General features: G+C 51.3%; 8 protein-coding genes across 25 annotated transcripts; 3 read left to right on the forward strand and 5 right to left on the reverse strand.

Annotated features, from left to right (window-relative positions):
* Positions 1 to 1,055: 1,055 nt before the first annotated feature.
* On the reverse strand, positions 1,056 to 14,112 carry ENDOV (endonuclease V). The gene is made up of 9 exons (XM_067308423.1): positions 14,032 to 14,112; positions 13,184 to 13,355; positions 11,888 to 12,022; positions 11,394 to 11,433; positions 10,936 to 11,048; positions 10,758 to 10,826; positions 9,967 to 10,095; positions 2,563 to 2,639; positions 1,056 to 1,457 (listed from the first exon to the last, which is right to left on the reverse strand). Exons 1-9 carry the CDS (start codon positions 14,073 to 14,075, stop codon positions 1,427 to 1,429), a joined length of 810 nt encoding a protein of 269 aa, XP_067164524.1. The 5' UTR covers positions 14,076 to 14,112; the 3' UTR covers positions 1,056 to 1,426.
* A 101-nt stretch (positions 14,113 to 14,213) lies between these two features.
* On the reverse strand, positions 14,214 to 69,940 carry RNF213 (ring finger protein 213). Of its 3 annotated transcripts, none has more exons than XM_067308362.1 (66): positions 69,572 to 69,939; positions 67,558 to 67,877; positions 65,695 to 66,366; positions 64,834 to 65,006; positions 64,043 to 64,201; positions 63,566 to 63,759; positions 63,033 to 63,313; positions 61,522 to 61,790; positions 59,815 to 60,003; positions 59,079 to 59,277; positions 58,355 to 58,410; positions 57,827 to 57,980; positions 57,148 to 57,303; positions 56,366 to 56,464; positions 55,408 to 55,530; positions 54,844 to 55,027; positions 54,000 to 54,173; positions 53,578 to 53,736; positions 52,695 to 53,281; positions 51,759 to 51,924; positions 50,892 to 51,109; positions 50,193 to 50,333; positions 49,777 to 49,938; positions 48,177 to 49,317; positions 46,180 to 46,373; positions 45,839 to 45,991; positions 41,537 to 45,130; positions 40,306 to 40,442; positions 39,875 to 39,970; positions 39,295 to 39,413; positions 38,854 to 38,976; positions 37,956 to 38,035; positions 36,970 to 37,117; positions 36,408 to 36,543; positions 35,747 to 35,935; positions 35,160 to 35,299; positions 34,566 to 34,720; positions 33,977 to 34,189; positions 33,383 to 33,561; positions 32,855 to 32,975; positions 32,640 to 32,740; positions 32,191 to 32,370; positions 31,480 to 31,643; positions 31,282 to 31,384; positions 30,412 to 30,526; positions 29,296 to 29,506; positions 27,946 to 28,136; positions 27,467 to 27,595; positions 26,680 to 26,790; positions 26,191 to 26,433; positions 25,444 to 25,525; positions 24,781 to 24,815; positions 24,150 to 24,244; positions 23,238 to 23,397; positions 22,620 to 22,800; positions 21,698 to 21,789; positions 20,794 to 21,045; positions 19,284 to 19,416; positions 18,504 to 18,587; positions 17,966 to 18,146; positions 17,633 to 17,834; positions 17,393 to 17,470; positions 16,879 to 17,076; positions 15,815 to 15,904; positions 15,539 to 15,717; positions 14,214 to 14,981 (listed from the first exon to the last, which is right to left on the reverse strand). In XM_067308362.1, exons 1-66 carry the CDS (start codon positions 69,678 to 69,680, stop codon positions 14,828 to 14,830), a joined length of 15,606 nt encoding a protein of 5,201 aa, XP_067164463.1. In that variant the 5' UTR covers positions 69,681 to 69,939; the 3' UTR covers positions 14,214 to 14,827. The 3 variants fall into 3 exon arrangements, with proteins under 3 accessions (XP_067164463.1, XP_067164464.1, XP_067164466.1); XM_067308363.1 differs by having other exon boundaries at positions 67,744 to 67,877; positions 69,572 to 69,938; XM_067308365.1 differs by lacking the exons at positions 14,214 to 14,981; positions 15,539 to 15,717; positions 15,815 to 15,904; ... (7 more) ...; positions 21,698 to 21,789; positions 23,238 to 23,397 and having other exon boundaries at positions 22,701 to 22,800; positions 69,572 to 69,940.
* Positions 69,941 to 73,103: 3,163 nt separating this feature from the next.
* SLC26A11 (solute carrier family 26 member 11) lies at positions 73,104 to 82,034 on the reverse strand. 2 transcript variants are annotated; one of them, XM_067308386.1, is made up of 16 exons: positions 81,633 to 82,034; positions 81,096 to 81,288; positions 80,825 to 80,910; positions 79,810 to 79,889; positions 79,114 to 79,256; positions 78,614 to 78,789; positions 78,281 to 78,353; positions 77,814 to 77,864; positions 76,977 to 77,037; positions 76,524 to 76,579; positions 76,259 to 76,399; positions 75,583 to 75,710; positions 75,041 to 75,140; positions 74,561 to 74,694; positions 73,991 to 74,063; positions 73,104 to 73,696 (listed from the first exon to the last, which is right to left on the reverse strand). In XM_067308386.1, the coding sequence occupies exons 1-16, from the start codon at positions 81,828 to 81,830 to the stop codon at positions 73,605 to 73,607; spliced, it is 1,785 nt and encodes a 594-aa protein (XP_067164487.1). In that variant the 5' UTR covers positions 81,831 to 82,034; the 3' UTR covers positions 73,104 to 73,604. The 2 variants fall into 2 exon arrangements, with proteins under 2 accessions (XP_067164487.1, XP_067164486.1); XM_067308385.1 differs by having other exon boundaries at positions 74,561 to 74,697.
* Positions 82,035 to 82,141: 107 nt separating this feature from the next.
* SGSH (N-sulfoglucosamine sulfohydrolase) lies at positions 82,142 to 86,569 on the forward strand. The gene is made up of 8 exons (XM_067308096.1): positions 82,142 to 82,326; positions 82,712 to 82,872; positions 83,160 to 83,265; positions 83,874 to 84,024; positions 84,391 to 84,547; positions 84,744 to 84,825; positions 84,926 to 85,129; positions 85,609 to 86,569. The coding sequence occupies exons 1-8, from the start codon at positions 82,206 to 82,208 to the stop codon at positions 86,166 to 86,168; spliced, it is 1,542 nt and encodes a 513-aa protein (XP_067164197.1). The 5' UTR covers positions 82,142 to 82,205; the 3' UTR covers positions 86,169 to 86,569.
* A 1,339-nt stretch (positions 86,570 to 87,908) lies between these two features.
* On the reverse strand, positions 87,909 to 99,422 carry GAA (alpha glucosidase). The gene is given in 21 exon segments (XM_067308641.1): positions 87,909 to 88,632; positions 89,227 to 89,379; positions 90,252 to 90,416; positions 90,655 to 90,753; positions 91,055 to 91,196; positions 91,420 to 91,568; positions 92,070 to 92,221; positions 92,654 to 92,787; positions 93,635 to 93,752; positions 94,276 to 94,360; positions 94,498 to 94,611; positions 94,850 to 94,960; positions 95,743 to 95,874; positions 96,079 to 96,197; positions 96,572 to 96,691; positions 96,784 to 96,880; positions 97,362 to 97,527; positions 98,486 to 98,631; positions 98,709 to 99,089; positions 99,091 to 99,263; positions 99,410 to 99,422. Coding segments are annotated over 21 exon segments (2,829 nt in total). The 3' UTR covers positions 87,909 to 88,572.
* CCDC40 (coiled-coil domain 40 molecular ruler complex subunit) lies at positions 99,280 to 114,767 on the reverse strand. 4 transcript variants are annotated; one of them, XM_067308468.1, is made up of 20 exons: positions 114,752 to 114,767; positions 114,365 to 114,496; positions 113,508 to 113,639; positions 112,935 to 113,106; positions 112,366 to 112,556; positions 111,763 to 111,846; positions 111,458 to 111,677; positions 110,426 to 110,583; positions 109,432 to 109,554; positions 108,282 to 108,403; positions 107,298 to 107,541; positions 107,007 to 107,189; positions 105,534 to 105,779; positions 104,540 to 104,753; positions 103,830 to 103,999; positions 103,358 to 103,449; positions 102,512 to 102,632; positions 101,629 to 101,817; positions 100,647 to 100,805; positions 99,280 to 99,708 (listed from the first exon to the last, which is right to left on the reverse strand). In XM_067308468.1, exons 1-20 carry the CDS (start codon positions 114,761 to 114,763, stop codon positions 99,460 to 99,462), a joined length of 3,213 nt encoding a protein of 1,070 aa, XP_067164569.1. In that variant the 5' UTR covers positions 114,764 to 114,767; the 3' UTR covers positions 99,280 to 99,459. The 4 variants fall into 4 exon arrangements, 3 of the variants coding, with proteins under 3 accessions (XP_067164569.1, XP_067164571.1, XP_067164570.1); XM_067308470.1 differs by lacking the exon at positions 105,534 to 105,779; XM_067308469.1 differs by lacking the exon at positions 113,508 to 113,639 and having other exon boundaries at positions 99,281 to 99,708.
* A 351-nt stretch (positions 114,768 to 115,118) lies between these two features.
* Positions 115,119 to 163,460, forward strand: TBC1D16 (TBC1 domain family member 16). Of its 12 annotated transcripts, none has more exons than XM_067308074.1 (17): positions 115,119 to 115,176; positions 123,347 to 123,582; positions 124,628 to 125,258; positions 139,807 to 140,004; positions 140,852 to 140,999; positions 142,076 to 142,243; positions 142,942 to 143,090; positions 143,900 to 144,034; positions 145,253 to 145,439; positions 146,599 to 146,778; positions 147,769 to 147,915; positions 148,708 to 152,593; positions 154,397 to 154,556; positions 157,922 to 158,068; positions 158,862 to 158,969; positions 160,696 to 160,975; positions 162,937 to 163,460. In XM_067308074.1, the coding sequence occupies exons 2-12, from the start codon at positions 123,405 to 123,407 to the stop codon at positions 148,951 to 148,953; spliced, it is 2,367 nt and encodes a 788-aa protein (XP_067164175.1). In that variant the 5' UTR covers positions 115,119 to 115,176; positions 123,347 to 123,404; the 3' UTR covers positions 148,954 to 152,593; positions 154,397 to 154,556; positions 157,922 to 158,068; positions 158,862 to 158,969; positions 160,696 to 160,975; positions 162,937 to 163,460. The 12 variants fall into 12 exon arrangements, with proteins under 12 accessions (XP_067164175.1, XP_067164174.1, XP_067164177.1 ...); XM_067308073.1 differs by lacking the exon at positions 115,119 to 115,176 and adding an exon at positions 115,395 to 115,462; XM_067308076.1 differs by lacking the exon at positions 115,119 to 115,176 and adding an exon at positions 115,395 to 115,462 and having other exon boundaries at positions 160,902 to 160,975.
* Positions 163,461 to 179,604: 16,144 nt separating this feature from the next.
* CBX4 (chromobox 4) lies at positions 179,605 to 184,689 on the forward strand. Its single transcript, XM_067308207.1, has 5 exons — positions 179,605 to 179,763; positions 179,871 to 179,914; positions 180,839 to 180,904; positions 181,738 to 181,804; positions 182,388 to 184,689. The coding sequence occupies exons 1-5, from the start codon at positions 179,695 to 179,697 to the stop codon at positions 183,723 to 183,725; spliced, it is 1,584 nt and encodes a 527-aa protein (XP_067164308.1). The 5' UTR covers positions 179,605 to 179,694; the 3' UTR covers positions 183,726 to 184,689.
* Positions 184,690 to 204,697: the final 20,008 nt, after the last annotated feature.

Raw genomic sequence — 204,697 nt, forward strand, 5'->3', positions numbered from 1 at the left:
GATGAATGAACCCAGACTCTGATCTATCAGATGTTGCATAGCCATGTAGAAAAGGCTGAATGTCCTCTATGTCCAAGCACTACTGAGACTTATGTGCAAAAAGAACAACAAAAGCCATAAGATAAATTTATGCAAAGATGAAGTGCCTGGCAGCGTTTAAAATAGACCACAGGAGTCCTGAGCCTGAACACCTTTCTGCAATCACCAGGAAAACATTCTTTCTCCTCTTCAGAGAGGAAAAAGACTAGACTAAAAAGACTGAACTAGACTAGCTGTATTGATTCAGGGATAGAAACTGTTTGTTCTGTGCTCTGCTGTTAATGCAAAGGTTCACAGACTTCTTAACCGAGGGATGTTGATCCAAACATGCTAGTCCCAGAGAGCTTCCCTACTGACCTGACACCAGTGCTCACAGTCCACTCAGACTGCAAAACGTCAGGCTGGGGATCTGTCCATCTTGACTGATGGTGTATGAGTGAGGCGCTCCCTCCCCATTCCCCTTGATGGGAAATTTTCCTTTCCCCTGACCTTTTCCTCAGGAAGAGCTGATCTGCATTGTGACCCCTCTAGTTCAGTCACGGCAGAAAGGGTCACAATAACAATATACCAAGCAAATCTATGCATCATAATGCCCTTGTACGTGAATTTTGCTTCAGCAGCAATCCAGAGTAAGTTCCCACCAAGACCAGCAACACCGGGGCACCATGTGCCCAGCACAAATGATGACTTACATACAGCCACTAAGGTCTGGTAGCTGCTGCATGGCACAAAGGCAGCAGGCAGGTAGAACCCATTGACACCAAATAGACAGAAAGCTACTCAGGTACTGGAGCTCAGACAACCAAGCCTCTTCCAAAATATGCAGCAGACTGTTGGCTCCGTCCCCTCCCTCGTGAATCACACGCCCACCTGAAACACAGAGTCCTCTGCCCGTCTGTCAGGACCAGCCGGAGCTACATACTGGGCTTCTGTTCCCTGGAGATGTGTAAAGTGAGCGTGAGAGCACAGGCTGAAGGGACTGGGTGGAAGAAATTCCAAAAATGACAAGAGAAGGCTCTGTGTCACAGAGGGTGGGAGCCAAAGGTTTATAACCATGTTAAGTGCCCCAGGCTCTTTTCATAAATCACTTCCTGCAATTGCCCAAATACTTAAGTTGTAGCAAATTTACAAGACATGCTTTTACAGTGCTTGTTTAAAAATCAACCATACAAATAGGCTCTAGACATTACCCTTGAACAGAGGCTGGTTTGCCTGCCCACCAGAACCCCACATAGTGGCTGGCATCGTCCTGACTGACGTGGCCCTGCACTGCTCAGGAGTGGGCTTCCCAGGCACGGCACTTGGCTGTTGCACTTTACAGACCCACGTGCTTGGTGGAGGAGAGGATTCCGTGTACAGGGGCCCTGCGGTTTCTTCTGGCATCAGATTAGTGATCGGGCTCAGTCTCCTTTTCTTGCCTAGGAAAAAGAACAAGGAAGGATGATAGACTTAAAAAAGCAGAAGCCAAAAAGACCAAATAACTGTCACCCAGGGAACAAGGGGCTAGGATACATAGGTTTTGGGAAATATAGTTGTAAATGGAATGAGTTTCATGTTTCTGTTCAATTCCCAGCCTCCAAACCAGCCAGCCTTTGTGTGAGCTTTAGCATCTGCAATAGCTAGAAGGTGTCAGAGGTCAGGATGAAGCACTAGCACAAATGGAAGGCACCCAGCCTGGCATTGCACAGTGCTACCCCCATAGACTGGCTGGACTGTGCAGCTGTACAAGTCACTCCAAGAGTAAGAAAAGCCTGATCTTTTGCTTGTGGCTGCATGATTCAAATAGAGGAGGTGAGCAGAGCACATTAAGTTGCATTGTCCGCGTGTCCTAAGGAATCCATAAGAGCTGCCTCTACTCAGCATAAGTAATCCCTCATTACTGCCATGAGCAACCTTCACTTTTCACTTTCTGGTCCAGTATGACCCTCAGAGCTGACTGGGCTTTGAGTCTTGACACTTTGTCCACGACAGCTCTTTAGGCAGTTGTATTTGGTATCTGTACAACATGGTATCTTTGGGGGTCTGACAGAACCCAACAATGAACTGCCATGAATCATGCTGGAAAGGCAGTGTAACCATGACACAAGTAACTCCTCTGCGGCTGTGGACTTGTTATGGATTTACACTGGTGTAACAGAGCAGTTGTTATCCCACATTATGTAAGAGTGGGGTAGTTTGACCCTCTCCTTGTTTTCTGTGGACAGAAAACAACTCCTTGCAGGATATTTCTGTTCACCCTTACGTCACACCTGTGGGCTTTAGTGCTTTGCTTATCACAGGGACCGGAAACAGTCCAAATCCCCAGTGACCTTCCCCAGCCTAGGATACTGTGCTCTTTGGAAGAAACGTAAAGTGGCATGGCTACAACCACCAGAAATCACCCTTCAGGGGGGCACCATGTGCCCCGATGTCACTTGAGCTCACCTTGTTACCCTGGCTGTCCCTTTAATGCCATTACTGAAGATCATTACATGAGCAGATCCCCTGTGGACAGGCATTTGCTTGAGCTGCCCACACACCTACCTCTTTGGTCCAGAAGATATGACCTCCAGCGGTGAACTCGGCTGCTTCCGAATATACTCCCTCGATCTAATATCAGCCTGGAATTAAGGAGGAAGACAGATGACAAGGGACTGATCAGCCTGCTTGGTGTCCCCTTAGTTATCTTAGTAAGCCCCCGCACACCCCCAAGCCGGTACATCACAAATAGCCCTAGTACAACTGCCTTGCAAAGAGAAACCTGTGTTTCTTTTCTTGTTTGGTCTCTGTGTCCCACTGCAAGCTGGTCAGGAGACCGAAGACTTAAAATGAAGAAATAAAGGGTCCTGGACTAAACAGCCCTGATGAGGGCTCATTTCAGAAGCAGAAATGATGTCCTCTGAATCCTGGCTGTCTGCCCCTTCACTTTTCATAGGAACAAGGAGCTGATGCTGAGCACAGAGGAGACAGTGGGCACAGACAGTTCGTGCCAAGCAGCGCTGCAGGCTCGCTCAGCCTTGGCTTCCCCCAAGTACTGCAGGATGAACAGCCAGACTAGGAAGCAGACTGGGCTTATTCAGCAAATCCTTGTAGCAGCTCAGATGAGTGCAGCCAGCCTTCTCCAAAGGTCTCTACAATACCTGAAGGATGAATTAACACAGACTTCCAGCACACATTGCAATTTGGCGAGTCTTTTCACAGCAAACACTGACCCAGCTGGAATCCTTGCCAGGCTGAGAACTACAACAGCCTCTCTTACCTTGCACCTACACTGAACAGCTCCTAAGACGACCTCCAAATGGTTCAGGGATGTGACAGGCCAGCAAGGACTTCCAGAGGCTAAGCAAGAAGAGGTGGCCAGTGGCAAAGCGAGAACTGCTGAGGTGATGGACTGCTTTGCCATTGTGCTTTGTTTCTCAGCCAGAGCTGCAACCCCCCCCCATTTCATGAAACCTGGCAGTAGAGCCAGGCTGGAGAAGAGCTGGAAGTCTGAGAAAGGTCTAGTGCCTCCGTCTTTTGAATTGACCCAGATGACTTCTTGCGCATGCAGGCACCCCCAAGTGCAATCTGGGAAAGTGTAATGAGTAGCCAGGCCCCTCCATGGGCCTTTTCCAGCAATTGCTCAGGACCTGGAGTCCAAGCCCACTGTCTGATGAGTAACAAGAGAGATGGAACAGACTTGTTAGAACCTTGAGGAGAGGAAATATCCCCCAAAGTAAATCAGTCCTCCCACCAAACCAACAGGAACTGCTCAACCACCCTCGACACTCCATAAATGGATCACATGGAGTCAGGGATGAGTGGAGGAGGTTTCTGCTGAGATGTCCCAGAGAGCTTTTAAGAGTGGTAAAGCAAAGACCTTCAGCTTACACCAGTGTACAAAAGGATGTCCCCTAGCCCCCAGAAAGTTGTTGGAGTGCCATAACCGTATGGATGTGAGAGCAGACCTCTGCAGTGTTGCAAGGCAATTTAACACCAGGCAGCGGCTCATAGATCCCTCCTCAAAAGGTGGGGAAATATTGGAGCATTTTATTGATTTGTCCTGGGGCAGCAGAATGCTGCAGAGCTGCAGCATTTGCCATCTCTAGACCCTGAACCCTGCTTGTGCTAGAGCTTGCTCCCTACCTGCCATTCCCGGTGGGAGGACTGCTCCAATGTGAGTCAGTCACCCTGGTAACAGTCAATCTGCTGCTGGAAGCCTCTCAAAGGGGTGACAGAGCTCATTACGCAGACACTGCATCTTGGTGTTCCTAGTTGCTCCACTGCATGAATCAGCTGTAACCACTCTTAAATGTTTGTCCAGTTCTGGCCAAGAGGGTTCGGACCTCGACAGCACTTGAGCAAGCTTCACACAGACTGATCCCATCAACAATGTACCTCCAAACTGAAGAGAAATGCAGCTAATTGTGGGCTTCTTCCTGAAAATGTGCTACAAGGGCTCACTGGTGCCAGAAGCAATTCTGGTTTAGAGACACTGGCACCTGTGCATGAGGCAGTGTGCTGAGACTCAGCGTCTCATTCCTACTGGATTAGCTAACAACTCCTTTGAGAGGGATATGCCTGGGGAGACCCATCAACATGGCAAAGAAAGCCAGAGAATGAGGCAAGGGATGAGATGCCGCTGCCCACCTCTGGACTTGCAGGTGAAGTTGCTACCAGCCCAAGAACTTCACCTGCTCTGGCAGACCAAGGAAATACTCATCACATTTACAGACCACAGTGAAGCTTAGCTGCCCTGAAGCAGGGAGGACTGAGGAGTGACAGAAATGACTGAGAAGAAAAAGTGCCCTACAGACTCTGCTGTGATAGCCTTCACTGTACAGTCAGCAAAATAGGAGCAGTATTCAAGAACTAGGCTAACTGGGACTCCCACTGGTGCCGCAATCAGGTGCAGGCTGCAGCCTCCATGCTCAGAGCACTCTGAGATCATCCATGGTTGTTACAGCTATGATACTGATGTTCCCAAACAATTAGCTTTGGTGATGGCTACTCAGCTGAGAAACAGGATTCTCCCCTCCACTGAAGACTGTAAATTAGGAGGGGCAACAAGGCTATGGAGAGGGCTGTGAAGAGCTTGGGAAGATGGGGATCCAGCAAACAGGACAGTTCTCAAGATGATATGAGATGAAAAGAGAGAAGCTGGTATTGCCCATTCTTGGACCCATCCCTGTACCCATCCCTTTACTTCTGTTCCAGCAGTTGCATGATGCAGCAACAGATGGAGAAGCCCACCACTAGTCTGCTGCATATCCTTTCCCCTAGGCAAGAGCTTGGCTCATCCTGCCTATGTGCCTTGCAGGCTGGCTGTGTGATGGTAATTATGCAGCTAAAGCAGGTAAAAACATCCAATAAAAGCAAACGGAGACAAGACACAAGCACATCCTTGGCTCTATCCCTTCTTGGCAGCACTTGCAAGGCAAATGACTGAAAGACATACCTTTCACATTGTCCTATGTATGAGTACAAGAGCAAGGCTGCCAAGCAAAACAACAGAAGCATGCTTACATGCCAGGCCGTATCAGTGCTAAGGACCCTGGGCTTTGCTTTCCAGTGGAATCCCTGCTAGGGCCAAAAATCAAAAAGATTAAGGCTGAGATTTAACCACATTCATGGTTTACTGCCCTCCTCTTGCTTCAAATTGAGCTCAGAGCCATTGCTAGACTTCATCAAATCCCTCTTCATGAAAGTGTCCAGGTCTTCCCTTCCTCTTCTGATTTGCTCTCCTGTGATATGAGCCCTTCTGAGTCAGGGCAAGCAAACAGGGAATTACTACCTTGTTCCTAACTTTATACGAGTAGAGAATTGCTGCCCCCCCCCCCCCCCCCCCCGACGAAGGCCTATCAGGGCCTTAAATGCACAAATAGGTCTTAATGGCCCTGACCAGCCTCTCCTGAGGCCTCCACCTGCACCCTCTACCCATGGGCCCAGGAGCTTCAATTAAGCTCAGGCCTGAGTGTTCAGTCTCCAGCAATACAGGATAGCATGTGGTCAGAACTGGACTAGGAGAACACCAACAGAAATCCCCAGAGCTACAGAAAGTGTTGCTGGACTCTTATTTGATATTCTTGTTCCCCAGAAGTGTTATTGGTCCGCTTTCCAGTGCTGTACCATATTAGCCTATGACTCTTGGATGCTTTCACAAACACACAGATCCTGGTCTCTAGGCTAACTTCCAGCACTGGCAGTTCTTTACATTCTCTCAAAGTTTTTCTTTCCCAGAAACTTCCTTTCTCAAAAACACTGCTACAGGGCGACATTTCAGAAAAGCTCCTGTGCTTTAGTAAAGCAGGTTAATACATCCCTGGTGGCTGTCCTTGAAGCATTTGCAACTCTCACCATTATTCTGCTTCTGAAGAGTCTCCCCCCTACCTCAACAAGCTCCCCACCATCTTCTTTCCGTCCCTGCCAGCTTCCAGTCAGGCCTCTCAGGTGGAGGCTCTGTCTGCTCACTGCTGGAAATGCAGCTCCATAACTGCTTAATAATTCTGCAAGCTAGAGAATGAAAAATACTTACATAAGGGGTGGTTTGTTTGGGAGATTTTTTTCCCTTCTCTCTATAATTGGACAGTTTCATAACTGAACTGACAAATAACTTTGATCACTCTTCAGGATAAGAGATTACGTGATGTATTTTATAACAAGGGAAAGAGGTTGTTCAATAAAGTCCCTACTGGGAGACCAAGGTAGCAAGGGTCAGATCTACAAACTATTTTTCTAGGGAAGAAAAATCCCAATCCAAGTTCTGCTGATAACATAAGCTAATGCTTGATTAGGTGGCAAGTTACTGGCCAGTCCTCACTCCTAACACAGTGCTGAGAGACAGCTTAACCCAGCGTATTAACCAAGAGGCTAATCAATAAGATGGATAACTGTCCCGTAATAATCCTCACAGATTGCTTCTATTTTCAGAGGGGACTAGTGCTGACATTAGGGTCTGGAATTGTTGCTTTGCCTATTTTATGAGGGGGCACTGGTCAACCCTGTATACATAGCAAGCTTGTAGTGGGGGGCTACATCTCAAGGCCTTAAGAGTTTCAGGACATCAGCTACTGATTTCCCTGCTGGCAGCATGAGCTATTTACACACAGGGTAGAGATGATGGCTTGTTTTTCAGTTCTCGGCTGGATAAGCGTTTAATACTTCATGTAAAGTGACCTGCAGAAATTCACAGTTCTGGGCAGGCCTACTTCTGTCCTTCTTGGTGGGCTAGAGCGACATCAGACTGCCCCAACAGCAACATCCTGAGCCAGCAGGAACCAGCTGGGCAAGATGCCAGCTGGAGCTAAGAGTATCAAGTGAGCAGGAGCCTGGTGTGCAGCCAACCAGGAAGTTGAAACAGCAGAAATAGAAGAATCAGTCCCACTGCAATCCTTGTCAGCTGGAGAGTGTTAAAAGCTTCTGTTACTCACGCTGTACATGGGAATCCTGGGTCTGAGTAGGCTTAGAGCATGGGCAAACAATGGAGCCAGGTTCTGACTTCTGCCAGAAGTAAGGGCAGCTGCTCTCAGAAGGGCTTGGTTTTGTTCCAGTTTGAATGTTTTGCTTATGAGGCTGGGATGACAGCTCTTGCCTACCTCAATCCCTCTGTCTGGGTAGTTCTAAAAGACCAAATCTCTGCAGAGGATCCTCAAAATCTGACAAGTTGGCTGAGTGGGAAGACCACCCCTCTGCAAGCAAAATTCTCCTACCTAAGCCTTGCAGTTTCACATGGAATAAGGCTTATATAGGAAGTAAATACTTACTGTAACTAATAATGAACTTCCCTCTGCTTTCTCTGAAAGATCACTTCTCCCACCTGCCTCCAAGTCACAGTTCCTTTGGCAGCATGACCATATATATCATGGGTCAAATCAAATCACTTCTGACCACTGCCTAGATACTGTTTCATGCCCAGGAAGCACAGCATGCCCTATACAGACTGGCCAGCCATTCCTCTAGGAAAGCAGAAGGTTTAAGTTCCCACAACAGCTGCACAGCACTAAATATCCTGCAGCATAGTATTGCCTTTATATAAGCCATAATCACAACCTGAAGGAGGTATCAGCAGCTGAGCTCTCTTTGGAGCAGTATACCAGAACTTTCAAAGTAAGTAGAAGTCTTTCACTGGACACTGGGAAAGCCGTGAGCACATCACCCATCAGGTCTGCCAACCTGACCCAGGGACATGCCATAGCAAAGAGGCCAAGTCACCCAGGACAGGACCCACTGCAGCATTCTACTTCCTAATTCCAGTTTCAGGTGCCCAAGATCTGAGGCTTCCAGCACTGCACCATGTCAAGATCTGACAGATCTCACCTTTTGTTCATTTTCATCCAATTCCTCCTTTGATTCCCTTAGGTCCATAAATTCTACACTGCAGTCTGTGGAACAGTGATGGATTCTATAGGGCTACTTGCAAAATGCCACACGCTCCCATTATGTTGCACCCAAAAAAGTAAAAAAAAAAATTGGTTTTGGAAATTTTTTTAACTGTTTCATGAAAGCACTTATCATAGTTACCACACAGAGGAAGCGTGATGGGGAGAAGCCTGTTCTGAATTGGCATGAGTGCCTACATTTTAGCAGATCTATTTTCCGATTAGGTGAATCTATCCTATGAAAAGGTTTAAGTGTCCTTATCCCACGCCATTCCTCTATCTCTACATTAAACGCACTCTTTTCTGGATCTCAAATCTCTCTGTAAGGAAAGTGGCCTACCCATCGCTTTAGATAAGGGTTGTAGCTAGAGGATTGGAAGAATCTTAGATCATAGATAACTGCTGTAGTGAGCTGGAAATAAAATGAAGGTAATGGAAAGCTGCAAGACACCTTTTTGTTTCCAAAGGAATGTTTTTCCCCTTTCCTCTAAACATGCCAAACTGCAGAGCTAGCTTAGAGCTCTGCTGAGGCATCTGTCCCTTGCTGGAAGAGATTACATAAGAAGATCTATCAGCCTGCTCAAGCCTGGCAGGTAGTGGTTTATGAGATCAGAAAATCTACTTTCTGATATGGACATTCCAAGGATTGTTTTTCTCTAAGATGTTAGATTTTTGTCTGCTTTATAACTACAGACTCAATATTCTGTTTTCAAAAAACACTGCAGTACCAAAGAGAAGTTCCTGTTTGTGGAGACTGTGTAACAGCCTTCAGCAGGATCTTCTTAGTGCTGCTCTGAGGAGCTGCAGAGCAAGGGTGGCCAGACACCTGACAAGCACCGAGGTGTAGCAATGCGAACTCCGTGTTCCAGGGCAACACTACAAACAGAGACATCTGAACAGGCCCTAGTCTGAACACGCAGTGGGTCAGGCCCACCTGAGTTGATAATGGCAGGGTGACCCTGAGAGAAGGGAAGCACTTGTCAGGCTAGAAGTCCCGGAGGCTTTACACTCTCCAGATCCTTTTCTCAAGCCCTGCTGTGATTTAATTAGTCTGAAGCAGAGCCCTGGTGGCAGCTGCGGTTCACTGAACGCAATCCAGTGCTGTCACCTACTGGCTGCCTGTAGCCCCAGAGCCCGCAGCTCCTTGCGGAGTGCAGTAGCAAAGAAAAGCCCAGAGGAGCAGCACTGCAGTCTGTGCTAGGCGCACAGCGCCCAGGAAAACTGCATTTCCAGCTCCTCTGTATTATAAACATCAGCATAACAGAAGCTGCCCGCAGAGAGGAACCGAGAAATCAGTCAGGCTGGGTCTGCAGTGAGGGCTGTGTATGCTTCTGGGCACTGCGTCAGAGGGAGAAGCAAAGAGCAAGGAAGGATCAGTTTGAGCTTTACCACATAAATAACAACAGGGCAGGCTGGAGAGAACAGGCCAGGAAGCTGGATAGCTACACTTGCAGAAGTATGGCCAGCTGAGGCCCTGACACATCCTCACAGACTTGGTATCCACGGCTGTCATGCCCCCTCCACTGCCTATTTGCCTGCTTCCCTACTTCAGGCCTGCATTCTCCTTCCTCAGTTCCCCCTGCTTTTGTACCTGTCGGATGGGCTCCGGGATCCGGTACCTGCAGCAGGACTTAACTAGATGCACGGCTGTCTCCAGGCACACCCTATGGCCCACAGAGATATAAAGGGGCTTAGAGCTGTTGTTGTAGCTACGCAGGACCTGTGCATTCACAAACCAGAAAGATCAAATACTTAAGGGGCTTATTTTGAACAAATACAGAGTGACAGATGAATTATAAGCCAGCCAACCCGCTTTCAGAATGGGTCTGCATCTGGTATGTCCCAGCTTTCTTGACCCTCTGCTTCCCAGTATCTCCTCACAGGGACTGTCTGTCCTTTTGGACCCCTGCGACTCTTCCCCAAATGCTTCACGCTGCTCTGGGAAGTAGTGTGCAGATCTGCTAATGCAGACTGTGCTGAAATATCACCGGGGAAGGACATTTCTTAAATCTGCTCGCTTCTTGTGCAGCACTGTTCTGAGACATATGCTCCCATTTTGCATCCTGGGAAACTGCTACAGAACTGGCACCTTTCCTTGGCTGCAGTTCATGGCTACTGGGGCATGGCATCTCACGTGCCGTAGCCATGTACATGAATATACCTAACACCTGAATTGCCACCCCTTTCTAGGAATTTCTCAGAATGCCTGAGCTGACAGAAAGAGAAAATCAGTGCTACCGGTAGCCTGCTGAGACCTTGTCTTTCTGAACTGATGTCACTGAGACAGTCCTACTACAAAGACAACATTTTTCAATGCTTCCAGTTACATGAAGCTGGAAGACTCATTGATGGCCAAGTGGATAGGGAACTCCCCCAGCTTACCATGCCCAGGACTTTCCCCGAAGTGCCAGTCAGGGGACACGCATCTCCTTCCATCTGCAGGGAACGAATCTAGAGCATAAAAGCACAGAAGGTTAGCTGGTTAGAAAGTACTTTTATGTGGCTGTCCCAATTCTCTTTGGATATTAAAGAGTGGAAAGAATTCTCAGTCTGGCCTAACCTGCTCTCTGTGCAGCTCATCCCTGGCCAAGCCATCCACTTGCAAGAGGTTCTTGGCCACTCCAATGCACGGTAGATCTGTCAGGACCCCCAAGTGGCAGGCCACACCAAATCCTGCCAACAAGGAGGCACAAAAGCAATATTTGCATGTTCCTCTGAAAATGCTACAGCATCAATGCCAGGGCCATATGAGTCAGCCCTGCAATAAAGAGGAACTGTTTCCTGGACAGAAAAATTGCCACCTTTGAGGAATCAGGAATTTGCAAGAGAACCTGATGAGTACCTTTGAGGAACAGGCAAAAATTCAGGTTATTAACCCTTCAGTACTGAGCATCCTTCCTCCATGCTTATCTTTGGAACTTAGTAAGCTCTCTAATGTGATGCAGGACACCCAAGAATAGGAATCTCAAGTGACAGCGTGGGATCGCAGAAGAGCAGGGCTCTCCAGTGAAGTCCTACCTCTGTGATGGAGCAGGCCATTCCCATCTACAAGCAGCACCTGGAAAGGCCAAAAAAAAGAGTTATTTTCTGTGCCGAGAGACACTCCAATGAGCAAACAGTGATGCTGGCCCTATGAGGAAGGAGAGGTCCATGTTTCAAGCCTTTGACTTCTCTGTATAAGGGTCTCCACTCAGTGTGCTCTCTTTTACGTTTGACTTTAAATAACCAGTGCCCCAGTAGCATGAGCTCTTAGTTACTGGCAGTGCTTGTCATTGGTGCTATATGCAGAATGGGACTTTCACGGCCAAGGGATGCTTGGCTGGTCTTGGATCAGCATTCCCGGTCCCTAAAGACAGTGCAATAGCTGCTTCAGTACAACTTCGACACTGAGCTTTCTGCCCTGCCAGTGGAGAGCAGCTAGATGGTGCAGCCTCAGCAGAGGGAGGGTCATCTTTCAGCAGCACTCTAAACCTTCGTGACATCTCTGGTTGGGATAAAGAAACATGCCACACCTGAGGTTTGAGCTTGGGCTCTTTCTGCTGAAGTCTCTGAATTGCTTCCACCAGGAAAGGGACCTCTCGGAAGGCTAAGAATCCTGCTATGTACGGGGCTGTCACAGCAACCATCTGGCAATCCTCGTACAGCACCTAGGACCACAGGAGCAGAGTACAGAGAAAATGATCTCCAGCACTTACTTAGTTCAGATGCATCTTAATTGCAGATGCATCTCTCTGGTATTTACGTCCCTTACACTCTCATCTTTGTAAAAGTACTCTACCGCTTTTGCATCTCTCCCATAAAACTTATAACACTGGGTTGTGTCAGTCTATCTCTAAGTTAGAGAAAGGGGTGAATACCAGGCTGTTGACAGAAAAGGGCTGGATGTGTCCTACCATGCCCCGCTTAAGAGTGAAGTCCTTGAAAAAAGTCAGGGCAGCTATCCAGCTACACAGTGGGGGATCTCAAAGTTCACACAGTCAGAGCATTATCAAAGCACATCTGCCTCTGTGTAGGAACAGGTGAGAGGATCCTAAAAGAAAGCCTGAGAGACAGGATATTAGCCAAAAAATGTCCATGTAGGACAAATCAAGAATCAGGGCAGGATCTGAAAGTCAGTTCTTAAAAATTCCAGTGGTTGATATCAAACTGTTTCCCTGTTTGTGATAGGTTTTATAGTTAATGACAATTTTTATATCAGCTTGAAAACTGGAAAAGGGATCAAATATCTTTATTACTTCAAGTTAAAAGACTGTGGGATGTGGGAGTCGTGGCAGATTTGAAGAGGCGTAAGTTACATCTTATTAGTTGATTACCAGCTAAACCTCACGAATAGGACATCAGCTGTTTATGAGTGCTACAAATGCTTTAATTTCCTCTCTTGATAAGCGTTAACAATAATCCTTTGTGTCTCTTTCTGGGTAGTACCTGAAATTGATTATTTCCAATATTTATCTAATAATTTTAAGTCTTTTGGGCCTGTCCACAGGCAACATCTCATCACTGCATTTTCTGATTTACTCCTGACTGACTTTAACACATACTGAAGCTACTCTTCAATATCCTATAACTTCCCTGTAATTCCTAAGAACCTCTTGCGATTAGGAGCAGTTGTCTAGATCCTTACACTTGTTCTTTCCTCTATTTATCTTCCCTGCAGAACACATGGTTGAAAGTTTTGTTGAATGTACAGGTGATAACTTACTGATGTCCTATGATGCAGAGATAAAGTAGGTAATAGCCTTTGAGCAAAAGTTTTCTATAAAAAACTCACACAACCCTAAGGAGTGAAAGTGTTCACTTGCCATTACCTCAAGATCTGGGTAGCTGAGAACCACAAGGGAAGCGCAGGCATTCGTGTCATCTCCCTTGACGTAAGATAAGTCCACGCCTCCTACTCTCTCCAGTCCTGCAAAACTTGAATCTTTCTGCCACTCCTCGGTATCCTCCTCAATCACGCCGGCCTTTAACCGGGCCTGCTCTCTAGCGAAAGACGATACTGCCGTAGTTAAAAGAGGGCCCCTTCCTTCTCAGCCCCTCGCCTCGCGCTGCGAGCAGGCAGGGCATCGCCCGCCGGCCTCTCAGCAAGACCACGGCCCCGCTTCTGCACGAGCCCGGGGCCAAGCTGTGCCCCGCGGGCGCGCGACACACACACACGCACAGAGCCCGCGGGCCCCAACCACGGGGGCAGAGCACCAGGCGCCTCTTTTCAGGCGGCCTCGTTAAGTCGCGGGGACCCTCGGCCTTCTCCGAAAACGGGAGCCAGGGAGACGCGGCGCCCCTGGATTTGCAGGAGGCTGCAGGTGAACAGGAGCCCGCTTGGGAGGGCTGCAGGCAAACACAGGCCGCACGGTACCGGGGAAGGAGAGGGATCCGCCAGGCCCGGCCCGGGACCGCGGAGGAAGGAGGGCCTCCCTTGGGCCTGGCCCGGTACCAGGCAGGAAGGGAAGAGTCTTGCCAGTGTGGTCCGGTGCCGAGGAAGGGAGGAGAATCCCCCCGGGCCTGGCCCGGTACCGAGGACCGGGGGGGGGGGTAAGAAGTCCCGCCGGCCATACACGACCCACGGCAGCGGGGCCGCGCCGCTGCCATGGCTACCGCGCCCCCCTCGCCCCCCCGCCCTTCCCGCGCATGCGCACGGCGCGCCCCGCGCCGCCGTTACCGTTCCCAGCGGCGCAGGGTGTCTCCCGCCGGCGGCCCCGACATGGCGCCGCTGCCGGAAGCCGCCGCCGCCGCGCCGCCTCCCCCCCCCCCCCCCGGGAACGCGAGCGGCGGGAGGCCGTTCCGCGCCCCCGCCCCTACCCCCGGCCCTGCCCCCGGCCCCGGCAAGGAAGGACGAGCAGCGGGAGCGAGAACGGGCTTTATTGGAAGTCCTCCCGGGCGGCCGGCCGCCCCCCCCCCCCCCCGGTCGCTCCGCAAGGCAGCGCGGAAAGGCGGCCGCGCCGCGCCGCGCCACCCTGAGGGAAAACGCGCGACAACGTCCCTGTGGGCGCGGGAGCGCAGCGGCCGCCAGGTTAAGGCAATTAAAGGCGGTTTCCGCGTTTTTTGAACGAGAGGGCGCTGGTCCGGGCTTGGGAGGGCAAGGCTGGATCTCCGGTAAAGGGCAGGAGATAAGAGAAATACAGATTGCAAAAGACCGATGAAAGCAAAGTTCAAAAAAGCTTTCAGATTAAGAAGAAAAAAAAAAAATGGTTCCAAGCCAGGCGCCTGCCTCTTCCCAGCTGGTTCCCTGCCCCGTCCTTCTGAGGCACAAAAGCATTAAGGCTTTGCGTCACACATTTGGGGCTGTAGTAAACCAAACCAACTACCCCCTCTTCCCCCAAACCCTGAATTTCCAGAATCCCACTGACACAGTGTTTGGGCACTAGCGATCCCTGGGTACAGGGGAGAAGATCAGCACAAGGGGCACAGATAAACCGAGGGCTGCTGCTTCGGTAGCCTTGGCTTTCTTTGGGCCATTAAGGTTCTCTGTGCTCTCTTTTGAAGATAGCAGCTGCTTTCCAGGTAGCAACAGCGTGAGAGAGGAGAATCGCTTCTGGGAATGCATCTTCGAGCTCCACAGCTAACTCCGAGTCTTTTACATCAAGGTAAGGAAGAAGTGATTCCTTCAAGCTGGAAAATAAAGAGCAAAAATAGTATTAATAGATTGTATATAGCAAACTACAAATGCCACAGTATTTAATGTTGGTGCATTTCTAGCATGTAAAGTATACAGTGTTTTAGTATGCTCATTTTTTATGAGAAGGATTAAACAGCACACTAAGTGAGATTTGTATAGAGAGCTGAAGAACACAGAAGTCAGGATTAAAAATTGTTGGGGCCAAGCTGTGTGTGTAGAAAGCTGTGTGTGCTCATCTGAGTGATTGCAGAAGTGCTTGTGTTGATCTTTAGCACTCAAAAATAGCAAACCCTGATATATTCCAGCAGCGTTGCCAAAATAGCTTGTATAAGATGATGAAGAGTCATCATATATGCTAGAAACAGACAATGCTGCTTAGTATACTAGGTACAAATTCTTAATGTTGATGGTTGTGCTTTGTGTCCAGGAGGGCAGATGTTTGTCAAGGGAACTGTTTCCTTTGCATGCATTTTCAGAGGCAGAGAAGCTTAAGTTAAGAGCTAATGACTGTTAGATAGCTTGGGCTGCTTGGGCTGCACAGGTCTATTACCTCCACTTGGGTTTGAATTCATCCACAGCTTGGACACGCCTCAGCTTCAGGATGATCATTTCATGGAGCTCCTGCAGGAAGGTTTCCAGCCTTGAGTGGACAAGGAAGGTCTTGAGGAGCTTGGCAAGCTCTGGACTAAGCTCAGTTTTGTAGACTGTGCTGATGTCTTCAAAAGGATCCTAAAGATGCAGTGAGAAAAAACATGCACCCCTTAAGCAGCTTCATTTAGAAAAGAGGAAAGGCCTGCATGGACACAGAGGTTACCAGTGTTCTTACCCTTTTGAGGCGCAGAAGGTGCTCTGACTTGCGGGTAGAGAGAAGTTGCCATAAGGCTATGTTGTGCTTTAGGTGGCATCTGCTAAGGGCCTGAAAGAAAAATACGCATGAAGAGAAACCGGATGTGAGGGATGTATTTAGGAACCTATTCTTTCTCCACCACCATGCCCATGCAGGTCAAAAGTGCAGTGGAGCACAAGCACAAAGGAAAGAGCGAGCGTGAGTGAGCCCACTAAGGAGAAAACCACATTAACAGGCAGGGTGACATAGCCAAAGCAAGATGGCACTCAGTAGCAGCAGTCAGTCTTATTATGACAAATTAGCATAAACATGGTCCCATCCACCAGCAGAAAGTTCATCCAGCCCTTTCAACCTGAGTGTAGGAGCCTGTCTGCAATAGGCCTGTTTCTCCCTCTCACCCATTTTGCATGCAATAATTCATCTTTTTGGCCATCACGAGAGGAAATGGGAAAGTGACAGAGCTATGTCACATGTACTTGTCATCAGATAGTGCCTTTGCCCCCCCATACGTACAGAGCCTCTTTTCACACATCATTAGGAGATTAAACCTCCCTCTTTCACCACCTTTGAGAGGTAAAGGGACATTTTCATTCCTGCTCAGCACCAGGCAGCCAGTGCCACTGAAAGCTGACTCATTATTGGAAGTTTCCTCCTTGCATCTTTTGCTCTTTTCTCAGTTTTAGCATTGCACCCAAATATGCTGTCACCCCACTGAGGATTCTCTTTCCTGGTGCTGGCAGGAGAGGAAGGATCTGCAAAGCAGAACTCAGCCTGAGCATCCTGCACTTGACCTGTCTGTAGGAATCTGCAAGAACCTACTGAGCATCATGAGCTATATGGTGCTCCCACCTTGCAAACACTCGTTGCAGTGAAAGTGAAAATTGTTTTCTCCTCTGCTGTAAAGTACAGTGGGGAGGGAATTCTAATACACTCTTTTTAAAGCTGAAAATTTACTTGGGCTTGGAGAGCAGGCTGGCTGGACTTTGTATAAATCAGTACAGATTTTATCCCGTAAGAATAAAAGCTTTGCTTTCTGGACTCACCTGCAGTACCTGAGGATTTGTCTGATCACCCATCTGCAGAATTTGTGTGATGTAGTCATTCAGAAGCATTTCAGGGTTCTCTCCAGCCATGGCAAGAAATCCCAACGTAATTTCAGTGATAGACAGAGCATCACAGACATCACTATAGGACTGCAGTTCCCCACTGATCATGTTTATCATAGAACTGGGAAGAGAGCTCTGAAAACCATGAAGTCAAAACAGTTGCCAGTATTAGCTTAGATCCATTCCTTATTGCTACTCAAGTTGCTGAAGCCCTGGAAGAGGGCAGAGCCCCAAGTTTAGGAAGCTGTAAATGCTTAACTATATCCCCTTTCCTTTGCAAATCCTGACTGAGGAAAGAAGTCCAGTTTGCACGTATTCAAGCCATGCAGAAAAACTAGCAGACAAGCCTTTATAGCAGATGAACAAGCCAAGAGACACAAGACAACCCTGACACTTCTTGAGATGTCAGGGGTCACTTGCTTGTCCTGTTTCTTCCATTGCGGAAACCCACCTGATCCAGCTTATTCCTGACATCATTAAACAGCTGTTCATAATTCCGATCATATCTGTACACGAGGGTAGGTATTCCCTGTCAGGAGAGAGGAATCTGGGATGAAATCCACAGGTTGTAGAGCCTTGGTAACATTGCTAACCCCGCTACAGCACAAGCCTGGCTGCAGCAAACAATGCAGGGGTCCAACACAAGCCAAGAAGTTGACTGCAGAAAACACAGCTAGCTGCATTGTCCTACCGTTAGGGTGATGAGTGGCTTCCCCTGCAGGAACTTGCTGATGACTTGCTGCTGGATCCTCTCCAGATCAAAGTCCTGCAGAGTCTCCCCTCCCTTCTCCATGCTGTACTGGCAGTTGGATAAGATCAGAGGAATTAGGTCCCTCTCAACCTCATAACTGATCAAGTGCAGGTCAGCTACCTCTGATGGACTGATCAAGTACCTACAGAAGAGGGGGAAAAAAAAAGTTTCTCCTTTTAGAGGGAGAAGCCTTTGTGAAGCGGGGAAAGCAGACTGTGTGGTAACAAGTAATACAACAGAACCAAAAAATGTCTAGCTGGCATAGCAACATACCTATCATCTTCCTTGATGTATTTGTTTACTGAGTAGATAAAGTTATTGTGCAGACTAATGAGATAACTGGCTAATGCTGTGGAGCAGAGGCCCAGTCCCTGTCGACGTGGCAGCAGGACCTCAAGCTTGCTGTCCAGGGTCAGATCAGCATCACAGTAGCCTTTAGGAAGCTTAATTTCCCCTGAAATAAAAAGCAGAGAAGACTACTCTTCAGCCCATGATGAGCAGGCTCTCCTGACCTAAAACAGATCAGGAGAAAGGATGCAACCTGAAAAGACAACTGAGCGCAGCTCTTTCTGTCACTTAAGTGCCAAAGGGAAAAGGTTCAGGTGAGAAAACTACAAGAGGGAAACAAATTCTTCCATTTCCACCTAGACCTCCTTAACCGTTAATGGCCAAGGTCAGTTTTGCTGATATGTCTCAATGTCACTGATGGGAGGAACTTGGATTGTCAAGGGTAGCAGAGGACCACTGTCTTAACAGCTGGCAACCTCTCGCCCTCACTCTCAGAACAATGCTGGGAAAGAAGGGTACTCACCGTTGGAATCCAGCGATCTTCTCAGCTTGTTCCAAACAGACAGAAACACATCTGCTCTCCTCTGTAAGAGGTCCCTCATCACATCTGGGGAATACCAGAAACAGGAATCCTTAAAACACCTTTTATCAGCAACACTCTGAAACTCCATAGTATGGGAGGATTTTTTCAAAGCACACTGCTGAACTCTAGCTAACTGCTCAGACAGATCAAAAGCATCTAAGTGTACATTGAACAGTTTTCTAATGTTACCAAATTGAGTAATTTGCTCTGTTTGTTTATAGTCTTCCATTATCATCTGCTATTGGCCCAGGCTACAAGGCTAGATGGATTTTTGGTCCAAATCTGCATGTCTTTTAAGCACTATTCCTTAAATAATTAAAGGAGTTGCCACAAAATGTCAGTTTGCTCATGAGTGAAAGGGACAGACACCTATTATACCTACTAGGCAGGCGCTAATCTAGGGCATAACTTGGAAATCCTGCACGTCCACTGTTGCACTCAGGGTTTTATCTTGCCTACCTCTGAACACAGTCCCCACCCCTTGTGACCATTCTTCCTGTGTTTACATCCTCTTAAAACCAGTTGATGACTTTTTCAAGCATGACTCTGGGGTTAGGGTCTCCAATTCATTTGGGTAGAAGTTAAAAGCAAAATATGAGGGCTTAAGCTTGCAAGTTTAAGAGAAGTTTTCCCTTTTAGATTTTCTGGATAGTCCAGAAGTTCAAAGTATCTGAAGCACTTTTTGTTTCACTAATTACAATTTTGGCAGAGTCGTCTCACCTGAGTGGGGTTCGTTGAGGAAGTCTCTGATCGTGTAGTGCTTGACAACAGCGGTGTTCTGAAACCGCCTCACCAAGTCTCTCTGAAGAGCCAGAATGTCTGGTAAAGATTTAACCAGCCTCAGTTCTGTTTCCTAGAAGGGGAAAGGGGACCTATGAATGAGATTGTCCTTGGACAAACCACATTGCATACCTCTGTTGAATTAGTTTTTAAATGATTTACTAGTAGAAGAAAGATATTTTACCTGTGCAATTTTCTCAAGAGTATAGAAAGTTATGAGAAAAAGGCACTATATAATCAAATATTTCTCAGGTTCGACTGTCTTTCTCCCTAACCTTGCCAGTGTGACGGCCCTGCTTCTGCCAGTGTAGCCAGCTATTGGCTTATCTTCAAGTTCTTGCTGGATGTGGTACACTGTCACTGGGCAAATACTCTTATGGTGCATTACTGCAGGCCAGTTGGGCGACCAGGTAGATTTCAACATATCTTGGAAGTAGACTGGTGAGATTACATACTCATTTCCTTTGAAGAGTTAGAGAGATGCATGGAGGCTTTCTGCAACAGTCTGCCCCATTCTTAAGGAATACGGGTTAACACAGTCAGCCCTTTCATATATGAAGAAGGGCTTCCTCTCATGGGCTTATGCTCTGTTTGAGAGAATCCAAGATGGCTAGTTAGTTACGTCTGCTCTCCAAGGTACCACTAAAGGTTAAGAGGTTCTCATATCATTTTCTAGGTTATTACTCAAATAGCAGTTCTCAGAGTTGTGACCAATGGTCTGCAGAAACAGGGAGTGAAATCAAGACACCATTACTTTTTGAAAAGGGAATGAGGCATCTCGCAACTTAGTCAGCTGATGACTAACCAGTAACTAATTCAGATCCTTTATGCGGCATAACCCATGCTCGAGTGATGCATTTTACCCTTCAGTCTATATCCTGCCCTTGGACCTCTAAATACTAAACCAGATGTGATCTTGAAACAAAGCTGATGGACAGCTCATGTGCTCTGCAGAGCAGTATTTTACAGGGAGATAAAAGCTGGCAGAAACCAAGACTGAGTGCGAGAAACAAGTCTATTGATCTCACAGTATCATTAAGATTGAGGCTGCTCTTTACTCCTTATTCTCTATTCCTCTGCTTTCCTAAGAGAGACACGAGAGCTAACATCATGGTTTAATCTGGAACCAAAGAGAGGAAAGTTATGGAAGGAAAATTAGCTTCCAGTCCCTTCATAACTTCAACTCACAGACAAAAACCTGTCTTATGCTGTGATTTTACTATTTCAAAATGCTCACAAGGCTTGACACATACTGATGCAGTTCATCTTTTGACATGGAGCTGACAGGAGTTTCTTTTTCAACATCAGTCATCACATGAATAAAAATACTCAAGATGATGATGATGATGTAAAGCCAGTCACTAGACATTGTCCCTTCCTTACTGACAAAGCATTTGCCAGGGTACTGATCTTTGAAATTTGCAGTCTCTCGTCCCTATATCACACTCACCTTCTGCAGAAACTTCCACAGGAGAGGAACAGTGTCCTTGGCATTCTTTTGCTGGACTACATGGCCCAGGTTCTCCACTGAAATCCTCTTTCGGCAGCTCCACATCTTGGAGTGGTGTATGTGACTGTTCTTTGGCAGTTTGGACAGGAAAGTGGTAGGGTCACTATATACTATTTTCACTACTGGATTGGAAGAAATTCTCTCATCCTCTTGAATGTGTTTATTTAGCTCCAGAAGCTTTTTATCTAAACCCTGTATTAAAAAAATAAATAAAAAAAAGTGAAATCAGGTCAGAATTGGCAGCATCCTGCCATGTTGAACCTCCACTGAAGTATATTTCCCTGGCAGCTCAATGACCAATTGACACAGAAGCATGTCAAAGCAGATGATGAACTCCCAGGCGAGGTTTGTAAAACACATACTGCAAGACAGGTATTTATACCATAAAGTTATTCTTTATTCTCCAGCTCATCCAACTCCCAGGTATTCTATTCTTTAAATAACAAACATGAAAAAAAGGCAGATAGTATTAATTATGGTCACAAATGTGCTCACTGGACAAACAGTTTTAGCTGAGCTATGATATTTCTGCTTTCCAGCTATACAAAACCATTATAGCACAATCTAAATATCTGATACTCATTGCCACAGATAGAATAAAGTTGACCGAATAGTTGATAGAATAAATTATGGCCCTATATACAGCTTCCACATTTGCTATCCTTCAGATGGAAGTGATTAGCTGACAGTAAATGAAAGCTAACCTGCAACTGTGTCATAGATGGATTGGATTTAGGAATAGCAGTGTGAGAAGTTTGGCATAGGTATTATTGCACGTCAGATTTGCAGGTAAGTGGTCTTTGAACAGCTCGAATACTAAAATTTTATACAGCAGACTTCTCACCTCCAATTCAGGAAGAATAACTGTGTTTGCAACAATTTCTTCCCATTTGTTTCTTTTCTCTTTGGTGGAGAGTACATCAAATTGAACTGGCCCTGCAACAGGAATATTTATGAAGTGTTACATTTGCAATACTTCAGTTAAAAGAAAACTCAAGTTCTCTAAGCTTCCAGGCATGGCATTCTTGCAAGTTAGTCTGAAGAGCCAATAGCAAATTCAGAGGTCTTAGAAGCTAAATAAGTATATCAGTCTATCTGGAGGGTAAATGTCATCCAAAACAGCACATAGTGATCTCAGTTTTTTAGAAGCTTCAGTCCAGTCATTCATTTGCATGATATGGACATTTATACAAGTCATTCATAATCCCAGGAAAATTAAACAACTTGTCCAAGGTTAGATCATGATCAATGACAGACCAAAGAACAGAGCTTGGAATACTGACTTGTGTTGTCACACATTAAAAATACAGCCATTACATATAAATCATCCCATGACACAATGGCTCATCAACTTGAACTCCAGATGTAAACTGTAAACCATGCTCTGCCATCTCTCTTCTACCAAATAGCATCTTGGTAACCATTTAGAAGGTAGTATATAGATTAGTACACAGCATGAGCTATTGTGCTTTGAATACTGTCTCTGCTTCTATGAGCTGAAAGCTCTGTCAAAGCATCATGAGATTATTTTTTCATAATGCCTTTTCAGAATTACATACTAAATCCTGCAAACCCCTCATACTTGAGCAAAAGAAGTAAACCATCAAAAAGTTTTCACTCCCTATAAGAAACAAGCTGCGATTTTCTGGATCTTCCTTATTAGCTCAGCTACTGCCTGTTGGAAATGGTCTATTAGTAAAGAAGCTAAATAACTGCTGCCCTTAAAATGCTATCATAGCTTGTAGATGGTCAGCAATTTTCCTTACACTGGCTTGGGTGCTGATGGGGGTCCTTGAGAAGGTTGCCTAGGAGAAGATGGAGGATGTTGATAGTCTCATCCACACTCTTTCCCAGAACTTTTGTCAGCTGTGCCAAGTCCTCCCGAATATGCTGCTGAAGGAAGATTACTGAGTTCTGCACCGGTGGCTTGATTATCCTTTCCAATGACTTAAAGAACAACAAAAGGCAAAAAATGAGCATAGCCAATAATGTCCAATTTGAGTTGAATGCATGCAGAGCTACAGTCCATAATCAGAAATTCTCAACTCTGTCCTACCAGATTCCTACTACTTGAACATATAAAAAAGCAGGAATGTGTGCAGCGAAGTACCAATCATTTATCACTAGAAGTCTGGAAAAAACCAGTGCTGTTCCGATAGATGCATTTCAGCTCCCACCTCCACTATAGTGTGCTAAGATGGCCAATGAACTGTCCAACCTCTTTCAAAGGGTATGAAGGAACCAAAATCCCTCCTGGGCAGGATGGGAAGTGAATTTGGAAATCACTGCCCTAGTCACTAGGCAATGGGACACAAAAGGACCCACACCATACAGAGGTTTCACTACTTTTCATGTGGCCACTCAGAACAATTATTGGAAGATACCTGAGGATCTTTTGCAGCTCCCAGCAACATTGACAAATGTGTGAGCAAGCGTATGAGAAGGAAGACAACTGGAGACATGGCCCGATCAGACACTCCCATTATTTTTCTGTTTTTTGCATCTCCAAGTATGTGGCCAGTTTGAGTTCTGTCTTCGTTATTCCTGTTGTAAGGTACATATTGTAATTTTTTTGTCTTGACAGAAAATACAAGAGAAGTCTTTGATACCCAATAATGTCTTTTTGTTCCATAAGTTTTCTGAATGCCATAAAAGCTGCCAATTAAAAGTGCTGTAGTGGAACAAGGGCTTCCTGGTAGTTTGGTACACAAATAAGCCAATTCCCTTATTTTTACTGGCTGATTACTCTTCCTTGGACATCTCTTCCTCATACATTTTCTGTGAAAGAAGCAGTGTCCAGCCCTGTGGGACAAGATTAGCCACCTCCATGCTGGAGGGATGAGAAGCCACTGCTGTTAGAACTAGTAAACTCGATGTTTTTGCACAAAGGCTGGAAGTACTAGTCTGGGGAATCAAGGAAGGGAAAACACAAATCATAGTTACTGGAGCTTTGGTAGAAGGTCGTCAGTCATACCGGTCTAAGAAAATGTAGCCTATTACTGTATATCAGTATAGAACCACATCATCAGCCTGGATGAGCAGAGGGATGAAAAGCCTAAAACCAATAGTCTGACAAGCCCCTAACTTTAAGGCAGCTTCTGCAAATTCAGAGTTATACCAGCACTCCTAATGGCCAAGCCTCTTCTCCCTCAAGGGAATGGCCAAGGTCTCTGGTTTCTAGGGGAATCCCTTGTGCCTTTCAGGTAACAGCATGAGGAAATACTTATCACACTTCTAAGGCAAAAGGTATGTACTACATCATTTAGTGCTGAAAAGATTAATGAAGCAAAGCATACCGGAATTCTTGAAAGCCAGGCAGTGCTTTATGCTGTTGCCCTCCAACTAAGGCACCACAGTCAAAACAGCGGCTCGTTTCCATGGGGAGACCACACTGGCAAAAGACAAATGAGAACACTGAATTCCAGACTAAGAGCTTCTCTGGCAGAGAAACAGAATGGAGCCAGATTCTGGGGCAGAGGAACTGCATATTCCATTTCAGTCACAGGGAGGTACCTCACTCATGCAATACCCTTTCTTCTACTCCCCTTTTCCTACAGTAAATTGTCACAACTAGATAGAGGATTTTTGTTTTTTTAAAAAAGCCAAATAAAAGCTGCTAGCCATGTCTATAACAGCAAGGCCTTCTATAGTTTCTCTCTGCTAATTCCCGATACACAAATCCAAGCTATAACTGGTTAATTAAAAACTGCTATATACTGGTAAGAGGGCCTCTGCCTGCCTTGTTTCCTAGATTTATGGTATAAGCTGCATTAGAGCTATTCTAAATTTTACATTGCAATGGCAAAATGATTAGTAACATAGTTTATAAAATGAACCACTGTGCAATAGAACATAAGAAGAATAAGAAAAATGTAAAACAGTTTAATGTTGCAAACACCACCTACTTCAAGAGTCTCAAATTCTTACCTCTCCTACAGTGCAGGGGTGGCCATTCGGACATGCTATCAAAAGAGAAACAAATTGGACAGTATTGTAAGACAGACATTTATGAAGTCCCTGTTACTTCCCTTTATAGGGACCATCATCTTGGAGCAAGAAATATGCCTCAAGATCTAATGGAAAGCACTGACGTTCTCAAAGCCCAGAGGAATCATTGGCCCACACAGGAACCAGAAGAAATGTTCAGTTTTCAGGAAATTTTCATTTTCAGTTTCTCTTCTTGAGAAACAAGGAATGGAAACCTGGAAGATTTTGCTACCAAGTATCAAATGGGGCTGGTAAGCAAGAATACTTCCTAGTCTGCACTAAAATCCTAATAAGGAGAACAAAGAAGTGAAAGCTAACCCGGAAAGTGGCAAAGTACTCCTCTTCTACTCACATCTCTCTAACATAGCCAAAAGCACCAGGACAGGTCTCTTGCAATCTTGAACTTTGTAAACAGCTATAAGCTCAAGGCTAAACAGAGCTTGATGAACTGTGGTGCAGTATCCGCATAAAGTATAGCTACAGATTTTAATTACAAAGCATAATTGATACTGAGAAGAGGAGAGTATCTGACCTCACATTTGGAACAGTTTCATTCAAAAACAAGGATTTTCATTTCTCCCAGAGAAAGTCAGGAGTACTTACTATACCAGCGCAGAGTGTTCATTCCTTCCCAGGCCTTTGCCTGAGCCATTACATCTTCCGGCATTGTAGGCAGAAAAGAGTGCTAAGGGGAAAAAATGGTGACAAATGGTTACATAAATCAGTTCTTTATTGTAGCAGTTGTTCACTAGTTCCTCATGATGGAGAGTAAGGGACGTCTGAAAGCAGAGGTAGTACAGAGGGAAGAACGTGATGTACTTTTTCAAATTCTACCTGTGAAAAGCTACTCAAAAAAAAAAAAAAAAAAAAAAAAAGCTGTCAACATTGTGAGGATTTGCATGGGCGCTCTCTGGACTTCCTGAACTGGATTCCTCTTGGAGTGGCCTCACATACCCTGGTGTGCACCTTGACAGCCAGAAAAAGTAGAGCAGCAGACCCCTCCATCCTCAGTGTAGGGCTCCATAAAGCATTATCCTCTAGAGCATGCAGGTCTCCACAGTATGACCTGCCAACTGCTTTCAGACTTGCTCATTCAAATTTCAATATCAGTATTTGCCAGATACTCCTCAAGATGAAAAGGAAAATTCACACCTCAAAAAGGTACCAGTCCAGAGCTTGTCACTCTGCTAATTAATCCCGACAATGCTAAAATAATCATCCAACAGTAATTCACAGCAAAAACATGAGTTGGTGTCTTCTGGTGTTAAGAAAGGTTAGGTTCCAGAGGAACCAGCAGATGCATGAAAGAAGCAATATGCTGAACTACCATCTGAGTTAAAGTCTCCTTACCTTCATGGTGTGCGGACAGAATGCCAGATTTCTCAGGGGCTGCAGGATGGGGTTCTGCCCACACAGCAAGACAGCTGCGGTATGAACAGCCATTTCAATCAATGCTCCATCGTGGCTGAAGTTTTGAGGATTCACTGTCAGAGATGGCAATGTGTTCTTCACAAGAGATGTTGCAAACTGCTTCAGGTTCGGAGAATTCAGGACTTGGGAGTTCTGAATGAACTCAGTCATAGCATCAGTTTGCTGAAAGCACAGATTTAAAAGAAATAAAACCAGCATGAGATTGCCCATCAAACTAAAGAGGACTAGCAGCTACTTCCCATGCTGTGTTGTCCCCTGCATTGAAAGCTATCTTCAAGTCTGCCCAGATTAGGATAGAACTATATTTAAGGCAAAAGAACAAAAGGTTCTTCCACCAATAATTTAAATCTCACTCATCCTTACAAATAAAGCATGTTTGTCACAAGCCTCCATAGTGAGGTATCTTACCTGCTGCCTGGGGTGAAGATTTGAGTCACTGACTCCATACAGGGCAGTGACCTCTCTGAAAATAGCCAGGAGCAGATGGACAGACCTTACAGGTGGGGAGCTGCTATGTGCCTGAAAAAGAAGAACTGATGATGCAGTGGAGAAGAGGCTACAATTGGCATAGCTCAGCTTTCACAAAGCTTCAGTTGGTTACTGGACATGCACACTTCAGCAGGTCCACAGTAAAGCTCTACCTGCTCATGAAGGGAATAGTGCAAAAATGGCTGTTCGAGCCATAAATAAATGGGTTATCTGACAGTCCTCAAGCTGATTGTGTTTTTTACGTCAGAAACCTCTGAAGTATTTTATGGTTATCATTGCACAGAAATTACCTGGTTGGTTTTGCATGGTAAGGCACAAGGCTAGGCAGATATGGGCAGACAGGGAGGGGGCATAAACCTGCTCTGAAGATCTGCCTACTCTCCAGTCAGTTGGCTACAAGGTGTCTGTAATGCTTACTGTAAAACCAACTGCTGCTGCAATATATTAAAAGGGGAGAGAAGCGAGGATGAGGCAGCTGATAGAAATAACCTGTGTTACATATGCTGGAGCACAGATGACAAAACCAAACATTTGTATCTCAGCCAAGATAAGTCACAGTACCTTTCAAGCACAGGCAACCCAGGCATCTCCACTAGAAAGATAACATTGCCAACAAGAACATACAAAGCTTAAATGCTGATGCTCCAGAACCCTCAAAAGGATTTTGGTGAGGAGAAACTGCTGGTCAGAGGGGACTGTGCCCTACCTTCTCTGCCTGTAGAAGATCCTCAATCTTAAACTCAAGCATTGCTTTCCCCACCACATCACGCAGGACTCTGTAGTTCTTGCCACATGCCAGGTACCGATCGATCTGATTAGACTGGTTATGCCGTATCTATGAAAGGAAAAGCCCATGGTGAGCACTGTGTAGACGTTAGCCAGTAGACAAGGAGGAACCTGCTCTTTGCAAGTGGAAACATTTCTCCTAAGAGATGTGCCATTTCAGCCTTCACTAAAAGGCAGCAGGCAGGCCTGGCAGCCCAAATGGCTTCACACTGCCATAACAAACTCCATTCAGTAGAGAGCAAGGGTAAGTCATCATCACAATCAGTCCCACTACAGTGAGTCCCCCAGGGCTATTCAACATTAGAAACACTCAAAAGAAGCACAAACTGAAGACTAATAGGAGACCAGAGCCATCTCCAAGGAAAAGAGGGGGGGGGGAACAAAAACACTTTTCTTTACCTGTTGCAGAATTTCCACTGGGAACACCCAGTTAAACTGTGTCTCCATGACAAGCTTTTGAGCAAATTCCATCCCATACTGATTAGCAATTTTCCGGACTAGGTAAACACGATGCCAGTCATTCTTGGTGAGGCTACAGAATGTCCTCACATTTGCCAGGTAACGCTGCTTCTCCTTTATGTGGTCTTGCTCTGGAGGAAAAAGAGCAAAATAAGTGTTCAGCTTCTGCTGCTAGAACTGGCCATAGCAGCAAGCTCCTTTTTCTTGTACTGACTGAACATGCAGGAGAACTTGAGAGCTCTCCCTTCTCAGAAGCTTATCTAGAATCTTCCCTCAGCCCAATTTTAGACAACGACACATTTCCGAGACTGAGGATGACATTTTCAGAATGGAAATTACATGGAAATCTACTATCATCTTCTGATGGGACTTGGGCTCCCAAGACATATTTGAAATTAGGACTTAAATACTTTGAAAAAGTTTTACTGTGACCCACAATAGAAAAATTCCAGGTTGGAAAAGCTTGGAGGCTTTCCTGTACCTACTGCTCCTCTCCAGCATTAGAAAAATGCAGTCATGCCTCTGCACATAATCTGTTTCCATTTCTTCCTCTCAGGGACAAGTTTTCCCATTACTGTAGTTCATTCTCCGAGCTCTTCCATCTTGCTCAATATTGGCTTTCCATTGTCTCCTCAACTGCCAAGGTGATGTAGCCCCCTAAGAACAGTGTCCCCTGGAGACATTTAGCTAGTGCTGGACATTGCAGTCATTTGGAATTCATTACATTACTGCACTTCGATGCTTCACAGACTGTGTAAATATCTTTGAGGCTCTTCTTCACACATTGTTCTCCCTTATTGGGTCAGCGATTCATCTCAGCACTGCATTTACTTATTTTCTGCAAGTATCTTCCTCCTTTTCAGCTACCCAGAGCTCTCATACATATAAAACAAAGAGCCTTACAGCAGTCATGTATCTGAAGCTTCACTTACACTTTATTCATTTAAGTTAATTTAGTCTGTCATATAGAAAATTTCATTACTAGTGCCTGGAGGATAAATCTCCTTCCAAATGCAGGACTGCTACATAATTATACCCCAGGGCCTACTGGCACAGCCTTGCTACTAGATATGGAGCACTTCTACTAATACATGGTAAAGAGGACAAATACTGACTGACACTCCTAGTGAAAGCAAAGGGAAAAGAGCTGATGAGCTTTTTCTTGGCCATGCATCAACACAAGTTCTAGAACAGCAACAGATCCATTGACTGGGTCTAGCCCATCTCCCATGGTGACTTTATCCCGTATACAGCATTTCCAGCATTTGATAGTGCAATAATTAGACTTACCTGTGGGCCCATGCAAGTCAAAAAGCAGCTCTGTGGCCCTATCCAGGTACAGCCGAACCTTGGCTACTGCCTCCAGATATTCAACAGATGATTCCTGAGGAGTTTCTTGGTTGTTCTTTGGGAGGTAGTTCTCCATAAAGCTTCTGTCTCCCAGCAGATAGTTTGTATGCTCATATCCAAAGCTGCCTTCAGACTTTTCACACATAGAATCCTAAAGATGGGTGAGGATACTGCATGAATGGCAGAACTACTTAAATCAGATATCCTATGCATTTGTACTGTATATCACCAGTGCATTCTCACTGCAATAAGCACATTAAATTTTCATGTCTCTCATCGCACACTCCACTCCAATGCCGTTAGTTCCTACCTGTGATCCCCCAGGTCCCTATCTTCACCTCTGTCATGCCCCCTAACACCTTCTTGGGCAATATGCCCAAGCTCTCTCCCACATTCCCTAAGCATATAGCTGAGCAAGAGAGTTACGAGCATGCTGACTGGCCAAACACATGCTGAAACACGCACAGTATGTTTCAAGATGCAAAGCTCTACCTGTCTTTCTCTTAGCAAGAACACAAATTTGGATCTTTCTTATCTACAACGTCACTATTTTAATTAAAACTAGAGGAAATGAAACCTCTACCCTGCTGTCAAGTTTGTCTGAAATTGTCCAAAGTGTTAAAAATTATGCAAGGGGAGGGAAGGGGACAACTCTGCACAATCATCTAAAGTCTTGCAAAGAAAGTGCCAGTTTTCCACAGCTATAGTTAGAAATCCCCCTGCTTGCTGCACTCTTAACTGCTGTAGTTTGGGTCTTGTCTGGCCTCATCTAATTATTCTTAGGCACCTGTCCAAACAATCTGAAACAAAGGAAAGAAACAAGAAAGAAGAATTTATGTAATGCTGCAAACACAAGGCTTACCCAGGGAAAGCAAGGCTAGCTACTGGAGAACAGTTCTGAACAAATGATTCAATATAAACTTACTTTTGGGCTTTCTAGTTGGACAACTAGTTATGTACATAAGAAACTAAACTAAAATTACAGAAGAATTTCTATTCCTGACTCTCTTCTGTAACAGTTTCATTGTCCAGGACTTCCCCACCCTGCAGTCTTACCTCCAAGCAGTTGACAAAAAGCAAGTAGAGTTCTTTTTTATCATCTTTCTCCAGGATTTGGCTCTGCTCTACCCGCAACAGGTAATCTTGCACATCATTTTTCACTTCATTGAAGCTACAGGAGAGAGAAGCATCCCTTTCACACAACTGCAATGCTGTGGCTACTACTTGTGTCCTAAATCATGATCTAACTACGAGTTATGTCCGTGCGACAGGTAGGGGTCACTTCAGATCCATCTGGAAGATGGAAAAGCAACTATGCAGGCTTTTGACTGATGCCACCTAGCTTCGTACTCACATCCAAGATAGGCTTTCATCATCAACAGTGAGAAATGAGCATTTCTAGGACATAAATCATCTGACCTATTTTAGGCATCTGAATTAGGAAATAATCACACCTCAGAAATGCCTCTTCTTCTGCACTGACTGTGAAGAGAGGCTAGGGGAACTTGCACAAATGGAGAGGTCTGCGTAAACATACAGATGATCCTGTTCCTGATTAAATGGCTGTGAATCATGAATATTGCTCTCCTGCTCTAGAATATGTCAGCCAGTTAGCGATCTTCTTTAGGTTTCCCAAGCCATCCATGTTTAGGTTCTTTAGGTTTCCCAGCCCAGGTTTAGGTTAAGAATACCTAGGTAAACCTTGGTATAGACTAATCTGATACTTCACACAAGCTACATGCAAGCCAGCCAAGCTGCATGACCAATACAAAGGCAGAGGATGAATTTCACCTGTAAAGATTCAATTTTAGTGAATAACATGGAAGTGAGGAGAGCAATCAGGATGGTCATGAAAAATAAAACCAAACCAAACTACACCCCCCAATGTAACACACAGTCCTCTATCAACTGTCTGACTGTGCTCACCTGTACTTCAAGAGGAGTTTCAGCATTACTGAGCGTATGATGGGAGTTGTATCCACCTCATCATTAAACGGGGACAGAAGTTTTGTGTAGACAGCAGGATGATCTGCGGAGTTAAAGAAGAGACAGGATTAGCAGGTGAGAGAAACTGGCAAGAGAATTGATTCCATGAGGTTAAGTGTCAGGATGAAGGGTGCTCACCTGAACCTTTCAAAAGGTCCTGGTGAACAAACAGCAGATTGAGCAGCTCTTGTATCACTGCTGCCTCAGGAGGTTCGTTGTCCTTGAAACACATGGTAGTGACTACATCTATGAAGAAATTATTGCATCTCTGCCGGAACAGGGCATTTCTTGCTATGGCAGTACTAGGAGAAGGGTAAGAAACATTAGCACAAAGATATTCAAACACAGAACCAGTTAAGTAACAGGTGAAGCAAAGCAGATGCAAGCAAAATCACCAGCAAAGTGAGATTCCAATCCAGCTTTCCACGAGCCCTGATTCATGCAACGCTTCAACAGTATTGTCTGTGAAGGCTGTATCGCACTGCCTTTTGTGATCTTAGTTATCAGTAACACAGATACATTTACTGCAAGTTTCTTGCTAAGCTATCACAAAGCAATCCAAGGTGACAAGCAGTTCCATTGCCTGATTAAGCCACTGACAGTGCTTTAGCTTTACAGGGTTTTATATGAATACAGTCTTACACGGGGCAAGGCAACTTCCTCCCTTCTTTTGAAATAATAAGCAGAAAACGGACAGGACCTGCTCCAGGCCTGTAAACAGCTCAGCAGAGTTTCTTCCACCTGTTCTGTTTGTGTTGACAACTTCAGAGGAGCGAGTCAGAATTTCCTAACACAACCAGCCCCATTGTCCACCAGTGCAACACTTCCCCCTTGGACGGGATGGAATACCTGAGCTCCTCGGAGACAGTTAAATCAACATTCTCAATGGCAACTTTACAGAATGCACAATGCATCTGTGCTGGTATTAGCCACCTTTGGATGCACTTCAGACAGAACACATGGCAGCAAGGAAGACATACTGGATCCTTGGGCTCCTTCAGGCAGATTGGACATGGCTTCACACCATATCTGTAATTCAGGAACAGCAATGAACACAATTGTTTCAATGTTGTCTTACTAAAAGCCTTTAAAGATGTTCATCTGCAACTAGACTAAGAGGAGATAATGTCAGATTTACTGGTTAACTACTCAGCTTCAGGGAGGGGAATAAAATGGAAGTTACTGCTCTTCATCTGGCTTTCAGCATGCTGAATGCAACACTGCCCTATGCCCAAAAACACGGAGGCAACATAGGCAATATTGCTATTAGAACCTACAACTTGTCTCGGTGAAGGTACCTGCAGAGCCTGTTGCTGACTTCCTCTTTACACTGGCACAGTACTTTCATCACTGCAATAAAAGTTGGATGACGCTTCATGTCTGAATCCTGCTGAAAACACTGCAGAAAAAAAAAAGGACAAAGTTAAATGACTCAGCTCTGCTACTCCAGACAAAAATTCACACAGTCAGCAAAAGGAAACAGGGGAAGAGGTGAAATTATATCTTAGCTTACCTTGGCAAGAAGCAAAGTGTATCTTTTCATTAGGTTCTCAAATTCTGGCATCAGAGAGTTGATACCAAACAGCACATGTTGCACAAACAGAGACATAGAGAAAACCCGATTCCAATGGACTCTGTGGGAAGGAAAGCATAATGACAAGAAGTATAACTAGGAGTTGTGAGCTGATAATGCATGAGGAGGAAGGGAAGTGCAGTATCAGGTCAGTCTAATGATCTCACAATGCTGATAAACAGCAACCTAATGAGAGTTTTAAATAAGCCCTGGACCCAGCTGGAATAAACTGGGTAACATAGCTAGACTTGGGGGAAGAGAATCCACATAAGCTGAGAAGAAGAAAACCAACCAACCAAATAAAACTGGTTCTTGATGTTTGATATGTAATTCAGCCTAGCAGTAAGGAAAGGTTTGTGAAATTTTAGTCTGAAAACAGCAGCACCAGAGCAGCTTTCAGTCTGTACTGATATTCTTCTTAACAGCAAGGTATAAGATTAAGATTGTTAGCAGATTCGGGGTACATACTTCAGCTCCTTTAGCAGCTGATGGCACCGACTTCCAGTCCTCTGTAAATCTTCTTTACAAAGAAATTCAATGGGCATATGAAGATTCTTCACTTCCTGCAGCCACATCTCCAGGTTGGATGTCTGCACTTGATTCTCCAACTTTTCGGCACACACCATTGCAGCTAATACATCTAAAACCTAGATGTGCGTACACAGAGTGTGAGTATAACATTGCAGCTGCATTTTAGAATTATTTATGAACCTTGGGCTTTCAGTTTAGTTTGCTAAAGCAGGTGTTGTACTGAATAAGGTTTTATTTGATTTCTTAAACTATGGAATTTGCATACTTATGACTCAGATCATTAGCACATCCTATTAAATCACGTGAAAGCATGTCAAACTATTATAATACTGTTAGTACAGCTGGACAGGTTTACAAGAATGATAATATAGCAGACTATCCGTAATACTAGGGATCCTGACTGGGCTTGTGCTTCCCACTCTTTAATGAAGCTGAAATCAGAAGGAGATTGAACACTAGCTAAATCAGAAAAGATAAAGCGCTTTTCTCTACTAGGATTGAGGAACAGAAAATGTCTGATAGCGACTCTACCATCTCCGAATGTGGCATTCCATATCCTTCCTGGTCAATAAGGTGGTCCACCACAGTGGGATGTACAGCCAGGATCCTAGAAAAGTTCTGCAGACGACTCTTGAACTGATTGTATCCAAGGTGAACCCAGGGCAAGGACGGCACTGTCTCCTCTCTTCTGGGAGATGTTGCCTTCCATTCCTCTATGCAGGATAAGAAGGCAGTTTGCAGACACTGAAAGTTTAGAAGAAAACAAAGTTAAATAAAATCAGAACTAAAAAGAAAAAATAGTTTTAAGTCATTTTGTATCAGAAAGTCTGATAAAAGCCTCTGAAATAAGGGAATCAGTACTTTACAAAGAAGATAGTCTTAAATAATGTGGCAGTTTTTATAGGTGCTCTTGTGGAAGTGCTTTTTTGAGTAAGGCCTCAGCAATTTCAGCAGCCATTTCATGTTAAATGCACTTGCTTTGTGGCTAGCTTGCTGTTAGCCTGTCTCTGAGAGGGGGAATTTAACTGACAAAATGGTGAGATTGATACAGAAGGGCATGCTCACAGGCATCATGCTCTCCCTGTCCAAAGGGTTCTTGATTCTTGTTCCAGACACTGACCTGTAGCTCTTCTAGAGAGGACACACCAGTGGTCAAGACAATGAAGTCTGTGATATAGAACTGGAAGAGCATGTTCCTTTCTTCTTCAGTCAGACCAGAGATAAATTTTCCCAGAGGAGTTCTCTGGAAGATGTTCACAAACTTCTCAGCTTCATCTGGAAAGCAAGGATGCAGAGAAAAGCTGAATATTAGGAGGAAGATGGGTTTGACACAGTTTCTATCCTAAAGAGACTATACCAAGTTAATAACTGATGCATATAACACTACCTCATTCAGAGCACTAACAGGAAATTTGAGGTCAGACCTTCTCAGCCCAGGAACCAGTCTAGTATTTACTGGATATCACCTTCTTGTTAACTCTTGATAATTTCACAATATTTTCAATACAAGGGCACAGAATATAGGAGAAATGCTAATATTCAGAAGCACAAAGAAAAGTTAGGTGCACAAAACTCTGCTGGGTCATACAAGCACAGAGGAACTGAAAGTGACTCCAGGGCTGCAGGAAGGTAGAGGAGTGGTAGTGACAAGCTGGAGTTCACAGGGCAGAAGGATGGAGCTGCTCTGCCTTATGAGTTCAAGCCAGTGTCTCACCTTCAGTGCTTTGAATGTATTGAGCTTCCAACCACATGTCATCCAAGTACTCCTTTATCCTCCAGCTGAAGGGCATCACATTCCCAGCATCAGCAGACACCATCATGTTGCTCTGCACCAGAATTATCTCTGTCTGAGAGCTAGGAGATTAAAAGGTCATTAATGCTTTGAGCATTTGCCTGGGAAATGCATTCAGAGGCAGGAAGCACCAGAAACCAAGAATTTAGCTGTAGAAGGGGATGAGGGAAGAACTGAGACTCACTGACACAGCCTTTCCTGACAACTATGTAATATTAGGACTTATTCAGTAAGCATTCCCTAGCAAAAGGGCTGTAATAGCAGGGCACGTGGGTAAAAAGGGATGGGTGAAAAGTGCGAGCATGCCAAGACCTAGACAGCAAAGCCCAGGAGTACACAGGATTGGGTAGAAAAAGAGAAGACTTCTAAATTCACTAATAACTGCCCCATTTGTTTGTTGCATAGGGAATCAACCAGCATGTTAATCTCCCATATGGATTTAAAGCAGCTGCTGGCCTGGTCTCAGTGCTGCCAGCCAAGCCCGCCCGTGGCTCTCTACAGTGGCTCACCTGTTCTTACCCACATTGTAAGGGATGGTCAGAAGTTTTGTATCACTGAAGATGAACATCCACAGGTTTGTCACCCACTCTGCTGCTGGCCTGACCAACAGCTCCAGGTTGCCATTTCTGTCTACAGTTGCTATCAGAAGAGCCAGGAATGGAGTGATCACATTCTGGACTCGCTTCCACAAGGTGTGCCTTTGGGGGCAGAAAGAGATAAAGAAACTCAGAGGGAAGGTGAGCAATGATATCTGCAAGTCAGGAGGTGAATTTCCTAAGAAACTGCTGACATGTATGTGTGATAAAGAATCCTAATCTTGTCCAAAAAAAAAAAAAAAAAAAAAGAGACAGACAGACAGACATCACAACACAACAACCACCACCACAACCCTTCTCTCACTTGTGCCTTTCCTGTAACCCCACTGTTCCATTCAGAGCGCTAGAGCACTTGTGCATTCATGCATTCCTGTTCCAGAACAGTCTATTCAGCTGTGTCACCCTCCCTCAGGAGCCAGGAGAGGACAAAACTCCCAGAGAGTTTCCAGCACAGATTTGAGACTGACACTGCAAATACTCAGATTACACAAAACTGCTGTCTCTGCTGAGCAGTTGCCATTGGCAGACTTTTCTTGGAAGCTAGCAGGTTACGAGATATTGCTGTTGTCCTCACCTGAAGGTGCCTGCCTCCTGAAGAGCACTGAGGTTGGAAGCCTCCCGAAGCACCCAGTTTTTTAGGTGAAAGGAATTTTCTTCTTGCTTCTTCAAAAGGGTGGAAAGGCGATTCTTTGTTACCTTCAGGAAAGAGGCTAGAAAACACCAGAGGCCTTGCATTTTCTATCGCCTTTGGATCAAAACCCAAATATCACACGAAGCACAGCATTTTACAGTTGTTTCAGTAATCATCCAAAGGGGAAAATCAGCCACCAGACAGAGCATGGCCATAGAGAGTCAAGACCCAGAATTCCAGGAAAAGCCCTACAGCCCCCAAAGGAATGGCAGGTTCAAAACAGACTCCAGCAAATTCTCACTGGAGTGCAGGCACACTCTCTTGAGAGCTCATTCACCTGGGCCAGCTACCTTGTCAACACTATAGCAAGGACCACTGATCTCTCTCTCAAGCTACAAAGCAGAGATTCCTTCTATATTCTGGGGCACCAGTGGATTAGCTTACGTGTTTTGGTAGTTCCCCAAATGCTCAGGGACTCTACCTGCTGTAGCTAGGGAGCACATACCTCTCAAGTCATCCTCTTTGGACAGAAAGCCAAGAAGAATCTCAATTCGCCTTGTGCTACGACTAAAGTCTTCATTTTGGTCCCGTAGCATCCCCACAGCACTTTGCACACAGCTCCTCAGGAGTGCAGTGGTGTCCAGGATTTCACCCTTCCCAGGGACAGCATGAAAACAAGTTCACTATTCTTCAGTTGCATATCCTTGCCCCGCAACACATATCCCTCTTCAAATGGTTACAGTGCTCTCCTAGAAAGGGCCTGTGCCACTTTTCTTTCATCTCCCAGTTTTCCTCTCATCCCAAGCTGCAAATCTAAGTTCTCCTTTTGTTATCAAGTAAATGATATGACTTCTGTGGGCCCTTAAAATTGGCTTGCAACACAGCATTTGTATGAAGGCAAGATAAGATTCCTGTATGGAAGAAAACCCAGCAGTTCAAACGGAAGTGGAAATGATAAACCTGACTGAGGGGATATACCCACTTCCTGGGAGATGTTTAAGCACTAGGGGGGCAAAGCCCCATGCAGTCACTCCGGTACTGAGCATTCTGCAGCATCACGTACTGTCAGGGAGCACTAGGCAGCCTCAACAGGGCTGCAGCACAGCAAAGTCCACAGCCAACTCCAGCTTCAAACGCACCCCTCGACTGACAAGCACAAGTAGCTGCAGTGGCAGGTTCAGAATCACAGCTCTCAGCTTCAAGGTGCACAGACAACAGAAGCTTTTTAAAACTGATGGCAGTGACTCAAAATTAGGGATATGAAATGGCTAAGGAATTGGAGAGTCCTTAGAATGGTTTGCTGCTTTAGTGCCTCTCATTTTGACTGGGGAATGGGGAGGAATTTGTGTCTAATCATTAACATCACTAACATAATATTCCTGACGGATTTCAGGTGAATGTGGATGTAAAAGGTACATTGCACCTTTGGATGACAAAGGGCAGGAAGCCATATTGACAGCTGAGAAGCAAGCAAATGTTTTCTGAACTTACTTCATAGTTCTCTGCTTCTGGCAGTAGTGTTTCAACCTCCATCTCTGTTTCCTCCTGCTCTTCTCCATTCACAGAAAGAGCTGCAATCAAGGTGTAGAATTCTTTTTAGAAAGAAGTAATTCATTGCTGTGATCAGATAAGATTTTATTTAGGGATTGCGTCCTAGAGCAGCAGAACATCTGTTAGAGATTCATTATCACCTGCACAACTAGCTGAGATGCAGCGCTCTAAACAGTTACCACTGCTAAGGCTGCCAATCTTCATGCAGCAAGAACTGGAAGAAATATGACACTTGGAGCTTATGTGCTAGGCTCTAACAGAGTCCTCATAGCGGTATTCTGCCTCCTGTAAGGCAGTATGGTGGAAGAGGAGAGACTGTAGGAAAAACTGAGGGGGAAAGAAAAAGCCTTTTATAATCTTCCTCCAGGTTTAGGTGAATAAATCTACATTCATCCAAGTTGAGAGACTCTCTGGAATAACTTGTTGGTGGTCTCCCTACACGCAGTGTAAGCACACCTCTTTGAGCTGTCACATTCACACTGGCTGCCTTCTGGGCCCTGCTATGCAGCATCTGCTGCCTCCCATGCTGAGACAGAGCACTCTGGGTGTTCAGCAGCACAAACACTACATTTGTGTCAAAAGAAAAAGGGAAATCTACCAAATTTATTTAATGACCCAAAACTTGCAGTCTGTAGAGGTAACAGACTAAATACAAATATAAGTCTGCAGCCACACGGCATCCCCTACAAGGATTAGAAGCTGAGCAGGAGAAATCATTAGATTTATTGTACCAGGCACTGGGTCCATTAGTACTAAATTTGGAATAGCTCTTTATCTCCCCTTTTCCTCCACTGGTGTATCAACACTACCAGCTAGCAGTAACCTGCATTTAGCTCACCTTTTGTTTTATCTGAATCCTCACAGAACATCTGGCTGATGGTGAGGTCCTTCAGGGCAGTCATATCAGAGATCATGTCCTTGGATCTGCGGAGATCGTCTATATGCACCGATTGCCATAGTCCTAAAGACAGGGGACAAAAAGTCATCTCATGTCTACAGCATGCTCTTCTAGAAGAGCTTCCCAAGAATCATCTCCCAGTACTTGTGAACTGGCAGTTGACATTCAGAGTTCACTTACTCTCACTTCTTGCTGTAGAAAGGGAAAGCAGCAATTTGCTCTGGATGTGCTAGTGCATGCTACCTCAACTGACAGACCATGCATGCCACAGGGGCTTTGAGGCTCTTAGAAACCAGTGCAAACAGCAGAAAACTTGCTGGTGAAAGCAGATCTTGCCTGAAGCCAAACGAACAATGATGAGCCACGTATGGCCAGACCCACCTCCATGAAATCCCACGTAGGATGTTCCTCCTTCCATCCGGGAAAGCTTCATAATGAAGTAAACAAAGATGGAGGCTTCTCCCAAGTCCGCCTTGTTGATTTCATTAACAACTGTGTATCTAAAACAAAGAGGAAATGCTGTTTAGCAGACCATGAGACAAAAGTCAAAGCCACAAATCTTTCTTTGATAAGAGAGAGGACATGCTCTTCTTCCCTTGAAGAGACATAAGTCGCTCCACTCCCCTTACTCCTTTCTCCTAGCAAGCTGTTCTGATGCCATCACCTCTAGCTATGCCTTGAAAGATATCTCTGTTATTCAGTTCTTCAGCACTTATCCGGTTAATAGCAACAACTCACACTTCAGACAAAGGAGATTATCTGTTAATTTGACACAGCTCTGATGTGGGTTTTTTTATTATTATTCAAAGAACAATTTGTGCTTCTAGTTTTATTCTACTACAGCACGAACAGAGTACATATTCCTGATTTTGAAAACCTGAAAAATGACACTAATAACAAAATGGGGGTGGGGAGTCACCATGCAAAACAGCTAGCTGGAAAAACTTCTCCCTTGACTTACTTGGCTGAGGCGATGAGCTGGGCATTTTGAGAGCCATCTTCAAAGTCTGTCTGAATGATGAGGATTTTATTTCCTGACGTGGCATCAAGGAAATCTCTAAAGGGTAAAAGGGGATTTAAAAGAAGTCACAAGTGTAAAAACAAGATGTAAGAGATGGCAGAAGTAGTCACTCCACATTGGCTTTGACTTGCTGCACCCAGATAGAGACATTTAACACACCTAACCTGCAGGGATGGTTTAATTTTAAAAACAAATCTCATGCCTCAACATGATGGAGCTGACACTGTGTGCACTGAGCCAGTGCACAGCTCATCACAGCACGGCCTCTCCTGTCTCCCTTCTCATTATGTGTTACTCTAAACGTTCTGCCAACACATCTTCCACCCAGGTGACAGCCTATTCAGAGCAGGATAAGGCAGAAACAGACTCACCGGATCCCTTTCAGGAAGGAGTACTCCGTGTCAAACTGCTGCAGGGATAGGATTTGAAGCCTTTGAGCTTTACCCTGCACTTCTCTCTCCAGGCAAGCAGAGTCAGCACTGGTGAGAAGCCTCGAGAAGGTGGTGACCTGGGAGTGCAAGATGCAGGTTTGTTCTTAGCTTAGGAACGGAGCGGGCAGGCAGGAGAGACTTGCTGGTCTGTGCTCCCAGACACTGCTAACTTGCTGCAGAGCTGGACTGCGCCCCAAAAGCCATTTATTTGGCCTGTCAGTAGGCAAACAGTCAACATGGGCTTTTATACCAGCCCAGGGCCACTGCTGGGTAGCCAGGCACAACAACTGTTTTGGTGCTGCTTCAGGTGGGGCTGTGGGACACCTGAGCCGGGGCAGCCAAGACTTTATTCAGAAATGGAAGTGCTTTGTGCTGCAAGCCCCTGCAGCACACCCTCCCCACGAGGCTACCTTCACCGCAGCGCTCTCGCAGGGAGCGGCGAGTCCAGCACCCAGAGACAGTACGTTTGTCTCTGCATGAGACAGGAGAGGGAGAAATTCTCCACCCAATCTCAGCTGAAGCTCTTCTGTTTGGCATTAGACAAGAATAAACCAGAACTATCCCATTAAAGGCCCATGAGATCTCTGGCCCCCTGTGGCTAAAGTCTTTTGTATCTTTATGACCAGAGGCAGACAAAAAAAAGCAACCAAACAACCTCCTCCCTCCCGCCCCCCACATCACATTCAGAGCTCCTGTCAACTGAATCTAGAAGCAGCATCCTGTACAGCAAACAACTATGCTGCCCTTCATATTTCTGGGAGCAAGAAGAATTGCTACCCTCTATCCTTTTGCAGTGCTGCTCTACTCTCTGTTTACGGGTTCAATTTTTCTGCAACCAGTAGCCTGTTTTGCTGGCTGTGTAAGCAGAGACAGAACTACTTTCAATGTAAAGAGATGCAAGTAGCTGCCCGACTTAAAACTCCCACTCCACTTAAAACTCCACTTGTTCCCAGGAAGCATCAAACACCGCTTGACACACAGCAGCGGTATTAGATATCTCAAGATGCAGCAACACAGCTGCTGAAATGCCCACCTCTGCGCGTGGGGGCACTGAGTGAAAGGCAAGGCCGTTACCAAGTTTCCTCAGGTGTAGCCATAGCGCAGCTCTAGCAGCATGAACTAACACAGCGCAAGTTAGGTGTTTTGAGAGAGGACTCTGCAGGATGTTTACCTCCGTAAAGACCGTTTGATATCCAGACCCAGTGTGGACGTGAGCTCGGAGGAAATCTGCAAAAGATGTGTGTTGCTGCTCCTTGAAATATATATCCGCCGGAGAACCTGCAATAAACAAACCCACAGCGTCGCACTGACGGATCACGGAATCAGGAGTGGCACAGTTCAGCAGCGCCAGCTGGGCTTCTCTCTTCACGCGTGGCATGAGTTCACTAGCAGGACACACTGGTTTCAGCCTCTCCACTGTCTGCAGGACAACAGATGCACAGGTGTCGGAATGGTAGCCCACAAACACATCAGAAGGGCTGTATTTCTGCTTGCTCATGAAGTGCTCTTCTGTATTGACGGCAGTGAAGTCATGCACCCACTTTTTCAGCTCTTTCACGGTTTCTCTTTGTTCCTTGTTCAAGACAGTATTGATATCCAGGCAGTGCTTTTCCAGCCTGTTGATCAGTGGGATGGGGAAGTGCTTATACACCACATCTTTCTCCTCAATGACTATCAAACGGAACTTTGGGTGCACTCGGCACTTCACCCGGTGGGTGCCCAGCCCCAAATCAACATACTTCTGGCCAGCGAGGTACACGTAGTATTGATTGAGGGCATCGTAGAGGCTTTCATAAAGGTTCTGCAAGTTGAGGAGCACCACCATTTGGCCAGTTTCCATGCAGACCTTCACACGGTTGATGTTCCTGCATATCTGGGTGTACTCTTGATCCTTGGGGAAGCTAGAGCCAAAGATAATTTCTGGTTGTTGCCGAGCAGTAAAAAAAGTCTGCTGGAGAATCTGCAGTGCTGCATAATTTTCAGTCAACACCAGCAGGTACCTGCATTCACCATCCTGACCACTGCTATAAATGTTTTGTCGCACCAGCTCAATGCTATTGATATCATGAGCATGTATTTCTCCTTTCTCTGGTAATTGTGAGGTGAATATTTCCAAAGCATTGACATCATCTTTACCACTGAAGTTGCGAAGAACAACCTCAGCTATGTCTCGAGGTGTCGGCTCCCTTTTGGAGGTCTTAGTCAAGGCAAAAACCATCTTTATGAGGCTGTAGTAGTCACGCAGACCAAAGAACTCCCTGTCTTGGGCTTTGCAAATGTTTTCATATGCATCTGCAAAGTGATGAAAGTACTGTTCAACCTTCTGCAAAGCCCCTCGTGCTGAAAAACAAATACCCTTTGCACTTTCTACGAGCTCTTCTTTGCTGGGGTCACCACGGGAGACAAAGATGCCTCGATTCATCTTAGCAGGGTCCAAAGCCCAGTTGGAAATCCCAATGAAGCCAACCTTTTTGTGAGGAAGAGGGACATCATCTATGCAGCCATCCTCCAGAAGTGGATGCAAAGTCTTCAAGGGCATTTTGGGAGAGTCTTCTGCCAGCCCAATCTCATCCAGAACCACCACAGAGACATACTCCTTCAGGTTCTTTCCATCCTGGAATCGAGCACAGTGTTTGAAAGTGCCTATGATTCCCTCCGGAGTGGAGAGAGGGCTGCACTGAAAGGACACTAAATGAATTTGCTTCAGCTCCTTGAACATATCTGAATGAGCAGCTTGGCCCTGCATAGCATCAGCCACAATGGTTTTAGCAAGGGATTTGGAGCTCCCAGGCTTCCCAACAAGAAAAAGAGGGATTCTCAGCTCAATACAGATCACCATCATAAAGACATTTTCCTTCAAGGCCAAGTTTCTTGCTATGGTGTCTTGCAGGTGCACACCACTCAGGAATAAATCCTGCATCAGGCAGATTTCTTCCAAGATCTTTTTCTGGGTATCATAAGGTTGTGGAAGGACCCGGCTGATGGCCTTTCTATACGCCTCCTTCTTTTCCAAGGATGCATGATAGCAGACACCAACTGCCAGGACTAAGGACCAGATAATGTTGTTTCTCTCAACATTGCTCTTTGGAGCTTTCTTTTCTGCAAGGTACTTCTCCAGCTCTTTCAGCAGTAGTTTACTGTGCTTGTGAAACCACTTCAAAACTTCCATGCAGCGCTCCACATCCCGCAGGCTTACAAAGCTGCATTCATCATCTCTCTGCCTCATGTATTGCTGAGAAGCAAAAAGCACTTCTGTAATTACCTCTGCTTCAGTCTGGCTCATTGGGACATGTTCAGTAAGTCTCTGTACAATCTGCTGTATGTACATTTTTTCAGTCAAGTTGTTCAGCTGCCCAAAGTCCCACACTAATGGAATCATACTGGGTGGGAGTGCATGGACCCGGTACACAAGCTGTCTCAGTGGAATGGAGCCAAGCTTATCCTTCGTCTCATCTGCTTTTACACGGTAGCCCAACCCAGCCGATTCCAAACGTTGAATCATCTTTGGTGTGTGCTTACGATAAGGGTTGCAGGCTGCGATGATCCGCAAGCCTGAGCAAGAGGCCAAAGGCTGCCCCTGCACTGTGCGGTCACACAGAACTTCTTTGATGCTGCTCACAGCCTCTGTTGTGTTGGCTTCATCGAAAAACAGGATTGTGTCCAACCCATGCTGCTCCTTATTCATTTTAGCAATGGCTTCTGCTTCTTTGATGCTTGCATAAATCATCTCTGCAGTAGTACCTCCATGAACTTTTACAAGCTTCATGTTCTCTGCCTCTGCACAGCTTCTGCGCATCTCACACAGAAATTTTACAAGTCTGGTTTTCCCACAGCCTGTTTCTCCCATGATAATGACTGGGATGTTGCATCTGAATCGCATCTCAATAGCCAGGATCTTTAGCATATTGTCTGTTGTGAGTTCATACGTTTCATCGGGGTCTGTTACCCAAGGGACTCCCAAAATCATGCAAAGCTTCTCTAGCTTCTCATATCGGGGCAACTGATCAAACTGAACATTGAAGGGAACTCTTTGGAGTAACAAGCCATTGTACAACTGCAAAGTCATAACATTTCTCTTGATAATGTTGCCGTTCAAAGGATTAATGGCATCAACACCACCACTGCCATTTGGCTGGAAGTGGAAACCAATGAACGTCATGGACACACGATCTTCATTGAAAAACAAATATGGATGAGGCTCAGACTCCCACTTTTTCCGAATGTGGAAAGGAAGAAGATCATCTTCTGCGATGTCCTGCATGTTGGAACACAGGCTTCCCGAACTTTGATCAGAAATGTTTAGGGACGGTGTTGCAAAATCCCTTGCCATTAAGATCATGAAGGTAACAACAAAGTTTTTGAAACCCTGCAGAGTGTCCTGGACAAAGTCAGGATTGCAGAAGATGGAAGCTTCACAGTCTCTCAGCTGAACATTCAGAAACCATGCAAAGTTTCGCAATTCGGTCCAGGAGGGATCTATGATCCCGCAGTGCAGGAGGAACTGTTGTAGGCACTCTGCTGGGCTCCCTTCTACAGAGTCTGCTTCATAACGGAATGTATCAAGATTGTACTCGAGGTCAAATCTTCTCAGATACTGGAAAGGTCTCTGGAAAGCCTCACTGCAAAATTCCTCCTCGTCCATTCCCGGGTCTGAAACATCCCCAGACTGGTTCCCAAGCGTCTCCATCTCTAGTACCTCCTTGGGAGACTTGCATGTTACTTTAGGGAACACATCAAGGAAATTATACTTCTGGCTCTGTGACATCTGGAGTAGAGGGAAAAACAAACAAACAAACAAACAAACAATCAAAGCTGTAGCCCTAAACTGTAGCTCTAATTTTCTGCAGTTTATTTAATCTGTTCTTCCAGGATTCCTGCCTAAGATCACAGACATACCTGCATAACAACAGCCAGCCCATACAACTGTGTCACTTTTTCCCCCTCCTGTTTTTTCGGTGATGCATTAGAAGTGTATCACAACAATTAATCCCTTTTCCTCCTACAATTTCCTTCCTGTAACACTACTCCTTTGTTTCCTCCACCCCTTTTTTCAGTGCTACCTCAAAGAAAAAAAAAGTTAAACCCAAGAAACTATTGTTTTTTATCCCTCTCACTTCTACACTCTGTTCTGGTATTTACATATAAATATTTATTATTTCCAAACATGCAAAGTAACATGACGAAGATTGGATTTTGCATTTTTATCTTTCATACAAATGTGAGTGTGGCCAATGAAGCTGGGCCTAACAGGCCTTCAGTAATGACTTACTCAAGAAAACCACAACAGGCATAATTTATTGTCTGGTTTTGACACCACTTCATAATGGAGATGCACAGTATACCCCAATCAAACAGGAAATCTCTATACTCTATTTAGGGTTATAGTCTCTACAACTCATGTCCAAATGCATACAAACATCTGTGCATAAAGTGACAAGAAACTCAAAGAGATCAAGTATTCCTGTGTACATACATGTCTTGCTGTTTTCTTTGGCGCTGGCAATACCTCAAGGATTTCAATGATATACAAATGGCATTTCTGTCGAAGCCACATATTTCCATTCATATCTGTCAGATACTGCAAAACCAATAGCTTGAACAGAAACTCTGGAATTCCACTTTGTACCTATCATTAGAAAAAGAGAGAAAGGCACTTCCGGTTTATTTACTCATTGCTACTTATTCATGCAGGGATTAGAGAACAGGTCCTAGTAAAAAGGCTCACTAAGAAACAAAAGCTTTAAAGAAACAACTTTTGCAAGGATCCACACAGACCCTCTGGGGAAGGGTGCGTGTGAGGCATGATGCACTTACTGAAGAGGTGATATCAAAATGGAATATCATGAGCTTTCGCTGGTGTTGTCTCTTCAGAAAAGGCAGAAGAGATTTTAGCACTTTATCTTCATCCACCTCTGGTTCAATTAGCCTGATGGTTTTCAGAAGTTCTGTACAGTCAGGCTGCTGTGCTTTCAGTCTCTCATGTAGTCTCTTCACATAGAGAGATTTTCCTGTTATCATGCAAACACCAAAAGAATTAAAGCAATTAGTATAGAATAGGTCATATTAGGGCCATATTAAGAAAAAAACCAAAAAGACAAATACAAGTCACATGCTTAAATCCCATATCCTTCCAAGGCTTTTGAAACTTCCAAAAACATTCCAGAAGGGAAAAGTCTGAAGTTGGTTAGAGCGCTTGCAGGTTGCAGCCTAGTATCAAAACCATTGCTATTGTTAGCTACTGAAGGTAGTCATCATCCACATGACCTGTTCTGCTCAGACCCACCAAGAAAGGCATTACTCTTTATTAGGACTCAAATATTTTCTGTTACGCAGCTGTGTTTCTAAGGTCAAAACAGGGGGAAAAGTGGAAGCAGCCAAAGAGAAAAGCACTCAAGTTTCCTATCCTGTGGGAATTAATTTAGGCAATACTAGGGTAAAGCCAATGACTCAGCTTTGCTGTTTGTAATTTGCCTGTAGCCTGTTGGTTCTGCAATTGTGATGACCCAGCCCAGGTTAACATGGAGAACGGAGAAATTGTTCATGGTGGCTTGGGGTCCCATCACACCCTTTATGCTGTCTTTAGTGCAGGAGCTCACTACGGTAGGCCTATTCATGAACACTTCCAAGTTATGGAAATCTCTGGGTGGAGCACCAAGTGTCTTCCAACCTTTTGAAAGCTCCAAACTCACCCTCAGCAGCATAAAAAGCCTGTAACACAACAACAGCAACAGAAGAAGATGGATTTATAGCTTTCCAGACTGAAGCTATGGCAGCAGCCATTTACAGATGATGCTCAAGAGCTGCCCTGGCTTTCTGAAGTTTGACAAAGGATGCAGTTTATTCCCAAAACTGTTTTGGATTTTCCCACTAAGCCCATGAAAACAGTGCAGGACACTTCCCCTTTTGAACCTGACCTTTTTCATCAGGGGCTGTGCTCCACCAAAGCCCAAGTGTGGCAGCTGTAAGGATGTAGCAAGGTCTGATGCTGCTCCTGTGCAAGTCTGAACTGCTTCTAGTGCATGCAAAGTTTACACAGGAAACACAGCACACACAGACAGCTGGACAGCCAAAGCACTTATTGGAGTGCCAACCTCTAACAGAGGTCAACAACTAAGGAACAAGGTGAGAACACTGCTGACATACAGCAACACTTTCAGAGTATTTTTCCAGTGATTTGCAGCTCAGGAACTGTTATGCCAGATATATTTGTGTTTCATAGCCCTTGAGGGATGTTTCTCTCATGAATACATCCAATAATTTTTTAAGCCTGTGTAAAACTTTAGCTTTCACAATATCCTGTGAGTGAGTTCCGCAGTTTAACTACATAATATTTGAAGAACCACCTGCTTCTGTTTGCTTTTGAGTCTGCCACACAGTAGTTTCACTTAATGCCCTCTAGCTTTTTGCATTAAAGAGACTGTCAGCAATCATTCTCTATATGGGAAAAATATGCAGGCTTAAAACCCCTGTTCCCATCTCACACACATTTTCCTACAGGCACATTTAACCTTAGGAGGTCAGATTCATCTTATCCAGCATTTGCCATCTAGTTTATGTTAATGATGTAAGCTTTCTCTCTAGTCACTAGGAAGAGACAGTTGTCAGATTAGCAAGATGAATCACCTCTGGAGATGCCTATCCCAGGATAAGATGAGCTGTCTGTAGAGCCATCATCTCACCCCACTGACTATGAAGAATTTGAATCACTCTTTTTGATTAGACGCTTATGAATAATGCAGAAAACCTGGCAAGATGACCCCCCCCCCAGTTTTCAAGACTCAGTAGACCCCACTTTGCATGTGACATCTTACCCACTCCAGCTCTCTTGGAAGACACAATCCCAACACACATGTTGTCCTTGAACACAGAAGCAGCTGAGCTTAAAGGCTGAGTGACCCTGTAGTGGTCCTGAAGGTATCTCTGGATTTCAGCTAGGGGCCTCTGGGGGATCATGTGCACTTTATACTGGCTGAAGACAGATGGGATGTAGCTGTGTTCCCTGTTGCAGTTGCACAGAATGACTAGGCGATACATGTTGTTGTAGTGCTGCAGGCACTGGAACAGCTCCTCTGCTCTGGAGCTGACATCGTAACTTAGCTCATCTGCATACAGCATGGTGTAAATTTTCTCTCCTCTGCTGCTAGGAGAGAGGCACCTCCTGAAGAAAAGCTCCACTTGCTCGGAAGTGGTCTGAGGAGTGCACAGGAGAACTTCATCAAAAGTGGGCAGGGGCTCGTAGGGGCTGTTCATGTAAATGGCCAGAGCAGAAGTGAGCACTTCAGAGCGAGGGCACGTGATGAGGTTGGGCTGACCAACATGCAGAAGATCCTGCGGAAAGTCTCGTGTGACATGCTCTCTCCCCAAGTCGGCCAGACTTTTCAACCACCTGCCAAGTGTATCGACATCCAGGCAGTTCGGAAGGAAGGAACTCATGTTGCTCATGTAGCGCTCCCAGATGCACTCCAGCCGTGCAGTCAGGTCCCTCTCCCCATCCAGCATTGCTGGTAAGTCAGAAACAGCCTTCCTTGAGCTGGTGGGCACCCTGCTCCTGGAGGCTCTAAGGACATCTTGATTGGTACAGTCGTGTTTTAGGAATGAAAGCATCATCAGGGCATTCTGACTGGGCTGCCCCTTCTTGAGTTCTGTGCACAAATAGACCAGCTGCTCAGCAGTGTAGTAGTTCAAGTAGAAGTGCTGGGATCGCTTTTCATACATGAAGGTTTTCCATCTCTCCAGGAAACTCTCCATCTTTCTGCAGAGCCCTGGGAGCACAGCAGCCACCTCTCCTTGCCCTTCTAGCACTGGGATCAGTGCCAAGGAGAAGTCTATGAGAACACATGACTCACTTTTGGGTGAGCAATATACGTGGGCAAGCCAGAAACGGAAGAGTGTGTTCCCAGCTGAATAAAGGTCTATAAAGGACTGTGCAAGTCTTTGGACATTGGAAAATATCTGCGTGAGGACAGAGAATAAGAAAAATAAAACCTAAGCTGATTTTGCCAAGACAAGTCCCAGTCATGAAACTACAGGGAAGACTTTCAATCAAAATAAAAGCTTTGGTCTGGGCCAGGTGCATCAGGCCCTGCAGCATAAAAGGCTTCCTGTGGCTGTTTAATGAGAGTATCCCCTAGAAGCCAGTAAGGAATTCAGTCCGCACATTGCTACAAGAGCACAGCAACTCTCCCAGCCAGGAGCATCCCCAGTGCAGCCAGAGGACTGAGGGTACCAGTCCCCTGTCCCATCTCCAGTCTAGTTCCACCCTAGCAGGGAACCAAAAAGGCATGAACATCTGTCTGCTGCAGTTCATCCCCAGCAGCTCAGCTGTAAACCACAGTCTTAAAAAAATTGATGTTCAGGGCAAAGTCCAACCCCAGCCTCAACATGAAAAACTCACTGGGTTTGAAATCTGACCTCTGAGAACTTCTCCACCTCCAGGCCTTGCTCTCCCTTTGCTGACATGAGCATCAGTTTGTTCTGCAGTTCACGGAGCTCCTCCAGAGAGTATCTCCGCAATGCTTTACTATCCACAGAGCTTCCTGGGAGGGCGAAGTGCAGGACGTTATCCAAAGAAACCTGCCAGAGAATAAGTCATCAGCAGCACTGATGCGCATTGAGGTTTCACTCTTGAGGCAGTGCTAAGCCTTGCAAGGAGAGTGCTGAGAAGGCAGCAGCCTCCATAAAGGAACTGTGCAAAGGGGCAGAAAAACTACAGCACGTTTCTGCCAATCACTGATGCACCAGCAGTGTTACCTGCAGGAGATATTCCTCAGAAAACAGCAGCCTGACATAGCGGCAGCTCAAGAGGAGGGACAGCCAAGCAGCCTCACCTTTTGGCCATCAGCCGGTGCTTTGACAGTGTATATTCCTCTGCTGTTGATGGCAGCTGCCAGTGACAGTGATGACAATTCCACAGACCCATGACTCTCTTTCACTGTTTTCAACCATTCTAAGTGTTGAGCTGAAGCATGCTGCAGGGAGAGAGCACATGGTATTGCCCTAATCACTCTGACTTGGCACGTCTTTCCAGGATTACATCCATGTTCAGGACAGACAGCTTAGACCGGCATAAGAGTCTCAGGATGGGGAAGGCAGAAAGGAATGACTACTGGCCACAGCCTGAATTTTCAGCAGAGCTGTCCTGTATCAACACTTTGGGCTGCAGAACAAGTAAAGCTTGCAATGCTTCAAAGCCTCTTGCTGTAGAAACATGCCCTGCTGCAAAGGAATAAGACAGTTCCCAGTCATCTGCCTTCCCTTCTGCATCAAACTCTTGCAAGACTGAAACTGCATCATGTCACACTTAAAGCCTCAGTAACTCTCTGGCAAAATCTTTGCTACAACGCTAATTGTTGCTGCACTGAATCTTCGTGCCACAGAAGCATAAGACATTTTCCTTCCAAAAAAGGAAGAACTTCTGTGATGCCCTCACAAAAGTGCAACTTGCCCTCTGCAGTCAGTCTTCTGGCCACTCTTGGAAGGCAGAAATACAGTAAGATGCAGAGAAGAACTGCTCCAGCAGAACTCACCAGTTTCTTGGGAAGATTCTCATCGCTGTCCAGCGCTCGCCACAGCTTCTTCAAGCAGTACATGAAGTCATTGAACCCTGACTCTTGCCTCAGCTCGTAGAGCAGGGAGGAGTAGCCATGCACAGCATCATGGAAACAGGCCACACGGTCCACATCCATGTCGTTCTCCCCAGCAGAGATGGAAGCCAAGTCTACGAATACCTTCAGCTCATTTATATCTTAAATGAGATAAATACACAAAGAAAAAAAAATTGAGGCAATTTTACTGCAATCCCATGTCATCCCTTTTTGCAGAAGATGGAGAATCTCCTGCAACTTCCTTCCACCCATCCTGCCAGCAACTTTACTGGGTGATTCATCCATATCAACGACATCCTTGGACCTGGCTGTTCTCAGCATTGCTATAAACAGCAGAGTCACAGCCAGGATGGAAGCCGGACACCGCACATATGCGGCTGTGCAAGGGGTGTGCATGTGTGCATGCATGTGCACATAAGATAACTGAGCTGACAGACACATAACTAGACAGACCACTGATGTCCTGTTAAATGGATGGCTTCTGTTCTCCTAAATAACCACTCTGAACAGAACAGCAGCAGCTATTACAATCCCTTACACCAAGTTCAGCTATCAGGCAGGTTAGCTACTGTGGGCTGCACAGGACTGTGGTGGCATGTACGTGTTTTAGAGGGCTACTTCCTTACAGGTTCCACACCAACACCCATAAGAGATGCTATTAACTCTATTAATACCAGAAGTTGAGAAGGCAGAAAGCAGATGGGTCAGGGACATGGCATTCCTCCTCTCTCCCTGAACTGGCATCCCTTCTGGTACCATCTGCCCAATTCCCAGGTGAGCAGCACACACCTTTCAGTGCTTCTCTGACCCAGCAGACAAACTCCTTCTGCTGGGCCAGCTCCATCAGACACCTGCGACGGTTCACAGTGATCCCCTGCAGCAATTTCTTGGCATGCATAAGCTCAGTGCTGATGGAGTCCAGCTTTTGTGTCTTGTAACATTCAAGCTTTTCTGTCTACAAAGCAAGTAATGCAAACGAACATTTACAATCTGGAAATGGGAAATACGGTCCATTCTCCAGAGGGGAAAGGGAGCCCCTCTGCAAAACCACAAGCCAAACAAAAAAACCATACCTACAGACTAGCTAAGGAACAAAGTGGCCAGATAGGCAGGACTTAACTGCACTGTGTCAAAAAGAACTACAGAAAACAGACACCAGCAATTGACTTGCTGAGGTAAGTACACTGGGCCCAGGGCTATGCAGTCACTTCCCGTAACACATACCCTCCTAAAACAGAGCCTTGGATCTCTCACATGCTGCCTAGGCCAATCTTCTTCCACTCTTGCTACACACTATAGCTTGTGACTTTGGGGAAAGGGGGGGGGGGGCGTTTTGTCTTTAAACTGTGTCTTAACTATATTGAAAGCACTTGGTAGCTTACACAGGTGACAAGTGTACTGGACTAGAAGGCTGAGGACATCCCAACTTGATGATGCAGGGACTCCACGTCCCTGGGTTCTGTGACTCAAGTTCTGTCACTGGGCATGACCTTGAGTGAGACACTGCCCCTTTGTTCCTCCCTCATCCAGAGGCACACATCTCTTTTAAGGAAGATTACACACTTGAGCATGTAGTTCGAACACTTAAACTTCTACCTCAAAAAAGTATTCTGAGGCAGAGAATAGCTCTTGATAGGCTGGGGTTGACTTTCTGGGAGGTTCAGATCCACCCAAGCTTTCCAGCAAACACCTTGACAGTACAGAGCTCAAGAAGTGGATACTTACTATGTCCAGCAAATTTTCCAGGATACTGAAGTCACCAGAGAGGTTTAAACTCTCTTTGACATTGGCAATGATCTTTGCAGCATCAAAAGTTAAATGCAGTTCATGGTATTGCTGGATCTGCTGAAGTCGATGATCTACCCAGTCTCTCTTGTCTCCAGGTCTGAGTTTACATATGGTATTTAGCTCAGTTTTGATATCTTCAGAATGGTTTGTAAATTCCTGGAAAACCTTATCAACTGCAGAAAGAGTAAGACTTCCAGATTTGAGGTCATCATATAACTTTTCATAGCTCTCAAAACAAGGGGAGATTAGACTGTCAAATACATTCTCAAGGCCCAATGCAGGAACCTCCTGCTCTTCTGAAATTTCATACTCATACTTCTCTCTTGTATCCTGGGCTGCTTCCTCCCAGAACTGCTGGAAGATCAGGCTGTCTTTAAAAGAGTGTATTTTCTGTGCAAATTCTTTTAGCTTTTGACTCAGGCTGTAGTAGGTCCGTAGAGGTCTCTCTCCCACATTCACAACTGCATTTAGTCTTTTCGAGGAAAGATCTTCCAAGTGTTGAAGCTCCAATTCAACTGCAACCACTTTAAAACACAGACAAAGGTCAAATCAAAGATCAGACATCTAGTCTGTGTCCAGCTTGCTTTATCTCATTCCCTGAGTAGGCACTGAGTCACACAATGCTATTAAGCATGCGGACACTTAGAAATATTGTTTGATGCTTGAGCACTCACTTGTTCCCTCAAATGCTGTAGGTTTAGCTCCCCCACCCCACTCCATTCTTGCTCTAGTTTAGAATAAAATCTGTTTGCAAAGTCTAATAGTTGTCAAAGAAAATTTTCTGGAGTTGTCACTTAGAAATTACCCCCCAAAACACTACCTTTCACGGATGCCTGCACCTTCCTACACATGCCCAGAAAGGTTCCTATCGCTTTTTTTTCTCTCCTGATAAGTGTTACTTCTTCTCGCCTCCTCTGCAGCACTTCTTTCAACTCATTCTGTAGTGGTTCTCTGTCCTCATGCAACAGCTGCTTGTGCTCTGAAAGAAAACCTGTCTGTGGTCACAAGGCAAAAACTTCCCATCCCCTGCACCCACAACTCAGGTATGGGTTCGTATAGCCAAAATGATGCAGTGAAATGCAGACAAGACAGACCTGGGAGCTCCATATACATGCTGCAAGGGCAGTACTTCTAACTACTGAAGCACCTATTTAGCATTACTGTATTAATCACGGAGGTAGGCTATCAATCACTACAGTGATGCCATAAGCCAACATGGCCACCTTTGAACAGTGTTCTTACTTAGTTCCCAGATAAGGATGAATTGCTTCTCATGCCGAAGAACCTCTTCCAAATGTTTCACAAGGATACATCCTTCCTGGATATCATTAGCGACACTCATAAACACAGAGTCTGCTATGGCCATTACATTTTTTGCTTCATCTGTAAGTTGTTCTAGGAGCTTTGTGTTCGTTCCTGTTCCAGAAACAAAGCATATAAAGCCTAGATCTTTCCTGCTTCACAAAAGCTAATCAGAAGCAACAATTATTCAAATTAAACACAAAAACGTCTTTCAATTTCCCATTTGAACTCCTACCCCAAAAGCCTGTGAACTCTTTACACCATCCTCCAACCCCTCATGTTTTCCTGAACAGAATCAGCTCCAGGATTTCAGGAGAGCAGCTCAGACACCTTCCCATGGAAGGTCCCTACCCAAACCCCAATAAGGATGAGGAACTTCTGTGGAGAAAGCACAAGCCACTTCAAACCACTCAAATGACAAAAAGTTTTGCATTTTTATGTAGCAATAACATATTAGAATTTCTCCTCAAAGCAACAAGTTATGTTCTACAAATTCACTGGATCTACAAATTCACTGGATCTACAGACTCAGCAGTTCAGTACAAATCTTGAAGTGGCTGCAGTGGATTAGCACAGGAGGAACACTGGCTCCCTTTTAGACTTTTCTCTCCAACACCAGTCTGAATACTTTGAGTCTTGAGATGGGGAATGGAGCAAGAGCAGGAAAATTTTTATATATTCATTTCCTGCTCTGCAAAAGGAGGACTAGGAGTGAAGAGACAGAGAACAGCTTTTCATAGACACTTAACAAATATTACTAACAAACATGGACAGACAGACATACCATGAAAGCTGAAGATATGTTTTATGTCAGGCCATGTAAGCAAGTGGTGCAAAATCTCATCAAAATCATCCTCAGACTGCCCACTCTTTTTGCTTGGCCATGACTTCGTAATAATGGTTGATACAAGCCAGCCAAATTTCTCCATGTTGTAGGGAGATATCAAGTCAAGGAGATTGCTCTGAGTCTGCACAAGGCATACAAGACACAGGGGAGGAATGCATCAGTGTTTTGGATTATATTGGGTCAGTCTTTGTTGACATCAGTGCCTGATCCCGAGGCAAGTCACACCTCCCGTGCTAAGGCATGTTCCAAAGAAGCCATCTGACATGACTGATGCCAGAAGCTGTGATGGCAAAAGTATTTTTCATGGGCCCTTTATCAGTGGATCTTGGATTCTTGATTACAATATTTTATTTGTTGGTTTAACAAACAAAAAACACCCAAAGCAATTCAAACGAGGAGACTGAATGTGCAACTCTCCTTCCATCACAATGCACACCTCTATACAGGATTTCTGTGCAACAGGGAATAAGACTCTTCCTACCTTAAGGGAAAATACAATACCTGGCAGGCTGCCGTTACAGCCTCTATGGCACAATTTTTGAAACACCAGCCAATGGAACAGTCCAGATTTTCAAATTTGTTATGCTGACAGCATGAAGCTAAGATTTGGTTGACTGGAAGCTCCTATAGGGCAAAAGAGAAGGGAGACTTCTTATTAATTTAAAGTTTCCAAAGTGTACCAAAAGCATGAAGGAGTGCTGCTATTAAGACAATAAAAGGAACTAAGCTGAAAATTTAAGTTTTCTAGCAGTGTCAGTCATCTGTCCTGCACCATACATCAGGGATTGGAAGTGAGATGAAGCTCAAATAAATATTAGGAAAATCTTTTACATTGTTTCCTTTTAAAGGGTGTGATTACTAAATATGCACCTCTCCAAGCCAGGCTTCTACCAGGAAATACTTGTTTCCTAATTACACCATGAAACCCAATGGCTTAAAGAATTTTGGAGCTTATGTAGAGAGGGGATTAAGAAATACACAGGGTCAAGTTTGAAGAGACCTACACAGTGTGTACATTTGGGAGCCTGGACAACTCAACTTCTACCCAATCAATGGAAAAAGATGTGCCAAATCACCTTCTTTACATCCTTGGGTGCTTATTTTACACCAACAGTTTCTTAAAACTAAAGGGATGGTAATTACTCAGAACATGCAATTTCCTTTAAAGCGTCAAGATATCACTCACTGCTAGAAACAAAAGAGCATTCCAGCCAGGCCAGCAGCCTGGGCTCTACTGGAGTTTCTGATACCAGGAATACAGCACGGTACATTTTAATGTTCAGTTTTTGAGCCTCCAGAACCTTGTTTATAACAGCAATGGCAATTTCACAACAAAGCCACAACGTTTTAACATGCCCCTTCAGGCTCTGGAAATTATTCTACAAGCACAGCAGAAGACTGGCCGTTCTCTCTGAACTTGGCCCACAAACATGCAGTGATCTCCCACAGGTACCCATACCTGATGAATTCTTCTGTCCAAGTCTGCAAGTAAAGTCTTCTTCCACCACTCAGTGAAGTCTTCATCTGGAAAGCTGATCTTCACAAATTCATCCCAGGCCTGCGGGCAAGAAGCAAACAAACCCAAAACACTAAACGCTGAAATTTAAAAACAAATGAAGGAAATAAAAAGAACATTCCTACACTGAGGAGAGGCCCCACGTCTGTTGTAACTGAGGCAGATAGTCTGCAGCCCCTCCAGATATCTCCATCCAGGAGAAAATCGCTGTTCAACATATAGTTAAAGAACACTCCCAGAGCCACAACAGACAGCTTAAGCCCAAACACTTCCAAATATCCCTATTGCTAAAGGAGACATTGGAGGAACTTCTTCCACCTTGTTGCTGGAAATGGCCCCAAGGAGAGCTGGGAGCATGAGAGCGAGGCAGGCTGTAATGAGCAATTCTTTGCTTTGCCTTCTGGAGAGCCTCTAGGACATACAGGGCGAGTAAGATAACAGCTCCAGCTGAACACCAACAAGAGGCAGCTCCTCTTGGGGCAGCCCAGCAAAAGGAGAACAAGGTGAGCCAAGAAGTACCAACCAATTCCAGCCCTTCGCTTCTCTCCCTAGCAACATTTAAAGCAGACCAACTTCTGAGTTAGTGTTCTGTATTATCTGTCCCCATCTCATTCTCCACCCAGCCACATCAGCTACAGTCCTCAGGAAAGAGCCACTGTACTCAGACCATATTGTTAAGCTATAGTAAAATACGTTTTTATTCTGATTGTTAAAAGACGACAAACCTCAAGTTCCCAGGAAAAAGAAAACATCACAGATTCACTGCATTTTTTCAATAAGTTCTGGCTTAAAGCATTTTTGAACCAGATTCGAGTGTGTTTCAGAGCTTCATGGAATATTTCTACCACTGGAAGTTCCTGTGTGGTTTCACTTCTTAGAACCTGTGACACAGAAGAGAGAAGAAAAAATAAGAACAGTTACAAGCAGGAGAGCAACGTGCAACTGATTTAAAATAAGTATTGCTGAAACAGAAGGCCTAAATGCATCAGAGATTCCAAAGCACAAACCAGCCCAGTAACAGAGCCCCAAGACTATTTGAATAGAGGAGAGAGAAAGGCTGGGAAAAGCCCAAGGCTTACAAGTAGCTTGTGCTTAAGAACCCTCATTCCAGGAAGTAAAGAAAATATATATGTTTAAGGTTAAAACAAACAAACAAACAAAAACACACAGACATAAAACAAAACCCATGACAACCAGCCTAGGCATGCAAGCTTGTTTTAAGTAAGAAGACTCAAAATCATTAAATGGTTTCACAACTTTTTGGAAGTATCACAATTCTGATTAGAGTATTAAATTTTCCAAAGGAAGAACATATATGATCTAAAAGGAGCCTGCTGTACCACTTCTGTAATGCTTCTGGACATCCCATTCAGATAAACTCTTGAATGGTTACTCAGTACTCACTGCTGTGGGCTGAAGCCCGGCAGTCTTTGAAATCATCTTGGTAGAAGTGGCAGGAATCTTGAACCATGACCCCTGCTTTGCGCACTTGCAGACAGCCTTATGCAGCTTGAGGCAGAGAATCAAGCAGGACTGCCAACTGCAAGCTTCCAGAGCTCTAAAGGACAGGAATAAAAAGGGAGAAACTTTTTGCCACTTGGCTCTGGAATGAGTGACACTTACTTGCTCAAACAAAAAACAAAACAAAACCAACCCTCAAAGAACAAACTCAATACAGCATGGCAGCTAATCATCCCTCCCCTGGAGAGATTAGAAAAAAACTTGTTAACTGACAGAGGAAGAGAAATACAGGATCCTTTTATCCAGATATTATTTGTAGAGACTCCTGATATTCTGGATGAAACACAACACACTTAAGCTACAAACCCTCAAAAGAGGCATGGTATTAAAAAAAAAAAAAAAAAAAAAAAAAAGAGGAAGGAGGACAAGATTCTCACAAAAGTGCATTTCAGTTAAGTGCATTTCAGTTACCTGGCCTGTTTTTCTTCCAAGATACACAGCAGTTTCTTTAAAAGACTTTCCACTACCTAACAAGTGAAAGATAAAAGTATTAGACCATGGAATTAATTTTTACAGACTGGTTTCTCATGACTAGAGAAGGATGCTAAGAAAGAGGAAATTCAGGATTCTCTCACGCCTTCTCCAATATTTTTATACACAGGCTATAAGACTGCAGAAATGCTTTAGCAGGTGCCACAGTCAACATATCTTTGGACAATTAGTGACTACCCAACAGCCAAACTTCTAATGGTTTGGGGTTTTAAAAACTGTTATTGTTTTACTTGCAATGCCCAGTTCCTGTTGTTCTCATGCAGATAAAAGTGTTTTCCCAACACACAGGAAAATAGCTTAAATCAACAGCACCTTGCCCACATCCCCAAGCACTGTGCAAATAAGAGCTTCAGGCAGCAGTCTGAGCAGTTTAGGATTAAAATATTTACTGCCAGTGACTAAGAGCAAACCCAGATGAGCAGACCCTTCCCCTTATCAAAGCCAACAATATTTTTTGTTGAAGATGCACCCTCTCATCTCCTCTTGGGAATCTTCTACTTCAGAGCAACTATTTTTACTTTTAGCTAGATTTTAAGTTCTTTGTGCTCTGACCTGTTACCAACTACACTCCCCCTCAGCGGGGGCACAAAAGCCCAGTCTCAGCCTTTATCCCTTACTTGGGTAAAGCTGTTGGAAAACGAACCTCAGAACTACTGCGTGAAAGGGGAATGTTCTCTAATCTGTAAGAAACACCTTGGAGAGAATCTAATAAATCAGTGGATAAGTCAGTTATAAATTCAGCCAGATTCTCCAGGGGCAGCACACAGATCCAGGACTTGACCAGAGTCCTGTCAAATTCCATCAAGTATTTCTTTTCCTTCATTAGCTGCAGTAGGATCCCCCTGGATGGAAAACAAAACAAAGTGTTCATGTTTTCAAAGTACAAGAGGCTAAAGCTCATTCAGCCCACAGAGAACTCTTACTCGCATGCTTCTTTCATCTACATCGAAGACAGGTAGAAGACCCCAAAGCCTGGTAATCATAGCATCAATGTTAAACTACTGAGCTGAAGCATTCAATGAAAACAAATTCCAAGTCTTGCTCAGATTCTGCTCAAACTGCTTTAACTCACAGCAAGCTTAACCAACCCTGCAAGCTGCTCCACAGCTTGCAGAATTAAGGCTTGTTTATGACTGAAAGATAGTATGCTGCGCAGCTTTGCTGTACACCATAATCTTTGAGCCAATGTAAGCTGTGTTCATATATCCCAGACATCCACAATCAACATCCTACATTTCTTATTTCTTAAGACAAAGAGGAGAGGGAAAAAAAAAAAAAAGCTAAGAGATGAAGTAAGGTTATCACCACCAACTACAACACCAAGGCACTGGTTAAAACTAGTAATTCTGGAAAGCCCACAGACATTCTGGAAAACTCACGTATGTTGCTTCTTCCTCATTTCAGCAAATGGAAGTCCTTCCAGCCCGGCCCAGGTATCTTCTGCCATGCAAGAGCGTTCATGGTGCAACGGAGCAGTAAAGAAATGCAAAAGAGGGAGAATCCATACCCACTGGCCTACTTGGTCATCAATGCATTTCTGGCACAAGTTTGTCAGGTGAAGTGTCAACCTTAAAAAAACAAACAAACAAAAAAAAACCCTTTATATAGGATGAAAGAAAATCTTTGTCAAAAAAAGGCTACATTTCATTATGTATCTTCAAATAACTTTTTATAATTAATAGTTCAATCCTACCTTCCTTGAAGAGTATATAGGATTGAAGTTTAAGACTCAAAGCTGTAATCCTACTTGAATCTTGCTGCATAAACCCTACGAAAATAGCATCAAGTAGAAGTGCCAATAATTTTATCTACAATTTCCACATGACCTCTCCCTAGCTCAGTCAGAGATTTCGTGAAACAGAAGTACAGAGCTATAAACGCATCCAGTCATTCTAGTGACAACTCACTAATCTCTTTGGCTGGGCTGAAGTAATATTACAAAGACCCCCAAAATGAAGTTTAAGAGCTGCAGCCATGTAAATGAAGTAATTAGGTCAGGAGTGCCAGGTAAGCAGATAGATAACAGTCTAGTGAGCAGGCAGTCTTTACTCTAAGGAAAATCAACACAAGGTGTGCAGTGATACATGTAAGAGGATGTGCAGACAAGAAGTATCTGAATATGGCATTTTAATTAATACAAATGAGGACTAAACACATGATGTTACTGATCACTGGAGTTTTAAGTATGAATAGCAAACAGGTAGGATAAGCAACTAGAAACTGCTTGGCAGAAGACAATAACAAATAGAATCTTATACATAAAGAAAAGCCATAGCTTGAATTCCAGCTACTACTCAAGAGGCAGTAGTCACAAGTTGCAATAAGGGAGATTCTGTTTGGACATAAGGGAAACATTTTACACATCAGGAAAGGTGTGGCATTGGAAGATAGCCCCTGAGAGGCTGTGCAAGCTCCATCCTTGGATATTTTCTGAAATCAACTGGACAAGACCCTGCAGCCTTGCCTGGATGTTAGCCTTGCTTTGAGCAGGAAGCTGGAACAGAGAACTCCAGAGGACCCTTCAAACCTGAATTTTTCTATGATATTCTGACACCAAGAGCTGGATGCCATATTGTTTGATGACAAGGTGCTATGCTTACTATCTACTACACTGCAACAAAACCAGTCCAGTTAGTTACTGCCAGTTAGGTGATGTGACTGGATGAGTCTGCTCTATAATGAGCAGGATTATAAAGACCCTGAAGCTGCCAACTGGCATCAGTGGATGGATGGCTGTGCTCTGGAATACAAGTAGCAGGGCAGAATCCATACAGCCAGTTCCTAGGTCAATAACAGCATCTAGAAGGAAAAGCAGATTCTGAAGGAAACAGTGACACTCACAGGCAACACCCTCTTGGCCCAGCTCAGCTGTTCATAAGAAATGCAGTAGAACCAGCAACCCATTTTTCCTCAAATGCAAGATCCTAACTGCTCTGCACATTTTGATTGCTGCTGCAATTTATTCCTTCTAGGCCAGCTGGCTAAAAATAGGCACTGCTAAGAAGCGTTTTCACAGGTCAAACCATTCCATGCATGCAATCAATACCACCTTCTTATTACACATCCCAGAAGTAACATATACATACCTTGCAACCTCTGTAAAAGCCTTTTTGGTATGCTGAATTTCATCCAGTACAGCTTTTTGTGACATCTTCTCAAAACACAAGAGGCTACACAGGCTAGCCAGATCGTCTTTAGATGTTGGCAGGTCAAGCTCTTCAACTACTGTTAGAATGATCAGCCCCAGAGCTAGTTTACTTTTTATTACCATGTCCTTCTGTAATGCACTTGCACCTTCTGAATCAAGGAAGGGAAGAGCTATTTTCTTCATATATTTTAGCAGCAAATCATTTACCTAAGACAAAGAAGGGAAAAAACAAACACCCACAAACCAAAGCATTAGTTCCCCTATAAGTCATCTTCTTTCAATGCCATTTTTTTCCTCCATGTCCATTACAGCTAGATACTCAAAAGCCACATGCACCACACAGGCTCTGGTACCACCACAGTATCTAAGTGCACACAGTACTGAACAACACTAAAAGCATCAGGTGTAGTACCCCAGTACCTGTGGCATCTTCATGCCCTGCTCCATGCTGCCTGGTCCCACGGCTCAGTTACTGCTGCACCTCCCCACGCCCAGCACAGCTGGGGAATGTCAAGGAGCAGAGTAGATCTCAGGAAGGAAACTGTTGGCTAAGCAGCCTTACACTTAAGATGCTAGAGGAGGGGACATCTTATGGCCAACTTACATCATCTTATGGCCAACTTACATCATCTTATGCTGCAGCCTTGATCAGCAAGCAGACAGGCTTTAGCTTCCCAGTGGACTCAAGCTGGATGGGAGTCAGTGAAAGGAGAGAGATTTCTGCCCTACCCACAGCCCCCAAAGCTACTCTGAAACTATGTTCCAGGGGTTTCATAGTATTGTGATGCTGGGTGATCCCATGATACCAAAACCACTCCTCTAAAAACACACAGTTGCTTGAACCATTCAGGCTCTCTGCTGAGCTTGGGTAGCCAAGACATACGGTTACGCCAGTATGCCATCTTGTGGCCTCTCCCTTGTATCCAGGAGGAATGAGGCCGCAGAAAGCTAGAAATAAGCAGCCAGTGGTGTGATGCCCCCAAAGAGGATGTGATATTTCTGCCATATTTCATAATTATGCCAGGTAAGAAATCCAGGGCTCCAGAAGCCCTGTCTGCACCAGTCATAAGAACTGGGCCAGGAGGAGCTTGTCTCAAAAAATGTCAGGTTTGGAGTCAAAGACAAGTGCCAAGAAGGCAGTGACAGAGTGACTGGCAGCAAAACTAAAGGGCTAGGCATAGAAAACTAATATCCAGGCAAAACCCTCTCAAAAATCACCATGTCATAGCTCTGCTCCTGACCAAAACTGCAACTAGTTAAAACGACTTGACTGGAAGTTCAAGGTAGGAAGTGGCAATCACCATGAAAGGATCCACATTTGTGGTGTCACACACGATCCTTTTGACTGGAATACCAAATTAGATAAACAACGTCAACAGCAAAATTAAAGCTCTATGTTTAGTAACTGAATTTCTGTCTTCTAGGATCTGTTAAAAGAAAACAGATTACCTTCTCTCTTCCAAAGTTTAACTCTGTCCATAGCATTTTCCTGCCATCATGTACACATGGCTCTCTCGTAACAACATAAAATTGTGTTAACTGGGAGAGGAAGTTTCTCAGGTTGACAGGACTCCAGGTGTCTAGAAGGCTGAAGATATTTTCTAGCATAATATTTGCTGCTATTATCTTCCCTTCCACCACCTCTTTGCCTTTATCATGGTAAATTTTGTTCCAGACAGTTTTTATTAGGGAAGGCCTTGCACACACAATATCATCATACTGATGCCATTCTGTAATAAGCAGAGATCAGAACACAGAAGAAAATCATTTGAGAAACAAACACCCATTTGCACATGCCACTGCTCTTCTAGTTGCCCACAGAAATACCCACACTGACCCATTAAGTTTCCAACCTCAGTCAGTGGATTCTAATAAGGCTAGTCCATATGAAGTTAGAATCCATCCCACTAAAAGACCTCTGATTGTGCATAATTGCTCCCAAGACTGATCTGCAACTTGCAGATCAAGTGGAAAAAGCTTACCTCCATTGTTGATCAAGTTGCCTCTTACAATTAAGCAGCGATTCACAAAATTACTCGTTAATGGAGGCTTGTAAATAAATTCATATTCTTCTTCAGCACACTTAACCCAGTATTTGTAAGGAATACATTTATCCTTAATTTCCTTTGCAAGAGTTACACAGCCGTCAATGAGGTATCCATGTCCTGCTAGATGCCTAGATAACACAAAACACAGCAAAGGAGGGCAAAACATAAGTTAGATGCCAGCTGATCTAAGTACTTCTTCTCCATGCATCACCTCAATTTTTAACAGGAACAATGATTATTCTTTCATGATGACTATTCTGGAATACTTATCTGCACTATGAAAACACTTTGTAGCAATACACAATATGGACAAATAGCTAGTCTTACGTATTAAACGAAGTACCATGCTGCATCCTGTTCTCCAGAGCCAACAACCCCCTCCGCCCCCATGTGACTCAAGAGGGTACTTACTTGGTGCAGTTCAGCTCACAAATGTTGTCCTTCCAGTCTTTATAGCCAGAAATGCCTCCAGCCCTGATGAACACTTTATGGGTCTCAGGGTTTAATTTGAAGTCTTTAGACAATATGGCATGGAAATACACTGTAATACCATCTCTTTGGTTCACAGAACTGAAACAGAAAGAATTAAAAAAAAAGTTTAAAACAATTTGTGCTATTTAAAAAAACTGCATTTCTGAGCCACTAGTTTACTGGAAGCAAGAGCCATGAGCTCTGTCAGCATTTCACCCTAAAACCAATGCTACATAGCATGCCTCATGCAAAACCCTCTGATGGGTTCCTAAAGGAAGCACGAAATGCTCTGATAACATCTGTGTAACCTGAAACGGCTGTGCTTTACCCCTCTTCCAGCTCACGCCCACTGAGCAAAACAAGTTATTCCAACCAAAGCAGCTCTTCACATACTTAACCCACAAAATCACATGTGTGAAGCAGTCCTGGCCACAGGTTAGAATAAGAAAACAAAATTTTTTTTTTTAACTCATCAGATATTCAAAAGGACTTAAGTGCCAAGTGTACCGCATTAGTCAGTATATGACTTGTGCTGCAACTCCTGATTAAGCACTAACTCTCCTTTGCATGAGCAGCAGTTTGCTTCAGTTTTAAGTCCAGTTCTATTTCCACAGACACAAGATACATGAAGACCTAATCTTAGTACTTCAATCCCCTGCCTCTGTCTGGAGTCCTCCTTGCACCAAATCCTGTAAGTGGAAAATGCTGGGAAGCAGCAAGGATCTTCTCACCTTTGTTCAATCTTATCCACGGATTTCTGGTTCTTTTGCTGCTCTGTGTCCTTGTGACTGTTTTCATTGCCCTTTCTAGCAACCTCTGGCCCTTTGGTCTGATTTATGTTTTTCTCAGTTGCTTCACGTACTTCCTCTTTTTGAGTCTTTGTTTTCTCCTTTGCATTTTCCTTCTGTAATAGGAGCATAAACAGTATGAAATTAAGTCAGAAGACCCTGGAAGTACAACATCAACAGAACTGTTCAGCATCTCCTCCGACAGTAGGAGATACCCAGAACATGAAGCATACCAGCTAACTTCATACTTTTGTCCTCTTGGAACACCAATCCCTCATCAAGACAAACGCAGTCAGGGGAAACTGCTTGTTAAGGAGAATAGAGGATGGATTGCAAGAGGAATCCAATACACACACAACTGGAGGAAGTCAGGTCAATAAGCCATGGATCCCCCAGAGGGCAGAGCATAAAGGAAATGAAAGATAACCACGAACAATTTACAGCTTAACAGGTCTATCCATGACAGGAGAATGGATTCCTACATAGCATGAAGATCTCTTGGTTAGAGGAGATATAACATATCTCAGTGGAGAACACTCCTGGAAGAGCTGTCTGGAGAACAGACAAGTTCACAGCTCTTGGTAGTAACTGAGCAACCATTCAATACTGGAGCTGTGCTAGAACTAACACACAGGAGAACAAAGAGTCACAAGAGACACTTTATAGTGCCACTGCTTTCTCTCCATATGCTCAACCTCATGAACTTCAACTTTATTGACTACAAAAAAGGGAATCAAAGTTAAGAAAGGGAAACATTTTCCAACATGACCAAATACTCACAAGAGTCTTCATTCACACATTTACCTTGGAAGTCAAAGAGCTCATTTGCCGGTTGCTCTCCTGTTTACCCTTCCTGGCCTGTGAGTTTTTGACCACAGGTGGAGCCTCCACATCTTGACTTTGATGTGCAGTGCAAGATGTTGCGGGCTTACTTTCAGGTTCTCCTACATCAGGGGGAAATCCAGAGGAGATGCTTGTTCCGTCTGCCTTTGAGGCCAGTTTGTCTCTGCTGCCAAAGGACTGGGAATCCAGCCTGGTTTCTGGAAGCTGGCCAGTGTCAGATGCACCACTGTCCCCTTCCACGTTACTCCTGACTGTTTCTCCATGCTCTGCAGTATTTTCACTCCTCACCTTCTCCTCTGAGGCCGCAGAGCTTGTAGATGGGGCATCCACATTACCAGCACTGCTCCGCTTTGATGGGGTCATCGTGTCTACTTTGCTGTGACCATCTTTCGCGATCACTTCCAGACTTTGAGCCTCCTTTTCCAAGTGACCCAAGACACTATCATTTTCACGCACACCTCCACTGTCACCACCAAGTAAATCAGCCTGAGGTTTGGCCACTTCACTGCTTCGTGGAACCATGCGTGTATCAATCACTTCCGGTGTTTGATCTGGTGCTGTGCTTAGAGAAGGCAAAGAGTTCTGCTCCCCAGAGTCAGAAGGATTCGTCTTTGCTTTATTCTTCTTTCTCTTCTATGAAAAAGAAGGAACAACACAAAATACCAGTTTACTCACAGTAAAAGAGAAATTCTTTGCCACCTCTCTCACTGCAGATAGTACAAACATCATCTTGCTGTGTGGGGTTAAGGGAGAATTATCATGAAGAGAAGGGACAAGACCAGCTACCATCTGATCGTAAATACCCATGAAAACTGGAACCAAACAATAACATCGCATTGCAGTTCAAAGAGAAAGTGAAAACTGTCAGTTCTAACTCAGTTCTGAACTACGTAAGTGTACTTCGCCTGAATGTTGGCCTAAAGGCAGCAACTAGGCCAAGAGAAACCAAGATGGCTGAGGAGACTAGGCCACACTTATTACCTTCGGCAGGTTCAGGTATCTTGTCATGAACTACACTGGAGACCTGATGTGTCTTAAAAATAACTGGGTGGGAGTTATAACCCAGCTCCCCAATGGCTCCCCATGCAATTGCACAACACAGATGAGGGAAGGGGGGGACAGCAAGGAAAAGTGATACATCTGAAGGTTATACTGATGCATGCCAGCTTTGACATGTTTGGAAAACCACGGACTGTCAGTGCTGATGCAGGAAGAATCACGAGCCATAATCCAAAGAACTGTACCTCAGCAGCCATTAAAAATCAAATCAGTAAGTTCTCATCTGATTTATAGTCCTATAGGTCTGATGCAAGTGAGACTTGCTGAGCTCGTTCAAATAAAAATGACTGAGATGCTTCTTTCTTAACTCTTGGGAATCTCAGAAATTTTGACATTTTATTACAAGGTTGTTTTAAGTCATAAGTTAACAAAAAAGGACTGCTCAGAAAAAACTTTTTAAATTCTCTAATTAAAGTTGCTTAAAGGCGATTAGGTGAAATGCAAGTAATTCTTGAGAATTACGTATTTTCAATATTCAAGGCTTTCTCACCAGTAACGCGGAACAGGATATTAAGTGAATCCTGTAGCGTTTCCCTCAATGTAACAAAGGTACTGTTAGGGGTAGCTGTCAGCTGTCCACATGCACATTTACAATGCAAACAAATGTATCTGGAGCTTGCCTAGAAACAAAGGCAGCACTGTCAAATTTGCCAGATTCAGGCAAAAGGGATTAGTGGTGATGTGACCCTGTCTCATTGCATTAGGGAAGACAGAGCAAAAAGTTAGCAGCCTTTCCTGCTCCTCAGCACTGACAAAGAGCCTCACCTTCCGCTGGGACTTTCTAGAGGAACCATTTGTCATGCATTCAGGTGTGGTCTCTGAGGTGCTGCCCTGAGCTCCTATGCTCTCCAGCAGCGATGCCTCTTCCTCCTCGTTTGGTCTGGTGATAGAAGGCGACCCACCTGCAGTGCATTCAGGTGTGGTCTCTGAGGTATTGCTCAAAGCTCTTACACTCTCCAGCAGCAATGCTCCCTCCTCCTTTGTTTCAGTGGTGGAAAGCAGCCCATCAGCACCTTCTCCCTTCAGCTTTCCTCCAGGCTCCACTCCTGCGTCTGGGACTGGAGCTGGCTTCACCTTTCCTCTTTCTGCAATGGAAGCAAGGTTCATTGTTAAATTAAAGAGTCAGGACAGAAAACAGTTCTCAGCTGCTGGTGAGCAAGCAGGGCCTGCTGCTCATTAAATGCATCAGTTCAACACACAAGAGCTGCTTTGTTTCCTCTTCAATAGCCACCACTAGCAATAACACCATCTCCAACCCTAGTAGAGCCTCTTTCCTTCTCCTAGGCCCCTGCAGTCAGTAGCAGATTAATTAAGATAAGAAATTACTGTGTTCAGGTACCAATCTATCTTTATTCTACCTCCAGCTAACAGGCTACTTGCCAAAGCAGCAGGCTCTGTGAGCCACAACTGCCTGCTAAAACTCTCAAGGATCCCCAAGACGTACAGTGACAGGACACTGGCATTTCTCAGCTTTCTTAACCTTCTCCTAACTGGCTGTGTGACCTCTTCCACACAGCTGAACGTTATGTCCAGGAAGGTATAGGAAATTCTCTTTTCATCTTCAACAGTTTCATCCAGTCCTTAAAACCTTCTGTGGAAAGGCAGCTCAGATCTGAACCAAGTGTCAGAATGGATCTCCATCTTCTATATATCTGTTTCACAGGCTCTTCAGCACTGCCCCTGCCCTGTTTTAGAGAGCAGAAGCACTTAACCTTTTTGAGAAGAGATCAACCAACACCAAAGGACATCATTGATTTCTTTTGGGTATTTTTGGAAGCAGGAGCACACACACATCAAGGTGAAGGTCAGCTCATGGCCCTTTTGAGTGTTACAGCCTGAAGGGTGCACCATGCTTAACGACAGCAGGTTGTTCTGTGTCTGAACCAAACATCCTTTGCAATATTGTTTCACATCTAATTTAATGTCATGCCATTATCCAAAGAGTTTAAACTCCTGCATGAGTCACTGCTCCTCGGCAACTCCTCTGTTGACAGGGCTTGATCTGCACACATTTACTTGGGGGAACTCTCTGGTCCCTCAGAGCATATTTATGACAGAGCAGGGTCAAAGCTTTGGGACCACCAGAACAGATGCTTTGGACATTTTTCCTACAGCATTTAAAACCTGAAGATCTCAGGTTTGTCACCTTGCCATTCTGGATTGCATAAGGATCTATACAGATTTGATCTTGTCAGTACTACAACAGGCCAATTCTGATTTAGCAGATTCTTTTAGGACCTAGTTCTTCATTTCAACACATCAAAAGCTGTTCTGGTGATTTGGGCCTTTCTCTCTTTAAGCAGAGAAGGGATCAGGCAATATTTCCTCCAGTGTAACTGCTTTAATTCTGTGTACTCAAATCTCTTACTACTGGTGGAGGCAAAATTAGTATGTTGTCAAGAAGAGACAGAAATACAGACAGGAAGTTGTAAACCTAACAGTACTATGAGGATAGGAAATTCTGGTTCAGTAGAAACTAAATTGGTGTTTGCAGCGCTGTATTCCATAGAAACGGCACCGGTTCACTGGCAAAACGGGAACCAGTTCAGCATTGGAGAGCTGAGTGCGGAGCATATGCGTGGGAGGTATCAAAGACTGAAACCCTTCTTTCCATCCCCCTCCAGTCACTGCAAAGCAAGGAAAGCTCCAGACAAGCCACGTAAGTGCCGGGGCTGGCACAAGAACCAGCCGCTGCCCTCAGCCTTTGGTGGCCGCGCAGCAGCCAGCCCCCGATGTCGATGTCGTCGCCCACCGCTCGCCCCACGTCGCACCCTCCTACCTGGCTCCTTGTGCCCCGTGCTGGTGCCGGGAGGCAGCGGGGCCCCACAGCTGCTGCAGAAGTTGGGAGAATCATCTTGAGAGACAAAGCCGCACTTGGGGCACTTCATGCTTTCCCGGCGCAAACGCTGCGCTAAGCTTTTCGGAACCACGGCGGGGAAGAGAACGGGACGGGGCAGACAGAGAAATACAAGCAATTAACGCAAAACAACGAACCTTCGCCATGCCATCTTTCCCCCTGCTCATTTTCTATTTTCAGGAAACAAACTGAAAAAGCAAGACAGGGATGCGAAGGTTTCGCAGAGCACTGCCGGGCACAAAAGGGACCGCCTCATACCCTAGCTGGGCACAACTAACAGCCTGGGGTAGAACAGCAGAAAAAAAATATATATATACATATATGTGTGTGTGTGTGTGTGTGTGTATAAAATATATATATATTAAATATATATATATATATAAAAAAAAATTTTTTTTAAACATATTCCACTCTGCGTGGAAACCTTTTAGGAATAAACGCGTTTGGGGACGCAAGTTTCTGACTCTGCCCCTCCTCGACCAGCGCTGCCGAGCTGCGTCGCCTCCCGCGGCCCTTCGGCTCGCGGCCCCCCTTTACCTCACGTCCGCAAACCACCACGCAGGGGGCGAGGACCCCCGCGAGGGCCGCGCCGCCCGGCCTCGGCCTCGGCCTCGGCCCCGGCCCCGGCGCCGGGCCGCTCCCCAAACGCTTCTCCGAGCGAGCGGCCCCCAGGCCGCGCCCCGAGGGCAGCGGCCGCCCCCGGGGCCGGGCCGAGGCCGCGGAGGCCGCAGCCATGGGGGCGGCCCGGCCCTCGCCTGGGCCGCCCGGGGGGGCGGGGCTGACCCCCTTGGGGGGCGGGGCCCGCATGCAAATGACTCATCTCTTGTCCCCGCCGATGGACACCGGCTCCGGCCGCTGCGGAGAGGGCGGGGATATGCAAAACAGCCTGGCAGCTGGGCCAATGGCGCGGCAAAGGGCCGGCAGAATGCAAATGAGGCCCGTTCGGTGCGGGCCGGCGGGCAGTGGGGCGGGTCTGCCTGCAACTCCCAGCATGCGCGGGGGCACCGGGGGGCGCCGGGGGGGCGGGGTGCCCGGAGGGGGGGGGGGGCGGGTCAGCGTGCACCGGGGGCCAGGCAGCCCCGGGCCGTCGGAGGCGCCGCGGTGCACCATGGGGGGGGACACACCGGGCAGCCCCGGCAGGTCAGAGGCGCCGCGGTGCACCGTGGGGGGGGCGGGGGGGGACACACCGGGCAGCCCCGGGCCGTCGGAGGCGCCGCGGTGCACCGGGACGGGGGGGGGGGGGAGGGGGACACACCGGGCAGCGCCGGCAGGTCGGAGGCGCCGCGGTGCACCGGGGGGTCATGGTGCACGGGGGGGGGCCGCGGTGGGGCCCTGCCCCATCCCCGCACCCAGCGGCACCCGGCCCCGCACGGCGCGCCCCGGCTCGGGGACCCCCCCGGGCGCCCCTACCCGCCCGCCACGGGAGCCCCCCCCGGCGCGCAAAGGCCCGGTGCCCCGCCGCCAGGACCGCCGCGAGCCCGAGCCCCGGCCCCGGCGCTGCACTCACCGAGGGGACGGGGACGGGGACCGAGAGCTCCCGCAAGGCGCCCGCTCCGCGGAGCCGCTCCGGCAGCGCCGCCCGCCCCGACGAAGTTTCGCTTTTAGGCGAATTGGCGAAGTTTCGCTTTCCGGACGTCACGGGCGGGCGGACGGACGGACGGGCCGGGCCCCGCCCCGGCGGCGCGGACCGACCGACCGAGCGGCCGCCGGGGGGGGGGGGGGGGGGGGGCCGGTCCCCCGCCGCGCCGGGCCCAATTTCCGACAATCTGCGTGTTGGAGACACGCGCGGGCTCTGGGCGCCCTTCGGCCGCGCGATGCGGTGCGCGGCGCCCCGGGGAGCTGCGCCGTCGGGGCGGTGGGCGCGGGGCTCGCCGTGGGCACGGGGCTCGCCGTGGGTGCGGGGCTCGTCACGACACAGCCAGCCGCCTCGCTCCCCCCGGAGCTGCCCCTTTTCCCGCAGCCGGGTGCTTCGCGTCCCCGCAAGGCTCCCGGAGGAGCTCGCAGAATTCCCACGCGTTTTCTCTGGCGTGGAATAAGCGGTGGTGAACGGTTGCCGTCGCACGCTGAGGTTTGCTTGAGCAGCAGTAAGGCTGCGCACGCCGGCGGGAAGCGGGTTAAAGGAGCGGGAAGGGAACGTGCACCAATGGAGCAGCTCAGAGCCGGGCCCGAGCTGGCCCGGGAGTGGGGGGCGGCTGCTCACGCTGCAAAATGGGAATCGGCGGGAACGACATTTCGTCTGGTTACGTGCTGCAGCGAGGACCAGCCCTGCTTGCCCGGCACTTCTGCGCTGGGAGCTTTCAAACAATTAAGCCCTTTGTGGAGGGCTCTAGAAGAGGCTTTTTATTAATCCGATTTGGGTTCCAGTGCAGAACAACTGTGACATGCGGGACCGACGCACCTGTGCCTCGCACCGGAGAGTCCCGGGGAGCATCTTCACTGCCGCACTGATGTCCCCCGTGCCCAGGCTGTTCTGGGGGAAAGACAAGGTCGTGTATGTGGGTGCACTGGCAGCAAAATAAAAGAAAAAAAAGAAATAGCTTCAGGCTGTTTATCTACCCCTCCAGCACGTGCCTCATGGCAAGGAGCCCGTGAAGGCATTAGCGAGGGAGGAGCACAGCTCCCTCCTCCAGCGCCCGGCCAGCTCTCCGGCACAGGGAACAGTTTGTGGCCGGTGCAAGCAGCTGGGCCACTGGCCAAGTCCCCCTCTGCCTGCTCCCGCTGCCCGCTCCGGCGCAGGGCGCTCCTGCCGGAGACGTGCTTGTCGCTCCGTCCCCGTGCTGCGCACCAGATCTAGCAGCTTTTCCAACCTCCCGTGAAGCCTTTCTGCGTTCTGGTTTGGCTGCTCGGGTGGAGGCAAACCAATTCCACACCGCAGCCGCGTCTCCTGCCCCGTGCGGGTCTCAGTCTTCTCTTGAAGACTCTCCCTGGTCTCCCAGCCCAGGAAGCAGCATTCAGCCTCCCCCTCGGCCCCCAGGCACCACGTGTGCGGGCGCTTGTGAAGGAGACGGTGCATTTACTCCTCTTCTCCCCAGTAAAGAGCCCGAGCCTCCTCCTGCCTCCTGCTTCTTCTCCAGGGTGGTCCCTGGTTGGGGAGACGGACGGGGAGCAGGCACTGGGGCTTGTGCATGCGCCTCCACTGCTGGGAAACGCTTCTTTGCCGGAGGAGCAGGGCGAGCGGCTCGCTGCCCCGCGGCAGAAACATTCCTGCAGCCGCCACGGCAGCTCCTGCCAGCCCCGCGGCTCCCGAGCAATGCTGCTGCCCTCCTTGCCGAACCTGCAAAACCTCTGGCCAGCAGTGCAGCAGCACGTCTCCAGGAAGGCCACGAGAGTTCCCGCAGCGCGCCGCTTTCAGTTTCTTTTCCCCGCTCAGCGGTATCTAGGAATGAGCTTAGTCACTCCTTCCCCCGCAGCAGGAAAAAGCCTTCCCCAGAGGCAGGCAGAGATGCACGCTCAATCATTTCTAATTACTGCTTTATTTTGCAGCCTGTGCAGAACTCTGCCTTGGAAAGGAAACCTCCTCACGGCAGGGGGGAGCGTCAGGAAAGCTTCTTTCCCATGAGCTCCGGCCCCGTGTCCCGCTGCTTAGCACCACCACGCGCACCCGCTCCCCCGCGCAGCGAGCAGCGAGCAAACCGCTGCCGTGGCTCCGTGCCCCTCGGGTGCCCGGGAGGAGCCGGGCAAGGGCGGGCGGCGGGTGGCACAGCCGAGGTTTTGCAGCGCGCCGGATCCACGGCGGGTCCTGCATGCCGGAGCCTGGCCCCGCGCGGTGCCACGCGGACCCGGCTAACGGCACGGCTCCGCGTGGCCCCGGGACACAGCAACGGCGAAACAAGGAGCCCAACTGGGGGAAGCCGGTTTTCTCGTTCTCACAACGACATCCATCCTCCGGGGCAATGGGAAGCGGCTCTGCCTCGGCAAGATGCACCCCGCGAAGGTGCCGGGCCGCTCCGCTGCCTCACTGGATGCACCCCGTGGCCAGCGGCGAGCGCTCGGCGCAGGGGAACAGCAGGGCCCAGCTGCTCCCCGGCTCCGCTTCGCCGCACTGCTCTGAGGAGGGAAGCGGGAAGAGCGGAACAGAGACGCTTAAGCCAGGGCTCACCAAGCCCTGCCAGCACCGCGGTGCGCTCTGCTCTCCAGAGGCCGGATTCCAGCTCCGAGGAAGTAGAACCCTGCCTGGGAACCAAGCCCCGGAGCACCCGCTCCCATCCGTCCTGCAGCCCTTGGTGCCGAGGGTTTGGCTCCCAGGCTTGTCTTCCGGAGCCTCCCTCCGTGGCGGCAGCCTCGGGGAGCACCGCTGCGAAGCCGCAGCCTTTCCCGCCCCGGGGCGGCACGAAGCCTCACCTGCCTCCTGCCAGCTGGTGAAATGCTGGAACTCTTCTAAGCCTGCAGAGAGCAAGGCTTGGAGAACGTCGTCCTGAGGGCAGAGAAATCGACAGGCTGGGATAAGCACGGCCCTGACAGATTTCCGCCTCTGCAGAGGCTGGAAGTCCTGCAAGAGCCCCGGGCGGAGGTGAGCACGCCCGGCCCGTGAGAGACGCAGCCCTTCCCCACCGCTCAGCACCCTGCAGCTGGACGCGCAGGCTGCAGCCTCCCCTCCCTGAGATGAAGGCGCTGCCAAAAGAGAGGCAGCTGCGTCCCACGAGCAGGCCGTGAGCAGCCAGTCCACAGCCACGCTGGGCCCTGGCCTTCCCCGCGGCACGTCTCTGCGAGCGAGAGGGGAGCAGTTCGCACCGGGGCCCTGAAGAGCTGGCGCAGCCCAAAGGCTCCCTGCAAGCTGCAGTGCAGCCCCCGGTGCAGGGGAAGGCAATCCGGCTGGGCTCATCTGCAGGGACCCTTCCTCTGGAGAACACAGCTGATGCCTGGAGCAATGGGAAGCAGCGGGACACGGGCACGGTTCTGCTGCCCGCGTACCTGCAGGCCGCGGAAGGTCAGGGAGAGGCCTCGCTTGCGCAGCTCACGCAGCACATCTGCCAGCCCCACCACCACCGTGTAATCGATGCTGCTGACGTGGCGGCAGTCCAGGATGACGGAGCACGGTGAAGATGCTGCTGGAAGAAGAGCGTGCGGTCGTTTCCCTGATGAGCCCAGAATTAACCATCCCGGGGGACTCAGCCCTGCGGGATCAGGCAGCTCAAAAGCTGCATTTGACCTCAGCTGGGCCATTGGGCGTCCTGTCCTCAACCAGCCAGAGCGCACACACGTGCAATCTGCTCCTTTAGAGCCAGATCACGCGAGAGGGAGATAAACTTGGACATAAATCCCAAAACATCCCACCCAAAGTCCCTCTTTAATTTTCCTCGGAAAAAGGTCACTTTCACGGAAGCGATGCAGGTGGGCACCGCGTTGCAGGTCACCGGGCCAAGGCGACGGGCCGGCACGCAGGCGCCGTACCTGCCAGAGCGCGTCCGCACACGGTGTCCCGCAGGTACTCGATGGCTGGGAAATGCAGGCTGCTCCCGGGCTGCACGAGGAGCTCTCCCCGGTCGGACACCTGCGCGAGACCCCAGAGCGGAGGGTGGCATGTCACTGGGAGGGCTGAAGGACACCGCACAGGCTGCCATTTTCCCCAAGCAGGGGAAATTGCACGCGTGACAAAGCGAACTATCGTCCTTCCTGCAGGCGGGGAACGTGCTGGAGCCCACATCCCTCATGGAAGCTGCCCTCCTGCAAACACCCAGCACAAACAGGGAAAGCAACGCCTCCCTCCAGCTCCGAGCTTTCTGGATCGTCATTGCCTTGCGCTCCTTGAAATGGGTCCCTGCACTGCGCCGACGGCAGCCTGGGGAGGTGGGATAGGGCAGAAGCAGGACAGAAAAAGTATCCTGCACCCCAGCTCTCCCGGGACCTGCTGCTCACAGGGAGCCCTCTCCCAACTCCCCGCTTCTCGGCAAGCCCAGCTGGCCCCAGCGCATCCAAGGCAAGGTGAAGCCCACCTTTATCGGGGGCCTGGCAATGGGGTAGAGCAGGAGAACCCCTGAGACCAGCACCCCGGCCACAATGCCGTACTGGATCTCCCAGAAGCAGAGCAGGAACGTCACGCACAGGGGCACAAGGTCCAGCCCTGCAAGAGAGAGAACCGAGTCCTGGGTGGACCTTGTCCTTGTGCAACAGGGCCCTCCAGGATGGCACCTGCGTCAGAAAATCCCTGGTGCCCGGTTTGTAACTCAGCAGAGGGAAGAGCGAAGGGCAGCGTGGGAGGAACTGCCTGGGCAGATGCAAAATCCTAACTTTTGGTGCTTCGGGCCTCAAATCTGGGCCCATAGGACCAAAGGCCATCGCAGCTGAGGACAGGAGAGTCACTGGAGTAAGGGCAGAGCCCTTCTAGCCTGCACTTGGATCAGCAAGGGAGAAATCCCAGGCCAGAGCTGCTGGCTACGCACAGCCCCCCGGAAAGGGAAAGGGCTCCGGTGCTTCTGGGCTATTGGCCAAATCTTCCCCTCTTGCCTGGCACCCGGGGGGACACGTGTCCCTGGGGAAGAGCAGTCAGAGTCCCCACTGGCGGCCCCAAGAGGCTACAGCATCCCTCATCCGCCCTCGCACAGGGCGACTGCTCCGTGCGGAGAGCGGGGATCCAACGGGGGATCCGACAGCCCCCGGCTCCGGCCGTACTCTTAACCCGCCACAGCGTCCTGAAGATGCCAGCGTCGAACATGGGAAGCACGGCACAGATGATGACGGCAGCCAGCGCCGCTTTGGGAATGTAGTAGAAGAAGGAGGTCAGGTAGGCCAGCGAGAGCAGGACCAGGGCCCCTGCGGGGAGGTGGGGAGCGCGTGAGCCCCGGCACGCGGGGGAAGCGGGACGCCGGTGCCGGGCACGGGGGGTCTGCAGAGCCGCCCGAAGCTCGGGGGGCCGGGGAGGCGGCGCGGCCTCTACCTGTGACGAGCCCTCCCGCGGGGGTGCACGCACCCGTCTGCGCGTTCACCGCCGTCCTGAAACACAAAGCGCAGCCGCCGTCCCAGGCTGCGGCACCCTGCGGGGCGCGGGAGACGCCGGGGGCTCGCGGCCCCTCTTCACCTGCACCCCGAGCCCCACGTCCCACCGGGGCGCGGACGGCACTGCGGACGGGGAAAACCAGCCCCCGTGGGGAGAAACACGAGCGCAGCCAGGGCTCCCGGCCTCCGGAGGCACCGCGGGGCACGCGAGAAGCGAAGGCGAGAGGGCAGGCGGCCAGGTGACCCACGGCTCAGAAGCCAACGGGGGCAGATGGGGACACGGACACGGGTGCAGGGATGCCCGGGGGGTCCCTGCAACCCTGCTCCCAAAATCCTGCAGAGCCCCGACAAGGGTCCCGCAGCCCCAGCCTCCGCTCCGGAGCCTGCTACTCACCGCCCAAAGCTGCCCGTGACGGGATACGAGGAGACGAAAGAGCCCAGGACGTTGGTGACGCCTGCGGCGGGGGAAGGAGAAGGGCTGTGGATGCAGCAGCCAGCGGAGGCACTGCCCGGCGGCCGGCGGAGCAGCCCGTCTCCCTGCCTTCGCCTCCTCCCGGACGCGGACCCGCCGGCTCGATCTCAGACCTGCCTCGTCACTATGGACTTGCTGGGGGACCGCTGGCCCTGATCCCGACCCCGACCCGGTGGTGCCGTGCAGCATCCCGCCTCCTCGCTGGGATCAGGCCGCGGAGGGGAGCACGGGGGATAAGAAAGGCAAAACTTCAGATAGGGGTAGGACTGTTGAGATGGGGATCGCTGAGCGCTCGAGGACTGGGAAGGATAAACACCATTGTGGAAAGATATAAAACCCCAAAGGGAAGAAGAGGGAGTTGCAGGCAGCGACTCGGCACCACGAAGGACGTGTTCCCGGGAGCAGGGACCGGCCGCTCTCCTCCTGCCCAACTAGCAAAACGCTGCAGGTGCCTTATCGAGGCGGCAGACGAGCTAAGGCTTCACCTAGGAGCCTGTTAGCTCCCAGCCATCTTTTGTGCGTCTGTAGCTGCTTCGTACCCTGAGCTGTGCGTGTCCTGCTCGTCCTTCACGCACAGAGAAGGTCCCCGAGGGGGCCGGCACAGGCCCCCTCCATCCAGCGCCCAGGGGCTGGTTCCCAGTTCCCACCGGGAAAGGGGATCTATAGGGGATCTATAGGGGACACAGCTGCTCTCGGGCCAGATTCCCACGGCACCGTCCCAGAGAGCCTCCCCCGGCCCCGCTCCGAGCGGCCTCTTACCCATAGCCAGCAGCTCCTGGTTGGGGTCGATCCTGTAATCGTTCTGCGAGGCTGGAAGGAAGAGACAACGGCACGGCCCAGCGCGGGCTGGAGCGCGGGTCCGCGGCGCGGAGGGGCAGCGCCGGCGCCCCGTCCCAGCACCCCCGCCGGGGCGTGGGAGCAGAGCCGAGAGCACGCTGAACCTCGGCGCAGCGAGGGGGGCACCCCCGTGCCCGCTCCCCGTTCGGGTACACGGGAACCGCCTGGCCAGGGGAAGGGGGGGGTCCACGGGGCGTCCCCCCAGCAGCGCTCCCCGGGGCCCGCTCCTGCCGCCCCACGCTATGAGCCCGGCTCAGCAAGGGCAGCCCCAGGCCCTCCCCTCCGCCGCCTCCTGGCGAGCAGCGAAGCCCCCGGCCCCTTGCGAGACCCCGGCCCCTTGCGAGACCCCTCCTGCGAGCGAAGGCGCCGGGAGCCTGACGCAGCCTTACCAAAAGCCTTGCCGATCGCGATGGTCTCCAGCAGTCCCATGAGCGGGACCACGGCCAGGCCGTCTCCCATGTCCTGGGAGAGAAGGACAAGGTGAATGTTGTAAGAGAAAAGCCAGCAAACGCAAGCTCCGGCGGGACGCCCTGCAGCGCTTCCCGCAACGCTGCACAGCCCCGTCTCCCCTCCGACCAGGGATCGGAGCAGAAAGGAGCTGCCCCTTCCCAGGAGGAATTCCCCTGCACCTAGGTTTGCTCAGCTATTTAAAATGACCCTGAGGAACAAGAAAGCAATCCCTGGGGGAGCCCAGCCTTCTCCAGCCAGCCGGCAGCACCCACCTGTACCATCCTGCTGAAGGGGACAGTGCTGTTGGGGGCGACCTCGGAAAACAGCGGCAGCTGGAACGCAGGGAGTCCTTGGGGGATCTTCCCAGTGAGCGTGAACGGCTGAGAGCCCATCACCTGGAAGGAGTAAGCAACCAGGCCAGCAAACAGGACCACGAGGGCATTGCGTGCTACAGTGGAGAGAAGACACCTCCAGTGAAACATTGCCACGAGCCCCGAGGTAGCAGGAGGGACCAGAGGAGGTAGGTACCCAGACTGGGGGCAGGCGTTGGAGTCTTTCTACCCTTAGGAAAGGGCATGCACAGTGGCAGGACCATCCAGGTGACTTCATCCTCCCCAATCCACCTCTGGGATTCAGCCCCTGCCTGCCTCGGTCAGATCCAGGCTATCTCTTCCTCTTTGCAGGTCTCCCCTCTTCCTCTGCTCCAGAAGAGGCTGAGACCACAGGAAGGACTGCCACGGGAAAGAGAAAGGGCAGAGAAAGGCCAACGCACCCGTGGCGGAGATCCAGACGATGCGATAACTGACCCTGGTGGACAGCAGCTCCACACTGGGAGCTCTGGGGAGGCGACTCTTCATTGCCCCAAGCCCTGTAAGTGCCACCAGGCAGGCCAGCCCAAGGATGGCGTCCCCAGCCCTGCAAACAGGTCACATCGATGCCAACCCGAACGCGCTGCAGTGCACAGGAAGAGCTACTGCAACAGCTCCCGCGAGGAAAGAAGAACGTATACGCTTGCTACACAGGGAGCGGCCGCAGCTCCGGAGGGAGCAGCCCAGCTCTCAGGGATCCTGGCGGCCCTGAGAGGGGCCAGGGGGACGCAGGGATCTTCGAGCTCCCCTCTTGGACCGTCAAAAATTGGAGGAGGGGTTGCTACACGCAGATGGTCTCAAGCATGTGCTTTTGGACTGGCAAAATCTGATTTACCTAACTGGGAGCAGAAAATAGGACAAACGTGCCCTGTCTCTCCCCTTCTAGTGACTCAGGAGCCCCTGTACCCCCCCATCTTCAAATTTCCAGCACAGATGGAAAGGACAGAGAACATGTTCTCATGTCACAGCACTGAGCAGAGACCGAGAAATTGGTCCGAGGAGCTTGGTGTGACCTAAGAGACGGTTGTAGCAAAGCAGCAACGGCCCCTGCACCTGCAGGAAGGGGACGGAGCAGGGAAGGTGCAGGGACAGACGCTGACCTGGTCTCTCCGATCCTCCTCAGCGTTTGATACACCTGCAGGAAAAACTGCCGAGGGATTCCCTGAAGTCCCAGGATGTTCTGTGCAAAAAGGTGAAGCCTCGTGAAACCCCACACCATCCCAGCTCCCAGTGTTCGGGGGGGACAGCCAGAAGTACGGGGGCTCAGCGACGTCCCTCCCCAAGGGCCCTGGCACACGCAAGGTCTTTGCCGTCTGCTAGTCAGGAAGGTTCATCGGGGACTGTATCATGTTCCCTCACGCAGCCTTCAGGAAAGGACCTCTCCCCATGCAGGGAGACCTCAGAGGTTCCCTAGCTCTAATTTTTTTGCAGCGCTGCGGCCCTGAGCGTGCCTCCACCCCGTCCTGCTTACGCACAACCTCCCAGTAAGAAGCTGTTTGGGATCTTCGTCCCATCCCCAGCCCACCCAGCCCCGATGTCTCTTTGCATGCTGCTGGCAGGCAGCAGCAGCAAGCTCCCAGGCTCCTTGCAGAAACACTAGCTGCAACCGCAGTCGTTAGCCAATATCAGCCCTCAGGCTTCTTGCAAAGCCTCACACCACCCCCCTCGGCCTGTCTGATTTTGGTTAACCACAAAGGAAGCATTGCTGCTCCAGAAGAGCCCAAATACTTCAGACCCCAGAGACACCAGCAAGGGACTGGTGGAGCCCTGAACCTGCCAAGCCTCACAGCCAATCTCAGCAGGCCGGAAAGAGTCATCCACCACCGCTATCGAGTGGCCAAATCAAACATGCCTCATGGTTTCACTGGGTGTCCCGATTGCCGCCAGCTCCCGCTCCTGGCTATCACCAGGGAGGAGGGTGCGTTTCAGAGGGCAGGTGGCTCACCAGGGGTGCTCAGGGGTCGGGGCCCGCCAGAAGCCCTGGCAGTGGGACCCGCGTGCCCTTCGCGGCCTCCTTCCTCTGCCACCGAGCCCCGCGCCCAGCCCAGCACTAAACATCCCAGCTCCACACTCGTCCTGTGAACAAGAACTTGAGAGCAAATCAGCAGGTCCTACCTTGACCTGGTTGAAGCTAATGGTGATTGAAGCAGCTGAGGTGAAGCCTTTAATGACTGGGCAGGATATAAAGTCCAGAAGAAAACCTGCGTGGGACAGGGGTGACAGTAAATCGGCTGCAGGGAGCGCAGGGTGTTTGCACGCACACAGAGCTGTTGTGAACGTTAGCAGCACAACCCCAGAGTCTCAGAGGACGCAAGGGAGGAGAGGGGACAATTACAGGATAAGCAACATCCTAAAAACATGGCTATAAAAGACAAGAGCATCTCACCAAGACGTAGGAGCCCCATGGCCAGCTGGATGCAGCCCGACAGGAAGGCGAGCAGGACGGCATAGACAGGGTCATGGAACGCGTAAGAAGAGACAAGCAGCGACATGATGGCAGTGGGACCCAGCGTCACGTCTTTGGCAGTTCCCAGGAAGCAGTAGACAAAGCAGCCCATGAAGGAGGAATAGAGGCCGTACTGCACGGGGACAAAAGGAGCATTCAGCGCCACGACACTCGGAGCTGGGAAATGCTACACACTTCCAGGAGGCTGGATGAAGGGAGGGCTGTGCTACTTCGAGATCCCGCCAGAGTCCACAGTCAGTCCTAGGCAAACACATTGCATCTGTGGATCCTGTCCCAGAAAAATGAATGACTGCACACGATCAGCCTCCGGCCTCCCAACCCGTCCTGCGCCCCTGCCCTCCCTGCAGTGACCCCAGGCCGCACGCAGCCGTCCTGCAGTTCCACCTCTGCAACAGGTAGCGGCTGAATCTACGCAAGACGCAGAGCTCGGGGCTGCTGCAGGGCACCGCAACCCACCTGGACAGGCAGGCCGGCCACCTCGGCGTATGCCAGCGCCTGCGGTACGACCGTCAGGCCCACGGTCGCTCCAGCGATCAAGTCGAGCTGCAGCCAGGCCAGAGAGTACCGGGGAAGCCAGCTGAGGATAGGGAGCCTTTTCTGGACCGCGCGATAAGAGCAGCATCGCGCCGGGTCCTGGGGGTCCGGTGCCGGCATGGCTGCGCGGGGCAGGGCGCGGAGCCCCCCGGCTCAGCGGGGTTTTGTGGAGGGGCTGAACCCCCTGCCCGGGACTGCGGGGACAGCAGCACCGCCAAGGCGGCTCCGGCAAAATTCAGCCCTGCTCCGCTCCGGGCCCGCCGCTACCCTGCTGCGGGCAGGGGGGGCCCGAAGCTCCCCGTGCGCCGGGGGAGGCAGCGCCGGGGCCGCCCGTGCAACCCCCGGCACCGGGCTCCTTCCCGGCGGCCCCGGGCGCATCCGGGGGCCCCGCCCGGGACGGCTCATGTGACGGGGCAGAGGAGGAGCCGGAGCCGCCGAGTCCCGGCTGCTTCCCGGCCGCTTCCCGGCAGCGGCGGCCCCGGACGGCGGCGCGCGATGCGGCCCCGGGCGCTGCCGCCGCTGCTGCTGCCGCTGCTGCTGCTGCCGCTGCTGCTGCTGGGCGCGCTGCAGCTCGACGGGGTCCCGGCCCCGGCCCGCAACGTGCTGCTGCTCCTGGGTGAGTGCGGCCGCCGGCTCGGGTGTCCCGGCCCCGGCGCCCCCTGCCCCGAGCCGGCGGGCGGCAGGAGCGGGACAGCGGCACCAGCGCAGTTTTGGGGGCTCCCCCGCCTGCACCCCTTGGGCCGGGGAGGGACGAGCCCCCGGAGTCCTGCTGCAGCCCCTGAGCGCAGTGCTCAGGGCACCATGGCCTGCAGCAGGACCTAAGCCCCCCTTGCAAGAGGGGGCAAAACCCTCTGCCCCAAGGGTGCTCCCCAGCCTGCAGCGTCATTCGTGTCCCCTGCAGCCCTGCCTTGCAGAGTTAGAGACGCCGTGGCGGGTCAGACCCTGTCAGCATGACAGGGCAGCCGAGCTCAGCCCCGTGCACCTCCTTTTCCTCTCTGCAGCGGACGATGGTGGCTTTGAGAGTGGCGCGTACAACAATTCGGCCATCCAGACACCCAACCTGGACGCGCTGGCCCGGCGCAGCGTTGTCTTCCAGAACGCCTTCACCTCCGTCAGCAGCTGCTCCCCGAGCCGGGCCAGCATCCTGACCGGCTTACCCCAGGTAGGGCCACCTGCACGCGCCGGGGGGCACCAGGGCTGCCGCTCCCTGAGCGGAGCCTGCGTCCTTGCGGCACACGCGCAGGACCTGGTGATCCCTGCACGTCCCCTGCTCTCCCACGACCAGCCCTCTGCCCTCCCCTCTGGGACCTGCCTCCCCAGCTGCTGCCCGGCTTTGCAGCCGCAGCACCCACGCTTTGTGCCACCCCGCACACCGGCAGCGTTGGGGCTGGTTTGGGGGGCCAGGCTGGCAGGCATCATCCAACCTTTCTGTCTCCCCTGTGTCTGCAGCACCAGAATGGGATGTACGGGCTGCACCAGGACGTGCACCATTTCAACTCCTTCGACAGTGTGCGGAGCCTGCCCCTGCTGCTCAGCCAAGCACATATCCGGACAGGTAGAGAGTCCAGGGCGAGTGAAACAGGCAGGAAAACCCTCCTCCTCCATGCTCGAACCCCATCAGGCAGGAGAGCTGGGCAACTAACTGACCTGTGAGTTAGACACCACTGACTAGACACACACCCCTATTCTGTGCTGACACGAGTTTCGTTTCACTTCCCCTCTGCTGCCCCCGTGCTGCTCCCCCTTCCCTCCGTGCCTCTGCCCTCGTTCTGGGAGAACGGCCCACTTCCACTTCTGTTCCTAGCCCTTCTCCTTCCCAGTTCCCAGGTTCACACAGGGCTCCTGCTCGACTCGAACCTCCTCCTGGGCTGCTTAGCTGTTCTAGCACTTACCTCCAACTGCGATTTGAGGCAGTGGTTCCAGTGTAGGTCCCAGTTTCTGCTCAGATGCAGAAGTGCTTCTGCAGCCAGCAGCATCCAGTGAAACGACTGGAGAAATGAGCAGCATCTTCCACTTTCATCAGCATTTCCTCTGTGCAGCCAGCGCTAGAGCAGATGATTTGCATCAGTCTCCAGGGAAAAGGGAGATAAAAGCAGCAGCCAGCTCTGCACCCCGTGCTCGCCTCTTTTCTCCTGACGCACCGTGCATCCGCGTTCTTTGCAGGGATAATTGGGAAGAAGCACGTTGGCCCAGAGGCTGTCTACCCCTTTGACTTTGCATACACAGAGGAGAACAGTTCAGTCTTGCAGGTTGGGAGAAACATCACTCGAATCAAAGTGCTTGTCCGGAATTTCCTCCAGAGCCAGGATGAGAGGTGAGACGGACTGTGCATCCCTGTGTATTGCCTTGTGCCCTTGGAACACCCTACAAGCGGGATATGGGAGAGACAAAGGTCTCTGACCAGGGAGTACGAGCTCTCGTGTGGCAGGGGAAATAGCTTTGCTGAAGACACATCTCCACGTCCCAGCTGGTCACAAATAGGAAAGGACGTCTTCTCTCCGGGTCTCCCCACAAACAGAACCCCGGATTAGATGGGAGTCTTGCGGTGGGTTTGGGTGGTGTCCACACACGCACTGAATCCCTCCACACTCCAGAGAAGGTCCGGGTGCTTGGGCAGCCCTTTCCTTCACCACCTCCACCTCCACCCCACGCTGTCAGCCTCCCTGCTTCCGATTTCTAGGCCTTTCTTCCTCTACATCGCCTTCCACGACCCCCACCGCTGTGGGCACTCCCAGCCCCAATACGGGGCCTTTTGCGAGAAATTTGGCAATGGAGAGAGCGGCATGGGCTGGATCCCTGACTGGAAGCCGCAGCTCTACAGCCCGGAGGAAGTGCAGGTGGGAGCCCGGAAAGGCGTGCGGGATGCGAGAGCCGCCTGTCGGAGCAGGGGAGGACGTGGGCTGGCGCCAGCCCTCGTCACTGCAGCCAGCGCTGCAGGGTGAAGGCTGGTGAAGCCCAGCCCGGCGTGTCTGTGACCCCCTTCCCAGCGGTTCCCACAAGGCTGCCACATGCCCCTTTTCTTTCGCTGTTTAGGTCCCTCACTTTGTTCCAGACACTCCAGCTGCCCGGGCAGACTTGGCAGCCCAGTACACAACCATCGGACGCATGGACCAAGGTGGGGAGCGGCCGGGGAAGGGGGACGCTGGGGCCAGGCTGACGCCTGCGTGCACCGAGGTCTCTCCCGCACCGGCTCAGCTCTGCCCCTCTCTGTGCAGGCATCGGGCTGGTCCTGGAGGAACTGCGGCGTGCTGGCTTCCACAACAGCACGCTGGTGATCTACACCTCTGACAACGGCATCCCCTTCCCCAGCGGCAGGACCAACCTCTACCGTTCAGGCACTGCTGAGCCCCTGCTGATCTCCTCCCCTGAGCATAGCGGGCGCTGGGGACAGGTCAGCCAGGCCTTTGCCAGTCTCCTAGGTAAGAGCTTGTGCCCTCTGGGAGAGAGGGCAGAGATGCGCAGAGCTGTGCCTGAGCGTCACAGTCTGTCCTCTGCCTTCCGCATGCTGAAACCCAGGGTCCTCTCCCTACTGGGCTGAGGTCAGTCCTGCAGCTCTTGGCATTGGCATGCCTGCCGTCCTTAGCCAGGATGCCTGGTCCCCAGGAAAGGTGAGGAAGGACCATGGAGGAGCTGTGTCCCAGCCCTGCAGGAACATCAGCCCAGGACTCAGCTACATCCCCCCAGAGCTGGAGCAGCTCCAGGCCCATGTGGCTGTCACGTTCCTTTCCTGCAGCAAAGCTGTCTGAACAACCCAAATTGCCCCAGTGGGAGGGGAGGAACATGGACCACCTGTGGCCTATGCAGCAGCAGACCCCAGAGCCCTTTCTCCACCTCTCTGGGGTTGAGCTTCCTTCCACAAGTGCCAGCCCCCTCCTCTCACCCTTCTCTTCCTCTCCAGATCTCACACCGACCATTTTGGACTGGTTCTCCATCCCCTACCCTACTTACAGCATCTTTGGCAGAAAGAAAGTGCAGCTTACTGGAAAATCTCTCCTGCCAGCACTGGAGCTGGAGCAGCCCTGGGCCACAGCCTTCAGCAGCCAGAGCCACCATGAGGTGACCATGTACTATCCCATGCGGGCCATCCAGCATCAGCAATTCCGCCTCATTCACAATCTCAACTACAAGATGCCCTTTCCCATTGACCAGGACTTCTACATCTCGCCCACTTTCCAAGACCTGCTCAACCGGACCACAGCCGGGCAGCCAACCCACTGGAACAAGACCTTGCACGAGTATTATTACAGGGACCGCTGGGAGCTGTTTGACTGCAGCCGTGACCCCACCGAGAGCCAGAACCTGGCGCCTGACCCCCGCTATGCCGCAGTCTTCGAGCTGCTTCGCACGCAGCTCTTGAAGTGGCAGTGGGACACCGGCGACCCGTGGGTGTGCGCCCCTGATGCTGTCCTGGAGGAGAAGCTGAACCCTCAGTGCCAGCCGCTGCACAATGAACTGTGACCGTTACTTTGCCTTGCTGACGCCTTCCAGCACCCGTTGCCGCAGGGTGATGCCGGGCACCTGCCAGGCCTGGTGCCCTCTCCCCTGTCCTTACCCCGTGCTGCCAAGGGAGCAGCCACGCTCACTTCCATCAGGTGCAATGCCAGTGCCTGGAGCTGGCGTGGCCTTGCAGGAGGCCGGAGTGCTGCACCCTGCCTGCCTGGCACGAGGTTGGGATGGTGCAGAAACCCAAATTCCTGTGTCACACGCCAGGCTGGGCTTTCTGTATCACAACCACCACCTGTCCCTGGGGCCCTAAGGGATCCTCTGCCCTGGGGTCTCGGCTGTATTCTCAGCCAGGAAAGCTGTAATGCTAACTTACTTTTCAATAAAGCCACTGGAGGAGAATGTCTCAGCTTTTACCTGGAGTTTGGCGCTTTCCTGCCAGAGCCGTTTCTCCACTGCGGCGCTCCACGTTGCAGTCTCCCTAGAGCATTTCCTGCTGTGAACCTCTCTGCAGGGGGACAGATCTGCGCCTGCTCGTCCTTGCGGAAACAGGCAATCTGGGGCCAGCAAAAACCAGCAAGCGTGCAGCAACACTCAGTACCGATACGGTTTAATTTAGCAAAATATACAAAATGCACAGCATCTCTGGAGTGTGCGTGCCTGGGGACTGCAGAGGACTGCGAGCCAGGCTGGGATACCTGGAACAAGAAGCCAGAGCCGGGTCAGCTCCAGGCAGGGGCCCGGGCCTGGCCCAGCGCTGGCAGAAGGGCCCCGGCAGCAGCTCCAGCAGCACCCTGGTCTCGGGGGAGGATGTCAGACCAGGCACCCCCAGCTTACAGCTGCCCTGGCCCGTGCCAGCTACCAGCCACTCACACAGGGAAGGGGACAGAAAGCATCCCAAATTAATAGTCATGGGTAGTCCGTTGTTAATGGGCCCAGGCTGCAGCGAGGTTGAGCATTAGCCTGGTTGTTAGCAGGTCATTTACAGATGGCTGCAGAGACCCTCTTACCCCATCCGGACCCTGCACCCGGCCCAGGATCGTGGCTGACATCAAAGCCCTCTGCCTGCTCTCCCTGGCTTCAGGGCTCAGCCCAAGTCCTGTGCTATCCACACCATCTTCCTCTGCTCACGAGCGGCGGCTGCTCGGACACAGCCCTCGAGCGAGTCCAGGTCGCTCCAGCTCTCGGGCGTGATGGTGCTGTGCAGGCAGGGCAGCTTGTCCAGCTGAGCCTCCTCGCTCCGCGCGCCATCCAGCGCGTCCAGCTCTTCTGTGGCTCCATGGCGCTGCAAGGCCTTTTTGAAAAACAGCGGGAAACCTCGAGCCACCAGCCGGCCTCGCCGGCACGCCGCAGCAGAGCGGCACCGGCACCAGGGGCCAGGGCAGGGAGCAGGCACGGGGGATCCTCCCCCACCTTGGGGCAGCTCGGATCTCCTCACTGTCTGCAAGGAGACTTGCCGCCTCAGGGGACCAGGCCCAGGACAAGGCACAGCCACGATGGCCCTATAGGATTTTGATACCCTGGAGCCAGTGGTGTCCCGACCAAGGAGAGGGCTGGGCCAGAGGGTAGCACCAATTTTAGGACAGGCAATACATGGTTTGGGGTTGGGAGAGCCCACGCTTCTCTCCACCAGAGAACATCACAAATATCACAGCTCCTCAGGCTGCAGGAACCCCAACACCGCTCAGAGCAAATGAAGCCCAACGGGACAGACAGACCGACTCTTTATTCACAGTACTTCCACCCCCACCCCCCCCCCAAACACCCATGTGCAGATAGATGTTTCCTTCTCAGCCCTTGCTGGAGACGCAGGTCCAGGCTTCACCCAGGTACAGCAGCAAGGGAAATGCCGCAGAGAGTCCCAGCGCATCTTGGTCATCGGAGCACGAGCCCTTGCCAGCACTGGTGGCTGAAGGCTCTACAGCTCCCAAACCGCAGTTTCCCCAGCATTCACCTCCCAAGCCCAGAGCTTGAGCTCAGACACTAAACACATAAGCCCAGCATGCAAAAGAGGCTCAGCCTCTTGCTTGTATCTGTTCCAAAGACACAACTGGGAGATGCCCTGTAGTCCCTCGACAGGTTAACAACTTTGGCACATTAACAGGTTTCTTGTCTCAGCAGGCACTTAGGTTTTTTTTCCTATTTGGAAGTAAGTAATCAGGGTTCCCCATCCCCTGGGGTTCTGCGAGCCCTCAGATGCACATCTGGTAAAGAGCCCAGGCATTTCAAATATAACTCATTTTAGCAAGAAACAAAACCAGACTCGAAGACAAGAGCCAGGCTTTGTGGGCAAGAGGGGATCCAGTTCTGCTTTTAAAAAGAAAAGGCCAGATTCAGCCTACGAGAGCAACCGTATCATAACACTCCACGCTGCTGCATACAGTGGAGATGTGCTACATACAGAGGCAGGCAGGCAGCCTCAGGACCAAGTGATGGCAAACTGCTCCCACATCGGCAGCGACACGGGGATAGTCAGCACCTGAGGAGGCGAAGGAAAGAATCAGCATCAGCGAGAAACAGCGGGGACAGAGCTGAGCTTGCCGGGGGACCTGCACCCCTCAGCCGCTGGCTTTCCTGGGGCAGCCACGCAGCTCTGCACCTCTCCCGCAGAGCCCCTTCCCACTGGTGGCAGCTCTGGGCTGGTCACCCAAACCCCTCCGAGAAGGGTTTCCCACAGCAGACAGCCCCAGAGCAGCACCGTGTCACTGCTCCTCCACAGAGCTTGGGTGCTCTGGCCCCATCAGCACGCCTCCTCCCAGTCCTTCATCTTCCAGCCCTTGCCCCCTTGCACGGCCTAATCCAGTGCGGCCCCGGCCCCAGGGCAGGCGACTCAGCCCACGCTGGGCAGTGTTCTGAAGCTGGGCTGGATCAGCCCTTTACTCCTCGACAGGAACAAAGTGGCTCCAGTGCCAGTCGCTGGGGCAAAACCCTTCCACCCCGCGGCTGAGCCATCAGGGTCCCTTCCCAGCTGCCTGCCCTGGCAGCCGGCTGGCAGTGCTCCTCCCCGGGCAGCCCAGCGAAGCCACCCCTTTCCCGCAGGCTCAGAAGAAGCTATGAGGCCAAACGCGCTTGCCTGGGTGTCGCTGCGATAGGAGAAGTCATCCACGAGGGCACCGTTGGCCAGGACTTGCCGGGGAGGACTTGTGACACCCAGCACGGTCACAGCCTTCAGCAGCAGCCCGTCCACCTGGCCGTTTACCCGCAAGAGCTCACTGAGCACGGCGCCCTGCAGCAGCGAGAGGAGCTTGTTACGATCCCCCGGGCTACGCGCAGCCCTCCAAGCCCCGTGGCTACGTGCAGCCCTCTGCCACCCTCCTGTGCTCGGCCGCGCGCAAACCCTGCTGAACCAGGGTGGGAGCAGCACAGTGGGTCCCCCCGAGGGGCAGGGCTGCGTTCCCGGTCCCGCAGCCTGGCCCCAGAGCCCAGGACAGCGCTGCCACAGGGGCCGGCCTGGCTCTCCCAGAGGGAACGAGCAGGGCTGGGAACAGGGAGGCCCTGCACCACCTCGCACGCAACCAGCACCTTTTGGAAGCGCGCCACGCTTTCAGCCACCACATCCTGGCCCGGGCTGCACCAGACCAGTGCTCTGCCTGTCTGCAGAGCACAGATAGCGCCAGTGGGATGGGACAAGTGATCCGCAGTCACTAAAACCTCGTGGAGCCATTTACTGGAGCGACAGGGCTGAGCAACATCCACTCCTGCACGGCGCCTCTTCAAGGCGACCACTCTGACCCGCAGCCCTCGGGGCGTGAGAAGAGAGCAGCCTCACCCCCCTCCTGCTGCTAAGGGGCTCTTTGGGAGTTACGGGCCCTGCAAGGGCTCTTTTGTTCTGTCAGAGCTGCACCTTGCTGCTGCAAAGAAGAGTGCTGTAACTCACACTAAGAGAAGCACAGCCCGCAGGGACTGCAGCTCCCCGTATGTCCTGCAAGGACGGAGCTCAGCCCGGTGATTTTGGTGCGACAGCTACAGAATGTCTTTGCTGCACCACGGCACAGTGCCCCCCATGAATAACCAAGCCCCAGGGGAACTGGGACCTGCACGGAGCAGGAAATACCCTGTCAGAAGCCTCCTGCCACCAGGCCCCCTCCCCACACTCACATGTGTCGCCAGGAAGAGGATCTGTGTGTAGTCCCCATTCTCAAAGGTCTGCAAGCTCTCCCCATCGTCCCAGAACAGGTCACCCCTGGCAAACCCATCTGTTGTCAGCGCCACAGTCAACGTCATCCCCTTCTTCCGGGACTCGACAGTTCTAAACGCAGGTTCCTGGGGTTGTGGACAAGGGTGGAGGGGGTCAGACAACCCATGCAGCAATAATCGCTTCGAGAGCTGATGATGTATGTTGGGACACCTTTTCTCCCAACCCTGGTTGAGAACTGAAGGCTCACAGTTTGTTCTGCAATGTCCAGTTTGCAGGCAACTACTTCATACACTCTCTGTCCTGCCCTCTTGCACATATATGGTTTTAACAGCCATGATTGCAAAATGTCACCAGGGAACTCACCTGCAGAGGCAGGATGTGTCCTGCTCGGACATGCACGTTAATCGTGTCCAGGGGAGCTGGTAAGAGGATCCACTGGCCTTTGCTGTGGATAGTTGAGTCCTAAATAGCAACAGGAGGAGGAAGAACGTATCTTAGGGGCCAGCATGTCTGAGAAAGACCTCAGCCAGGCATCACAGCTCTCAAACTCCCATGAGTGAAACCCCACAAGAGGCAAAAGCCCTAAATAACTAACAGTCTTGGGAAAATTTGGTCAGGGTCTGATACCACAGATGTGATGGAGGAATGCACATATGGCCCAGAAGAGAAACCACTGCTGCCCCAGAGCTTCTGCATCAGTGCTGTTCCCCAAGACCTCTGCAGCCCAGTGCTGCCGGGAGCAGATGGGTAAGGAAGCACTTACTCCAGCTAAGCTGTACCAGGTTCCTGCTGGGAAGTAGCCACTGACTTTGGTCTTTCCTGCCTCAAGCACTGGTGTGATGAGGAGCCCTGCACCCCACATGAGCTGGTGGTCCACAGTCCAGGTGTTGGGGTCTTTTGGGAACCTGGAGAAGGATCCACAAAGCAGGATTGTAATGCCAGGGCATTACCCTGCAAGACACTCTGTGCTTACTTCCCACTGAGCCACTACACAGACCTGCAGCTCTGCACAGCCTGCAGAAGATCGCACACGTGGACACACCACCCTGCCCCATCCTGCCATCCCCAGAGACGCTCCCCTTGCTCAGCCACCACTGCTCCTGGCCGGGGGCCCAGCTGGGCACTCACTCAAGGAAGAGAGGCCGCGCCACTGTCTCCCCGGTGGAATGAGCTTTGTGGAAGAGGGTGTAGAGGTACGGGAGCAGGGAGTAGCGGAGGTAGAGGGCCTTCCTCATGGCGTTCTGGGCAGCTGGGCTGAAGGCATACGGCTCCTGAGGCTGCAGGGAACAAGCTGAAGTGAGACGCTTGGACGGTGCAGGCAGTACATGGGAGGAATGGCGAAACATGTCTTTCGGGGACATGAGAGGGACTTGACCTGCACAGCAGGGCAGCAACAGCCCCAGGGAGACCCAGCTCAGCTCATATCCTGCATGCACGAGCCCAGCCCCAAGCAAGCGTGGCCCTGGGGCGCTCAGACTGCATCAAAGCAGGCAGGGTTTGACTTGTCAGAGCAGCCTTTTCATGTGCTCCTCTCCTGACACCAGCCGCTGAGCAGGACACGGACCCGGGGGCTATTCAGACAGGCCGGTCGTTAGCCACGCACATCGCCAATTCACTGACTCTTGCCCCTTCCGCCAAACTGCCCCTCTGCAAATCTCCCCGCTGCAGCCTCCCGCAAGAGCCTCCAGCAGGGTGAGCAGGAAGGACTTGGCTGGCTGAGACCCTCCTTGGCAGGGTGAGCACTCCCTGCCCTGTGGCTGGTGCCTGCCCACGCTCACCCGGTTGCCGTGATCATTGTGATTCCTCATGAAGGGGTAGAAGGCGCCCAGCTGGGTCCAGCGCACGCACAGCTCCTCGGTCGTGTCACTCACAAAACCACAGATGTCCGCCCCAACCAGCGGCACCCCAAAGAGATTGAAGAGCAGCACCTCTGTGGAGGGGACACAGATGGGATCAGGGCTGTGCAGTGTTTGGGGCGCAGAAACATGCTGCCAGGCCCCAGAGCTCGTCAGAGCACAGGGCCAGGCCCTGTCTCTGGCAGGAGCTCCCTCCCCAGGTATCACAGCACTGAGCTCAGGGACATAGCGAGGACACTGGCAATGCTGGCACAGATTTGAAAGCCCAGAAGGGGTAAATCTCCCCCAGCAGGAGTCCCTGCAGGTGTCAGGCCCATGGAAAGCAGGTGGGAACAGATCCCATCCCACGGCCTCGCAGGTTGTGAGGGTTGCTGGACTCAGAGCCGACTGACTCCCAGGGAGACTGTGAGGAGGTAAAGAAGCCATGGAGAAGTCTCCCAGCTTCTAGAAAGGTGCAGTTTCCTTCAGGGAGGAAACAGCAGAGGGATGCAACCCCAGGAGCCTACCTGGTATGGAGTAGTACAGCTGCTCCCAGTTGCTCCAGACATCCCCCGTCCAGTGACCAGCATAGCGCCCGTGACCAGCAAACGTGGATCGTGAGATCACGAAGGGGCGCTTCCCCCGGACCCTCACCAGTGCACTGCGGGGACGATTCGGGTCAGTCTGACCAAGAGAAGTCCCTGGGCTGCAGCCAATGCCCTGTGCGCTGCCCTGCGCCAGTGACTCCTGGCAATGGCGCAAAGCTGACACATACCAAGGCAGACACCCACTGCCATCTCATATGTGGGGCAGGTGATGCCGGGGCATGGAGCCCAGGAGAGCCACATACATGAATCCCCACCATGGGAGATGGGAGATGCCACTGCTGGCCATTCACCCCGGGGAGCTGAGCTCCCCACATGTCTTTCTGGCCATCTCTGGAGTCAGCACAGCTCCAGGAAGGCAGAGAGCAGCCCAGGGCCAGTGGATCCCGCAAGCAGCACAGGCTGGCCACAGCCTCATACCTGACAGGAAAGCCCACACCTGCGCTTCTACCCCACACATGAGAGAGAGTTTTCCTCCAGGCCTGAAGGAGCAAGAGTCAAGAGGGAGCAAGTGTCTGGAAATGTGCAGCATGAGGCACCAAGGCACCATGTTCCCCTTCTAGCACTGGCCGTTCAGACTGCACCAGTCCCAGGGCAAGTGGGGATGCTTCTGGCCACCTCTCAGGGCTGGGGACTTGGCAGAAGGGAAAAGCCTACTATGCTATAAAAACCAAACCTTTGCCTATTCTTTCAATCTCTTTCCCTGTGCCCAAACTGCCCACGCAGTAGTGCAGGGAGATGTCTCTCTCCTGACCAGACATTTTCAGCATTCCCTCCTTTCCCAAGAATTCAGAATGAGTAGATGAGTGTCAGCTCCTTGAGGCTCCTGGGACCGGGAGAGCCAGTCTCCTGTAGGAGGGGGCACTTGCCCTGGAGGAGCTGCAACAAGAGTCTCAGACTTACTCATGGGAAGCAATGGCCTCTGTCAGCCCGTACAGACTGTGGAGGTTGTAGTGAGATGACAGGTACTGCTGGCTAGAGGCACAAATGGTTCCTGCTTGAAGGCGTCCCCCAAACACACCTGCATGGAAGAGAAGATGGTGAGAGCAAGCTCAGGGCAGTGGTCATCTCAGCACTAGGCCTGCAAAGACAACACTGCTGGGATGGGTTCAGTGCCCACAGCTACCTTCCTCAGCGGTCAGGGCTGGCACAGGCTCACAGGGTGCCAGAAGCAAAGAATGCTTCACTCTCCTGTGGAAGAGCACAGTACCCCCTAAGGAAAGTAATGCCTTTGCAATCACCGCATCCAATGCATCTGCTCTCCAACTGCAGAGAGCACTCAGCAGTCATGCAGGAGCGAGACCTCCCAGAGAACCAGAATCAGCATTTTGGTTCATTCATCGCACCCAGCTCTGGTTCCCTGCCTGCTCTTCCACGTCCAAAGCCTGCACCTACAGCATCCACGTGCCCGACAGCACTGAGAGATGGCTTGAGGCTGACCTTTCCCAGGGTCCCTGCATGTCTGGCACCAGAGAGCCTCACTCCCCTGATCCTCCTGGTGCTCTCTTCTCCCCCAGACAAGGGCCAGTACCTGCTTTCCTCACCTGGTACATAGGGTGGGTCCTCCAGGTTGTTGCTTGGGCAGCCGTCCTGAGAGCCCTCCACAAAGTTCGATGGCTCATTCATGTCCTGAAGAGAGAAGAGATTTTTTGTTTCTGGACCAGGACATAGCAGATGCATAGGGAATGAGACAGGGAAGTGCACCCAGCGGCTCTGCCAGGGCTCCTGGCACCCACTGGGCCTCAGGAGAGGGAAAAGCCACTTACAATCCACATGCCATCAAAGGGCACTTGGTCATGGAACTCCTTCACCATGTCATACCACCACTCGCGTGTCTCTGGGTTGGTAAAGTCTGGGTAGGCTGTTGGGCCTGGCCACACCTGGAGGAGGAAGAAAGCAGCAATGGGCAGAGCCCCACCATCCCCATCCCCACTGCATCCCACATGCCCATGTTTAAATTGCCTGTTTTTTCAACATGGCCGTCTCATGGGTGCTTTCCCCCATCACTCAGAGCTGCTGTGCTCAGCAGCTCTCCCAACTCCATCTCACGACTGCTGAAGAACCAGCAGAACATGGGGCACTTAATCCCCACAAGCTTTGTTAAATCCCAGCACATACCTTCCCGATCAGGGGCTGCCCAGTGGCATTTTGGATGAATACCCCTCGCTTCAGTCCATCATCATAGGGTTTGTAGGTGCCAGGAGGCCCAGAGCTGCTGATCCCTGGATCCTAACAGAGCACAAAGTAGTGACTCCAACAGTGAACAGGGAACAGCTTCTTGCTCTCCAAGCACATGAAAGAGAAATACAAGGCTCTCATCTGCACTCTGCCCACTCTCCCAGCACCAGTGTACAGGGTTGCATCCAACAATAACTTCTGCAAGAAATTCTGCAAAACTCTTGGTGAGCAAAGGACAAAGAGCCTGAGGAAGCAGCACGCACTGGTGCAGTGGCTGCTGAAGAAGGCGTTTCTAAGGTTTTTACTCCTCCTGGGGAAGCTGAGGATCCAGGTGATGCACAGTTCACAGGCAAATGCTGTATCAGTGGTTTTCCAGACTGAGAACATGCTCCCTGCTTCAGACACATGAATTGCTTCCTGCAGCCTCCTGTCCCCAGTCTGTGACTGCTAATTCTGCCTTTAGACCTGGGCTCTGACCAGGCCAAAGGCAGCTATTGCCAAACTCCACCAGACACCTTAAGGACACCTCAAGGAAGGCAGTGACTTCCACTGAACAAGCAGCGACACCGACCTTCAGCCCCAGTCAGCAGGGAGGGAAGGGGCTGGGATGTCAGGGACACCTGGAACTACGTGTGAGCTACTGAGGAAGCTCTGTTGTTGTTCTTGGACAGCATTTACTCATTTATGCATGTGGCAGGCTGGTGGGTAGCCAGATCAAGAGACTGCAGCCAAATCCTGGCTTGCTACAGCCCTTTTGTTTCCCAGCCCTTTGCACAACAGGCCAGAGCCCATCTGCGCAGGAGAAGTAGGGTGAAGCCAGGGGCGTCACTCACCACAATCATGATGTATCTCAGGCCATTCTGGTGAAAGTCCCGCACCATGTCCGGATAGTCCTTGAAAGTTTTCTTGTTGAATGTGAAATCTCTCTTGGCATCCATGTAATCCAAGTCATTCCACTGCACGTCCTACAGAGGCCAAGACTGCCATGTTATGGAAGGACCAGGCCTTGCCTGCACACAGCTGTATCCCACAAACCACAGCAGGTAACCCCACCCCGCCGATGCTCTCCGGTTAGCCTCTGCATGGCTGATTTTGGGGAGAGGCTTTACTGGCTCCATAACTGCTCATCCCGACTCTAGACACTTCCCCGGACAGCAGCTGAGACCTACCAAGGGGAACCGGGCTGCTGTCATGTTGATCACAACCTCCCGGGTAATAGCAGTGGAGGAGTAGCCCCAGCGGCAGAGGTGGAATCCCAGGCCCCAGTAGGGGGGCATGAAGGGGTACCCTGAAAATCAGGAGGGAGAGGGTTAGCAAAACCAGCAGAGAGACCGCGAAGCATCGAACTCGCCCTGCAGCCTCTCTCTGCCACGGCAGCCAAGGCACCTCCCCTCCTGCAGCAGGAGGAAGGGGACAGAGGGGTCTCCGGGAGAGGGATAACATTTGCTTTCTTCCTAGCCCCCCCGGGCACCACAACATGGGCAGTACATCTGACGGGCCAAGCAAAAGAGTGACCTGCAAAGCCGTTCGCCCTTGAAGGACTGCACAGAGGACAGATACTGTCAGTTCACTCCCAACGACATCTGGTCTCCGAGGCAAAGCTGACCCAGGAATGCTTGTGCCCCCTCCCAGCCCACAGAGCCCAGTAGTTCAGGCCCCTACCAACAACATCCAGGTACTGCCGCACGACGCTCTTGGGGTCCGGGCCCAGGAAGACATAGAAATCCAGAATCCCACCCGTCGTTCGCCAAGTCAAGGCTGGACTGGGCTGAAGCACCACGTCTGGGGGGAAGCACCAGCACGAGAACAGCAGGATGAGAAGAGAGACTCGGGCCATCCTCCCACCCCAGCGCCAGCGCTTCTGCAGGACTCACCCATGGCATTGCTGTTCAGCAGAAAGACTCCGTGGGCCAAGCCTCCGTCCTCCATCACCAGGTAGAAGGGGTGGGAGCCGTAGAGATTGACCTGGGGCTGGAGTACAGCGCAATGCCAGCAACGCTCCGCAGAAGCGGCACAGCACCCACCTAATGCCTGCTGGCCATAACGCACGTGCCAGCCCCTAGCATACTGCCAGAAATACCAGGACGGCTCGGGATGCAAACCTAGGGCTTACCGTCCAAACACCGCCTGAATCAGCAGAGCTCTCCCCCAAACAAAAACCCCAGACTATTGGCCCAGGTACCCTCGTACTGGGAGAAAGCAGCTCCTGAGCAGCACAGCGTGGAACCCAAGGGTGCCGAACCCCAAGTCTTGGGATGATGGTCCCAGAGGCCTGCCCTGGGCTGAGACCGAATGCTCTGCTGGGTCTACACAAGGACAGGTCCCAAAGCTTAATAAACATGTACATATATTTTCTCAGCCTTGGACAGGAAGGAAGTAAAGAAACAGAACGGAACTCAGGGCCCCTCCCCCAAGTACAGTTATTTCCCTTTTTCTCAGCCTTGCTGCATACCACGGGTGCCATGTCCCGATTCCACAGGGTGATTTTGGTCCATGCCGTGTCAAGGATGAGGGATGTCAGATGCTCTCCCAGCCCAGTAATGAAATGAGACGGCAAGGAAGTGGAGATCTGCAGGAACTGGTCTGCGAAGAACAGGGGTGCCACGGTCGTGTTCAACCTGCCAAAGAGAAACAGAGACTCCCAGCAAACAGCCTTGGCAGCGCCAAGTGTGGCGGGGAGGGAAGAGCGGCTCAGCAGGAGAACCACGGCTCTGGGAAGCATCACAAATGATCGTATCCAGGTGCCTTAGTCACAGCACAAAAGATAGGTTTCGGCTGAGCTCTAGGAGCACTGCTTCCCTCTTCAGTGAGACACTGAATTGCAGGTTTAGGTAAGAACAAAGCCAAAAACTCACAGCAGCTGCCTGCTGCCCCTGCTCCCAGCATACAGGCCCAGGCATTGCTGCGACCTGTGCCAGGTCCCGATTCCAGACAAAATCCCTTTGGAGCAGCTCCCCCATGGCGCAGGAGTCGAGAAGAGGCGGGTGGCTGTGGAGGGTCATGACAGGGTTAAACTGGTGGAAAGTTGCAAGTAGCAAGCAACAGGAGCCTCAGACAAACGTACCCAAGGACACTGGTGCAGCTGGGAATGATGCATCCTGAGAAAGTACAGATAAACTAGCAGAAGCCAGTGGGAACCAAGGTTAAGGGCAAGACAGCTTTCCTAAACAAGTAGCAAGCTACAAGGCACGACCGCTGCGTGCGTGATCGGTGTAATGGTTGGCTACCTGTGACATAATCTGCACGATGATTGGCCTAGCAAAGAGTGTCTGTGAAACCACTGAAGCAGCTAACTTTTTAAATATGCTCAGAAATAAACAATAAATGTCTCAGGACGCAAACCCTCCTGAGTCCGTGCCATTCATCCGCCACAGGTGGCTAGTGCTGGCCCCTTCTTGCAGGGGGCACAGCCAGGGCAGAGCAAACCCGAGCAGCTGGGACAGCACAGCACGAAGCAAGGGAGCGGAGACCCTCGGAAGGAGCGCTGTCGGCTGGGCAGCAAGGAGAGCTCCCGGCAGCGGGCCGAGGCTCGGGGAAGGGGGTCGGAAGGACCGCCAGCCGCAGCAGGGCACTTACAGCACCTTCCCCGTGGACTCCCTGTAGACGACGAGGCCGAAGGGGTCCTCGTTGAACTGCAGCCCGTAGAGCGTGGAGGCGGCGCGGGCGCCCGCCGGCGGCGTGTCCAGCGGCACCTCGTAGCGCTGGCGGGCCGGGTCGCGGAGCTGCCGGGGGAGGGGGGAGAGCGGGGTCAGGCAGGCCCGGGGGGCCGGGGGCCGCGGCCGGGGGGGCCGGGGCGCACCGTGAAGCGCAGGCGGCTGCGGGTCTCCAGCGCCACGTCGAGCCGCAGGGTGCCCACGTCCCCGGGCAGGAAGGTGGCGGCGCAGCGGCGCAGCAAGGCCGCGTAGCCGCCCGCGGTGGCCGTCAGGTTCTCGGCGCGGTAGCTGCGGTAGCCGCGGGGGAAGAAGCACCAGGGCGGGCCGCCGCCGCCGCCGGTGGGTCGCCCGGGGCCGACGGGCGCGTAGCAGCAGCCCCGCGCCTCGCAGCCCGCCCGCGACAGCAGCCGCTCGGCGCCGCAGTCGAAGCGGTCGCCCGGGGCCACCTCGCAGCGGGCGGCCCCGGGGCTGCGCGCCCCGGCGGCGGCGGCGGCGAACAGCGCCAGCAGCGCGGCGGCTGCGGCGGCCTCCGGGGCCCGCGGCCCCGCCATGGCCCGCGCCGCCTCCCAGCAGGAGCAGCGGCGGCGGCGGCGGCGGCGGCGGCGGGCGGGACCGGCCGAGCACGTGATGCCGCCGCCGCCGCCGTCGGGGCCGCCCCCGCCGCGCCCGGAGCCCGAGCAGGGCTCGCCACCAACCCCGAGCTGCAAGGGGAAGCGAGACGGGGAAAAGACCCCTCCCCTCGGAGGTCGTTAAGGAAGACTTGCACGTTATTTAAATTTAAATAGATATATCTGTTTTACTTACAAAGCCCGCAACATCGAGAAGAGCAAGGGAGGTGGGGTTACACTTATCTGAAGCATTCTAACACGTATTTTATTCATATCTGGCTCCCACTGTCTACTGTGCTTCCTGTGATCCTAGCCTGGACTCCAAACGCTGGCCGAGCCACTGGAGAGCCCTTTGGTGCTGAGGATACTCTTTCTGGATCTGGTGGACTATGACATTAATGGTGAGAAGCCGGGCCTGCAATTTCTGCTGCTCATTTCTCCAGGCTTCTTCAGTGCGGCACAGTGGACTGTATTTCCCATCCTTTACTGCCTGCAGGTGCTTCTGGCGTGTTTGATAAGCCACAATCTCCAAAAGATTCTAAAAGAAGAAACAATGGAATTTGCTTTGGCAATAGACTGCATGTAGAAAGCAACTATAAGAAAACTGAATATGATTTATGTTGTGGCCATCATATTTTGAAATGGAATGGGTTCTTTAGAGGGATAGTTTTATGAAATCCCATTATAACAGCCAAACAGCATCCCCAGCTTGAGTGCTGTAGATATACAGTCACATGTATGCATGGTACTACTCTGATTTATGGAATTCTACAAGGCAAACCTTGCCAGGACAGAGTTTTACCAACTTAAAATTTCATAGGAAGTCATTCAAGACCTTGAACTGGCTCTCCAATTTGCAATGTCTTCACAGTAGCCAGCTGGCCTTCACAAAAGATAACTGTTACTTGAAATTTTCAAAGGTACAAAAGATGTCCTTCAGGCTGATGTTTCCAGCTGAATGCTGCCTCACTAAGAGCGTGAACATGGCATCAATTCAAGGCCATTATGAGCCCTCAAAATGGTTCAAGTGCTCAGGCTTTGGGGACCTTCAGAGAGCAAGGGCCTTGAATGTTAAGCATGGAGTCTCAAGAAAAAGGTGTGAGGAATGTAAGTGGGGAAAAAAAGTAAACATTCAGATAAATTTGCTGTCAGTTCATCATTCATGCAGAAAAGCATGAACTCTGCAAAGACAGCCGATGTTAACTTGCCAGGAGTTCTCCTGTGAACTATTTATAGACTAAATTTAATCTAAGTATCTATTAACATTCTTTATTATTAAGCTATGCAGCAGTTCTGTTTGGGCTGAATACTCAAATCATTGTCAGTTCTTGGAAAAAAACTAATGCGTTGCTAAAATTACATGCCAAGCACGCCCAGTTCTCAGTGGTAATGAGACAAGGAGATTAGGGGAGCCAGCAACACAAGAAAGTAGCAGATACTATTTGCTCGTGTGCTGCAAGGGAACAGCATGCTCACCCATCGTTTCTTTTCCTGAAGACATTCTATGTCTGAATCAAGGCCATCAGACTCAGCCTGCAGTGTGCAAACTTCCTGCTGCTTTTTCAAGCAGGTGGCACTAAGGGATGTTTGGGTGCTCTCCAGCTCCATGATAGTTTTGTTGCAGTCTTGAGCATTCTAGTAATTGAAAGAGAAGGAAATAGCAGATTCTGGTTCTTTAATTCAACTGCATCCCCAGCTATCTTTTGAGAACTTTTTTTTTTTTTAAATGAGTTTCTAAAGACTTTGCTCACCATGCAAGGCTATACCTGCAAAGGTGCCGGTTCTGTGTATTGACATCTAGTGTGTCTGTGTTAAGCGTACATTGCTGTACTTGGCTTTACAGTGAGGTGAAGAGGAGCTGATCTTGTAGCTGATCACTCCCTTCGCTGGATCAGTTCCCTGATCTAGCTCACCACACTGTCACACAAATATCTGTGCCATGACAAAGGAAGGGGTGGAAATGCATGGCAGAACCACACAGCCCCAATCCAAAGGGGTTTAAATTGCCGGGGAGGTACACCTGCTAACACACACATGCATAAACTTGGTTCCCTTAGGGACTCAGCCTAAGAAAGATAACTGAGAAAATAAGTAGTGTGTGGGAGCTCAGAAAGTCCCATTTAATCCTGAAACAGAGGCTATTTATTCAGGTACATGGCTGGCAATTCAGTCCTAAGAGAAAGCAAAGGATTTTCAAAGCTACATCCGGAATATTACAGGATCTTGGGGGCATACATGAGTCTCATGATAAGAATTGGCTCCATGTAGCCGTGTCCTTAGTACTTTCCATGCCACCAGGGGGAAATCTTGGCTCAAGTAAATACAGCACCACCTCTTCCTTGTATACCCTAACAGCAGATCATGATGCAGTGACGATAATGGAGAAACTCACCATTTTCCTAATTTCAAGGCAAATGCAGGCTAAGTGAATTCTTGCAGCTGTGCTTTACTTGCTCACCTTCTGTGTTTCACTGATCTTCTTTCTCAGCTCCTGTTTCTTGCGGTGAAAGTCGCTCTTGGTGATATGCTTCTTATCCATTTTGTTCTGACCTTCTCCACGAATTGCTATGGTCTCTCTACGAGAAACAGATGCCTCCATATCACGAATCATTTTCTCCTGCTGCTTCATCAGCTGGCCATAACGGACCTGCCATTTGTCAAGATATAAAAGAAGGCTGAAAATACCAAATGGTTACAAAAGGCACCTAATTAAATTCTTCCATATAGCACATCCCATCAACATAAACCAGGTATATGTGACACATGAGCCTTGGCAAGCCAAATTTGTTTTAAATTCAAACCTAGTTTGCACAGTGTGGATCTGGAAGGCAGAGAGCTAAATTAGTTACCAACTCTGTAACAACTTGTCTGAAGTAATCTTCAAAAAGTTTCATTGGAACTCATTTGCAATAGCAAAAGCAGAAAAGCAGAAATATCTTGAGAATGAAAGGGAAGAGTTTCTTTGCCAGAAGATAGATGGCTTCTAACTAGTGATTAACGTGATGTAGTGTTTAATAATCAATATTTCTTTGCTTATATATTGCAGTCACAGAATCAAGTAATAGACATATTTCAAAGAAAATTCTTTCTCAGATATGTCTAAATTTTGCTGCAGTCTATTACACAGTTAGTGCAAGTATTGCATAAAGTGCGTTCATGCTGAACATATTTAATTCAATCTAGCTGCAGGGTGATGAGATTTTCCTGATACTGCTATAGCCTTGAAGATGCTACTTCTCCAGACTGTTTTTTTTTTCCTGCCTTATGTTTCAGCAATTCCATTGAAGCTGAATAAGTTGCATGCAACTCCTCCTCTTCAGTCCTCTTTTCCAATAGCTTACTTGCATCCTATGAATCTCTGTTCTCATGGCTCGGATTTCGCCTTGTCCTGTCTCAGAATCCACTGCTGAACGCATCTCTTTGGCCAGCTGGATCTTCTTCTCCCACAGCATGATTTGATGCCTTCAATGACAGAAAGGGAAAGGAGTGCCTTTGTAAACAACAGGGAAGATGTGCTATTTGTTCATCAGTGGCTCCACACTCCAGAAGCCGATTCTGAACACAAAGTTGAATGGTTCAGCAGAAACGTAAAGTTTGCATATGAGACATATCATAAGGCAGCAACACCCTCAGTGTGAAGTCAGACAGGAAGCTCTGCAATTTAGAAAGCGCATGGTGAGTGTAAAAACAAGCAAGCCCAGACTGACAGGGGGCTGACAGCCCCCAATTAATTGCCCAGGACAGCGCATTTGCTCTGAGTTACTGGCAGAGGAGATGCCATGTGCAGCTTCCCATACAGATCTCGGCAACATCCAGCACAGATAAATATGCTGAAATCATTAAAGCCGACATCCTCTCAGTTCTTGCTGGTTCCAAAGACAGCTAGAGGTCCCAGCTGCTCTGAAAAGAAATCAAACAAGAAATCATGAAATTCTAGATGCTTAACTGGGGGGAGGAAGGGACAGGGAAAATACCACACAAAATATAGTTACTGTGGCCTAAAAAATTAGAATGCTGCTAAAGGACCCCTCAGCTTCTGTGTTTCAAAAATTTGTTAAACTACTTTCAACTTCTCCAAGAAGGGCAGAAGCACATTTGCTGCTGTGATTGGAGAAGGAAGGCAATACGGACCCATACACAAGAGTTCAAAGACTGTGGCATAAAGCAAGAATCTCTCTGGTACCTACTCTGCTTCCACCAAGCTGTGTAGGAGTCTTTCCTTCTCCTCAGTCAATTGACTGTGCTTCTCCTGCATCTCAATTGATTCTTTTTCTGCTGCCTGGATTTGGGAAGCAAAGATCAACACAGTATTGTCAGACTGAGAAAGAGTTACAGGATCACTGTTTGCCTCTGATCTTCATACCCTTTTCAGTTGCCAGCCTTTATACCCACACAAACAGTATACCTAACCTGTTTCTCCTGTGTAATTAAAGTCATCATCCTTAAGCAAGAAACAAACTTGGATGCCCTTTCTGTGCATAACTATATAGACTGCATAACTATATATAACTACAGTAGAACTACCTCCCTCTGGTCATATTATTTTGTACCACAAAGCTGTTTTCTTCTGGGCCACCTGCTGCACAGAACTCTTGAAAGCCCAGTCAGACTGCAGGATGGGAGGCTGTGCCCTGGAGATGAAAAGCCAAGCCTTCATACCTTGAGAGAGCGTACAAATTCATTCTCTGTGATAATGTTGCCATATTGCAGCTCCTCAAAGCTGTTGCTGTTCTTGTTGATCAACATATTTAACTTTATCAAGTCATTCGACATGTTCCTCATGTGACGTTCAATGTCTTTCTGCTCTTTTGTTTCCTGCTGAATTTCATCTACAGGCGAACAGAAGAAAGATTTAAAATTCCTTTGAATGCTGGACTGAGTACAGCCAAGGAGTGACAGACTGCAATTAGACCAGGCAACACTGCATGCAGAGCCAGCTGTGTCCCATGTACCCCACCAAAACATCTTTCCATAAGCCCAAAAAAATCAAATAAAGATTTTGGAAATAGACTGCTGTGAGAGAGAGTTGGTTTTGGCTGCAGAAAGTGCTGTCACCTACCAACTACTTGCAGACTTTATTTAAGAAGGGTAACACATGAGATCATCACTTAGGGTTTGACTGTGTGAGTTAAAGACAGCAAGATCAGATCATTATAGGGAATAATGACATGCAAAATGGCAGCAAGTGCCTGGCTCTTAGCCCCAGAGTATACTTCTGGGGCCATAGGTATTATTGCTCACACATATATAGGAATACAGAAGGCATTCTTTGGTGAAGGGTCTAACAGTACCTGTCTGTAAGCCTTTGCTGCCTTTTTTTCCTCCATTCATTGATGAACATTATCAGAAAAAGTTAGGGAATGACTTACTTTCAGTGCGCACTTTTTTCTGCTGCATGATTGTGATCTGCTTCTTTAGCATATCCAAGGAGGCTAGCTGCTCCTCCCGTCCATGGGTTAATTTGACCAGCTCTTTCTGCAGCTTAAGCCAGTACTTCTGTAGTGTCATCACCTCAGAATTACATTCTTCTATCTGCTTGGTCAGTCTGTTGATCTCAACTTCCAGTGGTCCCAACTCTTGCCCCTATAAGAGGTTGCGGTTTGGAATTAATCAGACAGAAACTGCTGGAGCACTTATTTATAGAATCATTGCAGAAGGCAAGTTCAACCAATAAGATGCCCGCTAAATATTTGATTATATATATATTTTTTTGTCATTTAGCTACTCTCTACCTCAGTTTGCCATGAGTTGAATGGGAATAATAGAACTACCTGACCTCACAGGAATAAATGGAATATAAATCTGTAAAGTTCTCAGATTCTACGATGAGATGGCCACCTAAGCATTTACAATAGATATACCTGGACATTTGAAAATTTGCGAAGTGTATGCTGTAGTATTCATTTGCAAGTTGGTATCCATAAAGCTTTTCCTGTTCATAGTGCTAAGGATAGATCTAGGTATCATCTGAATGGGGGCAACTATCCAATGACTTAAGTCATTCCCCACCCCTTCCATCCTCCCTTTGTCAATCTTTGCAGATTTTATAATGTCAACCCTTTTATTTCCAGAGTATTGATATAATTCAACATTTTTATCAGGTGTAGACAACTCCCTGCAGAAAACTGCTACGTACACCCTCATTTCACAATGATTCCCCATTGCTAGCTTCTCTTTACAGGCATTAAGAACCGACTGACAACTGTTAATGTTTACACTACTTAGTGCAGTTTTTAAATCACAATGCTGATGCCTGGAAAAGTTTTTAACTGTCCAAAACTTGCACAGTTACCTTCATCAATGACATCTATGGTCGCCACAAAGGATAAAGTCAAATTTGGGACTGAAGTGTAAAGTACATACCCCAAGCTGGGAAAGAATCATCTCCAACCTCTTGTTGTACAGGTTGATGACCCCTTGCTTGTTCTCAATCAGGTGACTGCGCTTTGTGATCTCACTTTCACTACGGCTGATCAGGTCGTGGATATTTTTAATTTCCTTGTCCAGCTCAGAAAGTGTTTTTTGGAGAATTGTCAGCCTGCAGTTAGTATGAGTTGCATTCAGAATTACCTGGGCTGTATCATTCTCAACTTTGGAAAAATGCAGCTCCTAGTAATATCACCAGACAGAAAACAAATTATTATCGCCAACAGCAACCTATTGATCTGTAATGCCAAGTTATCACAGGACAGGATCAGAGGATTTAGATTCTACTCACAGGTCTGTGCTACAAACTGTAAGCAAGGAGCCTAAACATCACCAAATCCAGTAGAAGGCTGTGCTCATCACTTCTGGAATTATCTTCCCTACCCAGATGTCTCTAGTTACCTGGCTAACAGTGGTAAGACATGTCCATATTTTAACTTCTATGCCATACCTGGCAAAAGCATCCCTGACCTAATTACAACTGTGCTACCTCACCCAGCCATGAAGAGCTGCTAGGCTTATTGTTCAAGCGCAGTATGACTGCAATTAGACAACTTTCAAGACCCTGTCTGCTACTTCTACACAATCTGTACCACACTGTGAGAGGTTATAATTTGATCTTTCCCAAGTCAGTAGTCTCTGCACCATATTCTACTGTGCAAGACAGATACTAATAAAAGTAAATGCAGAAGCTGGTCTACTTGTTTGTGTATCCGTTGGAAAGGGGGGGCCTTTCTCATAGTGAAAGCCAGCCCTGGCAGTCTTCCAGTCACTTAAGATAGGCACCTATTTTACAAAACCCCATGCAGACTGAAGTTAAATACAGAGAGGCGTGAGCATGATGTGTTAGTACCAGCCCACACAACTCGATATGATAAATACTATGCTGAATCTTCTAGTTTTTTCATCTATACCAGTTATACACTCCCAAAGAGAGCAACTTATGCCATAAAGAGCTGTGGGTTTGTTTTGACTGTTCCTTTGATTGGAATCATTATTCAGAAACTGAGAGTATGCCCGCATCACATTCTGTGATGCAGTATAGAGATGCAAGTTAGTTTAAGGTGGAGTATAGAGATATTGTGCCTCAACCATCTTTCTCCAGTAAGTAAGCGCTTGTAATGCTTTACAGTAAACACTCCCAGGATTCATCATTCTGCCCCATTTTTTAAGTAAAGAAAGAATAATCTATTTGTCACAACTTTTTGGCCAAACTATCTCTTGCATACACCTCCTGCAGTAATATCACTGGAAGAGTTAATGGGAGTCACAAACCTAGAAGAGCTTTCAGTAATTGTCCTGGTTCTGGTTTTCAGCCGTATGACAAAACACATTTGAGAAACACTGCTCTAGGCTGTGATTGCAGCCTATTTCCTTTCTCGGCCCTCCCAAATGGAAAAGATACCATACCAGATCCATTTTTCTCTTACGAAGTTTTTCAGCCAGCTGTGAAAAGTACTTTGCTGCTTTGCTGGACATCATCTGATCCTGAAGCTTTGCCATGATCTCATTCTCCATTTGCTCTTTGGTATCAATTCCTTTCTCTATATCCTTACTGATGGATAGCAACTCGTTCACACGAGCAGCTTGATCCTAAGAGGCAGAGAAGACAGAGACAGGATCACTAACACTGTTTGGGGATGGGGATTAAACAGCTATGTCCTATTTAAAAGGATTCTTCTTCCAAATGACTTTTCTTACCATTTGTGTTCTACTGAGGGCCTGCTCTGTCTCATGGAGAATGCGGGTATAGGTGTTAGATTCAACCTTCAAGGCCTCCTGCCTTGAAAGGCACTGGGCAATCATTTTCTTCGTCATATTAGCATCGTTCTGAGAACGGCTCAGGATGGTGACGAGCATCTCGTTCTTCTCCTCTTCCTTCCTGATCGACTTTCTGCAGCCATAGATGTCTATTTCTAGGGACTTGAGCTCATGTCTGTACTTGCTGAAGAGGCAAAGAGGATGAAAAATCATCACAGGGATTGATCTGTGCGCTGAACACATACAAATTCCTCTTTTCAAATATGCTATTGCAGAAACAAATGAATGAGGAGGAAGATCTTTATAAAGACCAGTCTACCGTGACAGCACAAAGTTATCAGAAGATAGATGGAGAGGCTAAAATGTAAAAGGAAATGTATGCAGGAAAATTAATTTCTTCTTTTGTTTTCTCCTTACCCCTTCCCATTCTGACCGGGATGCCACTGTATAAAAACATATAGTTTGTCCTTATAGAATCAGTCAAGTTTTAAGACTCCAGACCAAATAAACATTCCCTTTAGCACCAACAGTAAGGTTTTCCTGAAGATTTCTGAAGGCATCACAAAATCCTAACTGAAAGTGATAGATAAATCCTTTCTGGTGGCTAGCATTTTGGACTGAGAGATGTTGCAGAGGTAGAAGGAACTTTTTAAAAGAATAAAATATGTGCAGAATAACCCTTAGCAGCTTTCAAAAAAATCAGATTTTTGAGGGAGGGTTGTGTTGTGGATGAAGAAAAAAGTAACAAAGGACCATGGTCCTTTCCCTTTAATCTTCCATGTGCTTCAGAGTAGCAGACTTATTTTGTCTGACATATTCTACACATACAGTAACAAACCTGATAGAAGACATACTGTCCCTTTTAGAATCTCTCCCATCCAAATTACTTGAGGTCCTCCCTTGGACTGCTCTCAGATACTGTACCTCAGCAAGTCTTGCATGGCAGCATAAGCCTCATCTCTTTGCCTCATTCCAGCCAAACTACTATTCCAGTGGTTCATCAGCCTCTTCTTCTCCATGTTGATAGCCTGTACCTCCATACTAGCCTGGGGAAGAGAGAATTTGTAGATGGACTGAATCTATACTGGACTAAGAAACCAGAAACAATGAGAAACAATGCCATACTTTTTTTTTTCCTGTTCCTAATATGCTGGGCAGGAAAGGATTCAACTGAACTAGCTTTCCATTCTCAAGCTTTTCTGCTCTTTCTTTAGTATTTTTTTAATATCATTTTTCTTCTACATACATTAGCATAAATCATTCTACTAGTCCCACTAACAACTTCAGTGTGTTTGAAAACGTAATTTATGTCATTGCATTTTTTTGTCACATTATGGTTACAAATGAAAGTTCCAGAAACAACAGTAAACAGGGTATTTTCAGATGGCATTTCTGGTCAAAATTAGAGAGGAGGGAGGAGAGAAAGAAGGAAAGAAAAACAAACAAACCACACCCTGTCTCTGGTCCTTGGTAGCAACTCATATTGCTATCTTTTGGCAAAAAACATCACCCAAAATACCAAGTTACTGATATAATATTAAAACACAGAAGACTGTGCACATTTAAATCATGATTACCTTAGTGCACCTGGGACGGCATGATGATAGAGTTATGACAATATTATTTATGCTGTGCTAGTTCTATGTCAAGCTAAATATCATTTCTGTGTGATACTGGCTATAATGTGATACTGGCTATAATGTTCCAATGATGCACAGAAAGAAATTTGATAATGTTAGAAATTATGTTAGGTAGAAGCTGGAGAGGAGGCAGAGTTCTCTTCTGCTAACTCACAGTATCTGCCCTATCATATATGTCTGGCTTATTCTCACACTAGAGCACAGAAAAGTGATAGGTCTCCAAGACAAAATGCTGAAAAGTGGGGGAGGAAATGATTTACAGACAATTCTTAAAGACAAAGGGCTGTGTGGGGGGAAATCCTCCATTCCAGTAAACAGGAATGAACTATAGGACTCTAGTCTACACTATAAATACCACATGAGCATAAACCAAAGAGGTCAGTCCCTCCAGAGTGCAATATTAACTAGAAGTGAAAAATAAAGTCACCTCCTACCTCATTTACTGCTTGTCGAGTTATTTTTGTGTCCTCTGCCTGGGCCACAATCTGAGCTTCAAACAGAGCAACCTGTTCCTGTAGTTCATAGGCTTTTCTTGTTAAGCGGTCCACTAGAAGGTCCTAAAAAGTCAGAGCAAACAGTCCAGCATGAGTACTACAAGCTTAATCTTAAAAAAAAAAAAAAAAAAAAAAAAAAAACCTATACTCAACAAGAATCATATAGGCTAGAAGCAAGATTAAATCAGCAACTAGATTAGATTTGGTTCCTGCTAAACCTTTTCCATTCAAAGGTGAATGATTGTCCTGAATGCAGCAGTGACAATTTTCAAAAGAATGTGACCACCTTTGCTGATTTTTATTATTCCATTTACATTAGTAAATTAATATTTCAGATCTGAAGTAACATTCATTTTTATCAGCATAGATTATACTATGCCACCTCTCTGGCAGCTGGGAATCATAATAATTAATGTTTTTAAATGCTTTGTTAAAAAACATCTAAATCCACTCTACTGCAATTGTTTGCATATGATTCTGTATTAATAATAATCATAGAATATTTATTCTGTTGCAGAAACAAGCCATGAAGCCAGCAGAGGGAGCTGCAGCACACATTGGTTGACTGTAGCTCATTTTTTGATTCATTCATCGTGAAACTCACTGTGAGTCAGAATAGTTCCTGAGGCTTGAGTTTACGATACTTCTTTGCTAACTCTCTTTCTGTCCCCCACCCACCCACGCTTTGCTTGCATCAAAAGTGATTTACTATAATAAGGTTTATCAAAAGCTTTGTGCAGCATATGCAACTATCTTGCCAGTGGATATTTTTCTCATTTTTAGAAAACCCTGTTTTTTCAATTATTTGAGAAAAAAATCCCCACACATCTTCCTTGAGTCAGTCACTATGGCTTTCCTTCTGATAGAGCAGCTTCTCCTCCAGGCCTCACCACTAATAGAGCTTTTTTTGGTCAAACACATTTTTGCTTGATACCTGTTTTTTCTTTTCCACCTCAGCCTGGACCTTCTCTGCTTCAGCCTTCTTTGTTGACTGTTTCATCAGTAAAATATTATGATGCATATCCTGGTCCATATTCTGCATGTAGAAGAGATGCAACGCCAGGTTTTCCACCTGGGTCTGCATGGCAGAAACTAGAGAGGCAGGAGGAAAAGATATTTACAGAAAAGTTTTTTTGTAGGACATACTTTAAACAGAGATGAAAGAGAAGGAAATAAAGAAGTACACAAAGTAAAATCCCCACAAACACCAGGTAAATCAGATGGGCCTCCCTTAAGTGAGAATTGACATCAGCTTTGGGGTACAGCTCCATAAGCAAAGCTAAAAATCATAGTAAATGATTTCTTCATTCCCATTACACAGAATTCCAGGAAATCAAAGAAAGGGCCTCAAGAGGCCACAAACCCTTTCCTCTGCTCCAAAACAGAACTGTCTCTTTCTCAGACCATTAGATAATGAAGGCTTCTCTACTTTTTTTTAAATAACCCACAAAAACTCTCAAGGCATCTATTTTAATGTTTAGCTATCCTCGCCATTAGAACTGGTTTCCTGTCGCCTGTCTACATGCCTGCACCACAGAAAGCCTGAGTTAAGTTCATTTCTCTGACTGGAACAGGCTGCCACATGGATGGTGCTCTGATACTCCTGGATCCTCTTTAGTTAACAACCTACAATCTTTATAACCTCAATATACCCTTACAGAGACCACAGGCAAACATAACAGAGTAATGGGAAGTGAACTCTGCTGACTGCCAAGCCACAGAACAGACTACCTGCCAGGAACAGTCTTAGTCCAAAAGACCTTCTTAGAGGGACAGAGTAGCAATGTGGTCTTAGAAACAGTAGAAATTACATGGCAACCAGGCACATCCATGAAACTCTTTTCAATCAGTGCATCACTCCTGATGGATTTTACTGTATTCTTCAATCCAATGCCTGTCTTGCATTCAAATCCATTCATCCACATGGGCTAGAATCAGGAAATATTACCAGGACTGCTTCAGTCACCTTTCTTGCGCTCATCATCTGTGTTCTGACATGTTTTCTTGTAAGTAAGCCTGAGGCCCTCCAGTTCCTCTTCTAGCTGCTGACGCACTGTGGCTATTTGAGAATGGCGGTCACGGCTCTTCTCCAGTTCCATCTGCAGGTGGGCCAGCTGCTGCTGGACTCCATAAAGAATCACTCCAAGCTCTTCTCTCTGTACTTTGCCCTTCTTTGTGGCTGTCCTCTGCAAACACAAGAGGAAATCAGTTATCTCACATCAGCCTGGACAGGGATAGGATGCCGTGGAAGTCAAAGAAAGAGTTCTATACCAGCTCCTGAAGCTCCAGATTCACTTTTTCCATCTGCTTGGTAAGGTAATTCTTCAGGGCAGCCTGGAATCTTCTCATTAGAGGCTATAAAGAAGTATGATATTGATAATTATAACATACTTATGTAAATAAATTATGAAGTAACCTTAGTGCTACTCCTGCTATCAAATAAAACATTGTATTTTCTCCCATGAAGACTTGGATTCCTATTCTAACTATAATCAATCTAGCCAGTGAGAAAAGTTACATAGTGTGTATTTGTTTACAGCAGAAAATGAACACTGAGAATGTTTGCCAGTCATAAATATATCAGAAGAGCTACATATGAGAACCCATCCACCTACTGTTGTTGCAAGTACTTCTCTTTCAAGAGTACTAAAGCTTATCAGATTTGCCCCCTATGTTGCTCACTTCTCAACCTGCAACTCTGAGGTTAATACTGAGGGAGCAAACATATTCTTCAGGAGTTAGTACTTTTGTAAAAGCTATTTTTAACCTACAGGTAAGTCACTGCTTATAATTTATCTCCCAGGTTTTACGTGGCTACCAATAAAAATGACAAGTTGGCAAAAAAGAATGACAAGATTTGGGGACTTTTCTTACATGTTCTGGATCCAAGACAACCAGCTGTGTTTCTTCTGCTGCTTCCTCATTTCTTTCACTTATTTCAATTTCCTCAGCTCCATGTTGTTGGCATTCCTGTTGCCATCTTTGGCCACCATGCTCACTAGCATACTGACTGAATTCCTCAAAGGCAGCCTCCGAATAGAGGGAAATGGGTTCTCCAATGTCACCTGCACTCCAAAACCAAAAGGGAGATGTCACAGAAAGGAAATTCTGTGTATTAGAGGATGTGCCAAGATAAACAGATGTCCTGATGGAAGGAAATACAAAACAAAGCCTCCTTTCCTTGGCAGCCTAGATTATCTCACAATGTTATTAGCATTCAGAATACAAATCATAAAAGTACAGTTACCATATCAATAAGGAGGAAAGTTATAATGTAAGGAATTTAAAGGATGGCTCTGAGCACTTCCAGAAGTTAATGGTAAGGCTTAGATTTTATAGTATTATGCCTCCAGTTGGATTCACAATGATCTAGGAGAAAACTAGATACTGTGTGTGATAGTAGCACAATACTTGATACCACCTAATAAGGAACTGATTGATACCTGATTCTGCATGACTGTCCACCTGCACTGACAATGCCGATGTCCGCGTAAGAGCTCCTGAAGACGTACGGAAAAGGTTTCCTCTGTCTGTTATTGGCTGCTCCATGTCACCCAATTCAGGGGGATGACTGTCAACTTCAACTTTGTCTGAGAAAGCCTCAGCAGATTTTTCCTGAAACACAAAATCCATCATATGAAACAGGTCTTCACTCTGACTTTATTTGTTCCTAAAACTCTGCTCATTTTTGTCACCATGAGACACGAACAATATAGACAAAGAATCAACAAGAGTCAGCCTTGTTCTAAAATCACCTCACAGATACACAAGCAAGGCTGTGTAATTCCTGATGAGAGAAACTTTAGAAAGATATAGGTTAACAGAGGAACCTCTCCAATTTTGTCAGAGCTTTTGTATACTTCTTGCTTAGCCAATTAGCTTCTCTCTATTCCAGCTCAGGTCATTTTTGTGTTTGCAGCAATAAAACTGTTTCTGCAACAAGAGAATTTAAAGTTATAAATACTGGTCATGGATTTTGTGAATAAGATTATATATATATTATTATAGCATCTCACTTCTGCAGAACCAATGGACAGCTCTGCAGCCCCAAAGGCGACTCTTTCTGCTGGGAGAAATGTCTCTTCTTGGTCCTTCAGAGGAACAGTCTCTTCTTCTTCACTATCATTCTCATTCTCTGGCTGTACTGTCTAGCATGCAACAAAGGCAAAAAGCAGAACAAATAGATAGCGCTATAATGGGTAGTGTACTCTGTTTAATGTTATTGCTACAGTATTGTAACAATTAGTTTTTATCACAACCACAGCAAATAAATTTATTATCATCCCATTTGCAAAAAGGTGCTCCAGCTAGCATTTACAATAGTAAAGGTCCTGACAAGAATTCTACACACTGCATGTTTCTAAGATTTAAAAAAAAAAAAAAAAATGCCCTTAGGGATTTTTTTTACAGAAGGTCTAACAGCTTGCACTGCCTACAAGCAAATTATTTTCTTCTATCTTTCTGTCCTTCTTTTTAAAGACACACTCTTTTATCCCATATCATCAGTTACCAAATTCAAATAGCGTACAGCACCAATGTGTCTTTGGAGAAAAAGCTGTTATCCCCAACAAACATCAAAAAAGAACATGAGCATGTGTATTTATAAAATGGGAATAATTTCTTTCTTAAAGTATCTACAGCAGAAATGTGCTACGTAAGAGCTGAGCGAAAAGGCCACACTACAAGAGTCTGCTGAGGACCTGGACTGTAACTAAGTTCACTTTCTAGTGGCCTTTTCTTTTATATACAGGATAAGACTGCAACAGCTGCTTGCTCGTTTTGTTTCTTCGATTTAAATCGCTTCCATGAGGACACGGATTTGCAACGAGCACACCGGAATGCGTCGCCCTAGGGACATTTTAAAGAAAGTCACCTCCGTGACGAGACGCGACGGGCCTTCGATTACATCCTGCTCATCGGAGCCGAGTCGCAGCCCAGATCCCTCTGCTGGAGCAGCGGGGGCCTCCTCCTCCTCCGCGGCGGCGGCGGCGGGGCTGCTCTCCCCCTGCAATCAGAGCGCCATGACCGCGGCCCGAGCTCCTCAGGAAACGTTAGCGCGGCACGGAGACCTCGGCCGCGGCGCCGGCCAGGGGAGGAGGTTTAGGGCGAAGCGCAAAGAGGGAGCGCGACGCCCGCCCCCGAAGGGTCGTTCCCCCCCACACACACACACCCCGCGGCGGGAAGGGGCAGCGGGAGCGGCCGCCGCCGGGGCGGTGCCAGGCGGCGGGAGAGGCGCGGGGCCGCGGCGGCCGCCACTCACCCGCTCCGCCATCTTCCCGTTGCCAGGCAACGCCATCAACACCCGGTCACGTGAGGGGCTGCGGGCCCTACCACCTCAGCCCGCGGCGCGGGGTGTGTGGGGGGGGTCGGACCGCACCACTGCAGTCCGCGGCGGGGGAGGGGGGGGGACGCCGTCCCAGCGCGGCGGGGGGGCCGCAGCACCTCGGCGCCGTGGCCGCCCGCCGCGGGCTCGGGGCCGTCCCGGCGGGGCATGCCTGGCGCCCCCCGCCGCACCCCCCCCCCGCTTCCGGCGGGGTGGGGGCGGGGGCGAGCCGCCGGTGCCCACGGGGCCCTTCCCTGGGCCGCCGCGCTCCCTCCGGGGCGGCCGAGCGCGGAGCGCCGAGCACCTGGAGACGCTCCGCGGCGGCGGACACACGCCACAGCCCCGCCGGGCGGCGCCAGCAGGTAACGGCGCCGAGGGCCGCGGCCGGGGCCCGGCCGTGGCGGACCGCGAGCTCCGGGGGTTGAGGGGGGGGGGGGACGGGTCCCCTCTTTGCCAGCCGCACGAGCCCCTCGTCGACCCGGAAGCGGGCGCGGGGGCCGCCGCCGGGGCTTCCCCGGTGACACACGGATGGCGGCGCCCCCCCCCGCCCCCGGGGCTTGGTGGGCGGGGCTGGAGGCGGCCCCGCCCCCCGCCGCGCCGCGCGGGGCTGAGCGGGGCGGCGGCGGCAGGAGGCGGCGGCGGCCCCCGGTGGGTGCCTGGCAACGGGTGGGGTGGGGAGGGGGAGGGGATGCCGGCGGGGCCCCGCGGGGCGGGACGGTGGCCGGGAGGGGGGGGGGCCCCGCTGTGTCACGGGCCGGCGGCCGGGCCTGCCCTGCCCTGCCCTGCCCGGGGAGCCCCCCGCGGGCGCCAGCCGCGCCGCGCTGCGGCCCGGGCCCCGAGCGGCTCCCGGCCGGTCTCTGCTCGCCGTGCCGGTCTCCGGCGGCGCCGGGCAGGGCCGCTCGCACCGACCGGCGTGTCCCCGGGCCGCGGGGCCCCCCCCGAGCTCCCCTTTCGGCGCTGCTCGCGGCCGCTTCGCGAGGCGCCTCCGTTCGCCCCCGGGCAGGGCGGCGCCGTCCCCTGCCCCGGGCTCCGGTTCTGCATCCGTTGCTTTATCCCCCTCTTTGTCTCGCCTTCCTCCTTCCTGCTCCGTCCTGGCCGCTTCCTGCGCTCCCCTTCCACCGGCGAGGTCGCGCCGTGCTCGGAGGAGCTCGGAGAAACCGGGCGAGAAGCGGCCCCGCTTTCTTTCAGAGCCCCCCAAAAGCTGCGCGTCTGGCCGCCTTTCCCGTTCTGGCAGGCAGCGAGACGCGAAATAGTTCCCAAACTTTGTCCCCTGGCGTTTTGGAGCGGCTGCGTGCAGCCGGAGCGTCCTTAGGAAATGCGTTTATGGACTTTGGAGAAGCAGTCTTCTCCCGAAGCGTTGTACCCCTTCGCTCGCTGAGTCCTGTTACCGGCGGAGACGTGAAGATGGATGGTCTGGGGCCCTGGCAATTATTTGATGTATGGCCTTCGAGCTCTTCAGGGCAGGGATTCTGCGTTGATATATTGCTCGCTGTACTGCCGAGGCTCAGTAAAATAACTCTCCTTCTTCCTGTCTGAGGTCTGCCTGTCTCTTCTGTTTTCAGACTGGTAGCTTGTCTTGCAACGGTATTATGTTCTTAGTAGCCGGTACGAATAGGAAGTCATAAAAATGAAAGATCTTTTAAGAGAAAATAGAAATGTTAAGACCAGCTGTTGCCAGGCCTGCTCAGTGTCGGGATCGGAGGCTTGCTGCTTCTTTCTCAGGAGCTTCCTTTGAGTTTGCAACCTTAGGGCAGCCCATTCTCATTCTGGTGATAAGTTGGCTAAAAACAGAGGAGTTTGTTAAAGCTGCTTTTCTGACCCTGCGTTGGATTGAAAATCTCCAGTTTTATTCTCTGTGTCTCACTGTGTGGTTGGCATAAAGCTGGAGAGCCAAGTTAAGGTAGAGCATTGCTTTCTCTGTCCAGCGGGCAAGAAGACAGGGCACGGACTGTTTTCTCTCCATGATGAAAATGAGATTTTTTCAGACTCATAGGATGACAGAACCATGTGGTCTGATGTTGGTAGTATTAAGAAAAGACTTTGCAATGAGTTCATTAATATGACAGTCAAGCCAGGCTCCTGAGACTCTTTAGTTGCTAATATTTAGGGGTCTAATATTGGGAGAATTACCAGGCCGTGGCTGGAAGACAGTTTAAATAAAAAGCCATAAAAAAGTTAGCTACTGCACAAGCACTACAGTGAAGTCACCTGAAATGATGTTTAATCTTGGGACAGAGGGATATGTGTCACACGCAGTAATCTCTCATCACTAAAGCATATGTTGTAGTTTGAAGTTTAGTGCTGAAGGAGTGGTAGGCTTTTTGTTTGCTCTTTTAGGTCTGAGCAGGTGTGGCTGGGAGCAGCCAGCAGCCGGCTCCGATGAGAGCGTTTCCTTTCCCTCCGTATCTTTGAGTCACAAAGTTGAGGTATTTGGTCTGCTGTCCCTTTTTTCCTTCTCAGCCGAGATGCATGTGAGTGAAATCTAGTCCACTGAAGTGCCTGGAATTTGAGTTGTCTGAGTGTCAGGATTTCAACCCTCGCTAGTGACTGCTATTACTTTTTCCTTTAGCTCTGTACTCTGCATGCCATTGCTGCACCAGTAGGTCAAAAATAAAAGACTTTTTGGTGACCTACATAATTCTCTCCATGAAATGGGACAACCTCAGAATGGCTCCCTATGGTAAACTTTTTTCCTTGCTTTGGCTAGGTTATCTTAAATAGCTCCAACTAATAGCTAGTAGTTTTTAAAGCTTTTTTTTTTTTTTTTAATGTAGAGGTACTGAAATTCAAAGGGAAGGTCGTTACAAGTGCTCTCATGTATACGTAGAGAAGTATAGATCAGAGCGAGTGACTAGTTGAGAGTTGCACAGAAAATCCTGCCAGAGGACTGGGGAGAAACGGAAAGTCCCGACTACTGGGTTCCTGTACTCTGTCTCTGCTTGCTGCCTTCCAGCACGCTGTAATGTGTGCTTGAGGTGTGGGAAATGCAAACTTAACATTTGTTTTTTCCAAGGGGAGGAGGAAACAGTAACTTCTGCAGTATTTCTGAGATGTCTCCTGTGCAGTGGTTCTGTACTCATTTAATATGTAAAACCAAATTCAAGTTAGCAAAGGTTTCCTTGATTAAGAGGGGAAAAAAAATACTGTTGGGATTTTCTTTCTTGAAGTGTTTCATGCTTAAACTTGGTGCTGATTTGTAAATCACCTCTTGTATCGCCTTTGTGCCCAGACATGCTCTAGGTCTCATGTTCTGCTTCGAGAGCCCTGTAGTTTGGCTTATTTTACTTGTAAAGCTGTTAAATTCTTGCACAGAAAATTAGCCCTTGAAGCCACAAGCTCCATTGCCAGACACGCAGCTGCTCCGCAGTGTGGCTCGCAGGCTGCAGCCCTCCGCTGAGCACAGGCTGGCACACACCTGCGCTGGCTGAAGTTGTTTGCGAAGGAACCCGTGTGCCTTGGGCGCCTGGGAAGCGCTCTGGTGTCACGGTGCGCCCCGCGCAAGCCGTGCGCAATATGCTGGATCCGGTGTCAGGCCCGGGCAGGAACCCTGCATTTCCCTTCTCCGCCGGAACGCGAAAGCTTGTGCAACCGGAGGCAGCAACATTTGGTCCAGCAGCCCCTGCCAAGGTGAGGGTGTCATCTGCCAAGCCAAACAGGATTTCGTTGCTTATCGGTTTGTGAGAAGGCGAAGGGCATTTGGAAAGGAGGCGAGCAGCCAGCGTTATTTGAGATGCTGCTGGCTGCGACTGGCCGGGCTCTTGTGAAGAGGGTACGGGGATGATTTCAGGAGTTGGCTCCCTAGTGCGTTTCTGAGATCCTGTGCAGCTGCGAAGTGCTGCCAATGGCTGGGAGAGCAGCCAGGGGCTGTGAGAACAGTCTCAGTAGCTGCAGCAAAGGTTTTTAGTGGTGACAGTTGATGTGTGGGAGAAGAAAATGTATGTGTGCTTAATAAATATTGGCACTCAGCAAGGGCTTATCAGCTAATTCAGTGCTTCAGCTTCTGGAGAGCAGGGTTGTTCCTGCCACATTGGAAAGAATCCTTTAAAATCAGGGGATAAATAGAAAATTAATGTAAAAACACATTTTTAATGGTATGAATGTATTGCTCACTAAGGTGTAGGAGAGAGTTTCTGCCTGCCTTCCCACGTGAGTGCAAGATGGGCAGCTATAGTGTCGGCTTCTCCTCTCAGCCCAGGCCCCGTGGACCGTCCGGGCAGAGGTCGCCTCGTGCGTAGAAAAGGGCTCAGAATGGAGCAACCCCTGGAGATCTGGTTTTTGATGCTTGCTGGTTGGTGTCATATTAACTCCTGTCTTTTGGGAAGGAAAGGCAGAATCACAAGCTGTGTTTGAGAGACATGTGGGATTGTAGGATTAGACTAGATGACCTTTGGATATCTGTTCCATTACCTGGTCATAGCTAGGACCAAATACTTACATAATTCCTTGTGGATATCTATTTGTCTAGCCTGCCTTCGAAACCCTCTAGTGATGGAAATGCCTTCTTCAGGTTGTCCTATTCTGGTGCATCAGTATCCTTACTACTGGAATGACGAAACTAAATTTTCCTTGCTGCAGTTTAATTGCCTTACTACTTCTCCTGTCCTGCATGGACCGCTGTTCCCCTTTCTGGCAGCAGCAGTTCACCTGTGTTTCCCTTTTTTTTAATCTTTCTAATCATTCTTGTCACTCTCCCTGAAACTGTCCAGTGACTTGCATCTGTTCTTTTTATTGTTATGACCAAAGCTAAATAGGATTCCCTAGGCTGTGGCAACGGTGAAAGAGGATATATGAATATCCCAGTATATTTGCCTATTTGTTTCCACCATGATAGTGGACTTCTGTTCAGATTTTGGTGTTAAATCATCCCAATATCCTATTTTGAGGGACTGTTGCACATACTTAGTCATTTTCAATGTATTTTCACAGTTTGGTTTTCTGTTTATGTATATTTTGCATTTGTCCTTATTAAATACCATCCTTTTTTTTTTTTTTTTTTCACATAGGCCATTTCTCCAATTTTTCAAGACCACTTTGAATTCTGTTGTTGCATCTGCTGTCTCTCCCCGCTTAATGTCATCTGTAAATTAACAGGCAGACTTTTATTCCACGGCACCCCTCACCCATGTTCCTGTCATTAATGAAAATATTGAATAATACCAGATCCAGGGGAGATTCCTGGGAACACCGCTTTACTCACCCCAGTTTGATATGTCAATCCATTTTAGGGAGAGCCTCGACAGCGACCCCAGCTATTGTCTTGCACCAGCCCTGAAGTGGTCTCATCTGGACGGTGTGCCACTAACTTCCTCAGAAGGACGTCATGGGAGGCAGCATCCAAAACCTTACAAAGTCATAACATGTGCTACTTCTCACTTCCCTTCAAAAAAACCTTTTACCCAACCTGGAAGTAAATTAGATTGATTTGACATGCCCTGGTTTTGATAGATCAGAGCTGGCTGTTGTTCTTCTCGTTTCTTTAGATAGTTTAAATATTTATTCTGTAGAGGATGCAGAACAGCGACTCGATAGTAATCCACAGTCACTGCCACCCTGGGCTAACATTAAGCTGGCAACCTGAAAATGAAATGATCCATTTTCATGCTTTATCTGACTCTTCCCTGGCTTTATCTGAGGCGTAGCTCTCCTGTATGCAAGTTAAATATAACAGAATAAATTTCTGTACAGGCAAAGCATCGTGTTGTTGACCTCCTGTCTTTTTCTTCATTCGTCTTCCCAACCTGTGCATGCATGTGTGTACTTGCACCGCACTCCACCTGCACATCAAGGCAATGCCGAAGCAACAGGTGTTCGGGAGGATCAAAATGATTCTTCCCCTTAAATTCTTCTGGCTTTCCAGGGAGCGGCTTTTGATCTTCACCTGTTGCTTTGTTCTTTCTGTGCTGGGTAAAAACTAATTAAATGTTACTTCTGTTGGCAGAGAAGTACTGCACCTCTTCCTGCATTCCTGAAAGCCCTTGGAGAGCTGCAGTAGGACAACAAACAAGCTCTGGTTTCGTACATGCATCTCCATCTGCTGTCCTTACTAGGAACAACTTGCCTGTGTTTCTCCGAGGAAGCATTCCCTGGCAAACAGCTGCCATCACCTCAATACTTTCTCTTTGCTCACGCAGGTTTTGTGTATTTAGAGTTCTGATGAGTTAGCTGATGTAATTAAAGGTCTGCATATTCAGGCTGGCTTGATAGCAATGGGGCGCAGCAGAGTAGACTGTGCTGCCTGCAAAATGTTGTGATAACAGGTTGGCCCCCTCAGCTTCAGATATGCTGGGGATTCAGAGCCTCTGGTGCCATACAGGTTGCTCCACATCACTGCTTCAAGATCCCTCGATGTTGTGTGTTGAAATGGTGTTTTGTAACTTGGTGGTGGGAAGGAGGAATTGCAACAGAGAGCGCTCGCTGTTCTCTATTCTTGCAGGGTGGAATGAGAAGAAAGGTGACTTACTCTTTAAATATGGCTGAGGCAAATGATTTTCTTCAAGATATATACCAGAGCCGGTAGCAGTACTGTATTCTTTGGAGACCTGTAAAAGAATGAGCATTCCTAGCTGTTGGATAGGTGCTAATGGCTCTACCGGTGTTTGGTTTTTAGGGCTGAGACATGAAGATATACGCTGCACTTGGTGCTAGAAAGAGATGTAGGAGTGAAGGACTTGCAAAGTAATTCTCTTACCCTAACCGCTTACTGGACACAGTACGTAGCAGAGTTGAGGCTTCTCCGTCAAGTTCCAGTGAAGACTGAAGTGCAAAAACTGCTTGGGCTGTGACTGTGATCAGGCTGACAAATCAAGCGATTAGTAGTTAAGCCAATAGTTTGTCCTTTTAATAAAGGCTCTGTCAACTACTTGGCAGTCTTATTTGCTATATTCTGTATGTAAAAAGCTCTTGGAATCAGGACAACTATTTTCCTTCCATGCAGCTTTTACTCTGCTACTTGGGAACTGCTAGTTTCTGTTTTACCACCTCTGCTCTCTCACTTCCTCATTTATCTGGAGAAAACTGTGTTTAAAGTGTGTTAAAAATCAGGGCTATTCAGTATCTGGTTTTGCATGCTTTAGGCCCCTAAATATTTCCTGCATATAGTACCACTGATAGTATAAGTCAAGGCCTATTTGCTTTTCTTTTCTTTTTTCTTTTTTTTCTTTCTGGATATCCCTATTGTGTGCTCTGCAGACCGTGGTGCGAGACAGTTGTCATGAGTAACACACTGAATTGATTTCTCCAGCTGCTGTACCAGGACCTGGCACCATGGGAATATGTGGTGCACACTAGGTCAGACTGGCCTGTTCACTAGCAAGTAAGGCTGAGTAAATAAAAAGAAACAAAAGTAGATGTTTCCTGACCTCATGCACTTTTGGCAGAATAGAAACTGTGCCTCGCAGCTAGGGGAAGTGGCACCAGGTAGAGCCTGCTCTGCCCTGAATTATTTTGGGTGGTCTGTGGAATTGCTCCGTGCAAGACCCACCTGCTGTTTCACCGTATCAAGTGTTCTTCCTGATCTGTCTGCTAAATAGCTTGTAGCTTAAGCAACCCCTCCGGATTCACTGTAGAATTTCTCATCAGCAGCCCTGCTGAAGAACGCTCCTCACTTGAGTACAAGGCTTATTTGGTGGTTAGCTGGGGATCATATTCCACAGTTAGCTAAAATTAGCTATTGATACTGAAATATTTGCCTTGAGTTGGCATGCATACTCTGTTATTAGATTGGCCCACTCTATTGAACGTGGCTCTCTTGCTGCTTATCTCTGAAAAAGCCCTATTTAACCATCCCTTCTCCAAAAAAAAAAAAAACCACAGCAGGTTTGTGCCAAAAATTGGTAAGTGCAAGATGAAAAAGTTTTAATTTACATTTTCTTGGAGATCAGTGGTTATTATACCTTGGATGAGGCAGCAGCCGCTCATTTAATACTGTGGCCTTCCAGTAGTAGTTCTGTGCTATAACTGAGGGAATCCTCCAGGATCTACTCTGACTTTCCTTGGCGTCCCCCGGACAGTGATACACTGGGCAGCTTTGCATCTCTGAGTATTCTCGTATTAGGCAATTTTGAGTGACAAACACTACTTTCCTGTTTCTCCCCCATGGTAATTATTCAAATGTAGTTTTTTGCTACCTCCCTGTTTCCTCATTGCAGAGAAAAAGATCGTAGGATAAAGACTTAATTCTTGTTCCCTGCTCTCCTCCTACTCGGTTTCCCATCGTTGCTAACATTAGTGAAATTCCAGTAGTGCAGCCAGGCTTAGGTGACCCCCTTGACTGCCAACACTAGCATTCACTGAGACCTGTGCTGATATACTGTCTGGTGTATTATTTGGCAAGTCTTTTTCTTCTGTAATCAGCATCTTTAGAACATGGATGGTGATGATACACAACCAGAGCATTTGGCCGTTCTTGCTTCAGTTGTAGGATTGATGTTGCAGCTGATGGGAGACCTCTTCCTTCTCAGGCAGTGAGTGGCAGACACGTGCTTTGCAGTCATTATATTTGTTCTAACACTATTCTTACCTCCTTCTTGGCAGATCTTCTGAATTTGGCTCCTGATTGAAGTTGACAGATAATGGAAACATTTCCTTGGCAATGTCTCTGGGGCGACTCCTCCGACGTGCCTCTTCAAAAGCCTCTGACCTCCTGACCTTAAATCCTGGTGGTAGCAGCAGTTCATCTTCCGTGCTTGATGGGGAGATTATCTACTCTAAGAACAATGTCTGTGTCCATCCTCCTGAGCTGCTACAAGGCATCGGGGAGCATCACCCAGGTGATAGGCTGTTGCAGACGCTGCTCGCTTGCAAATTTTTGTGTCTCTTAGGGAGTTTGTATGTATTTTTGCATCTTGGGCTCTAAAGAATGAAGAGATGCCAGTGGGGGACAGGGCAAGGCAATCTTATGAGAAACTGAGGAGAGCCATCCACAAGCTGATCTATCAGCTCTTCTTTTAATAGGAAAATTGATGATATGCCTCCTTTCTCTTCTGGCCTAGGAGGAATTTGCCTGTTTTAATGAGTCCTTTTTTTATTGGCAGAAGATGGACAAAGTTGTCATTTGAGGATACTAACTTCTGCTGCTTTTTCAAATATGTGTGTTCTTCAGAGAAGCCAAGTGTCATCATGTAACTGTCATTGCTAGAGTGGCCTCAACAACCGTTGGTAAAGGGAAAACAAAGGAAACCTGATTGTGGCCGCATGCACTGGAGTAAATGAAGATAAATGCTGCCCTGTCCCTGTATTCTCATTTGTTACTACATTCTTTCATGTTTTCATCAAAGAGAGTAGTGGCTACTGGCTTAACTTCACAAAATTAATTATTCTATGAACATTGACCCACACTTCCCTTTTTCGTGTGTGTGACTTTTTTTTTTTTTGGCTTTCTATGAGAATTCTAGCCCTTTAGCTACGCTAAGGTAAATATTCTTGAGAAACAAATCTTTAGCTGGCACTTGAAATTGTTTAACTAACTAACAGTGAAAGCTTTTCATGTGGCAACGTATTTCGTAATTTACTCTTGATTAGTAATCCATCCAGGAAGTTGAAATAATTGCGTGTGATTTCTGTGTCCACTTAGGACAGAGGGAATTTAGGCTATTCAAAAAACATATGCAGACTTGAAATTATCTGTAAATACTGAATAATGTTGAGAACTCCACAATATATTTGGCAGATTTCTCTACTGGTAAATAAAAAGTTTGTTTTCCCATGGGTAATGGTGGTAAAGGGAGAGAGATGGGGAAAGGCAAATTTCTGGCTGATGCAGTTTCCTAAGAATAAAGCTATGTCATAACTGGTTGATCCTTTGCTCTCTTGAAGGCTATCTGTGCTTGTACATGGAGAAAGATGAGCTGCTCGGTACCACGCTTATCCTTGCCTGGGTCCCAAACTCTCGCATTCAGAGGCAGGATGAAGAAGCCCTGCGCTATATTACCCCTGAGAGCTCCCCTGTCCGGAAAGCTCCCCGCAAACGTGGCCGGCACACTCAGGGTTTCGGCATTGTCCGGCCGGCTTCCCCCACGGAGCAGAAAGGAGCAGTGATCCTGAAGGAAGACGACATCCTGGCTGTGTCACAGCTTGTGAAAGATGTGGCTTATGTCAGCTCCCCTTCTTCAGAAGGGGAGAAGCTCTCCCAGGGTTGTCCGGCAGCAGACGGCACCCGCCATTCCCCCCAGCCTGCCCACAGCGACTCAGGAATCTTGTCGACAATCAGTTCTCAGGATGAGCAGAACAGGTCGGAGCTGTCCGTGGAGGGGCCCGAGGAGGGTCTGGACTGCAGGCCGGAGCAGGGGGAGGACGAGGGCTCCTTGGAGCTGTCTGCTGATGATGTGAGCAGGGACAGTACTTTTGACTCTGATTCTGATGCCTTCTCTTCCCCCTTCTGCCTCTCTCCCATTAGTGAAGCCCTTGGGAAAAGCAGTAGTTCTGTGTTTCTGGATAATGAAAGCAGGTGAGTTCGTCCTTTTTACCAGTTTCTGGGTGAATGGCTGGGCTGCAGGTTGCTGAGCCTGGAGACTCTGAAGGAAGTTCAGAAGCTTCACAGTGGTGTGGAGTTAAATATCCTGGTTTGCTTCAGGTTTACTTTAATTCCTCCTCTACTGTAACACCTGTAAAATTTCCAGGAAATTGCTTGTCGGCTAGTCCTGCTTCTGCTTGCTGAAGCCTTGTGCAGTCCATCGTTCAGGGCTGTGTGTGTACGGGTCTGTCAGCTGAACTGTCTTGAGCCCTGGAAGAGCAGCATTACCGCATTAGAAAGGTGCTTTGTCGGTCTAATTAATTCTGCTGGGGAGATTTATTACTTGCTTCTTGTGGAGAGCCACGTTAAGGCGTCTGCCTTCCCGTTCCAGCTCTGGTATTGAGCTTTGGGTATCTCTATAAAGCGCTGTGTTGACGTGAAGTCTGCGTGTACGAGCTCATTTTGGTGGTGTTTACACGTGGTCCCACTTAGATATATAAACATTAATTCTAAGATGTCTAACCTGGATATTTTAGTCAACACAGGTATATCTAAATGTCAACACTTTTCCATGGCACCTGCAGTAAACTCCACGTGGAGGAAAGAGGGCACCTTGGCAAAGGAATAACGACTAGTAATATACCTGTATCCCTTACTGTATTAATGTGCAATGTTTATGGCTTTCTGGTCGGCGGTCTGTGCGGTGTATCACTCCTTGCCATCTTGGGAGAGGATGGGCGTGCTGCATTCTTGAAGCACCATGGGGCTGATTTTAAAGATATTGCTGAGCTTTGAAACTATGCCTGAAATTAGGAAAAACAAGTTCTTTGTGTGTGTCAAGAATATACAGACCACATTAAGATGTGACATTTGAAGATATGGTGTTGCTTTATTTTATGGGCTAATTTCAAACTCGGAGAATGGCAATAAGGACAAGGTTTATAAAGGAAGTACTGTAATAGATTCAACTCTTTCTGGATATTATAAAGCACTTAAAAGTGCAGTGATCTGAGAAATTTGTATCCGCTTTGCATTTGATGCATGTCCTAGCAGTAAGTTTATAATTAACTGCAAGCCTCCAGAATTTTCTGGGATGGAGCATTGCAGTGGCTCAGGGGGAAGCGGTTTCAGCAGAGCTTTGGAGGAGCTGGCATGGCACGTCCCAGCCTGCTGCAGCTCCCTCCTCTGGCTACAGAATTGCATTGCAAAGTGCCCAGAATGGGGTCTTGGTTTGCCAAATTGCATTAAGCAACATCAATTTGAACGTGTTTCTTTTAGCTCTCTAAATACGATGCCCGACGCTCTCTTTTTGACAACAGATAGAAATGTGGAAGACTAATGAAACTACATAAATATCATTATATATGTTGAAAAAAACATGCAGAAAAGCCTTTGAATGATTAAATATCAGTTCTAATAACAGACTTTATTTTGTTCTTCCATTCTTGGATATTGGTTAACTCTTTCAGTGAAATAGATTGTGATTTTTACTTCTGTTGGTTTCTAATTTTTCCCATTCAGATAGTGTTCTAGCATTAGGCTACTGTTTTGGGGTTGGACCTTTAGTTGCACATGCTTTCAGAGAAGGCTATGTCGGTTTAGAAATATCTTGGCCTTGACTTAAGAAACAGAAGAACAAAAAACCTACCACCACCACCAAAGCCTTCGTTTGTTCTAAGATGTGTAAAAACTTTTTCTTTGAAGCAGCACTGACAATCTGAGCATGTTTGACCTGTCTCTGTCACTCTGAAAAAGGTTTTTATTTTTTTAAGTAAATTTATTTGCAGTCTGAGTTTTAATAAGAGGTCACGAATCAGGATAATGTTTTGAATAAATTATGAGAAATTTGTATTTATTTTCATTATATTTTTAGTGATGATATTTCTGTTCTTAGAGTCATGTAGCTGTTGCAAATAAGTATATTGCAGGGCTGTCACAGTGCATTTTCAATCAAAGGTGACCTATAGTATAAAGAACAGTTGTTCTTTGTAAATAAAGTACAATTAAAATGTTTCTATGAACATTCCTGACTTCTAGAATAAGTTTTTTAAAGGAAAAATATTCCTCTCTTTCAATGTAGGGGGGAAGTTGTGGCCTCATCTGCGGCCTGATTCATCCACACACGCTGAATAAGGGATCATTATCTTCGCTTTAGTAGTTAGAAACAGGAGTCGTGAGGGACACGTTCAGAATAATTTCCTAACTCCACTGAAGAGCGGGAGACTGAACTCATCTCGCAGAAATCCCAGCCCTGGGCCTCGGCCCCAAGGCCGCACGCGTGCGTTTCCAAAGGGTGCAGTAGCGGTAGAGAGCTTTTGAAGCGGATCGTGCCCGGGCAGCGATACCCCGCCAGGAGGCAGCTGGTGAAGACCTGGGCCAGCAGAGCAAGCGGGAGCTTAGCAAACGGGCAGGAATCCGGGGGCTTTGCAACGCTTGCGCTCTACGCTGTTAGTAGCGTCAAGCAAGGAAGCAAGTGCGGCGTGCTGCATCGCTGGTACCTTGCCTCTGAATCCATGCAGCGTTTCCTAGTCCAGCTCGGGCGAGCCCTCTGCCGGCTTCCCTCGGCTGCTGCTCGGAGTCGTACCAATTCCAGCAGTGCAGGGGCTGGCTTTTAAAATACGCTGCCGATGGTCGTGGCGGACTTTTTTTTTTTAACTCCTCCAGCACCAATCCGGAAGCCTCTTACAGTATATGCAGCACTCATAATTTGCAGCAGATTAGTAAAACAGACCTTTCATTGTTTGGGACTTCAGACTTGAAAGGCTTTTGTCCAGTGTGTCCGTTTTTTTTATGCCAATTTGTTCTTCCCCACAGAACCCTGATATCTGCAGGAACTGCACGTTCCTTACAAACTCTTTGGGAGATTTTTCATAGGATACTTTGCAAAAGTTTGCTCGGAAAGCATTCTCTTATTGCCTGCATTCACCCCAGTTTTGTGGGGGGTGGGTGCTGTCTCAAAGTCACTACTAGTATGAAAACAGCTTCCTTGTTTCTTAAGGTTTTTTTTTTTTTTTTTTTTCTGCTGGCTGCTTCCCATCTGAGCCAGAATTGGAGTGTGAACAAAGTTTGTGCTGCTGGCAGATTGCTTCAGCTCTTTTCCCTCCCTACCCCCCAGTCACCACCTCCTCCCTCCAAAAAGGAACGAATGTTTCTGGTTATTTCCCTCGGCATTGGAGAGCTGTTAGGAGGAGAACGCTGCTTTTCCCCATGATTCTTTCAAAAGCTGAAGCAATACGTTTCATGGGTGTTTCAGTGCAGTCATCCTTCTTTCCCTGCAATTAGATATTGTCAGAAATGGAAAAATATGACATTGTGGAAGAATTAAGAGGGAAGAATTAGGAAGCACGTTCAGACTTGGGTCAGATGAGATCAGGATGGCCAACCTATATGGCTCAGCAAGCTGCATACCAAAATATCCAGGTGGGCAAGAGTCGCAGGTCGCATACTCTTGGAGCATCCCTTTGTGAAGGTGGCCTGGTGAGCAGAAGGTAACCCACAAAACCATCCTGGAATGTGCAGAATAAGGACAGGGAGGAAGAAGGGAGATAGGCTTGGAAGCATTTGAGTTGCACAATGGGTCATTTAAATCAACAACTAGCCTTTTAGAACATACGGAAATAAAAACGTATCCATTGTTAATTTTTTTTTTTTCCCTTTGCTTCTCGGTTTGAAAGGCTGCCAGGGATCCCATGCAGTGATTGATGCTTTCTTCCCACTTACACAATTCCTAAGGCTAAGAGCTGGGGGAGTGTCAGATCACCAGCGTACACATTCTTGGTTCTCTTTTTAGTTGAGCCTGGCACTTCTGCACAGTACGTTCCTCTCTTGTGGAAAGGTGGCTTTGCCCTCTTGCTTTTTGTGTTCCTGTTAGCTTTGGGGGCCGCTCGCTGCTCGCAGTACCACGGTTCCTTGTTCTGAGCCCCGTAGGGAGGCAGCTAGCGTGGGAAATACCCGTATTCACAGCAGTTTTATCAGTGACTGCATTTCTTTAGGGAAGTGGTAGTACTGGAAATAAAATCGTTTCATTCTCTTCTTTTTTTTTTTTTCCCTTTGTCGCTGTTGGTTGTTGCTGGGTTGTCTGTCAGGACACGTTTGCCTTGTGGGTTGAAGAGCACCAATTCAGGACAACTGTATTCCATACCCAGCTTTGGCGTGTTGTGGCCTCGCTAAATTACTCGGCTCCCGTTTTCCCCATCAGTAAAGTGAAACTAATAACATTTTGCTACATGCTGGAGACCCAATAGCATTTGACATCTATATAATGTCTTTCAACCAGTGCTTCTAAAGTTATTTTAACTGACCATGACATCAGATATATACCAATGGGTTGCTGAAGCACTTGGTGCTCTGTAAGTAGGGTTTTATTTTTTTTGTGCCCTGCCACAGCGATCCCTGGTTCACAGGAGTTTTCCCTGACAGTAGATAGTGGAGCTGCTAAAGGCTTTTCCCTTTAGTAATAAACTGCGGTTGCTGCTACCTGACTAGCACCGTACTAAAACGCTGAAGAGGACAAATGCTGGCATCAGCTCCTTCACTGGCTTGCGGTTGGGATGTTGGCTGATACACTCACAATTTGGACCGCGAAGCCGCTGTGGTGGAGTTGTACAAGTGGAGCTCAGGGCAACATCTGGCCTGCGGTCGGAGCTCTGCGAACAATCCCGCAGATGATGCATACGCTGGAATATACTCCAGCTCGTGTTCCCACGACACGTGCTTTAAAGGGCAAGCAAAAATAAATAGCAGCGTGATTAATGTGGTCACTGATATCAATAGATCTGCCCCTGAAGCAAACGTCTTTCATAAGAAGGTGATAATTTTAGCAGCCAATAATAAAAATAATGAAGCATTTTTATAATGAGAGAGCTAAGCTACAGTACAGTTCTCACGCTCCTTAACTGCCGTGAATCCACATAACAGAGCTATTCTAGACGGCCTAGGTAAAGCACACGGCACAAGAAGAAACTCCGGAGTCTCGCTTGATGCAATTGCTACAGATTTGTTGCACATCCTGTTGTTAAGCCTCTTCCTAGGGAGCTAATCAATAAATTACCTTCTCGTGAGGGAGCGGAGGCGCAGAGTTACGGAGGGTGGCAGCAGCTGCAGCAGCGAGTGGTAACAGAGCGCGCAGTGTTGCATCATGTTGTTTTGGCAGCTCACCTGAAAGGCTTATTGCTGTTCAGACCTCTGCAGAATAAACAGGAGGCAAAATTACCGGGGAAATGAGCTGAAATTAGTGTGAACTAGCAGGAGCTCTGGAGTCATCAAGAGGTTGGGAATTCATCGCTGTTGCAACAGAAGTGATTATGTTCTCAGAACCAGGGGAATTGGTCATTGGATTCAAACCCTCCTGTAACTTCTTGCACCATCTTGTGTCATGCTAGCTCGCTGTCTGTCATTGCAGCCTTGGGGATGAGTGCGCGCAGCGCCGTGCTTCTCTGGTTCAGCCTTTGATTTCTCAGGACCTTGCCTGAATTAGCCTAGTTTGTGATGTAAAGTAATGAAGCACCTAATTCCATTTTTACCCAAAGTAATGCCCAGCAAAAATATCCCCAAATTCTCCGTTACAAGGATGGCGCTTTCTTCCTTCTCTTTGATTTATAGGGGTAGGCTGTAAGCTTCATATTGGGAGCTGCTTTCAGGTGGTCCGTACCGAGCCAGGTACTGGGAAGAGGACTGTTGCCGTTAGCATGCTGTGTAATCAATTAAAGTTGTTAATCAGTTAAAGTTGTTACAAGCAGCCAAACTGCGAAGGTTGGACAGATCCAAGAGATTGCAGAGGCATAAGGATCTATCTTGCTTTACATAAATATTTGAACAGCAAGAACATTAATTACAGCATTTTGGGGTTTTTTTTTTTTTTCCTCCTTTGGTTTGCTGCCAGCTTGCTGTGGAAGAAAATAGCGACAGCTAACTTGAGATCAAGAGTTACAGCTAGAGGGATGAGCGAAACTGTTTATTTGGGGATTTTAACCGAGGAATACTCGGTGAGCGCGGACGACTGCTAGGAAAGGGATCCCGTAACCGGGCGAGCGCTCGCTCCGCGCGCGGGGTCCCGCGACTCGCTCCGCACGCGCGGACCGGGCGCTCGCTCCACGCGCGGGGTCCCGCGACTCGCTCCGCGCGGGGCGGCGGCGGCGGCGGCGCGGCCGCCAGGGGGCGGGTTCCGCCCGGTTCCGCCCCGCTCCGCTCCGTTCCGCGCCCCGCGCTGCCCCCCGGGTGCTCCGCGCTGCGGTGCGGGGCGGTGCGGAGCGGTGCGGCGCGGCGGCGAAGCTGCCAATTAGGCTGCGGAGCGCTGGGCGGACAATAGCTTTTCCCCGTTCGGCCGCTAATTATTCTCCCCGTCGCGCATCTGAAATGTTAATTCGCAGCGTCTGTCTCCTAAAGGCCACCCATAGTCTCCATGTTACAAGTGCTTTGCCCGCGTGTTTGGCGTGTTCTAGAAGCGAGAATAAATTAGGAGGCTTTTCTGTTCCTGCTCTGCGCCAGCCTTTTAGGCAAAATAACCTTTTCCCAGGATCAAAAGAGTTGTTGGATTCCTGGGGGATGTCTGAACAGATTCGGAGAGAATTCAGAGAGAGATGGGGTTTGGGTTTTTTTTTTTTCTTTTCTTTTTGATGCCAGTCTATTAATAAGGTCCATTGCTAAGAAATACTTTAAGTATATCAGTGGTGTGATTAATAATTCACTCTTTTAGTTGATAAAACTTAGAGTCCATCTCCCCACAGCTCCTGTACTACTTCAGTAAAACTGGTTTAGAAAACATTTTGATTGATGATGTAAGTGCAAATTTATATATCTTTGTAACAGCATAAGTGCATTCAAACTAAAGAATGACACTGTAACAGAATCCCTATTTTCTATAATCATAATGAAACAAAATTATGTATAGAAAATTACTTTACACAGTGAGGTTTGTCCTAGAGAGAGAAAAAAAAAAAGAATTTCTAAGGAAGCATGGGTTTTCCTCTTCCCCAATAAGCATTAGTGCACAGGGATTTTAGATCCTGAAGACTGTAGTTTAACTGTGAGAGCAGTTAAACTTGATAGGCAGGAGCAGAGCAAAAGACAACAGTGACCGTTTTCTCTAGGAGGCGTTGCAATAAAGTGCCTTTTCCCAGGATATTCTTGCATTATTTCTGTTACTTATTTATGTTATCGTAACACCCAGAAACCCTAACTGAGACTGGAGATAAATTATGCTGGCAGGTATCCATAGCTTTGTGAGGGAAGAATTGCTTTAACTGGATCAAAATAAAAGAGCATGTCCCCTCTAAAAGTACAACAGCAGTATATGCAAATAAATCTGCATAGTCTCTGTCTTCTTGGCTCAGTCCTTGCAATTATAACAGCATTAAGCATTTACAATAACTCTGAAACATGCTTTTAGTCAGCTCTCCTTTTTCCTCTCCCTTTTCTGCTACTTGAAGAAAGCTCTCCCCTTGGGAAATCCTCATTGTATTGTGGAAACAGTGAAATTCTCTCTGGGTGATGTTGGCTCTGCTAATACTGGGTCAGCAGCAGCGCAGAGTCCAGGGAGTTGGTTAACTTTGTCAGTCAGTAAAAGTCCCCCTGAAATTCCCAATTCATTGCTTGGAGCCAAGAATATAAGAACAAAGGTAATCTTCAGGGCTTTCAAGGGACCGGGGTTTTGAAGGCTTGATTGTAATTAGCATAATTAGTGTAGAATTTTATTTTTGCATGGATAGAACTGAAAGAAAAAAGCAAAATAATCCATTGATTTTAAAAATAAAATAAACACTGGTAAGAAAGGTCCCCTTTTCTAGTCTGGAATAGGCTGAAAAGCAAACATTCTTTTTTGGGCTTTGCTGAGAAATCACTTTTTCCATCTAAGGAATTTTTTTTAAGTGTTGCATTTCGATTGATTTATTAATGAGCTAAAGCCTAGGCATGAGGTGCCCCTTCTCTGTATGGATTATAAAAATCTGCCATTCAGCTTTTGAAATATTTTCCTTCCTTAAAACGAGGGTAAAATTTGCACCATTGAACAGCATATGCTCGGCTCTAAATGATTTGTTGTGTTTGGCTTCTCGGGAGCTATGTGTATTTTATTCATAAGCATCAAACTGCTAATTCTGCCCTTGCTACCTAACTATAACAAAAACTCATAGAGTAAAACCTTGCCTCAGTTTTACCTAAGTAGTCTACACCTGTCTGGAAGTCTAATCTGTTAAAAAAAGGTTACTTGTCTTTTAAGTGAATGTATATGTATGTGTATATTACATTCCAGACTTTGATTGGATAAAAGATTAAAACACACATTAATTCACTACAAACTTCTGATTTTTTTTTCTTTCCCATTTACATTCAAAATAATTAACTCAAGAATTCTCAGTTTATTTGGTTTTCCTTTTAGTTTAATTTATAGCAGTTAGGGGGGACCCTTTGGAGGTGAGCATGGCTGTTTTTATAATGCCCCCTATTGCTGGCTGAAATCACTCCGCTTCCCTTCAGGCCGCGAGGACTCGGAGGAATGAGTTAGGAGGCAACAAAGCCTCCAGTGTAGCGAGGCTTCCCGCTCCGCCGCTTGCCTCCGTCGCGCTGGGGCAGGAAGGGAGCACCCAGCGCCGCGGCGGAGCGGGCTCGTCCTGCAGCGCAGGTTGCTCAGCCTCGCGGGTTGGCTTCCGTACGAGAAGATTTGGGGTGATAAACCGGTGCCGTAAATAACCGCGGCGTGTTACCCCTGCCCATCTGAGCCGGGTAATTCGGCGCGTTCTGAAAAGGCAAAGTTAGGGTACCGCGAAAGCGGACGGCGGTATCCTCATAAAACACAACAAATTGTCTTGATCTTTATTTCTCAAGGACAAACCAATTACGCCTATCAAAAGGCAAAGCTGCATAATCGGGTTTCCCCGAGTCCCTCGTTTCAACCTGTTAAAATGGGTTATTTGTCAGGCTGCTGTTCACGGGGTTGATGTTAATACAGAGCCCCGTCCGTGATCGTGAACTTACTGCTACGGTCCAAGGTCAGCAGGATGGATGGAAAAGTTGCTGCTCTCCCTGCAGTGTGTGCTGATTAGGTGACCAACGTTTGTACAATCGGTAGCCACCAACCCGGTCTAGGGCTTTTCCTGGGTAGGGGGGAGGGACAGATTCCAATGCTTCTAAGATATAAACAGCTTCTTCTCTGAATATTGTCAATAATATTAGCCATAAGAAGAATAACTAACAATGATGCATTGACTTTTGGAAGTGCTGTTGAATCTGCTTCCTGGTGTTGAGCATGAAAGGATACAATTATTTTTCATAACCTTTTATTTTCCCTTTACGGCAAGCTAAGCAAAGCAAGTTTGTCAGGAGCAGAGTGCTCCTAATTTGGTCTCCAGTGACCTCTGCAGCTGTGATTGGCAGTCTGTTGTCAGGAAGGAACTTGTGCCTGTAAGATAGAAATGAGCAGAACAAATGCCGTAGGACAGCTTCAGTTCCCTTGAGGACGCAGGCTAAAAAAGGTGAAAGAAGTGCAATTACAGGAGGTTTTCAGCACAGAAAGTTAATTAGCTACTAAATAGCATTTAGTGCAGTTCAACGTGGGGAAATTTATGTTTTGAAAGCAAACAGATCAATGGAAAGCCTGTGGAACAGGCTTTCGGAAAGTCCATGTTGACATTCATGTACTTTGTACTGTAACGTCCTATGCAGTTTTTCACAGATTCCCCTTTTAAACAGGAAGAATCGTTGGATTTGTTTCCACGTCTGTTTGCAGATGTATAGACATACTTCTATGTGAGTATGTTTTGACACTCAAGAAATTCTGGTTAGCCTTTCATCCAAATTGAGAGAGTATCTAAATCCCTTTTTTCCCTATTTGCAGAGGTCAGTGTAAATTGATTCTGCATGGGTTCTTTGAGGCAGAGGAAATTCAAATTCCAGATATTTTCAGCCAAAGGGTGAATTTAACACAATTCTTAACCTAGTTACTCTTCTGTGCTAATCAGATGCGAGTAGCTTGTGCGACTGTAGTGTTTCCCTATCAACTCGTGGCTCTGTGTGGTCATGCTCTTCTGGAAATGCCAGCCATTCCTTGTGTGTCCTTCTAGTCCTTCTCTGCAGCATTATTTGGAACAGGCAGAAATATTCTGATAAAATACTTCATCTCAAATTACTAATCTGTTTTCGTTTGCACTTCTTTCATATGTAGCTGAAGTCAGCACGTTTCACAATTCATTGTGTATGCATCTCGTAAGGGACACGTGTTTTATGAGAACGATAGGTTTGGGTTCCAGCTGTCTGATAGTGCTTCCCGTTGTCCAGACAGTTACTACACTCAAATTTTAGGCATTTCAGGATAGCTTTGAACTTTTATCAATGGATTATTTATTTGCAGCTGTCATAGGCATTTTAGGCAGCTGATGGTGCCATGAGCTCTTTCACCTTGCTGGAAAGAAGAACCTGGAAGGTCAGTGCCTGTGGGGAAGAGTGGAGAAATAGAGAAATGCTAGCCCTTGGGGAGGAAGAGGGGCATGTAATTCCCATTACACGGATGCTCATACGTTATGACGATACTTACTGTCTGTAAATGATGCTTCACAAGCCGTCACGCAGGAATAGATTGGGCTATGAGGAAAGCTGTTGTTACGGAAGGCGTGCTTTAGTGCAATGGTGATGGAGAGCCAACTGATGTGGGTTTGGCTCTTGCAAGAGACTATATGAGAATCAGGTGGTACACACTGACAGCTCAGGTGACTGCCGCATCGCTGCTGTAATCTTCAGCCCCTTTCCCTCTTATAATTACATTTGTCACATCATGTTATAAATGAGTTGTTGGATCTTTGTTGCTGAAATAGTCTTCCCATGCAATTGGTGCAGGTCTCTGCCCTGGTTCTATAACACAAATAATAATTGGGTTTTATATCTCTTTATGCTGTAGGTGTCCAAATGCTTTGACTGAACAGTAAGTCGCCAAGTATGTGCAGTGTTAGTGCACGTAGGAAGTCTCGCTGGTAGTGCGTGGCTGAAGTTCTCAGATTTGGAGCATGAGAAATCTGTAGTATTGTGGGAGGAGGGGGGAGTTGCCTTATATAAGTATTTTCTTTCTTAGGGGCTACAAAACTTCATGGAATGTAGATATAGTTGATTGCTATAATTGATTGCTGAGTGGAGAAAATACATCATCCGCTGACCTTGCTCACCAGCAAGAATGAGATGTATTTTGAGACAAAAGAGTAATGGGACTTAAGTAAGGAAAAAAGGCTTAAGTGGAATTATGAATATGTCCATGGGTTTCCTGCCTCAGGTTTTGCTAATCTCCCTTAATTTTTTTTTGCCCTCCCTTTTGTTCCCATGGAATATAGCACTGGGTTCTCTTTTTTTGCTAAAAAGTGTTGCATACTGGTGGGCGCTCTATTTTCCTTGGATCCCACAACCTAAAGTTTCTCTGGAATGTTCCTCCAGCTATTTTTCTTATGGTGCTTGATCTCTTTTCTTTTGCAGGACACTTTGGCATAAATCCCTCTTCTAACACATGTAATAATCTGACTTTGATAAACAGTAAATTGAAGAATTCCTTCCTTGTGTGTCTTTTGTGTACATAGTTAGAGAAATCCTCAAACCCCACAAAATTAACATTGATCATGCTTCCTGCCTGTCACTACTTCAGTACAGAATGATCTGAAGATTAAAACTATTTTAAAAAGTAATCCAGCAGTTTAGAATCATTTCAAGTGCTTTTGTCAACAAATATATACAGGAAAAGGTAATTTTAAACATGGTGAGCTTTTTTCTTGATTACCACAGTGACTGACTATGCAGAATATATAAAGTGATATTATCTGTGCATTTATACTGTGTAGGACCGTGTTTGTAGACCTCTGTAAAGGAGACGGTGTGTACAGATGTCTCTTTCAGATTTCATACTCGACATCAGTAAAAACACTGGAATCTCCCTGGCTTGCACACTCCGAGACCCTGGGCTCGTACTTGCTAGCTTTTTGCTGTCCGGAAGGGGTAAATCCACTTGCGCGTTTTGCGTCAGATTGCTTCCGTGTCTGTTGGGTGCATGTACAAGCTTGTAACTAGTGGCTAAATGTGAATGTAAACGTTTATCTGGAAGAAACAGTTCCAGAAAACACGTTGTTGTCAGCACCTTTGTGACTGGGTTCTCCAGTGTCTAAGTTTATGGTGGCTAATTGTGTGTCTGAAGCAGATTTTGATTATATGGTATGAGTAAGTGCAGCTGGCAATATCATTCTGTACTTGGGAGGTACTCGGTTCCTCACTATCAAAGCAAGCACTAATAGTAAATATCGTTTCTTGGCAGTCACATGTTTGCCACTGATCTTTTGATATGATGCACTTGAACAACGGCACGTCGGCCTCTGTGACAAAGGAGCCACGTGACAATAATCCCCACAGTGAGCCAGTTTTCCATCTTTTTGTCTTACTGACCGGTTCATCTTTGCAAGAGTTTTAGAAAATTGGTTGACTCTGCTTAGTCTTTAAACTGGTTTGAGTCATCTGTTCCAGGAAAATCCGGTGTAACCAGCTGTGGCTGTTGCTGAGTGTTGCTTCATAAATACTAGCTGCTGATTGCAAGCAGTCCAGCACAAGCGTCTTGCACCAGCACTCCTAGTACTTTTGCCTTAACGTGAGATATCAAGTGTTTTAGGCAAGTGTTACACTTTGCAGCTTTATCAGAAAATAACATTTGATTTTTCACAAAACCCAGTACAATTTTTGTAGAAAAATTCACCAAGTGTAGGTGACGATATGTAGCTGCGCTTGTAAGATTGGAAGTACCCCAGTGTCTAACCTAGAAAAACTGCTATCATTCTTCGAATGAATTTGCCTGTGTCGTTGGAGACGTGATCCCTGCTCACATGGCGATATTGCCGTGTCAGTTCTGAGACCTCCACCTCAGAATGGCTTGAATGTAATTTTTGCTTTGATGCTTTCTTTCGGAAAAAATGGAGCAGCAGAACTTCTTGAACAGAGTAGTGAAGCCTGCTCTTTTAGTAGAATGTATAACAGACTTCGTCTCATCTACATAATGCTGCAGAACTGGAGAAGGGGGTTTGGGGATTTGTTTCCCATGCGTGTGGGCGCTAAGGTTTTGAGTCATACATTTGAACCAGGCTGCTCGCAGGAGCTCGGTTAAAAATTTAACCCGCAACTAACTGGGATGTCCGGAGACCTGTCCATTGGAATGCAATGACCTGAACCATTGGGAGATGCTGCAAATAAGGCTCGTCCCTGTTGAAGAGGCACTGTAGCCAGGCTCGGAAAGCATACTGATGTGGTGTGCTGCAGATGCATGCTGAGTGTGTGATTTTCAGCGTTCAGTGCCTACATTGTTAGATAAGCGGATTAGAAAACATTGCATAAAGTGGCATTGCAGGGGGCTGTCTTTATACCTGCTACTTGCCTTGTTTTGCAAACCCTGATTTCACAGCAGAACCCATTCAGAGCTTGCGCTGAGATTGTTCACATGTATTGGCCTTTTTAAGAATCAAGGGGTCACAGTTTCAGATTCACTTAATTCTCAAAGCAGTGATATTTTCCTTTTGGGATCAGGGCTGGTTGCAGGCATATGGGTTTTTTTAATCTAAACCCAGTTACTCTTAGAGATGAATATCTGGGGCACAGTTAGCTCCTAGCTTATTGGAAAACAGTTGGGTTCACTTTCTTTGTGGTGGGTTAAAGAGCTCGTGTATACTTTCCCGCTCCTTAACTCTCCAAAGTTTCGAGTTTGCAAGCAGAAACCATTTGTCTGAAGTTTACACACATGAATCTAGGCTTGTCAGGCCCACTTGCAAAGGAATAATGAGAAACTCAAGTTCAGGGGAAATATCTTTGGATCTTTCTGGTTACAGAGGGAATTTGCCAAATGAGGTCCCTAGTCAATACTGCCGTTTGAATGCGTTCACTCATCCTGTCCCCGGCCAGGCCCTGAGCAGCTGAGCTGCATGCTGAAGAGGTTTGCTTGAGCTGTGGGGCAAGAAGTCTTTTCCTTCGGAAGTTATTCGCTAAGTGCTGCTGGAGCTGCTGAGTTAGCTGTCTGTGCTACTGCACTCATGTTTTTTTGAAAGGCCTTGGTTCTTCCATCCAAAGGGGTCATCAATCTCGGAGGCGTGATGGCTCGAAGGAGTCCTGCAGCTTCGGGCTCCGTGGCATGGGCTGGGAGGGCAGACGAGTGCCTGCTGTCCCCGCTCGCCAAACGGCTCCTTGTGCTTCGGTGGAGGAGCAGGGGTCAGGCCCTTCCTCAGTTCCCATTTGCACGGGCCAGCTTTGAAATATCTCAAAAGTCTGTGTTTTTGGGGGATGGTTTTCACTCTCCCCAGTTCTGTTCACACTTTAAGAGCAGACCAAAAATCAGATAGTTTGCTGAGAAAGTACAGAGTTGATTTAGATAAAAATAATGTAATCTCATTTGGTCTCTTTGTTATTGACTCTTTAAAACTGCACTGAATCCTGAACTTGGAGCTCTGTCAAAGGATTTTTAACTTTCGGCATGTGCAGTTACGGCAGATAACCGCAGTCTTTGGCTAATGTCTTGCCGGGTTTTGTTCCTCCGTGCTCTTGTCTGCAGGGACACGTGTGACAATCGCATGACCTGCTCGACCAGCTCTGCTTCTAGCCTGGACACCAGCGCCCAGTTCCAGGAGAATAATGGGCAAACGCAGAACACCAGGTGGGATGAACAGCAGAAAGTATTTGCCCTAGAACAGGTCTGTGGTGTCTTTAGAGTGGACCTGGGACAGATGAGGTCCCTTCGCCTTTTCTTTAGGTAAGATATCAATTACTTTTGTTCTCTAGAGTTTTTGATGTTTATCCCAGTGGTATTTGTACATACCCGGAATCAGTGTGAACTGGGCCCTGTGGAGACAGATGGCTTCCGCAGTTCTGTTTGGACGTCATTCCCTGATGGTTGTCTCCAGGAATGCAAGTGTGAGCCTTCTCAAGGAGAGCCTCTGAATTACAGTTTTGAGGTCTAAAGGAACTTTTTTCCCTAGTAAGGTGAAGGTGCTGATATTGGTCTTAGCTGTCTTGCAAAAAATATTTAAAATAACATGGGGGTGTGGAAAACATCTCTTTATCTACACTACCTTCTCCATTGCCTGCCCCTCACCAGGCTTCTCTAGGGTCTTACTGCTCTTAATCTTTTAAATTAACTTTCAATTTATTAGAAAAGATATTAAAACCACTTTTTACTCTCAGTTTTTACTCTTACTCCCTACTTCTTTAGAGAATGCTGTGTGCAACCAAGTCCACGCATCCCTAGGAGCTGACTTTGTGTACTGCGTCACTGTTTCTGGGATAGATTTCTTGCTCCTTTTGTTCTCCAGGGAAGACAGTATTTAATTCCTTCACATCGTGGAAGGGGAAAGGAGTGCTGTTACCATGCATGAGTGAAGCTTCTTGAGGGAAACAAACTCAGAAGGATCCTGTGGTCATTATGGCCATGTCCTGAGCTATAAAATTATTTCCGCTCCCTGTTTTAAGGGACAACTTAGTGCTACACTTTTTTTATAATTTGCTTTCCTTTCTCATCTAATGTACCCCCTTCCTGCTGTGCCTCTAGTTGCCCGGGGCAATAAATTTGGGTTGATCTCCCCCCTTGATTTGTCCTGCAGCGATGAGGCGTGCACCTGTGGACAGCTGGTTGTTGCAAGCAGGGAGAGTCAATACAAGATCTTCCATTTTCACCATGGTGGCCTGGATAAACTGTCTGAGGTGTTTCAGCAATGGAAGTACTGCACGGAGACCCATCTCAAAGACCAGGTACCCGAGCAAGGTTCATGAGGTGAAGACAGATATTTTTCAGTACATGTGTCGCATTTATGCTTTTAGCCAGGGCGGTGTGTTGGAGAAATAAAGTTAGGAGTTCATGTCACCAAGTCAGGCAGAAAGCTACAACGTGTTGGATGCTGTTTAGGATACAACTGCAAGTCAGGTGCGAGATCTGTATTGTACTTGCTTATCCTCATGCATTCCTGTTCTCCTTGTGGAATATGGGGGGAGATAATCCAGAAAACTTGCTTAGGTAGTTATTTTGCTGGATATGGTAACCAGACAGGTCAGCACTATGCTTTAGGCGTGTAAGGTGGCTGGGAAATCTACAGTGCTCGGTCTGAAATTCTGTCGGAGTCTTTCATCCATTTTGTGAAGCATAGCACACTGCATTTGAAAATGTTTTGACAAGGCATCTTGCCATATTTTGTTCAATCTACATACAAATGTGATAAGAGCTCTTTAATTATCTGTTTAAGATACTGTATGTGCTTATTAGAAACAGTGATTTTTAAATTTCCATCCTTCCCACAGAGCCCCCTGCTGCTTTTCTTATTATGGTCGCATGGGCTCACTTTTTGCATTGAACAACCTTTGATTTTTAAATTAAATGTCAGCTGCAGTCTTGCACTGGGATCATGAGTGCCCTTAGAGAGCCTGGCAGTGCAGTTCCCTGCTTGCCTAACAGCAATCCCTTTGTATATGGCCAATCATATGTAATTTATTGCAGGCATTCCTGGCAGGGTGAAGTTTTGCTGTAAGCAGCATTAATTCAGTTTCAGGTCAGGGATAAGATTGGGGGAGGAATGGAAATAATTTTTCCAAGATGAAGCTGTTTTGTGTGTACTCAGATTTTTAATTATTCTAATCGCTCTTGCTATTGTAATGGTTATAATTCGAAAAAAAAAAACAACCACTCTTCCCAAGTACTGTGCCTTGGTGCTTAATCCTAAGAGAACCATGCAAGAAGATTTTCCTGCTCTGAATACTGCTAGTTTTGAACTCTGCCGCTATCTCGGGCTGCTGCCTCCAGTTTTGTTTTTGTTTTTTTGTTTTCCTCCATTCAGCAGCTTACGGATGAGAAGACATGTATGCAGTTCTCTATCCGTCGTCCCAAGTTGCCATCCTCAGAGACCCATCCGGAGGAGAACACGTATAAGCGTCTCGATGTGTCTGCCTGGCTCAATCACTTGAATGAATCTGGACAGGTGGAAGAAGAGTACAAGCTACAGAAGGTGAGAGGGGTGGCTGCTGCTCTTCCGATCTGTTCCCTCTTGCCACAGAGTGCAAGTCCCCAGGTGGAAGTTGGGATCGTTTGCTTTCGTGCTGGGGCAGGCACTGGGTGTTTGAGAGTATAAAGACTTGCTTATAGTGCTTGGCTGGAGGTCTCGCTGGGACTGCAGATGAGTCCGCTGCGGACAGAATAATGGAACAGCACCTTTCTGACGGGGGAGAGCGAGCCGTCCTGCTTCTGCTGCCCTTTGGAAGTAGTAGACCAAAGTGTCCGGTGCTAGATGTGTTTGCAAAATGCAGTATGAACAAATCAAAGAAAGGAAAATTGAGATTACTGTATGGAAATAATTCAGGAATTGCAGGGGAGCACTGCGTCCAAGTCCTGAGAGAGAAGTTTGCAGTGAAATGCAGTGTCTCCAAGAATTGGGGATTAAGCCGTGACATGAGAACGACACGTTAATCATAGAGCCTCTCCAGGGGGGGTTATTGACATTGAAATGAGCCCGATTTGTGTCTCGTCTGGGAATAGAAGGCCAGCACTTTCCCTCTAAACATGTGCAAATTGCAGGAGCTTGAATCAAGGCGTCACTTGTCAGGAAAGAACTGCAAAGCCACCAAAGCACAGTAGCAGGCAGTTTCTTGTTGCTGTGTTTGGGAATGTTAAATCTGTACCAGTCATAACTTTTGCTCCTTCTTCCAGGCCATTTTCTTTGGTGGGATTGATATTTCCATCCGTGGGGAAGTGTGGCCCTTTTTGCTGCACTACTACAGCTATGAGTCCACCTCTGAAGAGAGGGAGGCGCTGAGGATACAGAAGAGGAAAGAATACTTTGAGATCCAGGAGAAAAGGTAACAGACCAGCTTCATCCTCTGCTGCTCATCTCTCCTTAGGCCTTAAATGACTTTAATACCGCTGCTGAATTACAGAGTCTCTGCCTCCTCCTTTTCAGGAGAAGTTGATAGAGTATGGAAGTGCAAGGGATGGAAAAGGAGGTGTTATCAGGCATAGCTGACTTTGAGGATCTGGAGCTAATACTGTATAACTCAAATGTTATGTTACTTGGGTTCTTGAAACAGGCTTGCCTCTACCACATAAGAAGGCTTACCTCATGGGCAAGACTAGCAGCTTAACATGTTTGGTTTAGCACATTGAAGATGAAAAGGAGATCTTATACATTTTTATAAATATATTTGGATGTAAAAACAGGGAAGAAAAAGGGAGGTTTAATTCAAGGAAATGATTGCTGCAGAACTGTGAGTTTTAAACTAGTTGTGGGTAGATTTAAGCTGAGGAAAGATATTATTATTAATTAGGAGATATTCTAAACACTGAGTGCTGAGTTCTGGAGTGCCACCCACAAGGACCAGTGTGGAGCAGAGGGTCTGGCTGCTCCTGAAGTGGAGCCTGACCAGTTTATCACAGGAAACACATCATATCATCCCACTTATAATCAAGGAGGTTCCTTCTAGTAATCCATTTGGGTAGAAAGTCTGCTGTTCTAGACAGACCTGCTTGTTTGGTGTTCTGGTGATGAGAGAAATCTGTGCAGAAAGATTAGTTTCTCTCTCGGATCTAAAGCTGAAATAAGGCTGTTTGTTCTTTGTGGCAATCGTATTCGCATTGTGGCAACATATTCACGTTGCTGCTCTATTTTCAGACTTTCAATGACTCCAGATGAACAGAAGGATTTCTGGCGTAAAGTACAGTTCACAGTAGATAAAGACGTCGTGAGGACTGACCGCAGCAACCAGTTCTTTCGTGGGGAGGGCAATCCAAATGTGGAAACTATGAGGTAACGTGTCTGATTCTAGTCTCCCAAACAAAGTTTTCTACTGAATATACAGAAAACTCAGAAAGCCCCTCTGGCCCAGGGAGTGTGGTGCCTAGGTCCCTGCCTTAGGAATGCTGCAGAAGATCATGCAGATGGTGGTCGGTACCAAATGATGCAGAAACGAGCACTTTGCGCCCTGTGCTTTTGCTGCTTCTTTAGCCATTTACTTCTTGATATAATACCCTTGCTCCCATCACCTAGCTTCCCTGTATGTGTAAGCATATAAGAAGTGTGAGCCTCCTGCAGCTGTGGGAGAGTAATGGGTGCTGTAGCAGGGCCGTGGACACTTGCTTGGGTCTGTGGTTCTCCCTGACGGGGTGGAGGACCAGCATTGCAGAGCCTGCTTCATGGATGTGTGACCTTGAAAATGCTGCGCTGGGGCACTGGAGTATGCCTAGGAAATAGTTGGATTTTGTCTAACAATGTGGCTTGGAGCCTCAGGATTTGATGAGTAAGCATCATTTCCTCTTTCTCCTGGGTCCTTCTGTTTTCTGTCACCTTAGCCTTTTAAATTCTTATTTTCTTTTTATATTTTGGTGTCTGTGTATGCAAAATTTTCTCCTGGAGTTTATCTCGCTGGACTGGTGATTGCAGTAGGGATTATCCATTTGTGTGAAAGCACCTTAAAATAGGATGGTGTGCCTTCATAGCTGAGATGAACCATGTTGCTTGTTCCTACTGCACTGCTCCCAGTGGGCTGGCCCACAGTTTGGAAAACAGGAGCCTAAGGAGTTCTGCTCAAATCCATTGTATTAGACTGCTCTACGCTATTCAGAATTCTTGTCATTCATCCAGGAGCCTCTCTGGACCGATGCAAAATGTTGTAATCCTAGGTCTGTGCTTTGGCCATACTGCCAGAATATGGGAGATTCCAGTTCCATATACTGTTAGCGTGTCTCTATTATGCTTCTAGATAGAATTAGGGAAAGCAGTTCTGTGGGATGCAACAGGCTCTACAGGTGCTCAAAAGATCTCATGTGTCTGTGGTATAAATCCCATGCCTCTGTGGTTGTAATTGCATGTTAATCTTTTAGATGGCAGGAGTGATCTGTTACTCTTCTGCACTTTGTCTAACCCAGCCTGTGTGGTGGGAGTAGGAGGTAGAATGGGAAGAGTACTGAGCTCAGCTGTGATGTGCCCTCTCTGCATCTCACCTCTCCACTTGAATGTCTTCTCTAGGAGGATCTTGCTGAACTATGCAGTATTTAACCCAACAACTGGATACTCCCAAGGGATGTCTGACCTGGTTGCCCCAATCCTGGCGGAGGTCCTAGATGAGTCAGATACTTTCTGGTGCTTTGTGGGATTGATGCAGAATACGATCTTCATCAGCTCACCCCGGGATGAGGATATGGAGAAACAGCTGGTGAGGCTGAGCGCAGAGCTCAGTTTTGTCATGTCTTTAACTTGTCTTCTCCCTGGGCAAATTAGAAGAATGCCATGAAGCAGTTACCTAGGCTGTTGCTGTGAGTTCCAGCATACAGAATCACATCCCAAAGTCATAAAATCTGTGATGGATAAAATGAATCCTAGGTGACTGGGGCACTCTAGAGGCAGTTATAGCCAGTAAGTTGTCAGATTAAAGTTACTTTGGCCACACTGAAGGATGCTGATGCAAGGAATCTTTTATGATCAGATGTATTTAGGATGTTGGTTGCTTATTCTTTGCACTTCTTTCAGACAACAAAGACTCATTGGTTGGTTTCTTTTCCTGATTCTGGGACATTTAATGTGAATGGGGCAGAGGAGGTGATTGAGCTGCAGCACTCTTTCTGTGGGCTTTTTTGAAGGTCTTAACATTAATAGAGTTTTTTTATGATGTCCAAATGAAAAGCTTTATATACCTGACAGAGTTTCTTAAAATAATATGATCTTTTTAAAAATAGGAGCATTTCAGATTGCAACATTAATGGCCGTTCTTTTCTAACTAAGATCCTGGAAAATCCATTCTAAACACAAAAAATCCTGTCCTGGTCATGATGCCACTGATTTAAAGTGGTGAATTTGTGGCGGAGACCTTATGGGATGTTGCTGGTGATGTGCAGTTTGCTAATGTACAGATTTATGCACTGAAGTGTACCTTTATGGTCAGACTTTCCAAAATCACGTCCATATTTCTCAGCATCTAGTGAAATGAAATATTGCCAGAGATAGGTTTTAAGGCTATAGCTCTGTGCTGCCTTCCTCAGCCTGAATCTGCTCTCTTCTTTCTTTTCACAACGTAGCTGTCGTGGGATTTGCTTTTCGCTCTCCCTCCTTCCCTGTGAAACAGCCACAGTGGCCTATGAGCTCTGCCTGTTAATGATAGACCCAAGTGTGCTCCTGGCTGTGCTCTGTTAAACAGGCTGTGAGTAGGCTGAAATGTAAAGCGGGAGCTTTTTGTGAGAGAGACCTGCAGCCTGTTACGCTGGAGCCACAGCGGGCACGCCGTGCGAGGGGCTCCCTGGGATGGAGAGTGTGGTGGGTGATGGCAGCGCGAGTCCTTGTGCACAAGGCAGTGGCTCAGCTGAGAGCATCTTTTCCAGATGTACCTGCGAGAGCTGCTACGGCTCATGCACCCACGCTTCTACCAGCACCTGCTTTCCTTGGGAGAGGATGGCCTGCAGATGCTTTTCTGTCACCGTTGGATCCTCCTCTGTTTTAAACGTGAATTTCCAGATGCTGAGGCTTTGCGCATGTGGGAAGCATGCTGGGCTCACTATCAGGTTAGACAGCTGGAGACAACTCACACTGGGCAACAGTGTGCCCTTTGCTGAATCCTCACCATCGCAGCAAGCGTGGCAGGATTTCCTTAAAGGCTGTTAGCAGCAATGTATCCAGAATAAGTTTCATTGCAGGTATTCCCTTTCCCACAGTACTTTCTTAGCTGAGACTGTGACAGCATGGTTTACTGTCAGCGGTGTTCTGGTTTGATTTGCTGCAGCTTACCTTGAAGGAAACTAAAATTGATACAAATTGCACCTTGAGTTGCCTCATTACAGAATTCTGGAGCTCATAGACCGATCAGCTCAAAAGTACCAAATTCCCCAAGTATTCTGAGCATTTGCAGAACCTGGCTTTCTGGTCTCCTGCACGGGTAGCGATAGGGCTGGGTGACAAGGAGCGGATTCTGCCTATGAAAGGGCTCCTTTCTCTCCTACTTTGGTGAGCACAACAGCACTGACACCTGAAAAGTCTTGTTCAGCAGCTGTCATTACTTGTGGGCATTTTCCTGCAGAATCGTCCCTGTGAGATGTCTAGGGGAGATTTGGAGCAGGCATGTTAATGATTGGAAGTATTACAGCAGGTATGTAACTATCAAAGAGGTTTATCTATGGAGCAGGAAGATGGAGGCCTATTTCGCCTATCTGGGGATGTCTGGGCTTCAAAAAGAGGCTTTTCAGAAAGTGCTGAACATTCACTTCTGAAGTTCAGACTTCTCTTAAACAGCTGGAAAATGTCTTCCCAAAATCACTAGTCAGCTTTGAAACCTGTGGTCCGAACCTTGCTCCCGTGCTTTAAAGGCAACAGACTTTGACTCAGCTGTTGTTCAGAATTCACCAGTAATTCACTTTCTGAATGTGACTAGGCAAAGCTGGAAAGAGATATTACTCACTTAGAGCAAAATCTCTGCTAAGGACATGTGTGGAGGGTGGGGAGGTTAAGTCAGACCTCTGTGTCCACCTGCTGTAATCCAGCCCGTTTTCTCATTGCAGACTGACTATTTCCACCTCTTTATCTGTGTGGCCATAGTGGTGATTTATGGGGATGACGTCATTGAACAACAGCTGGCCACTGACCAGATGCTGCTGCATTTCGGCAACCTGGCTATGCACATGAATGGAGAACTTGTACTCAGGAAGGTAAATGCCTGTGTGTGGATGAGGGCCAAGTCTCTGGTCCAAGAGATGAGTCAGACCCTTGAGAAAATTAAGAGACCGATGCTAAATCTTCCCCATCTCCTGTATCCCCCTGCTTGTCTGGAGCCTGGAAGAACAGGGTGCTGGCGTTTGCCTGGAACCAGTTCTGCAGAAGGAAGAGGTAGTTGTAGAGGACTTAGAAGGTAACAGTGTGGCTGGGATAACAGAACTTGCACATGCTTAGGGGAAAGGGTGGACAGAGCTTTTCCTCCTCATGTCATGGTCCCCAATCCATCCCCGTCTGGGAGTGACTGCAGGCCACGTGATGTGATGTGTGCAGCAGTTCCCCTGGCCTGTTCCCGCTGACAGCACCGCCTCTCCTACCCGCTCCTCTCAGCGGCAGCTTGCTCAGAGATGCTGAGGGCCGAGCGTGCGGCAGAGCCGTGCAGCGGGGCTCCCCCTCCGCCTGGCAGCCTGAAACGCGCTGGCAAGCAGCGGCGATGAGGCTGTTGCTGCGCTGCCCGGGCTGCCGCAGCTCTGTGGCTAATAAAAGCGTTGTGATGTTGAGATGCAGGAACTTAGCGCTAAGAACAACCGTCTCTAATTTTGTCTGCTGGCAGCGTCTCCACTTGAACCTTCGGTTCGGGGTTCAGGAGGGATGCTCCTCTGCTGAAGTTTTGACTCTTCTAATGGAGCTAAACCGGAGTATAGGACAGGAGGACATCTGGCCACCCCTGCTCCCCAAATTCGTCCTCTGGCGATAAGTGAACGACTTTGTCTCTGTCTCCCCTCTAGGCAAGAAGTCTGCTCTATCAGTTCCACCTGTTACCTCGCATCCCCTGCAGCCTGCATGACCTGTGCAAGCTGTGTGGGACGGGAATGTGGGACAGCGGCTTCATCCCCGCTGTAGAGTGCTCTGGCCATCACCCGGAGTCTGAGAGCTGCCCGTATGGGGGACTGGCGGAAGTGTCTTCTCCTAAACCAGGAAGTGAAGGCAAGAGAGGCTTGAAAACACGGGACGTCTTTGCTTTCCGAAAATAGCTGCAGAGGAACAGGGCGTAGCAGCAGCAAAAGGAAGGGCAGGAAGGATATGTATAGGAGAAAAGCGTTAAAGACAAAAATGGCGGAATAGCTTGTCAAGACTCCTGAGAAGACTGAAAGGTGGAGAATGGAAGAGGAATGAAATCTCTTTACAGGGGGAAGCAAATTCCATTCCACTAAGTAGTGGAACCTGAGTGAAATGTATCAAACCAGGAACAGTTTTTGCACGTTTTTTGATTTGATTTGGTTAGAAATATGAAGCATTTCTAGATCTTAACAAGGACCTGTTATTCTGCCTCTTGGACTGGACTGGTTAGCAACCAAAACTGTGTTACTCGCTGATGAGAAATGAGAATGCTCAAGAGAGCCAAGTACAGCTGGCAGCACTTGTGGGTCAAGTGGAGAGAGCAAAGCTGTGGCAAGACCTCTCTGTGATGTCCCTTCATCCAGAGCATACTGCACACGCGCGCTCTCTGCTTCAACCAAAACATGCAGCTTAGTGGCTTCTCTCTAAAGCCATGATGATCATTTTGATTATATCTGCCAAAAATAAAACTGCAAACTATTGGGATTGCAGGGAGGGTATGTCATTTGTTGGCGAGGTAGAACTGGTCACCTAAAGGTCTGTCTCTCGCCTTTTCTTTTTTTATACAGTATACTTGCTGGCATGATTTTTTCCCATTTGTACAGAAAGTGTGCAGCCACGGGTCTTCAAGCACTGCTTTTCTGTATTCAGGGTATTTCACAGACATGTTTCAAAGTTTACTTCTCCATTATATTGCAGCAAAGCTGCTTCTTTATGCTGACAACTGCAGACTTTAGACACTTGTTTATAGAAGTCTGTTGTTTCCAGTATGTTTCCCAATGTGTTTCCCTTGGCTCTCATCAACTACTGGTTATTTTCTGTCCTTATCTGTCTTCACCATAGGCTACAGCATCTGCACTCCAACTGTGCTTTGGATGCTTCAGCTGGTACCAGTGATGTGCCCTCTTACCCTTCCCGAGATGGAAATGAAACTTCATTTGTTGCAGTCTTTTTTGCTGAGCTCTGTCTTTGACAATAGTTTCCCTTGCATTATTTTTGAGGACAGCAAGTTTCTCCTGTTACCTTCTATAACATATGCCAACTAGAAGTGGAGCTGGGACCTGAGCACAGTTGTGTTGCCAAATACGGAATGTCCTAACCAAATTCAGTGGCATCCAAAGGTGTGTCCTGAGCCAAAGTTTGTGCCAAATAGAGCCTGGAGAATAGCTCCTTTGTAAGAATGAAAAAGGAGATGAGGTGAAAGTGGATTGCACTGCCTTTGCTGCTTCCTTCTGCATGGTGTATGAAATCTTGGTGTCTTTTTACTGTTGTCTTGCTCCCTCTCACGTAAACCACACCACTTCTTTTATACAACTGTGTCTTGGTCTGGCAAGGTGGGAAGTCCATGCTAACTTTTCAGCTTTGTCTGTTAGGCATGTTTGCTTTATTATTAGCATGTGTGGAAAACCCTGTATCCTCGTGCTGACTGCTGCAGCAGGTGCCTCCATCTGACAAGCAGATTTTTCTAAAAGCCTTGCTGCAAGGTCTTATCCTTAGCCCATTTGCAGCTGCAGTCCTGGAGCATGTGTGCTGTGTAGCCATTGGGAAGTGGGGCTGGCATTTGGGATGTCTTATGTGAAACCACCAGGTGCCAAATGTGCATGCCGCTTCTGTAAGGGGAAGAAGACTTGACCTTCTGCAGGCACCATGCCAACGAGTGCTCTTATGTGGCAGAAGAACAGTTTGGCTCCTGACTTGTATGAAGTCTCTCCCTTTAATTTGAAGGATGAAAACCTTCTCCTTGATGAGAGCAACTGTGAAACCTGTCACCGTAGTGCACCCCTCTGAAATAGCCCAGCTTGTGAGAGTTAACTGGGCTCTAATGCTGCAGTTGTGTGCTGAGACTGTGTGAGGTGACACCTCATATAAAGGCCGGTGGCTGCTTTGCTGTGAAGCAGGGAGTTCTTTGAGATTTATGACATTTCAGTGAATAATAAAAGTTTGTGTGAGGCTTTTGCGTGGTACGTTGCTGTACAGGCTGGACACTGTACCTTATAGTCAGGGCTACAGAACTGGACTTGGCTGGACACCACCCCATGGCCTGAGCTAGTTCTTTTGCAGTTGTGTGAAAAAAGAGACTTGTTGGGTGTTGGGTCCGTGTTGTTCTCACCAGGCTCCACTGGGCAGAGCAGCAGGCCCAGGGTTTCAGCCGGGGGATGCCTGGAAACTCTCGGTGTATTCCTGTCGGTGCAAGCTCCAAGTGGCAGTGGCTGAATTAGCTTCAGAAAAATGGCATGTTAGAAAACACCAGAACCATCTGCCTGCAGACCGACGCGGTAGCCCCCGCGGGCAGGCCCCAGCTCCCCACGGAGGCAATGGCAACCGGGCACCACCTGCCGACACCTGCATCCTCATGCGCGACGGGGATCGCCGCAAGACCTTTGCACCACCCGTGGGTTGTTTGTCAACGTTGAGCCGGCGCTGCCGCCTCGCCGGGCGCTCCGCGGGCGTGTGGGCAGCTCTTCCAGGCACTGCGCGCTCAGCACAACCCAGGCCAACGCGGCGGTCGCTCACGTGCTGCGGTGAGTTAGGAGGAACCGGCAAACACACCTACCCGAAGATCCCCAGCTGGTTCTGCTGCAACGATCGTTCCCAGCCAATAGAAGACAATGGGAGGAGATGAAGTAGATAATTTTTAGCATTATTTTTCCACTGTTAAAATGCCATTCAGCAATGTGGAAATCACTCAGGATTTGTTTAGTTAAAGACTCTGCACCGGAATTCTCCAGCATGGGAAAAAGCTGGCTTTTTCTCGTAGAAGCAATGCTCGGCTGTGTGGGAGTCTACCTGCAGAACCAGTGCCTACCCCTCCGGCCAGCTCTCCTGTGCCGGATGTCACCTGCGGGTCCCGCTGCCAGAGTGGATTGCAGGTGTCTTTCTACTCCAGTGTCCTGTTGTTCACTACTGACAGCTTCTTGAGCTTCTTTAATACGCTGGATTCCACTTTATGATAGTCAGAGTAATAGAGAGACAGAGCTAATAACCTGGGCTGCTTCCTGTTTGCCAGGAAACGGTCTTGTCCTGAATAACTTGGTTCCAGTGTCAGGCTGCTCATTAACTCTTGATACCATTATTAAATTCTCAGTGGGCATCCACAAACTTCTGGGCTTATTTAAATCCTGTATCAAAGGGAAATGTTGAGCCGCTGGAGCAGACCAGGCGCCCGTGTCTCGGGCAGTCTGGCGGGGGGAGCCTGGGGCAGCTGGCCTAGTGCTCTGTCCGTTGGGGAGAGCTGGACACTTGCATCTCACCTGAGCATCCGTTACCATGTAAAGGCAGATGTCTTCCCCCAACAGCACCTGGGGGTTTACGTGTACTCTGTGTTCCTAGCACTGCTCGTGCCTCCAGCATGAAATTTCGCAAAGTTCAATACAATCTGAGGAGCCTCTATCACTGCTAAATTAGGAGAATAATAACAAGAGAGCAGCAAGAACGAGCGGCAGGAGACAAGTGGCTTATGTGAAGGATGGGGTGAGCGGATTTGCCAGCGCTTCGTGTTCCCCTCTGGCCACATCACTCGTCAGCGGTGCAAGGGAAGAAACTCTCCCAACTCAGGTAAGACTGGCGCTGTGCGTCTGCTCCCACGGACGGTCGAGTCCTGGCTGCTCGTCAGGGAGCTGAGGGATCTCTGCAGCAGCTGCTGGATGGGGTGGTGGTGGTTGAGTGAGTGATATGGAAGAGTCTTGTGTCGTGAATCATGCTGGTGTTAGGGAAACCTTCAGGTTTTAGTTGGGTGTGGAAGAAGGTAACCTGTTTTGGGATACAGCATGGTCGCGTGCCTGTTTTCAGTAGCAGTCACTATTCCTCTTCCTTTTGCTAGCAGTTGTTTTGGGGGTAGGGGAGAGGCTCTTGAAGCCAGGAAAGCTGCTTTCGCCAAGGCTGCCCCAGAGCTGTGCCATGCTTGTGCTGTCTGTATGCTAAAGATGGGAGAGTTACAGGTAAAGGCTATGTGGTAGAAATTATTTATGTTACAGAAATGGTAGCAGCCCATTCCCGAATTGGTGGGAGGGACTCCTAGCATCAGCCAAGCATGAGATCTAGCCTTGCCTACTGGAAATCTCCCCCGTTGAGGGGCTGGTGTGGGACCAGGAGTGACTGGCAGCTGAGCTAGAAGGAGCTGGGGCCTCGGGTGGGAGGTGCAGGATGGTGCATGGGAGCATGGAGCAGGTCTGGAGGCCTCGGGCAGCAGCTGTGGTGGGGTCAGGAGCAAACCTTGAGATTATTCTGTAGTGAAAGAGAAGCCACAAGTCAAGTGCAGGACAGGGGATCAGTCTTCTGAGGTCCATCTGACCTGCGCCCAAGATGCCCTTTTCCTTTACGACACTCTTTGCTACCTGGGGAAAAAAAAAAAAAAGACAAATTTCTGGTCCTTGCAAAGTAGTAAGGTGAATCTTAGAAACAATGACCCTCATGTGGCTTCTCTCCTGAATCGTTTCCCTGTTCATTGAATTAGCTGCAGCTGAACAGCCAAAAATAGACCCTTGCAAAGGTAAATAGTCAGCATAAGCCTCTTTAGACTCAGCCTTGAGCTGACATATCCTTCTGCCTCTTGGTGCTGGGGGGGAAGCGGAGTGTTGTGAACAGGAAAAAAGAAAATTGAGTCCTCTGCTCCTGACGGCAGTAACATTATGCTTTGTAATCCCAGCGGGGAACCTGATCTCCCCGCATCTGGAAAGCTAGGGAGACCGGTGTGCTCAGCTCGGCCAGACACCTCCCGGTGCCGCCGAAGCGCTGCGCTAGCCCGGGTCGCGTCCCGGCGAGCGCCTGCCTTGCTGCTGGGCACGGAGGGCGAGCGGGGCACGAGGCGGGGAGGCAGCCGGCGCCCCGCGCGGGGCACGCTCCGCGGCATCGGCGAGACAGCTCCGTTTGTCCCCAGCATTAAGCATTAACCAAGCAGGAGGCCGAGGCCCCTGGAACAGCGCCGGGCGCAGAGCGGAGCAATGTTTAGCCAAACTGCTACTGGAATCTCTTGCGTTGGAGAAAAAATTTCCATTTGTGAATTGGAGCAAAAAAGACAGCCAGGTTGGTTTGATCTTGTTTCTGGGTAAGTGGTGTGTTTGGACATGGCTGTTTTGTTCAAGGGACGCTGTCTGTCAAATGAAAAATTACAGCTCAGAAGAACAAAGAGACTCACCTGAGTTATTACAAGCACCAAAGAATTTAAAATCCAACTTAGCTTTCCCCCTGTAGGCTGGCTGATTAATTTCCATGTCTCTCAGCTTGGGTCATAAAAATAGACCAGTCCGTCTGGCTGTAGTTCATGGTCACATCCTGCTCCAGGGCGCTGGCCCAACCCTGTACTGTTTGTGCTCAGTGCTTCAGGGAAAGGTCTACACGTGGTTTATTCTTCTCTTTCAGACATTTAGAAACAAAAAGTGTGATGAGGTTTCACAGCACCTTGGAAGAAAAGCAGAGATTTGGGAGGAGTCCCCAGCAGAGGCCACAGCCAGCGTGCTGCAATGAGCCGTTGCCCAAGAGGGGAGCTCCGAAGGCTGCCGAAGCCCCTCCAGCAGGATGAGTAAGGCCTCTCGGTGAAAGGAGTTTATTCCCAAGTCCCAGATGTGTTTGAGATTCCACCTGGCTCCGGCAGGGAGGGTCGGGTCCCGCAGCCAGGCGGTACCGCAGGGCTGTGCGCCGGGGCCAGGCCCGCGCGCGGGTCCCGCAGAGTCCCCGAGCCAAGGGACGCCCCAGGGTGCAGGCGGCAGCTATCTGCTCCGCGCGGCCACTGCCTGGGCTGCTCATTTTCTGTCTTAGTAATCACAGACGAGCCGACTGGCTACACTTTTTGGCTACTTTATATAGTTTATTTTATTGCAATGTAGCAAATATGCAATAAATTGTACTCCAGCAGCTGCTACACCTAAAAGGTGCAATGGGATGTTTTCCTTGGTTATACTTAGCCAAGGAATTGCCTCTTTCCAGTGAAACTTCCAACGGCGACCGAGGCCCAGGCTGCTGCAGCCGAACCTGCCCGTGCTGCCTTGGCCTCCGTCCCAGAGCTGTCACTGACTCCGGGCCATGAGGAGCTCCCTTGCGAAAGGCTGTGAGGTGCTGCCGTGTTTCAAAGGCCTTTGTAGTCCACGACTAAAACTGCTCGTGCTGTGCTCGTGCTAAAACTGCTGTGGCTTTGCGCCCCCTTTCCAGGATCGTCTGAGCACTGGTGGAGAAAATCCTTCTCCTTCCTTCCACAGGCCTGGGAAGGACCCCCTGGGTGCTGAGCCCTGTTCTTGGCCATCATAGATGCCGCATTGTACAGTCCTTTTCAAACTGAGTCGTGTCCCAAAAGCTGCCGGGTTCCCCCCATTCCCTCTTCCCATAGACTGCTCCACAACCAGGTTGCTCTAATTGCTAGGCTGGCAATTTGGAAGAAGGGCCTTGAGTATTTTTGTAGCCAGTTTTATTGCCGTCTGCTTTTCAGCCAACAGTTTCAACATAATCCAAGTATCCAAAAATCACCATTCCTCAAATGTGCTTGTAGTTCATTTCTTCTTCTAGTTATGAAAGGCAACTCTCTCTTAGTTCGAGCTTAAAAAGGGCTTCGAAAGGCAGTAGCTGCTGTTAAGGTCCAGGCTCCCCTGCTTCAAAATCTCTACAGATCACAGAGCTGAAATCTGGCCTCTGGCCTCTCTTCAGGTTGTGCCCACTGCTGAGCTGGGCTTTTTACAACGTACCATATTCCTCACAGTGCGTGTATGAGGTCGCATTTCACTTTTCTCCTCCGTAGATTTAAGTTTTCTAAGATAAAAGCAGAGTTTTTTTCAGAGTTCTTGTCTTCCCTCATGCCTCACCCCATGCGTCAGAGTCCTGGCAGCCCTCGCGTGTCCGGGGAAGCTGCTGGCCACCACCACTGCTCCTGACGCGTTGCTCCCCTAGCTGTTGCACTGCGGTTTCCAACCCTGTGCCTCCCCCCTCCCCAGCTAATCTAAAATCGAGACGGAAATAAGCTCAATAGTGTGCAAGGATGATTGATTGAAGTATTCGCCTTTCAGCCAGGGAATCAAGCTTTTCTTCTCCACATTTCGTAGGGTTTCTGCCTCCAAGAAATGATTTTTAGGCAATTTTGATGTTGCTGTCTGGAAATTGTACTGGCCAGTGCTGTAGATCGTATTTTAACTGTTAAAATCTAGGATCCAAGCATGTAGCAGGTGCTCCGTGACCATTCTTGTCCATGAGGCACCTGCGAGGTGGAGAACAGGGTTTGCTCGGATGCCTGCTAGTTTTAATAAGGAAGTATTTGGATAATGCTGTCATGAGGCAAGCCTGGCTAATGAAACCAACAGGCTGGTTTGGTTTTGGGGTGGGATGCTTGAATGCACTAAGATTTCACCTGGGTTATTTGTTAAAGGTGACCTATAAAGCCTTTCTTTTCAGAGTGGGGTTTCCAGGCTGGGAGCAGGATCAGTGAACCAACCTCAGAGTAACATCATTCACCAGTCTAGGGGGGCAAATGCTGCCTTTATACTGCGACCAGGGGATGGTTAAAATAAATACCGTGCTTGAAACTGATAAAGGAAATACAGTCCTTAGAAATATTCAGTGCTAGGGATGCGCCCCATAGAGCAGATTGCTATGGGCTGGCCTTGCAAGCTTTTGACCTTCTCAGCATGCGGGTTGGGCGTGCAGAGCAGGACTTGGAGAGAGACATGCCAAGGTATATGCCAGCCTCTCACCCGAGGCGTCAGGAGGAACTGTTCCCGAGCGCAGACCGCTCCGTAGCTGTTCCTGGCGGCGTCTCGGCCTCTTGGCCGGCCCTCGGTGCCGCCTGTTACAAGGCAGCGGCAGAGAGAGCAGCAGCCGGCCAGCGCGCCTGGCACCGCCGCGCTCCGCTCCCTGCCAGCGCCGGGCACGGCCGAGCCGGGGTGCCGCTGGCCTCGCCTCTCGGAGCCCTGCTCCCGGGAAGCCGGACGGATCTCTGCCCACCCTTGTGGCTTTGGTATTTTGTTTTCAAACCTATCGTTGTCTGCAAGCTGTTGTCATTTAAACTGATGTTTTGCAGCTCACCTTTAAAACAAAGCCCCAGTTGGTCTCATGGGAAGGGAATATCAAAGAGGTTTTTTTTTTCCTCTTTTCCCCTTGCAAGCCCAGCTCTGTTTTGTTCGGCTGGCTTGCATCTCTGGAAATAAATAAAAAAATAGAGCCACTCTGCAGCACAGCTGTACAAAAAGCAGAAAAACAAAGCAAAATAAAAATGCCTCCTCCTGTTAAAATCCCTGGGGCCGTCCCTGGGGCCATGATGTGTGAGCAGTGAACACCCAGGGTTAGGATATATTTTAAAACTGGAACTTGCCCCACCCGCTTGTTGCTCTGGATGCACACCGCTGAATGTCTTTGTATGTTTTGCTGTACTCGGAGGGTTAGAGTTGTTCCCCCACAATATAATCCCACCTCTAATAAAGGTGCGTTTTCAAGCTGAATTAAGCAAGTGACTGTCCTTGTGTGAGGTCTTCTTGACAAAAGAAAATTGCCTTTAAGGAACTTAGAGTCCATGTGCAGTAAAACTGAAAATGTTGAGCTGTCCGCATTTCCTGGGGCCTGTGACTAATCTAGTAATGTCAGGTGTACTCCAAAAACATATTAATGAGCACAATGACAAAGCTAGTTTGGGTAATCCAATAAAAAGGACCTGGTGTGAATTGGCATTTTTTACTGGTGATTCTTCCTGAATGAAAAAGATTCTCCAGGTGCTCCTGACCCTTCACCACCACAGTCAGCGCCTGAACCCTCCCAGGTCCCACCAAATTCAACCAGATGGGATCTTGCAAAAGATCCTGCTTTGTGTGACTAATCAGCAGCAGGGACTTAGAGAAGGAGCAGCTTAAAAACTACTCCTAGGATTTCTGTTTTCATTTGGTTGGTGGGTTTTTTTTCTTTTTTTTCTTTTAGGAACCACAAACAAGTTAAGCTGCTTCTGTCTGCATATGATGCTTGACTAACCTTGACGGTGACAGAGATGGCCAGGCGATGGTCACCTGCAGCGCAGCTGGGCAATAGGCAGCCTCCAAGGCGCTCTTCTCTCCAAAGGTTTTTCAGGTATTTTCATGTGTTAGAGAGGTCAGTGTTCTGCAGAGAGACACAGAGAACTAAGGAGGTGTTTCTTGATCCACTGTTAGAGTAGAGGTTTTGCTATGTCCTGCCTAAGCTGGACCTGCATTGTATCTTGCCTTTCACAGGCTTATACAAAACAGGAAGATAATCTAAAATAAATCCCCAGTCCATGTCCTGTGGTTGTCAAGTTGAACAATTGCAAGGTTGTTGTGGATCTCACTATGAATAGGTGACCCTGCTAGCAGTCTGGTTCGTTGCCAAGCCTGTGGCTGAGCACTGATCCGGGGCGAGCAGGGGGTCGGGCTGTGCTCCGAGCTCCCGAGCGCTCAGCCGAACCGTGGGCAAAGCAAGCTGTCCAGGCTCTGTGCCTCTCCCTGTCCCTGCCCTGAGTCACACTCTCTAGGGACCAGGGTGACAGCCTTCATGCTGGATTTCCAGATCACCCACAAATGGGACCTCTGTATTAGACCTTGACCCAAATCCTGTGGGAGGGATCACTCAGATAACGGAGTATTTTCAAAGATCTCCCCATGCCCCCTGGTCCAGGGTCAAGCACAGCAGTGCAGATTGCGGGCTGCACGAAGCGTGGGCTGGGGCTGCCTCAGCGCCAGGGCTGTCCCTCACCCGACACTGATGCTCTGCGGAAAGCGGAGAACCTGGGAACTGCTCTGCTGGGGACCGAGTGTCCTGCAAGCAGGCCCATGGAAAAGCCCTGCAGCCCCTGAAACCTGCTGCAGTCCTTCTAAAGAAGCTGAGTGCGATGCCATCCTGCTTTCAGGGACTGTCGATCTCCTCCCCCACCCTCCTGGCTGGCCGTGCAGGGTCCAAGGCTTGCTTGTGTTCGCTGGCAGTGGTGAGGAAGCAGCGTTTGGAGACGAAAGTGTTGGTAGGCCCTGGGCTGAGCTTTGTAAGGGGTTGCTGGTTCTTTGGTGTGTTGAGTTTGTGTGTTTATACATAAACATGCCTCCTTGGCTTCTGCTGTTGCAATATCATCCAGCTCTTCCTGGCTCCTGGAGGGAGGCAGAGTAGCATTGCCGAAACACTTGGAGATCTGACTAATGGCTCATTGCACGATGCGGAGCCAGGGCTGTATCTGCAGCCAGGCTCCAAGCACATGAAGGTCCCTCCCTGAGGCTCAGCCCTGCCAGGCGCTAGGCCCTGTGAACCCCGCTTTGCTCCGGGACTCCAGCCTGCCATGGAGACTGCCCTCAAACCCCTGCCCTTGGCCAGCCATCGTGCTCTTCACAAGCCCTGTCCCAGCCAGCTCTGCACTGCGTTCATGCTACTCGCTGCTCTGCAACTGCTGTGCTGTCCTTGCTCCGGTGCCTCCTATAAACACAGCCTGGATGTCCAGCGCTCAGTGCCCAACCCTGGAGCTGAGCCGTCTCCAAGCTCTCAGCTCGTGTGCCCCCCAAACCAGCCAGCAAAATGCTTGAACGTCTCCCTGGAGTGGCTGGGCTGTGGGTTGGGTGAGACATTAGCATGTCACACGCGGAGTGGCATGAGGTGCAGCAGACTTCCATTGGGCATGAGGCAGAAAGAGTTGAAAACTGAGCAACTTCTAACCAGTCCTAAAGTGCAAAAATAGCTCTGGACAGTGTTACCAGTCCTTTCACTGCTGTTCTGAAAATTGGCCCATCCTGTCCATCACAGACTCCCAGCAACTAGCTTTCCAGGTGAGGGGCCACAGGTATTTTAACAGTGGTTCCTCCTGGTGCATCTCAAGGCACTCCACAAATGCTAAAGCCTCTGCCACCTCCAGAGCCCACCAGCCTCTTGGGAGCTCCAGGCCACCCTTCTCCCCTGGCTTTCTGCAGCTGGGAGCTGCCAGGGAGGCCCTGCCGGCATCCAGCCTTCACCTGAGCACGCAGGGACCTGCTCCACCAGGGCCTGGGGGTGGTTGTGGGAAAACTGCAAACGCCTGTTCAGAGTGATCCCAACCTGTCCCAACCCCAAGTGTTTGGCACCAGGCAGAGCCCGTGTTGTGGATGAAGGCAGAGAGCCTTTTGGTGTCGCTCGTGCCATAGAGCCTGGAGCTCTGCAGGTAGGTCTGCCTGGCTGGGCTGGACTGGGCTGGGCTGGGCAGCTCCCACATCGGCTCTGGCAGCCGGGTCCCAGCCCCAGGAACCCGTTTCCCACATATTGCATGGGGGGACGGGTGTTGAAAAACTTCCAACAGTGACTGGAAACCTTGGAAACAGCCCAAACACCAGCTGGCCTTTAGGCCTTCTGCCAAGGGTAATAAATCTACCCCAAAGCCTGTGCTGCTGCAGTTAGTCCTGTGGAGGGTGCTTGGCTGAGCAGCAGCGTTTGTGTTGATGGCTCTCTCCAGAGGGCTCGGGGCCAGCGGGGAGAGCAAGCCCCAGCCTTGGTGGCCTGGGTGCAGCAAGGCTGTGGTCCTTGGAGCAGCCCCTGCACCACGACAGTGCTAGCCCTGGCTCAGGACAGCAGAGCTGCCAGCTCCTTGCAAGGGGGTGTGCGGGGATGTGGTACAGCTGGGATTTGCTGGGAACGAGGTGCCGAGTGAAGGCTGAATCCCCTGCTGCTGGGAATGTGGAGCCAGCGGACACTGGTGGCAGATTAGCATGCAGCCATGGCACTGTTTCGTGCAGGGGAGCTGGATACACCAAGCAGGCAAAGGAACAGCTTTCCCAAGCTGGAAGATCCCTCCTTCCCTTCCTGCGGGCGTGTGGGAAAAGGGTCAGGCCCAGCTGCTGCAGCCAGCCTGCAGTGAGAGAGGTCGCGGACACGGTGATGCAAGCTATCGGCGTCGCGCCATCTCCCAGCCTGTGCATTCAGCCTTCCCTCCTTCCACCAGCCGCTGCCGGGAGGAAAGGGTTAAGAAGCAACAAGACCGAGGAACGAGACCAGGGAATTCAGCTGCTGACGCAGGTAGGAGATCTGCAGGCAAAGCATCCCCGTTATATAGCAACACGGTGTCACAGCGGTGCCGAGCAGCTTCGGGGACCTGCACCTCTGTGAACTTCCCCCGTGCAGCGCCAGCTGCGCAGGGGGCAGCGGGCGCGGGGCTTATCCGTGCGGATGGAGCGACCCGGGGGGGGGGGGGGGGCTCTCCTGGGGCAGCCACTCCACACGGCAGACCTTGAATTCCCTGCCGTGACCCAGGGAGGCAGAACCATCCCGGGATGCTCCGAGCGCTCCCTCCCCGGGGCTCTCGCTCCATGATGCCCCACCACTGTCCGTGCAGCTCTGGGGCTCCCCTGGGGCAGCTCGACCCTCGCTGTTATGATAGAAGGGGATCGGGACAGCCTGCACATCGTGTGACCCAGCCCTTCTCCTGCATGTCACCTCTGAACCACGCCGTAGGGATGCTCCGGGGCACCTCCATGCACCGCTAAGTCTGGGCTTCACAAAGGTGTAAGAGTGTCCCAGTGCGGAGCCGTCGCTGCTGGAGCGGGAGCAGCAGGCAGGCGGCGAGGGCCTGCGCGTGCTGACCTTTTCGTTCTTTAAAAGTCGCTCTTCAGCGGCTCAGGCGATAGAAAGAATGAATAAGGCTGAAATCTGTGACGCAGGAAGCGGCTCTCGGCTGCGACGTGGTGCTCGGGGGTCCGTTCCCCTGCGTGGGATGGCGCAGGACGGAGGTGGCCCCCGTCACCCGCGGGACGCTGTCGCTCAGCCTTAGAGGAGGAGGCTGGCGGACGGGCTGCCGGCCCGGCCTGTGCCCTCCCTGGCTGCCGCCGACGCGGTGCCGGCGGCTCAGCCGGGCGGCAGCGAAAGCGCGGCGCTGCCAGTGCGCCGGGCACGACTGACTCAGGGCTCCGGAGAGCAGATGTGAGCAGGGGGCTGTTTTCACCGAGTCACTTCCACGGCCACTTGCGCTGCCCCTCAAAGAGCCGGTTACGAAGTCAGGCCCTATGGAAATATAATGGGATAATCGGCGGCCTATTGTTGCTGGGCTTAATTTAGCCATTCAGGCAGGGAACTGAGCAGCACGAATGTACGTAAGCAGAATCCAAGGAAAGAGATGAATCAGCGCCGAGTCCTCTGCGGAAGCAGAGGACGCTGAGCAGACCCGGGCAGATGTTCTCACCTGCAACCTGCCAGCCCCGGGGGCTCGCCAGGGACCCCGAGGCAGCTGCATACTGGATGCGAGGAGGGTGCAGTTAACGGAGATCTAGTTTGCATTTTTTAATGCCAGGTCTAAAATGGCTGCAGCTGGGCTTAGTGTTAAATACCTGAATTGCCAAAACCGCTGTGCAAGCTGACCAAGCGCAAGGAAGCTGCAGGGTGTGCTGAGGACGAGGGTCTGAGCCGAATGCATGAGGGCTCGGCTCGGGAGGGTCGCTGCTTTTCAGCTGCAGACCAGGGACCCCAGCAACCCTCCCGCAAGCGTCCTGGGCAGGTCAGCATCTGAGGGGAGCTTTCCAGCCTTTCCCCAGTCCAACTTAAATGGCATTTGGGAGAGAGTTTGGGAGATCCCCACCATTCAGGCCGCCTTTCCAACTGGCAGTACTGCTTGATGAACAGCCTGAACCTTTCCAGCCTTCATATTTTCTCCTGCTGCTCTGCGGTGCCCACCCCGATACCTGGGGATTTGCCCTTCTCACTGTTTATCTTCTTCACATTCTTTTGGGTTGGCTCATACCCCACCCTGGACGACTGGCAGCTACGCAGCACATTCAGGCTTTCTTCATAAATTAGTCACTCTGTTCCTGTGATCGGTCTGTTATCTACTTATCTCTGTTGTTCTCTCGGGGGGGTTGGTCAGTGTTTCAAACCCTCCCTGGTAAGGAAGTCCTTGAGTCAGTCAAAGCAAGATCCCAGAGGGCTGAGCCCTCCTCTATCACCCCAAAATCTCATTGACTCATGTTTTCCTCCATTTTGCCTTCCAGAGCTGGCTTGCTTCACTGTATTTCCTCCACGTCTGCTGGAGCCCAGCTCACTGAACACCTCTCTCAGCTTTGGTCCTCAACTCGTATTACAGAAGTTCCTAAACCAGCTTGATTCAACTGAAACTTTTGCACTGAGATCACCACCACGATATCCGCCACTCTGATGCTTAATGAGCCTCGAGTTTGCTGCTCCTTCCTCCCCTCTGCCTCCGTTCCTGCCCTGTTTCTCCCACTAGCCAGCCCCAGAGCCCGTGTTCCCCGAGATGGATTAGCAGTGTGTCTTCAGCCTACGTTTCATTTTCCTGTTTTCTGCTGATGTTGCCAGTCTCTCCTGGTCTCTATTATTCCTGAGTCTCGGGGTTTGCAACACCTCCTGATTTAGTATCAGCTGCAAACGCCCTCCGTGTGCCGTGTGCCGCCACTCCCACTCCATTAAGGAAGATGTTAAATAAGACCAAGCCTGGCTTCATGAGTCCTGTAAAACGTACCTGAGATTAAATCAGCGGGTTTGTTTTGAAATGCCATGGGGTCTTCTGCAGTGAGTGAGATCCTTTTCACTTTATTAACTACTTTACAAGTGGTGTGTTGGAAGGACGTAAGTCTGCGATGCGGAGTATGTCCGCATACATCGCAGACGTAAATCTGCGGCTTTGCAACAGGCGCTTTCCCAGGCCAACGCTTCGCTGATCCACACGTGTTTCCCTTAGAGCCCCTGCAGTGGGTTTTGGTCACGGATCTTCCCCAGGCCGTGAATGGCTGTGAAAAATACACCCACACCCACATACCCCGCTGCGATCCACACCAAAATCCATCCTGAGCGTTGCCGCTGTCCCCGCTCCCAGCTCCTGCCCCGCCGACGGGCAGGGACACCGCTGCAGGTCTGGCCTCACCGCTGCGTGGAGCAGCGGGACACGCTCCCCGGCACGCCGGGCGCCCGCGGGTGCCGGGGCTCAGCGGGGCAGCCCCACGGCAGCCCTGGCCCGGCAGCCCCGGGGGAGGCAGCCCCCAGCCCGCCCGGGGACGTCCCCAGCGCGGTGGCCCCGAGGAAGCGGGCCCGCTGCCAGTGCCCTCCCCGCCGCCGCCTTTTATGGCCCTGCTGCAGCCGCGGCCCAAACATGGGCTGCGGGGACCGGCGCAGCGCGGCGAGGCCTCCCCCAGCCCGGCCCCGCGCGGCGCCGACGGCTGCTCCGGCAGCGTCCGCCCAGCCCAGCCCCGCCGAGGCCGCAGGAGCTGGGTGCTGACGGGCGAATGCCCCCGGGGCGGCAGCTCCCAGCTCACCTGGGGGAGCAGCGAGCGCCCGGGGACCACGTTTGCTCCTGGTGTGCTCCAGGCAGCTCTGCGTGCTTAACCCGCGCAGCTCTGCATCCCACCCAACGCAGCTCCGTGTCCCTGCACCACGCAGCTCCACATCCCTGCCCCTCGCAACTCTGTATCCCACCCAATGCAGCTCCGCATCCCTGCCCCTCACAGTTCCACATCCCGCCCAGTGCAGCTCTGCATCCCTGCCCCTCACAGCTGTCCATCCCTGCACCATGCAGCTCCGCATCCCACCCCGCACAGCTCCGCATCCCGCCCAATGCAGCTCCGCATCCCTGTCCCTCCCAGCTCTACATCCCTGCACCTCGCAGCTCTGCATCCTGCCCCTCACAGTTCTGCATCCTGCACTGCGCAGTTCCACATCCCTGCACCACGCAGCTCCTCATCCCTGCACCATGCAGCTCCTCATCCCTGCACCATGCAGCTCCACATCCTGCTCTATGCAGCTCTGCATCCTGCCCCTTGCTCTCATCCTGCGCCTGTCTGACAGCGTGCTCAGGCCTGAAGCATCTGCTGGTCAGCTCAGCATGCCGAAAGGTGCAGTGTCCTTTCGCACATCCCTGTCACCCTGCAAAACTGCAGGGGTCTGGGAGAGCCTGCAGCCTCGCGGTGTCCGGAGCAGCATGGCTTGGCTCGTGCGCAGCCCGGGGCAGAGTCACAGCGACCGTTTTCGCTCACGGTGCTGCAGACAAGCCGGCTGTAAAGGTCGCTGGATCAAGGTGCTGGATAATCACAGAGCAGCACAACTGGTCTTGCTTCACCCACATCCTTCCTGGGGGCCGCGAGGCGGAGCAGGAAGGAACAACGGCCACTGTCACCAGTCCTGGGGACCCTCTGCCCTGCCTGGCACCCTGGGCAGGGCTGGTGAGAAGCGTGTGGCCCCGGCGAGCTGGGCTCCCCGTCCGGAGGAAAGGGTGTGCCCGTGAACGCGGCGGGTGTGTGTGTCAGAAATGAAACAGCCGCGACCAGCCCCGCGCCGTCACCCTCGGCGCAGCAGGGCATCTGCGCGCCAACTCGTCCCCTGCAACCGCAGGGGCTCCAGCAGCCCCTCACCCCCACCACTGACCCGGCCAGGTATAACCCAACCCGGCTCCACCATGGGTCGTCACGGGCTGGAGCAAGTGTGAACCTCACTGCAACAGCCAGCACCAGGGCCTGGGCGCCCAGGTGGGTTCAAACCGGGCTGCTCCAGCTGAGCATCCTCCGGACTGGGCAGCGCGTGGGGCCAGTCTGGCTTTCTGCGCTCTGCAGTGCCCAAACACCATCTCACCGTCTGCAGCTCCCCAGTCCTCCCCACACAACCTTCGTGCTTTCTCTCCTCCAGCTCCCCTCCGTTTGCAAGGCCACTCACTTGTGCAATGAGATCAACCTCCATAAACCCCAAAATCTGCTGGGATGAGTCCTCTGGTGCCACTAGTGTCCCCACAGGCAGTGATATCCCACTGCCTGTCACCCCACGGGAGAAGGCATCCCAGTAAGTATTTCTGGGGTGACTGGGGGGGAAGCAGGGCTGAGGAGCACCACCAAATCCAGGAGAGCTGGTGTCCATGTCTGACGGTGCCATGGAGAGAGGAGCCTGGGCCATGCCCCCCGCCCCACAGGCTGAAGCTGGCCGTTGTCACAGCTGGTGTCCCGCACCCCGCGTGGCTGCGGGCAGCCTGCAGCAGGGACGAGCAGCAGGTCGTTGCGGCACCTCCCGTGAGGTGGGACGTGCTGCAGCGCTTTCTGCTGACACTAGCACAGTTTTCCCCTCCTGCTGGCATTTCGGCCTTGCAAAATCAGTGCGGACATTGGGATAGAAAAGGGAGAGGGGCTGGGGGAGCTGGGCCAGGCTGCAGCCCTGCTGGCTCTGTCTGCTGCAAGGGGAAAATCCGGGACTAAGCTCTGGGGCTAGATTTGCATGTGGGCTCGCAGCTATCACCTCCAGTGTGGGCATCGCGTTTCCTGGCTGAGGGCAGCAAATCCCTGGGGACTGGGATGATGTTAACGACAAGCTGCCATGAATCAGTGTTACAGACACCTGTGTGCCCTGCCCTCCCCTTCTGCCTGGGTGCATCATTAGTGTCATCATCCTTTTCCTAAAGTCCCCATACTATTTTCAGGGCTAAAACAGAGCAGACCGTCCTAGCTCTAACACTTACGCGTGTCCTCTGCGCTCTTACATATGGCCCTGCTGCTCTTTTCTGGTCAAAGTGGCAAGGCTGCTTTGGTCGATTCCTTTCTCGGATTCTCCTGGGTTTCCCTGGATGCCAGAAGAATTTGCAGCAAGCAGAGTAACAGAACGGGAAAAATGGCAAATGTCCATTCAGCTCTTGGGATCAGGGACTGAGCTGGGATCAAATGCAAAATGCAAAGAGGAGCGTATCTCTCATAGAAAATGGAGTGTGTGGAAGGGGACATGAGCACAGCTGTGTTTCAGGGATGCATCACCTCAGCAGGAGGATGCAATAGGTTTTGCCCATGGCCAGGTTAGCTCAGCCAGAGCGAGCAGCTGCCAGTAGCATGACTGAGCTGATCTAGGGTTTGTCATACGTCCTGTGAGATGGTCTCAGCCCTCTTCGGACAGTGATTGCAGATTAGATCTTGGAATGAAATTTCCAAAGCCAAGTCTAGAAAGCTCAACAGGAAAGGCAAAACTTCAGGCAAACATGCAAGAAGCTCTTCTGCTTTTGGCTCAGAGCAGCACTAAGGACTGGGGGTTTTGGTGGACTTTTCCAGCTCCCAGATATTCCTGTGTCAGGGAGTTTCACCCAGCAAAGTGAACAACAACAAGCAAGAGAGTTACAAAAAGACCTGACCTCATCCTGCACTGCCAGCCTGGGAGAAAGTTTCTCCTTTCTCCTTGCTTTTTAATCCATCACAGGGAAACCTAACCAGATCCAACAGTTGGGAACTGAAATTGTTCCAGTTGTGACCAGAAACAAAGAGCATTTTTTTAACAATAACTCTAGACCTCTTTCAGTGGACTGGGTGGAGTTCCCCATTGCATGGAGTTCCTCTGTTAAGATTGGTTGTCAACCTAAAAACTGCTCTGTTGCTCAGCTGGCAGTTTTGGGCTGGGTGTTGGAGCCATTGGATGATAGCCTGTGCAGGCAGCAGATGGAAGTGAAAAGAAAGTGAGAGCAATGGTCCCCTTGGGTCTTTGGCACGTGGCTCCCCAGACGCTGCTGGGACACGGTGGAGCTGTTCCTCAGCTGCTCCGGGAGGCTGGCTGCCGCTGGAGTGACCGGCGCTGGAGGCAGGGGAGCGAGCGTGCACGCACGCTGCAGAAAGCAGTGCCGACCCGCGTCCTGCATGCCACGTCCGAGGCTCCCCCCCAGCCCCAGGTGTGCGAATCTGGGCGAGCGAGGTCTCCTCAGGTGCACCACCGAGATCCATGAGGCACAAGGTACAAAATCCTTCTGCAGTCCCGCGGGCCAGGGAAATGCATCTGGGGAGCATTTCACCCCCCACCTTCCTGGGGTGGCTGGATGAGGCCGTCTGCTCAACCTGGGAGAGCTGGCGCTGCTGGGCTTGCAGAGGAGAGCGCTGGGGAGGGAGCGACTGGGGCTTCTCACGCTGCACCGGCTGAACGGCCCCATCCTGCCCCTCGGAGCACGGGCAGGGCTGGTGCACATGTCACAGCAGCGGAGGGGAGAGCCCAGGAAATGAAGCATCTCTCACACGGCCTGAGAGGCAGCTGGAGTTCCCAGAACCTGCTCAGCATCCCCAGGGGAAACCAGACAGCGAGCAGCAGCCTAAAAATAGCTGCTCAGGGCATACACACGCTCGCCTGCCACAACGGGAAGTGAAAAGGGAGATGGGCTGCAGCTTTCCATGGAACAGCCCCCAGCCCAGCCTCAGCTGTGCCCCCGTGTCCGCCCAGCACAAGGAAGGGTCTTTCCGTTCGTTTGAGGGAAAGCAGCTCTAACTCACTGTTTTCTTGGGGGCGTGCTGAGACCTCCCTTCGCCAGACCTAAATTACTCGCTGCCCTTTTCCCAAGGACCCTCCCTGGGATGACTCTCAGCAAGTGCAGGGTGGCCGGTGGTGGGCCCCTTTGGCAGCACCAGTGCTGCTTCTGCCCGGCTGCTCCCAGCAACGCCTGACACCTGGCAGCTTCTGGAGACCGTTGCATCATCCTGCCAGCTGTGCTGGGTCCCTCTGCCCCATCCCAGGGTTATTCTAGCTTAGGTGGAAATGGTGCATCCAATTTGTGAGACCCTCTGCGCTTGTGACATGCTGGCAGCTCTGCGGTGCCCATGGTGACACCGTGCACAGAGGGGCCCAACCTTCAAGACGCCGCCAGCCCTCTCATGAGAAGACATTGTTCCCATAAAATGTCTCAGTGAACGGAAATCAAAAGGTGAGGACTCAGCTGAGAAGTTTTCCCTGCCCGGCGAGATCCTTGATGTGGTGGGTTTCTCGTGTTGCAGGACCTCTCTGGAAGGGAACACCACGTTCTTCCCGTGCTGCTTTGCCACTCGCTTTTGTGTAAACTGCAAATTCTTTCTTTCCTGCAAAACCTCCACTTGAACATTCAGCGTGAAAGAGATCTGAGAGTCACGTACAGACACCTAGAGCCCAGGACGGTGTCAGCCCAGATAAGGGGACGGGACTGGTCTGCCAGCTGGGCCAGTGTCCTGCAGGTTCCCCTGGAGTCCAGTTTGAGTCCCTTAGCAAATACTCAGCTTTACATAACCAAGTACAGGCGGTCCAAGGAGGGGCAGAGCTTGGCGGAGCCAGTCTAACCAGTCAGAGACCAGCATGCTTCTCCCTGGCGGTGCTCGCCCGGCTTCTGCGGGGCTGTTTCCAGACGGTAACTTAAACCAGGAGGGAGCTAGTTCGCCCGCTGCCGCAGCGGAGTCGAGCCAAGCACGGATGATTTGCCCCATTTAATGCACGTGCGATGGACTTGGAGATTATTAACATTTTCATTTAAGGAATTTATATGCTGTGAAAATCACAGCCAGGCGCAGGGCTGAGCTCTCTGCAGTGACAAGTGACCTGCTCGAGGTGTGGGGGCTGGCAGTGCTTCACGGCTTTGAAACAACACGCCGAGCCCTGCACGTCGAAGGAGCTGGAGAGCGAACGTAGCCCCCGCCGCTGCCTGCCGCGCAGCTGGCCGCCGGTTGGGCAGAGGTGTGCTGAGGCCACCAGCTCTGCTGGTTTCTACTGCAAAAACACAAATGGTCTCCCACCCCCCACTCAAATACGTCCACTTTCAAATGGGTTTAATGCAGTTCAACTTGGGTGGGACTAAGCAGCTTTATGGAAGAGACCTCTCTAGTGACAGTGTAATGCACGAAGGGCGGACAGCATGCCCAGTAAATCTTTCCAAAACCTTTGAAAACATAAATACTTGGTGTAATCCTCTGAGAGGATAAAGTGTCAGGGCAGTTGCTGGGCTGGTGAAAACGCATTGCAATCAGCCACGAGCCGGCTCCGACTAAACCTGCAAGCGCGAAGCTTCGCGGAGCGGCGCTGGCGGAAGGAAGGCAGCCGGGCTGCCCCTGGGCAGGATGCTGAAGGGGAAGGCTGCTGGGGAGCTGTGCTGCTGGCTCGATTCAGGTGCAAGGAGGATAGAAACTGCCTGACCGCAAAGCCGCGCGCTCGCTTCCTCCCTCTGTCTGCAAAGAGCAGCCGTGTGCAAGCATGCACGGCTCCCCGGGCTCGCGGCGCGGGGCGCGCAGCTGGGCCGCTTGCCCGCCCTGCCACGGCCAGGTGGCAAGAACCAGTAGCACCGTTTTGAAACCGAGACGTCTCTGTCAGATGCTGCAATTTGTGGCCGCTGGGCTGCAGCGATGGATTTGCCAGAGGGGAAGAGGCTGGAGCCCCCTCGCTCCCTCGCAGCAGCGCTGGGCTGAGTTGTGGCCGTGCCTGCGCAGCCCCCCCCCCCCCATCCATCCCCATCCACGTCATGGCTGTTGGATCCATTTCAGCAGCTCCCAGCTTATGCCTGAGGGAACTGTGTGCCTGGAGCAAGGATGCCGTAACTATTCATGTAAAGACAAGACCAAGCAGCAGACTGAGACCGCAGGCCCCCGCGCAGCTCTCTCCGCCGCCTCCTGCGCAGAGCAGCCCCATCCGCCCGCTGCCCGGCCGCGTTGCAGGGGCCTCGGCGCGCGGTGCGGACGCCCAGGCCTTCTGCAGCGCGGGGGGCACCAAAGGGCCCCAAGGTGTTTAGGAAGCAGAGCTGCATAAGAGCTCAAAGAGAGCCGCATCAGCGGCTGCCCCTCCGCAGTGGGCTGCAGCACTCTGGAAAACGACACCAGCCGGCAAAGGAAGAGCAGAGTGGAGCGGGGCAGCCGGCTCGTCCCCGAGCTCAGCACGGCAGCGCTTGGGAAAGGCCAGGGAATTTGCCGTGACCACCGGAGGCAGCCAGGGCTCCGTTTGCACATCCCGGCCAGCGCTTGGCACCCTCAGCTGCGTGTAATTCCCTAGCAGTGAAGTGGGACGTGCGCTGATGAGGCTGTTGCCTGCACCTCTTCCTGCAGCCCCTGAAGGTGTCGCAGCCCAAACCAGCAGTTACCGCTTCTGTTCGGGGGCAATATCTGTCTCATCACTGGGCTGCCCTGGGGGGGGGGGGGTGGCCGGGGTACCAGCTTGCACCGTGCCACACGACGTCTGCTTGCTCTGCCGGGAGAGCTGGTCCCTGCGGCCTGTGGGCGCGGAATCGCAGCACCGCTGTGCCAGGTGCTGCATGAAGGGCTAACGGGAGACCGTGCCCACCTGGAGCAGCAGAGCTGCCTGCTGCCGAGAGCGGGAGAGGAGGAAAGCGCGCTGCTTCCTGCAGCCTGCTCCCTCTGCAGGGTACCGTCCTGCTCAAGCTCTAGGGATGCACGGGCTGGAGCGTCCCCTCGTCCCCCCTTTTTCTCCCTCCTCCCTGTGCCGCGGTTGGCCGGGAACAGCTCTCGGGGAGCTGCCGCAGGGCCGTGCCCGCCTCGCCCCGCTGCCCTGCCCTGCCCGTCCCGCTTTGAAGTGGCTACATCTAAGTGCAGGCACATTCTCCTCAGCCGTAATCTTAGCAAATAAATAAATCAATCAATCCCTGCACTTAAATAGCTTAGAATGACCAGCCTGGCTTCCTTTGCAGCCTGGGAAGGCCTCACGGAGCCTAATCCCTTTCAGGAAGATTTGCTTGCGTGGGTGGGAGCTGGGAGAGTTTGTGCACGAGATAAGGCGGCTGGGCTGCACCTCCGGGCGCGCTGGGCTTTCCGCCTGCCGAACTCCCCGAAACCCCAGCAGAAAGCCCTTCGCCCCACGCGTTTGCCCACCTCCCACCAAGGAGGGAGCGGTACCGGGCGCCCGGAGACTCGCTCCCGGGGAGGAACGGGCACGAGGCCTTTGCTGCTCGGGCGGGAGAAGAGCCTCTGTCGGGAAAGGGCCGTGCACGGAGCAGCCCCGGCCGAGGGTGCGTGCAGGGAGCGCGGCACACCGCCACGGCCGGCCGGGCCCGCGACTGGCGCCGCTGCGGAGGAGGCAGAACGAGCTCGCTCCGCAGCCGTCTGGGGTGGAGGAATCAGGTTTTGCTGCATACGGCGATTCTAGCAGCACGTGTTATTGCTGAGGCTGAGGCGGTGCTTTAATCTCCTGAGGACGTTTATGGGGCTGGCTTTCCCTGGGTATAATATTCACATAAAGACGATGGTTTTTAAAAGAAACTTCAGGTAAAGTTGATTCAGTCTTTTCTGAGTTCTGATGACTGAAATGTGAAAATAATGGGTTTGGTTTTTGAAATAAGAACATTTCCAAAGGAGCTGTCTCCCTTGCTGCTCATGCAGAGCTGGAGCAATCTGTGAAGCTCCGGTTAAAATGCTGACTTGGAGCATTTGATTAACTGTCCAGTAGCGCAGATGAACCTTCCACCCCTTATCCTGCGATCAGACCACATGGGGCAAAGCCCTGTGCCCAATGAATGCTTCGCAAGATCAAGACGTTGTTTGTATTAGATGGAAATCTTAGACTGTCTTCCTCGAAAAGGATAAGGACCCCGGAGGTATGTGCTTTGACTCACTTTATTAGGAGTAGCCTAGTGGTTTCTTTCATTAAAGAGTGCGATCAGAGGCCAGGCTTCTGTTTGCCGGGATGGTGGAAGTGTTTGCCCGGAGGCCTTTGTCCTTACCCCTCCCGTACGAAACGAGCTGCAACTTCTCAGCCCGGCTCCTGAGAAAAAGGGAATTTCTTCCTCTCCTCTTGGCTGAATCTAGAGAGTCACTGGGGGAGAAAACCCTCTGGAAGCACTGGGAAGCCACAAAGTATAATTTATTCCCAGTGCCTCAGCTGATGGCAAAATAGCATTTTAAAACCACCACCCTAATCACTGCTCCAACCTGCTCTTCTCAGCAAGAAGTCTTGAGGCTTCCTGCTTTCTCACGCTCTCCGCAGTGAGCACAGAGGACAGCAAAGAGCGTGGTGGTGGCGTAGCTCCTGTCCACCTGGAAAACGGCGTCGGGAAGGAGAGGGCAGCTTGGAAGGAAAGGAAATCCCAGAGTCACCTCTAGGCTGTTATGCCTGGGCCAGGGCCAGCCTGAGCCGTCCAGGCCCTCGGTCTGCGCGCAGGATTCCAGTGCTCACCGTGTGGCTTTTGTTGCAGAGGAATCTTTGTTGAATATGTTTTACTTGAGGTTTTGTGTCCAAAATTAAATCTGACTCCAGCAGCTTCTTGTTTGATTTTGTGGAGTGGCTCGAAAGTTGAGCTGTCTGGGGCTTGCAGCGTGTTGGCACTGTTTATTTTTTGATGGAAGTTTTTGTGATTCCAGTGGATGGAGATGATTGGAAAAGCTTGCACAAAACATCTCAATCCTTTCACAACTCACTGGGCAGCTGAATGGCTCCTTGCTGCTGCCACCAGTGGATTGCAGCCCCTGTGGGAGACACGTGCGCAGACCCATTTCTGATGGAGAAAAATCTCATAATTATACTCAGCTGCCAAGGAACAGCATCAGCTTAAGCGAGAAGAGGCAGAAGAGAGCTCGGAGCACAGCCCTCTCCAGGGCTGCCTGGGGAGTCGAGAGGCACCGCAGAGAAGGTGCAGAACAGGACAACGCAGATCGTTGTGCACCAGGCTGCCTGCGGCACACGGGGAGAGAGATTTCAAACTCCCTCCTGCCCCAGACTCCCAGCCCCCTTCTCTGCCTCCCACCGTGCAAGGGGGTGCCATCGTGGGTGGGAACCCTTCTGCGGCATCTGCTGGTGCCTGCCACTTTGCCCTGGGCCTGGCGTCCCAGGGAATCTGCACTGCTCCTGCAGACCAGGTCTAGGGACGTGGAGCACACAGGACCCGCTTGGTGTTGAGCCCTGTGGAGGGGTGGGAGGGCCAGGTCCAGGGGACAGCAGGATTTCAGCTCCAGTCTCCCAGCTCTGAATTTTTTCTGACTCCCCTGATTTTTTTTGCAGAGCTTCTAAGAAGATTAAAGACAGATGGTCTCAGAGGCTCCCTCACTGACACCCATGCTCCAGGCTGGGGGTGAAGGCAAAAAGGAAAAGGCCAAGGGCTGTGGGGAAGGGGGGGGGGGTTATTCCCATCTGAGTCACCAAGGGATGGAGTCTCTTGAGCATCTGCTGTTCGGTGGTACCTCCCCACCTGTGCTGACGGGAGCTCTACAGACCTGGGCTGTTGTTTCCTTCCTCCAGAGCTGCCTCTGCCATAGGGGGGCTCCTGGGGGAGCGAGGGTGGGATGGCAGAGAGGAGCCTCCTCGTGCCTCCCAACTGCATGCCCCAAACCACCGCTCTCGCTAGCAGTGCCACGTGCACTCCGCATCTCGGCGCCTCCGCCAGCCCCTGCGTCTGCAGGCTCCATTGTGCTTTGTTAAACCAGCTGTGAAACTGCCTTGTGCACTTCCTACAAGTGTCTCATTCTTGGGGATTTTACACACAGCTTCTCTCCGAGTTCATGCTGAAAGCAGCACAAGAAGAAAGAATTCACCTAACCTGGCCCTGTGCGTGCCAAAAGCAACTGTGGCTTCACACTTGTGAAGCCGCTTAAATTTCCACACCGTGTCCTGCTTCTCAGTGGCTTCACCTCTGGGTTTTCCCACTGCTGCTAGCTCTGGGTGGGTGATGGGAGCTCCTGCTGGGAGACCTCACCACCGTACTTGGTTTTAAGGCCACTGGCTGATCCACACTGATAGCCAGCGCTTGAGTGGGGAAGGGGCTTTTGGTGTAGCTGGAGGAGGGCGAGGGATGCTGTCCTGCCTGGAAGGGAGCAGCGTGAGAGCTGCAAAGCCTGGCAAGAGGCGAAGTCAGAACTGCAGGACACCAACCAGCCTTCTGGCAGAAGGTCTGGACAGGCGGAAAGAAACCTCCTAAATGAGGACGCATCTTTTTTTATGGTGCTTTCCCTGAACATTAAGAAATGTTGGGCTCCCTGTGCGTTGGTTTTCTTCCTGCAGCAGTGTGTCTGAAAATGCTCACCTGCTCCAGTGTCCTGCATGTTTCACTGAAAGCTTTGAAAACTTAACAGTTTGTTGCAAAGTGTGGGGGTTTTTATTGTTTTTTTTTTGGGGGGGGGGATTGCTGCTTTAGAAAGGCTGTTATACTGAGGGGAGGGCACATGTCACTTCAGCCAAAGGAGCGAAGGCAGTGGGGATGGTCCAGGGGTTTTCAGTGCCTGCGTTACAGTAAATTCCAGCTCCAGTTCCAGCAGAGTTGACTCTTCCCTCACCGTTTTGAAATAACTCGTGACAGCAGTAGCTGAGCTTCTCAGCACTAACATTGGGTTTGAACTGTGAGGCAAAGGGGCAGCTTGTATTTAGAAGGAGACAATAATTGCAAGTCAGATTTGCTTGTTCAATACTCTATTGACAGATTTGCCTTGGCAACCTGGAACAGGGTTTCATTGTGTGCATCTTACCTCATGGCATCCTATTGATTGCTTTTTTTTTTTTCTTTCTTTCTTTCTCCCAAGCATACCTACTCATCCTTTTCTTGTCTCTCTCCAGCATGGTGTTGACCTCAGCAAAGGCTATATTAAAATCTGGTTTTCAGACTGGCCACAGCCTCAACAGCAAATGCAAGCCAGGCCTGACAAAAGCAGGAGGGCAAATCCGCAAGCCCAGCTGGCCGAGGCTGCGGGCTTCCAGGTAGGAATGAAAGGGCCCAGCCCCCTCCCCTGTGCCTCCAAGGACACGGCCATGCAAGGGAGTTGCAAAGTCCATGCCTGGCTGCCTAGGAGAGCGGCCTTGAAGGAAATGCTGTAACTATTTATGAATTAACTTCCTGTTATTATTTAGTTCTTAACCTGGTGTCTTCCTGGCCTGTGTGGCTTCCAGAAGACACCGCTGGCCCTTCTGGGGCAGACAGGGAGAAAAGCTGAACGCCCAAACTGCAGCCTTGTCGTCTTCTTGGTGGGATTAGAGGATTACAGTTGAGAAAAGAATTGCTGGTTTGAATTGCTAATAATGATGCAGACTAATGAGCAACATCAAAAATGATGGCATGTGTAATCAGTGCTGCTTGATAGCAAACATACAGCAGGTCTGCAGGAGCCGCTGGTGTATGAGGAGAGGGGAAACGGAGCATCTTGTATTTTGGAGAGGCAAAACTCAACCCCAAGTGGGGCGCTGCCATAGAGCTGGCTCTGTCTCCAGGGTAAGAAGTTTATAAATAATGATGAGAAGAATAAACCTAGGCAGACATCAGCTCTGGGTGGTAGGAGGGAACATGGCCAGCAAGTATTTGAGGAAAATTGCCTTGGTATGCTTCCTAGCACCTGCAGGAAACCCATCTGTCTCAGGCTGTTAGAGTTTGTCTTACAGCTGCACCCGGGCAATCCCCCCACTTGGGATCAGGCCTCGCAGCGCCGCACGCTGCGCGAGTGCACGGCGAGAGGTGGCCCGAGCCCCAGCAGCTTGGTCTGCCCGTCGGCGGCTCCTTCCGCCCCCCACCTGGCACAGAAGTCTTGACTGCTGAAGGAGCGATGTCCGTGCTGACTATGCTCTACAGATGAAGAAAAATCTGAGCATCTTTTTGCACAGGTGTGTGGCAAAGGAAAAAATATCTACAGAATGAAAAAATATCTACAGAATGCATATCGGCACCTCGTACCTGCATTAGAAACAGGCACATAATAAACAAAATGTGCGGTATTGAACAAATGTTATCTTAGGCTTTAAAAGGCAGCAGTTGGCTCTCATTTCTTTTGGTTGGAAACCCTTTCCTTTTCTCATCTTTGTGATATGCCCTGACCAGCCAAGAAGAGGTAGCAGTTAGAAATGTTTGCCTCCTCTCTCTATTTGGGATATTTTATGTGGTTCAAATAAGGCGTCCTCTTTAGAATTGACAAAGGGAAAGATGTATCAGTTCATGAACTGCTTGCTATCCGAGCAAGGCAAGAGATAGAAAATCACCACCATTACCATCATTACTGTGAATCATGTGCAATCAGCCCGGTAACAGAAAGCAGATGAACATCCTGCAGAAATCTACAGGATGGGAGCTGGTGCTGAGCTGCTGGAGCCACGAACCCGGGAATGATTAAAATGCTTTTAATACTGGCTTTCAGGGTTCTTTTTTTTTCACCTTATTTTTTTATATTCTATTTCACCAGCGGTGTCTCATACTCCTCCTGAGACAGGTTCTATGGAAATAGAAAGGATGCCTGGTCAAGTCAAAAAAAATGTGTGCAGCCAGCCAGCCCTCTGCCCTCCTTATCTCCCCTTCTCGGCTGCGTCCTAGGAAATGCCGAGCTTTCCCCATCGCGCCCTGGCAGACGCCGGGCCGGGCTCAGGCAGGGCTGGGCTCAGCTCGGCCCGGCCCGGCCCGCAGCCTCCCGGCAGCCCGGGCTTGAGCGCGTTTCGCAGCTCACCCACATTGGAGGGGGGTTGCACCGAATCGCGCTCGTCCCTCGGCATTTAGTTTTATTGCAAGCATTAGTGGTTTGTGCTCGGCTTGTCTCCTCTGGCAACAGGAGAAGCTTGAAATGTCAAAGGGGAGGGTTAACAAACTCCGCTGGCATAAATTTCATTGAATATATGTTTCTCAGGAAAGCCTCTAAGTTAAAAAAATTTTTTTTTAAATCTTCCTGTCTATGGTTTCTTTCGGCTGCCGTTCACAATGGATAATAATTCTTACATTAAGCCCCTTCGGCCCTCCAGGGAAATCAAAATTGTAATATCAGTTTGCTTTTTATTGGCTCGGCTCTGCGATCTCGGCGGCTGCGTCTTTGTTATGGTCTGCGACGCGGCGACATTCAGCGGTGCCTCCCCGGGTGCCCTCGCACCCCCGGGCCCGCTCGGGGCCCCCCGAAGGGGCAGGCTGCCGCCGGCCGGGCCGCCGCGCTCGGGGCCCGTCCCGCGCCGAGCACCGAGCACCGAGCACCGAGCGCGGCGGGGCCGCCCCGCGGACGGCGAGCGGCGGCCGGGCGAGCCCGCAGGCCGGGAGCGCCCGGGGCCGCGGGGCTGCGCTCCGGGCGGAGCGGGGACCCTCCCCGGCCGCCTCGGCCCGGGGGGAGCGCGGTGCCCGGCCGCCGGCTAACGGGCGCCTCCCGGTCGCGGTGCCGCTGCGGGCTCCGCCGCTTCGCGCCCGCACGAAGGCGAAAGTTGCCGGCAGCCCCAGTTGCGGGGAGCCCGGGCAGCGCCGGGCGCGGGGGTCCCGGCCCCGGGGGGCCGCCGTGCGCCGAGCAGCCGCCCCGTCCCCCGGGCCGGCGGGGAAGCAGCGGCCTAGGCACAAACCCTGCTCCTCGCTCAGCCCTCGCAGGCGGCGCGGCCCAGGCAGCAGCCCGGGAGGGGGCTGCGCACCGGCACGGCGGGGCCGCTGCCCCCTCCCCAGCCCGGGAACCGGGCCGGCCGCGGGGGCTCCGCACGGCCTGCGCCAGCGCCAGCGCCAGCCCCAGCCGCGGCCCGGGCCGGGCCTGCCCTCCGCGGCGCCCGGCGCAGCCCCCGGCTCACGGCAGCCGGGACCAGGCAGGCTCCGCCGCGGGACACGGCTCCGCCGAGGCTCAGCCCGGCACCTGCGCGGGGGCGGCGCGGGCTGCGGAGCTCGGTGCGCCCCGTGGAGCGAAGCCCCCCGCGGGCCCGGGACGGGACGGGCCGAGCGCGGGGGTGGCGCCGTGGCCAACCCCCCCCCCCCGCGCCTCCCACGGGGCAGCGCCTTTCCGGGAAGGGCCTCACGCGTGGCCCCCCCCCCCCCGCCGTCCTGCCGCGGGGGTGCCTTGGCCGGGGCGCAGCGGGGCCTCGGGGCTCCGGGCGGCCGCTTCCTGCCTCCTGATCGGCGGCGGGGGCTGCGCGGAGCCGCCGCCGCGCTGCACCGGGGACGCGCCCGGCTGCTGGCGCGGTCGGAGCGGCTCCGCCGCCCCGGAGGCCCCGGCCCGAGCCCCGCTCTACCTGCCCGGGGGAAGCGCTTCGCTCCGGCCGCGCCGCATTTCCAGCAGCGAAAGCAGGGAGGGGACGGGGCCGCGCCACGGGCACGCGTGGGCCTCGGCCTCCCCGCGGGGGCGGCGCGGAGGCTGCAGCGGGAGCCGCGGGGCCGGTGGGCCGGTCCCTCGGGACCGACCCGCTCCCGGGACTTCCCGTGATTTGCTCACACCCTGAGCTCGCCGCCGCGGTCCTCCGTGCCGGGAGCCGCCGTCCCGGCCGGCCGCGGCCCGGGAAATCCGCCGCCGCCGCCGCCGCCACCTGCCTCGCGGCGCCGCGGGGATCCGATCGTTTTGGGCGCCGCGGTTATTTTGCAGAGCTGTGAATCACCGCCGCTGGGTGCCCCCCGCGGCCGCGGGGTCCCGCGGAGCAGCGGTGCGCGGCCGCGGCTCGCTCCGGCGGGTCTCGCGCGAGTGCGGCCGGGCCCCGCGCCCGTCCCCGCGGCTGCGCCCGGGCTCGCGCCCCGCTCCCGCTCCCGGCCTGGGCACGTGCGGGCCGGGCCCCGGGGAGGAGCAGCCCGACCGCTGCCGGGGTGAGGTGCCGACCCCCCCGCCGGCAGCCCGGGTGCTCGCCCCCACCCCGGGGCCCACCGCTCCCCGCCCCGCCGACCCCCCCTGCGCGCTCCCCTCGCGCATCCTCCGCGGGGGGCTCCGGCTCCGCGCCCGCATTTCAGGCCCCTCTAGCGCTCCCCGGGAGCCCCCCTCCCCCGGGGGGGGCAGCAAGGGGGGGCGCACCTGCCCCGCGGGCTCTGCCGCCCCCCGCCGGCCGCGGGGCCCGTGGGGCCGTGCTGAGTCACGCGTGGGGCGGGGGCCGGGCTCCCCGCGCCCCCCGCGCCGCTCCTCCCCGGCCCCCGCCCGCCCCCTCCCCGCCTCGCTCCCCGGCAGGTCTGCGCCAATCCCCCGGCCCCGCCGTTGACGGGCAGCCGGGCCCGGGAGGCGCCGCCTCCCTGACGTCTCGCCCCGGGATTTGCATGGGTTGCGGTGCCGCGGCGGCCGCGGCTCAGTGTCTGTCGGGTCGGCGGCGCGGAGCTGCCGGAGCCGCGCTCGGCTGCAGCGGCCGCCGCGGGCAGCGCGGACGCCCGGCGCGGCGGGGCCCCTCCCGGCTGCAGCATGGAGCTGCCGGCGGTGGGCGAGCACGTCTTCGCCGTGGAGAGCATCGAGAAGAAGCGGATCCGAAAGGTGAGGCTGGGCGCGCAGGGAGGGCGGCTGCGGGCGGCCGGGCGGGCGGGCGGCCGGGGCAGGCGGCGGGGCTCCGGCTGACGCCTTGTCTTTGCTCCCCGCCGCAGGGCAGAGTCGAGTACCTGGTGAAATGGAGGGGCTGGTCGCCCAAGTGAGTACGGAGCGGCGCGCCGGGCGGGCGCCGGAGCGGGCTGGGGCTGGGGCTGGGGCTGGGGCTGGGGCTGGGGCAGCGCGGCGGCCGGGCCGGCCCGGGCAGCGCCGCTCCCCGCCGCCGCTGCAGCCGCCCTCCCCGCCGCCGCCGCCGCCGCCTTCCGCGCCGGGAAATGCCCCGGCGGGGGCTGCGGGGCGGGGGGGGCCGGGGCGGCGGAGCCCGGCGGCGGCAGGAGCGGAGCCAGGCAGGCAGGCGGCGGCTGATGTGCACCAGAAAATGGCTCCTTCCCCCTTTCCCTCCTCGGGAGCCAGGCTCCATATTGCAGAACCGAGCGGGGGGGGGAAGGGGGGGAAGGGGGAATAATTACAAAAATAAAACGCGCAGCCCCTGCAGCCCGGAGCCTGCCCGCGGCGGGGGAGGCGCGGTGGTCGCGGGCTGCCTCCGCGGAGCTGCTCGCCGCGGCGGAGGGACCGGCCGCTGAACCGAGGGCGGCTGCTGCGGGCTGCGGAGTATTTGGGGTTTACATGACAGTGCCTGCTGGGGGGGGCGGCGGGGGAGGGGGTCCGCGCTGTTCTTTCGGACTCCGCTGTCGGGTCCCTCCTCCGCGCTAGGGCTGCTTTAATGGGTCCAGGAAAGGGGATTTGGAAAATTTCATCATGACATGCTTAGAATTCCTCCGGAATAATAACTGCGCTAAATAAACAGTTCCGTCCCCGTGTCCCCCCTCCCCCTCTGCCCATCCCCCTCCCCCGGGGACCTGAGCCCTGGATGCGAGCTCCGAGATGGGCCCAATGTGCCAGACGTGGAAATGGCCCCGAGCGGCTGTAGGCCGGCGGCACCCCCGCCCCGGCGACCCCGGCCCCGGGCCCCCCTCCCGTCGGGGGGCCACGGCGGCTGACGGCTCCTCTTCTCCCCTCTTGCAAGATATAACACGTGGGAACCGGAGGAAAACATCCTGGACCCCCGGCTGCTGATCGCCTTCCAAAACAGGTGAGCGGCGGAGGGGAGGCGCCGCGCCGCGCCGGGGCGGGCGGGAGGAGCGCAGCGCCGCGCAGCCCCGCGCAGCGCCCGCCGCTCCGGCCGCGGGGCACCCTCGCCCCGTGCCCGGTTGTGCAATTGCAAATGCGTCACGGAGCGGCACGTTGGGCCGCGGCGGGGTCCCGGGCGGCCCGGGGCGCGGGGCGGCCCGGGGGCGCGGCCCCGGCGGGGCGGGCGAAGCGGGGCTGCCGGGAGACGCCTCCGGTTCAAGGTCCCCCGCGCCGCGCTCCCCCCACGCCGCCTCGCCTTGCGCTCCTGCCTGGCCGGGGATTTGATGCCTGCGAGTGAAGGAGGCGGCGCTGCTGCTGCTGCTGCTGCTGCGCTTGAACTGGCTCTTTTTTTTTTTTTTTTTTTTTCTTTCCGTGCATTTATTTCCTGTAGTATTTTGGCGCAAACTGTAAACTTTAGCCCCTCGCTGCAGCAGCAGGAGGCGAGAGCGGGGAAGTCGCCTCCCTCCGCGCCTGGTGAGGCGCGTGCTGCCTTCGCGCGCTGGCCACGTCCGAGTCCTGTGCACCCTCTGCAGGACCCGCTGCCCCAGCGCTGGCTCCGCACCTGCGGGCAGCCCTGCTAGCCCTGGCCCCCACGCCGCTGGCTGCAGGGGGGCTCCCCTCCCACCACCTCCTTCGCACTGGCTGTTAAAGCCAGCTCTCTGCACCCGTATGGGGACATCAGCACCACAGGGGCACTCGGAGGTGCATGCCCTGGGGCTCCATGCACCGCTCGGCATGGGGGTCCGTGGGGCTGCACGTTCCGGCATGGGGCTCACTGTGACTGTGTTTCCGCAGGGAGCGGCAGGAGCAGCTGATGGGATACCGCAAGCGGGGGCCTAAGCCGAAGCCGCTCGTTGTGCAGGTAAACACGTGGTCGAACCTGGCGCCCCACATCTGCTGCGCAGCCTGTTTGCAGTGCAGCCTTGTCCCCAGGGAGCCTCTTTCAGTGGGTTTCATCATGCTGAGGAGCTGTGCACAGCGCCCTGGGCTTTCCAAGGCCTTGGGGACCCCTGCTCCCCAGCTCTGAGCTCATCAGTCGGTCTCAGCCCCAGGAGTGGCCAGTGTCTTTTTGCTCCTTCCCCCGGCTGCAATGCAGACCTGCTGCACCCAGGTCCCTGCTCAGCCAGGGACTGCAAATGGGACTGACAGGCCACCTGCAAGCAGCTCTGCAGCTGTGGTCCTGTGTTCGGTCCATGTTCCCAGACAGCTGATTGAAGGGTGCTTTTTTTCTTTTTATTGCTTCATTAAGCTGGAGCAATGCACAGCCTGTAAGTGGGAGTGGGCCAGGGCTGTCTACTAAAGTACACAGTGTCCCATAATGCGGCGTCCCGTAAAGAGAGCTACTAGAAGGGCAGCTATTCTACAACAGCGTTCGGCACCTGCGGGAGCACCAGTGCCTTGTCCGAGGTCCCTGGCTAACCTCAACCCCTGGCTTTGTGTTGCAGCTTCCCTCCTTTGCCCGCCGCTCGAACATCCTCACGGGGCTGCAGGACCCTGCTGTGGACAACAGGCCAAAGCTAGACCTCGGCTCCTCTGGCAAGAGCCAGCAGCACCAGTATGAACTCAATAGCAAGAAGCACCACCAGTACCAGCCCAACGGCAAGGAGAGCAGTATGAAGCACCAGTCCCACAGCAAAGGGAAGTATTACTACCAGCTGAACAGCAAGAAGCACCACCACTACCAGCCAGACCCCAAGATGTACGAGCCCCACTACCAGCCCACGAGCAAGGAGCCGCAGAGCCAGGCGTGCTTAGACAGTAACAAGAGCCCCATGGTCACCCACCCAGACAAGTGGGCTCATGGCCCCACCAAAAGCTTGCTGGGCCCAGTCAAGAACCTGTCTGCAGAGAGCAAGAATGGGGCTGAAAAGAACCTGTCAAGTGGTACTGGGCCACCCCCTCGGGACAGGGTGACCAGCAACGGTCTTGGGGGCAAGATGAAGATTGTCAAGAACAAAAACAAGAACGGGCGCATTGTCATCGTCATGAGCAAGTACATGGAGAATGGGATGCAGGCTGTGAAGATCAAGTCTGGGGAGCCAGCCCGGAAGCGGGCTGCGGAGGAGAGGACTCCTAAGAAGGGTGGGGAAGAGAAGCTGGAGGTTTGGAGGAAGCCGGGGGAGGAAAGGGTGGTGGGCAGCAACTCTCTGAGCAAAGCAGAGGGTGAGGGGAGGCAGCCCTCTGCAGAGCTCGAGGAAAATCCCAGAAAGACTCCCCTGGCCAAGGAGCTGCCTCTTCCTCCTCCAGAGCAGCCCCTGCAGCTCACCACCAAACCAGACCTTGTGCCCTGGTCCCTGAATCCTGCACATGAGCACAGCCCTTCTTCCATGGGACTGAACCTCTCCAGCCCGAGCTCCCGGAAGCGCTGCCTGTCGGAGCCGCACGGGGACAGGGAGCCGGGCAAGAAGCGCCTCACCTCCCGGAGCATCAGTGCCCCCACATGCCTCAGCCCCGCCGCCCCGGAGAGGCCCGAGGCCCCTGCCCCAGCCGCTGCCCAGCCGGAGGTCATCCTGCTGGATTCGGACCTGGACGAGCCCATAGACTTGCGCTGCGTGAAGCCTCGGGCCCTTGAGGGCGAGCTGGCCGTGGCGCAGGTGAAGCCGGAGGCGCCGCTGGTGCCGGCAGAGAAGCCAGCCGCGGAGCCTCTGCAGCCGCAGGAGGCCGCGGAGGAGGAGGAGGCCGAGTCCCTGCAGGAATTCAAGCCCTTCTTTGGGAATATAATTATCACAGACGTGACCGCAAACTGCCTGACCGTGACCTTCAAGGAGTACGTGACGGTGTGAGGTGGGCTTGGGCTGCTCCCCATGGGAGGCGCCGGCCCGGCTGGGGGCTGCCAGCCCCCCGGCCGCCCCCCAAGGTACTGACGCCCCTTCCCCGGAGCCGGCGGCCCCCATCCCATCCCGTCCCGCGTCGCGGCTGCCGGGAGAGCCTGCCCTCGGCGCCAGAGGGGCCACCGGGCCGGCACAGCATGGCACGGCACGGCACGGCACGGCACGGCACGGCGGCCTCGCGCCACGCGGGGCGTACCCCGCTGCTGCTCCCGCCTGCCGCCGCCGCCGGCTGCCCCGGGACCTGCCGGCACTGGGACACGCGAGGATGGGGCCTGCCAGTTACTCAGAGTTACATAGTATTATATTTTAACAGTGCTAACTTGTCGAGTGATTCTTGCTCCCGTTTGTACGTGGTGTTATTGAAATGTATTGTTTGAGCTGAAAGCTGGTCTCTCTCCGGCCATGCTAATATATTTATTTGTAGGTATTTATATAATGAAATATAAAGCCTAGATTTATGGAGTCCCTAGATCACCTTATAAACTATATCAAACGAATATTTTCTGTTCTCCTTTTTAACCATTGAGCATTTGTTAGTCTCGTTCCCTTGCCCTCCTTACAACCCGCAGGACCATCCCCCGGTATATATTTTTTGATACTGTACACATGTGGTGTTTCTATGTGCAAAAAAAAAAATCGTTATCTAAAGCTAAACAAGCTATTATAGAAATTGCTGCTATTAGAAATGTCTAAACTATAAGCTTCCAATTATTAATTGCTTGAATGTAAATATTAAATGGAGATGTTGAAAGTGCATTTGATGTTCTGCAGCTAGTGTAGATCGGATTGCAAAGCCCAGCTGTTCGTAGGTGGAGCGCGAGCTGCCAGCGGCGCTTCCTGGTCCGAGGGCTGTGTCATGGGGGAAGAAATGTATCATGCAATCATTGCAAAGGACTATAAACCTTTACAAAAACTACCAGGATTTGGAGTGCATTTGTTACTGCATACAAACGGTAGAGAAAGCCTCTGCGTGGGTGAGCAGTGGCTGGGGTGCCCTGGAGCAGGTGCTTGCAGGTTAAAATCGGACCTGAGATACAGAGCTCACTCTGTCTCTCGTGGGACAGAAGCAGCATATAAAATATTTCTGACTTTTCCCCCAAAGGGCAGAGATGAGCGTTTTGCAGTCTGCAGTGCGTAAAGGCCACCCCGTTTCCTCCTGGTGCCCTCCCCAGAAGACGGTGAGGCAGTAAAGCACATGCTTCTGCACCTGATTTAATCCTGGGCTTCCCTCTTTCTCTCAGCCGCGTAGATGAAGGGCCTTGCTTTTCCAAAGCAGAACGAGCTGTGTGAAGTGTGAGACAGCAAATCTGCAAGGCTTCTGGAAATGCAGGCTGGGAAGGTGGCTGCAGTGAAAGGGCAACTTCTAGTTATCAAAGGTCTAAAGCCGACACTCCGGTGTAATTATTCACAGCTTTGGGGCGGATCACGACTGGAAGAGGAATTGAACTTCTTCAGACAGCAAGATAGTCCAAACTTGACGAATAAGGCTGCAGACATCTCTGAACTAGATTAACAGTTGCTAGATTCAACTTCCTACACTCTACAGGACTAATTCTTTACAAAATGGCTTACATCAAGGTGGCAATCTAGACCTGTGCCCTTGGTGCCTGGCTGCATGCAGCTGAGATGCAGTATGCCGGCCGTGGCCTTTCAAGCTCCCAGTCAACCAGTTATTCGTTATAACGCTTCTGGGCAGATTTGAGTGTTCATGTAGTGACTTTCTTTTGAATCTAGTGCTTGCAAAACTGGCATCACTGGCAGCCTGGCTTGTCTTTAGGCTCTTGCTTGAAGTCGATTTCTCCGTTTTCCAGGGAAGATCTTAGCTGAAATATTGTCACTGCAGTTTAATGTGTGTGTGTGTAGGAGCCTCAAGCTTGTGAACAGCAGAACTGGTTTGTGTGAAGTGGACCTTGCAATTATATTAGAGCTGCTTGAAGACCTACCTGAATTGCCCTGTCAGTGTGCCTTAACCTCTGCCTGGAGGCACCAGGCGGGTGGGTAACTTGCCCTGCGGGCTTGATCCTCCCTTCCCGCTGCGGCGTGATGTGCGTTTGCCTGAGCCCCCCAAGCGGGTGCGTGGCAGTGCCATTCTCTTCGAAGTAAAAATAACCCCCTCCAGCTTGTGCTGCCCACCTTTTGAGTCACCTGGTCTTCCGAGAGTTAATCGTAATCAGATAAATGTAAGTGTCATTTTGGCAACCGTCTCTTTTCAGACCTTGAGAATTATGTAGCACCCACAGAAAGATGGTGCAACATCCAGCCAGGTGTCATCGGCGAGGACCTAATTGCAGTGGGAACTTACCTGCATTAGCTTTGTCAGCCTAAGTATACATATAGGTGTTCCCATTCATGAGTCAGAATGCTTTTCCAAGGCAGCTTTGGTCAAATCAGAGGAAAAGCAATGGTTCTGTGTGTGGATGCTGTTTTCTCCGGTTTGGACAGCCATGGAAACTTGTATCAAGAAGGAACAACCTTGAATGTGGATACTGTTGTCACAGACCAGTTGTTTTTGTTCTGATGTAGCTGAAGTCTGCTCTTCAGGGTGTTCGTGCTGCGGTGGAAATGCTCGTGGGGGCTTACGCCATAAAACTTGTTTCATCGCAGTTATTTTGTTCAGCTTCTTAGTGTGGATGAGGTCAAAACTGGCAGCGGGGATCATCTGTTGTTTCAGTTGGTGCTCCAAAGTCGATGGAGGCTCGTGCCATGTGTATTTAGTGGCTGTGATTTTTCCCACCTGCATGGAGGAGACTGGGGACCCCAAAATCTAATAGCCTAATCCCGCATGCAGGGAGCAAGTGGAAATAGGTAAACTGTGATTAAAATCAGCATTTTGCCTGTTAGCTGTGCTGAGTCTTGAGAGGGTTTTAATCAACTCTGCATGTCACTGGGACTGTGTGAGTGACAGGCGGCTCCAGCGGTGGAGGAGGGTGGATTGCACAGGTGTCAGGGCAGAAATCTGTGGGTCGTGCAGGTGAACCCCAGCCCCTCACTGTGCCCTGGGATGGTTTGGTGAGAAGCGTTTCCCTGCCATCCCAGGCTTAGCTGGCAGAGCAGACGATCAGAAATAATGCATTTCCCTTGATTAATTAAGCTAATGGTTATCTGAAAACAAAAATGGCATGGAAGAAGAGACGCATGCTCAGAATGCAAAATGTGATTTATGAAAGAGGAAGTGCTGCTCGACAGACAGCAGCAGGAACCAGTCCAGAAGCAAGGGGCTGGGCAGGCGGGCTCTCTTCTGGGGCAGATTGTGTGCAAAATAACAACTTTTTCTTTATCCAGACAAAGGTAGATGAATCCAAAGGGGTTTCTCACAAATAAGAGCATGTCTCTTTTAAACGTGGGCTTGCAGACTCCTAGCCAAAGCTGGAGCAGCACTGCTTCGATCACAAACAGGGTCAGCAGCCTCCTCTCTAATCTGTAGGTGTGTGTGACTCTTAACAATTACTAGCTGTTTGCAGGTTTACAATTAGCTTAACTCATTAACATTTTAAAAAATGGACTGTATTGTGTTGCCAGTCTTTAAGGAAATAATGTTCCTCTAAGTGTGTGCTTTCTGCAGCTTCCTTTCCCCGCACTCACCACTGCTCCATTAGCTGCAGGAGCACCTAAAATATTGTCTCTTTTGGCAGTAGCTGTGGTTTGTTTGAGGCACCATTTCCCGGAAACCACATAGCCAGATATTTCTTACTTTAATAGTTTGATCATGTTTATCACAACTCCAGCAGCTTCCTGTGCAGTGAAAGGTGTGATAAGTAGTTACTGGTTTAAAAGATACACTCTCCATTTGCTTTATGCCAATTGGCTGAGAAAAATGAAGTGTTTAGGGTATAAATTACTTATTTATACCATGCTCTCGCTCTATTAAGTGCATCAAACCTAAATGTCTGTTACAGAGAAAATTAATGTGAAGTCCACTATGACTTCCAATGGTTATCAAAGTGGTACAGGATGAGCAGTACCATCACTGCTCTCCATTAGGAAGAACGGGTGTACGCTACATTTAATGTGTTTCCCAGGAATACGTTAACCTCTCTTTGGTTTGGATATATTCCAGACAAACATTTGCTGATTTAAAAGGAGAATTTATGTTTGTATTTTAGCTCTTCTAAAAGGGTCTGTTGCATCCATTTACACATGGCCGCTGCTGTAGTGAGAGAGAAGGAGCTGCAAATTTGCTCTGTAAAGCTGGTTCTCCCTCCCTGGCAGTTGTGCTATCTGTATGTTTGGGCCATTAACAGTGTTTCAGTCCTAGCTGCCTCCCCCCCCCCAGCCAAACCCCATCGCTGTGTTTACTGTGGCCCCGTGTTAAAACACCCCCTCGCGATCTCAGGAGCATCGGTGTGCTCCCCGCTCTGCGGCGCGCAGGAGCTAGGGTATCCCGTGGGGAAAACACAGCACCCCGGGGTGCTGGCATGTGAGCGGCCGTCAGGATGGGTCCCGTAGGCTTTACAGGAGGGGTTACGTCTTTGGGATGAGGATCCTCTTTACGGAGCAGGCTGTTAGATAAATACACGTTATGGAACTCGTGTTTCTCACTCAGAATCAGAAACAGCCTTGCAGGGACTGGGAGGAGACGCCAGGATCCAAAATGGGAATGAGAGAGAAGCTTCTGCCTGGTGGAGAAGGGGTATAAATGGCCTCGTGCAGTGGAAAGTGGAGGGATTCCCAAGGCAGCATGCCCTGTGCGCTTTCCTTAACACGTGTGTGGGGGGAGGAAGCTCCTCTAGCCAGTCACCGCATGCATTTTGGAGGGGGGGGTCTCTTATTTCTCCTGTTCTTCTCTGTCACATCCCTGTGTGCCATAGGGAGCTGACTGCGTGACTTCACTGTTGTGTGTCGTGGCCTCAGTGTCCCTCTGTCCCGTTTGGGAACTCAGCAGCAAGGTAAAGCATTCATGGTCCCGTGGGGGGGGGAAGAGCCCGGTCCAGGCTTGTCCCCATGAGGCTGCGCAGTTTGGCCTTGTGCGTGTTGGCTGCAATAAACCACTTTAACTGAAACGGTAGCTAACCGGCCTGTGTGCTCTGTGAGCCAGGGTAAAGGCCTGTCTGCAGGATCCTCACCGTGTGCTGGTAGCGGCGGGCTGGCATCTGGAGGAGATCGCAGCCTGCCTTGCAGCTGCGGAGTCGCCCTGCGCAGGGTCTGCAGCGGGAGGAGAGCTGCACGTCGCCGCCTCGCCGGGGAGGAGACGCTCGGTTCAGCGCGGCTGGACCAGGTTCGGCAGCAGTGGCCCGTCCTCGGGAGCGCGGAGGTGCCAAGAGGGGAGCGGATGGGTTTTTCCCCATGTTACTGCATCTGCTGAAGAGATTTTTTCCGTGGGCAGGGCTCCCGTCCAGGTGAGCCGCTGCAGGAAGGATGGAGTTTGGGGACAGTCTTCAAGTGCCAAAGTGGAGCAGTTGCACGAGGAGGAGTGAAAGCAGTGTGGGGATGAAGGCTTCCCTCAGCTCTGCCCCGGACCCACAGAGCCTCCCTCTCCTTGTCCGCGCCGCGGGGCTGTCTCCGATCTAAACAGTCGAAAATGCCTTGCAGTAGGAAATCCTCAATCTCCTCCGCAGATAAGATCATTTGGATTCAGACCAGATTTCGTACAAGATCTGTGTCGGGAAGGGACGACCACAAGGACGTTGCTCTGTTTACGTTTTCCCCAGAAGAGGAAGAAGGCTCCATAGTGACGGGCACAGCCTAAACTGCCTCTGAGCCCTCCCAGAAACGCCGCAAGCAGCAAGCGCCTCTGAAGGACCCTGCACGCAGCAAAATGCTTCTCTCTGCACCGTTGTGTGGAGAGAATACAGTTAAAAACAAAACGGTGCAGGCACACTCGCTCGTTAATGAGGTATCTGCCACCAGCGATATCTGATCTAAATATGGTTTTGCAGCATAACCCTGACTTTGGCAAAGTTAGCGTGGAGGGGAAGAATGGTTTTGTGAGCAAGACAGTCACCTGGACTGAGGAGATGCGGGCTCGGCTCCTGGTGACCTTAGCAAAGACAAGGTGTCTTTCCGCCTGCGTTGTCCAGCTGCGGAGAGGGGTGCTATGGCTTCTGCCCTCTCCGCGCGCCCAGCGAGGGGCCCCCCTGCCTCCTGCTGGGAGGTTGGACGACATGAGAGAGGGGCCGTGTTTGCTGCAGCTGGACATCAAGCAGCCAGCCGGGGTGGGACGATGGAAGGAGACACCGTCCTGGTTGTGTAACTCCTCGTAGGAGCCATCCTTATGTCTGCCAACCTCATGTGCGCTGTGGTGGTGTTATTCATGATGGACCTTTGGGTGCAAACAGGAGAGAAACCCTTGTCTCTGTAATAATGGGAGTTTGGGGCAGGTGCTGGCAGGGGCTGAAGGCAGCCGGGGTCTCCTCTCCCGCTCAGGCTGGGAGCTGTCGGTGCCTCCCTTCAAGAGGTCAAGATACCAGTATCGTTCAGGGAGCAATTTGCAGGCACCTCCTGAAGTCATTTCTCAGAGCGAGCCATCCGTTCAGCTGACACCTTGATGTAGTTTAAAGCAAACTGTAAACATGAAGATTTATTTTTATCGAACTAACAGGCATATAAAACATGCTGTGCAATGCAGCACAGTCTGGTAGGAAGCACCCTGAATTTCAGGACTCTTGACTTTGGCGTGCCTGGCTCTGTGTCATCCCTTGCCAGCCCTGCTAATAGCAGGCATATGTGGTTTAAGGGGCAGGGAGAGAAGGAAACTTAATCATTAACTGCCAGACCCTCCAGAAGCCCTGTCAAACACCAGAACCTTTCTTTGCAAGGAACGGTTTTGGCACCAGAAGGAATGACAGTCCCTGACCCAGGCCAAGCTGTTGTGATACATCCCAGGCAGTGTTATGGGGTCTGTAAGCCAGTAAGGTACTGGGAAGGGAGGTATGGCTGCAAACTGCACCACTCACATTTTCCATGGGGTTTAAAACATTGCCATGGCCCTAGTGCGGATGCAGTTTCTGTGGTGTAGGCATGTCTCAGTCAGAAGCGCCTAGTCTGAGCAAAGAAAGGGAATAACCTAAATCTTTAGAAGGCATTGTTGTTGTGCTGTAGCAACTAGAGCAGAAAAATGCTACGGATACAGAAAATAAATTAAGCAGACTTAGTTATTACTATAAAATGTATTAACCAAATCCAGGCTGCCTGAATGGAGGGGCTGAGCTGACAGAGCTGTAACAAACATGTGCTTCATGTCAGACATAAAGACTGTATAGAGCACAAATCCTTATTGTGCCAATGTAAAGCTATATCTCGTGTTCTCCTACGAAGCAGATGGAAGCTCTGTCTTCATATTCAGTAGGGTTTTCCTTGGGGTTTACCATCAGGTATTCACTGGGGTTTACAAGGAAATGTCCAGTAACAGCTGTGAAATGAGCCACAGCCCAGCTCTTCCACGGGGAGCAACCTGCCCTTGCCTGGAGTTTTTGCAGGAGAAGGGCCCCTAAGTCAGCCCGGTTTGTTCCTTTTCCCCATTTGTTGTCCTCACAGCTGAAACACAGTGTAGGGAGTAAATCTTTCATTTATGAAACACAAGAATAGGAAAACCAAGCTGACTCAAACTTCAAAAGTTACCTCTTAGCTGGAACTAAATATGGAAAATTGCAGACCACGACCCGGTCTAAGAAAGTTGTGAGCAAGAGAGGCCAGAATGGAAATTAGGACTCAACATTTCCTCTCTGTCAGGTGCTCGCCGTGGCTGGTGTCACGTGTGTCAGGGTGCATGCTCCGGGCCCAGGGAGGCAGCCCAGGTCAGGACGGGCCCATCCGGCCCGTGCCGGGTGATGCTCCCACGTGCCGCATCACATCAGGGCCAGCCGCTGCCTGCCGCCAGCACGGACCCACGCTAACATCTCAGCGCCAGGCTTGATACAGGAGCTATTTAAAACAGCTTTAGAGATCAAGAAACTAGCCTCAGCACTTGGGTGCAAATATCCTGTTTTACAGAAAGAAGAACGAGGCTCGGCAGGAAGGGAAGGGAAGCGTGTCGTTTTAAAATGGCCACGGTCGGCTGCAGCTGTGGGCTCTGCCATGCTTTAAGGGTTAACCCCCCCAAAAGGCATGCCGGGAAGTAGGAAGGCAAAACTGTACGGAGAGTTAACTTGTTCTGTGGGGGCGGGTGAGGCTTCGCGGGGCTCTGGGCTTCGGGAGGGTACATCCTCCGAACATCACAGGGCACCGTTCGCGCTGCCTCGCAGCGCCCGGCTGCCTCGCCACCGTAAGCCCTGCGTTAGGGAGAGCGGAGTTAAGGCTGGTTAGCCCACAGAGAAATCTTGAAAGCAACCTTTTGTGCGAGTCTGAACACTGCGATTTCAGAGGCTGGTGCGCCTTTTCTCTCGCTCAGCAATGAATTCTTGGTTATCTGCAAAGATATTTCTCTGTTTTCTGCTTTCTGAGGGGAAGAAGTCTGTTTTCCACTGCTGATGCGTTACAGGGGAATAAACTTCACAAGTCACTGTTCATCATGGTATTCAGAGCTCAAAGTCATGGTGACTTGGGGAAGGAAAAACACATCTTGGTTAAAAAAAATGGGAGCGTCAGGTTCTTTAATTGCTAAAGATAAATTTTGGAGAGGGAAGCTTTGTTAGGTCTCAGAGCACCAAAAAGGCAGCTTAAAGCACAAAATAAATGTTATTTTTTACATATGTTAGTAATTCCACGTGGCTTGAAAAATAAAGTATGAAACATTGCCCTTCAATGTACCCATCCATTTGCAGTGTGGTGCAAGCCAGGCAATCATTTTAACATCAGGAATGTATTTTATAGCCACTGCCCTCTGCGTGTGCTGGGTCCAGCTGTGACACTATCCTTTTTCTGCCTATTTCCTTTTGGCACATGAAATCACTAGCTATAGATAAAATAGGAAGATTCATTCTGGCTTATGCAAAGAAGAAGATGTGGTGGTTAAACACCAGAGGTGCCTTGAATCTTCCTGACCAGCTGTTGGAGTGATGTCTTATCTTGAGTTTTAAGGGCTCAAAATGACCCTGAGCCATTTTTAACCTTAGGTGGGAAGAACCCTCCCTAGGTGTCCTTTTCCACTTTGAAAAATTCTTCACTCATTCCATGGTATCTTGTTTCCTGTTGTTTTTCACTTTTGTACCTCTGAAACCTGAAACAGACCCACTTTTAGAGTGTTTGATGCTCTGTTTCTTGAAGATGCTTTAACTCTCGGTTCTCAGAAATAACTCTTAGCCAAATGCAGTATAGAGAGACCCAACAAGAAGACATCTAATCTAATGTATCACATTTCCATAGTTTATGCTGCAAGCAGCAATTTGTGGTTCAGCAGCAACGGCTGAGTAGAGACAAGCATTATCACAGGAATTTCTTCCATCTCTCGCCTGAGTATGTGACAAATAAGTCCTGGCTGTGGCATAGTCTTTTCTGGTTTCTGAATAACATTTAGGCTTAACTCTTTTTATTTTTTTCTCCCCTTTTCTTTTTCTGGAAAAGTAATTTTACCTTTGCCACATGCACCTCTGTTCCCCTTAACTACGTGTTTTCTACATAATGCAACAGCACATTCACACACAGCATAACACAAAGTCGGGAAATGGCACAAAGAGGCAGTAAATAAAGGTAACCTCTAGGAACTGGGCTGGTGAAAGCAATCGGCTAAGGCGTTTTAGTACCACTCAGTGCAAGGTGGTTTACCCAGGGATAGAAAACACAAAGCCGTATGAGAAGGATTGCGGCTGTGTCCTGCGAAGTGCTGAATCACAAAAAGGCAGGGGGTTATTGCAGATAACCCCCCCGACAGCAGTCCAGTGCGGATCAGGCTGGCTCAGCTAGTCCTCAGGATGGCACAGGGCGTTCCCCTCTGGGGGCAGCTGTTTCCCAAGGTGATGTCCCTCTGCCCTCCGCCTTTTTTCCCGTGGGAAGGGCACTCAGGCAGGAGGCAGCCCGAAGCCGAGGCAGCCCCGCGATGGGGAGCGCCGGGGAGCCCCCGGGCGAGCCCTGCCCCGGCGGGGGGCGGCTCTCGCCCGCCCGCGCTAGCGGGAGCGTTGCCATCGCGGGATTGATCTGTACCTGCATCCATCCATCTTCTGGGAATAGCCTGGCTCGACGATTTCAATTACAAATCTTCTAGGCAAGGGCCATTTCTTACTGCCGCTCGGTAGAGCCTCTGATGCGATAGGGCACTATATCCAGTCGTCCCCTACACGGTCCTGTAAAAAAAAAAACAAGGTGTGTGTGTGGGGGACACAATATTGTAAACAAGGATTTTCAGTGTTTGTAGGGGAAATTCAAGCTGATGGTATTGCCTCAGTAAGTGGCACTGATGAGTCTGCTTTGGAATTTAACACTGTCTCCGGTGTCTGTGTTTCGAAAGGGCTCCTGAAAAATTGGAGAGAAATCAGAAAAGAGGTACAAGGATGACGTGAGGTCTTGGAGAACTTGAGAAGCCAGCGGAGGTGGATCCGTTTGGCTTCTCAAAGAGAAGGTTAAGCACATTTTGATCAGCCTGTAAACCTCTACACAGGGAGGAAATTCTGGGACTCAAATGGGCTTTCAAGTAGTAAATGAAGACACAACAGGATCCAGTGGCTAGAAGTCAGTATCAGCACAATTTGAAACTGGAATGTGGTGCCGTTTTAACAGTGAATGAAAGCAAGTGTCAGAAAAAAATTCCAGGTGGGAGGGCAAAATCTACATTGCTTGGCATCTTTCGAAGAGATTTGCTGTCATTCAGTCACAGGCTGTACGGGCAGGATTTAAAAATGCAATGGATGATAATCCACAGCCCGCATTAGAGGGAAGGTCAGACAAGATACTGGCTCCTCTACTCTTAAAATGCATGCATTCCCGCCCCCGCCCCCCCCCCCAGTATTTTATGCGCACCTGTGATTTGCATTGCCATTCTGGTTTTGTATCTTTAGCAACTTTGACTTTTTATAGGATGAATTCCTTTATCTCTAGGGCAGGCTTTCTAATATTTTACTGGCAACCATGCCGTGAATATCTGACAGCAAAAACACTCCAGGTGCCGGCCGGCGGGGAAGCCTCTCCGGAGCCAGCAGCGCAGGGCTCTCGGTGCAGGGGAATGTCCCTGCCGCCCCTTCCTGCGGATTTAGGTGTCCCCCTTCCCGGTGCTCCTGCCCCGTGGCCCCCGCGCGGGGTCTCTCCCCCCACGCCGCCCCGGGAGCGTTTCCGCGGGGCAGAGCCTCCTGCTCTGGGCTTGCCGGTTCCTCTCGCCGTGCGCGGCCCGGGCGAGCCCGGCGCGGCTCAGCACCCGCCGGGGCCGCCGGCAGCAGGCGGGCACCGGCCGGGCAGGTCCGGGGCTCGGGCTCTGCCCCGGGGCGTCGCGGTCCCCGCGCCCGGTGCTCGGCGCTGCGTGTCCAAGCATCAAATTCCGGACCCGGGGAAGGCGGAGCGGAGGTGGGAAACGCTTCGCGGATACACGAAGCGCTGTTTGCGGGAGGCCCGCGGGGATGGGAGAGCGGGGGCGGGGAGAAGCACCCGCTCGGACGACGGCGAGGGATCGGGGGGCCCCGGGGGCAGCCCGGAGGAGGAAGGTGGAGGGGGGAGTTTGCTACAGAGGCGAAGCTGGAGCGGACCCGGGCAGAGACCCGGGACCTGCCCCGAGTCTGTGCAGCGCCGCAACTTCGCAGCGGTCCCGACGTCGGGGGGAGCTGCAGCGGGAAGCGTGGGGCTAGGAGGGCCGGGGGCGCCTGCCGTGCGCCGGGGGCAGGAAGAGGCCCCACCTCGGCAAACGCGGGGCAAATGGGAGGGCCCGGGGGCGCGGTCCCGCCGCGGGAGGAAACGTCCCGCGGGCACGGCGGGAGCGGGCGGAAAACGAAACGGGGGCGAGAAAGTGGGTCAGGGCCGAAGCCCGGCGCGGTCGGGGCCGGCGGCGGCGCAGGGGCTGCGCGGCGCTGCGCGGCGCTCACACCTGCATTGCAGCACTGGCGGGGCGGCGGTGCGCTCCCGGGCCCTCCGCGCTCGGCTCCGCGCAGCGCTGCAATGCAGCACTGCGGGAACCCCCCGCCCCCCCTCCCCGCGCCCTTCGCCTCCCTCCGCCGGCTCTCGGCTCCGGAGCCCCAGCACGGGGTACGGGCGCCGGCCCCGCCGTGCACCGCTCCCGCTCGCACGGGGATCTTCCAGCGGCGGCGCCGCCGCGGCGCTCGGGTCTCCCGCTCCGTGCAGAGCTGAGCCTCCCCCCGCCCCGGCTGCGGCTGCCGTGGGGCGGGGGAACACGGGCCGCCTCCCGCTGTGTCCCCTGCACGGCGCGGGCAGGCGGGAATGGCTCGGACTGGTGCCTGTTAAATAACCCCCGCCCGGGAGGAGCCGGACGGGTGGAGGTGGCAGCCCATCCCGTCGGGGCAGCCGCCGCCCTGCCCGTGACGGCGGCGCACGCCTTTCCCCGAGCCCTCGGCACGGATGGCAGAGAGACACCAGCGACTCGTCTCAATACCAGAAAGCGGCGGCCCGGCCGCCTCCTTGCCCTCCCCGCCGGGCTGGCGGTGCTGTCCGCCCCGTCGGGGCTGCCCGGATGCACATGGGTCCCTCGGACAGCCTCCGCACCTGTCCCGGCATCCTCTCTCCGGGCTTCCCGGTGCCGGCGAGGGCGTTTGGGCTGGTCCCGCGGGGGGACCGATAGCACGATGGGAGAACCGGGCAGGGCGGAAGGGTGCTGTGCCCGGCGGCCCGGCTGCCCAGGCGGCCCCCCGGCCGCCGTTAGGCAGGAGGGTCAGCGGGGCCGTCGGGGCACTTGAGGCGCTCGTGGGGCGGGCGAGGGACGCGACCAGCTCCCGCGTCCCCGGCCCATCTGAAGGGAGACTGATGACGGCGGTCCGGGCTCCCTCGCCTGGGGACGGCGGCTCGGAGCCCGCTGCCACCCCGGCGCGACCGGGCCCCGCCGGGTCCCCGACAGCCACGAGCCGCGGCTGCCGCGCGCACGCGGAGCGGGGCCGGGCTGCTCCCGCCGGCCGCGGTGGGTGCAGCGCCCGGGCGGCAGCGCTCCGCCGCCCGCTGCCCCCCGCTGCGGGACTCGCCCTGCGGACCTGCCCCGCGGCGCCCCGCGCTCCTGGCGCGGAGCGGGAAGGGACCGGGGCGATGCCAGTGGGAAGGAGTCCGGCGGCAGCCGGGCGTCCCGGGACCTGCCCCGCTGCCGGGTCCGGCGCCGCGGGGCGCCGAGGGGTGCGGGGTCCCCGGCCGGGGGGGCTGCCCGCCCCGGCACAACGGGGGCCCGTTCCCAAGGCTCCAGCTCTGTCTCTGCTTTGGGAAAACGCCAGCACGGTAACAAAATGGCGGGGAAAGGGTGGGATTGTCACGGCGAGCCCTGCAGCGCGGCCCGGCCGCCCCCCGGCAGCGCCCGGCTGGGCCGGGGCGGCCGTGCCGGCGGCAGGCAGTGGGGCGGCGGCCCCCCCGGGCTGCGCCGCCGCCCGGCCCCGCCGCCCGGCAGAGCTCCGGTGGAGACGCAGCTGCAGAAAATGGCTGCTCGGCGGAGCCCGATGAATCCTGCCATGTGTGGGGGGGAACGGCAAGGAAACAGCGCGGCCCTCCCCCGCGGCCGCCGCCCCCCGTGCGCCGCCGGGGCAGGCGGCGCAGGGGGCGGCCGGTGCCCCGCGGCGCCGCCGGAGCCGGGCCGGCCGGAGCGGGGCCGCGCTGCCGCGCTGCCCGGCCGCCCGCGGGGACCCCCCCGCCGGGGCCTCACCTGCGGCGCTGCGGGGGGCGCGGGCCCAGCCCGCCCCGGCCCCCGGCCCCGGCCCGGCCGCGCCCTGCCCCGCCGCTGCAGCCGCGGCTCCGCGAGGGCACGTGCACGGCGCCCCGCCGGGGCGGCAGCCCCCGCGCTGCTGCCCGCGGAGGCGGAAGGCAGCGGCAGCTCCAGCCCCCGCGGCACGGGCGGCCCTGCGCCTCGGCGCCCGGGGCCGCGGGCAGGGAGGCGGCGGCGGCGGCGGCGGGACTGACACCTCCCGGGAGCCCCGTCTGCGCGGAAGGTGCTGGGGCCCCCGAGAGGGCGCAGCGGCGACTCCGCCGCGATTGATTTCCCGGTCGGTTTAAAATAAAATAAAGAGAGGGAAGAACGAAAGAGAGGCCGCGGCGCTGCGGGGCCGCGGCTCGGCCATGGCAGCGGCTCCCCGGCGAAGCCGCAACGAAAACTCGCCCCCGCGCCCCCGCGCCGAGCCGCCGCCCCCTCCTGCCGCCGCCGCGGCCCCCCCGGCGCCTGCCCGCGGGGACCGCCCGCGTCCCGCGTGGGCCCGGGGGCAGCCGGTCCGCGCTGTCCTGCTCCCTCCCGTAGTCAGGGGTTTATTCCCTGCTCTCCCGCGGGCCATTTTTCGCGGGTTTCCGCACGTTTTGCGCGGGGCGTGGGAGCCTTTCCCAAACGCAAGTCTGGCAGCCCTGGCGGGGCTGCTCCTTCCCCCACGGGAGACCGGCCGCGAGGGGGGCGGCGGGCAGGGCGCTGCCCCCCCCTGCCGCCGCCGGTCCGGCACGGGCAGGTCCCGCAGGAGCGGCTGGGAAGGGCTCCGCGCCCCGCGGAGCACCGCGCACACGCCGCGGCGGGGGGGGGGGGGGGGGGGCGGCGTGCGTGCGCGCCGCGTAACCCCCGCGTGCGCGGAAATCGCTGACTCCCCGCCGCGCTGGGGCGAGGCTGGGTGGTGCGAAGGACGCGGCGCTTGTGCCCTTCTGGGAAGCGTCTGCGTGGAGCCGCCCCGTCCCCACGGCGAAAGGGGGGGGGGGTCCCGGCGCCGTCCGCTTGCGCGTCCGCGGGCACCGCCGCGTCGCGGAGACTCCGTGGCATGACCGCTGCCAGGGAGGCGCTGAGGCACCGAGCAGCCGTGGGGCTGCCGGTGTTCCCTGCTCTGGGGTCACCCGGCTCCGCGGCCCCCCCACCCCGGAGCGATGCGCGGGGCCGCGGGGCGGGGAGTCGCGGCTGCAGCGCGTCCCGAGGGCGCCGCTGGCTCGCGGCCCCTCTGAGACCCGCCCGCGCCGTCGCCGCTCCCTTCCCCGCCGCCCAAACCCGGAGAGCTTGGCCGGGCCTGCCGGGGACCCCGCGCCGCGCGGCTCCCGGGCACTTTCGCTGCGGTTGGGAAGGAGCAAGTCCCCGTCGCGACCGGGCAGAGGACGGAGCAGGGCGGCGGGGTCCCTCCTCAGCTCCCCGCGTGGGGGCCGTGGAGGCGTGCCGCGGCGCGGGGCATCCGTCAGTGCCGGTGTGGAGGCAGCTCCGAGGGAAGAGGGAGTTTCTCTGCCTCCTCCCCAAAAACGCGCGTCGCGGCGTCGGGGATGCTCGTGTGCCGCCACGGCGGGCACTTCCCTGCCGGGGAAACTCGGGGGCCGGGGCAGGAGCAGCGGGGCGGCCCCGGCGGGGGGGGGGGGCGGAACGGGGCTCATCCCCCGGGGGCGGCTGCGGGCCGGGTATCGGCGCGCCCCGTCCAGGCCCCGGCCGCGGTCGCGGCCCCGCGCGGTCCCGCGGCGGGGGGGGGGGGGGGGGGGGCCGCGCGCCCGTTCCACTCGTGAGAGCCCCGTTGCTGCGATACGGGCGGACCAATGAGCGCTCACCAGCTCACCCCGGGCTCTGGCACGGCTTCCTTATATGGTGCGTGCCGTCTGCGGGGCGCCGCGCTCATCACCATATAAGGGCATGAACCTAAATACAGTATCTACCTTGTTCCTTCCCCCGAGGGGGAGGCGGCGGGGCCGGTGCCCGCCGGGGCCGGGGCCGGAGCCGGGGCGCTGCGCCCCGACGCAGATGTTGCCATCCCCCGCTTTGCAGCCCTGATGAAGCCTCTGCTGCTTATTAGGTGAAATGCAAATGAACCGTGATTCACGTCTAATTGCTTTTGTTAAAAGCGGAGTCGCAGGTCTGCGCTCGGCTGCGGGCACGGCGCTGCCGGCGCGCCGGAGGGGAGGAGGGAGGGAGCGGGGCAGGGGACGGGGCAGGACGGGCCCGAGCTGCCAGGTGGTGCAGCGGAGGTGCCCCGGGGCACTCGGCCCTTCCCTCCCCGGGGCAGGGGCCGGGGAGGTGGGGGGGGCTTGCACCTTTCCCGGCTGCAAGGGAGTTCACCTGAGGAGCTTTGCAAAATGAGAATAGGGACAAGGCCGTTCCCGAGAGCTGGATTCGTTTCTGCTCCCCGCGCAGAGCTGTGGGGACCCCCGAAATGCCCTGGCGCGGGTGGGGGCGCGGCGCACCGCGGGGCCCGGTGCTCCCACGCGAGGCTGTGGGCAGGCTCGCGCCTCGCACGAGCCCAGCGCTGGAGCCTGGAGGCGGCAGGGTGGGCTCGGCCGGCCGCCGGGAGGGGAGGGGAGGGGGGATCTTTGGCACCGCCGGGAGGCTCTCCGGAGGGCCGAGGAGTTCCAGTCACACCTCATTACAGCTGTCAGATTCCAATTTATATCTCCCCCCGGCCGTGACGTCAGCTGGCGCCCCAGATACATTGCTGACATGCCATGACTGCAGCTTTCATTCACCCGAGCGCAGCAGCCGCGGGCACCGCGGCGCGGCCCGCCCGCGACACCGGCGGGGGGAGACGGAGGATGGGGCGGCCAGGGGGTCTCTGCCCACTCGTGGCGCTTCGGTGGAAGCGGAGTCCCTTGCAGCTGGAGCCGCGACAGAGCAAATTCGTCCTTCTGGAGTCCTTGTGAGGCCAAACAGTCCTGGAACTGACGTGGCCAGTAACTCGGGCGAGACGGAGCCAGGCTGGTTAGACGGAGGGGGGGGGGCTCTCGCGAAATGTTAGGGCTTCCTTGCCCGGCGCAGAGCTCGAGTCGATTCCTCCTTCGTCAGCCTTTGCAAACAACTCATATTTATGTTTCTACAAATAATCAGCAAATTCAGAAACCCCGGAAACAAAAGGTCTTTTGTGCAAAGCGTTCCCAGCTCGGAGTGCTGCGATAAAGCGGCGCCCCCCCGGCCCCCGCGCGCCGCCCCGCTCCGCCCCGCCCCGCGGAGCGGCCGCGGCTCTCCCGCGTGTCGGTGGGAGCTGCGGAGCGTCGTGGCTGCAAGTTCGGCGGCCCCCCGGGGCCGGAGATCACGGGAGACTCTCGTTGTATTTTGGCACGCTCTGAAAGGGAGCTAACGCGGGGCTGGCGCTTTGCAGCAGCCGCTCCGAGCTCCACGCGGGCGCTCCCGCGCGGGAGACTGCGACAGGGCCCGGCCCCTGCTCAGCCCCACCGTCGGTGCAGGGGCTGCCCTCGGAGCACGCCACTGCCGCGGCCCGCCTGCGGCTGGCTGGAGATCGTGTCCCAGTGGCGCCCACCGCCTGGCGCCCTCGTGGTTGCGGGACACGCGTGGAGCTGGTCCCACGCGCCAGTTCGACGCGCGTAACCCTCCCCGTCCCCGCTCCAACGGCCGCAGCGGTGTGCGGCGGGGAGGAGGGAGCCCGGTGCCTCCCGTGGGACGGCGGAGCTGACACCCTCCGCACCGGCCCGGGGTCGGGGATCCGGGCGGCGCTCCCGGCCCCTCCTGCAGGCGCACACCGGGGTGCACCCTGCGAAGCCAGCGGTGCAGCGAGGGGGGAGCCGGGGTGCAGGGAGCGCCGCAGCTTCATCGGGCACCTTCGGGGAGAGGGCGCCCGGCAGCGGGTGCTCACCCCGGGGGCGGTGGGAGCGCCGCCGGGTGCGCGGCTGCTGCAGCCGCGATTTTCAGTAGGACGGTGCCACCTATGGAAAGCACCTGGAATTAATCGCGCAGACGCCGCCGCACCGGGAAGTGTCGCGTTTCCTTATGGCACCCTGGGGACGAGCCCGGGCCGCGCGTGTCCCCGCGCCCGCCGCCTCCGGGACACCCGCGGCAGCCGCTGCGCGGGGGCCGGGCCGGGCCGGGCCGGGCGGGCGGCGGCGCGGGGCTCGGCCGCCGCTGCCCGCCCTGGCGGCGGGGCCGCTGCTGTCCTTCAGCACCGCCGCCCCGGCCCGAGCGGCCCCGGCGGAGGAGAGACCATCCCGGGACGGCGGCGCGACCCGACGGGGGGGGGTCCAGGGGTGCACCTGCCCAGGGAGGTCCCCCGAGGGAACCGGAGGGATAACGATCGATGGGGCAGAGGGACCGGAGCCAGCCCAGGGGCTGCCCCCGCCTCATCGGCGGGACACGGGACGCTCGGCGTGGTCCGGCCGCAGCGTTGCCCTCGGGGGTCTCTGCCCCGACGCGTTTGCAAGAGGCGCGGAAGCTCCGCGGAGCGGGGCCCCAGAGGGGACCGAGTCGCCTCGCAGCGGCTCCACCCCGAGCCCCGGCGGCGGCGTTTTGCCCGCGGACCGGGAGCTGCGCCGGGCGTGGGTCCCGGCCGGCACGTTGGCCGGTTCAGGAGGAAGACGGCAGGAAGAGGCTCCGGGACGGAGCGGACCGCAGCGCTGCCGGGGTCTCCGACGGCGGGCCGCTCCGCACCCGCGCAAAGCGGTGCCCGGGGCTGTCCCGCGGGAAGGTGCCTGTCCTCGGCACGGCTCTGGCGAACCGCTTCAGGCTGCAAAAGCCGGGTGCAGCCGCTGCCGGCTGTCCGCCCGGGACACGCTGCCCTCACCGGCCCCGCTCTCACCCCCCGAGCCTCTCCTTCCGCGCTGGATCCCGGCCTCCGCCAGCCCTGCAGGTCCCAGGAAAAGGGGCAGGAGCCGCGGCCGGTGCCCTCTCGGGGGGGGGCACCCCGGCCTGAGCCGTGCCCGCGGGGCCCGCTGCCTTCCTCCCGCCGGCCCTCGGTCCTGGCGTCTCGGGAGCTACCGGGAAAACCCTGCCCGGGCCTGAATTCGATGTCAAACAAAAGTTGACACGAAAACTTCCTTGCGCGGGAGCTTCTGGGCTGCAGAGTGCGGGAAGGGGCTGCTCCGCGCTGCCCGTCCTCCGCGGCCGCGGAGACACAGCTACCCTAGACATCCCGCTGAAATCTCCCCCCCCCCCCCCCCCGCGCTCGGACGTGGCCACCCCCTTGCTCCCGGCACCGGCAGCCCCGGGCCCCCGCCGCGGCGCTGCCCGCCGCCAACAGCCTCGGTGTAGCGGGGGGCCGGGCGCGCCGCGGGCCGGGCGCAGCGTGGCGGCCCGGGAAAAAGAGGTGGGAAACGAGGGCGGCCCGGGCCGGAGCGGCCCCGCCTGCGGCGAGCCCACGTGAAAGCGCAGCTCCGTTTACGGCTCTGTCTCCGGGCCCGCCCTCGCCCTGTCTCCCGGGAAGGCCAGTCCTGCCCGCCGCCCGCCGCTGTCCCGGGACACCTCCCTCGCTCCCGCGGGACGGGACGGGGGCAGGTGCCGCGGCCCGGGGCTCGTCGCTGCCTCCCCTCTTCGCCCCGAGCTGCTTGGAAACGAAAATACTGTGTCCCGGCGGCCGCGCTCCTCCCGGGTCCGGGGCAGAGCTGCGGCGGCCGGCGGGGTCCGACGGTGCCCATGGGGTCCCCGGCGCCCAGTCGGTCCCGCCGAACCAGCCCGGGACCGGCTCGGGGGGGGCTGAATTTGCCTCGAGGCTCGTCGCGGCTTCGCTCAGCCGCTGGTGGAAGGAATCGTTTTCCCGCTTGGCTCTGGGCTGGGACCGGGCAGCGAGTCGGGACCGGGAAGCCTAGAGCCGAACCGGGCCGCCGGCGCGGCGCAAGGCAGCCGGACTGAGGCCGTGCAGCCAGGGACGGGCAGCCCCGACCGGCAGCCCCGAGGGTCCGGAGGAGGCGGCGGCGGCCGCGCTCCGTGCACACAGGGGGCTTGCTCGGAATGCGGCTCCGGGGCTGAGTTTCGCCCTGCCCGGCCGTGCCCACGCCCCGGGCGGGCTGCAGGACGCCTCTCCCGAGAGACGGGCGGGAGCGGCCGTAGCGTCGGTTCGGGGACTCCGCAGCCACTGGTGCTCTGCAAAAGGGGGCAACGGGGTCTGCGCCTGGGATGGGCGGACTCGACCGCCCGGGGGGCAGGGCTGGACCGCGATCTGCGCAGGATCCTACCCGCGCCGGGCGCAGGTGTCTGGCGGGCAGAGCAGCCCCCAAAGCGCGGCCGCCGGCGCGCAGGGGAAGCGGTGGGGAGAGCCCGGCTGCGGAGCGGGGATCCGCGGTGCCGGCCGCTGGGTTCGAGCCAGCTCCCTCCTGCCCCGCCGCCGCCAGGGGCTCAGCCGCGCTCGGACATGCGTGCTCGCCCCGGTGCCCCCACGCGCGGCCCCGGGAGGGGCTGCAGCCCCTCAGTTTCGTTGCAAAGCTCGCAGCTTTGGAAGCCCCCGCGCAGCGAGAAACGAGGGGGGGGGACCGGACACTCTGCCCCCGAGGGGGCTCGCTGAGACTCGAAGATCTCATTGCACAAGTCTGAGCTAGGGGAGGGGAGATCCGGGAACCGAGGGGCGGATTTAGGGTCAAATGAGCGGAAACTGGGGCCACGTTTGCCTGTGCAGCTGCACTCGCCCTCGCTGGGCAGGAGCAATCCCAGTGTCAGCCCCGAGCGCCAGGATCTCGGGACAGGCCCTGGGGGCCCGGCGGTGCCGGAGCGTGCGGAGGGGGCGCGGGTGCGGGTCGCTCCGCAGGACGGAGAGCCTGTGCTGCGCCCTGAGGGCTTTTGCCGTTGACCTCGGGAGCGTGGAGGGCGGCCCGTCCCTGGGCTCGGCTCCGTGCTCCGAGCGCCCCGGACGGGCACGAGGGCCCCCCGCAGCTCCGCAGCCCGCGGCGGCGATGGGGTCCCCGGGCCCCCTCCCCGGGACGAGGGACCGGCCCGGGAGTGCTGGGGACGCTCCTGCCCGCGGCGCCGCGGGCGGCTCCGTCCCCGCTTCTCTTTCCCGGCAAAGACCCCGAAGAGTCGCGGCAGCCCCGGCAAAGCTCGCCCACGGCCCCGGGGGGGCTCCGGCGGGGCCCTTCGCCAGCGGCCACCGCTCCCCGCTGCTTTCTCCGCGCCGTTCTCGTTTGTGTCTCGCCCTCTCCCTGCCACCCCGCACTTCAGCCGGGGACCCGGCCCGGGCCCGCGGGAGCGCGTGGGGCCCGTGGCGTCGCGGCACGGCGCGGGAGGTGCTGGAGCTCTTCCTTCCGTGGGTGACCACGCAGGAGAGAGCGAGAGATCCGGCTCC

Source organism: Apteryx mantelli, chromosome 19, assembly GCF_036417845.1.
Source record: "Apteryx mantelli isolate bAptMan1 chromosome 19, bAptMan1.hap1, whole genome shotgun sequence".
Classification (NCBI taxonomy): domain Eukaryota; kingdom Metazoa; phylum Chordata; class Aves; order Apterygiformes; family Apterygidae; genus Apteryx; species Apteryx mantelli.

What these genes read in the sequence shown, in the direction of transcription:
- SGSH (XM_067308096.1), top strand. Translation starts at nt 82,206, where the DNA reads ATGCGGCCCCGGGCGCTGCCGCCGCTGCTGCTGCCGCTGCTGCTGCTG. An exon ending in CCAAGCACATATCCGGACAG is followed by an intron (nt 83,266 to 83,873) that starts GTAGAGAGTCCA and finishes CGTTCTTTGCAG; the next exon opens with GGATAATTGGGAAGAAGCAC. An exon ending in ACAGCCCGGAGGAAGTGCAG is followed by an intron (nt 84,548 to 84,743) that starts GTGGGAGCCCGG and finishes TTCGCTGTTTAG; the next exon opens with GTCCCTCACTTTGTTCCAGA.
- RNF213 (XM_067308362.1), bottom strand. Translation starts at nt 69,680, where the DNA reads ATGAAGTGCCCCAAGTGCGGCTTTGTCTCTCAAGATGATTCTCCCAAC. An exon ending in CATCCTTATCTGGGAACTAA is followed by an intron (nt 53,737 to 53,999) that starts GTAAGAACACTG and finishes GTTTTCTTTCAG; the next exon opens with AGCACAAGCAGCTGTTGCAT. An exon ending in GGTGCAGGCATCCGTGAAAG is followed by an intron (nt 53,282 to 53,577) that starts GTAGTGTTTTGG and finishes TGTGTTTTAAAG; the next exon opens with TGGTTGCAGTTGAATTGGAG.
- CCDC40 (XM_067308468.1), bottom strand. An exon ending in CTCGACAAGCAGTAAATGAG is followed by an intron (nt 108,404 to 109,431) that starts GTAGGAGGTGAC and finishes TCTCTTCCCCAG; the next exon opens with GCTAGTATGGAGGTACAGGC. An exon ending in AGATCAGTGAAACACAGAAG is followed by an intron (nt 100,806 to 101,628) that starts GTGAGCAAGTAA and finishes TTCAATTACTAG; the next exon opens with AATGCTCAAGACTGCAACAA.
- CBX4 (XM_067308207.1), top strand. Translation starts at nt 179,695, where the DNA reads ATGGAGCTGCCGGCGGTGGGCGAGCACGTCTTCGCCGTGGAGAGCATC. An exon ending in AGAAGAAGCGGATCCGAAAG is followed by an intron (nt 179,764 to 179,870) that starts GTGAGGCTGGGC and finishes TCCCCGCCGCAG; the next exon opens with GGCAGAGTCGAGTACCTGGT. An exon ending in CGAAGCCGCTCGTTGTGCAG is followed by an intron (nt 181,805 to 182,387) that starts GTAAACACGTGG and finishes TTTGTGTTGCAG; the next exon opens with CTTCCCTCCTTTGCCCGCCG.
- TBC1D16 (XM_067308074.1), top strand. Translation starts at nt 123,405, where the DNA reads ATGTCTCTGGGGCGACTCCTCCGACGTGCCTCTTCAAAAGCCTCTGAC. An exon ending in AGGATATGGAGAAACAGCTG is followed by an intron (nt 145,440 to 146,598) that starts GTGAGGCTGAGC and finishes CATCTTTTCCAG; the next exon opens with ATGTACCTGCGAGAGCTGCT. An exon ending in GAGAACTTGTACTCAGGAAG is followed by an intron (nt 147,916 to 148,707) that starts GTAAATGCCTGT and finishes TCTCCCCTCTAG; the next exon opens with GCAAGAAGTCTGCTCTATCA.
- SLC26A11 (XM_067308385.1), bottom strand. Translation starts at nt 81,830, where the DNA reads ATGCCGGCACCGGACCCCCAGGACCCGGCGCGATGCTGCTCTTATCGC. An exon ending in AGGAGGATCGGAGAGACCAG is followed by an intron (nt 79,257 to 79,809) that starts GTCAGCGTCTGT and finishes ACCTGTTTGCAG; the next exon opens with GGCTGGGGACGCCATCCTTG. An exon ending in TTGCCAGGCCCCCGATAAAG is followed by an intron (nt 75,141 to 75,582) that starts GTGGGCTTCACC and finishes GGTCTCGCGCAG; the next exon opens with GTGTCCGACCGGGGAGAGCT.
- ENDOV (XM_067308423.1), bottom strand. Translation starts at nt 14,075, where the DNA reads ATGTCGGGGCCGCCGGCGGGAGACACCCTGCGCCGCTGGGAACG. An exon ending in TCCCGGAGCCCATCCGACAG is followed by an intron (nt 2,640 to 9,966) that starts GTACAAAAGCAG and finishes CCTTAATTCCAG; the next exon opens with GCTGATATTAGATCGAGGGA. An exon ending in ATATCTTCTGGACCAAAGAG is followed by an intron (nt 1,458 to 2,562) that starts GTAGGTGTGTGG and finishes TCTTTTTCCTAG; the next exon opens with GCAAGAAAAGGAGACTGAGC.